The sequence below is a fragment of the Heteronotia binoei genome, chromosome 7 (assembly GCF_032191835.1).
Source record: "Heteronotia binoei isolate CCM8104 ecotype False Entrance Well chromosome 7, APGP_CSIRO_Hbin_v1, whole genome shotgun sequence".
In the NCBI taxonomy this organism is placed as follows: Eukaryota; Metazoa; Chordata; class Lepidosauria; order Squamata; family Gekkonidae; genus Heteronotia; species Heteronotia binoei.
Genome location: NC_083229.1, coordinates 119279155 through 119567512, shown reverse-complemented (window position 1 = coordinate 119567512; position 288358 = coordinate 119279155). Strand labels below are relative to the sequence as shown.

General features: G+C 45.7%; 1 protein-coding gene and 1 non-coding gene across 2 annotated transcripts; both read left to right on the top strand.

Moving 5' to 3' along the window:
• The first annotated feature begins 139084 nt into the window (after positions 1 to 139084).
• Positions 139085 to 238938, top strand: CDH20 (cadherin 20). Its single transcript, XM_060244285.1, has 11 exons — positions 139085 to 139411; positions 175490 to 175784; positions 180118 to 180237; positions 187153 to 187320; positions 193364 to 193551; positions 201997 to 202250; positions 215301 to 215437; positions 221031 to 221152; positions 225713 to 225830; positions 236199 to 236450; positions 237349 to 238938. Exons 1-11 carry the CDS (start codon positions 139166 to 139168, stop codon positions 237849 to 237851), a joined length of 2403 nt encoding a protein of 800 aa, XP_060100268.1. The 5' UTR covers positions 139085 to 139165; the 3' UTR covers positions 237852 to 238938.
• On the top strand, positions 139569 to 139637 carry TRNAA-UGC (transfer RNA alanine (anticodon UGC)). Its single transcript has one exon. It is a non-coding gene; the product is annotated as a tRNA-Ala (tRNA).
• Positions 238939 to 288358: the final 49420 nt, after the last annotated feature.

Here is a 288358-nt window from a genome sequence, read left to right as displayed (position 1 = left end):
AAAAGGAAGCTAATGGGTTGTGAAGTTACTTCTAAGGTGAAATATCTGGGTGTGGAGATAACAATGAAGAATATTGATTTGTTTAAAAACAATTATGAGAAGCTATGGCATAAAATGGATGAAGATATGATAAAATGGAATAAACTTAATTTGTCATTGCTGGGCAGAATAGCTGCAATTAAAATGAATATTCTGCCAAGAATAATGTATTTATTTCAAACTATTCCGATTGTGAAAGACAGTAAACAATTTAATAGATGACAAAGAAAAATTTCAGAATTTGTGTGGGCTGGGAAGAAACCAAGAATTAAAATGAAAATTTTAACAGATGCAAAAGAGAGAGGTGGATTTCAATTACCAGACTTAAAATTATATCATGAAGCAGTTTGTTTAGTGTGGATAAAAGAATGGGTGATGCTGTTAAACAAAAAACTCTTAGCATTGGAAGGTCATGGAAATAAATTTGACTGGCACGCTTATATGTATTATGGGGGGGGGAGATGGATTTTTTTTCCTCACCATTATATAAGAAGCAACCTGTTAAATACGTGGATGAAATATAAGAAATATGGGGATGAGAGAAAGCTATTATGGATAGTGCCAGCAGAAGTAATAAAAATAACAGCTGAGATGGGTGAAGAAAAGTGGTTGTCGTACAACCAACTATTAAAAATACAAAGCGGCAAAATAGAATTGGAAACTGCTGAAGAACTGAATAATAAATATGATTGGTTTCAAATGCAACAAATAAAGAGCTTGGTGGAAAATGATATTAAAACTGAAGGAATAAGAAAAGAGCAAGCAGAAATGGAAAGAGTTCTGCTTGGAGATAATGAAAAATTAATTTCAAAACTATATAAATTACTTCTAAAATGGTCTATGGAAGATGAAGTAGTGAAATCTCAAATGATAAAGTGAGCAATTAATATAAATAAAGAAATACAGATGGAAACTTGGGAATATTTGTGGAAGAATTCTATTAAGCTTTCGACATGTCACAGTATTAAAGAGAACTCTTTTAAAATGATGTATGGATGGTATATGACTCCTAAAAAGTTGGCAAAGATGAATAATAAGATGCCAGATAGATGTTGGAAATGTAAAAAACATGAAGGTTCTTTCTACCATATGTGGTGGACTTGTGAAAGAGCAAGAAAGTATTGGCAAATGATTCAATAAGAAATTTCTAGGATCTTGGGATATGAATTTAAGAAAGTTGCAGAGACTTTTCTGTTGGGATTACAAATGGAAAAATTTCCAAAAGAAGATAGAACTATAATCTGGTACTTGCTTTCAGCTGCTAGGACATTGTATGCGCAGATGTGGAAGCAAGAAAAAATACCAGAGAAATGGGATTGGATTGTAAAAGTTATGACATGGAGTGAAATGGACAAATTAACAAGAATTTTGAGAGACTATGATTTAGAAGTTTTCAAGATGGAGTGGGAAAAGTTTAGAAGATATGTAAAAAAAGAGTGGAAAGTAAAAGGACATTGGACAATTTTTGATAATGATTAAGTATTAGAAGGAAGAAGGATATTAATCTTTGTTTTTATTAGTTAAGGGTACCTTTAAATATTAGTATTTTAAGTAAATAACACCAGCGGGGGTCAAGTAACGGGGGGAGGGGTGGTTAGAAAGGAACATATGGGATAGATAAAAAGAAGTTATTAATGATGCAAGAAATAGATATTGTTACCATATGTTACTAAATAAAATTGTTTTAACCATAGTGATAAATCTGGGGGAGCTTTGACTTTCCAGCATGAGAAGATCAGAATTCTGACAAGAGTTAGGGCCAAATTAAACAGTAGTGCATCTCTGAGTCTGCCATAGGAACACAGTGTCATTTTAGAGGGATGTGTTTTGTTTTCCTCTTCAAAATACCACATGGGCCCAATCCCAATGGATACCGCACTATGGGGGTAATAACAATAACACAACAAGCCTGTGAACTCTTGTGTGTTGAAGATAGCGATGACACCTTGGGCTAAGTAGCCCTGAGCAGGAAATGTCTTCCTTTTTGTACCCTTCATCTGTATAGAGACTTCGAAGGTCTGCTGTGTATCCTTTGCACTGCCTGCCTGCCTAAGCTGTGAGGAGTCTCACAGGCAGTCTGTTGGTTTATTGGGCAGGCAGACCAATGCACACAGGCAGCCTTGGTTAGGGCTGGTTAGAGAACCTCCCCCGACGTCACCGGCACAATGACATCACCTGGAAGTGATGTCATCGTGCCAGCAATGCCGCACGCCATTTCTAGACATTTCCATGAAAACTCTATGGTTTTCCTGGACGCTCTAGCAATTTGGGAGCAGAAAACTCTATGGTATCTTTTGTACCATAGAGTTTCCTCTCCCAAATTGCTAGAGCGTCCAGGAAAACCATAGAGTTTTCCCTGAAACGCCTAGAGTAGCTGGCACAAAATAGTTCCCTGCCAGGGGCCACGGGGGATTTGGCAACCCTAATCTTGGTGAATGTCTACAGCTGTATGGTGTCAGCCACCACTATCCTGTCTGCATGCCTTTTATATGCACAGCACACAATTCACGCATGACCAATGCGGCCACTATCCCATATAACAGGGGTGGCCAACGGTAGCTCTCCAGAAGTTTTTTGCCTACAACTCCCATCAGCCCCAGCCATTGGCCACCCCTGGCATATAACTTTTTGGAATGTTTGTGGGTGCATTTACAGTAACAAAGTTTGTTTTCTTGTTTTACTTTCTGTTCTCCAGTTCTGGCAAATGGCCACAGAATAAAATTTGGAGCCATCTAGAAGTCTGTCCACTGGAAACCCTACAGCAGGGGTGGCCAACGGTAGCTCTCTAGATGTTTTTTTGCCTACAACTCCCATCAGCCCCAGCCATTGGCCATGCTGGCTGGGGCTGCTGGGAGTTGTAGGCAAAAAAAAATCTGGAGAGCTACCGTTGGCCACCCCTGCCCTACAGTGTGAAGCCATAATTAACTAACCTGAAACATTAATTAACCTGAAGCATAAAAGGGGATTAGACAGATTTATGGAGGTCAGGGGCTGTCAGTGGTTATCAGTGGCTACTAGTCATGGTGACTAAAGGGAACTTCAGTTTTTAGATGGAGTCAATCTCTGAATAACAGTGCCAAGAAGCAACATCAGGGGAAGGCCTCAGCCCCTATGCCATGTTGTTGGCTTTCCAGAGGAACTGGTTAGCCATTGTGCAAGACACAATGCTGGACAAGGTAGACTACTGGTCTGATCCAGCAGCTGTCTTCTTATAGAAGAAGAAGAAGAAGATATTGGATTTATATTCCACCCTTCACTCTGAATCTCAGTTTCAGAGCAGCTTACAATCTCCTAAACCATCCTCCCCCACAACAGACACCCTGTTAGGTAGGTGGGGCTGAGAGAGCTCTCACAGAAACTGCCCCTTCAAGGCCATTCCAGCAGTTGCAAGTGGAAGAGTGGGGAATCAAACCCCGTTCTCCCAGATAAGAGCCCGTGCACTTAACCATTACACCAAACTGGTATGACCATACCATATGCACCAATTTCTGTAACTTTTTGGATTGTAACTACAAGTCTCGCATATTTTTCTTGAACATGGAATGCACTGTTGTTGATTGCGCTAGAGTGTTTTAGATACAATTATATTTCTTTTTATTGAACTGCTGAAAAGCAGATTATGTTGCCTTTCAAGATTCCTTGAAATGTGCCTTCCTTGTCAAATAAAGACAAAATTTCTTTCTCTCTGATTTAATTTGGAGTGAAAAAGGGGCCTCTTTCCTTGACATTCCAACATTTTACCATCTGTTTTTATTATTCTTGACCAAAATGGTTAGGAGCAATGACTATATTTATGACATGGTGACAGAGCGGAGTATGACGTCTGGTTCCTGGCATTCGCTGTGACCGTTCAGCCATACAGACATTCATGTTGAGTTCCAGGCCTTCTATACTTAGCACCAGGAGGCTTATTCCCCCAGTAGCTCACTATTAAAAAACTCTCTGCGGCACGTCTGATTGGTTACTATTTTCTCTCTTCCTATTGGCCTTTTGCTACCTCTCGTCTAAGGCCTCAGTAGGTGCCAGATGGTGCTTGCTGTATGTTGCCCAGCTTGGTAGGTGGACTTTGCACCACCTGACCCAGCTTTGATTGTCCTGGCTACAACCAGCCTCTCTTTCTTATATCGAAACCTACTATCCACTGGTTTCCTGACCTGCATCCAGTGCTGGGACTCTGACAGGCTGACCTTACTTTGTCTTTCCTGATCTTGTCTCTTACTCACTGGGTTCATAACGCATTTTGCCATGTGTCGCACAACGACTCAAGCTGTTGCAGCACATGCGAAACAGCCTGGGAGGAAGAGCAACGCAACGGAGTTGGCAGTGTCCGGATAATGAGGTCAGAGAAGTGCAAACGTAGACTCTCAAATAATGGCACTCTCTGCTACCCTGACCATTAAGAATATTCAAACTCATTTTCAAACGAAGCATTAGGAAAGCAGAATGTGCTTACGGCGAGGGTGAAAAACACCAAGTCAAAACTAATGAGGAGGTGGGGAAAACAGATGATAAATGGAATCTCTCTGTTTTGTTTTCATTCATATGTATAGATGTGTGCATTATTGAATGAGGCAGTGGGCATCTATCTATTTGATTGGTTGGCCTCCCCCTACCGCACTGTCTTGTGGTACTATTTTTGTGCTAGTCTGTGTAGTACCAATCTGCCATGCTGTAGTACCATCTCGCTATATTATTCTGTTATATCATCCTGCTGGACCATCCTGCTGCACTTTACTGAATGTTGGAATTGGTTTTATTATGAAGTTTTTGTGATTTAATTACTATTTTTATGTACTCCACTCTGAGCCCCCAAATGGGAGAATGGGCGGAATATAAATAAACAACAACAACAATAATAATAACAGCAGGGGTCCCCAACCCTCGGTCTGTGGATCAGTACCAGTCCGTGGCCTGTTAGCAACCGGGCTGTGGAGTGAGACAGAGCAGTTCCGGCAACCCTTGTACCCACCTGGGACCTGGATGGACTAACTCCGAAGAACCACCTCTGTCATCTGCCCAGGTCCCAGGTGGGCGGAAGGGGGCATCGTGGCAGCGACCTTTGCCTTCCCCTCATTTAAAGACCCAGATGGGGGGCAGGGATGGGGTGGGGGCAGCCAGGGGCAGCAAAGCCCCCAGCATACCACTCCCATCAGTCCATGGAAAAATTGTCTTCCACAAAACCGGTCCCTGGCACCAAAAGGTTGGGAACCACTGCTTTATAGCAGGGGTGGCCAACGGTAGCTCTCCAGATGTTTTTTGCCAATGGCTGGGGCTGATGGGAGTTGTAGGCAAAAAACATCTGGAGAGCTACCGTTGGCCACCCCTGCTTTATAGGATTGCTGACCTCAACTGATCTCCTGGTTAGAGAGGTCAGTTCCCCAGAGAAAATGGCTGCTTTGGAGGGTGGACTTTATGGCGTTTTACCGCGCCGAGGTCCCACCCTTCCCCAAACTCCACCCTTCCCACATTCCAGCCCCAAATCTCCATGAATTTCCCAACCCATTTGACAATCCTAAATTCTTTTAGCAGCAAGACAACACATGTCAGAGGAAGGGGAAGCAGGGTGATATAGAAATGGTACTGTTAAGCGTACCGATTGGCAGGTAGCTTCTCCTTAGAAAATGCTGTGAGCATGTGCAAACTGGGTTTTTTGTAGAAAAAGCCCAGCAGGAACTCATTTGCATATTCAGCCACACACCCTGACATCACCAGAAGCAACATCACCTGTTCAGTAGGTTACTTTCTGCATATTGACACAGAACAGCACAGTGCCATCAGCTGCATTTCATGGATGTGTGTTCTCACATAACCCAATGAGAAAGCTTGTTTTGCCCCCCCCCAAAAAAAAAACACAGCTGGAGAGAGAGATCCACATGCGGTGGAGTGGGCAGCAGCAGGCCCAGATTCTCCATGACTCTCACTCTCTTTGCAAGCCCATTGGAGGCTGGAGGCGGCAGAGAGGATGGAGCGTGTGGTCTGGGAGCACATAGCTACCTAGTACCTTCCCTCTACTGGAGACCTTTTTTTGAGCCGGATCCCCGGCCAAGCCAGCTGTAACTTTGTGTTCCTGTGTGTTTCTTCTAAAAACCCCAAAAAAGCCCTGTGCATAAGCATAAGATTGGGTGTTTGCTTTTGAGGATGAATGCACCTTTTCTGTTGCTTCATCTGTACACTGGTAACAAACAGTTTAGTACAAAGGACACACTACAGCAGGGGTTGCCAAAATGTGGCTTGGGAGCCACATGTGGCTCTTTCACACATATCCTGTGGCTCTTGAAGCCCCCACCGTCCCATTGGCCAGCAGCTTGGAGAATGCATCTAAAGTTCCTTTATTTTCACTTCTCTCCCCCCATCTTCCTTCCTTCCTTCCTTCCTTCCTTCCTTCCTTCCTTCCTTCCTTCCTTCCTTCCTTCCTTCCTTCCTTCCTTCCTTCCTTCCTTCCTTCCTTCCCTCCTTCCCTCCTTCCTTCCCTCAAACACCTGACATTCACGTTTTGTGGCTCTCAGACAGCTGATATTTATTCTATGTGGCTCTTACATTAAGTTTGGCCACCCCTGCACCACAGCAATGCAATATTCTCTCCTCACATGGAAGAATTGGGTGCAGAGCAAAAAAGAAATGCATTGAACTGAAAGCAAAAAATATTTATCTGTGGCTCCATAAAACAATGGTTGTGGAAAGATCAGGCTGATGAAGGGACAAGGAACAAAACCGTAATTTGACCTAGGAGTGTGGTTCCCTTCTCTCTCTAGTGAATTTTTTTTAATTCCTTTGTAGCAGCAGGGAGGACAACAGGACATAGAGACGTGCACAGGAAGTGGGCTTTGCCCCATATATGGAGTTGTGTGGACTTTTTTTGTTTAAACGTTGCTAAGTCTTCGTCACTAAAATATATTTTTGTACGCACTTTGGTGTGATAATAAGTATATTTCTGGTGTTGATTGTATTGCTCCATATTTACACATTGGGAGCCTATCAGGGGGAAGAATTTAGTGCTGACAGTTAGAATTCATCCTTGACTGAATACAGTCTTAATTCAGCATTAGCTGAGATCAGTTTGAACATGGAGAACTGGGGGAAAGTTTGGCAAGGAGGTTTGGGTAGCACAAGAAGTCTCCTATTCAGAGGAAGAGAGAGGAAGAAGAGGAGGAGAAGTATATCAAGCAGTGATCAATTCTTCTTTATGTAGAAACCTGCTATTGATTTTAGCCACCCTAAAAACTGATGTTGGGTTTATGTTTTGAATGGTTTCTGCAATGTGTGTGTGTGTGTGTGTGTGAGAGAGAGAGAGATCATCTTGCACATTCAAAGGGACCATTCATGGTGCTTAGATACAGCACATATCTTGACAAACCATAATGGGAGTTAAGGGTTGAAGGGAATAACTGGATAAACTCTGCAGCTGTTGTCTCTGGTTGTGGCAGCAAATTGGCATTTCACTGTAAGATGTTAATTTCAGTCAGAGCTGGTGGCTGTGTTGAGGGAAGCATGAAAGAGATCCTTCATTATCTACATCGGTCCTGTTTTCCTCAGGGACAAGCTCTGAATCTTCAGATCACATATGGCAAGAGTGTTGTGATAAAATATGCATCAGTGGGGGGGGGGGGGAGTTTCTGATTTGCAATAATAACAGGGAGGAAAACAAAATAGGAGTCAATTTCACCTTTAAGACCAACTTAGTTTTATTCAGAAGGTAAGCTTTCGTGCACACGCAGCCTTCTTCAGACAAGGAATGAGGACAGTAAGCAGAGGCACGTATAGCTGGTGAGGTTTGGAATGCCAAGTGGTACAAAGTTAAAAACCAATAGCAGAATAGTAAAATTAACAAATTCAGAAAACCTTTGATCTGGGTTGAATTAGCGTGGGAAACCATAAAACAGTAACATGTCAGAATGTGAGAATGCCTGCTAATTATTCTATTGCTAATAAACCTGGGTCAAAAAGAAGGTATTTCTTTCTCAGAAGTTTTTCCTGTCCAACTAATTTACCTTTTAACATGTAACATAAATATATATACATCATTCTAGTTTGCCATTAGGAAAAAAATAGTGGAAGATGGGTTTAATATCTGTAATGAGATAAACAGCCAATATCCCTTGTTTGAGTATGTCAATACGAAAGCATTATTCTGATACACTATCCTAAAAGAGAAATACTTGGTGAAAGTGGGTTTAGCATATGTAATGAGATAAAAAAACAAAACAACATCTCTGTTCAGTCCTGGGGAGGTGTTTGTTCCAAGTTTCATAATAATTTTTAATTCAACAATTTCTCTCTCCATTCTGTTCTTGAAGTTCCTTTGCAGTAAAACAGCTACTTTGAGGTCACCCATTGAATGCTTTGGAAGGTTAAAGTGTCCCCCCGCAAGCTTCTCAGTTCTGTAATTCCTGATGTCAAATTTGTGTCCATTTATCCTTTGGTGGAAGGTTTGCCCTATGTAGAGAACTGAAGGGCATTGTTGGCATTTAATGGCATATATAATGTTGGAAGATGAGCAAGTGAATGAGCCTGAGATGGTGTAGTTAATGCTGTTAGGTCCAGTGATTGTGTTGTCTGGGTGTATGTGGCAGCAAAGTTGGCGTTTGGGTTTATTGCAAGCTCTGGTACCAGTGTCCACAGTCAGATGAGATGTTGTATTGTTGTGAGTGAGTTGTTAAAGATTAGGGGGTTGTCTATGTGCAAGAAAAGGTTTACCCCCCAGTACTTTTGAAAGAGAGCTGTCACTGTTCAATAGAGGTTGTAAGTTGTTGATGATACGTTGAACTATTTTCAGTTGAGAGTTGCGTGTGACCACTAGTGGTGTTCTGTTATTGTCATTTTTGGGTTTGTCTTGTAACAGGTATTCTCTGGGTATCATTCTGGCTTTGTTAATCTGTTTCCTGAGTTCATCAGGTGGGTACTTTAGTTCCAAAAAGGTTTGTTGTAGATCCCTCAGGTGAGAGTCTCTGTCAGCAGGATTGGAGCAAGTGTGGCTGTAGCGTAGCTGTGTACAATGGATTGTTTGGTATGTTTGGGTATCCATCCCTGCTGACGGTCCGTAGCCCGAAGGATGTCCGTCTGCTGCCCTCAACCAGGGCCTTTTTGAACTTGGCCCCAGCCTGGTGGAATCAGCTCCCCTCAGAGATCCGGGCCCATACTGAATTGTTACCTTTAAGCAGGGCCTGTAAGATGGAGCTATTCCACCAGGCATTTGCTTGAGGCAGTGGGCATTCGGTTGGCCCTATGCTGCGATGCCATCTCTGCTGAAATACTGATTTTATACTATCTAGTGTTTGAGACTTTCAGTATATTATGATGTGCCCAACTGAGCCGCCAAGTTGTATTGTTTGCTTGTATTGGTTAGGAGCGGAATATAAATTATCTAAAATCAATCAATCAATCCAACAAAAATTGGCCTGGGATCCATCACTGAGCCACTATCAGTTTCCTTCCCACCTCTGTACTAGGGTTAATGTTAGGATAACTTTTTAAAAATTTTGTACATATTTTGAGTAAATGGGGAAATTGGCTGCTGTTAGGTATTAATCCCAGTTTTAAAAGCAGTGAGACAAGCTACCAAAAAAACTGATCCAATTCAAAAACGGTCCACTTTTAAGTTCTATTGATTTCAGCGTGGGTGTTAAAGCATAGGTTTAAAATCAATAGGACTTTAAAGTGCTTAATTTTGTCAGAATCATCTCCAGTTACTTTTAATCGTAGGATAGGGTGGGTTTAAATTGTAACGGGGGGAAATGTCATTGTGGATATCTCAGGTTTGCGGACATCTCTGAGCTCCTGTGCAAATAATTGCATGCAAAAGAAAATAAAAAAATGAATTATTCTTGGTTGCTTCATCTTGCTGCATTCTGAAGTTACCAAGCATTTTGGAAACAAATGTTGTTCTTAATGCCCCATTTTCTCTTTATATGGCATTAAATACTAAAGGACTTTTAATTCTGGTTTTTGTTCAGGATTCAAGCCTAAACTTGCTGACTCCGGATTGGGAAATACTTGGTGGTTTTGGGGGTAGAACCTGAGAAGGGCAGGGTTTCGGGAGGGGAGAGACGTCAATGAGGTACAGTGCCTTAAAGTCTGCCTTCGAGAGTGGCCATTTTCTTCAGGTGAACTAATCTCTGTTGCCTGGAGAGCAGTTGTAATAGTGGGAGATCTCAAGTCACGGCCTGGAGGTTGGCAATAGTATTTAAGCCTTTGTTTGACAAAAGGGTGAAGGAGAGATTTACCTGCTTATTGAAAAAGATAGGCTAGGCCAAGAGGCAAGGTGAGTGTCCACCCATCAACATGCATGGCTGTTTAAAATGGGGTGAAGCCATTTCTCAGTGGTAGATTGTCTTCTGTTCATGCAGAAGATCTCAAGAGCAGTTCCTGGCTTCAACCAGGGCTGGTGCATGGGAGTCGGAGAGGTAGGTTGCCATCTCGGGTGTCACGTCGCCTACAGTGCACCTTCAGGCGCCCTCTCCCATCGCTCCACTACTCTCAGCTTCTCTGGTCGCAGACCCCAGAAGCTGAGAGTGGTGGAACTGCGTGCCAGTTCCAAAGGGGCTCCAGTTGCCCCACCACAGCTGAGTGCAAATGCGGCTGCACCGAACTCATCTCCATCAATACCTCCTCCCATGGCAGAGCCCTAGCGCTCACAAGGAGCACCACCGGCCAAGGTACTTAGAGGACTACGTATGCTAAGTACTTTGGATCTTAGAGAGGGGGGAGGTATGTTATGTATCAGACTTTATGCATGGCGGGAAACTTTCATGGGCAACCGAGCAACCAAGGGAATGCTAGCAATGTGATATTTCCGTCTTCAGATATGGGCTCCTTTAAAGCAACCAATGGGCAACCAGGGTGCAAAACTTGACTGCCGTGATTTGGTATGGGAAGTTGGGGTTGGTCTAGGCTTGCCAATTCCCAGGTCCCAGCGGGGGTTCTTCCGCATTCCGAGGCTCCTTCCCACCCCCAGGCAGGTGGCCGGCGGTGGGAAGCCCCGCCCCCAGAGGACCATGTGCCTTTCTACCTCCAGAGGCTTCAGTCTCCGATTGAAAGGCGTACTCTTGGGATGGTGTGTCTATGTTACTCGTGAGTAGAGAGGCCAATCCCTCACTTCAGAGTCGCCAGAAACACGGTTGGGGGGGAGGGAAACGTCTGCTGAGCACTTCATTATTCCCTATGTGGAGATCGATTCTCATAGGGTATAATGGGGAATTGATCTGGAGGTTTCGGGGGCTCTGGGGGAGCTGTTTTTTGAGGTAGAGGCACCAAATTTTCAGTATAGTATCTAGTGCCTCTGCCCCAAGTTTAAAAACGATTCGACCAGGGGGTCCAATTCTATGAGCCCCAAAAGAAGGTACTCCTCTCCTTCATTATTTCCTATGGAAGGAAGACATTTTAAAAGGTGTGCTGTCCCTTTAAATGTGATGGCCAGAACTTCCTTGGAGTTCAATTATGCTTGTCACACCCTTGTTCCTGGCTCCGCCCCAATGTCGCCTGGCTCCAACCCCAAAGTCTTCGGCCTCCACCCCCAAAGTCTCCAGATATTTCTTGAATTGGACTTGGCAACCCTAGGGTGGTCCTTTTTGCATGTATATAAGCATGGGCGCAGCCCCACCGAGTTGTCTTAGTATGTAGTTAACAATAAAGCCAGTTCTGTGTGACCTCCAAATGCAGCGAACCCAGTATTCAACAGATTCCACACTCCTCCACTTGCAGCTGCTGGAATGGCCTTGGGTCAGCCATCGCTCTCACAGAGCTGTCTTTGAAAGGGCAGCTTCTGTGAGAGATCTCTCAGCCCGCCTCACAGGGTGTCGTGGGGGAGGAAGGAAAGGAGCTTGTGAGCCACTCTGAGAGTATAAATCAAATTTAAAAATTAAAAAATGAGCTCCCGCTGGGCTTTTTCTACCAAAAAAGCACTGGTAATTACCAATATCACTTAGCGCTCTAAAGAGTTTTGGTTCTGCTGCTGTGGTATACTGTACTGGCTTGATTTTCCCTGTTATGCTGGGATGTCTTGTAAAACAAGGATTCCTTGGGGAGAGTTTCAAGATGAAACTTGCCTGTGGATCCCCAAATCTATGTCACATTGGGACTTTACTACTTACCAGTTGGTAGGCTTTGACCGATTTCCCACTATCCTTATGCCACTCTCATTCTTCTTCTCAGCAAAGCTTCCGTTGGATTTCACATTATCTGCCCCGGGGCTGCAACTAACTTCGCGTTTTTCGCGAGGCAAACAGAAACTGGTTTTTAGAGGATCTTGTTTGCTGCGCGAAAGAGGCAGAGCGAGTTGCAGTCCCAGGACAGATAGTGTGAAATCCAATGGAATCCCTGCGGAGAAGAGGAGAGTGAGAGCGGCATAAGGCTAGTGGGGAATCGGTCTTTGTTTCCTAGCACAATGGAGCAAATTCTGCCTTGAGTTATAGCAGTGAGATCCCGCTGATGGTTGCAGTGAGTGCTTCTGGTCAGGTGTAAATTTCCATATTCTGGCTTATTAAAAAAACTGCAGTACTAAAAATTTTCAGTAGAAAAATACTATTTATTTTACAGTTTCAAGTCATCTTTAAACAATATGCACCTCTCGCCTCCATATTTTAAGCCTTAGCATCACCTAAAAATAAAACCGCGGCACTAACCCTTTAGGTTGTCAGATATGATATGGAGAAGCGTCAGCAGATCTTTAAAACCCCAACTACAGACGCTGACCTTAGTTTGTCTTCCCTTGTTTCATCTCTTGCTTGCATTCGGAGTAATATATTTTGTAACGTGTCACAGAGACTCAAGTTCCTTTTCCCCACAGAGACCGAAATGGATTATTCCTGAATTATGTAATGGCTGGAAGGCTTTGTGGGCATTTGTGCAGCAACATGGCTATGAAGAAAAGAAGGCTACTCAAAGGATATAAATGCTTGATATTTGGAACTCTGCCTTCAATAACTGTAGTTTCAAGGTGATCTTTCTGGCAGGACTGGAAAAAGTTTTTTAAGCAGTATATTTTTTTAATAAGAGAGCTTAGCTGAAATGATCCCTCGGGTCACAAATTTCAAGACTCTTAGAGAGGGACTAATACATTACAAGAAATAAAACATCACTGCTAAAAAAATGAAAGACCCATGCTGCTTCAACCCTGAAAATTATAAACAAGTAGCACATTTTAAAATTCTGCAATATGTTTCCCTGCCTTATCCCCATCTTTGGCTTGTGCTGTCAGGGTGGGGAACTACTAGGGTTACCAGCTACGGGTTAGGGAGTACCTGGAGATTTTTGGGGGTGGAGCCTCAGAAGGGCGGGGTGGAGCCTGAGATTTTGGGGGTGGAGCCTGAGAAGGCTACCCAATCCCCAGGTCCCAGCAAGGGGATCCCCAGGTTTTACAGGCTTCCCCCCTCCCCCAGCCAGCTGGCCACTGGGGGAAGCCCCGCCCCCACAGCCATCATGCACCTCCATGAACGATTCCCATGGGGAATTGATCCGTGGGTATCGGGGGCTCTGGGGGGGCTGTTTGTTGAGGTAGAGACACCAAATTTTCAGTATAGCATCTAGTGTCTCTCCCCAAAATACCTCCAAAGTTTCAAAAAGATTGGACCAGGGGGGTCCAATTCTATGAGTCCCAAAAGAAGGTGCCCTTATCCTTCATTATTTCCTATGGAAGGAAGGCATTTTAAAAGGTGTGCTGTCCCTTTAACTGTGATGGCCAGAACTCCCTTAGAGCTCAATTATGCTTGTTATGCCCTTGCTCCTGGCTCCACCCCAATGTCTCCTGGCTCCACCCCCAAAGTCTTGTGGCTCTGCCCCCAAAGTCCCCAGATATTTCTTGAATTGGACTTGGCAACCCTAGTGGAATGTAATGCCACAGAGGCCACCTTCCAAAGTGGCCATTTTCTCCAGGTGATCTCTGTTGCCTGGAGATCAGTTGTAGTCCCAAGCAGGGGTGGAATTCTAGCAAGAGCTCCTTTGCATATTAGTCCACGCACCCCTGATGTAGCCAATCCTCCAAGAGTTTACAGTAAAGAGCCTTGTAAGCTGTTAGAGGATTGGCTACATCAGGGGTGTGTGGCCTATTATGCAAAGGAGCTCCTGCTAGAATTCCACCCCTGGTCCCAAGAGATCTCCAGCCACCACCTGGAGTTTGGCAGCCCAAGGAAATACACAATATAATGGTTGTGGGGGGGGGGGACATTGAAGGCAATAAGCATGTCAGAATTGGAGACTGATGGAGAGAGTCTATGGCATTAGGTTTTTTAATTGTAAAGAGTAATAAATTTAGTCTGTTGTCATGCTCCATTGGTCTGCTCTCAAGCATAGTTTAAACTAACAACATCTGTTTCGTAGAGGTGTTTCTGTCTGAAAATTCCATTCTAACATGTAGACTAGTACTACAAACATTATTCCAAAACACTAATACAAAAAGATAAATACATTAGAATATAGTGGAGGTGTAACACTATTTTGTAAGAAGTACATGTAATGAGATTAAAAAAACAACAACAATATCCCTATTGAGTCCTTAGGAGGAGTTTGTTCCAAGTGTTGTAATAATTTGTAATTCAGCAGTTTTTCTTTCCATTCTGTTCTTGAAGTCTCTTTGCAAGTATCTCAAAGAAGGAATGGATGCATTTAGGGTTAATATTCTTATTTTGGCAGAATAATAGCTGTGCTAATCTGTGTGGATTGGTGCATGACCAGTTCCAAGTTGGCTGCATTTACAGTATAAGGAAAATTATTACTTGCATTTCTGTTTCCTTATGCATCTATGGAGAGGTGTTCAAATTGTGCTGAGATTCCACTGGCAACTCAGCAATTGCCCATATCTTAAAAAAAAAAAATTCTGGGAAATCATATGTAGAAAAGTTCCTTCCAGTACCACTCAGAATGTTTAATGATAAGAAAAAGTGTAGTGTGATGAGGTTAGATCAGGACAGAATAGATCCTTTGCAAGTCAGGGAACCCCATGAAAAACAGATATAAAAGAATTTTTTAGCAAGAGGAAAAATTAGGAAATGATGACTTTTCAGCCAGATATGATACTTTAATGTACCAAATTCCATCTGCACGCTTCAAACCCAGTTAAAAGAAATACACCTTTTCTTTCCAGGATTAATACTGTGTCTTAAGTTTAGCATGGTGTCATGTTCTGAATTGTTGATTTCATTTATAAGAAAGGGCTATAAAATTTTATTCCACCTTGCTTGAGGCATGCTGGGAGTATTTTCCCCTCCAGCCGCAGAGAACATCCCCGTGGAAGCTAATAAAGATATTTTATTGAGTAAAAAGAAGCCTGGAGTTTACACGGAATAGAGTATGCCTTTCCCCCATGTTAGGTCCTGCATAAAATGATCTGTTTTGAACATAAGAACATAAGAGAAGCCATGTTGGATCAGGCCAATGGCCCATCCAGTCCAACACTGTGTCACACAGTGGCCAAAAAAAAAAAAAAAACCAACCAAAGTGCCATCAGGAGGTTCACAAGTGGGTCTAGAAGCCCTTCCACTTTACCCCCCCCCCCAGCACCAAAAATAAAGAGCATCACTGCCCCAGACAGTACCAATAATATTCTGTGGCTAATAGCCACTGATGGACCTCTGCTCCATATTTTTATCCAATCCACTCTTGAAGCTGTCTATGCTTGTAGCCACTGCCACCTCATGTGGCAGTGAATTCCACATGTTAATCACCCTTTGGGTGAAGAAGTACTTCCTTTTATCCATTCTAACCCGACTGCTCAGCAATTTCATTGAATACCCACGAGTTCTTGTATTGTGAGAAAGGGAGAAAACTACTTCTTTCTCTACTTTCTTCATCCCATGCATAATCTTGTAAACTCTATCATGTCACCCCACAGTTGACGTTTCTCCAAGCTAAAGAGCCCCAAGCATTTTAACCTTTCTTCATAGGGAAAAAGTGTTCCAAACCCTTAATCATTCTAGTCGCCCTCTTCTGGACTTTTTCCAATGCTATAATATCCTTTTTGAGGTGCGGTGACCAGAATTGTACACAATATTCCAAATGAGACCGCATCATCGATTTATACAGGGGCATTATGATACTGGCTGATTTGTTTTCAATTCCCTTCCTAATAATTCCCAGCATGGTGTTGGCCTTTTTTATTGCAATCACACACTGTCTTGACATTTTCAGTGAGTTATCTACCACGACCCCAAGATCTCTCTCTTGGTCAGTCTCTGCCAGTTCACAACCCATCAACTTGTATTTGTAGCTGGGATTCTTGGCCCCAGTGTGCATTACTTTGTACTTGGCCACACTGAACCTCATCTTCCACGCTGACGCCCACTCACCCAGCCTCAACAGATCCCTTTGCAGTGCTTTACAATCCTCTCTGGTTCTCACTACCCTGAACAATTTAGTGTCATCTGCAAACTTGGCCACTTCACTGCTTACTCCCAACTCCAAATCATTAATGAACAAGTTAAAGAGCATGGGACCCAGTACTGAGCCCTGCGGCATTCCACTGCTTACCTTCACTTCGAAGTCCTTCACTTCGAAGATTGCCCATTTATACTCACTCTCTGCTTCCTATTAATTAGCCGGTTTTTAATCCACAAGAGGACCTGTCCTTTTACTCCATGACTCTCGAGCTTACTAAGGAGCCTCTGATGAGGAACTTTATCAAAAGCTTTCTGGAAGTCAAGGTGAACAACATCTATTGGGACCCCCTTGTGCACATGTTTGCTCACCCCCTCAAAGAAATATAACAGGTTAGTGAGGCAAGATCTTCCCTTACAGAACCCATGCTGAGTCTTCCTCAGTAACTTGTGTTCATCAATGTGCCTATTCATTCTGTCCTTGATAATGGTTTCTACCAACTTTCCCGGTATTGAAGTCAGACTGACTGGCCTGTAATTTTCCGGATCTCCTCTGGAACCCTTTTTAAAGATGGGGGTGACATTTGCTACCTTCCAGTCCTCAGGAACGGAGGCAGATTTCAATGAAAGATTACATATTTTTGTCAGGAGATCCAGAAGTTCACCTTTGAGTTCTTTCAGAACTCTTGGATGTATGCCATCTGGACCTGGTGACTTATTAGTTTTTAATTCGTCTATCAGTTGTAGGACCTCCTCTCGTCACCTCAATCTGACTCAGGTCTTTCAACACTCCTTCCAAAATTAGTGGTTCTGGAGCAGGCAAACACTTCTCATCTTCCACAGTGAAGACGGAGGCAAAAAATGCATTCAGCTTCTCAGCCATTTCCCTATCCTCCTTCAGTAATCCTTTTACCCCTTGCCTGGTTTCCTGCTTCTAATATATTTGAAGAAATTTTTATTGTTGGTCTTTATGTTTTTTTGCAGTATGCTCCTCATAGTCCCTTTTTTCCTGCCTGATCACGGTCTTACATTGGACACTCATCAGCCTTATAGTAGATGAAAGGTGAAATGGTGTATTCTGTAAAAGTTGTGGACCCCAATTGGGTGGGAAGGTGGCATAAAAAGGTTTTAAATCAATAAATAAATCTGTGAAAGACTGTATTTTAAATATTGAAGATAAGTTCTTTTTCTTGGAATAGGAAGGTCAGATTGGTAGAGGGAAAGGTTATCTTATGGGAAAAGGCATACGAAGACAAGGAAATACCTTAAAGCTGTATAACATTGGTGGTAAGGAATATGTATGTCTTCAAAAGCTTATACTTTTTGCACCCAATGTTATCATGAGGGTCTTAATCACTGAAGAGGGTTTTCCAGATAATTTTGAATTGAATTTCCAAAGCAAATTGATTAGAATTTGGCATGCTTGTTTAACATGTATTTGAGAAACTAAACTTTTAAATAACTACAATGTGTTGATTATGTGCTATATAGATATGAAACTTTCTTCTAGTACTCAGAAGTGGTGGAATTAAGGTTGCCAATTCCAGGTCAGAAAATTCCTGGAGATTTGGGGGTAGAGCCTGGGCTTGTGGAGAGGAAGGACCTCAGCAGGGTATAATGCCATAGAGCAGGTGTGTCTAGGGCTGCCCATCCCCAGGTCCGGGTGCGGATTCTCCTGCCTGGGAGGTTCCCAACCTGCTGGCCCACATTGGGCTGGTGGGGGGAACCTCCCCCAATGTCACTGGCACGATGACATCACCCAGAAGTGACATCATAAAAATCGTGGGCCCCATGTGGGGCCGCTTTAGGCATTTCCAGGAAAACTCTGTGGTTTTCCCGGACGCTCTAGCTATTTGGGAGGTAAAAACTCTATGGTGCATAGGTACAATAGAGTTTTAACTTCCCAAATGGCTAGAGCGTCCAGGAAAGCCGTAGAGTTTTCCTGGAAACGCCTAGAGCAGCCCCACATGGGCGCCGCCATTTTGATTATGTCACTTCCGGGTGACATCATCGCATCGCGCACGTGCGCTCCGCACGTGAGAGAGAGTCCCCCGCTGCGAGAAGCTGGGGACTTGGCAATCCTTGGTGTGTTGAATTCATTTGCTTTGAGGGCCAGATCAGACATAAATGTGACCTTGTTGGGCTGGGCCATGCATATCATGAAATGTAATGCCGGGTAGTGGAGATATAAACTTTATAAAAGACACAGGCAAACACAATTAGAAATTTTAAAAAAACTTTAAACATGCTCAAAACATTAGCACTCGTTGATATTAAAGGTACTTTGTTTGTATTTCTCCCGTGTGAGCCAGGGAACTCCTTTCCCCAGGGGACCGGGGTGGGAGGGAGAGGAGCCTCAGCCAATAAGGGAAGAGAGGCTTGACTCAGTAGCTCTGATGTGTGATTGAGAGAGCCTGACAAATCAAGCTATTCCTCCTCCCTTCCTCCCCAAGGGAGGAGCCTCAGCCAATTGAGAAAATAGAGGCTTTGCTCTGTAGCTCTTGTGCGATTGAGCAAGCCTGGCAAGGCAAGCAAGTGATGGTAGAAGGAAGCAAGAGAGAGGGAGAAGGAAGCAGATGACAGCCAGTTGCTCGGGGGCCTGATAGGAGCCCTCTGGGGGCCAGATTTGGCCCCTGGGATGCATGTTTGACACCCCTGCCGTAGAGTCTACTCTCCAAAGCAGCCATGTCATCCAGGAGAACTGATCTCAGTGTTATGGATACCAATTGTAATTCCTGGAGGTCTTCAGGTGAAATTTTCAGCTAGGGTAGAAAAAACAAAACATATATGATGGGTTGGATCCACCCTCTTTTCTGCTGGTGAAAAGGCAAAGGATGTCCTCTTTGCCCACCGAAAAGGTTGTGCTAAGACTCGCATGGACAAAAGCCAACTGGGACAGCAGCTGTCAAGACCAGGTAAAAAAAAAGCTGATCACATCCAACAGAGTGTGGTGTAAATGAGGTTGTGTATGCGGGCAAGTGTAGATATATAAAAAGTTCCTAGGGAAATCATCAGGGAAAAGTTAATTACAACTTCAAAATTGTTCACGTTTGACTGGCATTGCATCTATTCATTATGCTCACAATTACATTTTATGAAACAGTTTTCTGCCCAAAATAGATAATATTGGAAAATGTTTCTCTCTCTCTCATCTCACTGCTCTTTGACTGCATTCATTTTTACTTATGATTCTTAAACATTGTAACCCTGTTCATATAAATCAGCATGATAAGATTTCAAAAGTCTCTCTGGGACAAACTGCTGCTTCCCTGTAATTACTTATTTTTGCGAAGCTCTGTCTTCATAGATGCCCTATCATGGGTTGTGATTTCTTGTGTACCCAAGAACCTTGTCTTTCCTTGTTAGTTCACAAGACGATATACTAACAACTGAATTATGACAACAGCTTCATGCTGATCGTCATTAGACCAGCTGTTATTTAGTCAACAACTGTGTGAATTGACCCCAATTTGAGGCTCTCCCAGGGTCACCAGAAAGCTGGGGGGAGGGAAACTTCTGCTGGGTACTCCATTATTCCCTAAGGAGATTGATTCTCATAGGGTATAATGGTGAATTGATCCATAGGTATCTGGGGCTCTGGGGGAGCTATTTTTTCAGGTAAGGGCACCAAATTTTCAGCATAGCATCCAGTGCCTCTCTTTAAAACACCCTCTAAGTTTCAAAACGTTTGGATCAGGGGGTCCAATTCTATGAGCCCCAAAAGAAGGTGCCCCTATCCTTCATTATTTCCAATGGAGGGAAGGCATTTAAAAGGTGTGTGGTCCCTTTAAATTTAAAGGCCAGAACTCCCTTTGCAGCTCAATTATGCTTGTCATTACCTTGCTTCTCGTTCCAACCCAATGTCTCCTGGCTCCATCCCCAAAGTCTCCTGGCTCCACCCCCAAAGTCCCCGGATATTTCTTGAATTGGACTTGGCAACCCTATCACCAGACCTCTATTTTTCTTGGAATTGCATTTCATTTTTTATTTTGTTTATTCAATTTACACCCTGCCCTACCCCAAAAATTGGCTCAGGGCAGCTTACATTTTCTATGACGAATATTCCTTTCTATTTTGTATATTTTGGCATACCTAATCCTAAAACATTTATTTCAACATGGCTCTGTATTCAACTATGCAGACTTGAGGGATGCAGAAGAAAATTTTCAAAGCTGACAGCAATTTTAGAAGCTTGGCACCTAGTGGTTAAAAACTCACGTTTCCCAGGAATCCTTGGTATCATTTGCTTCTGCTCCATGAAAGAGTTGCAGAACCATAATTTGTGTTGTTGTTCAGTCGCAGAGTCGAGTCCAACTCTTTGAGACCCCATGGAAAAAGTCATGCCAGGCCCTCCTGTCTTCCACCATCCTCCGAAGTCTGCTCAAATTCATGTTTGTTGCATCAGTAACACTGTCCAGCCATCTCATCTTTTGCCGTCCCCTCCTTCTTTTGCCTTTTGTCTTTCCTAGCATCAGGATCTTCTCCAGTGAGTGCTCCCTTCTCATTTGGTGGCCAAAGTATTTGAACTTCAGCATCTGACCTTCCAGGGACTGACTGATTTGATCTTCTTGCAGTCCAAGGAACTCTCAAGATTCTTCACCAGCACCACAGCTCAAAAGCATCTATTCTTCTGCGCTTGGCCTTCTTTATGGCCCAGCTCTCACAGCCATACATTATTACTGAGAATATCATCGCTTTGACTACACGGACTTTTGTTGGCAGGCTGATGTCTCTGCTTGTTATTATACTGCCCAGGTTCGGCATAGCTGTCCTCCCAAGGAGCAAACGTCTTTTAATTTCATGGCTGCAGTCACCATCTGCAGTGATCTGGGATCCCAGAAATGTGAAGTCTGTCACTACTTCCATGTCTTCCCCTTCTATTTGCCAAGGTGTGATGGGGCCAGATGCCATGATCTTAGTATTTTTGATGTTGAGTTTCAAGCCTACTTTTGTGCTCTCCTCTTTTACCTTCAACAAGAGATTCTTTAGGTCCTCCTCACTTTCTGCCATTAGAGTAGTGTCATCTGCATATCTGAGGTTGTTGACATTTTTCCCGGCAATCTTAATTCCAGCTTGTGCTTCATCCAGGCCAGGATTCCCCATGATGTACTCTGCATATAAATTAAATAAGCAGGGTGACAATGTACATCCTTGTCGAACTCCTTTTCCTATTCTAAACCAATCAGTTGTTCCATATCCCCTTCTGACAGTTGCTTCTTGACCCTTATACAAGTTTCTCAGGAGACATGTGAGGTGTTCTGGTACTCCCATCTCTTTAAGGACTTGCCACATTTTGTTGTGATCCACACAATCAAAGGCTTTAGCATAGTCAATGAAGCAGAAATAGACGTTTTTCTGATACTCCCGTGCTTTCTCCATAATCCATCAAATGTTGGCAATTTGATCTCTAGTTCCTCTACCTCTCTGAAACCCAGCTTGAACTTCTGGTAGTTCCCGATCTACATACCGCTGAAGCCTAGCTTGTAGGATCTATAACATGACCTTGCTGGCATGTGAAATGAGTGCAATGGTGTGATAGTTTGAACATTCCTTGGCATTACCCTTCTTTGGGTTTGGAATATAAACTGATCTTTTCCAATCCTGTGGCCACTGTTGTGTTTTCCAAATTTGTTGACATAATGCATCACTTTAACAGCATCATCTTTTAGGACTTTGAGTAGCTCAACTGGGATACCATCATCTCCGCTCGCTTTGTTGTTAGTAATGCTTTCTAAAGCCCATTTGACTTCACACTTCAGGATGTCTGGCTCAAGGTCGTCGATTTCACTGTCATGGTTGCCCGGGACATTGAGATCCTTCTTGTATAATTCTTCTGTGTATTCTTGCCACCTCTTCCTGATCTCTTCTGCTTCTGTTACGTCCCTACCACTTTTGTCCTTTATCATGGCCATCTTTGCACGAAACATTCCCTTGATTTCTCCAGTTTTCTTGAAGAGATCTCTTGTCCTTCCCATTCTATTATTTTCCTCTATTGCCTTGCATTGTTCCTTCAGGAAGGCCTCCTTATCTCTCGTTGCTGTTCTCTGGGTGAATCTTTCCTTTTCACCTTTGCCTTTCACTTTCCTTCTTTCCTCAGCTATTTGTAAAGCCTCATCAGACAGCCACTTTGCTTTCTTGCATTTCTTTTTCTTTGAGATGGTGCTGATTGCTGCCTTCTGTACAATGTCACGAACCTCTGTCCATAGTTCTTCAGGCACTCTGTCTAGCAACTCTAGTTCCTTAAACCTATTCTTCACCTCCACTATATATTCATAAGGAATGTGATCAAGGTCAAACCTGAATGGCCAAATGGCTTCCCCAGTTTTCTTCAGTTTAAGCCTTAATTTTGCGATGAGTAGCTCATGATCTGAGCCGCAGTCAGCTCCAGGTCTTGTTTTTGCTGCCTGTAAGGAGCTTCTCCATCTTTGACTGCAGAGTATATAATCAATCTGGTTTCTGTGTTGCCCATCAGGTGATGTCCACGTGTAGAGTCACCTTTTAGGTTGTTGTTCTCTTGACAAAACTCCATTAGCCTTTGCCCGGCTTCATTTTGTTCTCCAAGGCCAAACTTGTTGGTTGTTCTGGTCACCTTTTGACTTCCTACTTTGGCATTCCAGTCCCCTATGATGAGGAGGATATATTTTTTGGGGGTGCTAATTCTAGAAGGTATTGTAGATCTTCATAATTTGTAGCTCTCTCAAATTTAGGCCCCCATTTAGGATTGCCAGCTCTGGATTCAAAATACTTAGAGATATGGGGGTGGGGAGTGACTTGGGAGGGCAGAGTTTGGGGAGGGGAGGGACCTCAGCAGGGTATAAAGCTATACAGCCCACCCTCCAAAGCATCCGTTTTATCCAGAGAAAATGATCTCTGAAATCTGGAGATCGGTGGTAAGACTAGGAGATCTCCTGGCCCCGCCTGGAGATTGGCAACCATCCCCATTCTGGATCCTGACAGCAGATATTATTTATTTATTTATTTATTTATTTATTTATTTATTTATTTATTTATTTTATTCGATTTATATCCTGCCCTCCCTGCCGGAGCAGGTTCAGGGCGGCTCACAACAATAAAATGAAAACAATCAGTTTAAAAATTGCATAACATTAATACGGCAATTTAAAATTCAATAATTAAACAATCATTAAAACAATCTAGTGCTGATATCATATGTAGTTGTTTCGCATCCGATGGCTTCAGTGTTCTTACATTTTCTCCCACAATAACAGTAACTCTAGATCAGTTAAAGGCTAACCTGAAGAGTGTGGTTTTACAGGCCTTGCGGAACTGGGCGAGGTCCCACAAGACCCTCATGTCCTCCGGTAGCTGGTTCCACCAGTAGGGGGCTGCTACCAAGAAGACCCTCTCTCTGGTATGACAATCTTATGGGACAATCTTAGCAAATTTCATGTGAGCAACAGCCTCTATAGAAGGCTTAGGTGAAGCATGTATAGTCATACCGTACTGTGATGCTCGTATGTGATGAAGCATTAGGGATGCTACAATCTTATATTACTTCCATGGTTTGATTTGGTGTATGTCCACCACGAGCAGAAGGCAATTTCCCAGTAGAGCTGCCGTAAACTTCATGGTGAGCATGTCTGACAATTGAACATACTATGTTTAACAGCAGAGCTGAGTCTCAGATGTCCTTATTGGTATATTCTTGAGCAGCTCTCATGCACTTTCTGCTTGTGTGGTTGGTGTTGTAGGTGTGGTAGCTGTGTGTTTGTTCCCTTCCCTTTTGCTTTCCTTGCTACTTTTGCATCTGTGTGGTAGGTGAAACTGATTCCCATCTAGGTCATGGGTAGTCAGGTAAACTGAATTAAATAACGTGTGTGGAGGCGGCTTATACTCCCATACGGCTGTGCAAAAAATGCTCATGAAAAGAACCTTTACAACAACACATACACCAAACAGATTTTATTTATAATTAATTACTGATTAATTTGCTTACTATTTATACAACTGGTTGTCCAGTGTCCTGAATTAATTACAGGTTTGTGGGGGGAAAGGAAGCTGGGATTTCCATTGGACCGTGTAAGATCTTACACATGTGAAATATTGTTCATTGCGGTGTTTGAATATGCAGAAAGCAGCGCAACAAAAAGGCTTGGTTTGTTCAAAAACTGTCAAAAAAGGACTCCCTGCTTGTGACTGGGTGAGAAGAACGTGAACCAAACCAGTGAGTAGGACAGCCCACTATGGGTTGGGGAATTCCTGGAGAGTGGAGCCTGAGCAGGGGTGGAATTCTAGCAGGAGCTCCTTTGCATATTAGACCCCTCAGGCCCCTGATGTAGCCAATCCTCCAAGAGGTTACAAGGCTCTTTTTTGTAAGCTCTTGCAGGATTGGCTACATCAGGGGCCTGAGGGGTCTAATATGCAAAGGAGCCCCTGCTAGAATTCTACCCCTGAGCCTGGAGAAGGTGGAGTTTGGGAGCTCAACAGGGATGTGATACCACAGGGGGTTGGATGAGATGACCCTGGAGGTCCCTTCCAACTCTATGATTCTATATGGTGTTCTCTTTGGTGGCAGTTCCTTGCAGGGCTTTCTTTGTAGCAGGAACTCCTTTGCATATTAGGCCACACCCCCGATTGTAGCTAATCCTCCTGGAGCTTATAGTAGGCCCTGTACTAAGAGCCCTGTAAGCTCTTGGAGGATTGGCTACATCAGGGTTTGTTGGGCCTAATATTCAATGGAGTTCCTGCTACAAAAAACCCCCCCTGGTTCCTTGATTCCACAACTTCTTGTGTGAAGGGGTGTGATCCAGCTCTGAGCCAAAGTGAGGAGGGGGTAGAATGGGAGGTGCATAGCAGGCTGGGAAGGTGGTGGGTCTCTAGGCCCCTGAAACAAGACATGGGACTCTAGACATGCTTTTCACCAGTTTTAACAACAACCCTGGGTACAGGTGAAGAAGAGGAAGATGTTGATGATGATGATGATGATGATGATGATGATGATATTAGATTTATATTCCACCCTCCACTCAGAGCCTCAGAGCAGCTCACAATCTCCTTTATCTTCCTCCACCACAACAGACACCCTGTGAGGTAGGTGGGGTTTAGAGAGCTCTCACATCAGCTGCCCTTTCAAGGACAACCTCTGCCAGAGCTATGGCTGACCCAAGACCATTCCAGCAGCTGCCAGTGGATGAGTGGGAAATCAAACACGGTTCTCCCAGATAAAAGTCCGCATACTGAACTACTACACCAAGCTGGTCGTCTTCCTCAAAGGGAAGCTGTACCACTTCTGGCTCTGGCCACCTCATCCCTGCAGTGTTCCTCGCTGTTGGTGCTTGCTCTATCGTTTCCCCTCCTGGCTTCTCTGCATGACTACCTTTAAATCCTGCTCTAGGAGCTGCATTAATCTAGGGGAGTGGCCGTTCTCCCGTCCGGTGCCACCCCCACCAACCTAAGAGTAAGCCGTCTTCTGTCAAGAGATGGTGTTTCTTTGGTGACAATTTTTTGTGAAAAGAACATCTAATAATAAATAATAAGACATGTCACTGCCTCTAGCATCCAGCTGTGTCTGAGATTGTGGCTGTAGGGCTACCACGCTCTCAGCGGGTCTGCTGGCTGCCACACAGTGACACAGTAAGAAAAAAAGCTGGACAGAATTTTGCTAGGCCGATGAAAATTAAAACGTGAAATCAACTTGAATACCTCAAAAACTAGACTCAAAAATACTATAGAGATAAGGTTGCTTGCGGGTGGCCTTTCTTTCACTTTCCCATAGCCGGAAGGCAAGGTTGAATAATTCATATGGACAGTTTGGTTTCTAGCACTGAAAGATAAAGATATCGGGAATCTTTATCTGGTTGATAAGGCAATCAAACTTTGCATTGCTATCAGATTATGCTTAAAGTGAATTTGGTCGGGGGTGAAATTTCCTGCTCAGTTGAAACATCTAAGGATATTCAAAGGTACCAAAAGTGTTTCAGTAAATCTAGTAAAGTGTGTGCATATTTGTCTTCTGTAGTAAGCCTCATTTTGTTGTATAATGCTTAATGCGTTGTTGTATTATGCTTAATGCATAAAAATATGGAGCAGAGGTCCATCAGTGGCTGTGTGACACAGAGTGTTGGACTGGATGGGCCGTTGGCCTGATCCAACATGGCTTCTTTTATGTTCTTCTGTTCTTAATCATTAAAGTACTGGTTATGACATCAATCAAAAAGCTGAAGAAATTTATCAGGCTTAATACAAGTACAATTGATTCTGGATTTCTAAAACTTTTCTGTGTTATGACGTGAAAGGTTTGTTGGGATTTATGTCAAATAATTTCCAAGTGCCAGAAGAGCGTAAGCAATAAGAGAGTTTTGTGTTATACAGTTTGGGAAAAGTAGTTTTCTGTCCTTTAAACAGAAATGTGTACCTTGGAGATTTCTCCTGTTTTATTTGGTTGGGGATATTCACCTTCGAAGATAAAGCGCTTTGCAAAAATTAGTTCAGGTCTAGCAAAAAAAAAACACTGCCTAAAGTGCAGTTGAACTTTTTGCATGAATTCTCTTTCAAAAAGTGAGCAAATTCAGCATACTTCAGTCGAAATTGACCCAAGGCAACTCCTAATATATGCAGGAAAACTTCTGAGACAAACTTCAGGAACAAATCTACCCCTCCAGGATAACTTGTGCCAAAGAGTTGCTACATATTTTAAATTTGCTCACTACAGACAACTCGTCACTTTTTTGAAACTGTTCCTCTTCCTCTATTGTAGAAATTCCCTGGTCACTCCTCCCAAACAGAAAACCTCTTCAAAAGACTGTGCACATGAAGACTAAGGGTGCATTCAGAAAGCACAGTTCCCATGATAAATAAATTACCTTCACGGGCTGGTATAATACGTTTTGGGAAATCATTACAATGGGCAAGATTTCAGTGCAATTGAAATGTATGGAAAAATTCCAATTATATCCTAAACTTTTTTTAAAAAAAAAAATCGTTTTCCACCACCAAAGTGCCTCACTGCCTGCTCTAAGTCCATATGGCGGGGGGCTCCGAGACACAGTGCTAACTACTGAGTTGCAAGGTGCAGGGGTGGAATTCTAGCAGGAGCTCCTTTGCATATTAGGCCACACTCTCCTGATGTAGCTTCAAGAGCTTACAAGGTTCTTTTTTGTAAGCTCTTGGAGGATTGGCTACATCAGGGGGGTGTGGCCTAATATGCAAAGGGGCTTCTGCTAGAATTCCACCCCTGGCCAGGTGCAGTGGCAGAGGTTTTCATAAGGGGGGTGCCTTGACTGGGTGCTGGGGAGGGAGCTTGGCTACCAATGGGAGGGAGGTAATTGGCATCCTAAGCCGCTCTGAGCCTTATGGGTGAGGCTGCAGCAATGAGGAAAGACATGATTTTCAAGTCCAATGGGTGTCTGTGGGCTACTCCAGGGCTTTTTTTGAACAGGAACGCACAGGAACACGGTTCCAGATGGCTTGATGTCAGCCTGGGGTGTGGCCTAACATGCAAATGAATTCCTGCTGGGCTTTTTCTACAAAAAAAGCCCCGTGTGAAACAATGGTGGTGACAGGAGTGTGGTCTGATATGCAAAGGAACTCCTGCCAGGCTTTTTCTACCCCCCCCCCCCAAAAAAGCCCTGGGTTATTCCATGTCTTTTGTTGGTATAACTTTCCACCTTTAGCAGTAGTTGATGTTGATGTTGATGATGATGATGATGATGATGATGATGATGATGATGATGATGATATTGGATTTATATTCCACCCTCCACTCAGAGTCTCAGAGCTGAAAAGTCCACAGGCTGAAAGGGCTCAGGAGGCCAAGCCAACCCCAAAAGTGCCTAGAACCCTGCTGGCACAGGGGCCTAGGCTTCACAACCCTCCCGCCCTGGCGGGGGACCTCGAATTTGTAGCCTGCTCCCCCGCTCTCAAAAAATCCGGAAGCGGGGGGGGGGAGAGAACATACTTGTAGGCATCATGTTGTTGTAGAGCTTTTGATCTGTATTTAAAATGTGTGCCCCTTTAAGGCTGCGCAGGAAACAGGAAACAGGAAGGGCTTCATTGGAAAGGGTCAGTAAGTTTCCATGGAGAACGGCCCCTCCCTTTCTTTTGCTTTCGTTTTCACAGCAAGCAAAGTTCCGCAGGAAGATCTAGTAAGTATTTGTGTGTGTGAGAGAGGGAGGGGGCAGGGGATTCCCTGGTTTGGAGGCTCTCCCCCCCCTTTAGAAAGCATGGGTGGGGAGGGAAATGTCTACTGGGCACTCTATTATTCCCTATGGAGAACGATTCCCATAGGGAATAATAGGAAATTGATCCGTGGGTATTGGGGGCTATGGGGGGGGCTATTTTTTGAGGTAGAGGCACCAGATTTTTAGTATAGCATCTAGTGCCTCTCCCCAAAATACCCCCCAAGTTTCAAAACAAGATGGTGCCTCTATCCTTAATTATTTCCTATGGAAGAAAGGCATTTTAAAAGGCGTGCTGTCCCTTTAAATGTGATGGCCAGAACTCCCTTGGAGTTCAATTATGCTTGTCACATCCTTGTTCCTGGCACCACCCCCAATGTCTCCTGGCTCCACCTGCAAATTCTCCTGGCTCCGCCCCCAAAGTCCCCAGATTTTTCTTTAATTGGACTTGGCAACCCTACAGGGGCCTATGGCTCAGTTGTGTGAATGAGTGACTGCTGCAGCCCTGGGGGCCTGCACCATTGCAAGTGTCTCTTACGTTGTTGTATCTCGAAATACGCCGATGTACAGGTCAGCTGACTCCCTAAGTGCTTTCGGCCCCCTCCCCCTTAGGTTTGCCATGTTAGCATAGCGATGAAGTTCCAATTTGCTAGTTGCCTGATTAGGAGACTAATAGGTTCAATAGCAGTCCTCTTCAAATGATGCAAATAGTAGCCCTCATCTGGAGAGCCCAGGCAAACCTGATCTCATCAGATCTCAGAAGCTAAGCAGGGCTGACTATGGGAAGTACTTGGATGGGAGATCTCCAAGGAATACAAGGGCTGGGACACAGAGGCAGACGTATCAAGCCAACTTTCTGAAAAGTGTCCAGGACCCAGTAGGGGTCGCTGGAGGTCACCATGACATTCAGGCGCACAAGCAGGGGTGGAATTCTAGCAGGAGCTCCTTTGCATACTAGGCCACACATCCATGATGTAAGCAATCCTCCAAGAGCTTACAAGGCTCTTCTCTGTAAGCTCTTGGAGGATTGGCTGCATCAGGGGTGTGTGGCCTAATATGCAAAGGAGCTCCTGCTAGAATTCTACCCCTGCACACAAGCATACAGAGAGAGAGAGAGAGAATTTTCAGTCCTAAGGGAAAAATAATAATTTTTAAAAAACAGTGGAAATGGAGGAGGAATCATAGAGTTGGAAAGGACCCCAGGGTCATCTAGAAGAGTTGGTTTTTATACCCTGCTTTTCACTACCCGATAGAATCTTGGAGCGACTTACTACAATTGCCTTCCTTTCCTCTCCCCACAACAGGCATCCTGCGAGGTAGGTGGGGCTGAGCGAGTTCTAAAAGAACTGTGACTGACCCAAGGTCACCCAGCTGGCTGCATGTGGAAGAGAAGTGGGGAATCAAACCTGGTTCTCCAGATTAGAGCCCGCTGCTCTTAACTGTTACACCAAAATGGCAACACCAATCTAGTAAAAACGGCAACATGAACAATAATGTTCTACACAGTTTGTGGGATTGTAGAAGTGTGGGAGGCTTCCTGGCCTCCTCAGAAGGTCATTCTGCAGGTTGGGGGCCACCACTGAGAATGTGTGTCAGCAGGCAGCTATTTGACAGAGCTAGTTTGGCGTAATGGTTAAGTGCGTGGACTCTTATCTGGGAGAACCAGGTTTGATTCCCCACTCCTCCACTTACAGCGGCTGGGATGGCCTTGGGTCAGCCATAGCTCTTGCAGAGCTGTCCTTGAAAGGGCAGCTGCTGTAAGAGCTCTCTCAGCCCCACCTGCCTCACAGGGTGTCTGTTGTGGGTGGAGAGGATATAGGATATTGCAAGCCGCTCTAAGTTTCTGATTCAGAGAGAAGGGTGGGGTATAAATCTGCAGTCGTCGTCTTCTTTCTTTCTTTTACCCACTTGCTTGGTGGCACCTTCAGGTGAGTAAAGCTGTCGCAGTGAAGAATAGCAGGGAAAGTGGTCCTGCAGATATATGGGTCCATGGCCATTCAGGGCTTTGAAGGTGGAAATCAGTACCTTGAATTGAGCCTGATAGGTTGAGATTGAGTGAAGAAGCTGTCTGGAGCCAGCCCAATAGATATACCAGATGCAGGCAGGCTTAAGTTGCTGTAAATTCCATGGTCACCTTTGGTATGGTTACGTGAATGAGTTAATCTGGAGAACAAAAGATTTTTAGCAATAGAGGGACATGATCTTAAAACAGGGTAGCATGTAAACATGTGGTATAACATTAAAGCCCATAAATACTTTAGTAGCCATCTGATACACAAATCATTATTGACACGTTGGGAAAAGGTAAAAAAGAAAATATATAGTAAGACCCCAAGATGACTTTCACCTACTGAAGTATCTATTCTGCCACAACTGCTTTTATAGTCCAAAATTCTAATATATCAAGATTTATTAAATGATGATGATATCCTAAAATCGGCTGAGGAGTTAGAAAATCAAGATGTAAAAATGGACTGGTGGTTGCTAATGCAGATTAAATCAAAATGTAATAAAGATAGAATGGTTGGTTTTTATAAAGAGAATTTCGATTTTGACAAATTGTTAACGGGTAAAGAGGACAAACTTATAAAAAGGTTTTATAATTACCTTATGCAAATAAAACTGGAGGATGAAACCGTTAAAGAAGTGATGATAAAATGGTCAAAAGCATAGGATAAAATATAGAACTGGAACAATGGGCACAAGTATGACAGGTTAACTATAAGATAACCAAATCAGTGAACTACAGAGAAAAATCTATTTAAGATGTTCTGCAGATGGTACATTACAGCTGCACGGTTAGCTTATATCCAGGTGTATCGTCAAAATGCTGGAAATGTGGTGTAAGTACAGGTACCTTTTATCATTTGTGGTGGACATGCAGTAGGGTGAAAAAATACTGGATTAAAGTCCACGAATTCCTTCAAATAATTCTCAAGATGGTAATGCCATTTAAGCCTGAAATTTTTTTATTAAGTTTAATTAACAAAGGAGTGGAGAAGGAAAATGGTTACTTTATGATTCATGTTGTCACTGCCGCTAGGATATTGTATGCAATGTATTGGAGACAGGAAAACAACCCAGAGATGCGAGAACTAGTAGAAAAAGTCTTTCAGGTCACAGAATTAGACATACTGACGGCGCTAATGAACGGGAAACCAAAGCAATTAGTCACAGGAAAATGGGCTAAATTATACGATTGGATACAGGTAGGAGTAAAGAATGAGGGAAAGTTATAATAGCATGGGTTAAACCTGGTTTAAATAACATTATGCTGAATAAAGCAATAAGTGAAACAATGCTATATGTATTATAAGTAGAGTGACTGGAATAACTACCTTTATTCTCTGGGTTTTTTTAATTATTTATTGTTTATGATGTAAAGTACTGGCAATGTATGTATAATTTGAAAATTAATAAACTAATAAATAACACAGTAAAAAAAAAAAATCCGTGGTCACCCAAATTTCAACAAGGGTCTTACAGTTCACAGAGGAGCCTGTGGATGATACTAGAATAAGTGGAAGATTTTTACAGGTCATTTCACTTTTTCTTGCAATATTTCCAAAATGGTATTTATAATGAGGCATAAGCAAATGTATTCCCAGTAGTAATGTATGGCTGTGAGAGTTGGACCATAAGGAAGGCCAAGCGCAGAAGAATAGATGCTTTTGAGCTGTGGTTCTGGAGAAGACTCTTGAGAGTCCCTTGGACTGCAAGAAGATCAAATCAGTCAGTCCTAGGGGAAATCAACCCTGACTGTTCCCTGGAAGGTCAGATGCTGAAGCTGAAGCTCAAATACTTTGGCCACCAAATGAGAAGGGAGCAGTCACTGGAGAAGATCCTGATGCTGGGAAAGATAGAAGGCAAAAGAAGAAGGGGATGGCAAAAGATGAGATGGCTGGACAGCATTATTGATGTAACTAACACGACTTTGAGCAGACTTTTGAGGATGGCGGAAGACAGATGGGCCTGGTGTGACTTGGACCATGGGGTCTCAAAGAGTTGGAATCGACTGTGTGACTGAACAACAACAACAAAATGAGGCATAAGTAATGTGCAAATTTTATTTTGAATACCTTGTTAAAGGCAGACAGTGAATCCATGATCAACTTAAAATGCTTCACTGGGTTGACCAGTATACCTTAGAGTGAAGGAAGTATTCAAAACTAATATCTTAAACTGATCCTCAGAGTTGGACTTGGTGCTCTGAACCAAAGCCACAAGTGGAACAGTGTTACAACAGAACTTTTTTCCCATTGGCAAAAGCAATGTTAGGAGATGAGGGTTTCCTCATTCTGGATGCTTGTTTAACTATCAGTGAGAGAACTGTGCTGAGAGAGAGGACATTTGTTATTATTGCTACAGGAGTGAAATCATTTAATACATTCCCCCAGAGAAGAATTCAAAAAATTACACCATTTCCTGGTAATAAAAGCAGACAGTGGTGTTATTAGACAAGATTTCATGAAAGAAGGTGGAGAGAGATATCTGGAGATTTTCTGTAGAATGCTTATATCGGTACCACTAATATTATACAAAAAGATGTATGTTCTTCCATGCCATACAAAAATACGTCTTCATTAGCAAAAAAAGCAAAAATGATATATTATTCGCATCCTAAATTATCAGCCTTAACCTGTTAGTTTATCACATCACATCTTGGACTTTCACATCCACTATATTAGCTTTAGAAAGAAGTCTTAAGGATTTGTGTCTTTGCTCAAGACTCTTCCTAAGAATGATTTGTGTCTTTGCTCAAGACTCTTCCTAAGAATGATTTTTTCCCCTTCTTATGTCCCTTCCTTGTGGCTTGACTAAAAAGGTAAAGGTAGTCCCCTATGCAAGCGTCAAATCGTTACCAACCCATGGGGTAATGTCACATCACAATGTTCTCCCTCACGGAATGTGTCTTCTTTCTTGAGAAAAGTACCAATATTTGGATGCCTGAACTGGCTGATTCAGAAAGATGGCTTTTTAATATAGGGTAGTGTGAATGAACGCTTAGTATTACATCATTCCTTGAGACTGCCAGTTCCCTAGCCTAAATACATGTATTATCCCTCTCAATGAAACGTATTTCTGTTTTCACTCTATTCAGATTCCAGTATTGCTTCCAAGCTTGTAAGGGTGTCTTGCCACTTAGTCAAAGATCCCTTATTGCAATTTCCTAGATTTGATGGTGTCTTTGAGTCTCATGAAGGAACCTAGGCCAACATCTGCATTAATTTTAGGTAGGGTTGCCAAGTCCAATTCAAGAAATATCTGGGGACTTTGGGGGTGGAGCCAGGAGACATTGGGGGTGGAGCTAGGAGTAAGGTTGTTACAAGCATAATTGAACTCCAAAGGAAGTTCTGGTCATCACATTTAAAGGGACCACACACCTTTTTTAAAATCTGCTCATGACCTGAGTTTGATCCCTGGTGGAAGCTGGGTTTTCAGGTCGCCGGCTCGAGGTTGACTCAGCCTTCCATCCTTCTGAGGTCGGTAAAATGGGTACCCAGCTTGCTGGGGGGAAAGTGTAGACGACTGGGGAAGGCAATGGCAAACCACCCCGTAAAAAGTCTGCCGTGAAAACGTTGTGAAAGCAACGGCACCCCAGAGTCGAAAACAGCTGGTGCTTGCACAGGGGACCTTTCCTTTCCCACACCTTTTTAAATGCCTTCCTTCCATAGGAAATAATGAAGGATAGGGGCACCTTCTTTTGGGGCTCATAGACTTGAACCTCCTTGTCCAATCTTTTTTAAAACTTGGGTGTTTTGGGGAGAGGCACTGGCTGCTATACTGAAAATCTGATGCCTCTACCTCAAACAACAGAGCCACAGATACGTGTGGATAAATTCTCCATTATTTCCTAAGGGAATGTCTCCATAGGGAATAACATAGTTCCCAGCAGACATTTCCCTCCCCTCCTCCTGCTTTCTGATGACTCTGAAGCGGGGGGAGGACCTCCAAACCGGGGGATCCCCGGCCCTCACCTGGGGATTGGCAACCCTAATTTTAGAGTGAAATATAGCCGATGGGAGACTTTCTTCCCCTTCTCTCAGGCGGTTTCCAGTTGGATTTGTGTTTGATTTGGAAAGTGGGCCACAATCCCAACAGGGGGGGGGACTCCACATTTCTATACACCATACTCTTGTCACTATTGGATTCAGAATGATGGGACATGGTCAGTTGACAGCAAAGTCCATCCAAACCTTTAGCGTTTATGGAAAGACTCTTCTATGTTAAACTCAAGCTGATGTCTTTGATATGCTGTGTTTGCTTCTAGGTCTTGAGGCTCCCCCTTTATTCATCATTAGCTTCAGGATTTAGCTTTCAGCATGGCTTCTTCCTCTTCTTCCCTGTAGCTGTAGGCCTGTGCTATTATTACCATTCACTTCCAGGCTTTGGCCTTCTTTCCTGTCACTGTTGGATTAGGCATTTTCTTCCTTCATCTTTTTTTAGACTTTAGACTTCACCCTTCTCTTTGCCTTTAGGGTCTGACTTGTTCCAACATAGAAGGCTTTCATCAGCATGGACTGCCCACATTTTATGTCGCAGAAGTTTCAGGTTCTTCAGTTCGAACTTGACAACTTTTAACTGTCTTTGGAGCTCTGTCATCAGGCCTTATCATTCAACTCTACAATTAATATTCCTTTTTTACTATCTCATATGTTTTTACTATCTCATTAGTCTTGTTTCCATATGAAGGACATTTCTAGTGTTTTCTTTACTGCGTGGTATTACTCCAATATTATAGAGTGTCTTAGTTCATCATATGCCCTGTCTGTGATAAGTGCTAGAATAAAGTATAGGAGTCATTGTGCTCTAATTTCTTATTAGAAGGTTAGTGAAAATATTTTTCTTTTTCCCGGCCAAGTTTAGCAGTTGGAAGCTGCCTTTTAACTGGTTTTTTTTTAGTACGGATGCATCCAAAATTCTCCTCATCTGAATTTCATTTTGGGCTTTTGAGTTCCAAATTATACCTGGGCTTGTTTCCAAAGTAGAACTGATGCATTAAGAATACCTCATTTTTCTTTTCCTTTTTAAAATTAAATTAATTTTATCGTGTGTTTTGCTGTTGCACAATTTTGTCACAATTTTAAGTTGGTATCTTTTTTCTCCTCTCTGATGCGTAGGAGAGGTCATGAATTAAATATATAAGAGCGTCAATTGAATTAAATAAATAATAAATGTAAGCAGGTACAGATTGCCTTTTGTAGTGTTTTATCAATGCCCGTGTGCGCAGTAGAGATGAAGAGTAAAATGCTAATTGACTACTGGAATTGAAAGCCACAGCAAACTGATCATACTTATTTCTGGAATTAACTTTAGAAATTTTCCTGGTTAGTTTAAGATTTACGAGAGGGCAGAATGCAGACCAAAGTATACCCACAAGATCAATGAAAGAGCAGAAAAAGGCAAATCCATTGTTTCAAGCTACTTTATGTTGGGCTCATATTTGTTTTGTATTTCAATTTAACAAGTTCTTGTTATTTTATTCAATTTTTTGGAAGATGCATTAAGAGTCCATTTATGGCTTAGATGTTCCCAGTTTCCTTCATCTCTTCCTTGATAGTACAGTCCTGATGTCCAAAATACATTTTCTTTGTCGGGAGCATACCCCCTAAAATAGTTTTTCCTAGCAGCTGATATTTCTCCCTGCTGTAATATTTTATTGTGTATACCACATAGATGGAAGCCATCCTACTCATTCTCAGGGCTTTTTTGTAGCAGCAACTCCTTTGCCTATTAGACCACACTCCCCTTGATGTAGCCAGTCCTCCTGGAGCTTACAGCAGGCTTGATATGCAAAGGAGTTCCTGCTACAAAAAAAGCCCTGGTTTTAATTATGTATTTGTGTGTTGGCTGTGATGGTTTTTTAGGATGAGACTTTTGGGGTGATAACAGACTGGCATTTGGGGCGGTTGGGAGGCATCCTGAATTGGGCCGGCTGAAAAAGAGCCATCCTGAAGCCTCCACACACTCCCCCGCTAGCCATCCCCATTCCATCTATGGGGCGACAGGGGCATGTTCAGATAGAGACTTTTTCCTGTCTCTTATTCTAAGTAGCTGTGCTACACCAGCCTTCATTTTTATTCCTTCTGCTTCCAGCTGAATTAAACCCAAACCAACTGAATTGGCTTTCTGGGGAAAACCCCTAAAACACTCCCTCACACAGACTGTTCTTTTCATGGTTGTTCAGCTGTTCCTTGTGACTGCAGGTAACTGGCTGAGAGACCCATCGCTTTGCATCAGCTGCTATGGCTGTGTTTGGTTTTGTGCTATAAAAAGAGGGAAAGACACTGGGAGGCAAAACTCAGAGTTCTCCATGGGAGGAAACCAGCAAGTATATCCTGTCATTCAGCCAAGGAATTGGTAAAGACAAGCAGCATTTCCTTGGCACTGCTTTTGAAAGCTTGGAACTGTTTTGGATCATGTAGAAGTCATTGCTGGCAGGTAGTTCCCACAAGCTAAAAAGATATCCATCTCCCTATTTTGTAGATGTGTAAGTATTTAGCTCTTCTATCCTCAATTGAAGCACAGACAGCTTCAAGAGGGGTTTGGATAAACATATGGAGCAGAGGTCCATCAGTAGCTATTAGCCACAGTGTATTGATCGAACTCTCTGTCTGGGGCAGTGATGCTCTGTATTCTTGGTGCTGGGGGAGGGCAATAGTGGGAGGGCCTCTAGTGTCCTGGTCCCATTGGTGGACCTCTTGATGGCACCTCGTTTTTTGGCCACTGTGTGACATAGAATGTTGGACTGGATGGGCGATTGGCCTGATCCAGCATGGCTTCTCTTATGTTCTTATGTGACACAGAGTGTTGGACTGGATGGGCCATTGGCCTGATCCAACATGGCTTCTCTTATGTTCCTCTTCTAGCCATAATGCATTTTTCCCATCTACCACATATCAGTGTAGATCAGACAGTGTTTTCACACATAGTTAAACTACTCAATTATGATGCTTAAGACCATAAGGCCCTGTTACTTGAAGAGTCACTAATGACATCTCGTATGACAGAACTCCCTGTAGTTCCAAGATATTCAGTCATTGCCAGGTCCAATTTCTTTCTGGATTTATCTATTCTACAAACTTGTACAGGTTTTAAATTAGTGCCAATGTTTTAGCCACATGGCACAGATATAAACTGTATTCGTTATTGACCAGGAAATGGTTATTTTGAATTGATAAACAGCAGGGGGGTGGTTGTAGCAGGAGCTCCTTTGCATATTAGGCCACACACTCCCTGATGTAGCCAATCCTCATGGAGCTTACAGTAGGCCCTGTAAGAAGAGCCCTGTAAGCTCTTGGAGGATTGGCTACATCAGGGGCGTGTGGCCTAATATGCAAAGGAGTTCCTGCTACAAAAAAAAAGCCCTGCTAAACAGAGATAATGTGTGAAGCAGAGATGGGCACAAACTGGGAAAATCATGGTTCGTGTTGGTTCGTGGTTTGTTTGATTGCCCAAACTGATTAGTGGTTTGTTTAGTTCAAGAGGTGTACAACAGCTCTCTTTGAGTTAGAAATGCCAAACTCACCAGACGTCTTCAGCAGACTCTTTTCCACCCACCCTCCAAGTTTGGTGAAGATTGGATTTAGAATGTCCAAATTATAGCCCCCCAGCAGGTGCCCCCAGGAAAGCTCAGCTTCAGCTCTCACCACAACTAAGTCTTCTCTCTTTGTGCTGTAAAGTGAAATCAGCTGAGTCTGGGTGTCTGCTCCTGTAGAACAGAATGGGAGCTCTGTGATTGGTTCCCAGAGCTGCCAATCAAGCCATGGACAACTGCTATGGGTGTTTCTAGGGCTCCCAGAAGTCCACCCCCAGCATTGCCTAGGAATTATTTGAATCTGTGCCAGGCTGTCTGGAAAGATGCAGAAACAAACCAAACAAACCACCAAGGAATGAACTGGTTCAGAATGAACCACAGACTGACCCGGTTTGTGCTCAAATGATGGCTCATTTTTTTGGTTCATGCCCATCCCTAGTGTGAAGCTGAAAACTCAGGTTTTTCTGTCTCAGACTTGCCATCTCTTGGATTATCCATGCTCAGTCATGCCAACGTGCGTTTTGAAGGTGTCAGAAGCTGATCACGATGTTTCCTCTGAGTGGATTGGATAAATGAGATATCACCGGCAAGAATAAAGCAAAAAATGGGGTGGGGGAGAAACAAGCCATCTGAGAGGCTTGGGAGAAATCACTTAGAGCCTTGGATGTCAGGAGCCATTGTGCTTATCATTTGAAATCAGACTCTCCCTGCTTTATCTCTGTTCTCGATCAGCCGCTAGACCTTGGCAATGAGCAAACGGCTTCGGAAGGACTGTCGGTTTGCAGCCAGGGTAGGCAAAACATCCCTGTCAGGAATGGTAATACATGTTGACAAGCAGGCATACAGTTTAGATTATTCCTTCTGACAAGGCTGTTGATTTGTTTGTTTGCTGCAACTGTTGGTTTAGGCAGGCAAAGGAGGATGCTGGAGGCATGGGGAAAGCTCAAAAGGGTTTTTTTTTTTAAAGCAGGGTGGGAGATATATTCATATCCTCATGAAAAGTCTTTGCAAATTTGTCTGTAGCTCCACTTTTCTGCTTGGAAGACTAAAGTGCAATAGAGATGGATTTCAAAGGGTAGCAACAGGAAAGAAGTAACCATGGCTGAACTATTCAACGTGAGAAAAACAATGGTGGCATAGCGGGCCCAGAGCCCCGTGGCACAGAGTGGTAAAGCTGCAGTACTGCAGTCTGAGCTCCCTGCTCACGACCTGAGTTCAATCCTGGCAGAAGCTGGGTTCAGGTTGCCGGCTTAAGGTTGACTCAGCCTTCCATCCTTCCGAGGTCGGTCAAATGAGTACCCAGCTTGCTGGGGGGGGGGAAGTGTAGATGACTGGGGAGGGCAATGGCAAACCACCCCGTAAAAAGTCTGTCGTGAAAACGTGAAAGCAACATCACCCCAGAGTCAGAAACGCCTGGTGCTTGCACAGGGGACTACCTTTACCTTTTTATAGTGGGCCCACCACTATTTACATAGCACATTCATCTTGTTTGATATGTGAAATAAGGGAAAGTACAACAACATTTATAACAGGTTTCATAATATTGGTCATGCCTAGGGCTTTTGGGGGGGTGTAGAAAAAGCCCAGCAGGAACTCATTTGCATATTAGACCACACCCTTGATGTTGCCATTGTTTCACTCAGAGTTTTTTTTGTAGAAAAGCCCAGCAAGAACGCATTTGCATATTAGGCCACACCCTTGATGTCACCATTGTTTCACTCAGAGCTTTTTTGTAGAAAAGCCCAGCAGGAACTCATTTGCATATTAGGCCACACCCTTGATGTCACCATTGCTTCACTCAGAGCTTTTTGTAGAAAAGCCCAGCAGGAACTCATTTGCATATTAGGCCACACCCCTGATGCCAAGCCAGTCGGAACTGTGTTCCTGCTTTAAAAATAAAAGCCCTGGTGATGCCTATTTTCTTAAAATATACATTTGTGCTGTTAGTGCATTTTTAGGTAGCAGCCTTCATTTGAGATGTTATCTAATTTTAAAAAAGGTAGGGGTCGTTTTGTAGAAAAACAGGTGATGGAGCTCATCCAGGGATTGTTATGCTGCTGCACCTACTATTCAATGGACAAGGTAGGTGGGGAGGAGGAGGGAGGGGGAACCCTCAGAAAGGTTCAGGAGCTGCCCTCTTGTGAGCTCCTGCTGAATCCGAGGCCTGAAAAAAGATATGTCTGAAATCAGAGGTGACCAGACTTGCTTAATGTAAAAGCCACATAGAATACATGTCAGATTTTGAGAGAAGGAAGGAAGGAAGGAAGGAAGGAAGGAAGGAAGGAAGGAAGGAAGGAAGGAAGGAAGGAAGAGAGATAGATGGAGGGAGAGGTGGAAAGAAAGCGACTTTGACTTTAAATGCATTCTCCGAGCCTCTAACTGGCTCAGCTTGGAGAAGTTATTTAAAAAGACAAATGCCTTCTCCAATCTGGTCAACAAGGCAGTGGAGGCTTCAAGATTCACACAATATGTCTCAAACAGCCACACGTGGCTCCCAAGCCACAGTTTGGCCACCCTGTCTGAAATCATGAAGAAAACACAGCCATGATCCAAAACTAGTGATCAGTTGCCCTGGAGAAATGGCTGCTTTGGAAGGTGAACTCTGTGGCTGTTTTGGAAGGTGAACTTTTTGAGCCAGTTTGGTATAGTGGTTAAGTGTGCGGATTCTTATCTGGGAGAACCGGGTTTGATTCCCCACTCCATCACATGCGCCTGCTGGAGTGACTTTGGGTCAATCTTAACTTTCTCAGAGTTGTTCTACTCTATAGCAGTTTCTCTCAGAGCTCTCAGCCCCACCTACCTCACAGGGTATCTGTTGTGGGGAGGGGAAGGGAAAGGCTATTGTAAGTTACTATGAGACTCCTTTGGGAAGTAAGGGATGGGGTATAAATCCAATCTCTTCTCTTCTTCTTCTTGTATTCTGCTAAGGTCCCTCCCAAGGCCCTACCCTACCTAGGCTCCAGCCCAAAAATCTCCAGGTCAGAAGTGGAATTCTAGCAGGAGCTCCTTTGCATATTAGGCCACATACCCCTGATGTAGCCAGTCCTCCAGGAGCTTACAGGGCTCTTAGCACAGGACCTGTTGTAAGCTCTTGGAGATTGGCTGCATCAGGGGTGTGTGGCCTAATATGCAAAGGAGCTCCTGCTAGAATTCCACCCCTGCTCCAGGTATTTTTCTACCCAGAGCTGGTATAAGTATCAGAAGAGCTAAAGATCACGGATTTTGGTGTCCCTAGAGAGATTCCTGGTTGCTGTTTTTGTTGTTGTCGCTTGAAAAGCAGAATCTCCTGGTGCTTTTTCAAAAACATCTTGATATGTAACGTGGGGAGAAGCTTCTGTTTTGACCAAAAGTCTGAGGAAACTATACTTGGGCCTGCAGAATTAGTTGCAGGGTGCTTTTTTTTTTTTAGCAGGAATCCCTTTGCATATTAGGCCACACACCCCGATGTAGCCAATCCTCCTGGAACTTGCAATAGACATTGTACTAAGGCATAGTACTAAGCTCTTGAAAGATTGACTACATCAGGGAGTGTTGTTACACCTCAAACAACTTTTTATTGGGGAATATTAATATTTCTTAGCTCAAAATGGTAGGCCTACGAGAGGTGAGGTGTACAGGATCTATGTCTATGTCTACGGAGATAGACCACTGAAAATCCTTTGGTTAATAATGGATTTTATTATAGGTATAGGTTTCAAATAGTTACATCCCAATCAAACAATTTCAAGCATACAAGAGGAATTACAAGAGTTTAGCTGGGGGGGGCGGAGCGTCGCGATACTATGGCGGACGCAAATTAAGCTAGCTCCGACCGCCTCCTTCCCCAGACCCTTCAGAAACCAACAAATTAAACTCCAATGTCCACAAAAACTAAGGGGAAAGCTGCCCGATCTAAGAAGAAGCAAGATCCTACAAGGAAAAACTCGGTATCAGCGTTCTTCTCACCAGAAAGCGCAATAAAGGTGGGTGGCTCGATTTCGCGCTCCCCGAGTAGTTTAAATATGGCGCCCAGCCCGATTACTCCACAGCCGACTGATGCTACCCATTTAGATAATGAAGAGGAGAGACCGATTAACAAAAAAGACTTGGAGCTTTTAAAACAAGAGTTTAGCTGAATAAGCAGGATGGGGGAAGGTGATACAATACCTATATCTTGCAGGGTAGACTCAGTCAGAGGAAATGCAAGATCTCTGGAGGGAGATTTCTCTTGAGAGGAAGGGGGGGTGAGGGTAGGAGGGGGTGGAGGGGGAATTTTCTTTGCTGACTCCTCCTTTTCTCTTCTTCTGCTCTCAGGACCCCCTGGACCCGCTAAACCTGACAGGTTGGGTTGTCTGTTTTCTAGGGTAAATTACGGTACATCACACGATTCAATTACCCAATGAGGGGGCAAAGTGTCACACCAATAGAAAATCGGGGTGTCATATGTGTAATATCCAATCAGAGATCATTTGCATCGTAGATCCATACCCCAACATAGGAATTTTAATTACCCTGGCCAAATGACTTTATGGCCCTGTTTTCCCCAAAACTGGTTCCTTTGAAGCTCCCAAAAAGCTCTCTGGGCCCGGAACTTTTTCATTCCCAGGTTCAGAAAGATGGACGCTTCTCAACCTTTCAGCTGGCCACATGTTGTTCTGGCTTGTGAGCCAGAATCACACTATAGCCTGCCTTGGGCTAAGAAGGAACTGGATTTTTCTCCCTTATGTGCAAGAGAGACCATTCCAATTCAAATGGGCATTGCTGTGTCATATTTAATATTCTAGGGTTACATTGCAATATCACATTCCAGAGGTGCATGGTTTGGGAATAGGTACAGGGGTGTCTTCCTGGATATCAGTGTGGCCTAATATACAAAGGAATTCTTGCCACCAAAAAAAAAATATCACTCATTAGTTGTATCTCTGGAGGCTGGTGAATGTTTGAATACAAGTAGAACTGTGATACTTTCTGGCCTGCCTCTTTTATAAGGCTGAAGGGACTCAATTAGACATAGAACTACCTTTCAGGGCTTGTTGCTCAGTAATTTTACTGCAAATCCTAGAGCATTTCCGGTACATCTCCACAGCAGCGGAGGGACTTGGCAACCTTATTGTAATCACACATGCACATCTACCCCCTATGGCCTGCCTGTCCATATCTTGTTGTAGAACAGGGGGAATGGAATAAATAGCCACTGGGAACTTCCCAGTAGCAAACTCCTTGCAGCGCCTCCATGATGCGTTTCCAGCCATCTGAACAGTTGGGGCACTCACCATGCACGCACAAGAGTTGTGTGATCTCTCGTCTTAGCATGTGTGTGGCCAGTTCCTGCATCAGACCCCATCTGATCACTGCAGCACACTTCTAACTGGAGTGGCTTTTTAAAAGCCGAGAGACCATTGCCACAAACCCCCTGTCTGATCACAGCCAATGTGTGGTAGTACTTAGAATGTAGGGTTGCCAAGTCCAATTCAAGAAATATCTGGCAACTTTGGGGGTGGAGCCAGGAGCAAGGTTCTGACAAGCGTAATTGAACTCCAAAGAGAGTTTGGCTATCACATTTAAAGGGACCGCACACCTTTTTAAATGCCTTCCTGCCATAGGAAATAATGAAGGATAGGGGCCCCTTCTTTTGGGGCTCATAGAAGATGAAGAAGATGAAGATATTGGATTTATATCCCGCCCTCCACTCCGAAGAGTCTCAGAGCGGCTCACAATCTCCTTTACCTTCCTCCCCCACAGCAGACACCCTGTGAGGTGGGTGGGGCTGAGAGGGTTCCCACAGCAGCTGGCCTTTCAAGGACAACTCCTGCCAGAGCTATGGCTGACCCAAGGCCATTCCAGCAGCTGCAAGTGGAGGAGTGGGGAATCAAACCCGATTCTCCCAGATAAGAGTCCACACACTTAACCACTACACCAAACTGGCTCTCATAGAATTGGGGCCCCTGGTCCAATCGTTTTGAAACTTGGGGGGGGGGGTATTTTGAGGAGAGGCGCCGGATGCAATACTGAAAATTCGGTACCTCTACCTCAAAAAACAGCCCGCCTCACATACCCGCGGATCAATTCATTATTTCCTATGGGAATGTCTCCATAGGGAATAATGGAGTGCCCAGCAGACATTTCCCTCCCCTCCCCCCGCTTTCTGATGACCCTGAAGCAGGGGAAGGGCCTCCAAACCAGGGGATCCCCTGCCCTCACCTGGGGGTTGCCAACCCTGTTAGAATGTGAGACCCAGGTTCAAATCCCTGCTCTGTCTTGAAGCTGGCTCGGCAAGTCACGTCCTCTCTCAGCCTAACCTCCTTCACGGGGGTGTTGTGAGGACAAGACTGAGGAGGAGAGAATGGTGTGCAACACCCTGCAGTTGTTAAAGTAAGAGTGGAATGAAAATGTTCCAAATAAATAAATAACCCAAGTTTTCATGATACCAAGCCGGCGTATTTGCTCCTGCTGAGACTTATTTGGTTTCCTTTTATACATTTGCTTTAACTGCTGGCAAAGATTAAATAACAGACACTGGGGTTTTCTGGCATTGAGATATTAAGTAATTTTTCTGGGCCGCCTTTAATCCTTTTCTTTCCCCCAGTGCAGCCCTTTCTTCATCAGCTCAATATTTCAGCTAGCATTCATTTTAATGCTTTAATATGCAAACACATTTGTGACAAAATTGACTCAATATTTAAACTTGTTCCATTCAAATACATTTTATGCTTCAGCTGTTTCAACTTGTAGATTATTTGGAATACAGAGACAATTCCAAAATTAAACGGATTTAAGCGTTCAGCAAATTTAACTAAATACTGGATGGCATTTGTTTCTTCAAAAATTTGATCAACATCCTTTGTTCTTGCTTCTGTATTACGTTCTTGTAAGACTGCCACTGCTGGCTGTTAAAGTCAGTACTGAAAACTCCAGGGTCAGACTTCCAGTTTAGTCCTAAGCAGAGTTTGCCTTTCTCAGGGCTTTTTTTGGTAGAAAAAGCCCAGCAGGAACTCATTTGCATATTAGGCCACACCTCCTGGTAGCAAGCCAGCCGGAAATACGTTCCTGCTTAGAAAAAACCCTGGCCTTTCTAAACCCCACTGCCTTCAATAGAAGACTGTATCTCTGTTTAGGATTGCACCATTATTTCCTATTTAGGATTGCACCACTGATCACCCTAGTTGCTTAACTTTGCAAATCTTACTCTCTGTAGAATAAAGTTGGAGTCAAGTTGCACTTTTAAGGTGCACCTTTAAGGTGCAACTTAACTCTTGCTTTGTTCTACTGCTTTAGACCAAAACGACTGCCCACTTGGGTCTTACTTCCTGTACTTTCGTTGCCAAATGCCCATAGCACAATTTTTCTAGAGACCCTTGTTGTTTTGAGGTGAGTCCCACATTTGGAAAATGAAGAGTTGAGAAGAAGTTAAGAAATGTCCAGATCCTTTGCGACACTGCAAGATCATTTTAGATAAAAGGATGCCTCCAAACGCAGTGGTACCTGAGCTGTATAGCCGATGTGTAAATGGATTCCATCGTGATTTCCTCTGTTTTCTTGCTGCAAAGTGTGTATAATAGCGACCAATTGCTTTAATGTGCAAATATTTGTTTTCCTCTAAAGTAGCAGTTATATATTTTTAAAGGAATTCTACCTGGTTGTGCATCAGTTCAACAGTAAAACAGTAACTAATGGTACTAAGACCAAGCAGCATAGCAGCAATCAGAGACTGAGATGGAAAATAACATAATTCGGCTCTCAGTGAAGGTTCAGGACAATAAATTAGACTTCACCAGGCACTAAAGTCTGGAAAAATAGGTGCTAGCCAAATAGATATAGGGGTAAACTTTCATAAACTAGGTAGGGTTTCCGGGTCTCTCTTGGGGAATGGGGAGGGGGGTTCCCAGCCCCTATATCTGGGCAGGGGATCCCCCACTTTCCAGTGTGCCTTTCTGCCAGGAAGGTGAAACCCTGCTCTCAAGCAGCCAGCTCGCACAGGACATCCCCAATGCAATGACATCACACAGCGATGCTTTGGGGCAAAACTCTATGATTTGAGGGTGATTTTACCATAAAGTTTTGCCCTCAAACCAGAGCAGCGCTGTACAATGCCCCTGATTTAAAGAGACAGATGCCTTCTCCAAGCTGGCTGATAGGGCAGTGGGGGCTTCAAGAGGGCCGGCTTGTCCACTAGGCAAACTAGGCAGTTGCCTAGGGTGCTGGGAAGGGGGGTGACAAATTGGGCTCACCCTCACAGTGCCCAAGACAACCGCCTAGTTTGCCTCCCCCTGCTGCCGCTGCTCCTGCAGCCAGCCCACTTCCTTCCCTTCCGCTATGCTTCCCTCCTGCCACACTTCCCCCCTCCCCTGCCCCTGGCTGCCACTGCAGCCACCTCCACCACTACCGCTCGCCCCTTCCCCCCCAGTAGTTCACCCACCATCTTCTTCCTCCACTCGCCACTTCCCCCCCAGTAGCTCACCCACCATCCTCTTTCTCTGCCCGCCTGGCCCTTCTCCTCCTCAGCAGCCCGCCTGCCCCTTCCCCTTCCCTCACTCGCAAACTTCTTCCTCTGCCCAGCCCTTCCCCTCCTCCTTAGCTTGCCCACCCCACCTCCTCCTTGTGAGCATCCCAGAGGCCACCTTCTCCCCACCCCCCATCCTCCTGCTTCCCCGCTTCGGCTTCAAAGCCTCTTCCTGCTCACTATTAACAAAATGCTCGCTATTAAGAGAACGCTGTACTACGATGCCCGCTAAAGTGGGGAAGCCGGAGGATAGTATCACTCCTGAGAGGGTGGGGTGGAGGCAGGGGGTGTCCATGCAGAGGGGGTAACCGAAGAAAAGCAAGTGACTACACAGTGAAGAACAGCAAAAAATTCAATACTGTGCACAAAAAATAAATATATAACAGAAATGTATAGACTCTGTCAATTAATAGAACATTCTGAGATACCAAATTGTACAGTAAAAAAAAAAATCTCTCTCTTACATAAGGGGTGGTTCCCCTACAGAAAATAGCAGTCCTTCTGTTCATAAAGCCCACATTCAAAAAAAGGTCTTAACACTTATCCAAACGTTTTTTGTGGAATCCAACACTCCTTTTGAATGATGAGGCTCCAAAGGAAAGGAGAACTTCTGAAGAAGAAGTATTCCTATGTGCCTGTCGACTTCAGATCATGTTTCGCATTAAAAATGCTTCATCAAGAGCCTTGCTGTTAATGCTAGTGTTGTACCTTATAGAACAGTCTGAAGTCGACAGGCACATAGGAATACTTCTTCAGAAGTTCTCCTTTCCTTTGGAGCATCATCATTCAAAAGAAGTGTTGGATTCAACACAGAGCGTTTGGATAAGTGTTAAGACCTTTTTTTTTTTTGAATGTGGACTTAATGAACAGAAGGACTGCTATTTTCCGTAGTGGAACTACCCCTTATGTAAGGGAGAGATTTTTTTACTGTACAATTTGTTATGTCAGAATGTTCTATTAATTGTCACAGAGTCTATACACTTTATTTATTTATTTATTTATTTAGAATTTATATCCCGCCCTTCCCACGAGTGACTCAGGGCGGCTTCCAACAATAGATCTTTTTGTTATATATTTATTTCTTGTGCACAGTATTGATATTTTTGCATGCAGAGGGGGTGGCAGGCAGTCGGTCTGCCTGGGGCACCACGCACCTCAGGGCCGGGCCTGATCCACGCAATATGTGTGAAAGAGCCACGTAGCTCCCGAAGCACAGCTGGGCCACCCCTGTGATAAACTAACCGTGGCCACATTTTAGTTTTCCGAGAAGGGATCTGGTTGATAAACCAACTGCAGCTGATTAAGCGTGTCGTGTGCCCCGGACAAGGCCTGTGGCCTTCATCTCCAAGTACCGTTCTAATACCACCCATAAACGGCAAGTCTGCATTTTCAAAGTGCTTTTCCACCCCTGCTGGAACAGGCTGACATCTCAGTTCCTGGGAAGCTGAAGTGCTTACCAACGGTATTTCAATCTTATTTAGATCGTGTGTCTGATTATTGGCTCTCATCCAGCCCATTACCAATTCCAAACAGTTGTTTGGAACACCCAGGACTCTAGTTAGATATTGATGACACTTTGTTTCAGATCTCTGGACAGCCTTCCCGGCAGTTTCACAAAGATGCTAAACAGCATGGGAAATGAGGTTATATAACCTCCCTGCTCTGCGTGTCAAGGAGTCAAACAGTTGTCTCCTAATCCACTGGCACCAGAGACCGGTTTTGTGGAAGACAATTTTTCTACGGACCGGTGGGGGTGCTGGGGTTTTGCTGCCCCAGGCTGCCTCCCAGCCAACACCCCAACCCTGCCCCCTCATGGGGGTCTTTAAATAAGGAGTAGGCGAAGGTCTCTGCCTCACTCCGTGGCCCAGTTGCTAACAAGCCATGGGCTGGTACCGGTCTGTGGCCCGGGGGTTGGGGGACCCCTGTCCTAATCCATCAGTTTGAAACAACATCATCAAAAGATGGCTGATGACACTGAAAAGCAACTGGGAACTCCAGGAAAATCAGAGGGATTGAATGTCCTTCCCTCACCTGGTCTCTCTCCTAGCAAAGTTTCATCTATCGGTGTGAGCTATATTGAAGTTATCAAATTTTGATGAAGAAACTTTGGATCTGTAGAAGGCCCCACCTCCATGAGCCCCTTATCCACAAATGGGACCATTACACCTGGCTGCTTGTTGTTATAATCATTTGAGTCCTAGAAGGGCTTATTCTAGGGGAGAGGGTCTTGCGTCTGCTTCCTTCATTATGATTGGAATGACCCCCCCCCCCTCTTTTAAGCAAATGTTAAACTCGCAGACCCACCTGATCACTCCCTCATCCTGGCCAAAGCCAAGAGGTAACCTCTGAAACTTCTCCAAGCAATTTGTCCCCTTCCTAAGTGTTAATAGCTGGAATCCGTCCTAGCAATTAAGACCGAATTGCATTCCAACAACATTCTGTAGCTCTGCCAGTTCCTAGCAAACCCAAGGACTTTTATTTGCAAATTGTCTTGCAAACAAGCCACAGCCTGCCTCTGAATAATCTGTAATGTTCTGTTCAGGAGAGAAGGCCTGGTGTAACTTGGTGCAGATACATTGGCTATCATCATCACCACTGTAATGTCCCCCTTTGGCTGCGGGTTCCCAGACTGGAGTACTCATTCAGGCACCCGTTCTCAGGTCCAGGGGTGGAATTCTAGCAGGAGCTCATTTGCATATTAGGCCACACACCCCTGATGTAGCCAATCCTCCAAGAGCTTACAGGACTCTTTTTTGTAAGCTCTTGGAGGATTGGCTACATCAGGGGGTGTGGCCTAATATGCAAAGCGGCTCCTGCTAGAATTCCACCCCTGCTCAGGTCCATTCAGAAGAGACAAGCTCCTTCAAGACATCAGGCATTTATTTGCAAAGAGACAATTCTAATCTCAACAATTTCTGCTAATACAAAAATTGGAAGTTAGACTAGAGCTCCACCCAGGTCCTCCCCCCCCCCTCGCCCTTTTCTAAAAGCAGGAACGCAGTTCTGGCTGGTTTGGTGACAAGGGGTGTGGCCTAATATGCAAATAAGTTCCTGCTGCACCTTTTTCTACCAAAAAAAGCCCTGAACCAAACCAAGTCACACAGATATTAGAGGAGGAGCAGACTGTTCCACTGCATATATACAGCCACCACAGCAGGTGTAAGCTTGTATATACGGCCCAAGCCATGCATAAGTTCCAAAGTTTGACCAAGACCCTTACAGGGAGCACCAGCCACAGTGACAGGAAATTTCTCAGGCCAAGCAGAAAACATCTGGGTCCTTCGTCCTCTGAGGACAGATCACTGTTGTCCTCAGGGCTTTTTTTTTTAGCAGGATCGCACAGGAACGCAGTTCCGGCAGGCTTGGTGTCAGGGGTGTGACCTAACATGCAAATGAGGTCCTGCTGGGCTTTTTCTACCAAAAAAAAGAGTCCTGGTTGTCCTTGTGAGTCCAGATAACATTCACAAGGCAGAACCTTTGATACAAACAAAAGAAACTTTTATTTGCATACTAAGTGGGAGAACTCATGTGCATCTAAAGCAGCAGTCCCCAATCTTTTTGGCCCCAGGGACCAGTTTTGTGGAAGACAATTTTTCCATGGACCGGGGGGAGGGGCGATGGTTTTGGGGTAATACAATTGTGCACTTTATTACTGTTAGTTTGGTGTGGTGGTGAAGTGTGTGGATTCTTATCTGGGAGAACTGGATTTGATTCCCCACTCCTCCACTTGCGGCTGATGGAATGGCCTTGGGTCAGCCGTAGCTCTCACAGAGTTGTCCTTGAAAAGGTAGCTTCTGGGGAGAGCTTTTTTTTCTCAGCCCCACCCACCTCACAGGGTGTCTGTTGTGGGGGACGAAGGTGAAGGAGATTGTGAGCCTCTCTAAGATTCTGAAATTCGGAATGGAGAGCAGGAGATAAATCCAATGTCGTCTTCTTGTTAATATTATTACTACATTGTAATATATAATGAAATAATTATACAACTCACGACCCGGTAGCTAACAGGCCATGGACTGGGACCAGTCCATGGACCGGGGGTTGGGGACCCCTGATCTAAAGGAAAGGCATTTAAAGATTACACAAAGAAACAAAAGCCACTGAGGACAGAACACTGTTGTGTACCTCTGTCCCTCATTCTAAATGAACAAAATTGGTCATTTCACGTACTTTTAAAAAGTAGTGAAAGGTTGTCCATGTTGCACAATAAAGGTTTGATGGAGCACTTTCCACCTGAAAGATCTAAATGACTTCCTGGGTACTCTGACGATAGCTAGATAGGTAGGCACTGGAGATCTCCTGGAATCACAACAGATCTCCAGATTACATAGATTGCTTGTCTTGGAGAAAATAGCTATTAGGGGGTGGACTCTATGGCATTATTCCCAACTGAGTTTTCTCCCCACCCCAGCCAGTTTGGTGTAGTGGTTAAGTGTACGGACTCTTATCTGGGAGAACCAGGTTTGATTCCCCACTCTTCCACTTGCACCTGCTGGAATGGCCTTGGGGTAGCCATAGTTTATCACAGGAGTTGTCCTTGAAAGGGCAGCTGCTGTGAGAGCCCTCTCAGATATTGGGAGTCAATTAACTGATGAAGTCTCCTTGCATAAGGGGGTGAGAGAGGGTTTTTTATTGGTCCCACTCTTATTTAATATCTCTCTAGCGATTTGGACCCTCATAACCTATGTGCCAATGCTGATGAGACCAAACAGGGTGTCCGTTGTGGGGGGAGAAGATATAGGAGATTGTAAGCTGCTCTGAGTCTGAGATTCAGTCAATCTACAATCTTCTTCTTCTTCCCAAGGCCCGGTTTCTCCATGCTCCACCCTACCATCTCTTCAGGAATGTCCAAACCTGAAGTTAGCAATCATGTAAAGTCAGCCTAACCCTGTGGAATATTATATACTACTGTGCAAATCAGCAGAAAACATGAGAATAGAAATGAGGCAATGGTTCTTCTACCTATCTGATTGTTAAAAAAAAAAAAAAAAGCTTTTTGCAAGCTCATGAATTTTTTGAACAAACAAGTTAAGTTTTTATTTTATAATGCAATGGATCACCTAATATGCTTTGCTCATTTATTTGATAAGTGCTGTGTCGTGTTAAGTACTAATATGAATAATTTATTGCATATTAAATTATGTGCGATGATGAAGCCTGACATAGGGTGTGATATGTTGCTGTTATGTGGTACCCAGCTTCATAACATAGACTGAATTAGAATAATCACACTTTTTTATATTTTCTCCCAAATAAGTATGTTCCTCTGGGATCCACTGTTTGCCTGTGTGATTGACTGATGAGAAGGAAGTTAAACTTGATTATTATTGCTCTCAGGGGAGGTACAAGTATAGAAATATACCGACACATTAAGTGCTTGCAAGCACCCAGTTGTGAGCAGAGCTTTTTGCAGTTATGTTGATGCTATTGGGAATCAATTAACTGATGAAATCTCCTTGCATAAAGGGATGAGAGAGGGTTTTTTATTGGTCCCACTCTGATTTAATATCTCTCTAGCGATTTGGACCCTCATCTGTTCAGTTACATAACCCATGTGCCAACGCTGGTGGGACCAAAACAAAGCCATTTTTGCTATATGTTCGTCTAAACTCTTAGAAGTATTTGTGGAGTACTGTTTAAAAGAAGGACTAGACATACATATGCAAAAAAAAAGTTTGGTGTAGTGGTTAAGTGTGCGGACTCTTTGGTGTAGTGGTTAAGTGTGCGGACTCTTATCTGGGAGAACCGGGTTTGACTCCCCACTCCTCCACTTGCACCTGCTGAGATGGCCTTGGGTCAGTCATAGCTCTGGCAGAGGTTGTCCTTGAAAGGGCAGCTGCTGTGAGAGACCTCTCAGCCCCACCCACCTCACAGGGTGTCTGTTGTGGGGGAGGATTCTTATCTGGGAGAACCGGGTTTGACTCCCCACTCCTCCACTTGCAGCTGCTGAGATGGCCTTGGGTCAGTCATAGCTCTGGCAGAGGTTGTCCTTGAAAGGGCAGCTGCTGTGGGAGCCCTCTGCAGCCCCACCCACCTCACAGGGTGTCTGTTGTGGGGGAGGAAGGTAAAGGAGATTGTGAACCGCTCTGAGACTCTTCGGAGTGGAGGGCAGGATATAAATCCAATATCTTCTTCTTCTATAACCCCAAGTATACAAGCGGTTCATAAATTGACAACCAATTAGGGTTGTCAGGAAATATCTGGGGACTTTGGGGGTGGAGCCAGGAGCCAGGTTGTGACAAGCACTACTGAACTCCAAAGGGAGTTCTGGCCATCACATTTAAAGGTACTTCACAAATTTTAAATGCATTCCCTCCATTTGGAAATAATGAAGGATAAGGACACCTTTGGGGGGGGGGCTCATAGAATTGGACCCCATGGTCCAGTCTTTTTGAAACTTGGGCAGTGTTTTGAGGAGAGGCACCAGATGCTGTTCTGCAAATTTGGTGCCTCTACCTCAAAAAACAGCCCCTCTAGAGCTGCAGATACCCACAGATCAATTCTCCATTATACCCCGTGGAAATTGATCTCCATAGGGTATAAGAGAGTGCCCAGAAGACATCCCCCCCACACCAGAGCCAGTTTGGTGTAGTGGTTACGTGTGCAGACTCTTATCTGGGAGAACCGGGTTTGATTCCCCACTCCTCCACTTGCACCTGCTGGAATGGCCTTGGGTCCGCCATAGCTCTGGCAGGGGTTGTCCTTGAAAGGGCAGCTGCTGTGAGAGCCCTCTCCAGCCCCACCCACCTCACAGGGTGTCTGTTGTGGGGGAGGAAGGTAAAGGAGATTGTGAGCCACTCTGGGACTCTTTGGAGTGGACAGGATATAAATCCAATATCTTCATCTACCTCACAGGGTGTCTGTTGTTGGGGAGGAAGGTAAAGGAGACTGTGAACCGCTCTGAGACTCTTCGGAGTGGAGGGCGGGATATAAATCCAATATCTTCTTCTTCTTCTTCTTCTTCTTCTTCTTCTTCTTCTTCTTTCTGGTAACCCTGAAGTGGGAGGAGGGCCTCCAAACTGGGGGATCCCCTACCCCCAACTAGGGATTGGCAACCCTACAACCATTTACAGCAATTTAGCTGTCTGGAAGTCATCTTTCAATCAAATGTGAGCTGGAAGCCCCTTCTGAATAGTGCTGTGGAAAAAGAACTAAATCCTCCAAAAGGCAATTGTTTGATTCTTCTTCCAAGGTGACAATTACGTACCATGTGCTATTCAGGTGTTCAGTGCTAAGGTAGTATCCAATTATTGTATGGAATTGGGGTCTTGATAGAGACAGCGGATGAATCGTTCAATCAACTTCTGTTACAGTTTTCCCACAAGATTTGCTGTGTGCCAAGCTCTGCTTCAGGTATTGCTCTTAGAGGTGAATTGGCCCAGAGCTCATTGGAAGTTTGTGCGTGAATCTTGGTATTTAAAGCGGAAAAAAAATCTCCAGTGTGAGGAAAAGGGATTTTGAATTTTATTGAGAAAGACCCTTCTATGGGGCCACAGAAAGCGACCTGATAATAAAGAAATAGACGTCATAAAATAAAGACCTCAGTACTGAATTTGAATGGAACAAGTACTTTACTGAGGGCATAGCGTGTATACTCACCAGCAGGGATGCAATTCTAGCAGGAGCTCCTTTGCATATTAGGCAGTACCCCTCTAGTGTAGCCAATCCTCCGAGAGCTTACAAAAAAGAGTCTTGTAAGCTTACAAGACTCTTTTTTGTAAGCTCTTGGAGGATTGGCTACATCAGGGGGAGTGGCCTAATATGCAAAGGAGCTCCTGCTAGAATTCCACTCCTGCTCATCAGTGTTCTTTAGCATTTTCTTTTCTTGTGCTGTTCTGAGCTCCTCCAAATGCCTAACCATCCCCTCATTATAGGAGAGGATTTATTATTTTCTTTCAGTCAATTCACAGGCTGTCAAGTCTGTCTGTAACTCTGGCTTAGTCAAAGAGCATTCTGGGTAGAACCAAAGTATAATCAAATGCTGCTAGCTCATACTCTCCCTACCCCTCCCTTCTTGTAGAGTGTAACTTTGCTTTGAAATGGAAACATGTGGAAGTCTTATCTGTACCTTCTCAGGCCTGGCTCTCAGAAGGGAGTCAGGAGCCCACTACGATCAAGGCCATGCAAGCCTGAGAACGAAGTGGATATCAGTGTGTGAATGTTCCCTGCATAATCCTCCCCCCCTAGGAATTCCTTTGATGTGTCCCTTATATGCAATGTATCTACTGTATACTCTTTAGTCTTTTCAATGCTGGCCTAGCCTCAAGTATCAGTATCAATAAAGTAGTTACTTTGTATCAACAATGACTCGTTATTGAATCTGCCGACTTGACACAGGCATGGCATATTCAGACTGGGATCGATTTTGCACTAGAGCTTGTCCCGGGTGGAGAGCCCTTTTGCCCCTGGTGCTTCTCTTCATTTTTGCACAAACTGCTGCGGAGCTGCAAGTTGGAGTGCCACTCTCCTGCTTCAATCAAGATCCTCTTACAAGCAATTTCTGCTTGCCGCGCGAGAGCGGCGCACCAACTCCTAGCTCTGCAGCAGCTTGTGCGAAAATGAAGAGAAGCACCGCGGGGAAAAGGGCTCTCCACCTGAGACAAGCTCTAGTGCGAAATCGGTAAGAGTTTGTAAATGTGGATCTGGTCAACATATTTTAGGGTTGCCATTCCCTGGCTGAGGGAAGAGGATCCCCTGCTTTGGAAGCCCTCTGCCCACTTCAGGTTTATACTGCTTTGATAAATTCTGTGATTCTACAGATTTTGTAATTATGATATTGTCTAATTGGGATGTGTTTGTTTAATGTTTCTGGCGCAGAGTGGTAAAGCTGCAGTACCGCAGTCGGAGCCCTCTGCTCCCAACCTGAGTTCGATCCCAGCAAGAGCCGGTTCAGGTAGCCAGCTCCAGGTTGACTCAGCCTTCCGAGGTCGGTCAAATGAGTCCCCAGCTTGCTGGGGGGGAAAGTGTAGATGACCGGGGAAGGCAATGGCAAACCACCCCGTAAAAAGTCTGCTATGAAAACGTTGTGAAAGCAACGTCACCCCCGAGTCGGAAACGACTGGTGCTTGCACCTTTACCTTTTAAGGTTTTAATGTTGTAAGCTGCCCAGAGCCCGCTTGCGGGATAGGGTGGGGTATAAATAAAAATACTAAATTAATGTCAGTTGTGCACTCCATTATTATCCTGTGGGGACCAGTCCCCATAGGATATAATGGAGAGTTGATCTGTGGGTATCTGGGACTCGGGCGCAGGGGGTGCTGTTTTTGAGGTAGAGACACCAAATTTGCAGCATAGTATCTGGCGCCTCTCCTCAGAAAAAAAAAAAAACCAAGTTTGAAAAAGATTGGACAAGGGGCTCAATTCTAAGAGCCCCAAAAGAAGGTGCCTCCATCCTCCACTATTTCCAATAGAGGGAAAGTATTTTAAAAGAGTGCAGTCCCTTTAAATATAATGGCCAGGACTCCCTTTGGAGTTTAGTTGTGTTTGTCACAACCGTCCTCCTGCCTCTACCCCCAAAGTCCCCAGATATTTCCTGAACTGTACCTGGCAATCCTAACATAGTTCATTAGATAGTGAAATCTGGTCTGATTTGAGAAAAAAGGTATTTGTCTTGCCTCTCAATAGGTTATGTGAATTTACCATCTCAAAAAATTCATCCAGTTATAACCTGTAGGTGAGGATCAGAAAACAGCCTTAAGCGGTCACTAAATGTTTAGCTGCCGTGATTGCCCGTGAAAGGGCTGGATCTCAATCCGTTCAAGGCCTTCGAGTCAAAAGGACCATAAGATAAGAAGAAACTTTTGAGGCTGAGGAAACAATTATAATGAAAAGCAAGTAACAGCCCATGAAACAATAAATTAAAATTCTCATTTACGTTTTGAGAGGGAATGTGATAGGGTAACTTAAAAAGCTACATAAAGTTTAGTAGAATAATTGTAGACTTGTATATTGGCGCTAACCCTAATCTTCATTTATGTGCCATTTCTACTTAATGTCTGTTGTCAAGAGGGCTGGCAGTTCTGTGGGAAATTCCTGGAGATTTGGGGTGGAGACTTGGGAACATCAAGGTTGGGGGAGGGCTGGGACCTCAGCAGGATATAATGCCATACAGTTCACCTTCCAAAGCAGCCATCTTCTCCAGAGGAGCTGAGCTCTATCATCTAGGGTTGTCATTTCCCCAACTCATTGTGAATTTGGGGGGGGGGGGGGTGGTTCCCTGATGTGATGATATCACCTGGAAGTGACATCATCATATCTGAGGCAATGCTCTGGCTTATGGCAAAACTCTATGGAGAAACATCAACTTCGGGGTGACATGATAAGAGTTTTACAAGATTGTGCAAGGGATGGAGAAAGCAGAGAAAGAAGTACTTTTCTCCCTTTCTCACAATACAAGAACTCGTGGGCATTCAATGAAATTGCTGAGCAGTCGGTTAGAAGGGATAAAAGGAAGTACTTCTTCACCCAAAGGGTGATTAACATGTGGAATTCACTGCCACAGGAGGTGGTGGCGGCTACAAGCATAGCCAGCTTCAAGAGGGGATTGGATAAAAATATGGAGCAGAGGTCCATCAGTGGCTATTAGCTACAGAGTATTGTTGGCACTATCTGGGACAGTGATGCTCTGTATTCTTGGTGCTCAGAGGGGGGGCAGAGTGGAAGGGCTTCTAGCCCCAATTGTGAACTTCCTGATGGCACTTGGGGTTTGGTTTTGTTTTTTGGCCACTGTGTCCAACAGAGTGTTGGACTGGATGGGCCATTGGCCTGATCCAACATGGCTTCTCTTATGTTCTTATGTGACACAGAGTGTTGGACTGGATGGGCCATTGGCCTGATCCAACATGGCTTCTCTTATGTTCTTCTGTGACACAGAGTGTTGGACTGGATGGGCCACTGGCATGATTCAACATGGCTTCTCTTATGTTCTTATGTGACACAGAGTGTTGGACTGGATGGGCCATTGGCCTGATCCAACATGGCTTCTCTTATGTTCTTATGTGACACAGAGTGTTGGACTGGATGAGCCATTGGCCTAATCCAACATGGCTTATCTTATGTTCTTATGTGACACAGAGTGTTGGACTGGATGGGCCATTGGCCTGATCCAACATGGCTTCTCTTATGTTCTTCTGTGAGACAGAGTGTTGGACTGGATGGGCCATTGGCCTGATCCAACATGGCTTCTCTTATGTTCTTATGGCGTTTTTTTGCTTCGAAACCATGGAGTTTTCTCAAAAATCAGAGCACCACCACACAGTGTCCCCAGCATGATGATGTCACCCAGAAGTGACATCATCACATCAGGGACATTGTGCAACAATGTCACTTGGGAGCAGGGTTCCCCGACTGTCCAGCTGATTGACGGTGGGCCAAAACCCACAAAAGCAGGAGAACCCCTGCTGGGATCTGGGATCTAAAGCAAGAATACACTGCCTTCAGGCACAACACCACAACAATAAGAGCAATTTAATGGTAACCAGCCATACACAACAAGAGCCCCGTGATGCAGAGTGGAAAAACTGCAGTACCGCAGTCCTAAGCTCTGCTCACGACCTGAGTTCGATCCCAACGGAAGCTGGGTTCAGGTAGCCGGTTCGAGGTTCCATCCTTCCAAGGTCGGTCAAATGAGTCCCCAGTTTGCTGGGGGGGAAAGTGTAGATGACTGGGGAAGGCAATGGCAAACCACCCTATTAAAAAGTCTGCCGGGAAAATGTGAAAGCAACGTCATCCCAGAGTCGAAAACAACTGGTGCTTGCACAGTAGACTACCTTTACCTTTTTAGCCATACATGACAAAACACCAACTCCAAATATACATTCCAAGTATATGAATACACAGATTCCAGAAATGAATTCCAAATATATATGGACAACGGTGAGTCGATCCAAAGTGCACCGTTTCAAATCTTCATCAGGTCAAAAGGTGAATGGATAAATAAAGAAGCCTTGGTGTCGCTTTGAAATGGGACCTTTAACCTGGACTCCAGAGAGCTGGCTATCTTAATAATTGTTATCACTCTTGGCTTGGGGCCCAAGCAGGCTCCAAAGAGCTTGTAATCTTATAAACAAAAACTTGTGTTTGTATGGGAATCAGCACAACCATTCTCACGCAGCTGAAGCCTACACTAATTACACAGGGAGAGATTCTGGGATCTGGCAACCCTGCTATCTTTTGGAGATCACTTGTAACACCGGGAGATCTCCAGGCCCCACATGGAGACTGGCAACCCCCATGCACAAGGGAATTTCAATTGTCTCCCTCGCGCACCTTCTCTGTGTGTGGAGAAATGGGCTTCTCCCCTTTCAGGCTTGCAATACACACAGGTCTGTGATTGTTTGTCTTTCTGCTTATAGAGTTTTTGTCACTGCATTACATTTGCTTGATGTCTGACATTTGTATTCAGTTTCCTCATTCTGCAAGATTAATTCCTGCCATACAGACCCTTGTTTTCAGCACTGAGACTTTGTAAAAATTGCTGCATCCAGCTGCTTCCACTGCTAAGTTCTCAGGTTTGCAGGTCAGGAAAGGATGGATGAGAATATGGGAAGGGGGGGGGGGGGTTAGTGTATCAGATTTTCATCTGGACAGACAAAAAAAAAAAACACCCATGCATAAAACATTAAGACCATTTATGGCAGAGTTTGATTCACTTTATGAAGGGAAAGCAATCTTGTACTTTCTCAAAAAACACACACAGAGAAAATGTGATTTTGAAAAGGAAATAGTTACTGGGCAAAAAATTGCAGGATGTATTTGTCTACATTAATTCTCCTCCAACCCATGATGTATTCCTGCGGTTGCCAACCTCCAGGTAGGAGCTGGAGATCTTGGAATTATAGCTGATCTCCAGGTTACATACATTGCTTATTATTTATTTATTTTAAATACCTCACTTCATCTGCAGAAAATGGTTGCTTTAGAAGGTAGGCTCCTGCAGATTTGAGAGCAGAGCCTGGGAAAGTAGGGTTGCCTGGTCTCCCCATCCATCATGCACTTTACAACACAACCATGCTAGGAGGAGACTTTTAAAAAAAAACTGGAATAACAGTCCCCATAGGACCAGCATAGGGAAAGGTTATTGTGGAATTGGTTTTTTTTTTTAATCAGTGGAAGAAGGAAACACACATATACCATATAAATTGCTGACCAGCATCTGCATCATTCTGCATCTCTCTTTGCCTTGACATCAAGGTTAGTAAATACAGCTCCTGCAAGTGTTTCGAAACTAAGGGGGAACTCTGCACCACCCTCTTTAATTCTGTCCCTCCATCCAGTAGCTCCCTCGGCTCATGTGTTCTCTTTCCCCACTCTAGGTCTCGGGACAGCCTCTGTGGTGGAGGAGAAGAGCTTGCAAGCCTGCCTATTTCCCCCTCCTTCCCCACTTCACACACAGTGGAAATAATTGCCTACCTATATGTCAGCACCCAGAGGCTGACTGAAGTCCTTATGCTAAGCATTGCATACTTTATAGTAAGCCTGCATTAAGTTCCTCCTAAACCTCTGGGAGCCGCACAAAATGCACAAAAGAGCTGCACGTGGTTTCCAAGCCATAGTTTGGCTACCCTTGTGTTATACTATTATAAACTTACCTTTTTAATAGGTGTTTCTGCCCAATTTCTAGTAATGTGCTATTATAAGGGGGGAAAGGAAAGGTAATCCCCTGTGCAAGCACCAGTCGTTTCCGACTCTGGGGTAACGTTGCATCACAACGTTTTCACGGAAGACTTTTTATGGGGTGGTTTGCCATTGCCTTCCCCAGTCATCTACACTTTCCCCCCCAGCAAGCTGGGTGCTCATGTTGAGTTTTACAGAGATACAATTCACAAATCCTGTGTTTTTTATTCCAAAAGATATATTAAACTGGGTTCTTTCCCATGGGTACCATTAAAATTGTTAGAACATGAACTAATCAAGGAAAGGAAAGGTCCCCTGTGCAAGCACCAGTCGTTTCCGACTCTGGGGTGACGTTGCTTTCACAACGTTTCCACAGCAGACTTTTGATGGTGTGGTTTGCCATTGCCTTACCCAGTCATCTACACTTTCCCCCCAGCAAGCTGGGTACTCATCTTGAGATTTCCCTCGGCTTGACTTCGCGAACGAAGATTTAAGAAGGGTGCAGTAGTCCACGTCTGCTGCAGGCTCGCTGGTGGCTGACAAGACCAATGCGGGACAGGCAGATCCGGCCACAGTGGCTGCAGGGAAAAGTCTGATTTGGGGTTGGTGCTGTAGCAGTGTGATTCTTCCGCAATCTCCTTTTGTCCTCAAGACCAGCTATGCGTGCGTTCTCAAAGGAAGAGACAGCCTGGTGGATGGTGTGCCTCCATGCTTTGCGATCTGAGGCTAGGTCAGACCACTGGTGATGGTTGATGCGACAGGTGCCAAGGGATTTCTTCAAGGAGTCCTTGTACCTCTTCTTTGGTGCCCCTCTATTTCGATGGCCGGTGGAAAGTTCGCCATACAGAGCAATCTTGGGAAGGCGGTGGTTTTCCATCCTAGAAATATGCCCTGCCCAGCGCAGCTGCGTCTTCAACAGCAGTGCCTCGATGCTTGTAATCTCCGCCCTCTTGAGGACTTCAGTGTTGGTCACAAAGTCACTCCAGTGGATGTTCAGGATGGTGCGAAGGCAGCGCTGATGAAAGCGCTCAAGGAGTCGCAGGTGATGACGGTATAAAACCCACGATTCGGAGCCGTAGATGAGGGTTGTCATCGCAACCGCTTTGTAAACATTGATCTTTGTGCCTTTTTTCAGATGCTTGTTGCTCCACACTCTTTTGTGCAGTCGGCCAAATGCACGGTTTGCCTTTGCCAGCCTGTTGTCAATCTCCTTGTCGATCTTGGCATCTGAGGAGATGATGCACCCCAGGTAGCTGAACTGCTGGACTGACTTCAGAACTGATTCACCCACAGTGATGCAGGGAGGGTGATAATCTTCCTGGGGTGCAGGCTGGTGGAGAACTTCTGTCTTCTTCAGACTAACTTCTAGGCCAAATAGCTTGGCAGCCTCTGCAAAGCAGGACGTCATATGCTGCAGAGCTGATACCGAGTGGGAGACGAGTGCAGCATCATCAGCAAACAGTTGCTCTCGGATAAGTTTTTCCATTGTCTTGGAGTGAGCCTTTAGTCGCCTCAGGTTGAACAGGCTGCCATCGGTGTGATAGCGGATGTAGACACCATCGTCATCATCTAGATCTACTGATGCTCTTTGAAGCATCATGCTAAAGAAGATTGTAAAGAGAGTTGGCGCGAGAACGCAGCCTTGCTTTACACCTGTGCCTATTGGGAAGGGCTCCGAGAGGTCGTTGCAGTGTCTGACTTGGCCTCGCTGGTCTCCATGTAGCTGGATGATCATGCTGAGGAACCTTGGGGGACATCCTAAACGTTCCAAGATTTGCCACAGGTCTTTCTTGCTAACGGTATCGAAAGCTTTGGTAAGGTCGACAAAAGTCACATATAGACCCTTGTTCTGTTCCCTGCATTTCTCTTGGAGCTGCCTGAGAACAAATACCATGTCGGTGGTGCTCCTGTTAGCTCTGAAGCCGCACTGGCTCTCTGGGAGGAGTTCTTCTGCAATGGTGGGCACCAGTCTGTTCAGGAGTATTCTGGCAAGGATTTTGCCTGCGATGGAGAGCAGGGTTATCCCCCGGTAGTTGGAGCAGTCTGACTTTTCCCCTTTGTTCTTGTGTAGAGTGATGATGATTGCATCGCGAAAGTCCTGTGGTAGTTTGCCTTGTTCTCAGCAGGTGACAAGTACTTTGTGAAGTGTGCTATGTAGTACTGTGCCCCCATGCTTCCAGATCTCTGGTGGGATTCCATCAACTCCCGCTGCCTTGCCACTTTTCAGTTGCTTGATGGCTTTAACAGTCTCTTCTATTTGTGATACAATTCACAAATCCTGTGTTTTTTATTCCAAAAAATATATTAAACTGAGTTCTTTCCCATGGGTACCATTAAAATTGTTAGAACATGAACTAATCAAGGAAAGGAAAGGAAAGGAAAGGAAAGGTCCCCTGTGCAAGCACCAGTCGTTTCCGACTCTGGGGTGACATTGCTTTCGCAACGTTTTCACAGCAGGCTTTTTACGGGGTGGTTTGCCATTGCCTTCCCCAGTCATCTACACTTTCCCCCCAGCAAGCTGGGGACTCATTTTACTGACTTCGGAAGGATGGAAGGCTGAGTCAACCTCGAGCCGGCTACCTGAAAACCCAGCTTCTGCCAGGGATCGAACTCAGGTCGTGAGCAGAGCTTACGGGGCTCCTTATTATAAACTGACCTTTTAAATAGGTGTTTCTGCACCACATTTCGTGACTAAGTCTGATCTGTATTTTTTTTTTTTTAAAGGTCTCCAGGCACTAAATGTGTAGGACTGTGAGCTAGGGTTGCCCATCCCTAGGTGGTCCCTGGACATCTCCCAGTATTACAAGCAGGGGTGGGATTCTAGCAGGAGCTCTTTTGCATATTAGGCCACACACCCCTGATGTAGCCTATCCTCCGAGAGGTTACAAAAAAGAGCCTTGTAAGCTCTTGGAGGATTGGCTACATCAGGGGGTGTGGCCTAATATGCAAAAGAGCTCCTGCTAGAATTCCACCTCTGATCACAAGTAATCTCCAGATCAGAGATCAGTTCCCTTGGAGAAAATGGTTGTTTTTTTGGGGGGGAGGTGGGGAGCACTCTGTGGCATTGTGCCTTGTCAAGGTCCCTCCCTTCCCCAACGCCAACCCTCCCCAGGCTCCATCCCCCAAATCTTCAGGCATTTCCCAACCCAGAGCTGGCAACCCTACTGCGATCACAATCCTCTTGATGCCTATGTGTTATGTATGCAGACCAAAGTGAAGACTATTACCGTGTTCCTGCCTGGCTCATTGGAGCCATCAGGACTGAACTTGGGGACTCAGGAACCGTGGGCAGCAGGATCCAAATACCTGCTGCACTGCTCCCGTCACAGGCCGCCTGCTGGTTTGAACGATCCAATGGCGTGCCAGCACGGGAACCTTGTAGCGTATATAGTTGGCCCCTTTGGGCCCAGTCTTGAGTCTTTTAGTGCAGCCCTGTACTAAGCTGTACTTAATAAAGAGCTACGATCACTACTAGCTTATCTCGTCCATGCATTGAACCCACTATATTATATTATGGTTGCTGTTTTGTTTTGGAAAAAGATGAAGTGTAAACCTCAGTGAACGCACACCGGACCTCAGAATAATCAGAGGTCTCTGTTCTATGTGTTTGGATGCTTTCAGAAGAAACAGCAATGGCACATATCTGCAGAATTGCTCGTAACACCTCCACAGCTCCACAAATGTAGCATCGAAGTTCTGTGTGCAGTTCTGGTCGCCGCACCTCAAAAAGGATATTATAGCATTGGAGAAAGTTCAGAAAAGGGCAGCTAGAATGATTAAAGGGCTGGAACACTTTCCCTATGAAGAAAGGTTGAAACGCTTAGGGCTCTTTAGCTTGGAGATACGTCAACTGAGGGGTGACATGATAGAGGTTTACAAGATAATGCATGGGATGGAGAAAGTAGAGAAAGAAGTACTTTTCTCCCTTTCTCACAATACAAGAACTCGTGGGCATTCGATGAAATTGCTGAGCAGACAGGTTAAAACGGATAAAAGGAAGTACTTCTTCACCCAAAGGGTGATTAACATGTGGAATTCACTGCCACAGGAGGTGGTGGCGTCCACAAGCATGGCCACCTTCAAGAGGGGGTTAGATAAAAATATGGAGCAGAGGTCCATCAGTGGCTATTAGCCACATTGTGTGTGTGTGTGTGTGTGTGTGTGTGTGTGTGTGTGTGTATATATATATATATATATATATATATATATATATATATATATATATATATATATATATATATTTGGCCGCTGTGTGACACAGAATGTTGGACTGGATGGGCCATTGGCCTGATCTAACATGGCTTCTCTTATGTTCTTATGAAGGAGGGCTACAGTTTGAGAAAGTTATCACTGGCATTCAGTGAAGTGGTGAATGTTATCATTATTAGCCACCATATAAAACTATTGATTCCTTGCATTCTCCTTTCAAGTTCTAATTAAATTCTTTTTTTTCCCCTTTTCACTTTTAAAAAACCAGTTTGCGTTGGATCCTTATTTTTGTGTAAAGAATGGGAGAACTCTCTGCCTTAAATTCAAGTGGTCCAAAGGAAGATGTGTCTTTATCAAACTTAATTAAAGCAAAGCACAACCCAAATCCTTGCTAAAAGTAGGTGTTTCGTTATCGATAGGGCCACGTGATGAGAGAACAGACTTGCTTCCTCTAAGGTGTGTGTTTTTCTAACCTATGATTGGGCATTCTTTATTCATTTCTGTCTGAATGGATACAGCTTAGAATCCAGCGAGGAAGGAAGATAAAATAATGAGCATCTTATTAAATAGCAACAAAAAAGAGATAGTTTTTTTTAAAAAAAAAAAACCCTATAATGATAAAAAAAAAATTAAGGGCAAAACACCCAGCTGCTTGTTACTGAATTGAGAGGTAGAAGACGAGAAATGTGAAGTTAGAGAGAGATGCCATGTCTCTAAGTGAACCCTTTCATTAATAGAAGATATTATGCAGATTTTTAGACCTTTTGTCCCCTTTTTGAAAGGCAGTTTATACCCACAATGCACTGGGATTCTCTTGTTTTTCTGTTTATAATTGTGGAGATTGTGTCTCATGTATTCAGTGAAGGTGCTAAAATTGCAAAATCATTACAAAAAAAGATTCAGGTGGATAGACATGTTGGTCTGAAGCAGCAGAACAACGTTTGAGTCCTGTGCCACCTTGAAGACCGACAAAGTTTTATTCAAGGTACAAGCTTTTGTGTGTGTCATGTATCTGAAGAAGTGTGCATCCACACAAAAGCTTATTCTCTGAATAAGACATTGTTGGTCTTAAAGGTACCACTGGACAGGCACAGAAATGACATTGTCATTTCCGTTTCCTTCATACTCCGGACTAAAGTGCTAATCACTGTGAATAAAGGTGTCTTGTTTTATTTTTAGAAATTTTCATTAACTTTCTAACGCATGGTCTGTTCAAGCAATATGTTTTCGGCAGTGTCCCAGTGGCCTGCAGTAGCATTATGAAGCAAGCCAGGGAATTCCAGTCATGGACAGATTTAGGAAATAATTTTTTCCCACTTCTCGAGTATGAGGAATCATAAAACAAGGAGATTAAATAAATCCCTTTGGTGTAAATTCAGGCAAAGTATACCTGTCAATGCCTTAATTAAAAAGAGCATGGGAGCTTATAAAGTCTAATCAGTTGTGGCTGAAGCATTAGCTGTAAGTGAGAGCAAATAGATCAAACCAACATTCTGGAGCTGCATGTGTGCTTTCCAACATACACGTGGAGCTTCACAGCAAATAAATGTTCCTCTTCATGTCTTTTGTGCAGTCCCACATGGGGACTGTTCAGTCACAGACCTGCCACAGAGAATTCTTCTACAAGCTTCCAGAAACCTACAGCCAAATATTCACTTTTCCCTCAGCATGAAGTGGAGTAGATTAGTTTCCTGCCCAGAGATCACGTGATGAGAGGGGAGGGCGAGCACTGTCCTTCAGACCTCCTCCCGCAGCCATGGAGAAAGGACCTTTCTGCAGAGAGCCAGTCTGGTGTAGTGGTTGAGAGCCACTGGGTGGTTTCACACTGTGAAATTGACGTGAGTCCACGCTTCAGTTTGGTCCATTTCCGGGCTATCAGACAGCCGGCGTTGAAGTGGCAGGATCTCAGCAGTGCTCTGTGGTTGCCCGTTCTCACTGCTAGTGCAGCTCAACCACAGACCTGCCGCGGGAAGGGTTGTGTTTTTTTAAAAAAAAGTCCCCCATGTGTACGCTCAAGCAGAGAAGTGCGTAAGCACTCCTTGGAGAGGGGTTAGGGGGAAAAACCCTGACCGAGCAGGAAATGACTTGGCGTGATCACGCAGCTCTTCCGCTTAGGAGTTGTGCTCGGGCGTTCAGACAGCAGCCAATTATGCGACCTAAATGCGATTCAGGGGGATGCTACCAGAATGATCCAGGTAGTGTTTTAATTTAAATGGGAGGCATCTAGAGACAGGATGAGAACAGATGCAACTCGGAGGGCAGATATGCTTGTGCGATTGTGCGCTTTTCATTTGAATGGGAGGACTCTAATCTGCAGAACCAGGTTTTATTCCCTGCTTCTCCAAATGCAGCCAGCTGGGTGACCTTGGATCAGTCACAGGCCTCTCAGAGCTCTCTCGACCCCAAATACTTGAAAGGCTATCATATAGAGGATGGTGCAGAGTTGTTTTCTATGGCCCTTAAAGGTCAGACCAGAACCAACAGGTTGAAATTAAATCAGAAGAGTTTTCGACTAAACATTAGGAAGAACTTCCTGACAAAGCGGCTCCTCAGTGGAACAGGCTTCCTCGTGCGGTGGTGGGCTCGCCTTCTTTGGAGGTTTTTAGATGGCCATCTGACAGCAATGCTGATTCTGTGAATTAGGCACATCATGAGATGGAGGGCAGGAAGGGTTGCATCAGTGCTTAGTTCTCATGGCCCTTTCTTACACACCATGGGAAATGCTGTTTGCCACTTTGGGGTCAGGCAGCGGTTTTTCTTTCCAGGCCAGTTTGGCCAGGGATCCTGGAGGGTTAGGTTTTGCTTCGAGGGGGGCGGGGTTGTGAGCAGGTGTCACTGGAGATATGTGGGTTTCCTGAATGGTGAGTTTCCTGAATGGTGCAGGGGGTTGGACAAGATGACCCTGGAAGTCCCTTCCAACTCTGTGATTCTATTATTCAATTCTATTGAATAATTATTCTATTCTATTGAATAATTATTCCATTATTCAAAAATGGCCATCATGTAGCTCAGCCCGAGATCTAGCCAGCTTGGTGTAGTGGTTAAGTGTGCGGACTCTTATCTGGGAGAACCGGATTTGATTCCCCACTCCTCCACTTGCACCTGCTGGAATGGCCTTGGGTCAGCCATAGCTTTCACAGGAGTTGTCCTTGAAAGGGCAGCTGCTGTGAGAGCCCTCTCAGCCCCACCCACCTCACAGGGTGTCTGTTGTGGGGGGAGAAGATACAGGAGATTGTAAGCTGCTCTGAGTCTCTGATTCCGAGAGAAGGGCGGGGTATAAATCTGCAATTCTTCTTCTCTCCTTGAGGGCCCAGCATCCTCCACCTCCTTTCTCCCTTGGCAGGGAATATATCCCCAAAATCTCCTTCCCACCCAGGAACTGGTCACCGTTTCCATAGAGCACTCTGGGAAGAAAAGCCTCAAAGGAAATCTGGAACTTCCTGTTTGATCCTGCCTCTTTAGCAAATAACTCCCTCCTCTGTGCTTAAGAAGAGGGGAGGGGAGAGCAAGCAAGCTGCTGCTCTTTTAAAAAATAATAATAATAATACTTTTTATTTGTATTCCGCCCTCCCCGCCAGGGCAGTCTCAGGGCGGCTCACAACATACGAATGTAATATAAAATAAAACCATACATAGTAATTACAATTACAATTATAAAATCATCATTAAATCATTAACAACTTGTATTAAAAATTAACATTGTGGTGCTATAACTTAGGTCTTTAATAAAATTCGGTGGCTAAAACATGTCCAGCAAAACTTTCTTGGCTCAGTATTAGGTGAAGGCTATTTTGAAGAGGTAGGTCTTCAAAATAGATGTGTAGAATTGGTCTACACATCGCAGGGCCCGTACCTCCTCCGGGAGTTGATTCCACAGCAGTGGAGCTGCAATGGAGAAGGCCCGATCCCGGGTGGTCTTCATTCTGGCCTTCCTTGGCCCAGGGATATTCAGCTGGTTCTTTCCAGCTGACCTCAGCGCTCTCTGGGGCTCATATGGGGAGAGACTGTCCCTCAAGTAGGCAGGTCCTCGGCCATATAGGGCTTTAAAGGTGAGAACCAGCACTTTGTAATGGACTCGGTACACCACTGGCAGCCAGTGCAGTCCGCGCAGCCCCGGCTGTATGTGCTCCCATCTTGGGAGTCCCAACAGCAGCCTAGCCACCACGTTCTGCACCAGCTGCAGCCGCCGAGTTCAGCACAAGGGCAGCCCTATGTAGAGGGTGTTACAGTAGTCCAGCAAAGAAGACATTTTGTCACAGCCTGCATATAGTGATCAAGGGTGGCGTGCTTTCTGCCTCTCTGTGCCTGCGTACAAGGAAGAACAGCGGGGCAGCAGGGAGAGGTTGCTCCTCACTGGAGAGGGGTTCTCCATGACAGCCTTGGCTTGCTCTTTACTGCGGGACAGTTTCTGGTACTTGGCTTGTGTTTCCTGTTCCGGAATTTTCAGTCTGCTGTCCATGGTTCTGGCTTTGACTCTAATAAGATCATAGCAACAGTATGCTGTAGTAGTTAAGAATGGCGGTCTCTAATCTGGAGAAGCAGGTTTGATTCCCCTCTCCTCCTCCTCATGCAGCCTGCTGGGTGACTTGGGGCCAGTAAGGGAAAGATACAGGGCAACAAAAACTTAACCCCAAAAAACGAATTAAGAACCTGAAAGGTTAAATGGATGCAGATTTGGGGGGCCCAATGTGAAATCAATAAATATACAACATAAGAATACGCGTATTTATTACACATTAGTTTAAAAACACATGTTGAAATTAAATCAAAAGAGTTTCCAGCTCAACATCAGGAAGAACTTCCAGACCTTTAGAGCAGTTCCTCAGTGGAACAGGCTTCCTCGGGAGGTGGTGGGCTCTCCTTCCTTGGAGGTTTTTCAACAGAGGCTAGATGGCCATCTGACAGCAATGAAGATCCTGTGAATTTAGGGGGAGGTGTTTGTGAGTTTCCTGCATTGTGCAGGGGGTTGGACTAGATGACCCTGGAGGTCCCTTCCAACTCTATGATTCTATGATGTATTTAGTACACATTCGTTTAAAACCCATCATTGACCTGTATGGTTACAATGGCTCAATATTTGCTTTTGGTAATGAATCTCTTGGACCAAAATAGGAGAGTACATGGTTGAAATACCATTTTGGTTATATGTACCTAATTTGGACACAAGTTGTTGCTGCATGAGGCTTATATTTCATTATTTACGTATTATTCAATTTATATCTCGCTCTACCTGCAAGCAGGCTCAGGGTGGGTTACAGTCAATGTTCCCTCTCAGCTGCAGAGTCTTGTGAGCAAAAATTCTGCTTTGTGAGCTCCTGGCATTAAAGTTGTGAGCTACTGCATAAATTAGTGTGGTCTGGGGTCATCCTTCCTGAGCTAAGAGAAGAATGTGTTGAGCTGGAAGCTAAAAATCTGTGAGCTAGCTCTCGCTAACTCAGCTTAGAGGGAACGCTGGTTACAGTAGTTAAAATACAACTTAAAAATACAGAAATTTAAAGCCAGCTTCAAAGAGACTCAGTTCTGGTATCCACAAAAGCCTCCCACAAGGGAAGGGAATGTGGTGGCTAAAACAAGGACCCATTCAACAGATGCCATAGTGATCTTTTTTTTAAGGAGGGCAGTTCATCTGGGCAGTGTAGGCAGGGGAGGTTGAGATCTTCAGGTGTCCACCACCTCTTTCATAGACATATCATAAGAAGGAAAAGGAAAGGAAAGATCCCCTGTGCAAGCACCAGTTGTTTTCGACTCTGGGGTGATGTTGCTTTCACAACGTTTTCATGGCAGACTTTTTACAGGGTGGTTTGCCATTGCCTTCCCCAGTCATCTACACTTTCCCCCCAGCGAGCTGGGTACTCATTTTACCGACCTCGGAAGGATGGAAGGCTGAGTCAACCTCGAGCTGGCTACCTGAAAACCCAGCTTCCGCTGAGGATAGAACTCAGGTCATGAGCAGAGCTTAGGACTGCAGTACTGCAGCTGTAACACTCTGCACCACGGGGCTATCATAAGAACTGCAGTTAAAACACTCACAAAACAAATATATCCAGGAGAGAGGGGAGGGGGGTCATTAATAGGTATATATAGGGTGTGTGTATATATATATATACACACACCGATTAACACCCTATATATACCCTATAGAGAGAGAGAGAGAGAGAGAGAGAGAGAGAGAGAGAGAGAGTCATTAATGGGTATATATAGGGTATTAATGGGTATATACTAATGGGTATATGTCATCACTGATGGGTAAATATTGTCATTAATGGGTATTACAGAAATATTCATTTTTCTCTGCCCTTCGCTCTGTTGATCATGCTGAAAGCACAGGCAAATGAAACAGGCATATTGATTTGGGATTTCTCTTGTGGATTAGCAGGGTTTGCATCCAACCAAGGTTTACATCCAAATTTAAATAATGTAGGGGGTGTGTATATATACCTATAATATAGTGGGTTCTATGCATGGCAGAGTCTCAGAATAAGGGATAACAAGCTCTTTAATAGACATCATATAGGACAGGGCTACATTACAAGACTGGAGATGGGGCCTGTCGGCCCAACTTATATACATCTCTGGATTCCTGCTCTAGCACATCATTGGGTCATTCAAACTGGTGGGGGCTTGTGATTGGTCTAGGGCTGCAGGGATTTGAATCCTACAGCCCTTTGTTCCCAAGTCCCCAAGCTCAGTCTGCCTGGCTCCAATGAGCCCGGTGGGAACATCCAAAGTCTTCCCTTGAGTCCACATACATAACATTACCTATTAACACCCTATATATACCCTATACAGAGAGAGAGAGTCATTAATGTGTATATATAGGGTACTAATGGGTATATACTAATGGATATATGTCATCATTGATGGGTATATATTGTCATTAATGGGTATTACAGAAATATTCATTTTTCTCTGTCCTTCGCTCTGTTGATCATGCTGAAAGCACAGGCAAATGAAACAGGCATATTGATTTGGGATTTCTCTTGTGGATTAGCAGGGTTTACATCCAACCAGGCTTGACCTTAATCCAGAAAGGCAATAATGCCAAAGAACTGATGAAATGAATTGTGAGTCGTCCATCCCTTCAGTGGCTTCTCACAGAAGCGTAACTAAACACGGATGCTATTTCTGTTTGCGAGTGAGGGTGGAATGTATGTCTGTTCTCCATTTGTCAGGCAGCCAGCTGGGGAATATTCAGTCAGCCTTATCACTGGGATATCCTAGATGGCTGCCTAGGACACCATTTTATGGTGGGAGGGAACAGGACTCTTCCTGAAACACTGGGCGAACAGGTTTTCATCTTTCTAAGTTTCTCTTTAAGAAGAAGAAGATATGGATTTATATCCCGCCCTCCACTCAAGAGTCTCAGAGCAGCTCACAATCTCCTTTATCTCCCTCCCCCACAACAGGCACCCTGTGAGGTGGGTGTGGCTGAGAGAGCTCTCACAGCAGCTGCCCTTTCAAGGACAACCTCTGCCAGAGCTATGGCTGACCCAAGGCCATGCCAGCAGGTGCAAGTGGAGGAGTGGGGAATCAAACCCGGTTCTCCCAGATAAGAGTCCGCACACTTAACCACTACACCAAACTGGCTCTCAGCATGCTTTTCCAAAAGAGGGAGGGTGGAGGACATGTTTGCTACAGGGAAATTGCTGGCCGAGAGTCCATTTGTGCCCATGGCATAAGAACGTGACCAATATGTCTTTCACGTCACTGGTGCGATTGACCCAAGATCACCCCACAAGCTTCACGATGGAGCAGGAATTTAATCCCAGGTCTTCCACTTCCTATCCAGTTTCCAGCCACTTTGATGTAATGGTTAAGTGTGTGGACTATAATCTGGGAGAACTGGGTTTGATTCCCCACTCCTTCACATGCACCTGCTGATGTGACCTTGGGTCAGCCCCAAGTTCTCTCAAAGCTGTTCTGCTCAAGGGCAGTTCTGGGAGAGCTCTCTCAGCCCCACCTACCTCACAGGGTGTCAGTTGTGGGAAGGGGAAGGGAAAGGAAATTTGTAAACTGCTGTGAGGCTCAACAAACAACAAACACAAGCCTTTATCGGCATATATCAGATTATGAATAAGGCAAAAAAGAGATACAGAAATAACAAAATAAACCAGTCATATGCAGCTATACATTAGACAATCGATCGTTGATTACCATACTCAAGCATAAAGCAACCTTTTCAGTTATTTCAGATGACAAACCATTCAGAAGATGGCATACCTTTGCAGCATCCGAGCACCTTGTCATATGGATCAGAATTGGGTCTAGAAACCTATGGCGTATAGTATCGTATTGGGAGCAGTAAAGAAGAATATGGGACAACGAATCAACTTGTTTTAAGTTGCATGTACAAAGTCTTAATGAGAGTGGGATTTTTTTATATCTACCATAGTAACTGCTGATGGGATAGCGTTGCATCTGGCAAGAGTAAATGCTCTGCGCAGTTGTGCTCTGACCCTTTGACTAGCAAAGGGCAGGGTATAAATCCAGTCTCTTCTTCTGCATCATCCTAACCACTAATATTACGCTGGCTTTCATAAAAGACATATCATAAGAACCACAGTTAAAACACCCACAATACAAATACATCCAGGATAGATTACAATTACAGCAGCAACAAGACAAAATTGCTAAGATAAGTGCAAGGCACATTAATAGCAGCATGAATAAAACCAATATAAGGATCTATTAAATCCCATCATAAAAAAGGCACCATTAGAGGCAGAATATTAAACAATTATATAGCCAGAAATGCCAACACTACTAAAAAGATTATCGTGGGGTAGGGGCTCAGTTTAGTGTGTCTGTGTGTGAGAGAGAAAGAAAGTGCGATAATGAAGGGAAAAGATCCATGCTAGATAAATTTTGATATGTTCACTGTTTATTAAACTGATGCCAAGTTGACTGGGAGCAAAACAACATGATCATTCACATTCCAGAAAATTGGGGGTGGGTGGGGAGGAATTCTCAAGAATGCTCTTTCGCATCCCTTTGGGGGTGGATCCAGGAGAAGGTAGGGTTTGGGGAGGAGAGGGGCCTCAGCAGCCATTTTCTCCAGGGGAGCTGACCTCTGCCAGCTGGAGATCAGTTATAAAAGCAGGAGATCTCCAGGCCCCACCTGGCAGCTGGCAACCCTACTCCTCCTATTACCTGTATAGGTGTCGGTCTACTTTTCTTATCTCCCTCAGCAGTTAACACACTCCTTTGGAAGGCCCACGTAAATCCATTTTCTCACTGGCCCTTCTCTCCATTTTCTCACTGGCCCTTCTCTCTGAATCAGAAGAAGAACAAGAATTGCAGATTTATACCCCGCCCTTCTCTCTGAATCAGAGACTCCGAGCCGCTTACAATCTCCTTCATCTTCTTCCCCCACAACAGACACCCTGTGAGGTGAGTGGGGCTGAGAGGGCTCTCACAGCTGCTGCCCTTTCAAGGACAACTCCTGCAAGAGCTATGGCTGACCCAAGGCCATTCCAGCAGGTGCACATGGAGGAGTAGGGAATCAAACCCGGTTCTCCCAGATGAGAGTCCGCACACCTAACCACTACACCAAGCTGGCTCTCCAGTAGAGTTGCCAAGTCCAATTTAAGAAATATCTGGGGACTTTGGTGGTGGAGCCAGGAGACTTTGGGGGTGGAGCCAGGAGACATTAGGGGTGGAGCCAAGATCAAGGCTGTGACAAGCATCATTGAACTCCAAAGAGAGTTCTGGCCATCGCATTTAAAGGGACGCAGACCTTTTCAATGCCTTCCTTCCACAGGAAATAATAAAGGATAGGGGCACCTTCTTTTGGGGCTCATAAAATTGGACCCCCTGGTCCAATCGTTTTGAAACTTGGGGGATATTTTGAGGAGAGGCACTAGATGCTATACTGAAAATTTGGTGCCTCTACCTCAAAAAGCAGCCCCCCCAGAGCCCCAGATACCCACAGATCCATTATTTTCTATGGGAATAAATCTCCATAGCGAAAGATAGAGTTCCCAGCAGACATTTCCCTCCCCCCTGAAGCAGGGGGAGGGCCTCTGATGACCCTGAAGCAGGGGGAGGGCCTCCAAACCGGGGATCCCCTGCCCCCACCTGGGGATTGGCAACCCTACTCTCCAGAGACTCAGAGCAGCTTACAATCTCCTATATCTTCTCCCCCCACAACAGACATCTGTGAGCAATGTTCCCTCTTAGCTGCAAAGTCTTGTGAGCAAAAATTCTACTTTGTAAGCTACTGGCATTAAAGTTGTGAGCTATTACATAACTTAGTGTGCTCTGGGGTTATTCTTCCTGAGCTAAGACAAAAATTGTGTGAGCTGGAGGCTAAGAATCTGTGAGCTAGCTCACACTAACTCAGCTTAGAGGAAATATTGCCACTTAGGTGGGTGGGACTGAGAAGGCTCTCACAGCAGCTGCCCTTTCAAGGACAACTCCTGCGATAGCTGTGGCTGACCCAAGGCCATTCCAGCAGGTGCAAGTGAAGGAGTGAGGAATCAAACCTGGTTCTCGCAGATAAGAATCCATGCACTGAACCACTACACCAAACTGGCTCTTACTGTCTGGGCTCTGGAGGGGAACAGAGGAGGAACTGCTACTGCAGACAGATTTTGTTTCTCTCCTCTCTCGAATGGGATTGACAAAGAGGAATACTCCGGCATAACAGATTACAGAAACACCATCTCTCCAGGTATCAACTCCTCATAAAGCACATTTACTGCTGAGGGCAAAGAAACTCAAAATGCATCTACAATTACAAAAAGATATTTTAATGAAGTTCATCGGGGAACATTGCTTATTAACAGGGGAAACTGTAATAACCATTTTTCAAAAACTAAATGACATATCTAATAAGCTTGATACATTTAACAACAAGGTCAAGGCCTGAAATGAAAAGACAAGCTATTGTCCTCACATAGGTGAAACTCCCCAAATTTCCAAGTCTCGCTCTCAGCCCATCAATTTAACCACCAATTTAAAGGACCATTCATTATTGCCAGCAATGAGTAGATAAAACACAAGAGAAACCAAATGTAGGCCTTTCTCTTCACCTCCAAACAAATTAGATGGTGTTGCACATCTCCTACAATCACATAAACCGTGGCCAATGGGAAAATAAACGTGGCGTTCTTCGCTCCCTGAGTCAGCTTTTGAGAACTGAGATACAGCACATCGATTTTACAAAAGTTGACAGCAGCTTTCATGGGCATAGTTTCCACCTAACATTTGCCTGCCCAAGAATGCCCATAACGCTGTTGAAAATGCAAACGTTCCTTGCCTCTTATGGATTCTGAGGTGAGACCCCAGAATCACTGCCACTCCCACATATTGTCACCCAGATCAGGGCCGAGGAAGGGGTCACCTTCACCCCATGTGAGGTGGTCATAGGGCTTCTAGTCCCCTGTGTTCTCTACCTTTTGTACCATAGAGGTTTCCCTCCCAAATGGCTAGAGCATCCGGGAAAACCATAGAGTTTTCTCAGAAATGCCTAGAGTGGCCACCACGCAACAATGTCACTTCTGGGTGACGTCATTGCCCCAGTGACATAGGGGGAGGTTACCCCTGCTGGTCCAATGTGGGCTGGCGGGTTGGGAACCGGGGGCTTGGCAGCCGTAGGTGGTCAGGAGCCCCCAGGACCCCCAGAAGACAGCCACCTGAGCCCCAGACAGATACAAGCAGTGCCAGGACCTTGCTCTTCTTTTTCTCTCCCCTCCTTCGGGGGCAGGGAAGTGGATGGCTGCCCCTTCCAAATACAGGGCCTAGGGCAGCAGCCCTTGTTGTCTATTAGCTAGGATCTTCCCTGTTAATTCAATAGCCAAATATGCTGCTAGACCTGTTGTGACTGTGTGGAACTGTTCCTTCACAAATCATGTGCTTCCTCTCCTTTTTGCTTATATACACGTTTCCCTACAATTTCTGTGTTTTTCAGACCATGTTTTTCTCTGTGTCTTTCAAATTTCTGGTAGTTTTACATCTACAGGATAATTGATCACCTGGAATAATCCCGTAATGATCTAGTCAGTGAACTACCCCGCAACCCTGCATTGTGATCACTTTCTGAGTTTGATATTCACAGGATGAAAGTTCATAGTTGCTTTCAACTAGTCACATAAAGCAATTTAATAAGAGTTCCTTTAATTGGCTTGTTTTTTTACTCATTGAAGCTGACCTTTCCAGCATCTTTGGGGAAAGTTGACTTGTTCTTTGCTTTTATCCTGTAAGGGTTCTGAGCACCCGCAATGAAGATGATTATACTGCTGCGAAAGGACTCCAGCACCTCCGTTGAATGGACGTGCACAATACATTTGGAGTTGTACTCCCCCCCCCCCTTTTCCATCCAAATTGTAGGGAATCATTAATGCACTTTATAATAGGAAAGAAGATGCTGTGAAAGATCACCTCACTGTAGGATGCCTATAAAATGATATTAAAAAAAACCTTTTTCTCATAGGTAATTATTCAAGATGTCTTTTAGAGCTGTCACCGCTAAAAGGTCAAAACCAGAAACCACAGAGGGATATCTGACTTGCTGCAGTTATAAATAAAGGGAGACAGTGACATAGCTCATGTATGGGAAATGCTGGTTATAGTATGTATTATTTACGTGGACATAATACAGCAGCACAGTGAAATTCCCCTTCAGGCTCAACAACCCCACTTTGATATGAAAGCTACAAGTATGTAAGGGATTAGGTGAGCAAGACAAAATTCAGCTCACAGAAACAAAGCAGTTCTCTTTTGAATAAAACGGGGATTCAACAGGAGTTCTTGTAGCCCAAAAATTAAACAGGTAACATGCACAAGCAGTGAACCTTGCTTTAGCTCCCACACAAAATTTTGTTCCCTGCTTTATTTGAGCTGTTCAAGACCCACACGTACGGGTTGACACTAGAATGAGTCAATGGATACCAAACCACACTGATCATCCCAGAGATTGTATAGCCATTGGGAATTTTCTTCACCTTTCCAGTTTTTCCCATATGACAAAGTAAAAGGCAAGCCTATTGGTTACGTATTGCATCTCACTGGATTCTTGTTGCCTGAGCTTTGAGACAGGCACTCCTTGTAAACCAGGATCCTGCAGTCTGGAAGAACTGGTCAATCAGGATGCTAGGCATGTAACAACTTGTAACAAAGAGATGCAAATCAAGGATTCCGGAGTGAGCCAATAGGAGTAACTGTTGCCTGCTAGGGGGGCGCGGTTAGCCATGGCCAGATTGTATATAGTTGCAGTTTTGTCTGTGTTCCTCTGTGACTGTTTCTTCTTACAATAAAGCATTCTTGGTTGATTGAGAGCTGGCTGAACTCACTTTATTTCTCTATCCTCACCAGCTGGTATGTTGATACTTCTCTCCTTCCCTCTCCTGTACTAATATACTGCAGTTCTTGAATTTATCATGCTTAGATACTGATGCCATTATGGCAATGAAGGTGTGATATTGATATTGATACTGATACCACAGCTGAAGCTGAGCAAAGGCAAAATGTATGGAATGAGAAAGCTGAATTTCCATCTCCAGATATGGGCTTAATGGCTCTCTGAAATGGCAAACCCACTCTACCAGTGGGAAGGCAGCCGTATGTAGACCAGGCCAGGCAATTCTAGTTAGTACAGTAACTTACCTGGTTAATTCTTGTATAATGAATGTGACTCTGCCGTGCTCAGGGATGGAAATCTAGCAGGAGCTCCTTTGCATATTAGGTCGCACACCCCTGATGTAGCAAATCCTCCAAGAGCTTACAAAAAAGAGCCTTGTAAGCTCTGGGAGGATTGGCTACACCAGGGTGTGTGTGGCCTAATATGCAAATGAGCTGCTAGAATTCCACCCCTGGCCATGCTAACTTGCTACGCGACCCCCTAAGTTGGTGCCTAGTTGCTTAATCTTCTATCAAGAGTATGATAGACCAACAGTGCCTCATCTTTCCTGGATTGAGCTTCAGCTTCAGAATATTGACTTTTATCAGGTCATGATAAGTGCAGAGAGAGAGAGACAGAGAACATTAAGAAAATGCCATTGATATCAACTCTCAAGTATCGCTAACTTCTGCAAAAATTGGGAGAAACGACACCTTCCCAAGATTCTGAAAAGTTCACTGAGATATATATATATATTAATATTTATGCTCTTAAAAATGTTAATATGCATTGCAGGGCAAGTATTTACTTTGAACGCGGTAATTTGTATTTGCTTTAAAAAGTAAAGCATCCAGTTCTGAGGCTACCAACTGCCTTGTCTAAGTATTTATAGAAAGCAAGCTGAGCAGTTCAGTGATTTCATAGGAAGATGTTCTACTTGAGAAAGTAAACAAAATTACCATGTTAACGTTTTTGCTGACTGCCTCCATTCGGCAACCTGTTTATTTTTAAAACTGCTGGAGCGACTGGCTCTTATGAAAGTTGAGGGTGGTCTGCATTAAAAAAAAAAATTAAAAATACCAGCTCCCATTCCTCATAAAAAGAACTGTCACTGGCTTCTGATCAGACAGCTACATGCAATCGTGTGTCCCGGGTCCAGCTTTGTCAATATGCACTAAAAATGGATGCAGATACTTTTCCTAGAAATGCGTTGCCTTATGCATGAAGTGCCAAAAATGAAGCGCTTTTAAGTCCTATTGATTTTCGTAGAAGTATGTCCTTTGCTTGCTCCAGCTGAAATCAATCAGACTTAAAAGCAGTGATGATGGCAAAATCCTGTTAAGGCAGATTTCACCATCAGGCCTTGAACCCCCTACCCCAATGAACTGTTGGTCCCCATAGGGTATAATGGAGAATCGATTTGTGGGTATATGGGACTTGTGGGGGAACTGTTTTTTGAGGTTGAGGCATCAGATTTTCAGCATAGCATCTGGTGCCTCTCCTAACCCCCCCCCCTCCAAGTTTTAAAAAGATTGGGCCATGGGTCCAATTCTATGGATCTGAGAAGGAGATGCCCCCATCCGCCATTATTTTCAGTGAAGAGAAGGCATTTAAAAGGAGTGTGATCCCTTTAAATGTGATGGCCAGAACACCCTTTGGAGTTCAATTGTGCCTGTCACAACCTGGCTTCTGGTCCCACCCCCAAAGTCCCCAGATATTTCCTGAGTCTGATCTGGCAACCCTAAGCTACAGATGTGCCTTTGAAGATATTGAATTTATATCCCGCCCTATACTCTGAATCTTTGATCATTTAGGAAAGTGTTGAATCCCCATTTGTTAAAAATTTCAGATTTTTCTATAAATGTGGGCATTTTTCAGGTTTGTTGGACAAATCTGTCTTGTCTGTTCACAGCTCCAGTCTCCAGATTTAAGTATCCTCAGATTCCCTCCCTCTGAAGTCAGTCGTGGATTCCTGGTGGTAACTAGGTGTGTATATTGTAGTGTATCAAGAAATGTCATGCGACCCGACGGGGGGGGCAACTGGGCAGTCCCAGGAGCCCCGGCGCCGGGAGCCTGTCCCCGCCTATCTCCAGCTGTGGCGGGAAGTTCAACGGGGCTGGATTGGCCCGACCAACCCAGTAGGCTGTACCCGGGATCGTACATAAGCGGGACCCGGCCCGCGTGTTCCCTCTCTTGCAACGTGCTCCTAATAAACCATGTTGCTCTACTCTCGTCTCCGCTTCGAGTACGTTACACTGGCGACGAGGATGGGATTCTAGCCTCAGCGGCTACGACGGAGATCTGGGCAACAAGCGACTGCCGCCGCCATCATGGCCAACCAAGGCGGAATCACCGGCTACCTCGAGCCCTTCGACCCAACCAATCCAGAGGGATGGGAGTCCTACGCGGAGCGGGTCGAGTTCTACCTCCGGGCCAACAAGATCACTGACGCCGGAGCAAAGAGGGACGTTCTCATGAGCGTCTGCGGGCCTGCCACGTTCGAGATCGCCAAGGGTCTCTCGGCACCCGCCCGTCTGACAGAGAAATCCTACGACGAGATCATCCGACTCCTCACGGGACACTTCTCACCACAGCCTTCGCGGGTGGCTCGCAGGTTCCTGTTCCACAAACGGGACCAGATCGCGGGCGAGTCCGCCGCGGACTACCTGGCAGCCCTCCGCAAACTCGCCGGGAACTGCAACCTCCCCCAACTGGAGGAAGCCCTGGCGGACAGATTCACGTGGGGCCTCCGCGACGAGAGGCTCCAGCAGAAGCTCTTCGCCAAAGAAGAGCTTACTCTCCAGGCCGCCTTCAGCGAAGCGGTGGCATGGGAACGAACCGCACGAACGTTTCCCCGGGCCAAGATGGAAGCTGCCCACCACGGAGAGCTGGACCACGACGGCCCCGAGGAGGAGGAAGCCCATCAGCTACGCCGCCCAGCCGGGCCACCCAACAGAGCGACCCAACGCCCCCGAGCGACCGACCGACCACCAGCGTCGGAGAGAGCCCCGGCCACCAAGTGCGCCAGCTGCGGCGGCCCCCACGAGCGGAGAGACTGCCAATACCGGACCTGGGACTGCAGGAGCTGCGGAAAGACCGGCCACATTGCCAGGGCTTGCCGAGCCAAGCCCAACCGCAGGAAGCCGACCACGTACCACGAGTCCGCGGAGTCCCACGCGGTAGACTCTACGTCCCTACAGGTACTGAACTTGCCCCACGATTCCCCCGATAAAATCAAAGTGGCGGTCCTTATAGAGGGGAACCCCTGCCAAATGGAGGTGGACTCAGGGTCCTCCATTTCCCTTATTGCGGAAGAAACCCTAAGAGAACTGTGTCCCCGCCAGCGGCTGCAACTTCGGCCGGCAGACTTCATACTCCGGGACTTCCAGAAGAACCCGGTGCAAATTGCGGGGTGGGCGCGGGTACAAGTCGAGCGGGGGTCCTTCCACGGCCCGCTGGACATCCTGGTGGTTAAGCGCCAGCTGGCCACCCTGCTAGGTCTGGCCTGGTTCAAACCCTTGGGAATCCGCGTGGAGGGGGTGGGCCAGACCATAACGCCCCGGGGGTTCGGGGAGATTTGCAAGGAATTCCCCGAGGTATTCGATGGGTCCCTAGGGAGCTACCGGGGGCCGCCCATTTCCCTGCCCCTAGACCCCACGGTCAGACCGATTCGGCTCAAGGCCAGGAGGGTTCCGTTCGCCTTGAAACCTAAGATTGAGGCAGAATTAGACCGCCTCACGGAACAAGGCGTCCTCGAGCCGGTGGACTACGCCACCTGGGAAACCCCCATCGTTACCCCCATCAAGCCAAACGGGGAGGTGCGGATCTGTGCCGATTATAAATGCACCATAAACAAGGCACTACAGGACAACCCCTATCCAGTGCCGGTGGTGAGCCATGTCCTGGCCGCCCTAGCGGGGGCTAGGATATTTGGGAAGCTAGACCTGGCCCAGGCCTACCAGCAGCTCCCAGTAGACAATAAGACGGCGGAGGCCCAAACGATCGTGACCCACAGGGGGGCTTTCCGGGTAAAGAGGCTTCAGTTTGGGGTTAGCGTCGCTCCGGGGATTTTCCAGAGCCTAATGGACGCTCTCCTTAAAGGGATCCCAGGAGTCCAGCCGTTTTTCGACGACGTTTTAGTCGCCGCCCCGGACCCTGATGAATTCGGCAACCGCCTTCGAGAGGTGCTCCGCCGGTTCCAGGCAGCGGGGCTCAAGGTCAAGAGAGAGAAATGCTTGCTGGGGGTTCCACGGGTGGAGTTTCTGGGGTTCGCCGTTGACGCAGCAGGCATCCACCCCACGGAAGAAAAGACCCGAGCCATCGTGCAAGCCCCGGCTCCCACTTGTAAAGCGGAGCTCCAAAGCTTCTTGGGGGTGCTCAACTTTTACCACTCCTTCCTCCCCCACAAGGCAGCCCTGGCGGAGCCCCTTCACCGGCTGCTGGACAAAAAAGCCCCTTGGGTTTGGGGCAAACGACAGGCCGCGGCGTTTCAGGCGGTCAAGGACGTCCTGGTGTCCAATGCGGTGCTCCACCATTTTGATGAGGCCCTCCCCGTCATCCTGGCCTGCGATGCGTCGCCGTATGGGGTGGGAGCAGTCCTGGGGCACCAGCTTCCGGACGGGAGGGAGGTACCGGTCGCATATTACTCCCGCACGCTCACTTCAGCCGAGCGCAACTACGCGCAGATAGATAAAGAGGCCCTGGCAATCGTGGCAGGGGTCCGAAAGTTCCATGAGTATCTATATGGGAGAAGGTTCACCATTGCCACGGACCACAAGCCCCTCTTAGGTCTACTGGCCCCAGACCGACAAACCCCCCAAATACTCTCACAGCGCGTGTTGAGGTGGAACCAATTCCTCAACTCATACACGTACACACTGGTTCATAGGGCCGGCAAGGCTATGGGACACGCGGATGCGCTTAGCCGTTTGCCGCTGCCGGAGACGGGTCCGGACCCCGCACCCGCACACCAGGTCATGATGATAGAGAGCCTCCCAGAGCCGCCCCTCCACGCAACGGAGGTGGCCAAGGCCACCCAGAAACACAGGACATTGGCACGGGTGCTCGACTGGGTGGTGAGGGGGTGGCCAGAGGGAAACATGGGGGAAGAATTCAAGCCTTACAAGGCGAGGAGGGAGGAATTAGCCGCACACAAGGGCTGCATACTTTGGGGCAGTAGGGTAGTGATTCCACCCCCGCTCCAAAAGCGTGTTCTAGAATCCCTACACGAGACTCATCCCGGCATAGTGCGGATGAAGGCTCTGGCCAGGAGCTACGTCTGGTGACCGGGAATGGACGGGGAGATCGAGGGCTGGGTCCGCGGGTGCCAGACCTGCCAGGAATCACGGCCCGAGCCGCCCAGCGCCCCCGTCACTAGGTGGGAGTCCACCCGGAAACCATGGTCGAGACTCCATATCGACTTTGCGGGCCCATTCCAGGGGCAGACCTTCATCATAATGGTGGACTCCTACACCAAATGGCTGGAGGTCATCCCCGTAGGGTCCACCTCGTCCACAGCCGCGATCAGAGCTCTGCGCAGGGTCCTATGCACACATGGCATCCCGGACACCATAGTCTCTGATAACGGGGCCGCCTTCACCTCAGCCGACTTCCAGGCGTTCCTGCAAAGATATCTGATCAGGCACATAAGGTCGGCTCCCTTCCATCCGGCCACCAACGGCCAGGCGGAGCGGATGGTCCGCACAACAAAGGAGGCCCTCGGCCGAATTGTACAGGGGGACTGGGACCACAGGCTGGCCGCGTTCCTCTTCGATAATCGGATCACCCCTAACCTGGTCACAGGAGTCAGCCCGGCTGAGCTCCTCATGGGACGCAAACTCATAACCCGGCTGGACCGGCTGCATCCCGACCGAGCTTCAGACACCCGCGGGAGCCCCGAAGTCCGAGACGCTGCTCGGGGCTTCTTCGCGGGCGACCCAGTTTTCGCCAGAAACTATGCTAGGGGCCCCGATTGGGTGGCGGGGCGGGTACTGAGGGTAACCGGGTCCCGCCACTACGACATATCAACGGAGGGGGGCCAGGTACTACGGCGGCACATTGACCAGTTGAGGCGCCGCACCCTTCCGGAGGCCCCCACAGACACGGACGAGGCTATATCCAGCGAGGAGCCTAACGGAGACCGCCTAGAGGACGCGATCCCAACATCCGTGATGCGGGCGCCGGAGGTACCGGAACCGACCGAGCCCGAGGGATCCGCTGAACCGGACGGGCCGCCCCCGTCCACTCCAGGACCTACCGAGGCACCATCCTCGGCGGCCGCGCCGCCGACACCGGGACCCCCCAGACGGTCCACTCGGGAGCGCCGGCCCCCCGCATACTTACAGGACTTTGTACATTAACCAGGGGGGGAGGGGTGTAGTGTATCAAGAAATGTCATGCGACCCGACGGGGGGGGCAACTGGGCAGTCCCAGGAGCCCCAGCGCCGGGAGCCTGTCCCCGCCTATCTCCAGCTGTGGCGGGAAGTTCAACGGGGCTGGATTGGCCCGACCAACCCAGTAGGCTGTACCCGGGATCGTACATAAGCGGGACCCGGCCCGCGTGTTCCCTCTCTTGCAACGTGCTCCTAATAAACCATGTTGCTCTACTCTCGTCTCCGCTTCGAGTACGTTACATATATGGTAGTGAGAGCCAGTTTGGTGTAGTGGTGAAGTGCTTGGACTCTTATCTGGGAGAACCAGGTTTGGTTCCCCAGTCCTCCACTGGCAGCTGCTGGAATGGCCTTGGGTCAGCCATAGCTTTCAAAGGAATTGTCCTTGAAAGGGCAGCTGCTGTAAGAGCTCTCTCACCCTACCTACTTCACAGGGTGTCTGTTGTGGGGGGAGAAGGTAGAGGAGATTGTGACCACTCTGAGACTCTGAGATTCAGAGTATAGGGTGGGTTATAAATCCAATGTCATCTTCTTCTGAATCTAAATAAAATGTGTGCCGTTCTCTGCCTGCAGGCCAGGAAACTTTAAACGAGTTCCTCTTGAATAGTGGTTCTCAGTCCCATCCCACCCTGCTATGCTACGTTTCAAGCTGCTTTTGAAAGGGAATTCCAGAGACATTTTGTGAGATGTTATGGAGGTCCTATGTGTCTTGAAGGAGGAGGGTAGCATTCCACTGGCTGCCCACAAGCTCTTGGGTAAACTTGTGGGATCCCATTCTTTACCTTTTGCCTCAATACAGGCCCTGTTGATTTCAGGACAGTAGGAAATGCCTGTAAATAAGGTAGTTTTGGACTTGAGAATTATCCGTCATGTAAACAGCAGTTCAGCTGCTGGAAAACAGCTCTGCCTTCTGTCATGTTTGTAAAACCAAAATCGATCAAGCAGCAGGATGCTCAGTGATCATAATTTGGATTGATTTTTTTAAAAAATGTATTTGTGGTTCAAGTCAAAGTTGTTTCACAAAATGGAATGTATCTTTCTAGTTCTGTCGTCACTTTTTCTTTGTTGTGAATGGATGTTAGGGGAGGGCGGGATATAAATTTGATAAAATAAAATAAATGTCCCGTCCAGCTAGGCTTCCCAATCCCCAGGTCCCAGAGGGGGATCCCCCGGTTTTACAGGCTTCCCCCCTCCCCCAGCCAGCTGGCCAGAGGGGGAAGCCCCGCCCCCACAACCATCATGCACCTCCATGAACAATTCCCATAGGGAATGATGGGGAATTGATCCGCAGTTATCGGGGGCTCTGGGGGGGCTGTTTTTTGAGATAGAGGCACCAAATTTTCAGTATAGCATCTAGTGCCTTTCCCCAAAATACCTCCCAAGTTTCAAAAAGATTGGACCAGGGGGTCCAATTCTAGGAACCCCAAAAGAAGGTGCCCCTATCCTTCATTATTTCCTAAGGAAGGAAGGCATTTAAAAAGATGTGTAGTCCCTTTAAATGTGATGGCCAGAACTCCCTTGGAGTTCAATTATGCTTGTCACACCCTTGCTTTTAGCTCCGCCCCCAATGTCTCCTGACTCCACCCCCAAAGTCTCCTGGCTCCACCCCCAAAGTCCCCAGATATTTCTTGAATTGGACTTGGCAACCCTACGTCCAGCTTTCAAAACTTGCTCTTTCCTAATTTTTAAAAATAAAAATCAACTTTATTAAAACTGAGATTAGAATTACACAGACAACAGACAATACACATTAAATTAGCTTATGTGGCATTACAGAGGTATAAAGTGTCACACCAACAAAATGTATTGGTAACAAAGAGTGATAACATTTCATGTCCTAGAAAAGTAATTTTCATAGCTGTCTCTGTAGTTATGCCGAACCAACTGGCATAAAGTTGTTGTTTACCCAGTAGTCAAGTAAGGGACGCCATTTTTCAGTAAAGTTACCGTATTTAGGAAATTGCATTGCCCTGTGGATTTAAATATTCTCCATTATATATTGATCACACAGTTTGCAATATCATAGTGATAGGGCCCCACATGATGCAGAGTGGTTAGCTGCAGTACTGCAGTCCAAATTCTGCTCACAACCTGAGTTCAATCCTGATGGAAGCTGGGTTCAGGTAGCTGATTCAAGGTTGACTCAGGCTTCCATCCTTCTGAGGTGGGTCAAATGAGTACCCAGCTTGCTGGGGGAAAGTGTAGATGACTGAGGAAGGCAATGGCAAACCACCCCATAAAAAGTCTGCCATGAAAATGTTGTGATTTGACGTCACCCCAGAGTCAGAAACAGCTGGTGCTTGCATCTCTACCTTTTTAGAGATAGGCTAGGTGCTGCTTGGTTTTTCCATTTGGTGGCAATTGATGTTCTGGCAGCTACAATCATTGTATCTATTTTTATATTTTAATTACTTTTCTAAATTTGTTCATCTTTCATCATGGGCTGATAAATTATTTGAACACATCATTTATTTATTTAGTACATTTTTATCGTGCACTCCCTCCTAGGAGGGAAGGATGAGAGAGCCAGTTTGGTGTTGTGGTTAAGTGCGTGGACTCCTTACCTGGGAGAACCAGGTGTGATCCCCCCCCGCCCCACTCTTCCACTTACAACTGCTGGAATGGCCCTGGGTTAGTCATAGCTCTTCGCAGAGCTGTCCTTGAAAGGGCCAGCTTCTGAGAGAGCTCTCTCAGCCTCTCCTACCTCACAGGATGTCTGTTGTGGGGGAGGAAGATAATGGAGATTGTAAGCCGCTCTGAGACTGATTCAGAGAGAAGGGAAGGGTATAAATCCAATATCATCATCATCAATTTTATCCTCACCATGACCCTGTGAGGTGGGTTAGGCCAAGAGAGAATGATGAGCCCAAAGTCACTCAGCAAGCTTCCATGAGAGGAGATTTGAACTTGCATCTCCCAGATCCTAGTCCAACATTCTGATCACTCCATGGCCGGCTAATGCTTTGTGTTTCTCTAGGGACAGTTTGAACTAAAAGTATAGTTTTATTTCAGTGATTAGCTAGTTTGTAGGCTGCTTCAGAAACAGATTTCTTTTTTTCTGTGAGATTCGCAAGTCACGACAGGTTTTTCAAGGTCATTTTGTCGAAGTGGTGACAAACTTGAGATGTGATCACACGCTTCCTGTACTTTGTATGCCTATGTGTGAGAGAGACCTTTCCCAAGGGTACCCTTTTTCTTTCTCTTCTTGATGAAATCCAACTGTGTATGGCTGGAGAAAAGAAAAACAACTATGTACTAAAGTGTTCTTTGTCTGACTAACAGGACTGGGTGCTTTTTGTGAACAACCGTCCTTTAAACCAAGGGTGACCAAACTGTGGGTTGGGGGCCACATATGGCTCTTTCACACATATTAAGTGTGGCTCTTGAAGCCCCCACCGCCCCATCAGCCAGTTTTTCAATAAATATTCTGTATATTTGTTTTATAGGCTGATTGATTGAAAAACAAATATACAGAATATTTATTGAAACATATAGGATAGTTATTGAATTAAGATAAACAAGATACAGAAGGAATAAAAATTAGAATGCATTTGCAATATGGGGACATAGCAAGTGTGGTGCAGTAATGTCACTGATGTCATAGCGCCAGTGATGTCACGCACCGACTGCTCTAGGAGCTTCTGGGAAAACTCTATGGTATTCCCAGATACTCTAGCAATTTGGGAGAAAAACTATGTGGTACCATAGAGTTTTCCTCCGAAATTGCTAGAGCGCCTGAGAAAACTATAGAGTTTCCACACAAGCTCCTTATGAGTGACATCATTGAGCCAGTGACATTGGGAGGGGATCCCCCCACTGGCCCACTGTGGGCCAGCGGGTTGGGGACCTCCGAAGTAGGAGAAGCCCCACCCAGGAACTTGGCAGCCATGATTTGCAACCAGTCAAGGGGCTCAAAGGGAAAGGCCACCTGAGTTTATATATAGATCATAAAGAGCCCCTATGGGCTGCTTCTTGGGTGTCCTGTTGAGTACAAAATTCCAGCAAATGCCAAAAATGCTATGTTATGCATTCCCTACAAAATGCACTGCGAATAACGTACTGCCTCAATTATTTCTTTATAGATAATATCCTTGATTATTTCTTAAGTATGTTTGCCTTTGCACTTTGTAATCAACATTCATGTACAAAATTGCTGACAAATACACACAGCATAGGCTTTCCAAGTGTCCACCCATGACGGCTGAACTTCTGCCTGTGCTTGATCAGCTGAACAGGGGAAGAAAAATGGAGGGGGAAGGCAATACTATAGAATTTCCCCCTGATCTTTGGTCTTTACCATAGAGGTTGAGGGAATTCCAAGAATGTTATAGGGCTGTGATGTCAATTCCAGATTATAACCCAGAAATGACATCCTGATGTCTGTGAATCAGGTTATTATTGGGATATTTATATACCAGGTCCAGTACAAAGTGTTGGTCATTACCTTTAAAGCCTTATATGGCCGAGGACCTGCCTACCTGAGGGACCGTCTTTCCCCATATGAACCCCAGAGAGCACTGAGGTCAGCCGGGAAAAACCTAATGACCATCCCTGGGCCGAAGGAGATTAAATACCAGAATACTAGGGCACGGGCATTTTCAATCGCGGCCCCTACCCTATGGAACCGACTCCCCGAGGAGGTGCGGGCCCTGCGGAACCTTGATCAGTTCCGCAGGGCCTGCAAGACCGCCCTTTTTAAACTTGCACACCTGGACTGCTAAGAAGATCGGTAATTAAAGATCCGCCAATGCGGTTTGAAGACCTATACCGCTGAATAACTGTACTTATTGGATTGGTTTTAATGTTATTAAGTTTAATGTTTTATACTGTTAAATCTAAAGGTTTTTATCTACTATTGTATGTTTTTATAAAATGTTGTTAGCCGCCCTGAGCCTGCCGAGGTGGGGAGGGCGGGATATAAATAAAATTTATTATTATTATTATTATTATTATTATTATTATTATTATTATTATTATTATTATTATTATAATATTTGGTTAATATAGTAAAGTTCGCCCAGTCATAGAAGCAAGATACTGTGGACAGTAAATAAATCTCCCAAGAATCATATTGCAGAAGTAGATTCGGTTCACACTCAAGCTGCAGTCAAAAGGAGAGAGAGAGAGAGAGTGACCTAATCTAAAGAGTACTTTCCCTATCACAAGGAGCCCGCTAATCTGCCATCATAGGCATGAAGGTACGAGGGCATTGTTTCTACAGGAGAGGACTGTAGATGTGTGACTCCATGTAGAGTCACACAGATAGTGGGAGAGAACAAAGTGCGCAGAGTGAAAGGGGGGGGGCAGAGGGCAGTTCCCAGGTTGAGAGAGAGAGAGAGAGATCCCGTTCAAAGAGATAATGCCTGTACAGGCTGAGAGCAATGTAGTGCCCTCCGATATCCAGCCATGCTGAGTCACTCCAACAGTTACACACTCCCTGCCCCCCCCCCCCAAAAAAAGGTCCTTGGATTTGAGGGCAAAGAGCTGCCAACTCTAACACAGCATCAAATAAGCATGGCACCCATATTTATAACCTGGCTTTTCCCATTTTAAAACACATGCATAATATGTATTCCTGGTAGGTGACACCTAGTGGCCAGTGACAGATTCTTTTAGGGTTTGTAGAGTCTTTCGGGATCAAGTGCCGTGTTCTACTGGAGAAAGTTTTCCTTCCAGACGTTTCGTTCTCAGCTGCGGAGAACATCCTCAGTGGCGTTGCAGCCGGAGCAGGCGCTCAGACCTTCTTGGCTGCTGTGCATTGAGTGGGAAGAGCAGCAGCCAAGAAGGTCAGAGCGCCTGCTCCGGCTGCAACGCCACTGAGGATGTTCTCCGCAGCTGAGAACGAAACGTCTGGAAGGAAAACTTTCTCCAGTAGAACACGGCACTTGATCCCGAAAGATTCTACAAACCCTAATGATGTTACCAGCCATGAAAACCTGAAATCTTTGATAACAGATTCTTTTGTTCAGCAGTCCAGCTAGATATGCTCCTAGGGAAGATCCCCCTCCCCCCAAAGTATTAACTGGAACCAGGGGTGGAATTCTAGCAGGAGCTCCTTTGCATATTAGGCCACACACCCCTGATGTAGCCAGTCCTTCAAGAGCTTACAAAAAAGAGCCTTGTAAGCTCCAGGAGGATTGGCTACATCAGGGGTGTGTGGCCTAATATGCAAAGGAGCTCCTGCTAGAATTCCACCCTGACTGGAACCATTCTTGTTTGAGCTCCAGGCTGTACACTATTGACAGGGCATTTTGTAAAGAAATAATAACATACCATTTTTGACACTTGCTGGAATTTTGGACTCAGTATCAGTAACCGAATAGGACACCCAAGAAGCAAGACTTAGGTGCTCTTTATGATCTATGTAAACTCACCTGGATAGGTTCAAATGGCCTTTCCCTTTGAGCCCCTTGATTGGTTATATTTTCTGAGGTCCAGATCTGTACTGTGCGTGTACTGCTTCAGATGTGCGGATTCATGCACCTGCTGGTGTGACCTTGAGTCAATCACAAGTTCTCAGAGTTGTTCCTCTGAAAGGCAGTTCTGGGAGAGCTCTCTCAGCCCCACCTTTCCATTGTGGGGAGGGGAAGGGAAAGGAGATTGTAAGCCGCTCTGAGACTCGGGTATTGAAGGTCGGGGTTAAAATCCAATCTCCTCCTCCTCTTCCTCTTCTTCTTCAGGGCGGCTTACAACAGTAAAAACAATAATCAAAATTAAAAACATCATAAAACAGTTTCAATAAATCAGAACAGCATATTCAGAAGAGAGAGACACTATTTCAGGCATAAGCAGCAAACACAGAACAGCACGTATGGCCAATGACTGTCAACTCTATACAAACACCGTTACCGTTTTCGCACACAGCTCACCTCGGAGTCGCGTCCCTTTTCACTGCGCAGCATCTGGTCGGATTTCCCACCATCTGCGCCGGGGCAGCAGGAAGAGCCACGGTTTCTCCGTCGCAAACAGAAACTGGGTTTTAGCGATTTCCGTTTGCAAGGCAAAAGCCGCGACTCCTCCTGCTCCTTCGGCGCAGATGGTGGGAAATCCAACGAGACGCTGCGCGGTGAAGAGGGACGTGACTCCGAGGTGAGCTGTGTGCGAAAACGGTCCATGAGTGTAAAATGGTGGGGGGGCGGGATGACGTTCAAAGGGACACCCACCGGAACAGTTGAAAGCCTGACGGAAGAGCTCCATCTTGCAAGCCCTGCAGAACTTTGACAAGTCCTTCTTCTCCTCCTCCTCCTCCTTCTCTTTCTAGGAATTTATCAAAAGCCTTCTCTCTACCAAGCTAGAAGATTTTTAAATATGTAGGAATGTTTCTTCCATGATCATGAGCAATTTTGTGACGTGAGCCACTGTGTAGTTCCCAGGTATCATTTACGCTCACAAGTGCTGTTTGTAGGGTTGTTGTCAGCTCTGGGTTGGGAAATACCTGGAGTTTGGAGGGAGTGGGACCTAGGGAAGGGAGGAGCCTCCACAGTATATAATGTTGCAGAGTCCACCCTCCAAAGAAGCCATTGCATACCTGATGCTGGAGGTGGCCTCCAAGAACCAGGATATAGTTTAGCATAAGCAATAACTGAAACATAATTTATGAATCTGGGAACTCCTACTCACGCCCACAATTAAATTAAAAAATAATAATGCTAATTATATTTGTCGGAGTGTAGTCCATAGTTTCATTGCTTGAGCAATGCTCAGCTAAACGAACAAACCACCCAGTTAGACGTCAGTTCTTAGGTACCAAACCAACAGTGCACAGGTTTAGCTGAGGCTCTCTTTATTTTGTTTGAAATGCATATTACTCCGAGACTGTTGCTAATTTAAAAATAAGATTTGATTATTTGCATCCATGATACTGTTGACTCAACTCCAGATTTTCCTGGGTGGAATTAATTATCAGAATTCATTTCAATATTATTTTACTTTGGGGGCAGAAACTACCTGGAGAGACCTGTGCAGGGAATTTGATGGGAGGCAGGAGTGCAGTCCTGTTGATTCTTCTGGACCTCTTTCTAGTTTTCAGTACCAGCTATCCAGGGGTGGAATTCTAGCAGGAGCTCCTTTGCATATTAGGCCACACCCCTGATGTAGCCAATCCTCCAAGAGCTTACAACCCCTGTATCTATCATTAGGGTTGCCAAGTCCTCTTTATCCCCCAGTGGGGGACATTCGTGCGCGCACTACGTGACAAAATGACGTCACCGGGAAGTGATATCAAAATGGCGGCACCCGTGCGGGGCCGCTCTAGGTGTTTCCAGGAAAACTCTATGGTTTTCCCAGACCTTCTAGCCATTTGGGACTAGCCTATTGTATCATAGAGCTTTACCTCCCAAATGGCTAGAGCGTCTGGGGAAAGCCATTGAGTTTTCCCAGAAATGCCTAGAGCGGCCCTGCACAGGTGCTGCCGTTTTGATGACATCACTTCCGGGTGACGTCATCATGCCAGCAACGCAGGGGTAGGTTCCCCCCGCCTGCCCAATGTGGGCCGGCGAGTTGAGAACCTCCCAGGCGGGAGATTCCCCGCCCGGACTGGGGGGGTGGCAGCCCTATCTATCATAGATTTATCTGATGGCTTGGCTCACTCCTTAACCGTTGACTACAGATGACAGTGCTGATAATTAATCCCAGTTAGATGAAGGTGTGGTTAGCTGGTGCTTTGACTGAATTGGCGGTAGTGCTACAACACGACTCTTATGACAGTTCTCTTCCCCCACCAGAACTCAGTGGGCCAGCAGGGGACAAATGGAGGGAGGAAAATCACTAGGGATGGCAATATTGATGATGTGGTGATCAGGGCTTTTTTTGTAGGCTGAACTCCTTTGCATATTAGGCCACACACCCCTGATTTAGCCAATCCTCCAACAGCTTACAATAGGCCCTGTAATAAGGCACAGAGCAGTACTGCAGTCCAAGCTCTGATCACGACCTGAGTTCGATCCTGGCGGAAGCTGGGTTCAGGTAGCTGGCTCAAGGTTAACTCAGCCATCCATCCTTCTGAGGTTGGTATAATGAATACCCAGCTTGCTGGGGGGAAAGCGTCGATGACTGGGAAAGGCAATGGCAAACCACCCCGTAAAAAATCTGCCAAGAAAACGTTCTGATGTGACGTCACCCCATGGGTCGGTAACTACTTGGTGCTTGCACAGAGGACTACCTTTATCTTTACCTTTAAGCTCTCGGAGGATTGGCTACATCAGGGGTGTGTGGCCTAATATGCAAAGAAGTTCCTGCTACAAAAAAAAGCCCTGGCAATGATGTAATGTCTGACATGACCTGGAAATAACATTGTCATAGAGGGCAAAGCTCTAATAATCACCCCAAAATCTGTGGTTAAACCATAGGCTGGCACCCTTGGTTACAACCTACTCTGGAAAGAGTCGCACTCTCTCTTAATTGAGAAGAACCTTGCATCCTTCACTGCTTCAGAGAGCCAGTTTGGTGTAATGGTTAAGTGCGCAGACTCTTATCTGGGAGAACCGGATTTGATTCCCCACTCGCAGCTGCTGGAATGGCCTTGGGTCAGCCATAGCTTTCGCAGGAGTTGTCCTTGAAAGGAAAGCTGCTGTAAAAAGCTCTCTCAGCTGCGCCCACCTCACAGGGTATCTGTTGTGGGAGGGGGAAAAGGTAAAGAAGATTGGGACCACTCTGAGACTCTGAGATTCAGAGCGTAGGGTGGGATATAAATCCAATGTCTTCTTCAAATAAATCCAGTATCTTCTAAATGTACAGATACTGTTGGTGGCCGGCTAGAATTGCCTTTTACTAGCTTATACTGATATGCCAGCTGCTGTCTTTTCTAGAAACAAACAACTTTGCCACAGTAACATCCAAATTAAGTTATTGTAATGCAGTATAATTGGTATTGCCTTTGTAGAATGTGTGAAAAATAGTGCTTGGTCCAAAATGTGGCAGCTAAGTTATCAAGCTCACCAACGGAGCATTATAAATCTAATCTTGTTCCAACCTGCCTTTTCCTGGCTTCGGTTCAAATGTTGGTGTTGATTTGGAAAGTCCTGAGCCGTCTGCAGCCAGGTGTTCTGAAAGATTGTCGCCTACCACGTACATCCCAGATCAACATATGAAACTGATTTATTTTGAGTCAGACCCCTGTTCTGCGTAGCTCAGAACTGTTTGCTGTGAGTGGCCATGGCTCCTCAGTAAAGATGTTAAGATCTAGAGAAAAAGAAGAAAACGGCTGGGAGGATCGGTTCCACCCCACGCCCACCCCCGCTCCCAAGGTCTTTTTAAAAATCTCTCTCTATCGCTTTTCGAGTATATCTGCAATTTTGTTTATAGAAAACTAACAGATTTCTACTTCTGAATTCCAAATAATGCAATTTTAGATGCTAAATTATCAATTATGTATTTTATGTTGTTAAAGCAGCAGAATGAGTTTAGATTTGACACAGAAGCAAGTATTGCACATCATAAAATTTTCCATTTACCACCCCGCCCCACCCCCCAAAATAAACCCCTTTCATGGCTTCAAAATTTCCAAAACTTTTGCATATTGCCAATTGCTGAGCAGTTGGGTTAGAACTGATAAAAGGAAGTACTTCTTCACCCAAAGGGTGATTAAAACATGGAATTCACGGCCGCAGGAGGTGGTGGCTACTACAAGCATAGACAGCTTCAAGAGGGGATTGGTTAAACATCTGGAGCAGAGGTCCATCAGTGGCTATTGGCCGAAACTTATCATTAGAGCTCTCTTCTGGGGCAGTGATGCTCCATATTCTGGATGCTTGGGGGGGGTACATTGGAAGGGCTTCTGGTGTCCTGGCCCCACTGGTGGACCTCCTGATGGCACTTGGGTTTTTTGGCCACTGTGTGACACAGAGTGTTGGACTGGATGGGCCGTTGACCTGATCCAACATGGCTTCTCTTATGTTCTTATCTCATCTCTACTCTTCAGGATCTCATACAGAATACCCTGATTTCTCTCGCTACATCTTTCACTAAAGACCTCATACAGAGAAAGTCCTGTACTAGTACAGGCTACCTGATGTCTTGTGAATAGAGATATGCTAAGTATTAAATCTGTATTGTGTTCTTGAAAGGCATGTGCTCTACCACTGAATCATGGCTCCTCCCTTGCATCTGGAACCTGGGTGATTTTCTGTATTTGACAACAAACAAATATTACATTTTAGAAATTCCACAATGAGCTGCAAAAACAGGGAAATAAACTCCCATCAGCACGATTTCGGTGCAGAAGAATATCAGGGAAGTAGAAACCTCTCCTCTCCCATCAAGGAAAAGAGCCCTTTCCCATTCAAAGCCCAGTCAGGGTCTCCAGGGATGGAATTCTAGCAGGAGCTCCTTTGCATATTAGGCCACACCCCCTGATGTAGCCAATCCTCCAAGAGCTTGCAAAAAAGAATCCTGTAAACTCTTGGAGGATTGGCTACATCAGGGGTGTGTGGCCTAATATGCAAAGGAGCTCCTGCTAGAATTCCACCCCGAGGGTCTCCATTATTTTTAGTGCCTTATAGAATGATATAATTTTCATCTTTTATTACAGAATGAGATAATTTCATCCTTTATTTCCTCACAGTTGCTAGGCAACTGAGGGAAGACATAATTGGGTCTGGGGAAGCTCTCTAAAGATATTGCATCTAGTTTGGCCCTGACTTACTTCTTTTGAGGCATGTGATAGAGCATTCTGACTAGTAGTGCTTCAGTTGTCAGTCGCTTTCCCTGTGGAGGTGGGGCAAATTATCCGTGTTTTCATTCATTGAGGAGGACTTTCTAGAAAGCCTTTAATTCCTTCCTGGGTTGTCTTTGTTTTTACCTTGGAATCTGATATTGGGAAGAATTGTGCTATTTATTCTCTGTTGTTGATTTTTTAAATTTATATTTTATAGAAACATTGGTACAGCTAGATTTATTTACTTATTGCAATTTGTATCCTGCCTTCCCCTCAAGCAGGGAAGTCGCTACCCCTAGTGAGTAGTCATGTTGGTCTGCAGCAGAACAGCGGGGTTCAAGTCCAGTAGCAACTTAAAGAGTAACAAGATTTCCAGGATGTAAGCTTTCAAGAGTCAACACTCCAGGGGTGGGATTCTAGCAGGAGCTCCTTTGCATATTAGGCCACACACCCCTGATGTAGCCAGTCCTCCAATAGCTTACCAAAAAAGAACCTTGTAAGCTCTTGGAGAATTGGCTACATCAGGGGGGTGTGGCCTGATATGCAAAGGAGCTCCTGCTAGAATTCCACCCCTGGAGTGTTGACTCTTGAAAGCTTACATCCTGGAAATCTTGTTACTCTTTGATTCCATATACTATGGAAATATCATTGGTCTTTAAGGTACTACTGGGCTTGGATCTTGCTCTTCTGCTGCCCACTAGCATTGCCCACCTCGCCCACCCAGCTAGAGGATTTAGGGAGCATTTGGGGGGTAGGCATGGACATCGCACCATGTCCCCAACATGATGACACTACCCAGAAGTGACGTAAGAAAAGAAAGAGAAACTTGAAAATCGAGTGGTTTATTTAAACAAGGTATAGCAGTCAAACACATTGAAAATCAGTTTTAGCTGCCAGAAGACAAGGAAACATTTCCGAGTTGTCAGAAGTAAAGGCTTTAACTGCCTGCCATCTTCCAACCAGATAATTTCACTTAATCTCAAGAATATGGCCACTTGCCACATTTTGTTAATCCAAGTTTTAATGTCAATATTCACAACAAATTCCCAATTCTGGGCTATTGCCATTTTAGCTGTCAAAGTAAGATCTAAATTAAACCATGCTTATCTCAAAACCCCCATGAAATCTCAAACTTCCATGAAATCCAAAGATTATTCTCCTGGGTCTCATTTCATATTTTAAAAAAGATTTTTTTATTACATGAAATGAGACCAAGAAGAATAATTTTTGGATTTCGTGGGAGTTTGTAATCTAATATCCCTTTATCTGTTGATTATAATTGACATGATTTTTATATTGTTTTAGAAGTGTACTTGCCACTTTTAAAACAATATTTTTTTTTAAAAAAAGGAGGGTTTAAATACTGTCATAAATAGACAAATACTTATATTTATTTTAAATCTATTTGATAAATAAGTATCTGGAAAAGGCTGGCAATAACCAAGATCATGCGCCCAAACTAATTCATGCTTGGGAGTAATGGCACAGACTGGTAAAGCTGCAGTACTGCAATCAGAGCCCCCTGTTCATGACCTGAGTTCAATCCCAGTGGAAGCTAGGTTTTCAAGTAGCTGGCTCAAGGTTGACTCAGCCTTCCAGCCTTCCAAGGTCGGTAAAATGAGTCCCCAGCTTGCTCGGGGGAAAGTGTAGATGACTGGGGAAGGCAATGGCAAATCACCCTGTAAAAAGTCTGCCGTGAAAACGTTGTAAAAGCAACGTTACCCCAGAGTCGGAAACGACTGGTGCTTGCAAAGGGGACTACCTTTACTTTAATGACACTATGTACTCCAGTCATGAAGACAGAATTTAATAGTGTTTTTGCTGCTTAACAGTGAGGAGATCCATCTGTAAAGTGGTTTAGTAAACACAGTATATATCAGCAATCATAGGTTTTTTGTTTCTTTTAGAAAAAAAAATTTCTTCTGTCCCACCTTGGGGAAGAATTCCCCTGGTGGATTGTGCATTATAGTTGTTATAAATTTCTTAACCATAAATTAATGGAAGTGTATACTTTAAACTTGTTATATGGCTAGCCAGCTAGAGGGAAAAAAGACACTTCATAATACCAAAATAGTACTTAACATCAGAGTGTCACTTTAAAGTACTTTAAGAGTGTGTGTAAATTGAGCAGTGCGAGGAAGGCTATTGCTAAGATCAGATTCTACGGCTTTAATTTGTTTGATCGGTCGCTGCCTTTAGATTGCTTTCCTCTTAAAGTGTGTTTGAGTATTATTTCACTGTTTTTCATCCAGCATGCAAATGGATTTGATGGAGATTTCAAACTGAGCATCCCTTGGAATGGTTAACGCTGCAGTGGGAGGCTGGGACCATTCCTTGTACAACTTTATACTATGGAATACTTTAAAGAAAGAGCAGCCACCTCTTTGCAGTAACTCTCATTCTTCTGAAGAGTGAGGAAAGGCAGTTAATAAAATATACAAATTCCTAAAGTTTCATGAGGGAGGCAGATTATATTTTATAGCAGGGATGTCAAACATGCGGCCCGGGGGACAAATCAGGCCCACAGAGGGCTCCTATCAGGCCCACAAGCAACTCACTGTTGTCTGCTTCCTTCTCCCTCTTTTACTTCCTTCTGCAGCACAACTTGCTTTGCCAGGCTTGCTCAATCGCACAGGAGCTACAGAGCAAAGCTCCTCCCTTGGGGAGGAAGTGGGAAAAGAAAGCTAGCTTTGCCAGGCTCTCTCAATTGCACAGCAGAGCTACTGAGCCAAGCCTCTCTTCCTTCTGTTGACTGAGGCTCAATAAGTCAGTGAGGAGGATTAGGCTGAGTGTATGTGTTTGTTTGTGTTATTTATAAAGTTTATATCTCCCCTACCTGGCATTACATTTTATGACACACATGGCCCAGCCCGACAAGGTGACAATCCAGCCCGCGTAACAAATGAGTCTGACACCCCTGTTTTATAGTGTTTTTGGCAACTTGCCCAATGCTAGTGCTATTCTAAGCAAAGTTACACTCTTCAAAACCCAGGGCTTTTTTTGTAGCAGGAACTCCTTTGCATATTAAGCCACACACATCCTGATGTAGCCAGTCCTCCTGGAGCTTACAGTAGGCCCTGTACCAAGAGCCCTGGAAGCTCTTGGAGGATTGGCTATATCAAGGGTGTGTGGCCTAATATGCAAAGGAGTTCCTGCTACAAAAAAGCCCTATCTAAATCCATTGAAGCTAATGGGTTTAGAAAGGTGTAACTCAGTTTAGAATTGTACTGTGAGTCTCTTAGTGACAACACACTGTCATAGGGGTGCCAGCCTCCAGAATTACAGCTCATCTCCAGACTACAGAGACTAGTTCCCTTGGAGAAAATTGATGCCTTGGAGGTTGGACTCTACAGAATTGTGCCCAATTGATGTCCCTGTCCTCCCCAGGCTCCACCCCCAAAGCTCCAGGAGTTTTGCAGCCTGGATCTTGCAACCCTATCCCCCCACCCTCCACTGGTGGCCAAGGGGACCTGACAACCCTACATTGTCAACAGAAGGCAGTCTTCCAATTCTACTTTCTCTATATTGTAACTCTGGCCTAGATGAGCCACAAAACAAGGAGGTAGAATGGAGACGCATGCTTTATCCTTTGTTTGATCCTTAGACTGGGGCAGTCTTGTGTTTAAAAAATGCTGTTCATTTTTATTAATTAACATTACCATGGTGAGTATGGATGCTGAAAAGTACAGGCATTGTGAACTTAGTGGCCCCTTCCTCAAGTGGCACTAGGGTTCCCAAATCCCCCGCTAGGCCTGGAGACCCCCGATTTGGAGCCTCCTCCCCCCGCTGGCCATAAAAGGGAAAGCAGGGGGGGAGGGGGAGAACGGCAGCCCTTCCCACCCAGCCCCGATCGATCGCAGCAGCCAGAGCTCTTCCGTTTTCTCAGGCTGCTTCCCACCCCCAGTCAGCTGGCCGGTGAAGGGAGGGGAGCCCAGCCACGCCCCCAAAGGACCATGTGCCTTTGCACCTCCGGAGGTGAGTGAGTTCTGTCCCCTGCATCAGATTTGCCAGAAACGGGGGGGGGGGGGCGGGGGGTGGAGGGGGGTGGAGAGGGAAACGTCTTCTCATAGGGTATAATGGGGAATTGATCTGGAGGTTTCGGGGGCTCTGGGGGAGCTGTTTTTTGAGGTAGAGGCACCAAATTTTCAATATAGTATCTAGTGCCTCTCCCCAAAGTATCCCCCAAATTTCAAAACGATTGGACCAGGGGGTCCAATTCTATGAGCCCCAAAAGAAGGTGCCCTTATCTTTCATTATTTCCTATGGAAGGAAGACATTTAAAAAGGTGTGCTGTCCCTTTAAATGTGATGGCCAGAACTCCCCTGGAGTTCAGTTATGCTTGTCACACTCTTGTTCCTGGCTCTGCCCCAATGTCTCCTGGCTCCACCCCCCAAAGTCTCCTGGCTCCACCCCCAAAGTCCCCAGATATTTCTTGAATTGGACTTGGCAACCCTAAGTGGCACTTTAGTAGGTTAGGTGTGCAAAATACCAGGCACCAGCATATCTGCGAGACTGCCTCTTCTGGTAAACCCCCCGGAGAGCCTCACACTACATGGATCAATATCCACTGGTAATCCCTGGCCCAAAAGAAGTCCACATAGCCTCAACCCGGGCCAGGGCCGGGCCACCCCTACCTGGTGGAACAAGCTCCCGTTGGAGATGAGGGCCCTGCAGGGAGTGTTGCAGTTCTGCAGGGCCTGAAAGACAGAGCTGTTCCACCAGGCATTCAACTGAGGCGGTGGACATTTTGTTATTCTGCGGCCTCCCCGCTGCAGGGACCCCGATGAAATAACTCATTGACCCATTTATGTTATACCAGCTGGGGGATGTATGGAAGGAGTGGAGGCAACTAGGCTTACCAATCCCCAGGTCCCAGCGGGGGTTTTCCCAGGCTCCTTCCCGCCCCCATTCAGCTGCCGACCGCTCCACCCCCACAGCCACCATGTGAAAGCCCCACCCCCACAGCCACCATGTGACTTTCCACCTCTGGAGACTTCAGTGCCTCTCCCCAAAATACCCCCAAGTTTCAAAATGTTTGGACCAGGGGGTTTGGACCAGCATTTGTATGCTGCTTTTCCATCCAACTAGGGTCCACAAGGCAAACTTGTTAGCCACAGCTAGGGTTGCCCATCTCCAAAGGGTTGCTGGAGATCTCCTGGGATTCCAGTTGACCTCAAGGTAACAGAGATCAGTTTCTTGGAGGAAATGACCTTTTTAGAAGGTGGACTCTATGGCTTTATACCCCACTGAGGTCCCTCCCCTCCCCAAAGCCCACCCTCCTCTGGCACCACCCCCACAATCTCCAGGTACTTCTCAACCCTGGAGTCCTGGCCCCACTGATGGAGCTCCTGATGGCGCCTGTTTGTTTGTTTTGGCCACTGTGTGACACAGAGTGTTGGACTGGATGGGCCATTGGCCTGATCTAACATGGCTTCTCTTATGTTCTTCTGTGACACAGAGTGTTGGACTGGATGGGCCATTGGCCTGATCCAACATGGCTTCTCTTATGTTCTTCTGTGACACAGAGTGTTGGACTGGATGGGCCATTGGCCTGATCCAACATGGCTTCTCTTATGTTCTTCTGTGACACAGAGTGTTGGACTGGATGGGCCATTGGCCTGATCCAACAGGGCTTCTCTTATGTTCTTATGTGACACAGAGTGTTGGACTGGATGGGCCATTGGCCTGATCCAACAGGGCTTCTCTTATGTTCTTCTGTGACACAGAGTGTTGGACTGGATGGGCCATTGGCCTGATCCAACATGGCTTCTCTTATGTTCTTCTGTGACACAGAGTGTTGGACTGGATGGGCCATTGGCCTGATCCAACATGGCTTCTCTTATGTTCTTATGTGACACAGAGTGTTGGACTGGATGGGCCATTGGCCTGATCCAACATGGCTTCTCTTATGTTCTTCTGTGACACAGAGTGTTGGACTGGATGGGCCATTGGCCTGATCCAACATGGCTTCTCTTATGTTCTTATGTGACACAGAGTGTTGGACTGGATGGGCCATTGGCCTGATCCAACATGGCTTCTCTTATGTTCTCTAACCCAGAGCTGGCAGTCCTAATCATAGCTAATTTCAAATCAATTTAGTTTCAGTGGTATTCAAGTGTGATTATATTTCGATAGATCAGGGCTTGGTGCTTTAGACTGCATACAACAAAAATACTGGAAAATAGATGGTGGTTTAAGTAGCATAGAGAAAACTGTAACTTTTGTGTTAACTTTGGCTGGCTGGCTGGCAGTATTATGCCTTCAAAATCTAGATTTGTCTTTTTGACAGAGGCAAATGGATACTTATGGGAGTTCCAGTATGTACAAAAGCAGCAAACAGTATGTTACGTCTGTTCCTCCCATATTGCTTCTTCGATACAAGAAGCGATATATTCAACTATGGCAATGGCAGTCTCTGACGTTCATCATATAAGTTCCAGAAGACTGGATGCGTTTCTTGGAAGCTGGCTTGTTGATGCTGTATGTGGCAGCCTCATGATATAACTTTGAAAGGAAAGTGATTAATTCCAGTTACTGTAAAATTCAGTGTTCTGCTTCCATTTCCTGTTAACAATACTGTCTACGTAATAGGCCATTCCACACCAAGTAGTTCTACTCAAGCGAGCCTGTTGAACAAGCTGTGTCAAGCCTGTCCTTATCTTGGTACTCTTACAGTAGAACTACCCTTGCAAAGTGGTGTTACAGTGTCAAGCACTTTGTCATTTCTCTGATACATCACCCCTTGGAGGAGTTTGTCACATTCTTAACAAGTCTATTAAGAGTAGGAATATACTACAGAAAGGTTCAGTATTGCATTCTAGTTCAGGCAAAGAGATTGCAGCGCTGTAAGCTAGAGTGGTATGTTAATAAAGTGTAACCTAGGGCTGCCGTGTCTTACCTGGCTGCCGACGGGAGAGTTTTCGCCATCATCACCCTACGTGCCTGGCACGATGACATCATCCAGAAGTGATATCATTGTGCCAGGGATGCTCTGGCACTTGGATAAAACTCTATGGCACCATAGAGTCTTTTTTACCCAAATGCTAGAGTGTCCTCTGCATGATGCGCCTGGCATGATGATGTCACTTCCAGGTGATGTCATCACGCTGGGGACATTGAGCAACAATGGAGCTCTTCAGGGTGGGGCTACCCCACCAGCCATCTCCATGCCGGAGGGTTTGGAGGCCCTGAAATCAGGGCAACCCCCACCAGGAGTGAGGAAATCAGAATCCTAGTGTAACCACTGAAAATAAAGAAAGTGGTATAGAGTCATCATTCAAGACCTCTGGTAAGGAGGCTTCAGTCTCCGATTGAAAGGCTTCCTCTTAGGATGGGGTGTCTGTGTTACTTTGAAGAAGTTGGCAGCAACTCGTGAGTAGAGACGCCAATCCCTCGCTTCAGAGTCGCCAGAAAGGTGGGGGGAGGGAAATTTCTGTTGGGCACTTCATTATTCCCTATTTGGAGACAGATTCTCATAGGGTATAATGGGGAATTGATCTGGAGGTATCGGGGGCTCTGGGGGGGGGCTGTTTTTGAGTTAGGAGCACCAATTTTTCAGTATAGCGTCTAGTGTCTCTCCCCAAAATACCCCCCAAGTTTCAAAACGATTGGACAAGGGGGTCCAATTCTATGAACCCCAAAAGAAGGTGCCTCTATCCTTCATTATTTCCTATGAAAGGAAGGCATTTAAAAAGGTGTGCTGTCCCTTTAACTGTGATGGCCAGAACTTCCTTGGAGTTCAGTTATGCTTGTCACAGCCTTGATCTTGGCTCCGCCCTCAATGTCTCCTGGCTCCACTCCCAAAGTCCCCAGATATTTCTTGAATTGGATTTGGCAATCCTAGATCAGTCACTTTAGGTTCCTAAAGTCACTTTCACCCATTAAATCTATACAAACAGGAAGCATGAGTTGTGAAGAAGTACCTTACAGCAGGATTCACTAGAGAAACAACAAATATAAAAACAGTGCTAGTTGGAGCTTACACTCTATTGGACATCCCCTAGTAGGATGTCAGTCTCCAAGTCCAGGTGAGGGATCCCCTGTGCTTCTCACCCTGAACAGCCAGATCCCCAACGTGATGATGTCACATGGAAGTGCCAAACTCTATGGTTTGAACCCAGTTTTAAATAGAGTTTACCCAAAAAGGAGAGTGTCACCGCACATCGCCAAAGCTATGACATCATATCTGTGTGATGTCATCATGTTGGGGACATCCCAGCCCACTTCCAGAATGCCCCCATAAATCAACACCGGTGTGACAGGGGGATCTGGCAACCCTGTCCCCTGCTCCTCCTTATCTGAGGAGAGATTGGCCAACCCCTGCACTGCATTGGGCGGGTTTACTGAGGCTGCCTCCCACCAGCATTCCAACCAGGGGTGGAATTCTAGCAGGGGCTCCTTTGCATATTAGGCCACACACCTCTGATGTAGCCAATCCTTCTAGATATTACAAGGCTCTTTTTTGTAAGCTTTTGGAGGATTGGCTACATCAGGGGTGTGTGGCCTAATATGCAAAGGAGCTCCTGCTAGAATTCTACCCCTGGTTCCAAACACCACCACCACAGTATTAAAATGGCCCTTTGTGGCCTTGGTACTATTGTTCTCTCAGAGTAAAAGACCTGTGCGTGCCAATCCTTCAAGGTCCTGCTTGTGATCATATGTCGCATGAAATAAGAGTTACTCCTTTGTAACCATCTTCAATGGTTCTGAAGAAGACTGCAGGTTTATACCCTGCCCTTCTCTCTGAATCAGACTCAGTGGCTCACAGTCTCCTTTATCTTCTCCCCCCCCCCCCCCGCACAACAGACACCCTGTGAGGTGAGTGGGGCTGAGAGGGCTCTCACAGCAACTGCCCTTTCAAGGACAACTCTGCAAGAGCTATGGTTGACCCAAGGCCATTTCAGCAGGTGCAAGTGGAGGAGTGGGGTATCAAACCCAGTTCTCCCAGATAAAAGTCTGCACACTTAACCACTACACCAAACTGGCTCTCACCATGAATAAGTGAATTCTAAGTTAACCTACTTTTTGGCATTCTTTGCCAAATTTGGGGAGACTCCTTCAAAGCGCTCATGATGCAGTACCACTTCACCCATGAAAGGCAGCATGTCCATGACACGACTGAGCACCGGCTGTGTCCAATCTATTTCTATGCTATATTGTCATCGCTTGTTCTTTTGGTTTCCTCCATTTTCCAACGGAAAGGGGAAGGGAACAGATAAGCTCTGGTTTAATTTGTTCTGGCAATTATTGGAAAGTTCCCACTGTGAGGGGAAGCCATTGCTTATTGGTGTGGAAGGACGCTCACCCATACAGGGACCCCAAACAATAGGGGGACGCCGCTTTTCTATGAGTGTATTCAGCCATATATCGACATATTGGCTAAGGAACCTGCCCATTCGAATCCTAATGGGAAAAAGACAGAGAGAGACAAGAGCCAGAGAGAGAGAGAGAGAATAAAAGCTATCGGGTGAGAACTACGATTGGAGCAATGAACAGAAAATGTGAACTGGTGAGAGGTGGGTGGAATCCGTTTTGTGTGTTTCCCCCCATAGATACAATGCTTTTATATGTGTGTTAGAACTATCAGAATGATTCTGTTACCCTGATAAAAAGGTTACTGTAAGATTAATTTGGAAGTGTTGAATAAATGAAAAGTGTATCGGGAGGCTTTGTAAAAGTTAAGACTCCCCCCCCCTCCCTTCCCCCCCTAGAAAAATCAGAAATTCCACATTAATTCAACCATTTTTAAAAAGCATGGATGGATAATATATCTCAGAGCAGCTTTCTAAAATACAATTCTGACAAAAAAAAAATGAGTATTTTACTTTATTAAAAAGCCTGAAATAGTCAAAAGGTGAAGGAAATATATTGGATGATTATGAAGAAAGGAACAGGTTATTTAAGAAATCGCTGAACTAACAGTTCTTTTCAAATTGGCATGCGAGTGCTTTTTAAAAGTGTGATGACAGCAGTAGCTGTTCCCCTTTAAAGCTTTTTCTTCTTCTTAGCGCCTGGGCCAAAAAGCGGAGGCAACTTTTGCCAGTGAAATCACTTTAAATTTTTGCCCAAGGATTCCTCTTGCGGCGTTTCAGCATGGGTCACACCCTCTCTACTGTCCTCCCCTGCCCCAGAAAACAAGCAGCCATATGACACACTTCGGGGTGCATTCACACACACTAAATAACGCGCTTTGCAACTGGAATTTTACCGAGCAAGAGCAGCAAAATCCACTTGCAAATCGTCGCCGTGTGAAAGCACCCTAGAAGTTGTTAGGAAGAGATGTCAAAGTTAGGTTCGTGGCATGCGAGTAGCAAGCCCCCACTGTGCTAATAACCTGTGTTTCAAGGTGCAAGCAGTGGTGTGAACTAACAAACAGGATCTATCTTGCTCGGATACAGGAATCTCCTCCAGAGGCAATTGAAATGGCAAGTGAAATCAGGTTCCTTGTCTAGAATGACAGCCATTACGACTTTACACTTTGGAGGAGGGATGAAGCAAAAGGAAAAGCTGGCATGTCTTTGAAAACATATGATGTATTTTAATGTCCATACAGTTTGCCCTCTCTTTCTTCATATGCAAAAAAGAATAGCATGTTTGGGCCAGAGAGAAGAGTGCAAAGAATGCCATGGGCAACTTTCAAAAAACTGCAGGCAAGAAATACGTTGATAGTGCATTTAGTAACTAGCTCACTTAAGCTTTCAGTGCCTGAGGGGAATTTAATAAACCAGTTCCGTACTATTGTTAATGAGGAATTTCTCACAGAGCGTTACTTAATTAACAATACTTCGGAAGGGCAGTTCAGCCAATAGGCTACATTTAGGGAAATAGCCTCGCTTGAACAATAATTGGATTTAAGAAAATTCACAGCCACGGAAACAAGCGTGTATGTGGTTTCGCCTCAGCCTACGTATAGGATACATTTTTACATGTGATGTAACTAGAGGCTGCTGTCCTGTTGTGTTTTAGTTGTGGAAAAGATGTATCTTTTTGCACATGCATAACGATTAAAGATACAGAAGCTCTGGACTCTATTGCATTTGGTAATTGCATTCATGATCTGTTTTTCTGTTTTATTCAGAACCATCCCGTAGTTATCACCTTCTACTTCAAAGTTTCCAGTTCCTTTCTTTATAAGAATCTCTTTGTAGGCTAATATAAATAATTTTAACTGGAATGGCAGGGTGGAATAAAGAATCCTCGGGACATTCTGTTCCCATCTTCTCCCCCCCCACCCCGAGTCAAAACAGGGTAGCCGTTATCCTCTTACATGCATTATTCATCCCCAAACATCTCGGCAGAAAACGCTATCCTATTGTTCTCGCCATCCACCCAAGCGACTTGTGCTCTATATCAGCATCTTCATGAATGACTTCTGTGTGTTTTTATTCTGCGTCGAGGGCTTTGACTGAAAAAGAAGCCAACTTTCAGATTAAAAATTCTCTTGCGGGTTTAAGATGACACTTTCTGCCCAAAAGTTGATGGACTCGTAAATTACAAATGAAACCTTCTCTCTCTTTTTTTTTTTTTGTTAAAGCAACTCTGTTATGATTAAAAGAGAGACTGGCTGAGGTTCCTGACAGAGAAGCTGTCAAATGAAGTATCTACCTGTAACCCCCGATGCAACTGTAAGTGAAAGGAGTACAGAGAAAAGGCCAAGATAGTGACATCTGTAAAAGAAGCAGAAAGGTATGATATGATGCTATTTTTGTAAGGCACCGTGTGCTCCAAATCTCTCCTATTCTAGAAGAAAGTTCGCTAAACTTATTACAGTGGTCCAGAAATAAATGCATTATTTTTTTTGTGCTTTTAAAGAAAAGTTTTTGTATTCCAATCCTATGCATGTTTATTAAGAAATAAGTCTCACTGGGTTTAATGGAGTGTTCCAATGAATGTGGATTATACCCTTTTGTTACAGAGATTTAAGAACAAACTTTTCAAAAAAACCAAAATCTCTAATTGGGGGGATTGAGAATTTGGGGGGCTGGAATATTTTCAGTACTGGACTGTCAGTTTTCCTTGGGTATCATTTTCCTTGTCTCAAAAGTAATACGCTAAATCTGAAAATAAGATGCCAAAATGCAGTGACAGCTGACATCTGGACACATTCTATAGCAAGGGAGCTGTAGCAGTATTAAATAAATTTATGCTTTACTTCTTCCATGCCAATATTTCAGATTTGTTCTTACCAAGCAAAGATAAGATGGAGAGATTTCTTCTTCACCTTGAATTTTGTGGAATAGATGCTTGAACATGTGTACATATTTAGTTAAAACAAGTATTTCGATAACTAACAGTGCCGTCCTAGGCATAGCTATAGCCAGGGCTCACGTTCTAGCAGGAGCTCCTTTGCATATTAGGCCACACCCCCTTGATGTAGCCAGTCCTCCAAGAGCTTACAGTAGGCCCTATAAGAATAGCCCTGTAAGCTCTTGGAGGATACCCCCATCCTGATACAACATAGATCTCCTCCAGCATTTACGTGTTAATTTTACATTGTGGACCTTGTTTGCCAAAGAGAACAACTGTTCAAGAATACAGAGCTCCAGACAGAGTGTTCCATCTATTTCTTGTTGCCAATAGCCACCGGTGAACCTCTGCTCCATGTTTCTCCAGTCCCCTGTTGAAGTTGTCTTTGCTTGCAGCTGCCACCGCTTCCTGCAGCAGTGAATTCCATGTGTTAGTTACCGTCTGGGTGAAAAAGTGCTTCCCTTTATCTCTTCTAAGCCTACTGCTCATTAATTTAATTGAATACCTACAAGTTCTTGTATTGTGCAAAAGGAAGAAAAGTACTTCTTTATCTACCTTCTCTATCCCATGCATAATTTTGTATATCATTTCTCCAAGCTAAAGAGCCCAAACCTCTTTAACTTTTCTTCATTGGGAGGGCGTTCCATCCCCTTAATCAGATTGAGAGACAGTTTGGTGTGGTGGTTAAGTGTGTGGACTCTTATCTGGGAGAACCGGGTTTGATTCCCCACTTCTCCACTTGCAGCTGCTGGAATGGCCTTGGGTTAGCCACAGCTCTCATAGGAGTTGCCCTTGAGTGGGCAGCTGCTGTAAGAGCTCTCTCAGCCCCAATATCATCTTCTTCCTAATCATTTTAGTTGCCCTTTTCTGCATCTTTTCCAATGCTGTGCCAGGTACAAAAGCCTTTTTTGAGGTCCAGTGTTCTCTTCAAATATTATAATTACATGAAGGCATATTCTTCTCAAAACCATTAATTCTCATTCATTCCACTATCTAGCACAGGGGTGGCCAAACTATGGCTCGGGAGCCACATGTGGCTCTTTCATACATACTGTGTGACGCTTGAAGCCCCCACCACCTCATTGGTCAGTTTGGAGAAGGCATTTGTCTCTTTAAATCACCTCGCCAAGCATTTAAAGTTAAAGTTGCTTTTCTTTCCACCTTTTCCCAATATATTTCCTTCCTTCCTTCCTTCCTTCCTTCCTTCCTTCCTTCCTTCCTTCCTTCCTTCCTTCCTTCCTTCCTTCCTTCCTTCCTTCCTTCCTTCCTATCTTGTGGCTCTCAAACATCTGACGTTCATGTCTTGCGGCTCTCATACATCTAATGTTCATTCTGTGTGGCTCTTACATTAAGTAAATTTGGCCATGCCTGACCTAGCATTCATTTCTACTCAAAAATATGTAACAGATGCAGTGTCCTTGGAGTCCATCTGGTTCAAAGACAGTACTGACAACATGGGTTTGAGTCACACTAGTCCAAAGCAATGCTTCTGGATACCCATAACTGCACTGAGAAGTGGTCCTAAGAAAGTTCCCAGTGGATCTCACAGAATACAGCACTTGTAAAGAGCATTGACCTGCACTGAAGAGATAGCCTGATTGCAGTGACACAGAAATTCTCCATCTTGCCTTTTAAGTTTAAAGATTTTGTTAGCTCACTTAACATCAAAGTCGTCCTTCGCCATAAATATCCAAGTGTTATTTTATCTGGAGGCATGCCTTATTATGTAGAATATAATCAGATTGATATGGTGTTGCATAGGGAAGTGCGCCCGTTCTTTTGAAATATGCCTCGTAGCAAAAAAGAAAAGAGGCATATATAACAATATATGTATTTCTTTGAAGAGAGAGAGGCAAATTGCAATGGCTGAATGGAGCCCTGCCATGCTAATTAAATGTTAGACACTAGTCCAGACTTGAACTATTCAATATAGGACAATCAAGAGCAAAACTTTCACTTTTAGTGTGTGTTTTTAAAAATTAATTTATTAAGTGCCTCATTCTACTCTTGGCAAGTAAACCAATTTTAAAAAAGAGCAAATTAAAATGTTATAGAAGTGAATTCTAAAAATCTGTAACTAAACTTTTCCTATGTGAGATACTTGACACCAGACTTCATATGTAAGTGGATTCCAGATCTGAGAATCAGCTGATAATAACATCTTTTCATGTGCCCTAGTACTTCATCTTTGTGGTGCCTGTGTAGGGTTCTCAGCCTCCCACTGGGGCCAGGGGTTCCCCTGATTTGGGGGCCTCCAACCCACAGGCACACAACTGGCCGGTGCCCTGCCCCCGAAGAACTCTGTCAGTATCCCAGATCAAAATTCGTTTTTACACTTACCTGTTATAATGTAGTGGATTCTTAGGCATTGAAGAGGCAAGGTGGTAGTGAATAACAGCTCTTTATTTGGTACAGCGTTGCACGGTTAAAAAAAAAAAAAGACTGAGAACTGGGCCAATGGAGCCAAACTTATATACACTCTGGGTTCCCATGCAAGCACGTGATTGGATCTTTCAAGCTGGCGGGGGCTTGTGATTGGTGTAGGGCAGCAGAGACTTGGATCCTGCTGCCCATTGTTCCCAAGTTCCCAAGCTCAGTCCGTATGGCTCCAGTGAGCCAGGCAGGAATACCCATTAGTCTTCAATTGAGTCCACATACATAACACCCGTGTCGAATCCAGTGTTGCACCTCAGTTGTTCGGGGTTATCTGGATTTCAATTTTCCAGGAGTTAGCTGCCCCGGATCAACTTGTTCCGGGGTAAAGTGAATGCAAATGCAAAAGGGGTGATAAGCATCCAGAGATGCCACCAAAACCAAAGGTTTGTTGACTGCCCCCATCTGTCCCTGGTCTGAGGACTTGGTTCCACAGAATCAATCTCTGGAACCAGTCAAGGAGGCAACCTCAGTTCCAAGAATGGCCTCTCCATCAGTCCACCCATCTTTTTCATCCTTCTCCACTTTGGAGTCCCCATCCCCTGTCATTGACATAAGCCCCCATCTCACTGTATGTATCCACTACCTCAATTAGAGGTTACAAGGTCCAGATGAGTGGTCCAGATGGGTGGTTGCATGGTCCAGATGAGGAGGATTGACTGTTCAATGGAACAGCCTCGATTGATAATCCACCTGCCTTTGAGTATAGAACGTTTGACTTCGCCTCTTAACCCTTACCACAAAATGCTATGCCTGAACAATCCATACATTCACCGAGTGAAGACCGCTAGATGTACAGCAAGCAGTGTTCTGATGGCTCAGTCCCTTCAAATCAATGAGTCCCATTCTCCTCCTAAAGCTATGGATTCAGTATTTTGAGTAGTGCACCCCAGCAATACAGGACCTGTCACCTTCCTAATCATGGAAGGCCTACAGGAAATCACAACTGGACCATGGTTATGCCCAGGGCTTTTTTTTGTAGCAGGAACTCCTTTGCATATTAGACCACACCCCCTGATGTAGCCAATCCTCCTGGAGCTTACAGTAGACCCTCTACTAAGAGCCCTGTAAGCTCCTGGAGGATTGGCTACATCAAGGGTGTGTGGCCTAATATGCAAAGGAGCTCCTGCTACCAAAAAAGACCTGGTTATGCCTGCTGTTGGTGTTTGGAAAATCAATGGAAGAAGAAGAATTGCAGATTTATACCCCGCCCTTCTCTCAATCAGTCTCAGAGTGGTTTATAATCTCCTATATCTTCTCCCCACCCACAACAGACACCCTGTGAGGTGGGTGGGGCTGGAGAGGGCTCTCACAGCAGCTGCCCTTTCAAGGACAACCTCTGCCAGAGTTATGGCTGACCCAAGGCCATTCCAGCAGGTGCAAGTGGAGGAGTGGGGAATCAAACCCGGTTCTCCCAGATAAGAGTCCACACACTTATCCAGTATACCAAACTGGCCCTCAGCTGAGCAGGAAGAATTCCCCTTCTTCTTACAACACCCCTAAGGTTGCCAAGTCCTTTTGCCTGTCCAGCAGGGGGATTTAGGGGGTGTTCCAGGGTGAGTGGGGATGTCATGCAACCTAGATGTGATGTCATCATGTTGGGGATGTTGTGATGGGGACACTCTGGTTTTTGGGCAAACTTTGGCTAAATTGGGCTTAAACCATAGAATTTGGGGGGGGGGGGGGTCAGGACAAAGTGTTTGACATCACATGCTACTTTCAGCACAAAACTGGAAGTTATGTCACCAGATCAGGGCAGCACTCTAGGATTCACCCCAAACTCTGTGATTAAACCATAGAGCCTTGGGTGAATGATAGTGCGTTATGCCAACATAATGACCTCACTTCTTGTTTCATGCCAAAAGCAGGGCTGGCCCTTCCACTAAGCAAATTAGGCATTTGCCTAGGGTGCCTAGGGGGGAGGTGACAAATTGGGCGCCCCCCACTCGCAGAGGCCTTCCCCACTTTCCTGCCACCTTTCTCCTGCTCTCCCGGCTTTCTCACTTTCCTGCCGCCTTCCCCACCTCTATCTCACCTCCCTCGCTGTGTGGGCAGTGGGGTGCGGCACCACAGGGCACTCCCCCTGGCCAAAAGCGATGTCATACAATGGCATGGCATCCAGTTGCCTCCCCAATTCCGCCCCCCCACTGCCCTGTTGAGTGGCTGCATGGAACAGAGGGCAGGTCAGGAAGTTTCTTGGTATAGTGGGACATCTGGTCCCCCTATTCTCACAGTGCATACAGATGATCAGCGCTTGCATGACATCATTAGCACACCGGTTATATTTATAAAATGCAGCGGAGAATGAGTAGAATACAAACGTTGGGACAGTAGTAAAATTCTTCATCCTCAGTATACCGTCTGAGCACTCTTAAAGAGGCTCGGATGACTGCGGCAGGAATCAAAATGAAATCAGCCAATGCTTGCTTAGTGATTGAGGTGCACACCTTTAGGATATACAGAACACCCACCCGCAAGAGGAAAGGGTGATGAAGAGGGACCTGCAGAGAGACGGGAATACATTACAATTGAGTTGCTTTTCAAAGAACCAGGCCGTAACGATTCAGGGAAGCACAGTAATCAACCCAGAATGATCCTCGCAGTACTGGCTAGAAGGTCACTGCGTAGATGCAAAGAAATGCTTTCAATACTGCTTTCTAGCAATCAAATAGAGGTCTGGCTTAGAAAGGCATTTTGACTCAATGTTGGTTGCAGTTTTTTGCAAACTTCTCAGCATCCCTGATATGAGGGGAAGAAAGTCCACTGAAATATAGTTTTTAGAAAGCAATGCACATCATTTCAAGGAGGAGAAGGAGACTCCAACTAGATTTTCCAGTGGTGAAAAGGGGAGGAGTGGAACCCTTTGGACCACTAAAGAGGAATCATGGGCAAAAAAGCATCTGGGATGAGACTGTAGTAAGGAAAAGAATTAGGCAAAGTTGAGTGGCAAAGCTGGCTGGATCCAGCCCACTATATTAACTCAGCTCTCAGACCACAAATACAAAGATCAGACTCCGCATCTGCAAGGAAAGGAATCTTTTCAGAATAAATGATACATGTATGAGATTAAAATGATCATACTGTAGATTCTTGTAATACTTTGGTATACAGTGATTCGGTCATTGGAGTTTCTTGTCCAGTGGGCACTATTTTCAAATTTCTGTTCATCCATTTCCTTGACAAGTAATTTGTATACTGGGGAAAACAAAATACTTATTCACAAAAGATAAGTCTTACAAGCGAGTCAATAAACAATAAGCAAGCAGCTAATTTTTTTTAAAAGAAAAGCCTTAAAGATACCATAGCTCTAATTAATTTAAAGGCAAATTAAGGCAGTGCAGCGTACAATAAAGATTACAGGAAACAGAGCGCTTTTATCACACAAATAAAGAAGTCTTGGGTACAAGGTCCCTTGTAGGCTTTATTAGTTCCTACTGCCAATACACTATGGTTTTAGTAAAAGTTCTGGAAATGATGAAGATTTTTTAATGTATGTATTATCCTTGCCTTATACTGAATCATGGGAGTTCGCACTCAGTCATAAAAGACACACTGTAAGAAGTTGCACTCTATTAAAAGGAGGATAGGAGTTGTGTTATATTAAGAAGAAGAAGTGAGTCGATAGAGAACATTCAAGAACAACTTTAACTCTCAAATTTATATCTGTCGCTCTTTCAGTTCTTAGCTTTTCTATTGCTTTGTGTCGTGCAGGGCAGGCATCAGGAGTCCACAGAATTGGGCAGCTATAGTAGCCCCGGGAATGCCAACACTGAATGGTAGCCATAGTTTGAAGGCTCCACTAAGAACATAAGAGAAACCATGTTGGATCAGGCCAGTGGCCCATCCAGTCCAACACTCTGTGTCACACAGTGGCCAAAAAACCCAGGTGCCATCAGGCGGTCCACCAGTAGACCCAGGACACTAGAAGCCCTCCACTGTGCCCCCTGAAGCACCAAGAATACAGAGCATCACTGCCTCTGACATAAGAACATAAGAGAAGCCATGTTGGATAAGGCCAATGGCCCATCCTGTCCAACACTCTGTGTCACACAGTAGCCTAAAAAATCAGGTGCCATCAGGAGGTCCACCAGTTGGGGCAAGACACTAGAAGCCCTCCCACTGGGCCCCCCCTAACACCAAGAATACAGAGCATCACTGCCCCAGACAGAGAGTTCCAACAAGATGCTGTGGCTAATAGCCACTGATGGACCTCTGCTCTATATGTTTATCCAATCCCCCCTTGAAGCTGTCTATGCTTGTAGCTGCCACCACTTCCTGTGGCAGTGAATTCCATGTGTTAATCATCCTTTGGGTGAAGGACTTCCTTTAATCAGTTCTAACTACTTCCCCCTGGGTGCTTTTCTGAGCTAGAACTGGGAGATTGCCTTGGGTTCCCTGCAACATCTCAGGTTCCCAGTTGAGGGGAGAGGGAAAGTGTAAGACAGAGGGACAGATAAAGGTTGGTTGGCTGTTGGTTGGGAAACTGATAGGGTTGCCAATTCCAGTTTAGGAAATTCCTAGAGATTCAGGGGTGTGGAGCCTGGGGAGGATGGAATTTGAGGGACCATACATGGAGAAGCTATGGGGGCTTTCAGGAAAGGGAAAGAAGAAGAAGATGATGATGATATTGGATTTATATCCTGCCCTATACTCTGAATCTTAGTCTCAGAGCAGTCACAAGCTCTTTTACCTCCCCCCACCCAGCCACAACAGACCATAGATTTCACTCCCAAGTGGCCATTTCCTCCAGGGGAACTTGGTTGCCAACCTCCAGGTGGGCACTGGTGATCAGCTGGAATAACAGCGGTTCTCCAGGTGACAGAGGTAAGCTCCCCTGGAGAAAACGGCTGTTTGGGACGGTGGCCTCTATGGCATTATACCCTGCTGAGGTTGCTTTCCTCCCCAAACATTGCCCTTCCAAAGCTACACCCTCAGATCTCCTGGAATTTCCCAGCCTGGAGCTGGCAACCTTAAGGAGTAATTGATCTCTGTAGCTGGGAGCAATGGTCCCTCTAACCTGTGAAATCTTGTGAGCGAAAGTTCTACTTCTGAACTTCTGGCACTAAAGCTGTGAGCAAGCAATCTGGCTGCTGCATAAATTGGTTCGCTGTGGGGCCATCCTTCCTGAGCTATGACAAAAATTTGTGAGCTGGAGACTAAAAAACTGTGAGCTAGCTCACACCAACTCAGCTTAGAGGAAACACCAGTTGGGAGATCTGTTATAATTTCAGGAGGTCCTGCCTGGATGATGACAACTCTAGAAGGTGAGAAGGAAGTAGGCAGAAGGGAGAAGCTATGGGGGCTTTCAGGAAAGGGAAAGAAGAAGAAGAAGAAGAAGAAGAAGAAGAAGAAGAAGAAGAAGAAGAAGAAGAAGAAGAAGAAGAAGAAGAAGAAGAAGAAGAAGAAGAAGAAGAAGAAGAAGAAGATGATGATATTGGATTTATATCTTGCCCTATACTCTGAAGCTCAGAGTCTCAGAGCAGTCACAAGCTCTTTTACCTCCCCCCCCACCCACAACAGACACCCTGTGAGGTAAATGGGGCTGAGAGTGCTCTTAGAGCAGCTGCCCTTTCAAGGACAACTCCTACAAGAGCTAAGGCTGACCCAAGGCCATTCCAACAGCTGCAAGTGGAGGAATCAAACCTGGTACTCCCAGATAAGAGTCCATGCACTTAACCACTACACCAAACTGGCTCTCTGAAGGAAATACTGCATGAAGAGGGGTGAGATGTCTCCTTCAAGTCTTTGCAGGTTCTCTCTTGTATAATCCATTAGGGTTGCCAGCTCCAAAAAGAGAAACTGGAGATCTGGAGGGGAGGATCCTGCGGAGAGTGGAGTTTGGGAGGGGAAAGGGACCTCAGCATGGTATAATGCCATAGAGTCCACAGAGTGCCTATAGCCAAAAACCCTTATGGTTAGAGTGTTAGAGTGTTAGTTTTAGACAGGAAGGGCACAGGTTCAAATTTCATTCTCTCATAAACTCAAGGGGTAACCTTGACACAGCCATGAGGGGATGTTGGCTATGAACGTACTCTTGAGATGCTTGAAGGGAGGATGGAGGGCTGCCAACCTCCAGGTAGAGCCTGGTGATCTACAATTACAACTGATCTCCAGACTACAGAGGTCAGTTCCCCTGGAGAAATCAGCTCCTGTAGAGGGTGGACTCCATTGCATTATACCCTGCTGTTGACCCTTCGTTGCATTATACCCTGCCCGACCCAGGCGTTTACCCCATTCCATTTTTCCCCCTTAAAAACTGTTGGGAGTGTTTGAGCGCTTAACTTGTTGGGGGATGAAAGAGTGGTCCGGCTTCTGAGGTGCCTCCGCGTCTGGAGGCACCCAGCCACCTTGCAGACGAGATGCAGGCGTTTCACTGGGGAGTGTGTGGAGGCTCTTTTTGAGCCGGCCCAATTTGGGATGCCTCCCAACCGCCGCAAACTGCCCATCTGTTATCACCCATGATGTGCCTATGTGAGCTGGAAGTGAACATCAGGGGGTAACACTTTGGTTTTGGGGCAAACCTCTATGGTAGAAGCTGATTCCCAGCCCTACCCCCTCACTCTGCAAGGGGCCGTGGAAGACCTGGCAACCGTAGATGCTAGTGGTATCCAAAAACAGTTTAAAATACTTGCGTTTTGAACACTTTTGAACAGACACCAGAGGAAAAAGAGCTTTGCCTTGAAGCATATTATTAACGCTTATCATTTACAAGCTGAACTAGACGGTCTCTGATATCTCACACACATTTCCTTCTAGAACTGGGCCACCGCTGAACAGAAGGAACAATTCCTAGGGGTTTCCTCAGAAGGATTCTGAGGTGGCATTTGAAGCTTCAGGAGCATCGTTTCCACAGCATTAGGGCCATTCTGGGACAAACGGGGTCAAGGTGTCTTTATTCCCTTTTTGCTTTATTCTTTTAGCTTGAAAGGCTACTGTGAAGGCCACGGACTCATATTTCATATTCCCAGTGGCTCTTTGAAGCCTGAAGGCAGTAGATAGTTCTGTAGGCCCTCAGATAGTTCATACGTCCTGCTGTAAGACTCTTTATTTCTTCCCCAAGTTTGATTTCACAGACAGCTGAAAGTGTTCTTTATCTTGCTGGCTAATAGTATTCCTTCATAGAGCTGAAACAATCAGCAAGGTCAGGACCGGATAGTATAGATGTCACTTCTGGCCAGCAGTTATAAATGTCAGTTCTAAGAAAAGATAAATTAGCCTTTGGGTTACCACACAGTGAAGCCCTGCACGATGAACTGACAGCAAGCCTTGGAATACAGTTCCTAGACCTGCCCTATATCGAAGCGTAAAGGCACAGAGAAGTCAGTACATATGCACAACCTGAATGCTTGCTTATACCTGTGGGTTATAAGAAGGTGATAAACAATAATTTGGGAAACAGAACTGATCTCTTTTTTACCCCCACTACCCATCCCTCTGGGGTCTCTTCCCCCCCACCCCCACCCCAAAAATCCCTCTGGGGTCTCTTCCCCCCCACCCCCACCCCAAAAAATCCCTCTGGGGTCTCTTCCCCCCCACCCCCACCCCAAAAAATCCCTCTGGGGTCTCTTCCCCCCCACCCCAAAAAATCCCTCTGGGGTCTCTTCCCCCCCACCCCAAAAAATCCCTCTGGGGTCTCTTCCCCCCCACCCCACCCCACCCCAAAAAATCCCTCTGGGGTCTCTTCCCCCCCACCCCACCCCAAAAAATCCCTCTGGGGTCTCTCCCCCCCCCCACCCCAAAAAATCCCTCTGGGGTCTCTTCCCCCCCCACCCCCACCCCAAAAAATCCCTCTGGGGTCTCTTCCCCCCCACCCCCACCCCAAAAAATCCCTCTGGGGTCTCTTCCCCCCACCCCCACCCCAAAAAATCCCTCTGGGGTCTCTTCCCACCCCCACCCCAAAAAATCCCTCTGGGGTCTCTCCCCCCCCCCACCCCCACCCCAAAAAATCCCTCTGGGGTCTCTTCCCCCCCACCCCCACCCCAAAAAATCCCTCTGGGGTCTCTTCCCCCCCACCCCCACCCCAAAAAATCCCTCTGGGGTCTCTCCCCCCCCACCCCCACCCCAAAAAATCCCTCTGGGGTCTCTTCCCCCCCACCCCAAAAAATCCCTCTGGGGTCTCTTCCCCCCCCCACCCCAAAAAATCCCTCTGGGGTCTCTTCCCCCCTCACCCCCACCCCAAAAAACTATTGGTACATAGTGGATTTGGGACAAAAGATGAACAGATGACTCTGCCTTATATTGAATCATATAGGCAGGGCTTTTTGTAGCATGAACTCCTTTGCATATTAGGCTACACTCCCCTGATGTAGCCAATCCTCCAAGAGCTTACAGGACTCTTTGTACAGGGCCTACTGTAAGCTCCGGGAGGATTGGCTACATCAGGGGGGGCGTAGCCTAATATGCAAAGAAGAAAAAGAAGCTATTGGATTTATATCCTGCCCTATACTCTGAATCTCAGAGCGGTCACAATCTCTTTTACCTTCCCCTCCCCCACAACAGACACCCTGTGAGAGAGCTGAGGTGGAACTGAGAGAGCTCTTACAGCAGCTGCCCTTTCAGGGACAACTCCTATGAAAGCTATGACAGACCCAAGGCCATTCCAGCAGGTGCAAGTGGAGGAGTGGGACATCAAACCCGGTTCTCTCAGATAAGAGTCCACACACTTCACCACTACACCAAACTGGAGTTCCTGCTACAAAAAAAAAGTCCTGCATATAGGGTTGGCAATCCCCAGTTGGGGGTAGGGGATCCCCTGGTTTGGAGGCCCTCCCCCTGCTTCAGCGTTATCCAAAAACGGGGGGAGGGGAGGAAAATGTCTGCTGGGCATTTCATTATACTCTGTTGAGACCAATTCCCATAGGGTGTAACAGAGAATTGATCTGTGGGTATCTGGGACTCTGGGAGGAGTGTTTGCTGAGGTAGAGGCACCAAATTTTCAGGGTAGCATCTGGTGCCTCTCTTCAAAACACCACCCAAGTTTCAAAAAGATTGGACCATGGGATCCAATTCTGTGAGCCCCAAAAAGAAAGTACCTTATCCTTCATTATTTTCAAATGGAGGGAAGGCATTTAAAAGGTGTGCAGTCCCTTTAAATGTGATGGTCAGGACTTCCTTCAGAATTCAATCATGTTTGTCACACCCTTGTTCCTGTCTGCACCCCTAAAGTCTCCCGGCTCTGCCCCCAAAGTCCCCAGATATTTCTTGAGTCAGACCTGGCAACCCTACAGTGATTAATTAAGGCTAGTACTAATTACTCATACTGGTGGTGGCTCTCCAGGGTCTCAGGCAGAGGTCTTTCACATCACCGACTACCAGATCCTCTCTATCTTTTTTTTTTTTTACACTGGAGATGCAGGGGATTGAACCTGGGACCTTCTACATGCCAGGCAGGGACTCTTTCATTGAGCCGTGGCTCTTCCCCTAGATGCCAGATTATCAGACTGAGAATTATCTTGTGCCTTTTAACAGAACATAAGAACATAAGAGAAGCCATACTGGATCAGGCCAATGGCCCATCCAGTCCAACACTCTGTGTCACACAGTGGCCAATATATGTGTGTGTGCACACCCACACACACATATATATACTGTGGCTAATAGCTACTGACGGCCCCTCTTAAAGCTGGCTATGCTTGTAGCCACCACCACTTCCTGTGGCAGTGAATTCCACATGTTAATCACCCTTTGTTTGAAGAAGTACTTCCTTTTATCCGTTTTAACCTGACTGCTCAGCAATTTCATTGAATGCCCACGAGTTCTTGTATTGTGAGAAAGGGAGAAAAGTACTTCTTTCTCTGCTTTCTCCATCCCATGCATACTCTTGTAAACCTCTATCATGTCATCCCGCAGTCGACGTTTCTCCAAGGTAAAGACCCCAAGCATTTTAACCTTTCTTCATAGGGAAAAAAGTGTTCCAAACCTTTAATCATTCTAGTTGCCCTTTTCTGGACTTTTTCCAATGCTATAATATCCTTTTTGAGGTGCAGTGACCAGAATTGTACACAGTATTCCAAATGAGACCGCACCATCAATGTATACAGGGGCATTATGATACTGGCTGATTTGTTTTCAATTCCCTTCCTAATAATTCCAGCATGGCATTGGCCTTTTTTATTGCAATTGCACACTGTCTTGACATTTTCAGTGAGTTATCTACCATGACCCCAAGATCTCTCCCTTGGTCAGTCTCTGCCAGTTCACACCCCATCAACTTGTATTTGTAGCTGGGATTCTTGGCCCCAATGTGCATTACTTTGCACTTGGCCACATTGAACCTCATCTGCCACGTTGATGCCCACTCACCCAGCCTCAACAGATCCCTTTGGAGTGCCTCACAATCCTCTCTGGTTCTCACCACCCCGAACAATTTAGTGTCATCTGCAAACTTGGCCACTTCACTGCTTACTCCCAACTCCAGATCATTAATGAACAAGTTAAAGAGCATGGGATCCAGTACCGAGTGGCACCCCACTGCTTACCGTCCTCCACTGCGAAGACTGCCCATTTATATTCACTCTCTGCTTCCTATTAATTAGCCAGTTTTTGATCCACAAGAGGACCTGTCCTTTTACTCCATGACTCTCGAGCTTACTAAGGAGCCTCTGATGAGGAACTTTATCAAAAGCTTTCTGGAAGTCAAGGTAAACAACATCTATTGGGTCCCCTTTGTCCCCATGTTTGTTCACCCCCTCAAAGAACTGTAACAGGTTAGTGAGAAGAAGAAGAAGAAGATATTGGATTTATATCCCACCCTCCACTCCGAAGAGTCTCAGAGCGGCTCACAATCTCCTTTACCTTCCTCCCCCACAACAAACACCCTGTGAGGTGGGTGGGGCTGGAGAGGGCTCTCACAGCAGCTGCCCTTTCAAGGACAACCTCTGCCAGAGCTATGGCTGACCCAAGGCCATGCTAGCAGGTGCAAGTGGAGGAGTGGAGAATCAAACCCGGTTCTCCCAGATAAGAGTCTGCACACTTAACCACTACACCAAACCAGCTCTCCTGAGGCAAGATCTTCCCTTACAGAACCCATGCTGAGTCTTCCCCAATAACTTGCGTTCATCAATGTGCCTACTCATTCTGTCCTTGATAATGCTTTCTACCAACTTTCCCGGTATTGAAGTCAGACTGACTGGCCTGTAATTTTCCAAATCTGCTCTGGAACCCTTTTTAAAGATGGGGGTGACATTTGCTACCTTCCAGTCCTCAGGAACAGAGGCAGATTTCAGTGAAAGATTACATATTCTTGTCAGGAGATCCACAAGTTCAACTTAGAGTTCTTTCAGAACTCTTGGATGTATGCCATCCAGACCTGGTGACTTATTAGGTTTTAATCCGTCAATCAGTTGTAGGACCTCCTCTCTTGTCACCTCAATCTGACTCAGGTCTTTCAACACCCCTTCCAAAATTAGTGGTTCTGGAGCGGGCAAACACTTCTCATCTTCCACAGTGAAGACGGAGGCAAAAAAATGCATTCAGCTTCTCAGCCATTTCCCTATCCTCCTTCAGTAATCCTTTTACCCCTTGGCCATCCAAGGGCTCCACTGCCTCCCTGGCTGGTTTCCTGCTTCTAATATATTTGAAGAAATTTTTATTGTTGGTTTTTAATGTTTTTTGCAATATGCTCCTCATAGTCCCTTTTTGCCTGCCTGATCACAGTCTTCGTTTGATTTGCCACAGCCTGTGTTCCCTTTTATTAATCTCACTTGGACTAGCTTTTCACCGCTTAAAGGAGTCCTTCTTATCTTCTACAGCTTCCACTACTTTGTTTGTTAACCATGCAGGCCTTTTCTTATACCTGTTTGTGCCTTTCCTAACTTGTGGTATATATTTCATCTGAGCTTCTAGGATTGTAGTTTTAAATAGCCTCCAAGCTTCCCCAAGGGTTTTGACTGTATTTACCTTTCCTTTCAGTGTCCTCTTCACATGCCTCCTCATCTCAGAGAATTTACCCCTTTTAAAGTTAAACAGGAACTCCTTTGCATTGTAGGCCACACACCCCTGATGTAGCCAATCATCCAAGAGGCTACAGGGCTCTTAGTACAGGGCCTACTGTAAGCTCTTGGAGGATTGGCTGCATCAGGGGGGGTGTAGCCTAATATGCAAAGGAGTTCCTGTTACAGAAAAGCCCCTGCCAACAAGTAAAAGAAGGACGACCAGGAATGGAAGAAGAGAGCATGGTGTCAGAATAGTAAATGGTGGCTTCCACAGAACCAGTATTAACATCTTCTTTGGAAAACAGACAACCTGATTGCAAATTGGTCAACCAATATTACTAGTTCCACTGTACAAACATACCTATATTAACAACTTCTGGTGCATCAAAAACTTAAAAGTAACAAGAGACCAACTTTCTTCCAGTTGACTCAGTCATTCGAGTGTGATCGCTTTGCTTGCTACTACAAAAGGAGAGCCAGTTTGGTGTAGTGGTTAAGTGCGCGGACTCTTATCTGGGAGAACTGGGTTTGATTCCCCACTCCTCCACTTGCAGCTGCTGAGATGGCTTGGGTCAGCCATAGCTTTCATAGAAGCTGTCCTTGAAAGGGCAGCTGCTTTGAGAGCCCTCTTCAGCCCCACCCACCTCACAGGGTGTCTGTTGTGGGAGGGGGGGAAGGTAGACGAGATTGTGACCGCTTTGAGACTCTGAAATTCTGAGTATAGGGCGGGATATAAATCCAAAATCTTTTTCTTCTTCTTCTACTAGTTACCAGGCAAAGTCCCATTTACAGCGCTGTTCTGGTGTGGGGATACTTCAACAAACTAAATGGTAGAAGTTTATCAGATGTAGGCATTTTTGTATTTGATTTCAAGTGAAAGATCAAAATGATAGCCTTTCCCTTCCCGCTTTTTATGACACATAGAACTGGCTGGATATTAGGGTTGCCAAGTCCAATTTAAGAAATATCTGGGGACTTTGAGGGTGGAGCCAGGAGACTTTGGGGGTGGAGCCAGGAGACATTGGGGTGGAGCCAAGATCAAGGCTGCGACAAGCATAATTGAACTCCAAAAGGAGTTCTGGCCATCACATTTAAAGGAACGGCACACCTTTTCAATGCCTTCCTTCCATAGGAAATAATGAAGGATAGGGGCACCTTCTTTTTGGGGTTCATAGAATTGGACCCCCTGGTCCAATCGTTTTGAAACTTGGGGGATATTTTTGGGAGAGGCACTAGATGCTGTACTGAAAATTTGGTGCCTCTACCTCAAAAAACAGCCCCCCCCCCCAGAGCCCCAGATACCCACGGATCAATTCTCCATGATTTTCTATGGGAATAAATCTCTATAGGGAACAATAGAGTTCCCAGCAGACATTTCCCTCCCCTCCCCCTGCTTTCTGACGACCCTGAAGTGGGGGGAGGGTCTCCAAACCAGGGGATCCCCTGCCCCCACCTGGGGATTGGCAACCCTACTGGATATAGCAAAAGGGTTCCTTCTGGAATCTAGCCCTGAATATATCTTTTTTTACTTCTTCTGCATTTTGAATCTTTCAGGTTTATAATTTATTTACTCTAACCTTGAAGCCTTTAATCGAGAGAGTCCACTGTAGAGTCAAAGAGACTGAGCTATGAATTGATGTCTCTGTTTTGAATCTTGCTTTTCTTTCCATGAACTCTCCCCAGACATAAAGCAATAAGCCATTATTCTCCCAGTCTCTATTTATAACAAAAGGATAATAACATCTACCTATCAGGGCTTTCTTGAGCTTCACAACAAGATATTGAGTGTTTTGAACATTCAGAAGTACGTAACGAATGGTAATCGTAGCATTATTTATTCTTATTCAGGGGTGGGATTCTAGAAGGCACTCCTTTGCTTATTAGGCCACACACCCCGATGTAGCCAATCCTCCAAGAGCTTACAAAAAAGAGCCTTGAAAGCTCTTGAAGGATTGGCTACATCAGGAAGGTGTGGTCTAATATGCAAAGGAGGGCCTGCTAGAATTCCACACCTGTTCTAATTAATCTGAACTTGAACATAATTGGGCTTCCAAAATTTAGAATGAATTTATATATCCTAAATATTTGTTTAAACATATTGTAGTTTCTGTACAGTGCTGTGGCATAGCTCCCTTTTTTTGGGGGGGGGGGGTGTTTGGAAAGGTTGAGCTGGTAAAAGTCACCGACATGGCTCCATACGGACTGCCTTTTTAAAAAAAAAATCTGATATTGTCCATGTGGTGCTGCCAGCATTCCTAAGGGGCTTATAGAGCAGGTCTTTTTTTGTTATTCTGTAAAAGGTTTTTCGTCCTTAAAGTAGTTGAAAGACTTTCGGATGCCGAGTGAAATGGCTGCCTGATGGGCCCCCAGAGAACCTGCTGACAGATCTGTGGTTATAACTTTGTGGCACTGGTATTGGGAAAAGGCAGTGTCTGGTGCACAAAGAAGAAGAGAAGAAGGCCCTGCAGGAGGCAGCAAGAAGACAATTGGATAGGATAGTGAGGTCAGCACCTTCTCTCCTGTTAAGAGCCATCCCTTGTCTGTCTCCAGATTGCTACTCTGAGGGCAATTTCCCTCTTCTTCTTGGAAGTGCTGCTCTCAGACCGATTTCGCACTAGGGCTTGTTCTGGGTAGAGAGCCCTTTTGCCCCCGGGGCTTCTCCCCATTTTCGCATAAGCTGCCACGGAGCTGCGAGTTGGCGCACCACTCTTCCGCAGCAAGCAGAACTGCTTGTCAGAGGATCTCGCTTGCTGCAGAATAGCGGCGTGCCAACTCGCAGCTCTGGGGCAACTTGTGCGAAAACGGAGAGAAGCCCCGGTAGCAAAAGGGCTCTCTACCCAGAACAAGCCTAGTGTGAAACCAGTCTCAGTCTTACCCTCTCTCTCAGCAAGAGATGCAGTTAGGAACCCCCTCCTCTTTCCTATCAAGTATGTTAATTCCTAAACAAACCTTTATCTACTTCTTAATCGGGTTGTGCACCATTGCTGGGTTAATTGCACTGTCAACAATTGGATCAAATTCTGACTTAATGTTTACGCACCATATGGTGCATTGTCAAGTTTCATTGTATTTTCCAAGATCTTAATAAAAGAAAAAAAGTAGCTAAAAAATCCAGTACCAGTCTCCTTCAGTAATGAAAACAAATGCCCCAGGCTGTTCTGTCTTTTTCTTTTTAAGCAACCTGCACTAATATACAGTAATCATCCCGCCTGGATAATAACACCCAACATTTAAGCAACATACTTAGGATATTAGCTTGCTGCTGGGAGGAGGAAAGTAAATGACTCCATCTCCCTTCTGCTTTCCTCCTCTTGTAATATTTTGAGTCCACTTTTTGTAGTTATGCAAACTCTGTCTGCAAAAAGATAAGCAGAATTATTTGGGTATAAGCAGTTACGATTGCCATGAAAAGCAATTGCGGCAGGCAGGGCTGTTTTTTGTAGCAGGGCCTCCTTTGCATATTAGGCCACACCCCCTGATGTAGCCAATCCTCCAAGAGCTTACAATAGGCCCTGGAATAAGAGCCCTGGAAGCTCTTGGAGGATTGGCTACATCAAGGGGGTGTGGCCTAACATGCAAAGGAGTTCCTGCTACAAAAAAAGCCCTGGCGGCAGGCAACTTTGATGGCAGAAAGAGCTCCAACTTCCTGCCTTCAATGAAGGCAAATTTTAGTAGAATGTCTTCATCCAGTGCATCTGTGTGCATCTAGACTGTGTGAGCCATTTCTTTCATGGACCAGTCTTTTGAAACATCTAAAGTTAATCCTAATAGTGCAATCTGAAATAAAGCGAGTTCATCCAGCTCTGAATTAGCTAAGAACACTTTATTGCAAGAGGAAACAATCACAGAGGATCACAGGCAAAACTGCAACAATGTACAATCTGGCCATGGTTAACCGCTCCCCCCTAGCAGTCAACAGTTACTCCTGTTGGTTCACTCCAGAATCCTTCATTTGCATCTCTTTGTTACAAGTTGTTGCATGCCTAGCATCCTGATCGGCCAGTTCTTCCAGGCTTCAGGATCCTGGTTTGCAAGCAGTGCCTGTCTCAAGCTCAGGCAACAAGAACTCAGTGAGATGCAATACATAACACAATCCTAAGTAGAGTTACCCCAGTTTAAGTCCATAGAAATCAAATTTAGACACCCCGTAGGGTTTGCAAGGTAAATAATTAAGCAGAAGTGGGATCCTTCCGCTGCAGTGTCTTCCTTGGTGGTTTCCCATCCTGCTTAGCTTCTGAGTCGAGACTGGAATATACCTTTCCACATTCTCTTATGTGATATTTACACACCTGCATTTTGCAACTTCCTGTATTTTTATTAGGGTTTGTAGAATCTTTCGGGCTCAAGTGCCGTGTTCTACTGGAGAAAGTTTTTCTTCCAGATGTTTCGTTCTCGGCTGCGGAGAACATCCGCCGAGAACGAAACGACTGGAAGAAAAACTTTCTCCAGTAGAACACGGCACTTGAGCCCGAAAGATTCTACAAACCCTAATGATGTTACCAGCTGTGAAAACCTGAAATCCTGTATTTTTGTACCTTTTTTCATTTATTTTAGTTTGATAGGTTTCCCTTTTTTTGGTGGCACGAAATATTGCCATTTATTTCTTTACCTGTCCCATGGTCGTGCTGTGCTGCTAGAAGAGAATTATGAGACAATGCGGCAAGCATTAAAGAGGATATAAAACAACCAAAGAAGTAAGATGGGGAAAGTATGAAAAGTCAGCTGTTTAATGAAGAAAAGCCCTTACCCCCTGCTCTCCATTTTGAACATTGCAACAAATTAAAGGGTGGAATAAACAGTTCATTTAAAGCATACTCGGCACTTTGCGTTAATTTCTTCCTACTGTGTTCATTGCTAAGCTCCTTGCTTTCTTTAAGTCAAGATAAGTCTGGGAGACATTAACATTCTTTTGAAAAGAAGTAATTGTGGACCTAAGTCAGTCTCCCCACTAATGTATTCCTACTACTGGGTGTGTTCCTAGAAACTTCTTAGCATGTAGATACACATATATAATATTGTGTGTGCATGTGTATAAGATAAAATCTAAGTATAGATACATACATAGATTTTATCTTATATATTACACACACGCACACACAATAGTAGATACATACATATGCAATTGTGTCCCTCTTTCTCCTTGCTTCCACCCGACTCAGATTCATGATATTTCATAGCCACTTCTTAAGACTGCCTCTGTTGCTGTCTGCTGACAACGTCATACCAGTCCTGACTGTGTATTAGACAAAAAAACCCCAACTTTAGGATGCAGCTGAAAAAAAGATGTTAATATCTGCTGGATAATCATTATTAAGAAGAAGATGACTGCGGATTTATACCCCGCCCTTCTCTCTGAATCAGAGACTCAGAGTGGCTTACAATCTCCTATATCTTGTCCCCCCACAACAGACACCATGTGAAGTGGGTGGGGCTGAGAGAGCTCTCCCAGAAGCTGCCCTTTCAAGGACAACTCCTGAGATAGCTATGGCCGACCCAAGGCCATTCCAGCAGCTGTTACATATTCAAAAACAACTGATAATTGGAGAATTCTGGCTGGCCCTTGTGCGACCTGAGACATGTCTAAACATGATCTCTGTGTAATCTTTTACACTACCCAGAGTACAGAAGTTTCATCCTTACGATGACGAGTTAAATGCAATCATTTACTTGACTCCTTCTTGGCTAGTTTGCACTCTTGGTCAAACCACCCACTGCTACCAAAGGTTTTAGATTTTAAAGGTCTATTATTTGAGATCACAGATTTTAAGAGGTTAGTAATTTCTTCAAAAAGTTTGACAGAATCACTACCAGGTTGCAATAATGATTGACGCTGAGACCACAGAGCTTCACTTGTCAAAATCTGAGACAAGACTGTAAATAATTGGTCAGATCACTTGATCCTCCTGGCCCCAGGGAAAATATCAGCTGAAAGATCTGGGGCAGTGCTTAAATAAATATCCTGCTTGAATTTAAGGAGACGTCTTAAGGGAACCCCGTGGCTCAGAGTGGTAAAGCTGCAGTACTGCAGTTGGAGCCCTCTGCTCACGATCTGAGTTCGATTCCAGCAGAAACTGGTTCAGGTAGCTGGTTCGAGGCTGACTCAGCCTTCCATCCTTCCGAGGTCGGTAAAATGAGTACCCAGCTTGCTGGGGGGGAAGTGTAATGACCAGGGAAGGCAAAGGCAAACCACCCCCAAAAAAGGTCTGCCGTGAAAACGTTGTGAAAGCAGCGTCACCCCAGAGTCGAAAACGACTGGTGCTTGCACAGGGGACCTTTCCTTTTCCTTAAGGGACACTACCCACAAATTTTTGCAGTCATGCTTTACAAACATGTTGCAGTCATATTTTTGGAGCATTTCAATATACAAAGACCCAGACCAATTTATAGGAAGGGGTGGGAATAATTGCCCCAGGTTCTGTCATGAAGGGGACTACGTAATGGTTTCTGCGTCTAAACTTATAATACTCTTCCATTCAAAGTTCTAAAATTCATTAAGTTACACTGAAACCTAGGACTAGGGTTGCCACATCTGTGTTGGAAAATACCTGAAGACTTTGGGGGTGGATCCAGGAGAGGGCGGGGTTTGAGGAGAGGAGGGGAGGGGCCTCAGCATGGTACAATGCCGTAGAGCAGGTGTGTCGGATTCATTTGTTATGAGGGCCAGATCTAACATAAATAAGACCTTGTTGGGCTTGGCCATGTGTGTCACAAAATGTAACGCCAGCCAGTGGAGATATAAACTTTATAAAAGACACAAACACAAAGATTTTTTTTAAAGAAACTTAAAATAAAATATGCTTAAAAGATTAGCACTCTTGCACTGTTTTGTTTATTTAACTATTTCTGATAATTGACACCTCTTGCTCTGAAGTATTGCATCAAAATCTGGAGACGATGTCTGTGCTGTAACAGTCTTGAGTATGCTGTTCAGGTGTATGTCTGTAAGTTGCAAATCTACTTTTGATTTTTTGCAATTCATTACAGAAATTTCACCCCTGATGCAGCCAATCCTCCTGGAGCTTACAGTAGGCCCTGTACTAAGAGCCCTGTAAGCTCTTGGAGGATTGGCTACATATGAATCTGCCTTATACTGAATCATACCCTTGGTCCAGCAAAGTCAGTACTGTCTACTCAGACTGGCAGCAGCTCTCCAGGGTCTCAAGCTGAGGTTTTTCATGCCTATTTGCCTGGACCCTTTTTAGTCGGAGATGCCAAGGACTGAACCTGGGACCTCTTGCTTACCAAGCAGATGCTCTACCACTGAGCCACCATCCCTCCCTCGAAGTAAATTATATCAGCATGTTCCAAAAAACAGGCACAACACGGAGACAAAACCTGAACAGGACAACAGTGTCAACCCAAAAAAAAGGAGTGGAAATTGGCCTCCATCAAAGGCCCTCCTACATTAAACTGTTTTACACTTTCTTACAACTTTCTTTACTTCTGCAACTGCATTCTTCTCCATCTCAGAAGTTCAGGATAATTGTTCAGGTGTTCTGCTCTGGCTTGGGAAATACCTGATTTTATGGGTGAAGTCTGAGGAGGGCACAGTTTGAGGAGGAGAGGAGAGGAACTTCACTGGGTATAACGCCAGACAGACCACCTTCCAAAGCAGCCATTTTCTCCTGGCAACCTGATCTCTCTTACCTGGAAATCCGTTGTCATCCCAGGAGATCTCCAGCTACCACCTGGAGGTTGCCAGTCCTAATAAAGGTAGGGATATATTCACAGTGGAAATGCTGCTAGGATTGCTCATATCCCCCCCTCCCCCTCCTCTGTATTTCCCTTCCATTGGCACTGTTTTGCTTCATCCTCTGTACGCCACGCAATATTATGTCAATGCGAAGGGTACTTTTTAGAAAACATTGACTGTAAGAATGTATGGATCGACCTGTAATTGCTTTTTACTACCTAGCTAAATGGCTGCATTAATCATGCATGCGTACATAGTGCATCTTACCTTTGCTCCGCTAATTAATCAAAACAACTAAGAAAAATAATCATCCTGATGTGGGAGCTAGATCTCGTAAAGCTGATGAGTGCTTTGCATTCAATCCACTAAGGCACGGAAAGTTTCTCTTCAAGTTAATGCACCCAGTCCCATTAACATGCAAGGTACAGACGACTGTGGCGTTTGGCAGGAATAAGCAAACACTGCGTACTCGAGACAGATGATTTTCAAAAGGCTGGTGTAATCCAGTTAATCAAAACCAATGTGTACTTATGCCCTTCTCGATGAGCTCTCGTGATGAATCTATAAAAAGATTTTTGCGCTGCTGCTTTTGTGTAAAAGCAGGTTTTATTTCTAAAGAGACCAAAAGATTTCAGTTACAACTGGGCATGTAACAGCCTTACTGTGTTTATATAAAGCATAATACTTTTATTTACCTGAAAGCAGGGCTATTTTTTTCTGGGAAAAGGGATGCTGGAACTCTCAAGATGGAAGTGAAGGAGTACATAAGAACATAAGAGAAGCCCTGTTAGATCAGGCCAATGGCTCCTCCAGTCCAACACTCAGTGTCATGCAGTGGCCAAAAAAACCAGGTACCATCAGGAGGTCCATCAGTGGGGCCAGGACACTAGAGCCCTCCCACTGTTGGAGAAATACACGGGTGCCCCCTCATTAACTTTTAAACAGGTTTTGATAAATTTGTTTCCACAAAGAGGTTCTGAAACTCTGTTTCATTGCATTCCGGCAGGAAAAAGACTTACCTGAAAGGAAGACGTGCCCCCCCCCACCCTCCGCCTAGGCTTGCCAATCCCCAGTCCCAGCGGGAGGTCTTCCGCTTTCCCAGGCTCCTTCCCCTGATAGGGAGCAATTACTTTCAGTACAAGTTACAGGCATGTACTGTATGTCGATTTAAAAAGACTTTTGGTATCTAACTTGGGTTACCAGCTCTGGGTTGGGATATAAATGGAGATTTGGGGGGCAGAGTCTGTGGAGGGCTGGGTTTGGGAAAAGGAGGAACCTCAGGGGTATAATGTCATAGTGTTCACCTTCTGTAGCAGCCATTTCGGAAACTGATACCAATTTAGCACTAGACCTTTAATCCTGGCTTAACTTTGTCCCCAAAGTAATGTTCTACACTAGAATCAAAGAAATCAACTCTATGACTATATAATTCTATGATTTTAGCATACAATGTCAGCTTGGGGACAGGGCTAAACCAGGATTAAAAGTCTAGTGCAAAATGGGTTATAGTGTTCACCTTCTGAAGCAGGCACCTGGGAGTTTTTTGGCCACTGAGTGTTGGACTGGATGGGCCATTGGCCTGATCCAACATGGCTTCTCTTATGTGACAGAGTGTTGGACTGGATGGGCCATTGGCCTGATCCAACATGGCTTCTCTCATGTTCTTATGTGACTCAGAGTGTTGGACTGGATGGGCCATTGGCCTGATCCAACATGGCTTCTCTTATGTTCTTATGTTCGTTTTCTCCAGGGGAACTGATCTCTGTAACCTGGAGAACAGTTGTTATTCCAGGAGATCTCCAGCCACCATAGGGTCACCAGGTCACGGCAAGGGGGGGGGGAATTGGGGGGCATTCCAGACCTGATGGGATGACATCACCCAGAAGTTACATCATTACGTTGGTGATGTCTCATGTGGCACTGCTTTTTAGGCAAACGCTATGGATTTTTTTTCCCTTCAAAACCATAGCTTTTGCCCAAAGCCCAAGTGTTGCTGTGTATTATCCCTGTTTGAGGGTGGGGTTCCCCCCACCAGCCAGCTGGCCAGCAGCAGGTCCACCCAAAAGTGGAGGAACCCCCACTGATCCCTGGGGGCTGGTAGCACTAAACCACTGCCTGGAGATTGACAGTACTACTTGGAAGGGAGAATCATCTTATATTCAGGGTCAAATTCCTTTCAGATAAATGTGGTACTTTTACATAATATAGTGCCATTCTAAGTGGAATAAGTCCATTGACTTCTTAGAATGCTATAACCAGGAGTGGCATTCTAGCAGGAGCTCCTTTGCATATTAGGCCACCCCCCCCCCCAATGTAGGCAGTCTTCCAAGAGCTTACAAAAAAGAGCCTTGTAAGCTCTTGGAGGATTGGCTACATCGGGGGCGTGGCCTAATATGCAAAGGAGCACCTGCTAGAATTCCACCCTTAGGGTGGTACTTTTAGTGTATGAAAAGATGGAAAGCTTGCCTATCCTTAGCATATGCATATAATTACTTATTTATTTAAATGTTTATGCCCTGCTTTTGTCCCATGGCACAGAGTGGTAAAGCTGCAGTATTGCAGTCCGGGCTCTCTGCTCACAACCTGAGTTCGATCCCGGTGGAAGCTGGGTTCAGGTAGCCAGCTCAAAGTTGACTCAGCCTTCCATCCTTCCAAGGTTGGTCAAATGAGTACCCAGCTTGCTGGGGGTAAAGTGTTGATGACTGGGGGAGGCAATGGCAAACCACCTCGTAAAAAGTCTGCCATGAAAACATCCTGTGCTATTGAGAGAGCCAGGCAAAACAAGCTCTCCCTCCCCCCACTTCCTCCCCAAGGGAGGAGCCTCAGCCAATGGAGAAAACAGAGGTTTTGCTCTGTAGCTCCTGTGCAATTGAGAGAGCCTGGCAAAGCAAGCTCTTCTTCCCCAAAGGAGGAGCCTCAACCAATGGAGAAAATTGAGTCTTTGCTCTGTAGCTCCTGTACAATTGAGCAAGCCTTGCAAAGCAAGCTGTTATGCAGAAGGGAGCAAGAGAGAGGGAGAAGGAAGCAGATGACAGCCAGTTGCTCGGGGGCCTGATAGGAGCCCTCCGGGGGCCTGATTCGGCCCCTGGGCCACATGTTTGTCACCCCTGCTTTGGAGGGTGGACTCTGAAGTCCCTGTCCTCCCCAGACTCCATCCCTAAATCTCCAGGGGTGTTTTCGCACTTACGTTTTACTGGCGCGATGACCCTCCTCACGCCGGCGGATCTGCAGTGATTTCGCACTAGAAGCGCCGGCGCAGCCCATTGCGCCGGCTACTTCCGTCGCTAAGCCAGCGCAAACGTTTTCCTGCTTCTTGGCGGTTTCCGTTTGCGCTGGCTTAGCGACGGAAGTAGCCGGCGCAATGGGCTGCGCCGGCGCTTCTAGTGCGAAATCACTGCAGATCCGCCGGCGTGAGGAGGGTCGTCGCGCCAGTAAAAGGTAAGTGCGAAAACACCCCAGGAGTTTCCCAACCTGGCGCAAGCAACTCAAGCAACATCCCTTGTCAGTGGCCAGGGGGGGAGACCTGGCAGCCGCAAATTCTTACCTGCTACTTTTTCTTTGCCTGCCCATATTCCAGCATATAAAATGGATGATACAGCACTGCCCTTCAGGACTTCCTTGTGGGGAGGGCTGGCCAGCTATCCCAGAGAAATAGATTTCCGTGGAAAATCCAGCCATGACCATTTATCCTTTTCTCAGCAGCCTCAGAGAAGAACGTGGTTGTTCTAAAACAAAATTTATGGCCGTTGACTTTACCTGCAGAAGTAAGCAAACAAAAGCCTTCTGTTTCCAGGGAGAATGGATTTAATGTCATATCATTTGTTTTCTTTATTAACCTAAGCTTTGCTGATGTGCACAGATGTTCAATAAACAACTATGCTTGCGAGGCAACTTGGAGGAAAACCTCTGGTGACTCATATTCAAGACTCCGTGCCATGGGATTAGTGGAAGGGATATTTGCATACCTTTGAACGAGTCTCTTCGGGGAGCATAAATGAGTTCAGGCGAGTTTCATCAAAACTGGATGGAAGTTTTTAACACAGATTTCCATTTTATGTAGGAATTCACCTACAACAACGATACACACCTCTGCTTTAGCGCACTGCCACGGTTGGCGATCAAGGTCGCCGCTCATACTCTAAATTAGCAGCTGGAGTAAAGATGCTGGTGTAGGAAAAGCAGTTTTATTGTCATGCTTTCTCCATATCTCTGAAATATACAGTTAAATTTATACATTCCCACCATTCTGCTCTTGACAGCAATCAAGGAAGCTTATATGGGTGGGGGTGGGGGGAGATTGCAGCCACATTATATGAAAACAATAAGTCACACAGTAGATCCAGCGGTCTCCTGAAAACAGCAGCAAATACAGAACAGTATATTAAGAGACTTTGGGGTCAGCAGGGGTCATCTTGTAGAAAAGGAGGTGCTGGAGCTCATTAGCACAACTCATCTGCATCACTCATTTGCTTCTGTATTTGTGCCGATACCCCTGACATCACTGGAAGGTGTACTAAATTATCTCAGCTCGGCATCTACCTCAAAATGCTTCATGAATCAGAACTGGCATAATAAAACCTTATTCCCGTCGTACTTCTTAAATTACTTTCTTCTGTGTGGCCACAGCAACATAATGAAGATTTCCATCTGTCTGCTTTCTATGTTTTGGTTATTTTCTCATTTTTTTTTGTGGGGGGGGGATACTATAAAGTTTGTCAAATCTTAAGAGTTCAGCAAAATTCTCACAGGGGGGTTGAATATGGAGTCCAGGAGCAAGTATTTTTGGGGGGCGGGGTAGGAAAGAAAGAGCACAATAAAATTTAGAAATTCCGGAGCACCGCTCTTGTGAGCTCCTGCTCAAAATGAGGCCTGGGTGCCAGCAATGGAATCACCTAATTTTGATGGCCCTTATGTTAAACAAGTTTGGCAAGCTGAGTACTCATTTTACTGACCTCGGAAGGGTGAAAGGCTGAGTCAACCATGAGCTGACTACCTGAACCCAGCTTCAAACTCAGGTTGTGAGCAGAGCTTGGACTGCGGTACTGCAGCTTATCACTCTGCGTCACAGGGCTCCCTATCAATAAACTTACACTCCCTTAAAACGTGCGATCCTTCTTCAGCCTTGCATCACCAGATCACGTAGTAGTGGATTCTATACGCTAATAAGCAAAATTCCTTTGGTCTTTCCTGAACTTTTTTGACATTTGGCTTCACGGGTGGCTCTGTGTTTCTCTGTCCAGTTTCTCCACACCGTAATTGCACAAAGCTCTATTGCGCACCCCAATTAGTTGTATCGTTTAGAAACTTTTTTTAAAAAAAACTATACTAAAACTTTAGCTTTCCTGTTAGCAGAAAGGTGCTCAGGAACCACTTTGAGACCAAACTCTTTAGGGTTTGTGGAATCTTTCGGGCTCAAGTGCCGTGTTCTACTGGAGAAAGTTTTCCTTCCAGACGTTTCGTTCATCTGGAAGGAAAACTTTCTCCAGTAGAACACGGCACTTGAGCCCGAAAGATTCTACAAACCCTAATGATGTTACCAGCCGTGAAAACCTGAAATCTTTGATGAGACCAAACTCTGTTTGAAAGAGAAATTAGCATGTGCGTAGCAGGGGGAAATGGCTACCACGAGGGTATTCGTAGGTTTCTACTGGTGTTTACATTCCCCACCCCCCCCCCTTAGAGAGCCGTGAAAAATAGTTCCATAATAATTTTTGCTCCTTTTGGAGGGATTCAGTTCTGAACATGACGAGGCCAGCATCTCCTACTGATTTGTGGGGAGTTTTTGTTTTTTTAGTCATCTTCTCCAGATAAAACAATGAAGCAATCAGTTGAATCATTTCATAACAGGGAGCAGATGAAATTTTAATACACCTTGGCGGGGACCAGACCAGCAGCTTGGGCCAGCAGCCTCCAGTCCTGAAGTAAATTGGCATAAAGAGAAGCACCTTGGGGGTGGGGTCAAACTGCTGGGACGGGGATGGGCTGGTGCACCCCGGAGGAGCAACCAGGCAAGCGGAGTACTCAGAACCAATGGGTTGAAATCAAATCAAAAGAGTTTCCGGCTCAACATTAGGAAGAACTTCCTGACCGTTAGAGCGATTCCTCAGTGGAACAGGCTTCCTCGGGAGGTGGTGGGGCCTCCTTCCTTGGAGGTTTTTCAACAGAGGCTAGATGGCCATCTGACAGCGACGAAGATCCTGAGAATTTTGTGGGAAGTGTTTGTGAGTTTCCTACATTGTGCAGGGGGTCGGACTAGATGACCCTAGAAGTCCCTTCCAACTCTATGATTCTATGATTCTAATTAGGGTGGATTGAGCCCTGTGAAACAAACAAGTCTGGTGGCAGCAACCTGGGGCAAGGTGGAAGAGCTTGGACTCCCCTCTGTTATTAGACATACATGCCCTGGCAACAGGACCGGATCTACATGTTTTTTGAAGGGGGGGGCAAAATTAAAAAATGGTGCCCCCTTATGGGCCATTCTACCTTATGGTCCCATAGAATACAATTGACTCCATACCCAATTTGGTGCCCCCCCTCCATCGGCGCCCAGGGCAAGCACCCCCCTCTGCCCATCCCTAGATCCAGCCCTGCCTGGCAGTAAGTCCCTAGGCTGACCTCCTTACAGAGAGCGGGGAGGTGGCAAGAGGTACCCCTGGGCACCCCAGGAAGTCTCCAGATGTTCGCATCTGGACTTGGTTTTTTAATCCGTGTGGTGGCCGTTTCTGTGTCGCCTCAAAGTGCCGGTCCGGGCCCAGCCATTAGCAGGTTTTTGAGAGGATAAATACTAAGCTTTCTGAGTAGGGTTGCCAATCCCCAGGTGGGGACAGGGGATCACCCTGTTTGGAGGCCCTCTCTCTCGCTTCAGGGTCATCAGAAAGCAGGGGAGGGAATGTCTGCTGGGCAATCCATTATTCCTTATGGAGACCAATTCACATTGGGTATGACGGAGAATTGATCTGCAGGTATCTGGGGCTTGGGGAGGGCTGTTTTTTGACATAGAGACACCAAATTTGTAGCATAGCCTCTCCTCAGAACACCCTGATGCCTCTCCTCAAAACACCCCCCACCCCAAGTTTCAAAAAGATTGGACCAAAGGATTCAATTCTATGAGCCCCAAAAGAAGGTGCCCCTATCCTTCATTGTTTCTAATAGAGGGAAGGCATTTAAAAGGTGTGTGGTCCCTTTAAATGTGATGGCCAGGCCTCCCTTTGGAGTTCATTTATTCTTGTCACAACCTTGCTCCTGGCTCCACCCCCAATGTCTCCTGGCTCCACCCCCAAAGTCCTCAGATGTTTCTCGAATTGGACCTGGCAACCCTGTTTCTAAGAAATGCACTAGCCCTGTTAGGAAGGAGGGGCAAAATGTTTTCTTTCCTTTTCCGAAAGAGTAGCTGAAACATTAAGCTCTCAGACTGCATTGACAGAGTAGGGAAGTGCGGTGTCACCTCATTAAACCCAGCAAAGTCAAGGAAGAAAAGAGGGCTACAAAGCGTGACCTCACTCCAGGTCATCAGCTAATCTAACTTCATGACAACAAAAGATCCTTGACTGATGAGAAAATGTCCTCTGATGGAGGTCGGCATTCGTTGGCCCAAATGAGTCTTTCAGGCCGAAGGAAGGGAAATTTGTTAGCTTTGCTCGCTGAAGCAAAAGCCACAATAGCAGACGACCGTCAACCTCCCCGAAACCCTTTTGTACCTGAGATAATGATTAACTGACCGTTCAAAATCCTAGAAATGTCACGTTAGCTGCGGTGGTCAACTCCTCAGAGAACAGGCAGCCGTGTGTGAAGTGAGCCTGGTGTGAAGCGGTGAAAGTTTGGGTGCCAAAAAAATAATTAAAGTCAGAAATAATTTGCAGCTACTAAAATTAAATTGAAGGTATCAGTAACACCCTAAGTACACGCACACTTCTGTGAGGGAACAAGGAGATTTTTTTTTGTTTTTTGCAGGAGAAAAAAACCCGAGTATTAGTTGTCTATTATAATTACCCTGAGGTGATTCCTTCTTCTAAATATTATCAAAGGCTTCTGTTCATAAATATTTCTAAAACAATGTTCTGTTAACGCAAGTGAATCAATAATACAGTAAAAACCGGCAGCCATCTTAGCAAAGTGTCTTCCGTTCTAGCTTCTCAATCATTACCTTCGTTTGGGAGTACAGGGCTGTGCAGGTTATAAGGAAAGATTTTTTTTTTCCTTTTTATGGAACAGGCCTACCTTGTTATCATATTTTTATGAGGAAGATCAAATACTCTGAGACGCACCTTTCTCTTTTTTTTAACTATGTTTGAAGTTCCATGTAAGAAATTTGGTAATAGAGTCAGTAAGAGAAGTCAGTTTGGTGTAATGGTTAAGTGTGCGGACTCTTATCTGGGAGAACCAGGTTTGATTCCCCGCTCTTCCACTTGCATCTGCTGGAATGGCCTGGGTCAGCCATAGCTCTCGTAGGAGTTATCCTTGAAAGGGCAGCTGCTGTGAGAGCCCTCTCAGCCTCACCCACCTCACGGGGTATCTGTTGTGGGGAAGGAAGATAAAGGAGATTGTGAGCCACTCTGAGATTTGGAGTGTGTCAAGTTGGCAGATTCAATAACGAGTTGTTGTTGATACAAAGAAACTAGTTTATTGATACTGTTACTTGAGGCAAAGCCAGTATTGAAAGACTAACGAACAACCTGTAAAGACATTGCATATAAGGGACACTTCTAAGGGATTCCTAAGAGGGGGGGAGGATTATGCAGGACCCATTCAAACATTGATGTTACCAATTCGTTCTCAGGCTCTGTGGCCTTGATCGTAGCAGGCTCTCGACTCCCTTTGGAGAGCCGGGCCTGAGAAGGCACAGGTAAGACTTTCACATCTTTCCATTTCAAAGCAAGGGCACTTACTACAGGAAGGGAGGGATAGGGAAGATATGAGCTAGCAGCAAGTGAATATACTTTGGTTCTACCCAGAAGGCTCTCTGCCAGAGTTACAGACAGACTTGACAGAGTGGAGAGCGGGATATAAATCCAATATCTCCTTCTTCTTCTTTTACTTTACAGGAGCTCCTTGTCCTTAAAGAAGTTGGCTCAAACCACCGAAATCTGCTCTCGGACACTCCAAAGGCCTGTCCACTGGATTCTTTAAAGGACCAACACTGCATCTGGAAACACTCCTGGTACACCAATGTGGGCTTCAAGCAGAATGGCCAGCGCAAAACGGCTTGGATTCAGTATATCCATATGCTTGTGCTTCATGATGAACCTCATTACAATTGTATTGTCTGGGAGCACCGGACCACCCAGCAATGGCCAAGGCAGCAGCCCATTGGACAACCTGCTGCTTCATCAGCGAATGAAGAGAAGCTGGGTGTGGAACCAGTTCTTTGTTCTGGAAGAATACACTGGAACGGATCCTTTGTACGTGGGAAAGGTAAGAGGCAAGGCAAACTATCAATAGGGCCATCAGGGTGGTTTTCATACCGGACAAAATGCGTCTCTGTACATAGAATGCACATTGTGCAGTGCACATTTTTGTGTGATTTCCATTGCACCATAGATAGACTTCCTACTTTATACAAGCATATACCGTGGTAGCTCAGTGGTAGAGCATCTGCTTTGCATGCAGAAGGTCTTGGGTTCAATTCCCAGCATCCCCAATTAAAAGCATCTGGTAGTCGGTGATGTGAAAGATCTCTGCTTGAGACCCTGGAGAGCCACTGCCAGGCAGAGAATACAGTACTATCCTTGAAAGCCAAGCAGTCTGATTCCTATAATTTCTCTATTTATTTATTTCTATTTGTATCCCATTCTCCCTGCAAACAGGCTCAGGGCAGCTAACAGCATAGCAGGGGTAGAATTCTAGCAGGAGCTCCTTTGCATATTAGGCCACACACCCCTGATGTAGCCAATCCTCCAAGAGCTTACAAAAAAGAGCCTTGTAAGCTCTTGGAGGATTGGCTGCATCAGAGGTGTGTGGCCTAATATGCAAAGGAGCTCCTGCTAGAATTCCGCCCCTGCCTATAAAGCAGCTTCCTATGTCTTGGTGTGTCGTGTGTCTAAGAGCTGATCCTGACTTTGATTCAAAGGTAACCTTGTGAGAGCACAAGGCATTTCTGCTCACACAAGCGGAGTGTCCCTGAATTTCACCCATTTCCCTCGCCCCTGAAACCATGTAACGTATCAGGAGGGCAACGTGTTGTCTCATCTTCATTAGTCTTAGTAAAACAACATTATGTGACTTGTCTTTTGCAGATTTTGCTGTGGAACAATGCACCTAACCTTTGTTTCTTGTGTACTCTAAATAGTATCCAAGCCAATATTAATTTCACTAATTGGGGGAAAGAACAGAGGGAGAGAACGGTGGGGGGGAAGGGATAAAGGGGAGATAAGAGTAACAGGGAATGATACATGCTTAAGCTTAGTTTTGGGTCACAATATCAGGGCATTTTTTGCAGTAGGAACTCCTTTGCATATTAGGCCACACACCCCTGATATAGCCAGTCCTCCTGGAGCTTACAATAGGCCCTGTACTAAGAGCCCTGAAAGCTCTTGGAGGATTGGCTACATCAGGGGTGTGTGGCCTAATATGCAAATAAGTTCCTGCTACAAGAAAAGTGCTGGTAAAGACAAAGGAATTAAGCTAAAAGGGTTCACTTGAAGATGTAGTTTTTGAGGAGGCGTTTGAAAGGTGATGCCACACTGGTTTCTTAGTCTTCGCAAACCTGTTCTTCCTTTGCTGTGGGCCCAGAATACATTTCTGATTCTGAGAGTTTCTAGCTAGTGTCACCTTGAAGTGGGAATAATGTCTGTTTTGAGAGTCACCTGATGCTTCGCCTTCTTTCGAAAGATCAGTGCTATCGGCTGTAATCTGATGTCACTTTCCAAAAATCTCCAGCCGCCTTTGTAGGAACAGCTCATGTGTCAGAGTACAGAAAGGTATCAGAGACACAAAAGGATTAGGTGCGGACAAGAAAGGGTGCATTCCTGTGGCAGTGAATTGCATGTGTTAATCACCCTTTGGGTGAAGTACTTCCTTTTATCTGTTCTAACCCGACTGCTCAGCAGTTTCATTGAATGTCCACGAGTTCTCGTATTGCGGGAATGGGAGAAAAGTCCTTCTTTCTCTGCCTTCTCTGTCCCATGCATAATCTTGTAAACCCCGATCATGTCACCCCTCAGTCGACGTTTCTCCAAGGTTCCTTCAAGAGACCTTCATCTTCCAGATGCGTTGCTTCTGTTTTAACAAAGAGCGATTGCTGCCAATTCACAGCGAGAGCCTGTTGCTGGCACTATCATTACAGAGTGTGCAGCCAATGCCCAAAATAGCAACCATGTGTTTAGTTGGCCCCTCCTAATGTCTAAAATAACTTACTGGTGTTCTGGCACAGCTGGTGTATTGTCCGACTCAGCCCTCACCAACTGTAGACAATGACAAGCGCCAGGAGGCGGAAAACGTACGTTGTGTAAAATGGTTCGTTCTCTTCAAGAGACCCGTTTTACTCAGGTTTCAGGTGCAGTTTTAGAACTGAAACTTCCTTGGTCACCTTGGCTCTTTAACCTTTATTGGAAGAGAGATGGTGTTCTTCCAGACAGGATAACTGATGTAGCTTTTGGGAGCAATGCGCTCCAGTGTTTCTGAGGTTCTGTATGTCTCCAGTTCAATTTTTACATGAAACTGCTGGCAGAAGTCATCTAGAACAGGGGTCCCCAACCACTAGGCAGTGGACCAGTACCAGTCTGTGGCCTGCTAGCAATTGGGCCATGTAGCAAGGCAAACAAAGCAGCCCCACAGCCTGCCTCAGGACCCAGGCAGGCGAAAGAGGCAGCGTAGCCTCACTCTGAAGCTTCCTCCCCTTGTAGGGGAGGCAGCCTTGGAGTGAGGCCACACCACCTCTTTCATCTGCCGGGGTCCTGGGCTGGAGGAAGGGGCAGTGCTGCTGTGAACTTAGCCTACCCCTCATTTATAGACCCCCACCAATCAGGTCATCAGTGGGGGTCTTTCAATGGGACAGGAAGGCAGATTGGCTTTCTGCTGCTTGGCCACCTAATGGGAAGGCAACAGAAACAGCCCCAGTCTCTGCCCCCCCCCATTTAGAAGAGCCAGTTTGGTGTAGTGGTTAAGTGTGCGGACTCTTATCTGGGAGAACTGGGTTTGATTCCCCACTCCTCCACTTGCACCTGCTAGCATGGCCTTGGGTCAGCCGTAGTTCTGGCAGAGGTTGTCCTTGAAAGAGCAGCTTCTGTCAGAGGCCTCTCCATCCCCACCCACCTCACAGGGTGTCTGTTGTGGGGGAGGACTCTTATCTGGGAGAACCGGGTTTGATTCCCCACTCCTCCACTTGCACCTGCTAGCATGGCCTTGGGTCAGCCATAGCTCTGGCAGAGGTCGTCCTTGAAAGGACAGCTGTTGTGAGAGCCCTCTCCAGCCCCACCCACCTCACAGGGTGTCTGTTGTGGGGGAGGAAGGCAAAGGAGATTGTGAGCCACTCTGAGACTCTTCGGAGTAGAGGGCAGGATATAAATCCAATATCTTCTTCTTCTTCGTAAAGACCCCCATGGGGGCAGGGATGGGCATGAGTTGGGGGGCAGCCTGGGGTGGCAAATAACCCAGCGCCACCCCACCCCCCATAAGTCCATGGAAAAATTGTCTTCCATGAAACTGGTCCCTGGTGCCAAAAAGGTTGGGGGCCACTGGTCTAGAATTTTGGGCCGAGGTGTTGCAGGCAGTGGGCCTAGTGTCTTCCATGGCGACACTGGGACTCTCCCAAGTTGTATCACATCAAGCAGGTAACACACTGGATTTCACCTGATAACTGCTGATTCAGTGCCATGGTAAGATCATTTTGCCCTGAAGGATCAGCTGAGTATCCCAACTCCCTCCTGTCTAGGTGATGAATGGATTTATGCCCACCCATGGAGACTAATGGACCCACTTAGGTTTCAGAGTGCTCTATGGGATCCAATGCCCCTGGCATTAGATGTTCTGACCTGACAGAGGACTGGTACACCACAGAGCTTAGAGGGATGAAGTGGGAACTTAGATGACTAGAACGAGTTTGGAGACGGATTCACAATGAAGCTTCAATAGCATCTTATGGGGCGTTTATGAAATCCAATGAGATGGTGGTGAAGACTACTAGGAGGGACTTCTATACAGACTCCATCACATCTGCTAGCTCTCACCTGCCACAATTGTTTAGGGTAATTAGAACTCTTAATTTCTCCCAGCAAGAGAACCAAAAAGTCTTGTAATCTGGCCATAAACTGTGAGGCATTTATGGGGGGGGCGGGGGGGGTTTGTGGAGAAAATCTTGTTGCTCCACCATGACTTTCCTGGCTTCTTAGATACACTATGTGAACTAGAGGCCCCTTGGCCACCTTTGGATCCAATATTTGACAACTTCAGCCAGCTCTCAGGCCCCAATGTTTTTTGTTTTTGTTTTTTAATAAACAATTTTTATTAGTAACATATGGTAGTAGAACTATATCTACAACTTATAAAAAGCTTAAGATAAAAAAACATCATTCTACCCCACATCTTACTTTTCTCCCACCCCTCCCCCCAATAATTGACCTCGCCAGTGTTATTTTTTTTAAAAAAAAACAGATATTAAAGGTACCTTTAACTATCAAGAAAAAACAAAAATTGATTAAGAAAAAGATCCCCCCTTCAAAAGTTATATTCTTGTCTTAAAAGTCTTAATCTTCAAAAATTGTCCAATGTCCTTTTATTTTCCACTCTTTTTCTACATATCTTCTGAATTTCTTCCACTCCCGATTAAAAAGTTCTAAATCGCAGTCTCTTAGTTTTCTTGTTAGCTTGTCCATTTCACTCCATGACATAACTTTTATAGTCCAGTCCCATTTTTCTGGTATTTTTTCTTGCTTCCACAACTGCGCATACAATGTCCTAGCAGCTGAGAGCAAGTACCATATTAAAGTTCTATCTTCTTTTGGAAATTTTTCCATTTGTAATCCCAGCAGAAAGGTCTCTGCTTCTTTGTTAAATTCATATCCTAGGATCTTAGATATCTCTTGTTGAATCATCTGCCAAAACATTTTAGCTCTTTCACAAGTCCACCACATATGGTAGAAAGAACCCAATGCTGATAGGATCCAGATTCCTATGAAGCTAACCGCTTGCCTCTTAGACCCATGTCTTTCGTGGCTGCTGCAAGCCAGTGGTGAGGGTATACGGGGCCCTCTGAGGGACATTATCCATCTGTCCTTAAGTTCAGGGGTCTATCCAGAGGGCTTAAAAGAGGCAATGGTGATACCACTCTTAAAGAAACCATTGCTGGATCCTTCCAATTACCACCCAGTTTCAAATCTCTTGTTCCTGAGTAAGGTCATTGAGAGGGTGGCTGCTGAGCAATTCCAGAGCTTCCCAGAGGACACATTGGCATTAGACCCCTTTCAGTCTGGCTTGCACTCTTGTCATGGGATGGAGACTGTGTTGGTTGCCCTCATGGACAATCTCTGCAGATAGTTTGATCAGGGTGGGTCGGCACTGTTATTGTGTGACTTGACAGGGGCATTCAATACAGTCAACCACAGTCTGTTGGCTCACCGCCTCACCAACAGTGGAGTACACAGGACAGCCCTGAAGTGGGTTGTCTCATTTCTCCATGGTCGGGGATAGAGGGTGGTGCTGGGAGAGAGGGTTTCCTCTTGTGGGGTCTTCCTCTGTGTCATGTGGGGTCCCTCAGGGGACTCTCCTCTCCCCAGTGTTGTTTAACATCTTCACGCACCCTCTTCTCCAGTGGGTGAGGAATTTTGGGTTGGGATGCCATCAGTATGCTGATGACACCCACTGTATCTGCTGATGGATGGATGACCAAACACCACCTCAGGAAATCTGGCCAAGGGTTTGGAGGCTGTGTTGAGGTGGTTGAAGCAGAGCCAACTAAAACCGAACCAAACAAAGATGGAGGTTTTGGGGCTGGGTGGGGGAGATTCAGGTTTGGAGCAGCAACTCCCGGCTCTTGACTACGTGCCCTTAACACTGGTGCAGAAGGTTGGGCGTACTGCTGGATACCTTCTCATCAGTGAAGGCTCAGATCATGAACAACACTGGACTGGCATTTTTCCATCTGTGTCAGGTCAGGCAACTAGTCCCCTACCTGTCTCACCCCAACCTAGCCACCATAATCCATGCAATGGTCACCTCTAGGCTTGATTACTGTAACTTGCTGTATGCAGAGCTGCCCTTGAAGCTAATCCAGAAGTTACAACTTGTCCAGAATGCAGCAGCTCGAGAGCCAGTTTGGTGTAGTGGTGAAGTGTGTTAACTTTTACCTGGGAGAACTGGGTTTGATTCCCCACTCCTCCACTTGCACCTGCTGGAATGGCCTTGGGTCAGCCATAGCTCTGGCAGAGGTTGTCCTTGAAAGGGCAGCTGCTGTGAGAGCCCTCTCCAGCCCCACCCACCTCACAGGGTGTCTGTTGTGGGGGAAGAAGATAAAGGAGAGACTCTTCGGAGTGGAGGGCAGGATATAAATCCAATATCTTCTTCTTCTTATGGGGACATTGTTAACAGCACATATTCAGCCTGTGCTCTGCCAGCTGCACTGGCTTAAGGTGGAGTACCAGGTTGAGTACTTTGACAAAGCTGCAGGGGGGAAGCAGAGAGCGGCAAATGGTGACAACGCCAGCGGCAGCCACACCAGACAAGTCAGCCAAAGAGCAGCTTAATTGCTGGCTGCACATGCAGGCTGGGAGGGATGCACGCAGGGGGAAAATGGGGGGGGGGGGCTAAAGGCGTGGGGGCCCATAGGCCAGTGCCTATTTGGCCTAACTATTAATCCAGCCCTGCCTCCAAAGTAACGTTCATGATCTGAGCCTGATGAGAAGGTATTCAGAAACACGCCCAAGCTCTTAACCGTCTGCACCAGTGTAAAGGGCACGTGGTCAAGAGCCAGGAGTTGCTGCTCCAAACCTGAATCTCCCCCAGCAAGCTAGAAAACTTCCCAGAAAACATCATAATGCCCCTGTATAAATCGATGGTGCGGTCTCATTTGGAGTACTGTGTGCAGTTCTGGTCGCCGCACTTCAAAAAGGATATTATAGCATTGGAGAAAGTCCAGAAAAGGGCAACTAGAATGATTAAAAGGCTGGAACACTTTCCCTATGAAAAAAGGTTGAAACGCTTGGGACTCTTTAGCTTGGAGAAACGTCGACTGCGGGGTGACATGATAGAGGTTTACAAGATAATGCATGGGATGGAGAAAGTAGAGAAAGAGGTACTTTTCTCCCTTTCTCACAATACAAGAACTCATGGGCATTCGATGAAATTGCTGAGCAGACAGGTTAAAACGGATAAAAGGAAGTACTTCTTCATCCAAAGGGTGATTAACATGTGGAATTCACTGCCACAGGAGGTGGCGGCGGCCACAAGCATGGCCACCTTCAAGAGGGGTTTAGATAAAAATATGGAGCAGAGGTCCATCAGTGGCTATTAGCCACAGTGTGTGTATATATATAAAAATTTTTGCCACTGTGTGACACAGAGTGTTGGACTGGATGGGCCATTGGCCTGATCCAACATGGCTTCTCTTATGTTCTTATGTTCCCCTCCCCTAACCCCACCCTCTCCTGGCCCCACCCCCAAAGTCTCCAGGTATTTTTCCAACATAGACGTGGCAACCTTATCTCCTGGAGAAGATGGCTGCATTGAAGGATGGATTTTGTGGCATTATACCTTGCTGAGGTTGCATCCCTTCCAAACCTCACCCTCCTCAGGCTCTTCCCCACGCCCCACCCCCACAAATCTCCAGATATTTCCATGCCAGAGTTGGCAACTGTATCTCTGTTAAAGAAAATTCCGTGCACTGTTCTACTAAATCTAAATTAAAGCAGATTCAGGTGGGCAGCTGTGTTGGTCTGAAGCAGCAGAACAAATTTTGAGTCCAGTGGCAGCTTTAAGACCAACAAAAGTTTATTCAGGGTATGTGCAGGCACACTTCTTCATATAAATATGGAAGTTACTTTCTGCCTTAGGGTTTCCAGCCTCCAGGTGAGGCCTAGACATCTCCTGCTCTTGCAACTGATCTCCAGCTGTCAGAGATCAGCTCCCCTGAAGAAAATGGCTGGACTCTTTGGTATTGTACCATGCTGAGGCCCCTCCCCTCCCGGATCCTCTCCCAAAGTCTCCAAGTATTTTCCAAAACCAACTTGGCAACCCTAATCTGTGTGTGTGCTCCGGGGCGTTCCTGGCTGGGAACTCACTTTTAAAGTGGCAGAATGTCTCCAAGGGAAAACCTTGGGGTGCTCATGATGTCTAGATGTGGCTGACATGTTATATTATATATATGAAACTTTAACTTGCATTTCTATGTATCTGAGGAAGTGCGCTTGCACACAAAAGCTCATACCTTGAATAAACAGTTGTTTGTCTTAAAGGTGCCACTGGACTCTCTTAAAATTTGTTCTAAATTGAAGCCGTTATGCTTCCTTTGCTCTTATAAATAGAACCTGTTAAAACCGTAGTGAAAAATTAGGTACATTATATTCATTATTCATAATCTCCCTTAAAGCCAGAGAATGCATTACATGAAAGACACACACCATTGGACTTTCCCAACATTTCCTTTCAGAGAGAAAACAAAACCCAAAGGGAAGAAGAAATAGATTAGAACTGCAACACTGGGGGTCAGATGGGGAAGGTGAGGTATTTTTAAGCCCATGCCACTTCCTTCGTTGAAATTGTTTCCCCTTTTCAAAGCTGCTATTAGCCACGAGAAAGAGACAAATGCCCATTTTATACCTGTCTTTTTTCCTTACCGCCGCTAATAACAGCTTCGAAAGGGAGGTGGTGTTTCTATTAGGAGAATGCCATGAGGCAAAGGCTTAAGCTTCTATTTCGGGTGGTGGTGGGGAGCTGCATCACATTGTTATTGTGAAAGAAAACATTAAGTGAGCTAACATCAAGCCTCCTGTATAATATGTGGTGTGCCCCTCAAGAAATCAATTGATTCACACCTTCCCATTTCACCTTCTGTATTCTAGTAATATTTTTGCAAAGTCTCAGGAACAGCGTAACATAATTCTGTTGCAGGCAGTTGTCAAGAGCTAGGTACAGTCAGAGTCCAAATCAGCATCAATGTCAGTCCAAAGTCAGAGTACTAGAAGTTAGGCGAGGCAGAGTTGTTCACTCCAAAGTCAGGGTTCCAGAAGTCAGGTAAGGCAAAGTCATACACAAGAGTAAGAAGTTCCAAGTCCAAAGCCGGTCCAAAAGTCAGTGGACCAAAGCAGTCAAGAGTTGTGAAGTTCACTAGGCACTGACTTCTTGCTTCTACATAGGGCTACCAAGTTCCCATCAGGGGAGGAGTTTCCCCCGATTTGGGGGCCTGCAATCTGCCAGCATGGAGTGTGCTGCCAGGGGATCCCTGCCCCCCAAAACCTCTGTCATCACATGACATGCCAGGCACAATAAAGCCAACCAGAGGTGACATAATCACATTGGACATGGCGCACCAGGGACGCTCTAGCATTCGGGTTAAAAACTCTGTGGTACCATAGAGTTTTTAACCCAAATGCTAGTGTCCCCGGCATTACATGCCCAGGGGGATGATGTCACTTACAGGTGACATCATTGCACCGCATGCACAAGATTCATCCCCCACCAGAGCCAAGGTAAGACTTGGCCACCCTACTACATCCAGCAGTCTCCCTTGACTGGCTCTTATAGGCATCTGCGGCAAGGTCTTATTTGCAGACAGCAGATTGGGAGTAACCCTGCAGCTACTCATCCTCAGCAAGCAGCCGGCATCGGGACAGGAGATGTGCACTTTGTCTTCTCTCCACAAGCTCCATTCTAAGCCTTCATCTCCAGTGCTCAAAGGGTGGGGGTGATACTGGAGAGCTGGTAACAACCACCCAGGTTTCATCTGTTGGAATGGGGTGGAAGTTGCTGGTGGCTCTGCGTCAGCTGTGAACCCTGACAAGCCTGCAGTTCATCTTGCTTGTCAGCTTCTGCTGATTCAGACCAGAACTCCTTTCCTCCTGAGAAGTCCTCTTCTCCTGAGGAGTCCTTCTCTCCCAACTGACGCATAACACCAGTGTATCTATTGCGCTTGAGAGAGATATGTGAATGACATAGATTCACATTATGACTTCTATGATTCTGTGACTTGGGAAACCTGGATTCAGATGCCCACCCAGAGACTAACTGTGGACCAAGCTAGAGGTGACAGGTGCACTGTGGGGATGCACCACCATTTGAAAAAGTGAGTTTGCAGCCAGGAACTCACTTAGATTCCACCATGGGGGCCTGATGCTGGTGAGAACCACCACAGAACAGGGTGAGGAGCAGATCCTGCCTTCTTTCCTCCTCCACCCCCACCTTCTTGACCCCAGAATGGTACCATTCTGTTTTTTTCACCCCCAAATGGCAAATAGTGCCCCCAGTGCTGCCATGCTCCCACGGGGGCGAGGGATCCCCCAGTTTGGGAGGCCCCAACCCACTGGAATGGAGCAGGCCGCTGGGGGATTCCCACCCCCAAATAGCCCCGTCATTGTGTGACGTGCCTTGCACGATGATGTCACCCGGAAGTGAAATCATCATGCCATGGATGTTCTAGGATTCGCAATAAAACTCTGTGGTATCATAGAGTTTTACTGCAAATCCTAGAGTGTCCCCAGCACGGCATACCCACTTCTGGGTGACATCATGCCACAGATTCTTCACACATACAAGAAAATTCCCCTCCCCCCACCACAGCAGCAGAAGGACTTGGCAACCCTATGTTTTGGAGAGGAAAAATAGCACAGGGGAGAAGGATCCCTTCCTCACCCCACTCTGTGGTGGTCCCGAAAAGAACTGGGCTCCTGTAGCAAAGTCTAAAGGAGCTCCTGGCTGGGAAACTCACTTTTAAAATGGTAGAATGTCCCCAAGAGAAAACATTGGAGTGCTCATGATGTCTAGATGTGGCTGACATGTTATATTTTTCCAAAGTACGTTCCATGGTCAAGTGAGCAGATGTGTTCTGGTTCCTCCAGGTATTTGTGAGTGTAGTTAGGATTGGGGCCATGGGGGAGAAGAAGTTTAAGCTTCCCCTGTGCCATTTCCCTGATCTGAAATGGCCCATGTCACTATGAGTGATATCAGACGGCCGGAAATAGAGCACCCCGGAGCTTCCGGATAGCGCTCGGGGAGGGGGCGGGCCGTGGGCGCCCAGGGAGCATCAGAAAAGCTCACGCATCCCATCTGCAACTCCCTGGGCACTCTCCAGGCACTTCCCGGTCTTCCAGACAGCCGGGAGGGCCTCAGAGGTGCCCCAGCAAAAAGGCACCACCTTTTTGAGCCAGGTAGATCCGCTTAGAGGACGGGGTGAGTACAAGACAGGGGTGGGTAGCAGATGTTGCCATCTGGAGGGGGGTTTGGGGTCAATCTCAGAGGCGTCTCTGAATCGACCCAAAGTGCCGGTCGTTAGCAGCTTGTGTGTCCCATTGTAGACTTCAAATAGGATTGCCAGCTCCAGGCTGGGAAATACCTAAAGATTTTGGGGTTGGAAACTGAGGAGGGTGGGATTTGGAGAAAGGAGGGACTTCAGTGGGGTACAATGCCCTAGAGCCCACCTTCCAAAGCAGTCATGTTCTCCAGGGGAACTGGTCTCTGTCACCTGGAGAGTAGTTGTAATCCTAGGAGATCTCCAACGACCGCCCTGAGGTGACAATCGTGATGAGAGAAGTCACACAGTTTATGCCAAAATGAGAAAACTGTGACTTGAAATAACTATAAATCCTAATAACCAACATACAATTTGGGTCAGCCATACGATTGCTGAAACAATGGTGGTGTCAGGGGGGTATGGTCTAATATGCAAATAAGCTCCTGCTGAGCTTTTCCTACCAAAAAAACCCTATGTGAAACAATGGTGGTGTCAGGGGGTGTGATCTAATATGCAAATAAGTTCCTGCTGGGCTTTTTCTGCAATAAAAAACCCCTATGTGAAACAATGGTGGTCTCAGGGGGTGTGGTCTAATATGGAAATAAGTTCCTGCTGGGCTTTTTTCTGCAAAAAAAGCCCTGCAACTTTCCATAATGGGATTGTAGTTTCAGTAAGCTAAGGACAACACATAAAGTGATATAAAATTACATAGCAGAATCCGAGTTTCAGCAAGCAAAACACAGTAGCATAGACCACAATCCCTAATAACTTATCTAAGTAACTTTGTGCATCATTTGTGCAACTCTGTTGCCTGTATAGAAAATCTCTCTTGAATAATTCAGTTTTGCATGGTTTGTGGACGGCTCCCCCCCTTCCTGACCTCCATCCTCAGGCAGGTCATTTCACAAGGGGGGCCACAACAGAGAAGGCAGTTGTTGATTTTCGCCTGTTTGCAGGTTAGCGCCTGCAGAAGACCTTACTGAGATGAGCAAAGCTGTCATAGCAGTGCATTGGGAGAAAGGCAGTCTCACATATCAAAACTGTAATCCGAGACAGCTCATTAAACTGGAATCCCATGGATGGGTTGCATGGTCGGAGCTCTGAAATGACTGCCAAGGACTGAAAATAAACACAAAATATGATGCTCTGAATGGTCCCTTAGACTTTGCATATTCTTTCCTTCTTTGTAGACCTGCATTTGTTTCATTCTTGTGATAGTCTCAGTCAATGGTATCTGATGGGAACTTTGGCTTTCTTATGCCCTGGAAATCTTGTTAGTCTTCATGGTGCTTCTGGATGCAAATCTCACTCTTCTACAACAAGCCAACACATCTTCCCATCTGACATTACTTAGGATAGTAGTTCTTGCCTACTTGCAAGGCTTTTTTTGTAGCAGGAACTCCTTTGCATATTAGGCCACACACCCCGAGTTGTAGCCAATCCTCCAGGAACTTACAACAGGCCCTGTACTAAGAGTCCTGTAAGCTCTTGGAGGATTGGCTACATCAGGGGATGTGTGGCCTAATATGCAAAGGAGTTCCTGCTACAAAAAAAGCCCTGACTACTTGCAAAGCAGAGCACTTTTTTCTATCTTTGCTGTATCATGGAATCTAGAGAGAGAAAAGAGGACTTGTTGACCTTCTCTGTGTTGTTTAATATTATTTGAGGAGTGTTTAGTTTACCAACCAGCTACAGTTTCTATGCTCCATGGTCTACCAGCTTTCATTCACATTGGGAAAAATATTTCCCTGATGAACTGCTTTTATTTTTATCTTTGGTTTGCATCCGGGCTTTTTTTTGAGCAGGTGTCAAGTCGGCTGAATTCAATAACGAGTCTCTTGATAAAGTAGCAAGTTTATTGTAATCAGAACTGTGGACCATGGCAGAGATTGAAGGACTGAAACACATATGCACTAATCCAGTATTTAAAGTATGAATCTAAAGGATTCCTACGGGGGGCAATCTATGCAACACATCTTCACACTAGGATGCTACTTCTTTCGTTCCCAGACCGAAGTCTTGACACCCCATACTCCCCACAGAGAACAAGGCTGGGAAGGCGCCACTATCTTGTTCACAGGTTAGCATTTCAAAGCAGGTTACACAACAAAGGCATTTCTAGAGAGGGGGCAGGAGAGTGAGCTAGCAGCCCCCGGTGTACACTGTAAAGTACCCAGACTCCTTCACTTCAGAACCAACCTTAATACAGATATTGAGTAACCCATAGCAGACTTGACATACTGCCCCCCCTAGGATCCCCCTCCTGCCGGGCGGCCTTGCAAGGAGGGCGAGTCACATTTATGGCTCCGGAACTCGGGCCCCGAGAGGCTCCGGCACTCCCCCTTCGAGGGGAGGGTTGGTGAATCTTGTGAATGCCATTTGGACGGCCCCGGAGATCTGCGCAGTAGGCTGCAATGAAAAACAGGGTGGACTTTACCAAGAGCAGGGGGGAGGTCTAACTCTACTGTCACCGGGTTGATTACCCGCTTGATTTTGAATGGCCCTAAGAACTTAAAAGCCAATTTCCTAGACGGTTGTGCCAGAGGCAGGTTTTTTGTTGACAGGTACACGGAGTCCCCCACCTTCAAGTCCCAGACTGGCACATGGCTTTTATCGTACTGTTTCTTATACGCCTCCTTGGCCAGCTTCAGGTTTTCTTGAATGGCTGGCCAACATTGGCTGGGACCTTGCCACCATTGCTCGAAACTTGAGCCCGTCAATCCCTCCCCCCCTGGCAGCATGGGAATCGGCTTTCCCTCATACCCGAACACTGTTGCAAAGGGAGATGCTTTTGTGGAACTGTGAGCGCTGTTGTTGTAAGCGTATTCAGCGAAGGGGAGGAGGTCCACCCAGTCCGACTGGCGTAGGCTCACAAAGCACCGTAGGTACTGCTCTAGCACCCCGTTCACTCTCTCAGTCTGTCCGTCCGTCTGGGGGTGATAGGCAGAACTTAGCCCCTGTTCTATCCCTAGTAACTTACAAAACTCCCGCCAGAAGGTGGCAACGAACTGAGGCCCCCTGTCACTTATGACCTTGTCAGGGATGGAGTGATGTTTGGCCACGTGGTCGAAAAATAAAGTCGCTAGTTTCTTGGCCGTGGGTAATTGGCTGCAGGCGATGAAGTGGGCTTGTTTTGAAAACGTGTCCACCACCACCAGTATGACTGTTTTCCCCCGGGAGGGGGGTAGCTCGACTATGAAGTCCATGGACACCATGGCCCATGGCCGTTTTGCTGTTTCCAGAGGCTGTAGGAGTCCCGGGGGTTTCCCCCCCCTCCTTTTTGCCATCACACACACCGGGCAACCAGCTACAAAGTCCGACACATCCTTCTTTAGGGACGGCCACCAGAACTGCCGGTGCACCAAGTGCAAGGTTTTTACATAGCCGAAGTGCCCAGCTAATTTGGAGCAGTGACATAGTTGGAGAATTTCTTTCCTTAATATTTCCGGGATGTACAGTTTCTCCCCCTTGTACCAAAGAGCGTCTTTTCTTTTCTGCAACCCCTCCGGCCGCCCACCTCCCTCCCGTTCGGCCTCTAGGGTGATTCGTTCTTTGCTTAGCCCGCTCAATTCCTTTTTCCTCTGCGAGCGGGTAGTGACCATAGCCGCCACTTGTGTGGGGGGGATCAGGGAATCTACCACTTCCTCTCTCTGGCTCTCATGCTGTGGGAGCCTGGACAGGGCGTCTGCTAGGAAATTTCGGGTCCCCGGGATGTGTTTCAGGGTGAAGTCGAATCTGGAGAAGAAGCCCGCCCACCTGATTTGCTTTTCACTCAATTTTCTTTTCCCTGTTAGTGCCTCTAGATTTTTGTGGTCCGTCCATATCTCAAAGGGCACCCTGGCTCCCTCCAACCAGGACCTCCAAGTTTTCAGTGCAAACATGACAGCGAAAGCCTCTTTGTCCCACACTGACCAGTTCCTCTGCTCCTCCGAGAACTTTCGCGAAATGTAAGCGCAGGGTCTCAGCTTCCCCTCCTCATCCCTCTGCATGAGAATGGCTCCTACGGCGACGTCGGAGGCGTCGCATTGGACCACAAACCCCTTCCGCTCATCTGGGTGGCTTAAGACCGGCTCGCTTGTGAACAGTTGTTTAAGCCGGTCGAAAGCCGCCTGACAAGTCGGTGTCCAATTCAGCCTGGCCCCTGGTCGCTTTGCCTCCTCCCCCTTCCCCTTCGTCTTCAGGAGGTCTGTTAGGGGCAGAGCGATCTGGGCGAACCCCTCAATGAATGTCCTATAGAAATTGGAGAATCCGAGGAAACTTTGGAGCTGTCTACGTGTCCTCGGGGGGGCCCACTCTAGAACTGCCTGAACTTTGGCTGGATCCATGGCCAGCCCGTCCCCAGACACCCGGAAGCCCAAATAGTCTAGTTCCGTGCGGTGGAACTCGCATTTAGACAGCTTGGCGTAGAGCTGGTGCTTCAGCAGGGTGGCCAGCACTTCCCTCACTAGTTTCACATGGGATTGTTCGTCTTGCGAATAAATAATGATGTCATCAAGGTACACCACCACCCCCTTGTACAGAAATTCCCGCAATACATCATTTATGAAATTCATGAACACCCCCGGTGCCCCTTGCAATCCAAACGGCATGACTAAATATTCAAATTGCCCCATCGGGGTGTTGAACGCCGTTTTCCACTCATCCCCCTCCTTGATGCGCACTCGGAAGTACGCGTCCCGCAGGTCAAGATTTGTGAAAATCTTCCCCCCCGCCACCGTGCTTAGCAAATCTTTGATGAGGGGGATGGGGTAGGCGTTTGACATGGAAATCGCGTTAATCCCACGAAAATCCGTGCAAAGCCTAAGACTGTGGTCCTTTTTCTTTCTAAACAACACGGGGGCCGCGTGGGGGGCCGTCGCGGGTCTGATGAACCCCCTTTTCAAGTTCAAGTCTAGGAATTTTCGCAGCTCCTTCTTCTCAGCCCACCCCATTTGGTAGAGCTTGGCCCTGGGAAGGCTTTCCCCGGGGATTAGTTCTATCGCACAGTCTGTGCTCCTGTGGGGGGGTAGCTGGTTGGCCTCCCGCTCACTAAATACCTCCATCAGGTCGCGGTAGGCGTCCGGGACATGGTGCACCTCTTCCACCAGGACGCACGCCCTCTCCCGAGCGGCTGGCGCTCGTGGCCCCCATGCTGCCTGCCAAAGGTGCTGGTTGCAACTTGGGTCGGGAAATCTGATGGTCTGGGCTCTCCAGCGGATGAGGGGCTCGTGCTTTTCCAACCACCCCACTCCCAGGACCACGGGGTAGCCGCAGGCGGGCGCGATCACAAACGTCTCTGAGTCCCAGTGATCCTCAATCCCCAGGGGGCACGGCTCAGTCTCTTGCGTGCAGGGTTCCCCCCCCATTACTGACTCATCCATCTGTTCAAAGTGCATGGGGTGGGGCAGTTGTAAGCGTTTCAATCCCAGAGCCTCCACCACCTTGGGGGAAATCAGCTCTCTATTACAGCCCGAGTCTATGAGGGCCCGGATCTGTAGGAACCTTTTTAGCTTTGGGTTCAACAATTTGACCACTATAAAGTACAACCTTCCCATGGGTCTCACCGTGAGCGGTGCCTCCTCTCGGTCGACCTGCTGGTTGGCACCGTTCAAAGCAGGTCGGCGTCATTTCCCGCCGGCTCCTCTTCCCACGCCAGCTCGGCCAGCTCCTCTGACAGACGCACCTCCTCCTCTTGTAGGTCGTCTTGCACCAGGAGCGCGCTGCTCTTTGCCGCGTCCTTAGGGCGGCCGGTGGTTTTCTTGGGGCCGGGGGTGCCCGGGCGGGTGGCTCCCTGCGGTGGGGCGGCCCCGGTGGCTGATTGGGGGCAGCCGGAGGCTAGATGGTTGGGGTCCCCACACCGAAAACAACGTCGGGGCCCCCCCGGGGCAGCCACCGCCTGCTTCTTGACTTTAGGTGGCTCAGCCTTCCCGGGGCTTGCTTTCGGCGTTCCCCTGCCGGCGGCCAGTGCTTGGCGCAGCCTCGCCACTCGTTTCAGGTTGGTCTCCACCTCCCCCGCCAGCTGAATCCACCCCACCAGGGTATCGAGGCGGGCTTGCGTGAGCGCTCTATCCAGGATGCTCGGGTTCAGCCCATTGGTGAAGTGCTCGATCTTCATCACCTCGTTCCAGTTCCGAGCCCGGGCGGCGTTGGCCTGGAATTCGGCCGCGTACTCCCGGATGGATCGGGCCCCTTGCTTCATGTTCCGCAGCGCCGCCAGCGCTCGGGTTTCTTGCAGGGGGTCCTCGTACTGGGTCAGCAGGGCCTGCACGAAAGTGTTTACGAAATGGAGGACCGGGCTGTTGGTTTCGCATAGGCTCACATACCACTTCTTCGCTGCGCCCCGTAGCTTCAACCCGAGGTAGTCCACGCGGCTCATCTCATCGGGGAATGAGTCCCCCCAGTAGTGCATGTAGCTGTTTGCTTGGATCGCGAAGTAGTTCACTTCCTCCGGGTCCCCGTCGAACGTGGCGTCCAGCTCCCGGCCCCCCCCCCCAGGTCTCTTTGTCTGACCGGGGCAGGGGGGGCGCCGCTGGGGCTTGCGGGGCCGCTCCGGGTGGAGGAGCGGCGGGGCCCTGTCGAGCCGGGGGTCCCCGCGGACCCGCTGGGGCTGGCTGTTGCTGGCGAGCCCCGGTCACCCCCAGCGCTCTGCCCAGCTACGCGGTCAGGGTCTGCATCTGGTCCTTTAGGTCTCTCACCGCCCCGTCGATCTCCCTGCGGACCATCGCGCGAAACGTCTCGTACTCCTCATCGGTCTGGTCCTTGGGGCTCGCCCCTCCGTCCTCCGCTCCGCACTCGGCCCCTTCGCTTCCACTCTCGAGGTCCTGCGCCCCCGCGGCGCTGGCGCCTTCGCTCGCCTCGCCCGGGTGGACGGCGGCGGCCTCGGCCAGTTGGACCCGCTTGGTGTGGCGGGTCATGATCGCCTCCCGACGGACTGGGGCTTGATCCATCAGCGTAGTGGAGGTTCTTGGCTGGTATTGCCGTGGGGTCGCCACCAGCTGAAACTGTGGAGGGGAGGCCGCGGTCCTTCTGGCAGTATGGATGTGCCAGGGTGTCTCGGCCCCCTCCACTCTGGTTGGGAATCCTCCATTCTCCGGAGACTGTTCGGACATCGCCTTTTCAGTTGCCGGAAAGGTTGAACTCCAAGATAGGGAGTCCTTCAAAATGTCAAGTCGGCTGAATTCAATAACGAGTCTCTTGATAAAGTAGCAAGTTTATTGTAATCAGAACTGTGGACCATGGCAGAGATTGAAGGACTGAAACACATATGCACTAATCCAGTATTTAAAGTATGAATCTAAAGGATTCCTACGGGGGCAATCTATGCAACACATCTTCACACTAGGATGCTACTTCTTTCGTTCCCAGACCGAAGTCTTGACACCCCATACTCCCCACAGAGAACAAGGCTGGGAAGGCGCCACTATCTTGTTCACAGGTTAGCATTTCAAAGCAGGTTACACAACAAAGGCATTTCTAGAGAGGGGGCAGGAGAGTGAGCTAGCAGCCCCCGGTGTACACTGTAAAGTACCCAGACTCCTTCACTTCAGAACCAACCTTAATACAGATATTGAGTAACCCATAGCAGACTTGACAGCAGGAACACACAGGAACACAGTTCCGACTGGCTTGATGTCGGGGTGTGACCTAATATGCAAATTAGTTCCTGTTGGGCTTTTTCTACAAAAAAGCCCTGTGCAAAAGAGTGCCATCAGAGGGTGTGACCTAATATGCAAATGAGTTCCTGCTGGGCTTTTTTCTACAAGAAAAGCACCATTGTTTGCATCATTCTGTTCCTAAACAGGTCTATAGAACCTATATTTTAGTCACTTGCAGGGGTTTGCAGGAGAGCCAGTTTGGTGTGGTGGTTAAGTGTGCAGGCTCTTATCTGGGAGAACTGGGTTTGATTCCCCACTCCTCCACTTGCAGCTGCTGGAATGTTCTTGGGTCAGCCACAGCTCTCACAGGAGTTGTCCTTGAAAGGGCAGCTTTTGTGTGAGCTCTCTCAGCCCCACCCACCTCACAAGGTGTCTGTTGTGGGGGAAGAAGATAAAGGAGATTGCAATTCGCTCTGAAACTCTGATTCAGAGAGACGGGAAGGGTATAAATCTGCGGTCTTGTTGCTTTTTAGCAGGAACGCACAGGAACACAGTTCCTGCTGGCTTAGTGTCTGGGGGTGTGGCCTAATATGCAAATGAGTGTCAACTGGGCTTTTTCTGCAAAAAAAGCCCCATGCACAACAACAGTGGTCAGGGGTGTGGTCTAATATGCAAATAAGTCCCTGCTGGGCTTTTTCTACAATAAAGGCCCTGGTTACTTGCATAACTTCTGCAAAGGCAACAGTGTCATAGATACTTATACAGTATGTGCAGCACATATTGCAACCAGGAAAACCACGTTGGAAGCAATAGGTATCTATACTCTATGTATTCTGTATGTTCAAATGCTGTGATTTAACTGCTTTAAGGATCCTCACTAGGATTGCCAGGCATAGGGCGCAACTCCCACCTTTAGAGCAGGGGTCGCCAAACTGTGGCCTGGGAGCCATGTGTGGCTTTCACACATATTGTGTGGCTCTTGAAGCCCCCACCACCCCATCAGCCAGCTTGGAGAAGGCATTTCTTTCTTTAAATCTTTTATCCAAGCCAAGAGAGTCAGTGATTCAGAGAAGGCATTTAAAATTAAAGTTGCTTTCTTTCCATCTCTTCCTTCCTTCCTTCCTTCCTTCCTTCCTTCCTTCCTTCCTTCCTTCCTTCCTTCCTTCCTTCCTTCCTTCCTTCCTTCCTTCCTTCCTTCCTTCCTTCCTTCCTGTTCTAATGTTCCTGTCTTGTGACTCTCAGACATCTGATGTTTAGTCTATGTGGCTCTTACGTTAAGCAAGTTTGGCCAGCCCTGCTTTAGAGGGTGTGGAATGGTGTACTAGTGTTGTTCCAAAGCACTGACAACACTTCTGGTGGAAACCACAATTGATGTTAGATGCTCTTGGATTTGCAAAAACTTCTTAGTCAGCATGCCATTGCCACCAGAGTGAAGGGCTCAGGGATAAAGGCATGTACTTTATGGTGCATTTATCGTTCCTCTTTAACCTGGAGTTGAAATGTTTGCAATAAAATGGAAATACACTTTATGGCACTCCTCCAGAGTTAGGGTTGCCAGGTCCAATGGAAGAAATATCTGGGGACTTTAGGGATGGAGCCAGGAGACATTGGGGGCGGAGCCAGGTTGTGGCAAGCATCATTGAACTCCAAAGGGAGTTCTGGCCATCACATTGAAAGGGACCGCACACCTTTTAAATGCCTTCCCTCCACTGGAAATAATGAAGGATGGGGCTCATAGAATTGGACCCCCTGGTCCAATCTTTTTGAAACTTGGGGGGGGGGCGTGTTTTCAGGAGAGGAACTGGATGCTATACTGAAAATTTTGTGCCTCTACCTCAAAAAACAGGGCCCCCCAGCCCCAGATACCCACAGATCAATTGTACATTATACCCTACGGGAATTGGTCTCCATAGGGTAGAATGAGTGCCCAGCAGACATTTCCCTCCCCCTCCCGGCTTTCTGATGACCCTGAAGCAGGGGGGGGGGGGTTGCTCCAAACCAGGGGATCCCTTGCCCCTACCTGGGGATTGGCAACCCTATCCAAAGTCGACTGTAGAAACCAGTTCTTCACTATGCCACCAACTTGTTCTCTCATTACAATTCATCTGTTTGTGTGTGTCTTTCAAGATCAGCTAGGGACATGCTTTTCAAGTTCCAGGACCAAGATTACGACTGGGCAATTGTTTCCAGAATTATATGCTTGTAAAGTATATCCAGCTAAAACCTTCACTGCTCTGGCCAAATCCAGCATCACGTTAATTGTTGGATTGATTGAAAGCAGACGAAGAAAAAACAGTGCTTTAAAGACATTATAGTAAAACAATAAATCTTATTGTATGTTTAAATGGGGTTGTATCCTCCTCACAGATTATTCCCTAGGTGTTCTCCTTGATTTTAAGCAGTCCCCCCCCCCCGCCCCCCAAGGCAGCAATTTGTCACCAACGATCTGCTTCAGTGATTTAGGTGCCGCATCTAAATCCTTTCAAATCCTGTATATGCAAAGTCTCACATATTTTCTAGAGGTGTATCTTTTTTTTTTCTTTATCCCTCTCCCATTTTTAAAAATTCACAAATGGATGCTAGAATGGTGTCAAAATTGCTGTGTCAAGTAATTTTGCAGATAAGCGCACATGAATTTATTTTCTGCAAACATAGCTTTTCTTTCCATTCCTGCAGCAGTATCTGTGCATGCAAATGGAAATGTTTGCTAATATTGAGGAAAGCATGGCCAGTTTTTATTAACAGAGCTCTCGTTCAGCTGTAAAGAGAAATACCCAAATGCAACCTTAACATTTCAAGACCTATTAAATAAGGATCAATAAGACCCTTTTTCATTTTGTACATCTATTTTTATTTATTTATTTATTTATTTTTTGCCAAAGAGTGCCTCTCTTGTTAGGAAGAAATTCACATTATTTTGATACTGTTCTTTTCAATGCCACTTCTTCCTCTTCGCTCTCAGGGTCGTTTACTTCCGCACTACTGTTTAATGCTGTTGGTTGTGGAGACCCTTACGATTTTGCCAGTGACATCATTGACATCACGGGGCTTCAGCTGACATCACGTTGTCATGGCTGCTTGTAAACAAAGTCAGGAGGGCTGGCACAGCCAGTCTTATTATACAGCAGCGAGGGCAAATGAGGACAAAGAAGCAGGGTCACGATGCCAATAAGAAGCAGCAGCCAGGGAAACAAAAGTGCGCCAAGCAGCAATCAAAACAACACAGCTGTTCAATACTGCGAGTGGTCGTCCAGTGATCGGATTGGCCGTCTCAAGTGCGCTTTTAAAGCATAGCTCAAAATTAGAGGATACTCAGCACAGCCTTATTCTGGGCAGTTCAGCCAAATATTCACAAAAAGCGGTTAAAGCCAGTTTGGTATAGTGGTTAAGTGCACGGACTTTTATCTAGGAGAACCGGGTTTGATTCCCCACTCCTCCTTAAAAAAGGTTCCAGAGGAGATCCGGGAAATTACAGGCCAGTCAGTCTGACTTCAATACCGGGAAAGTTGGTAGAAACCATTATCAAGGACAGAATGAGTAGGCACATTGATGAACACGGGTTATTGAGGAAGACTCAGCATGGGTTCTGCAAGGGAAGATCTTGCCTCACTAACCTGTTACATTTCTTTGAGGGGGTGAACAAACATGTGGACAAAGGAGACCCGATAGATGTTGTTTACCTTGACTTCCAGAAAGCTTTTGATAAAGTCCTCATCAAAGGCTCCTTAGAAAACTTGAGAGTCATGGAGTAAAAGGACAGGTCCTCTTGTGGATCAAAAACTGGCTTAGTAATAGGAAGCAGAGAGTCAGTATAAATGGGCAGCCTTCGCAGTGGAGGACGGTAAGCAGTGGGGTGCCGCAGGGCTCGGTACTGGGTCCCATGCTCTTTAACTTGTTCATAAATGATTTAGAGTTGGGAGTGAGCAGTGAAGTGGCCAAGTTTGCGGATGACACTAAATTGTTCAGGGTGGTGAGAACCAGAGAGGATTGTGAGGAACTCCAAAGGGATCTGTTGAGGCTGGGTGAGTGGGCGTCAACGTGGCAGATGCGGTTCAATGTGGCCAAGTGCAAAGTAATGCACATTGGGGCCAAGAATCCCAGCTACAAATACAAGTTGATGGGGTGTGAACTGGCAGAGACTGACCAAGAGAGAGATCTTGGGGTCGTGGTAGATAACTCACTGAAAATGTCAAGACAGTGTGCGTCTGCAATAAAAAAGGCCAACGGCATGCTGGGAATTATTAGGAAGGGAATTGAAAACAAATCAGCCAGTATCATAATGCCCCTGTATAAATCGATGGTGCGGTCTCATTTGGAGTACTGTGTGCAGTTCTGATCGCCGCACCTCAAAAAGGATATTATAGCATTGGAGAAAGTCCAGAGAAGGGCAACTAGAATGATTAAAGGGCTGGAGCACTTTCCCTATGAAGAAAGGTTGAAACGCTTGGGACTCTTTAGCTTGGAGAAACGTCGACTGCGGGGTGACATGATAGAGGTTTACAAGATAATGCATGGGATGGAGAAAGTAGAGAAAGAAGTACTTTTCTCCCTTTCTCACAATACAAGAACTCGTGGGCATTCGATGAAATTGCTGAGCAGAAAGGTTAAAACGGATAAAAGGAAGTACTTCTTCACCCAAAGGGTGATTAACATGTGGAATTCACTGCCACAGGAGGTGGTGGCAGCCACAAGTATAGCCACCTTCAAGAGGGGTTTAGATAAAAATATGGAGCACAGGTCCATCAGTGGCTATTAGCCACAGTGTATGTGTGTATATAAAATTTTTTGCCACTGTGTGACACAGAGTGTTGGACTTGATGGGCCGTTGGCCTGATCCAACATGGCTTCTCTTATGTTCTTATGTTCCTCCACTTGCAGCTGCTGGAATGGCCTTGGGTCAGCCATAACACGAGTTGTCCTTGAAAGAGCAGCTTCCGGGAGAGCTCTCTCAGCCCTACCTGCCTCACAGAGTGTCTGTTGGGGGGGGGGAGGTAAAGGAGATTGTGACTACTCTAAGATTCAGAGTATAGGGTGGGATATAAATCCATTCTTCTTCAGTAAGTGGTTGTAAATCAATCCTCAAAGCTATAATAATTTCCTCCTCCCAAAAGAGATTGGATTTATATCCCACCCTCCACTCCAAATCTCAGAGTCTCAGAGTGGCTTACAATCTCCTTTACCTCCCCCCCCCCCAACACCCTGTGAGGTGGGTGGGGCTGAAAGAACTCTCACAGAAGCTGCACTTTCAAGGACAACTCTGCGAGAGCCATGGCTGACCCAAGGCCATTCCAGCAGTTGCAAGTGGAGGAATGGGGAATCAAACCCAGTTCTCCCAGATAACAGTCTGCACACTTAACCACGACACCAAACTGTTCTAGGCTCCCCGTTTTGTTGCTCCCACATTATGAAGCATACAGAAGGGGAAGCTTATTTTTAATGAACTGTAAATAATGATGGACAAAAATTTTACCCACCTCCCATATCAATTTGTAGTGGTCTTATATATTTAAAATTATCCTGTTTAAGTTCATAGATCCAAAGCAGTTAGCCGTGTTAGTCTGTTGCTGCAAAATAGTAAAAGTGTCCAGTAGCACCTTTAAGACTAACAAATTTTATGGTAGCAAAAGCTTTCGAGAAACACAGCTTGCTTTGTCAGGTGCATGGAGGGTATGTAAATACTGGTCAGAGATATATAGGTGGTAAGGGGAGTGGATGCAGAAAGCGAGTGCCATATAATTGCAAAAGTCATGAGCAGGCCTCAGATTCAGCGGGGAGCTCACAGGAGCAGAGCTCCTGAACCTTTCTGAGAATTCCGTCTCCTCCTTCTGAGAGTTCCACCTCCTTGTCCATTGAATAGTATGTGCAGCTGCATAACAATCCCTGGATGAGCTCCACCACCTATTTTTCTACAAAATGACCCCTGGTCTTGGCAAAGATAGAATGAGCGATCCAGGCTGGGTATGACTACTTCCTTCTATTGATGAATCCGTAGAGCTTTTTTGTGCAGGAACACAGTTCCAGATGGCTTGGTGGCAAGGGGTGTGGTCTGATATGCAAATGAGTTCCTGCTGGGCTTTTTCCTACCAAAAACCCCGGTGTGGAACAATGGTGATGTCAGGGGTGTGGCCTAATATGCAAATAAGTTCCTGTTGGGCTTTTTCTTTAAAAAAAAAAAGCCCTGTGAATCTGAATGGAATACCTGAAAGGGAAAGGCAGTTACTTCTGGTAATGGAAAGGAAAGGTCCCCTATGCAAGCACCAGTCATTTCCGACTCTGGGGTGATGTTGCTTTCACAACGTTTTTATGGCAGACTTTTTACAGGGTGGTTTGCCATTGCCTTCCCCAGTCATCTACTCTTTCCCCCCAGCAAGCTGGGTACTCATTTTACCGACCTCGGAAGGATGGAAGGCTGAGTCAACCTCAAGCCGGCTACCTGAAAACCCAGCTTCTGCCAGGGATCGAACTCAGGTTGTGAGCAGAGCTTAGGACTGTAGTACTGCAGCTTTAACACTCTACACCACGGGGCTGGTAATGAGATAACCACAAAGTCCCTATTCAATCCAAGTTTGACTGAGTCAAATTTACATATGAATTCCAATTCAGCAACTTCCTGTTGGGTTTAGTTTTTGACATGTTTCTGTTGAAGTTTGGTTAACTTTTAAGTCCTTGATGGAATGTCCTGGTAGATTGAAGTGTTCTTCTACTGGTTTCTTTACATTGCCATTTTTGATATCAAATTTGTGTCCATTTATTCTTTTGCGTAGAGTGGCTGGTTTGTCCTACGTGCAGAACAGAGGGACATTATTGACACATGAGAGCATATATCACATTGGAGGGTGAGAAGCTGTAAGATTGTTTAAGGTACCAATCCAAAGTTCACAGTCTTAGCTTCTTGTGTCACCCTGGAAATGATAGAACACATGAAGTTGCCTTTGGCTGTTGACTGGTCTAATAAAACACCTGGGGATATAAATTCATAGTTAATTGTTTTTGCAAGGCCCATAGGGTTGCCTGGTCTCCCCTGGCCACTGGTGGGGGATAAGGAGTAGTAATCTATCCCCTACTAGTGACCTGAGTGGTCAGATCCAGAATGGGAAACTCCTAGAGATTTGAGGATGGAGCCTGGAGAAGAAAGGGACCTCGTTGGGGTACAATGCCACAGCGTTCACCCTCCAAAAATCAATTTTCTCCAGGGGAGCTGACCTCTGTATTGTGGAGATGAGCTGTTATTCCAGGGAATCCCCAGGTCCCGCATGGAGGTTGGCATCCATATAGGGTTGGCCATACATAATGTGCAGTGGGTTCACTTGTACAACAGTAAGTATGTTGAACAAATGTACAGAAATGCAGAATTGAGGAGTCTGAGATTCCAAGAAACAAATTGTAGTAACCATCAGTTCATGGGTCATGCAAAAACAGGACATTTACTTGACCATATGCATAATGTTGCAGTCCCCCACTGTGGTTTTGGGGGAAAGCTATATGGTTTGTAGCCAAATTTACCACAGTTTTGCCCAAAAACCAGAATGTCCCCCCTGACCAGAAATAGAAACTGGAAGTAGGCCCAAAAATACCCCATGTTGTTTCCAGTCACCTGAAAGGACATCGGGAGACACTAGGCTTGCCAATCCCCAGGTCCCAGCAGGGGTTCTTCCACTTTCCCAGGCTCCTTCCCGCCTCCAGTCAGCTGGCCTGTGGGGGGAAGCCCCGCCCCCAGAGGATCATGTGCCTTTCTACTTCCGGAGGCTTCAGTCTCCGATTGAAAGGCTTCCTCTTGGGATGGTGTGTCTGTGTTACTTTGAAGAAGTTGGCAGCAACTTGTGAGTAGAGAGGCCAATCCCTCACTTCAGAGTCACCAGAAATGGGGGGGGCGGGGAGAGGGAAGCGTCTGCTGAGCACGTCATTATTCCCTATGTGATCGATTCTCATAGGGTATAATGGGGAATTGATCTGGAGGTTTTGTGGGCTCTGGAGGAGCTGTTTTTTGAGGTAGAGGCACCAAATTTTAAGTATAGTATCTAGTGCCTCTCCCCAAAGTACCCCCCTAGTTTCAAAACGATTGGACCAGGGGGTCCAATTCTATGAGCCCCAAAAGAAGGTGCCCCTATCCTTCATTATTTCCTATGGAAGGAAGACATTTAAAAAGGTGTGCTGTCCCTTGAAACGTGATGGCCAGAACTCCCTTGGAGTTCTATTATGCTTATCACACCCTTGTTCCTGGCTCTGCCCCAATGTCTCCTGGCTCCATCCCCAAAGTCCCCAGATATTTCTTTAATTGGACTTGGCAACCCTAGGAGACACGCACACAGGCCAGGTAAGCCAGCCTGGCAACCCGAAACATGCATATGCAGTGAAGAAAAAATACCAACTAATCTATGATAATGATATCAAAGACACTATTTCCAAGGTCGGATCTTGGTTTGCAGGATACAAAAGAGAACAAATGGAAAGAGCAGGAATGGCCATGAAGAAAAGTTGGCCCATGACCCAGTTGTAGAGGTTGTATTGGGAAACACTGCTCTATTGCATTATGCCCCATGGAGATCTCGCCCCAGGCTCCACTCCCAAAATCTCCAATAATTTCCCAACCTGGAGGTGGCAACCAAAACATTTCTTTTTACCCAGACTTTTCACTAATAATAATAATAATAATAATTTTTATTTATATCCCGCCCTCCCCGCCGAGGCAGGCTCAGGGCGGCTCACAGACATGGAAAGTACCATGATTACAACAATACATTATACAGTAAAATCCATTAAATTAATTAATTAATTAAAAACCATTACAATTAAGGTGCTATAATACAAGACCTATCGGATGTATGTCAGATGGCTGGATGTCATTTCAAGATTCAGTCTTGAAGGCCATTTGAAAAAGGATGGTTTTGCAGGCCCTGTGGAACTGATTGTAGTCCCGCATGGCTCGAACCTCCGCTGGTAATTGGTTCCACCAGCGAGGAGCCGTTACTGAGAAGGCCTGCTCTCGGATCCATCTTTTGTAGCTGCTTTCATGCTCTGCTTCTGGCCTGAAGACTGTTCTATTAATGTCATTTTAGGCTTTTGAATGTGCTTTTTTATGATCCCTGGCTTGCTTTTGTGGCTAGTTTCATGATTAATAATTCCTACTCTCGAGGGGTGGGGAGGTTGTAGAAAAAGCCCAGCAGGAACTCATTTGCATATTTGGCCACACCCCCTGACATCACCATTGATTCGCAGGGATTTTTTTTTGTAGAAAAAGCCCAGCAGGAACTTATTTGCCTATTAGGCCACACCCTGATACCAAGCCAGCTGGAACTTTGTTCCTGTGCGTTCCTGCTCAAAAAAAAGCCCCGCCTTCTCTTTTCTTGTGTCGTGTTGTTTTTACTTTGTGAGCTGCCTTGAGCTGGTCTTGAGAGAGGCATCCTCTACATTTTTCTGAATAAGTAAAGAAAAGAAAGTACAGCTTGAACTTTCATAAGCAGCCTAAATTCAGAGGAAGCCAAATAAAACTCAAAAGGCACACCTGCCCTCATACTCTCTGAACAGAACATTCTTGTTTATAATACAGATCTCAGATTGTGGTACGATCTTGATTGCAGAGCAGAATTGCTGACTGTGTTGTTATTTCAACATTTTCGTCATCTCGATCCACCCCAAAGTAGCACACTGGCAACGAGCTTAGAACAGATTCCTTAGCTAAACAGAAATACGTGGAGTTTTCTAATATGCTTCTTCAATTACAGCTGCAGTATTGCTGATTCAGAGTATGACCTACACCACATCTTCTGAATTCAATAAAAGTCCAAGTGGAGTTTTTGCAGGCCAAAAGCAGGACACTGTCAGATTGGACGGGGGGGGACACTCCCCCAAGGTTCCTTGTGTCACAGGGTCACGCTGCATGCTTGACTTGACTTAGCACTCACCTTTTGCAGTCAATAAAACCCCACTGACAAAAAACAAATGAGAGTTTAATATCTCATAGGAATTTAAGATTGATTAGACAAGGGCTATAATGCAGTCCATTTGTTCATGAAACACACACACACAAATGATTTCATATTTATAGCATTTTTTCAAAACCTGAGTATAAATGCCACAAGACAATATATCAGGTTTTTAAAAATCTTTGCCGGTGATATTTAGTAGGATCTCTTTCCATTCTTCAGCACGTTTTCTCCTTAATAAGTAGTGTGCACATAAATAAATAAATATCCATTATATATTTACTTCTAATCAGGGCTTTTTTTTTTAGCATCAGGGGGTGTGGCCTAATATGTAAATAAGTTCCTGCTCGGCTTTCTCTACAAAAAAGCAGTGTGTGAAACAATGGTGATGTCAGTAGGTGTGGCCTACTATGCAAATGAGTTCCTGCTGGGCTTTTTCTACCCCCAAAAGCCCTACTTCTAATCTATCTCCCTTATATTTCATTTAGAGTCGCTAGCTGCTGCTTGGGAAATACCAGAAAATTTGGGGGGTGGAGTCTTGGGAGGTTGGGGTTTCGGAAGAAGGTTGGATGCTATACAATCTACCTTCCAAAGCAGCTGTTTTCTCCAGGAGAACTGATCTCTTTCAGCTGAAGATCAGTTGGAATTCTAGGAGATCTCCAGCGCCCATAGAGGGTGGCAACAGGCATGGGCACAAACCAATACACGAACCGCAATTTGTGCTTTTTTAAAAACCAAGTTGTGAAATTGTATCATCTCTGATCCAAAAATGAGATAAATTTCTTTTGCAATGTATTGTTTCATTTTTGCAGTTCGTTGTCAAGACTTCCTGGTGCCGACTCAATCAATTCCTAGGCAACATTGAGGGTGACCTTCTGAAAGTCCTAGAAACACCCATAACAGTTTTCCGTAGCTTGATTGGCAGCTCTGGGAACCAATCACGGAGCTCCCATTCTGCACTGTGGGAGTAGCCACCCTGACTCAGCTGCTTTCGTTTTGCACCACGAAGAGAGAAGAGTTAATTGTCATGAGAGAGCTGAAGCTGAGCTTTCCTGGGGGCACATGCTGGGGTTGGGGGGGGGGCTATAACAGACATTCCAAATTCAATCTTTGCCAAATTTGGAGGGTGGATGGAGGAGAGCCTGCTCCTGGTAAGTTTGGCATCTCTAACTCTCTAGGGGAGTGTTCTACACCAGCAGAAACAAATGAACTATGAACCAGTTCAGGCAATCAAACGAACCATGAACCAACATGAACCACCTGTTCAGGCAATCAAACGAACCATGAAGAAACATGAATCACCATTTTCCCAGTTCATGCCCATCTCTAGTTGTCAACCCATATTTCAGGTATTGTAGACAGTGGGTTGAATCCCTTTTCACTCTATCTCACCCAATTTCCCTCCCTATTGCAGCCCTCACCCCATTTGGCGTTTGTACATTGTTGTCCCACAATCCCCACCAAAATCTTCCAGTTAGTCAGAGAGAACTTTCTCCTTCCTTTTTCACCAGCAGAGAAGGTGGTGGGATCCAACTCAGTGTGCTGTATCCAGGATACGTATTGAATCAAGCCACTGATTTCTCTGTACTTTAGTTCTGCATAAATAGGTTTTTGGTTGGGCTTTCAAGCCTTTCCGTCGATTCATCTTTTAGCTTTTCTTCCTCACACAGAAAATACAAGGTGGGAAATGCAAGTAGCCTTTACAGGCAATGAATCTCCTAAACTTCTGACAGTTGCCAGTTACGGTTCCGTAAACCATTTGATCAAGCCTTAAGCGGTTTTCCTCTTAATATTTTCCATTATTTCACAAGGCAAAGGTGTTTAGCAGACATGTAACTAATTGAATCGTTCTTCTTTCTTTTTGTAAAAGATAATTGATACTGTATTTTGCTTGCCTACGTTTGTGTCGTCTCCCAAATTATCAATGCCTACTCAGAGCTAATTAGCCACCATGCCATGTGCTAATTCCCTTTAATATTCTTGGATTCATTATCATCTGTAGCAGCTGTGCTGGGATATATATTCAGATGTTCCAAGCTGCTTACCTTTGGCTGCTCCTTTGCAGCGTCTGTGTTAAAACATTCTTGTTCCCTAATATTTGTGTTTATTCCCCTCCACCTTCGTCGTTATTATGAGCTTCTATGGAATCGATTCAGTGCCCTGCCATCACACTGCTTTCCTACATTGGATTTAACTTTACGTTAATAATGAAGTATTAATTTGGGGCAAGGGGAAACTGTCATAAAATACACAGAGAACCAGTTGCTTGTTGTATGGAAAAATGCAATCGTACTAGTAGTTTTATTTATTTTTAGACATCTTTTGTTTTGTTTCTTCCACATCTGAGTACGATGATGATGATGATTTTCTAGTTAGAAGCCTACTGAGAGTTGGCAGGGAGAGATTTCTAGGGCCACCAGGTCCTCTCTGACCACCGCTCAGGGATACGGGAGTAGTAGGGCTGCCAGCACAGGCAGGGGTTCTCCCGCCCTAGAGGTTTCCAACCCGCCAGCCCATATTGGGCTGGCAGGGGGAACCTCCCCTGACATCACTGGCACGATGACATCACACTGTGCGCCTGCCACTCTAGGCATTTCCAAGGAAACTCTATGGTTTTCCCAGACGCTCTAGTATTTTGCGAGGGGAAACTCTATGGTACAATAGGTACCAGAGTTTTCCCCTCCCAAATTGCTATAGCATCTGGGGAAACCATAGAGTTTTCCTGGAAACACCTAAAGTGACCAGCGCGCAACATTGCTGGTGTAATGACATCACTTCCGGGTGACATCATAGAGTCCCATGCGCAAAGCACCAACAAAACGAGTCCCCTGGCAGAGTTCACAGGAGACTTGGCAACCCTAGGGAGTAGAGTTGCTAGATCCAGGCTGAAAAGCTCCTGGAAACTTGGGGATGGAGCCTGGGGAGGGGAGGGACCTCAGTAGGGCACAGGGCCACAGAATCCACCCTCCGTATCATCCATTTTCTCCAGAAGAACTGATCTCTGAAGTCTGGAGATAAGCTTTAATTCAGGGGGCTCCCCAGGTCCCACCTGGAGGTTGACATCCCTAAGAGTTCCAGTCCATTCCCCCACACTTACCACCGTGGTTTTTGAGTCCTACTTTCCCCCCTTTCCACCTTGCTGACCTGGTTTTTGACTTCTACTTTCCTACTTAACCATAGCAGTCAAGCAGAGCAAGACTCAAGGCTAGTTGCATTGACAAAGCCAGCCCTGTCTTCTGGCTTAGGGAGAAAGGAATGGATGGTTCTCCCTGCTTCCTTCTTTCCTTCCTTTATGCCACACTGAAGGGCAGGGGAGGGGGCAGCATCCTCAAAAACTGTTCCTCCTATCCCACAATTGTGGAGGATGTTGGAGGTAAATGGGAATTCTAGAATGGAAGAATAGCCGTTGCTTCATTATGGGGTCCCTTCTGATGTTATCCAAGCAGGGCTTCTTTTCGTAGCAGGAACTCCTTTGCATATTAGGCCACACACCCCTGATGTAGCCAATCCTCCATGAGCTTAGAGGGCTGTTATAGTACAGGGCCTACTCTAAGTTCCAGGAGGATTGGCTACTTCAAGAGTGTGTGGCCTAATATGCAAAGGAGTTCCTGTTACAAAAAAAAAAAAGCTCTGTATCCAAGCTATCTGGTGACAAATTTTGCTTCCAACACAACGTTGTCTTCAAGTGTAACATTTTACTTTTCTCTGCGGAAATGGATAACAACTCTCCACTAAACCTGTGTTGTCCTTGTAGTGATTCCTGGTGTTGCCTCCCTTTCAACTGTCTCCTAGGTGGTAGCCCATTTTCTTTGCCCCAGGGAACGACACCAGCTTGTGTCTGTGTTTTGCCCTCACGTTCCTCAGAAATGTTTCAGAAATAAATTGGTGTTATATGTGAGAGGTCTGTCAGCAGTGAATCCGTTCTGCATTTTGCACCAACTGAAGAGCACATTACGATAATGAAGGCTTTTTTTGTAGCAGGAACTCCTTTGTATATTAGGCTACACTCCCCTGATGTAGCCAATCGTTCAGCAGCTTACAGTAGCTCCTGTAAGAACAGTCCTGTAAGCTCTTGGAGGATTGGCTACATTAGAAGGGTATAGCCTAAAATGCAGAGGTGCTCCTGCTACAAAAAAAACCCCTGACAATAATTTAATCTGGAAATCACCAATACATGAATGGTGGCAGCTAGCTCTAGATTTCTTATAGGTGGGTATAAAAAAGGCGTTCTGGGCTCTGGCTGATGACAAATCCAGCCATGCTCTTAAGCTATGAACTTAGGGCTGCCAAGTCCCCTGCAGCTGTAGGTACCATAGAGTTTTCCCTCCCAAATTGCTAGAGCATCCAGGAAAACCACAGAGTTCTCCCGGAAGCTCCTAGAGCGGCCGGTGCACGATGTCGGCAGCATGATGACATCACTTGAGAGTGATGTCATCGTGCTGGTGACATCGGGGGAGGATCCCCCCTGCCAGCCAAATGCGGGCCAGCGGGTTGGGAACCTCCACCTGGCCTGGGAACTTGGCAACCCTATATGAACTTGACAGGAGAATGTGATTAACTCCAGGGGCTTCCTCAGCTACAAGTCCAGTGTATTCGTCAAAAATAATGAATTTTGTCTTAATCACCATTAAGTTTATTCATCGTCATCAGTTCCATTGCTTATCTCTGACACTCATACTCAGAGAAATCACATGCTCTACCTAGTTGTGATGATTAGAAATAGAAACAGAACTAGGGATCATACTGATGGTATTGAACCCCATACCACCTGGTCAACATCTCCCAGCAGTTTCACATAGCTGTTTTAAAAGTATGGGAGACAAAACTGAACCCCAGGGAATCCTACAGGATGTTCCCATTGAGGAAGAACAGCAGTCTTTCAGCCCTGTAAGTCTCCTATATTCTGGAACCTACTTTCTGAAGAAGGAATGGAAGTGCCCCCAATCCTGAAAAGAGGTTAGCGCGATATCACGGATGATGGCTTTGAAAGCCACTGACAGAGAACTTCAGACCAATTTCCCACTCACCTTACACCGCTCTCACGTTCGTCTTCTCAGCGCGGCTTCCTTCCAATTTCACACTATCTGCCCCGGGGCTGCAGCGTCAGCATTTTTGCGCAGCAAACAGAAACTGTTTTTTAGCAGTTTCTGTTTGCTGTGCGAAAGCGCCAATCCTTGCTGCAGCCCCGGAGCAGATAGTGTGAAATCGGAAGGAAGCCCACTGAAAAGACGAACATGAGAGCGGCGTAAGGTGAGTGCGAAATCGGTCTAAGTCTTTTCTCCAGAGCCAAAAGTGGCTCAGTTAGGAACCAGAGATGGCTCTTTTGTTTAAAAAAATGAATCGGAGGTGTACATGGCATACCAGAATAACCAGTATGTGAAGGGGATGGTAGGCAATGACACTTATGAGCACTTTACAGAAAGAGAAATTATAGAGATGAACTTTTGCCACTAATCCAAGGGTGAACCTTGCAGAGACATCTGCCAGTGAAATAAAACAATCACTCAGGACACTCCTGCATATATTTATTTGAGATTTTATGGCTGGGACCAGACGGGCATTTTAAGCTGACATGGGACGGCTCGCAGACGGATTAAAAAATCAAGTCCAAACTTGCACATCTGCCTCCCATCCCACTCTTGTATTCACCCCGTCCTCCGGTGTCTCTGAGGTGGCTGAAAAAACTACCACATCAAAAGCGACAGCAAATCCTTCTCCCGCACACCATCCATCTTTCTGGGCGTCTGAATGTGGGAGCGCACAAATGTGGTGGATTGGTGGTGTGAAACCTCCTGTCTGCTCTGGGCACTCACCACTATTCTTTTTTTTTTTTTTTTAAATTTAAAATTTTATTGCAATTTAAAGTTCAGTAACAGTTACAATTACAAGTAATAACTAAATTTAAAAAAACTATGATACATTACATTGTTATTGTTCTATTTCAGGTATAGGTAATATAATAAAGTTACTATATAATAATATTCAGTTATAAAGCACAAAAGTTACATAGGGTTATCTAAAAGTAAATCGTATTTTTACACAATGGGTTTTCTGGTATTATATTGTTTATTGTCATATAACTTAAAACTGTGAACCATAATGCTACCAATTTTGACTCATAATGTTCTAATGAAGCGTTTGATGTTTGATAAGAAATTTTACTCAAAATGAAGTGTTCCCGTAGTTTTGTTTGCCAACTGCTCATAGTAGGCGGGGATTTGTCAACCCATTTTAAGCAATGGTTAATCTAGCTACCTTCTAGCTATTCTTTTTTTAAAAAAAAAACTGCTCAGAGTGCGTGTGTGCATGCGCACATGAGCACATATGTGCATGACCATTAAAAATGAGAGAAAAGGAACCCAAACTGCACCAAGGGGAAGGTGAACAACAGCCATCTGACTGCGCCAAACCGCCTCCCACAGAGGAAACACACAACTCTTGTGGGAGTATCTGAGAGCCAGTTTGGTGTAGTGGTTAAGTGTGCGGACTCTTATCTGGGAGAACCGGGTTTGATTCCCCACTCCTCCACTTGCACCTGCTGGAATGGCCTTGGGTTAGCCATAGCCCTGGCAGAGGTTGTCCTTGAAAGGGCAGCTGCTGTAAGAGCTCTCTTAGCCCCAGCCACCTCACAGGGTGTCTGTTGTGGGGGAGGGAGGGAAAGGAGATTGTGAGCCGCTCTGAGACTCTTCGGAGTGAAGGGCGGGATATAAATCCAATATCTTCTTCTTCTTCTTCTATCTGATCTTGATTCAGACGCCTCCCATGCATCCACAGCTGCCAGTCTGGGCCCAGCCTATGTATGCCATTTGGAACCACCAATGTTTGGGCTGTATAAACTAAATCAATTATCAATCGTGTTAAATTGTATATGTTGAGTTATGCAAATGATCTTTGTTATGCTGGACTGCTGATCTCTTACTCTGAATTTTGCTATAGTTCAGATCTTTAGATAGCCCAGGAGTGGAATTCTAGCAGGAGCTCCTTTGCATATTAGGCCACACACCCCTGATGTAGCCAACCCTCCAAGAGCTTACAAGGTTCTTTTTTGTAAGCTCCTGGAGGACTGGCTAAATCAGGGGGCGTGGCCTAATATGCAAAGGAGCTCCTGCTAGAATTCCACCCCTGAGATAGCCAGTGTGGTGTAGTGGTTAAGAGCGGTGGACTCTAATCTGGAGGACCAGGTTTCATTCCCCATTCCTCCATGTGAAGCCTGCCGGTTGAACTTGGGCTAGTCACAGTTCTCTCAGAACTCCCTCAGCCCCATCTACCTCACAAGGTGCCTGTTGTGTGGAGAGGAAGGGAAAGGAGATTGTAAGCCTCTTTGAGACTCCTTAAGATACAAAAAAGTGGGGTGTTAAACCAATTCTTCTTTAATTATAAAGGATTGCTGACTCCTATAAAAGCTTGCAGACAACACGTAGTCTAGCTTGGGTGTCATGGAACTGGGCAGTGTAAGAAAGCACCTTAAAAAAACCCAAGTTGCATAAAATGCAAAAAATCTAAAATGAGTGGAGTGTCCCCACCAGAAGATCAAAACCATCTTCCTGAAATGAGTCTGCTGAACAGCTTCTCGGATGTTCTTTGTGCTAAAGACCCAATGGCTTCTGGTTGCTTCTTGCAGCTCCATTCTGATATGGACAAAGGAGATGGATCGATTAAATATATCCTGTCAGGAGAAGGAGCGGGTGTCGTGTTCACCATCGATGACACTACTGGAGATATCCACGCTATTCAGAGACTAGACCGGGAAGAGAGATCCCAGTACACCCTGAGGGCCCAAGCCTTGGACAGACGGACAGGCCGGCCCATGGAACCGGAATCTGAATTTATCATCAAAATCCAAGACATCAATGACAATGAACCCAAATTCCTGGATGGGCCATATGTTGCTTCAGTACCAGAAATGTCACCAGTGGGTAAGAACAATGTTTAAAACACAATTTTATTTTTTGGAAAACTCATTAGTATACAGTCTGCACAAGATTTGGGGGTTTTGTTACAGCTCCTTAGCAGGGGCAAAAAATGCAAAAGAAAGGGGTGGAAATATGATTGTGTCTATTTCTGCCTATCAAAGAACAACACCAGTTTCGTGTAGTGGTTAAGTGTGCGGACTCTTATCTGGGAGAACCGGGTCTGATTCCCCATTCCTCCACTTGCAGCTGCTGGAATGGCCTTGGGCCAGCCATAATAGAGAGCTGTCCCTGAAAGAGCAACTTCTGTTAGAGCCCGCTCAGCCCCACCTACATAAAGGAGATTGTAAGCCACTCTGAGACTCTGATATTCAGAGTGGAGGGTAGGATATAAATCCAGTATCTTCTTCTTCTACTACTACTACTACTACTTTAATGAACTATTCTATAAAACGTCAGTTGTATAAGCATCATTTTAGTAGTAGACCTTCTGAAGAACTGCATATACACACACCCCAATTCCTGTAACTTCCTGATGGATTTGGAATCCTCTCCAGAAGTGTGAGATCAGCCACACTTTCTCCACATTTCCTTTCTTGTCAGTAAACCTTATATGCTAATTTGTCACAATTTATGCCCCCGGCGGCCACCACAGCCTTCTGCTTAATGGTGACCTAATAGATGACTGACAAATCCTTTGTTTTGTTGTCCTAGGCAGAGGCCAAAATACAGATGATTCAGCTCGGTCAACTCTATTTGACTTGCTGAGTCACAACACACAAGCCTGATGTAGACCATGCTTGTAAAAGTGATGCTGAGACTCAGGGCTTTTTTTGTTGTTGCTGCAGGAACTCCTTTGCATATTAGGCCACCACCACCCCGATGTAGCCAATCCTCCAAGAGCTTAGAGTAGGCCCTGTACTAAGAGCCCTGTAAGCTCTTGGAGGATTGGCTACATCAGGGGGGTGTAGCCTAATATGCGAAGGAGTTCCTGCTACAAAAAAAGCTCTGCGGAGATGACATACATTGTGCTGCTGATCTAGGCTTTGCCGTCAGTTGCCATCGGTGCCCACGGTATAGAAGGCAAAGAGCCAGCAGCAGCATGCCCTCATGACAGCAAGCCTTTGTGCTTCATTGATTTCCAGGCTGTTAGTGATCCCTTGGGGCCCATTACCAGCCAGTGTAAATTAAAACATTCGTGCGCCTCAGCTGGGTTTTACACCAGGAGCTAAAAAAGATTCTGACTGCCAATAGATTAGATCAAGGAAAGGCAAAGGTGGTTTTAAAACACCTTACATTCTGAAAGGTTTATGCGATATGACACCCACTGGCCAGTTGCGCAACATCAGGTACAATGTGAATTGTAATCACTCAGCCCCTCACGATTTATAAACCAACAGTGAAACCTTATCTACCTAACTGCAGATGCGATTTGCCAGGGGTGGGATTCTAGCAGGAGCTCCTTTACATATTAGGCCACACCCCCTGATGTAGCCAATCCTCCAAGAGCTCACAAAAAAGAGCCTTTTAAACTCTTGGAGGATTGGCTACATCAGGGGGTGTGGCCTGATATGTAAAGGAGCTCCTGCTAGAATCCCACCCCTGCGCTTTATGCTAAATATATGTTGATATTTGGGCAGGCACATATACTATAGGTTCACATTAATGCCTCTTGTTTTTCTCATTTTCCTCCTGTTTGTGATCTCAATAGCATAAGCCAAGCATACACGTATGTCTTCTTTTGCTTTATTATAGTGTGAGTCCAATCTTGGTTTGCTTCTTTTGGTTGGTTATTTGTTTGTTTTATCCTGCAAGTTCCTTAAAACTGCGATTGTATATTTGTTCCATCAAACTCCAAGTATATCTATAGCTGTGTGCCTGCATGCTACAAACAACACAGGCCTCTTCCTAGAATTACGCAAATCACAGTTTTTATCAGTGGGATTTAAGTGTCTACCTCCCATGATTATAAAGGTAAGCTTGGGGGAGAAAGATTCCAAGTAATATGTTATGATACACATAAAAGCATTCAATATAGCCAAACTTAAGCACTTTTAAAATCCTTTTGATGTGAGTGGGAAAGAGCCAGCGAACTATGAGCTGAATTGTGCCATTAACAGCAGTGGCAATTAAAAGCGCTCAGCTTTCTTTGGATTATGCCTTACAACATATGCTAGTATTCAGAGGCATTATACTAGCTTCATATAGGAAAAATACATTTTCGATAGCCTTGTCTGCATTTTGGGTTTAAACAATTTTATTAATAACATATGGTAACAATGTCTGTTTATATCATTACTATCCCTAACCCATATGATATTTTCTAATCCCCCCTCCCTCCGTTACTAGACTCCCGCAAAAGTTATATACTTGAGTTCACTTATAAAGGTACCCTTAACCAATCAAAGTTCAATTTTCTCATACTCATTATTAAAAAATTGTCCAATGTCTTTTTACTTTCCACTCTTTCTCTATATATCCTCTAAATTTCTTCCGCTCCCTTTTAAACACTTCCAAATCATAATCTCTTAAAGTTCTTGTTAGTTTGTCCATCTCACTCCACGATAAAGCTTTCACGATCCGATCCCATTTCTCTGGTATTTTTTCTTGCTTCCACAACTGCGCATACAGTGTCCTAGCAGCTGAGAGCAAGTACCAAATTAGAGTTCTATCTTCTTTTGGAAATTTTTCCATTTGTAATCCCAACAGAAAAGTCTCTGCAACTTTCTTAAAGTCATATCCCAAAATTTTAGATATTTCTGGTTGTATCATCTGCCAAAACTTTTTCGCTTTTTCCTTGTCTACATTTTGGACTAGAGGGCTGACAACAGACGACTGGTTGAAGCTGCCCCAAAGAGAGCCAGCCGGAAATAGAGCGCCCCGGAGTTTAAGGACAGCACTCGGAAAAGGGGCAGGCCGTGGGCACCTGGGGGGCATCTGGAACACTCATGCGTCCCATCTGCAGCTCCCTGGGCACTCTCTAGGCACTTCCTGGCCTTCCAGATGGCCAGGGAGGCACCTCTGAGGCGTCCCAGTGAAAAGGCACCACTTTTGAAGAGATGCCTTTTTGAGATGGCTCCCGGCAAGCCAGAGGCCGGACGGGAGGCAGATGTGCACATGTGGATGCACTTTTTTGGTCCGCCTCCCACCTCCCCCAGGCGGCTTTAAAAACCCGTCTGTTATCAGCCGAGATGGATCTGACTCACAGGGGCAACTAAAAACGGACCCCCGAAATTAGGGTTTATAAGGATTCTGCACCCATATAAGCAAAATTTACACTTTCCCCATATTTTCAAGATAGCAGTTTCTGACCGATTCCTCACTAGCAGTTGCTCCGCCCCCATCTTTAAAAAACAAGAGCAGGAAGCCGCAAGGGAAATTGGAGGGAGCTGCAGGTCAAAATGTGCCCACGCAGCAACTGGTAGGGAATCAATCGCTTGAGCCGGAGAAAGCAGAAGCCCAGAAGCGGAGCAACTGCTAGTGAGGAATCAGTCTCTGAGTAGACAGTTTTCAGAGTAAGTGTGACTTAGCTACCAACTGTACTTTGGAAACTTCCATGACCCAGATTCTCAGTTCACATTTTTGAAGAAAACCTCATTGACATTGCATCTATGGCATAGCACATAGAACATAGCTGGGAAACAATTGTGTACATTTTTTTCTTCCCATTATAGGGAGGGATGGTGGCTCAGTGGTAGAGCAGCTGCTTGGTAAGCAGAAGGTCCCAGGTTCAATCTCTGGCATCTCCAACTAAAAAAAGGGTGTAGGCAAATAGGAGTGAAAACCCTCAGCTTGAGACCCTGGAGAGCCGCTGCCAGTCTGAGTAGACAATACTGACTTTGATGGACCGACAGTCTGATTCAGTAGAAGGCAGCTTCATGTGTTCATAATTTGTGCTTCTTGCAGTCATATAATTTCCCAGGGTCCATCCCAAGGTTTTGAGGAGAGGGGTTTTTTTAAATGTGGCAATAGAATTCACAGGTTACTGAACATATTTTAAAACTGTGCTTTCAAGGGATTGCAGGATTTATAGGCCAGAAAGAAAGCAGGTGGAAAGGGAACACCACCTGACTTTTAACAGACCACGAAGGAGTCCTGCTTCTCTACAGATTATTTACCGGCCCGTCAATGCCTGATGGATTTGTGCCCGTTGCTCCCATTAGAGCTAATGACATGTGTGTGTATAAATCCCTCAAGCGTCACAAAGAGAATAGGCTCCCAGATGAAGCTTCCATGCGACCGGACATTTATATTCACTCAGTCTAGTTAGATCCTGTGTCCTTTCTTCGCAGGTACGACTCTTAACAAGGTTTTGAGCTGTTGTTTTTATATTTGTCAGGCACCTCCGTTATCCAAGTGACAGCAACGGATGCTGATGACCCTACCTATGGGAACAGTGCCAGGGTAGTCTACAGCATTCTCCAAGGACAGCCATATTTCTCTGTGGACTCCAGAACAGGTAATTTCATTCAAGAGGTGGGGGGGGGGGAATCAACCGAGAATGTGACATTTTCCATTAGCTTTCATTCAGTATTCACCTTTGGCTTCATCAAAATCCAAGACATCAGCGGCTGACGCTTATTTTTCTCCCCACAACGAAGCACCAAGAAGTATTTAAAAAAAAGAAAAGAAAAAGAAAACGTGAATGAGAAATATTGTGCCCCAACCCAACTGCAATTTTCAGTTTGTGGCACTGAATGGGAGGGGAAGCTATTAACTTTGGTGGAAAAGCACATCCAATTCTAGGGAGAGCAAAACTACTTAAGCGATAGGAAGGTTAAAAAAAAAAAAAAGGAAATAGATCGATTGGCATGCTGAAAAGAAGAAGAAGATATTGGATTTATATCCCGCCCTCCACTTCGAAGAGTCTCAGAGCGGCTCACAATCTCCTTTACCTTCCTCCCCCACAACAGACACCCTGTGAGGTGGGTGGGGCTGGAGAGGGCTCTCACAGCAGCTGCCCCTTCAAGGACAACCTCTGCCAGAGCTATGACTGACCCAAGGCCATGCTAGCAGGTGTAAGTGGAGGAGTGGGGAATCAAACCCGGTTCTCCCAGATAAGAGAGCTCTGGCTGACCCAAGGTCATTCCAGCAGGTTCAAGTGGAGGAGTGGGGAATCAAACCGCGTTCTCCCAGATAAGAGTCCGCACACTTAACCACCACACCAAACTGGCTCTCACACCAAACTCACAGGAAACCTGGTAAAGACAACTCTGCACCCATATAAGCAACTCGACAGCTGTGTGAAGAGATCCAGTGTAGTACAAACCTTAGCTCCTTTTTCACTGAGAAGCCTGTAGTTACTACCATGAGTTTTGCTGAAGGGAGAAGGGGACTTGGTTCCTCGTGCAGAGGGTGTTGAGAGCAGGGCTGGTGCCAGCACACCTTGAAGTGGAGCACCTGCCCAGGGCTTCTGGTAGGGCCCACTGTCACTGGCTTCCACCTGCACACCTCCTCTGCTACTTGCCTGCACACCCTCCCATCATCTACCCGCCTGCAAACGCTTCACCTCCTGTGCTCCTAGCTACCTGGACTGCTCAGTTTGGTGAAGTGTGCGGACTCTTATCTGGGAGAACCGGGTTTGATTCCCCACTCCTCCACTTGCACCTGTTGGAATGGCCTTGGGTCAGCCATAGCTCTGGCAAAGGTTGTCCTTGAAAAGGCAGACTGTTATCTGGGAGAACCGGGTTTGATTCCCCACTCCTCCACTTGCACCTGTTGGAATGGCCTTGGGTCAGCCATAGTTCTCTCAGAGCTGTCCTTGAAAGGGCAGCTTCTGCGAGAGCCCTCTCAGCCCCACCCACATCACAGGGTGTCTATTGTGGGGGGAGAAGATATAGGAGTTCTTCCACTGCAGGGAAGTGAGCAGTGGGGTCCCACAAGAGTTGGTCTTGGGGCTGGTACTATTTAATGCAGGGGTGTCGAGCTCATTTGTTATGAGGGCCGGATCTGACATAAATGAGACCTTGTTGGGCTGGGCCATGTGTGTACCTATTTAAGATGAGGTAATAGAGATATAAATTTCATAAAGGACACAGACAAACACAAATATATTTTTTAAGAATCTTAAAACATGCTTAAAACATTAGCATTTATTGATCGCGAAGATGCTTTCTTTGTATTTCTCCCATGAGAATGAGGGAACTGGGCAAAGGAAGCTCTGGCTCTTTCCTTCCTTCCCCAGGAGACTGGGGGGAGAGCCTCAGCCAGCAGAAGGAAGAGAGGCTTGGCTCAGTAGCTCTGCTGTGCAATTGAGAGAGCCTGGCAAAGCAAGCTGTTTCTCCCCAAGGGAGGAGCCTCAGCCAATGGAGAAAATAGAGGTTTTGCTCTGTAGCTCCTGTGCCATTGAGCAAGCCTTGCAAAGCAAGCTGTGATGCAGAAGGAGTCTAGATATAGGGAGAAGGAAGCAGATGACAGCCAGTTGCTCGGTGGCCTGTTAAGAGCCCTCCAGGGGCCTGATTCAGCCCCCACACTGCATATTTGACACCCCTATTTTAATGTATTCATAAATGATCTGGAACCAGCACTGGTCAAGAGGCAGTGATGGGATAAGGAGGCAACAGGTGGCTGCCGGAGATTACATTCCTTGCTGGCACCTGGTTCAGCCAAGGCAAGGCAAGTGCAGGGCTAAACTGCTTCACAGTTGCCCCAGGGAAGCAGCTCAAAACTGCAACTCAGCTGATTTTAAGGTGCTTAACTTTTACTGGGCCAGCAGGAGCTCCCCCATGTCTCTCTTTCTTTCCTTTTTTTAACTTTTAAATAAAAAAGGGAGGGACGGTGGCTCAGTGGTAGAGCATCTGCTTGGTAAGCAGAAGGTCCCAGGTTCAATCCCTAGCATCTCCAAAAAAGGGTCCAGGCAAATAGGTGTGAAAAACCTCAGCTTGAGACCCTGGAGAGCCGCTGCCAGTCTGAGAAGACAATGCTGACTTTGTTGGACCAAGGGTCTGATTCAGTATAAGGCAGCTTCATATGTTCTTCATATGTTCAAAAATAGTTTATTAAAATGTGAGACGGCTGGGCTGGGCAATATGTGATGTCAGGGTAATCTGAGTGCTGTTGAGTTGTCTCTTTTAAAATGTTTTTATTGCATTTTATTGTTTTATCATATGTTGTACTCCGCCCTGAGCCCTACGGAGAATGGGCGGAATAGAAATTTACTAAAATAAATAAACAGATAAATTAAAATCTCAAAAGTAATACAAAAATAAAAGAAATTTAAAGAAATAAACCTCAGAATTACAAGGTAAAACGAAAACAAAACTGAGCAAGACTGCAAAATAACGCAGACATAGTTTAGCCATATAGATAAACCATCAGACAATAACAAATAAAATTCAAGTATCTCCTTGGTAATTTACAATATGATTTACTTTGAGAAGTTACGCCGGGGAAGGCTAAAGCCATCGGGTAGACATTTAAAGATGCCTCCCCGCTTCTTCCCCAGCATGCCAGCCCAGGTGGAGCTCTGCTCCTGTGCGTTCCCACCCCCAAAAAGTCCTGGCTCCCTTACTGTTGCTTTCTTATATCCCTCCTTCCTTGAAAAAAGTTGGAACTGATCTCTGTAGTACTTGCCCTTCATCTTTCTGGATGTCATGTAAGTTCCAGCAGGATGAAATAAAAGGCCAGTTTCTGATATGACCTGAGTTCGATCCCCGGCAGAAGCTGGGTTTTCAGGTAGCTGGCTCGGGGTTGACTCAGAGGTGCGAGCCCTGCGGGACCTCAGTCAGTTCCGCAGGGCTTGTAAAACCGTCCTCTTCCAACTTGCTTTTAAGGTGGAATCCTGGTAATGACATCTAGCCATCTTTATACATATGTATTGAACTGTAGCACCTTCTATTTATACTGGTTTTAATTTATTTACTTAACTAATTTATGAATTTGTAATTTTATTGTATTAACTGTATTTTATTGTAATCATGGTATGTTACCATGTCTTGTGAGCCGCCCTGAGCCTGCCTCGGCGGGGAGGGCGAGATATAAATAAAAATTTATTATTATTCTTATTCCATCCTTCCGAGGTCGGTAAAATGAGTACCCAGATTGCTGGCGAGAAAGCGTAAATGACTGGGGAAGGCAATGGCAAACCACCCCGTAAAAAGTCTGCCGTGAAAACATTGTGAAAGCAACGTCACCCCAGAGTCAGAAACAACTGGTGTTTGCACAAGGGACCTTTCACCAGCAGGGCATTCACCAGCAGGGCATTCACACTGTGCCCCGATGTCTCTGTCACCATCTCCTCGTAGCCTCCTGTAAATGCATGAAATCTTCAACAGCGCTCAGAGGTGGTAGCAGCAGTTTTCCGGGCCAACCATCCCACGATCTACGCCATGTATGGCAAAATGGTTAGACAGATGGACTGGGAATAGGGGAGGCTTGAGTTCATGTACTCTCTGCCATGTTGCTCCTGGGGGACTTTCGGTCATGTCATTTTCCCCTCCCTTCCTCTTAGCCTCGCTTTCCTCATAGAGCTGCGGTGAGGGTAATAAGGAGAGCCATGTATTCTGCCCTGTTCTAAAGCCAAGATAAAATAAATGCAATGAATAAATGATGGGAAGTGAAGCAACACAGTCTTCCGACCGACCTGGTTTGACTTCTGTAAGAGTAAGTCTTAGCAGCCCCTCCAAAACCATATTTTCTCAGAAGATAAAATAACAAATTACTGGGAGCCACATAGTTAAACTGTACATCACAGACTGTGTAACAGATGACCAGGATTCCCACTCTCAAAAGCTTACTGCAGGCTTGCAAAAAACATTACTTGCTTGATTGCATTTGATGAATAAGAACTGCCTACGGATAACAGGGCTGCATTTTCCTTTTCATCTGCAAGGGAAGTTCTAGACAGACAAGAGCTGCTAACCATCATTACTGCTCAGGGGTCTTCTTTCTAGAAGTGAGCAGGCCCACCCTGGAGCAGGCCCAAGAGACATGTTATCTGTATCTTATCAGTAGTGCTCAGAACTCTTGAAAGATCAGGGATGTCAAACTCATTTGTTATGAGGGCCAGATCTGACATAAATTGGGACTCTGCGGGACTGGGCCATGGGTATAATAAAATGTAATGCCAGGTAGCAGAGATAGAAATTTTATATATGACACAGACGAACACAATTAAAGATTCTATTTTTTTACTTAAAATACAAACATGCTTAAAATCCTTGCAATGTTTTGTTTAAAATGGAAAGGTGGGGTAATAGTGGGATTTGGCAATGTAATTTTTAAAATAAAACATCAAGAAAAAGCACAAGGATCACAGCAGAAATTAAAAATATGAAATGCTCTGAGCCTACGAAAACATGACATGGCTGAACATTACAAGTTTCTTTCCCACCCTCACCCCGGTCTACTTATCTTGGCAATGGCTCTCCAGTGTAAGGAAATGTTTATGAGTTTATGTATCTATGAAAGTATACTATTATATGTGATATATTTATAAGTTTTCTTCGTAGTTGCTTTATTAATTGAGGCTGGTTATCATGGAAACCTCAGGTTTATCTCCTGTCACCACCTGGAGTTTGGCAACCCTAGTATGGCTTGCACATTACTGTTTGAAACAATCTTTTGTTTAGGTTCTTGAGGCCAAACTACACAATACCTTTCCTTGGCAAGTCTGGTCTGGGGACTCACTTTCCTTGCCACAGGTTAGCTGCTGGGAAAGGTCATTTGAAAAACCAGTGAGAGTCCAATTCAGCTCAGAACTGTAGCCTTGCTGGGAGGAAGGGTCCAGCTTGTCAAGAAACGTATCCCGTATCTTGGTCCTTTTTTTCTTAGCTTTGCTGGGAATGGTGGAAGGAGCGGAAGGCTTTTCTGATAGATCTTAAACGAGAGATGGCTGGGAACCGAGAAGAGAATGAAAATAAAATAATCATCCGAGTGGGAGATGGAAAATGAGATAATAAAGTAATACCTCAAAGTGCAGACAGGGTTAAATCAAGGAGTCCATATAGCAGTCGGCATAGGTAGGAATTGGACTGGACAGTTCTTGACAGACATTATCAGAAAGACCTGCTGCCTTCTCATGTTCCGTTTCAGTCAAGTTTCTGGAAAGGAAAATGAATTTTGTCTTTTCTGGATGTTAACCAGGAACACTGATAAGCCTGTCTATTTCCATGTATGCTGCCACCTACTATATATATATAATGGCGTCACATCTTCAGAATGACTGCGTGAAAGAATGGCGAAGCGTTCTTTGCTACAAAGCCCAATCGCTGTTGGTGCACTGCATGTGTATGAATCACGGCAATTCTACTCAAAAGCAAAAGCTTTTTTTCACAGCAACGCAGTGCAGAGCTAAATCACTGCTGCTAGTTGCATACACAATTGATTTACCTGCACCGGAGCTTGTGCAGCCAATCAATACTTTTTATTGATCTGGTGATAATTATACAGAAACCTGACACCTGCTTATAACAGCAAATATTCACTTTGTACATTGGAAGCAAAAGAAATTGATATGTGTGACTTTCCTTAAGATTACAGGTAACTGATAGAGATGCCCATTAATTAAAGTGTTGAAACTGATTAATCAATTGCATTTGATCGAGGAACTGGTAAAATCTCCTTAATATAGTTGCCTATTGTTTGAACCTAAATTGCAGTGCCTTTTTAGATGAGAGTGAGAAAAAACTTAAAATTTCAGAAATACCACCCATACTAACAGCAAATGGTCATTTAGTTTTTTCCCCCATTCTGTCTTTCAGAACTAAAACAACATTAAAATACACAACTATGCCTCTATCACTCAGCCCTCACCAACTTAAATTACCCAAAGACACATCTTTAAAAACAAAATTCTCTCCTACTCAAATCTCAGGAAGAAAACCAAGGCTACTTTTGTCTTTTAATACTTCCTGATCGACGGGCCTGGCGCATCCCAGTAGGTGGCTGCCTAGGGCGCCACTTGTCCATACGGTGTGGGCACCCCCTTCCCCCAAGTGTGCGCTCCTTGGAGGCTGCCTTCCCTTGCTGCAGAAGTCTTCCACGGCAAAGGAGGGCAGGCTCCAAGTGCACACGCTGCTCCACCCCACTGCTCTTGCCTTCCCAGGTCTTCCCAAGACAGGGGTGGGGGGGCCTAGGGTGCCAGAAACCCTGGCACTGGCCCTGCTGATTGAACAAACCCTTCAAATCGATTCCTTCAATGAAGGAAGTGATTCTACTGAGCTCTCCAGAGGTCAACATTCTTAACTAGACAAGTATAAGTGAAGTCTGTCTTCATTTTTAAAGGAGCCCTCCCCCCCCCCAAAAAACCTTGTGTTTGATTCTTGAAAAGTTAAAACAAAACAAGTAGAAGTTGACGATTTCTTGCCTTGTGTATTTTTAGCATGTCTTTTTTAGCTTCCTTGTTGTTGTTTTTCTTTCCCTGACTTTCTCATAGGTTTAATTAGGACAGCACTAATGAACATGGACAGAGAAGCAAAAGAATATTATGAAGTGATTATCCAAGCCAAAGATATGGGTGGACAGCTGGGAGGATTAGCTGGGACAACCACCGTCAACATCACCCTCTCCGATGTCAATGACAATCCACCCAGATTTCCACAGAGTAAGTATCTGTCGTTATGGTTTTTAGCTCCCAAGTGTCAGATACTGGACAATTGTATTCAATATTCTGGGTTTCCTCCAGGTTTGTTTCTAAATTCCAGAACATCTCTCAAGATGGGGAATTGTTTGGCACATTTTCACAGAGTAAGTATTAACTTAGGCAGATTTCTGGGATGTTAACCATAGTAACAGTAAAAAGTGACCAAAGTGCTAAGCTGTCGGGTTAGAATGAATAAAAGGAAGAACTTCTTCACCCAAAGGGTGATTAACATGTGGAATTCACTGCCACAGGAGGTGGTGGTGGCTACAAGCATAGCCAGCTTCAAGAGGGGACTGGCTAAGCATATGGAGCAGAGGTCCATCAGTGGCTCTTAGCCATAGTGTATTATTGGAACTCTCTGTCTGGGGCAGTGATGCTCTGTATTCTTGGCGCTTGGGACGGGCAACTGTGTGAGGGCTTCTGGTGTCCTGGCTCCACTGATGGACCTCCTGATTGTCAGAACTTGAGTGGCACTTGGGTTTTTTGGCCACTGTGTGACATAGAGTTTTGGTTTTAAACAATTTATTGATAACATATGGTTACAATGTCTAATTATATCCTTACTATCTCTAACCCATATGATATTTTCAATCCCCCCTCCTTCCGTTACTAGACTCCCGCTGAGGTTATATACTTAAGTTCAATTATAAAGGTACCCTTAACCAATCAAAGTTCAATGTCTTTCTTTTCTCACATTCATATTAAAAAATTGTCCAATGTCTTTTTACATTCCACTCTGTGACATAGAGTTTTGGACTGGATGGGCCATTGGCCTGATCCAGCATGGCTTGTCTTATGTTCCTGAAAAAGAAGACAGATAAAGATTCTGTTTTGAATCAGTTTCTCTTTCTAGCCTGTTCACCTGACTAGCTGTATTTCCTTTTTGCACCTTTAAGTGAAAGGGGTTTTATTTCTGATGTGTTACGTAGCTAATAGCCAAGGGAAGGTCACACAGACTATGATAGAAATTTCTGCAAAAATATATAAAAAGTTTAAAAACGGCGAGGTGAAGAAAACCCTGAAAAGCAACATGTGTGCATGAAAAACGAAACAAATAAATAAATAAAACTTCTAGGTGCAATCCAAAATGGTTGCAGAGGGCTAGTGCCACAAATAGAAGGAGGTGGACTGAGAAGCAAGAATGGACAGAGGATGAGAGATGGAGAACCAATGAGAGATTATAGTAAAGAAACAAATACATCGATTGTCCTTTGCTAGACCAAGGAAGTTTTTTCACTCAACCCTACCCAGTACCCCTCTATACCACAGCCCCCATGCCAACATCACTTATTTAATTAATTCATTAAAACATTTTATTCCCTGCCTTTCCTCGTGGTTTAAGCAGGACTTCTGTCCATGAAGGCTCAAGAACTCATGAAACTGCCAGTGAAAACCAGACCCTTGGTCCATCGAGAGACTCTGGCAGAGGTCTTTCAAATCACCTACTGTTCTGTCCTTTTAACTGAGGATGGTGGGTGAAATAAAGTGAGTTCAGCCAGCTCTGAATCAACCAAGAACGCTTTGTTGCGAGAAGAAACAGTCACAAACAGCACAGGCACTTCACTCATTATATACACTGTGGCTGAGTTAAACATGCCCCCTTTAGCAGGCAACAGTTACTCTTATTGGCTCACTCCAGAATCCTTCATTTGCATCTCTTTGTTACAAATTGTTACATGCCTAGCATCCTGATTGGCCAGTTCTTCCAGGCTTCAGGATCCTGGTTTGCAAGGAGTGTCTGTCTCAAGCTCAGGCAACAAGAACCCAATGAGATGCAATACATAACACAGCAAATACATAACAGTGAGGATTGAACCAGGCCCCATGTATTATTATTTTGGCTAGTCAGTGGCAGCCTCTCAACTTGCTTTTTAACAACTCAAAAAACTGGCTGAATCCAGCCCATGAAAAACGGAAGTTGTCACAGGTCAGTCAGTCTGCCAGCCTGAGACACAATTTCTGGAAAGGTTAAAAGGAGATGTAAACTCCATAGACATCACCAAGGAAAGGTGATGGAAAAATTTTGCCAGATTTGTGTAGCATTGTTTTTTTGGAGAGGAAAAAAACAATGCTACACAAATCTGGCAAAAGCAATAAAAAGTTGTTTATCCACCAGTGCAACTTATCTATCAGTGCCACTGAGATCAGATCTCTGTGGAAATCTTCCACTTTTAGCACCACACTGCAAATTCAAAGAGTGCCCCCACCAACACACACATACCCACACAACCATGACGACCTGCTTTGCATATGAAAACCACGGGTCAGTCATTCTCCTGGAGTTGTCCAAACTGTGCCATCTGCATTGTGCCACCCACAGTGCAGATGGCTAGAGATCCAGAACAGTGCCAGCCTAATCCCTGAAAATGTCCTGTGCAGATGTCCTCCCTACTTAGAAAAAAGAATTTAAATCAATTTTCCTGTTATTAGTAGTCCAAATTAGTCTCTCTCTCTCTTTTTTTTCCTTTTCATGGAAGAGCCTTATTTTTGTAGAACTGTAGAAAATACAGGCCAGTTATGCCCTACTAGAGAACCAGGCATCATTTCAATGGGCAGAGGACGCTGGAAAGGGAATCTGTGGTTTAGTGATACTGTACAGGGGAGGGAGGCATATCCAGCATAGGAGACCCACTGCCCAGAAGTGAATTCTCCCTTCTCTGCAGCTGGAGAGACCTTTTTCACACCTCAGTGCTGTCAGTTTCCAGGTGAGCTGAAGCCCCAGTTGATGCTCGGACTTTGTGGCACCCCTTCCGCAAAAGAGCATTTCCTTTGGAGAATTTTTCCTTGACTTGTGTGGCTGTTTCATCATGTACTTTGCCAGTGATGGAACCTCCTTTTTTTTGTGCATGTGTTAAATATTATAAAGCAATTTCCTTGTAAAGCAATCAGGGATAGAAAAATAGGTGGCAGAGCTCATTAGTATAACTCATTAGAATATGCCGCTGCCCTACCCCCAGTCAAAAGCAACCCGATGCAAGAAAGGAGAGCCCCAGGTGAGTGAGGCCTGCTTGGGCTGGCTAAAGATCCTGGGGCTCTCCTGGGCTGCCCCCTCCCCAGCCAAAAGGCCAGCAAGCCACCCACTGCCCAAAATCACATAAGAAGTAGAGAAAGGGTGGTGCAGGCTCCTCCAGGGGTTAATGAGGGCTGCTGGGGGCATGGCAAAACTCCTTCAAAAAGTTTGGATCGAGGGGTCCAATTCTATGAGCCCCAAACGAAGGCCAGGCCCATAGCAAAACAAATTAAGGTGGGGGGGAGTCCAGGGAATAAAATTTCAGGTGGAGGGGCCCACCACTTTCGCGGCCCCTACTCTCTCCACAGCTGTCGCTCTGGCAGCCCCCGATCTCCCCGTCACTGTGGCGGCCCCCGTTCCCCTTCGCAGCGCCTCCCCCTCCGTCCCACCCACCCATCTGTTGAAGCGCCGGCTCCCGGGATTCTTTAATAGCCGCCTCCCCCCCCCCCCGCCGCCCCAAATCAGTTGATTGGTGGGAAAAGTGGCAGCAAGGCCAAGCCACTAAAAAAGCACCTGCCAAGGCCAAACCACTAAATAAAAAGCCCGCTGCTGCCTCCTCCCCACTTCTTCCCCAGATTGCCACTTTTCCCGCCAATCAGCTGATTGACGGGGGGGAGGCGGCCTTGAAAGAGTCCCAGGAGCCTATGCTTCACTGGGTGGGTGGGAGGGAGGGAGACTGGAGGCGCCACGGAGGGGGCCGGGCGGTGGGCCACAACAGCGGCGGGGAGAGCGGAGCAGCCAGGAGGGGCCATACAGGTGGAAGTGGAGGTTTGGTAGCATGGCGTGGCTGCCCCCCCCCCCCCCCCCCGTGGCTACGGGCCTGAAGGTACCCCTATCCTTCATTATTTCCAGTTGGAGGGAAGGCATTTAAAAGGTGTGCTGTCCCTTTAAATGTGATGGCCAGGACTCCCTTTGGAGTTCAGTTGTGCTCATCACACCCTTGCTCCTGGCTCCACCCCCAAAGTCCCCAGGTATTTCTTGAATTGGACATGGCAACCCTACCATACTGTAACACTACTGTGCAGCTCTGCAGGGAAAGGAAAAGGTGCTAAAGGGCGGGAGGATTCAGAACTTAATTCTGCCCCCGTTCTGGAGGTGCTTCCCCCCCTCAGCTTTCCGTATGGATGCTGCGTTCACATGAAGATTCCACTTGCAGCCACTTTGCAGTGTCCCATTCCAGTCAAAGCAAAAACATTATTTTCTCCAGCTCAATAAAAGGAGCCAAGATGAGACATTCCTCACTTGGGCATGACAGCATCTGGATGCTCCTGTTTATTGTGGAGCATACCACAATACCCAGGTGTGGAAGAATTCTGTTTGGAAGCACCTTGTGTCTACAGGATTGGTACTTTTCCAGACCAGTGGATGTCGTACAAGGCAATCTTGTGAAGAGTTAATCCAGTCTAAGTCCCTTTAATGCAAGGAACTTAGACTGGAGCAGGGGTGGCCAAACTGTAGGTGGCTCTTTCACACACATGTGGAGGGACGGTGGCTCAGTGGTAGAGCATCTGCTTAGTAAGCAGAAGGTCCCAGGTTCGATCCCCAGCATCTCCAACGAAAAAGGGTCCAGGCAAATAGGCGTGAAAAACCTCAGCTTGAGACCCTGGAGAGCCGCTGCCAGTCTGAGTAGACAGTATTGACTTTGATGGACCAAGGGTCTGATTCAGTATAAGGCAGCTTCATATGTTCATATGACTCTTGAACCCCCCACCCCCACCCTGTTGGCCAGCTCAGAAAAGGCATTTGTCTCTTTAAATCACTTCTCCAAGCCAAGCCAGCTGGCAGTTTGGAGAACACATTTTAAAAAGTTGCTTTCTTTTCACCTCTCCCTCCCTCCCCCATCTATTTTCCTTCCTTCCTTCCTTCCTTCCTTCCTGCCTGCCTGCCTGCCTGCCTGCCTGCTCTTAAACGTCTGACATTCAATTCTTGCAGCTCTCAAACACCTGCTTATTCTATGTGGTTCTTATGTTAAGAATGTTCGGCCACCCCTGGACTAGAGTAATCCTGCAGAGGGTCACACTGTGACTCTGTTGTAGAGTAAGCTGCAAAGGAGCTTGTGACACCTTAAAGGTTAGCAGGATTATTGTGGCATAAGTTTTTGTTGACTGGATAGAACTTTACCTGCCTCACTACCCAATTGTGAGCTACTTGGACTTGCAGCATAATGGAGGGTAAAGCCAAGAAAGAAGCAGGTTCTCGTGGCAGTTTTCTGAACCTCCAGGAATAAACTGTGTATCTTGTTCCCTTGACATCTCCCACATTTTAAAATTCAGAACCATTCAGCCATCTTAGTTCCTTCGGGTTATTCATGTCCTCACCCAACTTCCTCTTCCAAAGTTTCCAACACAGTTCTTTTTAAAATTATTACTTGCAGTAACAAGTTACATCACTCTTGGCATCTTACAGCAATGAATATTGTAGGCACCTGAGCCTAGAAATCCTACAGCCACAGAACAGTAGGGAAAAGAACCAGTCCAACCGACAGTGCATTTATAGAGATCAAGGGAGGAACTTTGGAATACCGTAGAGCTGTCTTTTCCCTGGGCTTCCCATTAAAGCAAATCAGTTATGCACCAGTTTTGCTCTTGTTTCATTTCAAGTTGCCACGCAAAGCATGGATGCTTTGATGAGAACTATTTAAATATGCCTCCAATATGCTGGGAAGCTTATTGAAACTCAGCAAGGGAGATTTAAATTTGTTTGGGCTTTCTCTGTTGGAGCTGACACACACACACCCCGTCCTTCTTCCCCTGCCATATGGAACTTTCAGATAGAACTCCCTGCGGACTTGGTGATTTGTTGAGTGGTCAGTACAGTTCTGTGGTGCTTGAATGTGTTTGTTTGTGCATTTCAGGCACAGCTCAGCCAACGGCAAGCGTTTTCAATGCTCGCTGACTGAGTTGCAAGGACCTTAACGTTGGCTGGGATGTTCCTTTAGTTATTTATTTATATATCCTCCTATTGATTTATTTTTCTACATTCTCTTTCTTCCAGAACATTATCAGATGAGCGTTTTAGAATCTGCTCCGGTCAGCTCTACTGTGGGTCGTGTCCTTGCTAAAGACTTGGACGAGGGCATTAACGCCGAAATGAAATATAGTTTAGTGGATGGAGATGGACTGGATGCCTTTGATATTATGACAGATCCTAATTATCAAGTTGGCATAATCACAGTGAGAAAGGTAATGTTCAGTAACGCACACAAATTACGCTGCCTGCCATTATTTCTCCACTAGTAATATATCTTAATTTCTCCCAGGGGTGGAATTCTCGCAGGAGCTCCTTTGCATATTAGGCCACACACCCCTGATGTAGCCAATCCTCCGAGAGCTTACAAAAAAGAGCCCTGTAAGCTCTTGGAGGATTGGCTACATCAGGGGTGTGTGGCCTAATATGCAAAGGAGCTCCTGCGAGAATCCCACCCCTGATTTCTCCTATATTAAAAAAAATGCCTTGACCTGGATTGCTCAGGCTAGCGGTATCTTGGAAGCTCTTGGAAGCCAAGTAGGATCAGCCCTACTTGAGGGACCACGAAGGAAGTCCAGGGATATTAACATAGAGACAGGCAACGGCAAACAACCTCTGAACATCTCTTGCATTGAAAGATGCAGATTTATACCCCACCCTTCTCTCTGAATCAGAGTCAGAGTGGCTTACAATCTCCTGTATCTTCTCCCCCTACAACAGACACCCTGTGAGGTGGGTGGGGCTGAGAGGGCTCTCACAGCAGCTGCCCTTTCAAGGACAACTCCTGTGATAATTATGGCTGACCCAAGGCCATTCCAGCAGGTGCAAGTGGAGGAGTGGGGAACCAAACCCGGTTCTCCCAGATAAGAGTCTGCACACTTAACCCCTACACCAAACTGGCTCTCTATAGGGTCACTATACAAGTCAGCCGTGACTTAACGGGCTTTCCACCAGCATATTAAAAAATATTATTAATAATACTGATGCTATTACTTTTTATACTGCCTTGCTTACTTTTCAGAAAAACACCCAAAGATGTGTCTAAAAAAAGATTTTACAGCACAGCAAACTCAAGTCTAAAAGAACTTAGCAATCAACTTGCTAGAATCAAAGCTTTTCCAAAAAAAAGAACGTTTTTACCCTAAAAAAGGCAGGCAGTTGGTAAGTGACTATTCCTCCAGAGGCACACAAGGCAGTGAACTGTTCCCATGGTGACCAGGTGCTGGACAGTGAGAGACACAGACCGATTTCCCGCTAGCCTTATGCCGCTCTCGCTCTCCTCAGTTGGGTTTCCGTCAGATTTCACACTATCTGCCCCGGGGCTGCAACTTGTTCTGCCTCTTTCGTGCAGCAAACAAGATCCTCTAAAAAACCAGTTTCTGTTTGCCACGCGAAAAAGGCAAAGCTAGTTTCAGCCCCAGGGCAGATAATGTGAAATCCGACAGAAGTCCTGCTGAGAAGGGGAGCGTGAGAGCAGCATAAGGATAGTGGGAAATCGGTGACAGAGGCAAGGCCTCAGAAGCGAAGCTGGGACTCCTGACCCTCCAAGAAGGCAATTCCTTACAATGCTCGTGTGGTGGCAGTGGTTACCTGTGGGAGAGAGAAAAGCCTCCCCAGGTGTTGGGAATATCGTGGAGGGCAGCGTGGGAAAGGGCCTGAAGTCCTGACCAGGCCTGTTCCGTCACACAGGGGATAAATATTTTAAATAGATTACTGGTCCTTCTAGGAGGAAAACGACATGCATCGTATTGTACCTGTCCCCCTCCCCCCCTTGCTGGCATTAACAGTCGCTTAGGAAATACGTTTTCTGTCAGGAGAAGAGCACAAGGGAAGATTAAGGCCCTCCACTGTCCTTGCTGCCCCCCACGGCTACTTTTCCATCTAAAAATATTTAGGAGATCTAATCATGGATCTCCAGCATCTTGCTTAATTACGCTCTGAGAAAGCGCTAAAAGCCCTGTAGGGCTTTATTCAAAAGGATATATAAATTGACTGTATATTGGAAACTACCCTGAAAAAGTTATGCCGTTATAAAGGTAAATATTCCTGGCAGTTCACAAAAAAGCATCTCAGTCTGAAATGCAGCCTTTTAAATAACCTTTGCAGCTTAATTGTTCTACAGGGTGACTGATTTGTTCAATATTTGCATTTAGGCGTTTTTCATTCCAGTCTCCAACAAACAATTATAGATTCTCTGTAAACACATAAAAGTTTCTTTTTTTTAAGTTGCAGTTTAAAGATATACTGATAGTAATTAGGCTAATAAGGACTGTCTTTACATTGACAGCTAGGGACAGTTCTTTCATGCTGTTTACAGAAATGCAGCTGTTCAGGTTGGTAATCCTGTCTTATGTATCCTCAGCTACAAAGAAACCTAATTGTTTACCTGCTTACTCTGACCACACATATATACACAGAAGGTTAGACTGCCCTATGAAATGTTTCTGCGCCGAACGCAGAAGAATAGATGCTTTTGAGCTGTGGTGCTGGAGAAGACTCTTGAGAGTCCCTTGGACTGCAAGAAGATCCAATCAGTCAGTCCTAAGGGAAATCAACCCAGACTGTTCCCTGGAAGGTCAGAAGCTGAAGCGCAAATACTTTGGCCACCAGATGAGAAGGGAGCACTCAATGGAGAAGACCCGGATGCTGGGAAAGACAGAAGGCAAAAGAAGATGGGGACGGCAAAAGATGAGATGGCTGGACAGCGTTACTGATGTAACTAACGCGAATTTGAGCAGACTTTGGAGGATGGCGGAAGACAGGAGGGCCTGGCGTCCATGGAGTTGCAAAGAATCGGACACGACTGTGCGACTCAACAACAACAACAAAAATGAAATGTTTGTTGTGCAACGTCTGTTTTCCAGCTGGGCAAGAACAAGGCAAGCGGTGCCTTCTCTTCCCATGTCCTAGAAAGGAGGAGATCTGAGCCTGACAAAGGATAGGAACAAGTCACCCTTCAAGATGGCCAACAATATGTCAGTCAAACAATAGAATCCATCAATAAAGCCAAAACATAAATATGCAACAGAATAGAATCAGGAGACACATGTGGCTCTTTCACATATATTGTGTTGCTCTCAAAGCCCCCACTGCCCTGTCAACTGACAGAAAAGGCGTTTATCTTTCTAAATCACTTCTCCAAGCCAAATCAACCAGCAGCTTAGAGAATGCATTTAAAGTTAAAGTTGCTTTCTTTCCACCTCTCCCTCCCCTTCCCCATCTATTTTCCTTCCTTCCTTCCTGCTCTCAAACATCTGACGTTTATGTCTTGCAGCTCTCAAACATCTGGCATTATCCTGATTCTATTCTGTTGCATATTTATATGTTTTGGCTTTATTGATGGATTCTGTTGTTTGACTGACATATCGTTGGCCATCTTGAAGGGTGACTTGTTCCTCTCCTTTGTCAGACTCTTTCTATGGCTCTTTCGTTAAACAAGTTTGGCCACCCCTTGAATAGATAGATAGCCCCAGTAAAAACAAATCCAAATCAACTTTAAAAAGGTAAAGGTAGTCCCCTGTGCAAGCACCAGTCGTTTTCGACTCTGGGGAGACGTTGCTTTCATAACGTTTTCATGGCAGACTTTTTACGGGGTGGTTTGCCATTGCCCTACAAGCTGGGTACTCATTTTACCGACCTCAGAAGGATGGAAGGCTGAGTCAACCTGGAGCCGGCTACCTGAACCAGCTTCTGCTGGGATCAAACTCAGGTTGTGAGTAGAGGACTCTGCAGTACTGCAGCTTTACTACTCTGCGCCACGCGGCTCTTGGCCAAATGAACTTAAAATAATCTAAAATAGCAATCGAGGCTAGTTAATAAAGAAAACATTAAACTAATCTGCCAACGAAGTAGCTTCTAAACCAGAAAAGAAAGGACCAAAACAATCCAACCTAACAGTATAAAATAAAAAAGGTGAAAGGATAAAACCACAAAGGCTTTGTAGAACAGATCAGACTTCAGCAGCTTCAAGAGGAAATGAGGGAAAATGACAGCCTTACTGTTGGAGGGAATTTGATGAAATGGGGGCCGTCGTGGAACATGTCCTCTTTCTTTTCTTCTCAGAGCGGGGCACCAAGCAACCATCAAAAGTCTTAATGCTTCTTCAGCCGGTAGTTTTGCCTCAAACTGTTGTTTCCTCTCTTACCCCAGAGCTGTTGTTACCCTGTGAGTGTCCCAGATACATACTTGTCTCATAGTAATTTCTCTTGCACTCTGCTCTGGGGGGAGGGGGGGGAGTTTTAGGGACAAGCGATAGCTGGGAAAACATTAACCCATCCCTTTCTTTCTCCTGTACAAACCCCCCCTTCCTGAAGGTACTTTGCATTGGAAAATGGGACTTTGAGAGCCAGTTTGGTGTAGTGATTAGGAGCAGTGGACCCTAATTTGGAGACCACAATGGCTTCTCCACTCCTCCACATGCAGGAGGGTCAGTCATCTTGGGTCAGTCACAAGTTCTCTCAGAGCTGTTCTCTCATGAGCAGTTCTCTCAGAGCTCTCTCAGCCCCACCTACCTCACAGGGTGTCTGTTGTGGGGAGAGGAAGGGAAGGAGATGCTAAGCCACTCTGAGACTCTGAGAGAACGATGGGATATAAATCCCATCTCTTCTTCCTCCTCCTCTTCTTTCTCCTTTCTCCTCGTCCCCTTAGTTTCCACACAGAAGCAAAATCATCTAACGTTTATTTCATATCTTTACAGTTTCCTAATATTAAACATCACTTTTTTATTCATAGGCAGAGCTTTTTTTATAGCAGGAACTCCTTTGCATATTAGGCCGCATTCCCTGATGCAGCCAATCTTCCTGGAGCTTACAGTAGGCCCTGTACTGAGAGCTCTGTAAGGTCTTGGAGGATTGGTTACATCGGGGCTGTGGCCTAATATGCAAAGGAGTTCCTGCTACAAAAAAAGCCCTGTCCATAAGTATTTGGGGGTCTTTTGCTGTCAAGCCATAGCTGACTTAAAGTGACCCTGTGGGATTTTTAAGGCAAGAGACATTTCAGAGGTGGTTTGCCATTGCCTGCCTCTGTGTCCCAGCCTTGGTATTCCTTGGTGGTCTCCCTTCCAAGTACTAGCCAGGGTTCATCCAGCTAGCCTGAGCTATCTAGGTCAGGGCCATTCTATATACTTTATAATGTTCTACACAAAATTTTGGCTGTGTCTCCACAGAATGCATTAAGCATATTTGTAAATATATGTGTTTGTAAATATATGGACTGAGCAACCCCTTTATTTTCTTCCTTCCTGAAGATCTATGACTGTCTCACCCTCTCATGTTATTGAATTTTTATACTGCCTCAGCCTTCCATCCTTCTGAAGTTGATAAAATGAATACCCAGCTTGCTGGGGGGGGAAGCATAAAAGACCGGGGAAGGCAATGGCCAACCACCCTGTAAATAGTCTGCCGTGAAAACGTTGTGAAAGCAACGTCGCCCCAGAGTCGGAAACGACTGGTGCTTGCACAGGGGACCTTTCCTTTTCTAAATATACGTATAGTTATCAGGAAGATATGAATGGATGTGAGTGGAAGGGCAGTAGCTTGGTGGCAAAGCATTATGCTTAGCATTCAGGGGACCCACCACCACAACCACCCGTGTTCCCTCTAAGCTGTGGAGTCTTGTGAGCAAAAATTCTTCTTTGTGAGTAACTGGCGTTAAAGTTGCGAGCCGCTGAATAAATCAGTTTGCTCTAAGGCCATTTTTCCTGAGCTGAGACAAAAATGTGTGAGCTGGAGACTAAAAAATTGTGAGCTGGCTTATGCTAACTCAGCTTAGAGGGAACAGTGGCTCAGTGGTAGAGCATCTGCTTGGTAAGCAGAAGGTCCCAAGTTCAGTCCCTGGCATCTCCAGAAAAGGGTCCAGGCAAATAGGTGTGAAAAACTTCAGCTTGAGACTCTGGAGAGCTGCTGCCAGCCTGAGTAGACAAGACTGACTTTGATGGACCGAGGGTCTGATTCAGTATAAGGCAGCTTCATATGTTCATATGAACACTGACCACCTCCAGGACTTTTTTTGTAGCAGGAACTCCTTTGCATATTAGGCCATGTCCCCCTAAAGTAGCCAATCCTCCTAGAGCTTACAGAGTTTTTATTACAGGGCCTGCTGTAAGCTCCAGGAGGACTGGCTACATCAGGAGGGAGTGGCCTAATATGCAAAGGAGTTCCTGCTACAAAAAAAGCCCTGACCACCCCCATGTCCAAAAGCGACTTTGGAGAGCCACTGTCAGTCAGAGCAGACGGTCCAGAGCTAGTCCTAAAACTGTGCTAAAGAATTCCAACAAAAGGGGGGAAAACAGATTTCCCGGTAAAACTGTTGCCCCTAAAACCAGCACAGCTGCTTTAAGTAGCACACATTTCGTTTTGATCAGAGCTGTACCAATTAAAGGGATTCAATTTTGTGAATATTCAACACTACACTACCCATTATTGTAACAGTTAAGAGAACGTAACCCGTTGCATGGCTGGAAATTAAATGATCAGCGGGAGGCCTCGTAACGTTCAAGAAGACCCTTGCAACTCTTGCTACATCCAATTTTATGGAGTTTCTTTGGTCATTCCGAGGCACCCTTTGCTGTTGTCACTATTCAATTATCATTTTACTGTTGTACATTAAAACACACACATCGGGTACCACTGCAGTACAATTACCAGCGCTGATTCCTTCCTACATAAAGCGTACTAAGAGAGGGGTGGGGATTCACAGCTTGGAACAGAGCTGCATCTGCCAAAGGGGGACTGGCAGCACGGTGCTTTGCAGTATCAATAACAACTGGGGAAAACCAGCCAATGAAGAATACATTAGAAAGTCCTAAAGAATCCAGTGAAAAACAAGCATATGTTGGGTGAAACCAGACGGGCGTTTAAAGCCGCCCGAGGGACGGGAGGCAGGCGGACCAACAAAAGCGCATCCACGTGAGCACGTTTGCCTGCCGTCCCTGTCCCAGGCTTGCCGGGAGCTGGCTCAAAAAGGCACCACTTTCAAAGTGGTACCATTTTTTTTGCTGGGGCACCTCTGAGGCACCTCCTGGCCATCTGGAAAGCCGGGAGGTGCCCGGAGAGCACCCGGGGAGTTGCAGACAGGATGAGAGAGCGTTTCAGATACTCCCTGGGTGCCCACAGCCCGCCCCTTTTCTAAGCGCTGTCCGGAAGCTCCGCACCGCTCCATTTCCGGCCAGCTCACTTTGAGACGGCTTGAAGCCAACCCAAACCGACTGTCTGGTTTCAGCCGTTGAAACTCTCTACCATTGGTGTCTGTGGAGTTAACAGTATGACACCCTTTTCCCACCGACACAGAGTGCCTTCCATTACCAACCCCTCTCTCCCCACCCTCTCAGATTCAGGGTTACAAGTAGGCCAGGCCATGACATGTCACTACCCTTCTCCTCTGTTTTAAACTCTTTAGAGAGCCGTGACCATTTCACCGCACAGGTCTTCTCTCTCACAGAACATCAGAACAAAGTCTGAGTCCAGTGGCACCCTTAAGGCCAGCGAAGCTTTCTTCAAGCTGTAGGTGTGCGTGTAGATATCTGAAGAAGTGTGCATGCAAACAAAAGCTTATATCTTGAAGAGCCAGTTTGGTGTAGTGGTTAAGTGTGTGGACTCTTATCTGGGAGAACCGGGTTTGATTCCCCACTCCTCCACTTGCACCTGCTAGCATGGCCTTGGGTCAGCCATAGCTCTGGCAGAAGTTGTCCTTGAAAGGGCAGCTGCTGTGAGAGCCTTCTCCAGCCCCACCCACCTCACAGGGTGTCTGTTGTGGGGGAGGAAGGGAAAGGAGATTGTGAGCCGCTCTGAGTCTTCGGAGTGGAGGGCGGGATCTAAATCCAATATCTTCATCTACCTCACAGGGTGTCTGTTGTGGGGGAGGAAGGTAAAGGAGATTGTGAGCCGCTCTGAGACTCTTCGGAGTGGAGGGCGGGATATAAATCCAATATCTTGAATAAAATGTTGGTCTTTACGGACGCAAACCTATTTCTGCTGCTTCAGACCAACATGACTAATCGCCTGAATCTATCTTTACAGAGACCTGCAGACAGGATAGCCTGCCCACTTTCATAACAGGCCCCCAATCAAATGCTTCCTTGAGTTAATGGGGTTGCGGGCTCATACTCTGTTTCGGTATTTATACTGAGCATTGGTTCCAGATATTAATGGAATAATTGTGTCAGATGAAGGTCACTCTCGAAACACACGGAGATTTACCTAGGAACGTGTAACAATCTACAATTGAAGAACTCTCCTAGCAGCTTCTGGAGTACTTTTTTTGTACCGAAGAGCTTATTCTTCATATGTGGACTCTTTGACTTGTATTATTTTGTGAGTCTGTGACTTGATTGGAGTAATTGGTTTATAGAAGCCAACGTACATGTCTGTAATACGCTTTTGTAATGAGCTGCAATTAATTCATATTGTCTAATCCTGATATTATGAATAGCAATATGAACTATCAGCGTCATATTCTGAAATAGAGTTACAAGTGTAGGGTTCTTTTTGCTACACGGTTTTCTCCAGGACCTCCACCTGGACGTTGGCGAACCTAATTTAAGAAGAAAATGTTTTTATTTCAAGGGACTTGGCTGGTATTTTTGCGAGACATTCGCTAAAACTGGAGCAGTACAATTCTGTAAAAGCTGAGAAGTCCACTTTTGATTCTTTCTTCCTCTTTAGCCCTTGAGCTTCGAGACCAAGAAAAGCTACACTTTAAAAGTCGAGGGTGCCAATTCCCACTTGGAAATGCGCTTCCTCAACCTAGGCCCGTTCCGTGACACCGCCACTGTGCACATCAGCGTGGAGGACGTGGACGAGCCGCCCGTGTTCGAGCCTAGCTTTTATTTTGTGGAGGTACCTGAAGATGTGGACATTGGGACCACCATACAAATGATTTATGCCAAGGACCCTGATGTGACCAACAACTCAATCAGGTTTTCTTTTTCCACCACTCTTAATATCCACTGTGTTAAGTCTTAGGGCTGTGATGGTTACTTGGGGAGACCAGGAAAGCAGGTTCAAACTGCCAAACAAAAGAAATGCTTGGATGACATTTAGTTGGGGATCTTTTTGCTACTTTAGGCCAGTTTGTTCAGCCAGAATCGCCATTGGCCAGTCCTTTGTAGCAGAGCAAAGACTTAATAAGACTTCAGGAAAATCCAGGATTAGCTAGGAGGCTGGGACCCCCAGGTTGCTGGCTGTGGGCTCTGCTAATGCTTGAGAATGAGTAACAAGATGTAAATGCAGGAGATTGTAGTGAGTCAGTGTTGCAACGTCACTTCCAGGTGTTGGGGAATTCTGACAGCATTGTGTCATTGATGGATGTTTCCCCTCCTACCCCCCAGGACCTCTAAGTGTCTAGGGAACCCTATCTCCCAAGCCGTTCTGCTTGCAAACCATCTCTCTCGGATTTTAATAAACTGCAGGGCCAGTGCTTCTTATAGGGTTGCCAGCTCTTGTCTGAGAAATTTCTGGAGATTTGGAGAAAGTGCCAGAGGAGATTTGGAGAAAGTGCAGAGGCTGGGGAGAGGACAGAGCTCAGCAGGGCTGTGAAACCAAAGAGTCTGCCCTCTGAAGCTGCTATTACTTCTTGGGAAAGTGACTTCTGTAGTCTGGAGATCAGCTGAAGTGGCACAACATAGACCAACTTGACCTCTAATGAAGATCTCAAATAGCCTTTTGAAAGTCTCCTAGATGGAGCTGGGAGGACTCATGCAACAACACTGCACATAGTCCCCATAACTACAACGGACATGGCTGTAGGAAATGGTGAGAAAACTGACCAACCTTTTCCCAGCAATTAAATGCTCTAGTGCCAGAAGTATTTCCTTGAAGAAGGATAAGAAAAGGTGTGTCAAACATATGGACTGGGGAGGCCCGAGAGGTCTCCTATCAGGCCCCCTAGCAACTGGCTCTTGTCTGCTTCCTTCTCCTTCTCTCTTGCTTCCTTCTGCATCTCAGCTTGCTTTGCAAGGCTTGCTCAATCGCACAGGGGCTACAGAGGAAGACTTCAGTTTTCTCCATTGGCTGAGGCTCCTTCCCCTCCTGGTCTCCTGGGGAGGGAGGGAAAGAGCCAGAGTTTCCTTTGCCCAGTTCCCTGGATCCCATGGGAGAAATAGAAAGAAAGCACCTTTAAGACCAAAAAGTGCTAATGTTTTAAGCATGTTTTATGTAAAGTTTTTCTTAAAATCTCTAGTCATGTTTGTCTGTGTCCTTCAAAAAGTTTGTATCTCTGCTACCTAATCTTAAATAAGTACACACATGGCCCGTCCCAGCCTGACAAGGTCTCATTTATGTCAGATCCATCCCTCACAACAAATGAGCTTGACACCCCTGGATAAGAACATCAGAAGAGACCTGCTGGATCAGACCAATGGTTCATCTAGTCCAACATCTTGTCTCACGTGGTGGCCGGCCAGTTTCTCTGGATAGCCAACAACAGGGCATAAAGGCCAAGGCCTTTTCTTGATGTTGCCTCTTGGCTCTGGGGTTGAGAGGCTTAGTGCCTCTGAACATGGAAGTTTGCCTGAGTTACCAAGTCTAGTAGCTGCTGATAGTCCTCTATGAACCTTTAAAGCCCTATATGGCCGAGGACCTGCCTACCTTAGGGACCGTCTCTCCCCACATGAACCCCAGAGAGCACTGAGGTCAGCAGGGAAGAACCTGCTGACTATTCCCGGGCCAAAAGAGGTAAAGCTTCAAAGTACCCGTACCCGGGCTTTCTCTGTTATGGCCCCAAAGTTATGGAACCAACTTCCAGAAGAAATGCGGGCCCTGCGGGACTTTGAACAATTCCGCAGGGCCCGCAAGACCATCTTGTTCCGAATGGCCTTCACTGATTAGAACTGCTAAGTAAATTCGCCATCTAGGTAATAGCACAAAATATTAATTTTACTGTTTTAAAATTTTAATAGATTTTAATTAATTGTAGGTTAAAATGTTGTTTGTACAATGTTTATTGAATTTTGTTGTTAGCCGCCCGGAGCCCGCTTCGGCGGGGAGGGCGGGATATAAATAAAAGGTGATTGATTGATGAATCTGTCTAATCCCCCTTCAAAGCTGTTCTATTCCTGTGGCCATCACTACAGCCTCTGGCAGCGAATTCCACATTTTAATCACTTGCTGTGTCAGGAAGTGTTTCCTTTGATCTGTACTGAATCGACTGCCCATTGCCTTCATTGGATGCCTTCGAGTTCTAATGTTGGGGAGGAGGAAAAGTTCTCTTTTTCAACTTTCTCCATCCCATGCATAATTTTATAAACCTCTACCATGTCCCCCTAGTTGTCTCTTTTCTTCATAGGGAAGGGGCTCCAACCCCCTCATCCTCTTCTGTATTTTTTTCCAGCTCTATGTTGGCCTTTTTAAGATATAATGACTAGAACCAGGAGTTGGTTTGTAGAAAAACAGGTGGTGAAGCTCATTAGCATTTCCCCTCCCACCAGCCAAAAGCAACCTGACACAAGAAAGGAGAGACCCAGGCGAGCGAGACCTGCTTGGGCTGGCTAGAGATCCAGTCAGCCCAAGCAGGCCTCGCTCACCTGGGGCTCTCCTCGGCTGCCCTCTCCCCCACAGTCAAAAGGCCTGCAAGCCACCCGCCACCCAAAATCACATAAGAAGTGGAGAAAGGGTGGCGTCAGCTTCTCCAGGGGTTAATGGGGGCTGCTGGGGGTGTGGCAAAGTCCCTGGTGGCTGGCTGGCTGCCCACTCTCCTAATCCAGGGATTGTTATGCAGCTGCACCTACTATTCAATGGACAAGGTAGGTGGGGAGGAGGAGGGAGCCATCAGAAAGGGTCAGGAGCTGTGCTCCTGTGAGCTCCTGCTGAATTCAAGGTCTGACTAGAACTGTACATGGTATTTCAAATGAGGACCCACCATTCATCTATAGAGGGGTATTATAATATCGGCCATTTTATGTTCAGTCTCTTTCCTAACAATCCCTAACACAGAGTTTGCCTTTTTGGCCACTGGAGACACTTCCATTGAATTATCTGCTGTGACCCCCAGATCTTTTTTCCCCTCAGAACCCATGAGCTTATACTTGAAGTTGGGATTTTTTGTTGTTCCAATGTGCCTCACTTCACACTTACTGGCACTGAATTTCATCTGCCGCTTTGTTGCTCACTTATCCAATCTGCGGAGATCTCCCCAGAGCTCTTCACAGAAATCCTTGTTTTTCACCATCCTCAATGGATTTCTGTCATCTGCAAACTTGGCCACTACATTACTCATCCCTAGTTCCAGATCATTTATAAACAAATTAAACAGTATGGGCCCCAAAACCAATCCTTCTGGGAACCACTGATTACTTCCCTCCATTGTGAGAACTGTCCATTTATTCCTACTCTTTGCTTCCTATCATTTAACCAATTTTCATTGCAGAACCAGTTTGATGTAGTGGCTAAGAGCATGAACTGTTATCTGGGAGAACCGGGTTTGATTCCCCACTCCTCCACATGCACCTACTGATGTGACCTTGAGTCAGTCACAAATTCTCACAGAGCTGTTCCTCTTATAAGCAGTTTCTGTCAGAGCTCTCTCAGCTCCACCCACCTCACGGTGTGTCTGTTGTGGGGAGGGGAAGGGAAAGGAGATCATAAGCCACTCTGAGACTCCTCCAGGTTGCGAAAGACGGGATATAAATCCAATCCAATCTCTTATCTTCTTCTTCATCATAAGAGAGCCCGCCTTCTTATCCCATGACCTCTTTGGTGAGGTACCTTGTCAAAAGCCTTTTGAAAGGATGTCTGGAGCTCTCCAAACAACTGAGAAATAAATTCAATATTAATTTATATGTGGAGAAAAAAATCCACATAGGAAAACTTCGCATCAGAAAACAAACACAGCGGCTGTGATTACATACACTAAATAATGCACTTTGAATCCCCTTTCAATGCACTTTCCAACTGGATTTTACTGTGTGAAATGGCAAAATCCATTTGGAAAGTGCATTGAAAGTGAATTGAAAGTTTATTATTGTGTGTGTGTGTGATCACAGCCAGCGTCTCATCCTCTTTTTCACACTGGTCTCCTTTCCCCATAGCTAGATTCAAGTTCCGTATCACCTTAGAGCATGAGTATGGTTTCCAGAGTATGGTTTTTTTGAGAGTCCAAGCTCCCTTTGACTCTCTAAAGCTGCTATCTCAAAAATCGATCCCAAAGATGCTACTGGACTCAGTTCTAGCTCTTCTACTCCAGACCAACACAACCGCTCTCTGAGATACTTTCCTCAGAGCATATCACTTCCCCCAGAAGCAGAAGAGGCAGTGTTCCACAGTGACCAGAGTGCTGCGCTAGAACCAGAGATTCAAATCTCTGCTCACGCCAGTTGCCCTTGGACGTGACATATCCTCTCTGCCTAAACTATTTCATGAGCATATGAAGCTGCCTTATACTGAATCAGAGCAGCAAAGAGTCAGTATTGTCAACTCAGACTGGCAGCAGCTCTGAGGGGTCTTTCATATCAGATGCTCCTTTCAACTGGAGATGCCAGGGATTGAACCTGGGACTGTCCATAGTGCCAAGCAAATGCTCTACCTCTGAGCCATGGCCCCTCTACATGAACCTTACCAGGTTCCAGCTGTAGCATCAAGTGAGAGGAGAACAACACGAGAAGCCATTTTGGGGTCCCCCGCTGAGGAGAAAAGGAGAAAAGCATGGTATAAATGTTTTAAAAGCAGGCATCGTTAGGCCTAAGCCTTCAGAGAGGGGGGGAAACCCCTCTGCTCTTAGACTGTCACAGGGAAATGTACAAATTGCTGCCTGATTCCGAAGCGTTTTAAATTTAAGGATTATAAAGAGATTTGAAGGAGGAAGAGAATGTTTGTCTAGAGATCTGGAAAAGGATCGGATTGCTTTTTATGTACTCTAGTATGCACAGGAACGCATGTTGATAATCAAAAGTGATTTAGATGTAGTCTGTTAAATCAGTAGTCTCCAGCCTTTTTGGCACCAGGGACTGGTTTTGTGGAAGGCAATTTTTCCTCAGACTGGGGGGAGGAGGGGGGTGGTGGTTTTGGGATGATACAATTGTGCACTTCATTTTGGTGTGGTGGTTAAGTACGCAGACTCTTATCTGGGGAAACTGGGTTTGATCCCCACTCCTCCACTTGCACCTGTTGGAATGGCCTTGGGTCAGCCATAGCACTCAGAGTTGTCCTTGAAAGGGCCGCTTCTGTGAAAGCTCTCTCAGCCCCACCTACCTCACAGGGTATCTGTTATGGGGGTGGGGGGAGAAGATAAAGGAGATTGTGAGTTGCTCTGAGATTGTGGAGGGCAGGATATGAATCCAATGCGGAGGGCAGGATATGAATCCAATGTCATCTTATTATTATTACTACATTGTAATATATAATGAAATAATTATACAACTCACGGCCTGGTTTCTAACAGGCCACAGACCGGGACTGGTGCACAGCCTTGGGGTTGGAGCCCCCTGTGTTAAATGGGCTGCAGTATTACTGAAGTTTAGTTAGTTCCTTTTAACTGATCATACCCTCATTATTCCACTAGTAATAACGAGACTGGTATTTTAATGCAAACCTACAAAGTTGGTGGCGCTTTGGTAAAATGTATATCATTTTGTTGCCTGCTTGAAGCTTCTGTGTTAACAATAATTACACCATGGGCCGGGGGAGAGAGTTTTGAGATAACTCTGATCGTTTCAGTTAAAATGGCAACGTTCTATTTGGCACTGAATTTTGGAAAAACCCGAGCAAATTTCCAAAGGATATTCTCCGATCCTCTTATTCCCAGCTTTGTCGACAGCCGGATTACCCACACTGGAAGCTGCCGATTGCGAAAAGCTGGGTCTGATTAATTCAGAATGACTCGGGGAGATTATGTAAACAGTTCAATGGACTGGAGTGCTGAGAGCCAGCGATTAATAATAGGGGAACATGTGCAGAGAATGCAGCGTCGAAACCTCCACCTGTGCTCCGTGACACCCATGATTAATGCCGCGCAACTAACCACAAGGCCATGTTCAATTTCATAGACAAGCCAGCCTTAAACTGTCAGAAGAGGAAATTTTAATAGACCTTTTCAAGAATGATCATTCTTTCACAATCTTACAAAGCCGTTGTGTGGATTTCCTAAATAAACCTAGCACCCTGGGAAATATCTTCGCATTCCTCCTCCCCAGCCCCACCCCCGGTTTTTGCACAAAATAAAGTCACTTCTTCCCCTGAAAACATCTTTACAGTGCCGTGTACCACAAGTTTCTCTCACCCAAAAGAGCAGTATCTGCTTACATAGAAGCATTTATTTGTTCCAGTAATTCTTACAGAAGTGTTCCAGAACCCCATAGAAACAGATTAGAGACAGCGACCCCTGGAGTATCTCTGTGGACAATGGGGGGGGTGATTTTTGCCAATTCTCGCATTCTACTGCATTCTGACCATCCCCTTGTGCTATTCCTGCGGGTCTCCCATTCTTGAGGAGCACATTTCAGACCACCTTTTGGGCTTCAGCAGGGGGAATCAAGTCACAGTCTTTGGAGACTCCCAGATCTTAGTCCAACACTAACCTTCACCACCCCAGCGGTGGATGTCTTCGGTGGATTGCCTTCGGTGGATTGCATCCTACCCAATATGCCCTTGCCTAGATGTTATGCTTTGTAAACAAGCCATGTTTACAGCTGGGGTAGCATGAGAGTAAAGCACAAAGTTTCTGTGTGCACAATAAGCAATGCACAATCCACCACCTTGATACACGTGTCTCTTTAAGCAAGTTCAGTCCTGTGGTGGTCTCATGGACAGAATGATGAGCCAAGCTATTAATTTCCATTGTCATGGGCAGCAGTGTTCCCTCTAAGCTGAGTTAGTGTGAGCTAGCTCACATTTTAGCCTCCGCCTCACACATTTTCATCTTACCTCAGGAAAGATGGTCCCAGAGCATCTAGAGGGACAGTGGCTCAGTGGTAGAGCATCTGCTTGGTAAGAGAGCCAGTTTGGTGTAGTGGTTAAGTGCATGGACTCTTATCTGGGAGAACTAGGTGTGATTCCCCACTCCTCCACTTGCAGCTGTTGGAATGCCTTGGGTCAGCCATAGCTCTCATAGGAGTTGTCCTTGAAAAGGCAGCTTCTGGGAGAGCTCTCTCAGCCTCACCCACCTCACAGGGTGTCATCTGTAGGGGAAGAAAATAAAGGAGATTGTAAGCTGCTCTGAGAGTCTGATTCAGAGAGAAGGGTGGGGTATAAATCTAATCTTCTAAGCAGAAGGTCCCAGGTTCAATCCCCGGCATCTCCAACTAAAAAAGCTCCAGGCAAATAGGTGTGAAAGACCTCTGCCTGAGACCCTGTAGAGCGGCTGCCAGTCTGAGTAGACAGTACTGATTTTGATGGACCAACGGTCTGATTCAGTATAAGGCAACTTCATATGTTCATATATACGTTCATAATTTTTTGCAGCAGCTCACAACTTTGATGCCAGTAGCTCACAAAGTACAATTTTTGCTCACAAGACTCCACAGTTTAGAGGGAATATTGGTGGGTCAGGGTATGTTGGGAAGGCTCCAGGCCTGATCATACGTACCCCAATTCGATACAACACAGATCCCCTCTAGGGTTCCTATGCTAAATTTTACATTGGGGAGTTTCCTTGCTAAAAAGGCTGTGGCTCCGTGCTAGAGCATCTGCTCAGCATGCAGAAGATCCCAGGTTCAATCCCCAGCATCTCTAGTTAAAAGATCTTGCAGCAGGTGATGTGAAGGACTTCTGCCTATGACCTTGGAGAGCCGTTGCCCATCTGAGTAGACAATATACTGACTTTAAGGATGGACCAAGGGTCTCATTCAGTATAAGGCACTTTCATGACAACCGCTCACTAATTCAGAGGCATTGCAATATGCTGGGAATATTTGTAGTGGACTTTGGGGAGGCCAGTCTTGGAATAAGTGAATAATTGGAGACTTTCATTAATAAGAAAGGATGCAGCCAAGGTGTTCTTTTGTAGCAGGAACTCCTTTGCATATTAGGCCACGCACTCCTGGCGTAGCCAATCCTCCAAGAGCTTCCAGTAGGCCCTGTACGAAGAGTCCTGTAAGCTCTTGGACGACTGGCTACATCAGGGGGCGTGGCCTAATATGCAAAGGGAGTTCCTGCTACAAAAAAAAAAAATGGATGCAGCCATTTTATCATATTACTGGGTTCCTGATTCTGACCTATTGAGACCGCTAGGAATATTCCAGACTGCTTTCGCAGAAGCAGAGCAAACCCATGAAACTTTGCAGTATTCATTCCAGGTGGTAGACTCAACAGATTCTACCCTTGTGTCTCCTGTCCTCCAGCCTATTTAGCAGCACAAAACCAATTTTAATTACTGACAGTTAAAACTAGCCAGCCCTGTGCTAATTGACGTAAATGGCAGTGGGCCTAGAGGGAATACAGTAATCTTTCTATATGACAGTTTGCAGCGTACAGGGGGGAATGAGGCACTTTGCTGGCAAAGATGTTTCTCCTGTTTGAAATTCTCTTGTAAAAGGACACCATATAATCCGCGAACCTGTATCCAAAACTGGCTCACAGAGAAAGTTTCAGTCAGGGCTTTTTATTTTAGCAGGAATGCACAGGAATACAGTTCCAGCTGGCTGGTGTCAGGGGGTGTGGCCTAACATGCAAATGTGTTCCTGCTGGGCTTTTTCTACCAAAAAAAGGTCCTGGTTTCAGTAAAATTAGGGAAAGGAAAGGTCCCCTGTGCAAGCACCAGTCGTTTCCGACTCTGGGGTGACGTTGCTTTCACGACGTTTTCACGGCAGATTTTTATAGGGTGGTTTGCCATTGCCTTCCCCAGTCATCTACACTTTCCCCCCAGCAAGCTGGGTACTCATTTTACCCACCTCGGAAGGATGGAAGGCTGAGTCAACCTCGAACCAGCTACCTGAAAACCCAGTTTCCACCAGAGATCAAACTCAGGTCGTGAGCAGAGCTTAGGTCTGCAGTACTGCAGCTTTAACATTCTGCGCCACGGGGCTCTTTTTCAGTAAAATTAACATGAACCCAAATCCAAGATTTTGGTTCCTTTGATGCTGAATGGAGATGAAACACTGAAGTTTATTTGCATTTACTTCTTTACCTGATTTATAGTCCCCTTTTCTCACCAAGGCTGAGGCAGATGACAGTGCATGAGTCAGTGCAGTCAATAGGATGGGAAGACTAACAAGGCCCTTTTTGTAGCAGGAACTCCCGTGTATATTAAGCCACACACCCCTGATGTGAACAGTCCTCCTAGAGCTCACAGTAAGCCCTGTAAGCTCTTGGAGAATTGGCTACAGCAAGGGTGTGTGGCCTAATATGCAAAGGAGTTCTTGCTACAAAAGAAGCCCTGAAGACCAATAGCCAATGTAATAGGATTAGGATGTGGGAATTAAAATAAATAAAGGACCTCGGGGCAGGGGGAGAGATGAAACAAGGCATTATTATCAACATGGAATCAACAAGTCAAGTCAACAAGTCCAGGCAGTAGTTGATTTTGCGTGGGGGGGGGGGTTATAGAAAAAGCCCAGCAGGAACTTGTTTGCATATTAGGCCACACCAGGGGTGGGATTCTAGCAGGAGCTCCTTTGCATCTTAGGCCACACACCCCTGATGTAGCCAATCCTCCAAGAGCTTACAAGGCTCTTTTTTGTAAGCTCTTGGAGGATTGGCTACATCAGGGGGGTTTGGCCTAATATGCAAAGGAGCTCCTGCTAGAATCCCACCCCTGGGCCACACCCCCTGACACCAAGCCAGCTGGAACAGCGTTCCTGTGCGTTTCTGCTCATAAAAAGCCCTGGTCTTGCTCATTTGCAGGGTGGCACCTGAGGAAGGCCCTGCGCAGATGAGCAAAGCTGTCATGGCGGGGCACAGGGGGAGAAGCAGTTAGAGTTGCCAACCTCCCGGTGGGGCCTGGAGGCCTCCTACCATTGCAAATGATCTCTAGCTGACCAAGATAAGTCCCCCTGAAGAAAACAGCTGCCTTGGACAGTAGACTGTATGGCACTATATCCTGCCAAGGCCCCTCCCCAAATCCTGCCCTTCCTAGGCTCCGCCCTCAAAACCTCCAGGTATTTCCCAATCCAGAGTTGGCAACCATAGAGGCAAAGGAGCAGACATATAGTCTAAGGCTATGAAAGTTTTTTTATTTGATGGCCAGTACCCTGAATTGAATTGTTGAGCAGCTGGTAACTTGCTTAGGACAAGAGCCATCAGATATGAAAGATGAGCTGTTTAGGCTGCTAAGAAAGTATGTCGCTCTGTTCTCTTACCCTAAAGAGGCATTCAAAGTACTAAATTTCCACCGATGTCATAGGGAAAGATGAGGGGAGGAGGTACAGAAAAGAGTATTGTGCTGTTTTGTGCATTTCCTTTGAACCCAAGTTTAACAGATGAGGACAAAGGAAAGTTAATTAACTAAACAGTAAGGGCAGAGAGTGGTAAAGCTGCAGTGCTGCAGTCCAAGCTCTGCTCATGACCTGAGTTCAATCCCGGCGGAAGCTGAGTTCAGGTAGCCGGCTCGAGGTTGACTCAGCCTTCCATCCTTCCAAGGTCAGTAAAATGAGTACCCAGCTTGCTTGGGGGGAAAGTATAGATGACTGGGGAAGGCAATGGCAAACCACCCCATAAAAAGTCTGCCGTGAAAATGTCGTGATGCGACATCACCCCAGAGTCGGAAATGAGTGGTGCTTGTACTACCTTGACCTTTTAGGCTATTCTAGAACATCAAAAGGCTTTGGGCACAATCCTACCAAAAGCTAAGCACTTTTCAGTCCCATTGGTTTCAGTAAGAAGATCTATCAGATCAGCAAGAGATGGTTAACAAAAACCCACAAAAAAGGGCATGAAGGAGGGGGGCTGTCCTGTTCTGATGCCTGGGAGATGGAAATTCCGTTTAACTCTCCTAGCTGATACCTTTTTGTCCTTAATGAGTTTCTAACAGCCTCCTGAGCTAGCAGCCTTCACTGCATTCTGTGGGCCCCTAAATTGACTATGGGCTTTTTGACTATGGGGCAGAGATGCTCAGTATTCTTGGTGCTTGGGGGGAGGAATAACAGTGGGAGGGCTTCTAGCATCTTGACCCTAGAGAGGGATGATGGCTCAGTGGTAGAGCATCTGCTGGGTAAGCAGAAGGTCCCAGGTTCAATCCCTGGCATCTCCAACTAAAAAGAGTCCAGGCAAGTAGGCGTGAAAAACCTCAGCTTGAGACCCTGGAGAGCCGCTGCCAGTCTGAGTAGACAATACTGACTTTGATGGACCAAGGGTCTGATTCAGTAGAAGGCAGCTTCATATGTTCACTGATGGACTTCCTGATGGCACCTGTTTTTTGTTTTGGTTTGGTTTTTTGGCCACTGTGTGACACAGTGTTGGACTGGATGGACCATTGGCCTGATCCAGCATGGCTTCTCTTAACGTTCTTATATTCTTGTTCTTGGCAATCTCACTTTAATTCATGAGAGGGGGGGGGGGTTCTGCTCAGCATGTATTTTGCTCCCTCTCATTGTCAGCTTGATGTTACATCGGTTTATGTCAGGCATAAAAACCTTCAGCTGAAATCTGCAGAGAGATATGACAGTCATAAATTAATGTAATATTGAATTGGCTGCTAGAGGGAGCAAAAACACTTGTGGAACCTGAAGAAGCAAGAACTTACAAGCTGCAAAAATGAGAATGTAGAAAAAGCTCATTGTACTGAGCAAAGGAATATTTCCTTTTGTTTGACTTGAGCCTACCAATGATTAACTTCATTGGGTATGCCATAAAAGGAAGTACTTCTTCACCCAAAGGGTGATTAACACGTGGAATTCACTGCTGCAGGAGGTGGTGGCAGCTACAAGCATAGACAGCTTCAAGAGGGGATTGGATAAGCATATGTAGCAAGAGGTCCATCAGCGGCTATTAGCCACAGCATATTGTTGGAACTCTGGGGCAAGTGATGCTCTGTAGTTTTGGTGGTTGGGGGGGGGCACAGTGGGAGGGCTTCTAGCTACACTGGTGGACCTCCTGATGGCACTTGGTTTTTTTGGCCACTGTGTGACAGAGTGTTGGACTGGATAGGCCATTGGCCTGACCCAAAATGGCTTCTCTTATGTTTTTAAATGCTGTTATTGTGAAAGCAGGAGAGAAAGTTTGCTTCTGTTCTCTCTTAATAGTTATAGTTTTTAAAAAGTGTCCCTTATTCTCCTTAATCGTCGTTTTCCAAAAACAAAAACAAAGCCCACACTCAACAGCTTTCCTCATATGAAAATACTCCAAGTTCTTGTTAATATTAGTGCCTTTTCTTGCTCAAAAATCCTTTTGAAGCAGGGTAACCAGAACCGTTCACAGTACTCTAAATGTGGCAAGCATTAAACTTCTACATTGCCAAGGAGGAGGAAAATATCTGAAATTAGCTCTCCTCCGCCTCCCCTGTTCTGCCTAATCAATGCAGAAAAGACATCTGGAAAATGAAATTCCTTTTGTCCTGTCATTGGAGAAGTGTGACTGCCAGAAAACATGGCAATAGTGCTAGCAAACATACGTCTGGATCCAGTGTTTATTATACCACTTATCACTATTTTTATTTAATTATTTAAACTGATTTAGAAACCGCCCTCCCCTATGAAATAGGGCTCATAACCTGTATGAAATGTATTTGAATCAGTTCAACACTGGTGCAAAATGACTTTCACAAACCACTTTTTAGAATTACACGCTTGCAGAGCTTTTTTTGAGCAGGAACACACAGGAACGCAGTTCCGGCTGGCTTGATGTCAGGGGGTGTGGCTTAATATGCAAATTAATTTATGCTGGGCTTTTTCCCAGAAAAATTGAACAATGTGTGGAACAATGGCGATATCAGGGGTGTGGCCTAATATGCAGACGAGTACCTGCTGGGCTTTTTCTACAAAAAAACGCCCTTCATGCCTGAAGCTGAAAGCAAACCCAAGTGATAAAACAATCCTAATGAATCAGAACTGGGTACAGAATTTCAACGGTGTACATAATGCCTTTGAAAATGTGTCCTTTTGCAGATACTCCATCGATCGGAGCAGTGATCCCGGACGCTTTTTCTATGTCGACATTTCAACCGGTGCTTTGATGACTGCACGACCCTTGGATCGGGAAGATGTGGCATGGCACAACATCACCGTGTTGGCCGTGGAGATGAGTAAGGCAAATTGAAATTACGGTTACAGTGGAAAGAAAGCAGCCAAGTTGTTCCGTTTGCTGTGTACTCGAGCAGATGTTAACACTGGCTTCTCCCACCCACCCCTTCCCTATTATGTTTTACTGTTTTTGAACATAGAATCTGAACAACAGACAAGATTTATCAGCAGAATATATTCCCAACCCTGTATCTTGCACTTATCACCCTCTTTTCATACACTGAGAGTGACAGATTGTGGAGATAAAACCAACAGTGGAATGCCCGCTTGTACAAAGAAGGCAGTAGAATAAAGGAGGGGGGAAGGAGTTGATAATCTGCATTGTGTGTTTTCTCTCCTTTCTCATTCAGAATGCAGATGTTGATTCCCTCTTAACTGCATTTAAGAAACTGAGAGCGTACTACAGTAGTGAGTTTCAACTGATAGCCAAGGTGGATTGTGGGTTTTCATAACAATTACTAAAGATTTGCTCCTTTTCAATTCTCATGTCCACCTGCAAGTACCTAAAGTACCTGCCAATCCTACCTAAATATTCTATCTATGACCTTTCGGCATGGTAGTAGTAATAACAGAATGCTTGTAGACATACAAATGTCCTTCTCCCAAAAAAAAAAATTGGGGCTCTTTCTGTCATGGTGGAACCTAGGTTCTTTCAATGTTCCCTCTAAACTGTGGAGTCTTGTGAACAAAAATTCTACTTCGTGAGCTACTGGCATTAAAAGTTGTGAGCTGCTGCATCAATTAGTTTGCTCTGGGGCCATTTCTCCTGAGCCAAGACAAAAATGTGTGAGCCGAAGGCTAAAAATCCGTGAGCTAGCTCACACTAACTCAACTTAGAGGGAACTATATATACAGAAGTCTGAGAACCACTCCACTTTGGGGGTGGAGCCAGAAGCAAGATTGTGACGAGCGTAATTGAACTCAAAAGGGAGTTCTGGCCATCACATTTAAAGGGACAGCTAGGAAAGACCAACCAAGTTTTATTGAGAACGTAAGCTTTCGTGTGCTCTCTAAGCACACTTCAGCAGACGAGGGGATCAGGTATTGATCACCTCGTCTGATGAAGTGTGCTTAGAGAGCACACGAAAGCTTACGTTCTCAATAAAATTTGGTTGGTCTTAACTCCTGCTTTGTTTAACTGCTTCAGACCAACACGGCTGCCCTCCTGGATTTATTAGGAAAGAATTCACCACCACCACCACCAGAGAAACCTTAATTGCAGATAAAGGATATAATGGCTCTGATCTTAGCTATGGCTAACTCTAACCAAGGTTCTCACTGAACACAGATTTGAAATCAGCATCTTGCAATTAGCTTTTGGTCACATAAACCACAGTTAAGAGGAAGCCAATGTTATGCACTGGCTTCGTGATGCGTCTTTTTAAATGCGCTTCAGCAACAGCTGCATTTTGCATTTGATTTGAGGGAATGAACCCAGCATTTAATGTTTGCACTCCAGGGAGGTCTGGGAGTGAAATGGGAGCTCTTGTTTACTCAAATCATTAGTATTCAAACGAATTATTTTTTAAAGTTCTTTCTGAAAAGCAATTCAGATAAGAGTGTTCTCTGCCTCCCTCTCTAAGAACTATTAGTAGCAGAAACAGATGCTCTGGATACGGCAGAGCTTATCAGAATAGAGAGCAGCATTATCGGGCGGGGCGGGGGGGGGGAGGACTGGAGGTTGGGAGGTTTGTTAATAAGCTTGGAGCCTTTTGCTTCTAGGTCACTGGTTCCAAACTCTCTTGAGCCAGTAGCTGCCGTCACCTTCTGCTTTATCTTTTAGTAGCCTATAAAGAAGTGGTTTGGAAACGAACGTGTGCTTTAGGGTGTAAGAATTCTGCTTGCCAGGATTTCAGATATAGAATGGAACGAGCGGGAACCCACAAAGACAGGGAAATTCCTGGAGATTTGGGGATTGCCAAGTCCAAGTCAAAAAATATCTGGGGACTTTGGGGGTGGAGCCAGAAGCAAGACTGTGACGAGCATAATTGAATTCCAAAGGGAGTTCTGGCCATCACATTTTAAGGAATAGCACACCTTTCAAATGCCTTCTCTCCACTGGAATAATGAAGGATAGGGGCACCTTCTTTTTGGGCTCATAGAATTGGACCCCCTGGTCCAATCTTTCTGAAACTTGAACGGTGTTTTGAGGAAAGGCATCAGATGCTATGCTGCAAATTTGGTGCCTCTACCTCAAAAAACAGCCCCCCCAGCCCCAGATACCCACAAACAATTCTCCATTAAACCCTGTGGCAGGGGTGGGGAGCCTCTGTCCCAAGGGTCATATGCGGCCCTCGAGGTCACTTGGTGTGACCCTCGGGGATTGCTGGGCCAAACTGAGCCATGCGGCAGCCTCCCTGGGGCCTGGCTGGCCAGTGAGGATCATGGAGCCCAGCCGCACTGTGCAGCAGCCTCCCCAGGACCCGGCCGGGATCACGGGGTGCAGATGTACTGTGCGGCAGCCTCCCTGGGGCCTGGCTGGCCTGCCAGAATTGCTGCAGGGCCTGGAAAAGTTACTGTCACAGTTCAGTTTGCGCTTGATTATCCCAATGGTATGGCCTAATATGCTAATGAGTGTGTGACCTAATATGCTAATATTAGGGGATGTGGTCTACTGAGTTCCTGCTGGTCTTTTTCTACAAAAAAGCCCTGGACCTATGCATTTGCCTAGGGCGTCGGGCCAGGTGTGTGTGCGTGTGCGCCAGATTAGGCTCTCCCCACATGACTTCAGACGGAATAACAATTATTTGCATTAATCTTGCTGTCCTGAATCATTCTTCCTCGGCAGAGCACTGTTTTTTAAGTTGATAATTTTTTATGGCCAGCGAATGATATTATAAATATTTATATGGCCCTTGGCAGAAAAAAGGTTCCCCACTCCTGCCCTATGGGAATCGGTCCCTAAAGGGAATAATAGAATGTCCAGCAGATATTTCCCTCCCCCCCCCCGAGTTTCTGATAACTCTGAAGCGGGGGGAGGGCCTCCAAACAGGGGATGCCCCTTCCTCCAACTGAGGATTGGCAACCCTAGAGAGAAGCAATCTCAGCAGGGTATAATGCCATAGGATCAGTCCAAACTCCCAAGAGGCTGTTTTCTCCAGGGGAACTGATTTCCATTTGGAAGGTGGACTCTGTGGCATTAGATTCAGCTGAGGCCTCTCCCCTCCCCAAACCCTGCGCCTCACCACCACAAAATCTCCAGGAATTTTCTAGTCTGGTGGAAGCAACCCCAGCCAGGCTTGGCCTCAAGGTGCCCTTCCTTGAAAGCCAAAATAGGCCCGGAATGGGCCCTGCCCCTCCACATGCCTTTTACTGACAGAACCAAACCTTGGAACCTGTGGTTGCCCAGCAACAGCCACTGAGGTAATCCGTAGCTTAAAGCTACAGGGACTCATCATTTTCAGCTTTTAAAAAAAAACCTATGTATTTTTTTTAAAGATTTCACATTTTTTTCTGTAAACCTGGAGCCCTTGTCAGGTTTACAGAAAGATCTGTCTCGCACAGCCACCAGATTTAAGTATCCAAAGATTGGCCAACATTGCTATTAGGATACAAGGTTTTGGGATCACTCTGCACCTATGCCCGCAAACACAATAGGAATGCTTCCAACATTATGATACCACCAGTGTTCCCTCTAAGCTGAGTTACTGTGAACTAGCCAGGGCCGGCTCTTCCGCTAGGCAAGCTAGGTGGTTGCCTAGGGTGCTGGGAAGGGCAGGGGTGCCAAATTGGGCTCCCCCCTCCCTGTGCCCAAGACAACCGCGTAGTCTGCCTTTCCCCGCCGCCACCACCACCAGCCCACTCCCATACCTTCCTCCGCACTTCCTCCCTTCCCCGCCGCTGCCGATTGCCCCTTCCCGCCCCCAGTAGCTCGCCCACCGCCCTCTTCCTCCGCCCGCTGGCCCTTCTCAGAAGCCCACCTGCCCCTTCCCCCCCCCTCACCTGCTGTCCTCTTCCTCCACCCCCCTGGACCTTCTCTTCCTCAGTAGCTTGGCCCTTTCCCCGCTTGCCCGCGGTCTTCTTCCTCCGCCCACCCGGTCCTTCCCCCCTCGCCCACCGTTCTCCTCCTCTGCCCGGCCCTTTCCCTCCTCCTCCCCATGTGCTTCCCAGAGGCCACCCCTGTGGCGCTTACAGGAGTGACGCGATCCTCCTGCTTCCGCGCTTCGGCGGGTGTTCTTTTAATAGCGAGCAGCAGGAAGGGGCTTCAAAGCCCCTTCCTGCTGCTCGCTATTAAGAGAACGACCCCCGAAGCACGGAAGGAGGATCAGGTCGCTCCTGTAAGCGCCACAGGGGAGGGGGTGCAGAGTGCAGGGGGGTGCAGAGGAGTGACACGATCCTCCTGCTTCCGCACTTTGGTACCCATTCTCTTAATAGCGAACAGCAGGAAGCGCGGACGCAGGAGGTTCATGTCGCTCCTGTAAGCACCAGAGGGGAGCAGAGCACGACACGGGTGCCGCCGCAGGGGGGGAGTACAGGGGTGCCCTTGTGGAGGGGGTGGTGGGCAGTTGGTCTGCCTGGGGCGCTATTTGCCCCAGAGCCGGGCCTGGAGGTAGCTCACAGTATTTTAGCCTCTGGCTTGCACATTTTTGTCTCAGCTCAGGAAGGATGGCCCCAGAGCACACTCATTTATTCATTAGCTCACAACTTTAATGCCAGTAGCCCACAAAGTGGAATTTTTGCTCACAAGACTCCGCAACTTAAAGGGAACATTGGACACCACACTGTGGATAACACATTATAACATCACACACAGCAGCCTTGTTTCCTGTTCTTAGCCTCTTCCCAGGAACAGGCAGTGAAATTCATGATAACGTGTGATGTCATCATGCTACAAGTTCACCTCCTCCCACCATGGCATGATGACATCATGTGACATCATGAGTTTTATAAAGATGGAAGAGAACTAGACATGTCTTCTTTGGTGGCAGCTCCCCCTCTCCCGTGGGACTCTTCATGAGTTCCAAAAGCCCAAAGGCTCCATGATCCAGTAGGCATTGCATGAACACGCAGCCTGCCATGTGATTGTCCTATATATAGTGGCCAAATATGGCCGCCACGATTTGTGCAATTGCAGTGGCCCTTTCTGGAGGCCCTGTGATTGTGCAGTGTGCTGTGGTTGATTGCATGGATCTGGGAGGAGGTGCAGATCCATATAATTGGCACTTCCAAGCAACCCCTAATTGGGTCATGGGCCTACTGCAGCCCCTTGTGTAGTCCCCATGTGTTGTTTCATGGAGGTTGTCAACTCTGTGAAGAGAGCTAAACTGTACATCACTAAAGCCCAGGGTTTTGTGGCAGGAACTCCTTTGCATATTAGGCCACACCCCTGTGATGTAGCCAATCCTCGAAGAGCTTGCTCTTCCAGTTTTATAAAAAAGAAATCCAAGAAGCAAATTCAACAGATGTTTTGATATATAAAACTGGGAAGCTGGCAGTCACGTCAGCCATTGAAACAGAATTTGAAAAGTGCAACCACATGTCTGCCTTAACACACTGCTTGCCCACCTGTGTGGTTTCCAGTACAGAGTCACATACTTTGGTTTAATACGCCACGGAAGAGGCTCCCTGGTTCTAATGTGTCCTGCTTTCTTTCAGACAACCCTTCCCAAGTGGGCAGCGTGGCAGTCACAGTCAGAGTCCTGGATGTGAACGACAACGCTCCCGAATTCCCCAGGTTCTACGAGGCTTTCGTGTGTGAAAATGCAAAGCCTGGACAGGTGGGAAGTTCAGAACTTTGTATGAAACTGTTGCCAACTTCTATGTTAATACTCCACTGTGTTATGCTTTTCCAACAGAAAGAGAAACTGCACTGTAAACTCTAGGACAGGTACATGGGAACATATTGGAGGCAGGCTCAGTGGTAGAGAATCTGCCTTGTTTGCAGAAGGTCCCAGGTTCAATCCCCGGCATCTCCAGTTAAAAGGATCAGGTGACGTGAAGGATCTTGACACATGAAGCTGCCTTACAGTGAATCAGACCATCGGTCCATCAAGGAAAAACACTATTGTCTGCTCTGACTGGCAGCGGCTCCCTTTCACATCACCTTCTGCCAGATCCCTTTAACCGGAGATGCTAGAGATTGAACCTGGGACCTTCTGCATGCCAAGCAGATGCTCTGCCACTGAGCCTTTGACCTGAGACCTCGGAGAGCTGCTGCCTTGAGCTTTTTGGAGTTTAATGCCATTCTGAAATCTTACTGGAGACTTTCTGTCCCATTTGTCCATTGGGAACTCTATGTGCAGTCTTTGGACGCACTGAAAAAGAATTTTGTGGGTTTTGCAGCTTTTTGCAACTTATTGATGCATCAGAAACGCTGATATTGTTTTCTGAGCTTTTGCCTTTGGTTGAGAGATGTGGTTGGAGCACCCTATGCTAGAAGAGGATTCGAAGCGGGAAAAATCAAGTCGACCTGTTCATTGGGACTCCTTTAATGGAACTGTGAAACTTTGGGGGAATCGTTATTACCATTTAATCTTTTATTGAACATATCTGTGTGATTCTGTTTCAATACATTCTTAGTTATTTGGTCACTATAACTTCAGTTGTGCTGTCTTTAGCCAGTCCAAGTAGACAAGGAAAGGAAAGGTCCCCTGTGCAAGCACCAGTCGTTTCCGACTCTGGGGTGACGTTGCTTTCACAATGTTTTCACGGCAGACTTTGTACGGGGTAGTTTGCCACTGCCTTCCCCAGTTATCTACACTCCCCCCCAGCAAAAGCTGGGTACTCATTTTACCAACCTTGGAAGGATGAAAGGCTGAGTCAACCTGGAGCTGGCTATCTGAAAACCCAGCTTCCACCAGGGATCAGGTCGTGAGCAGAGCTTAGGACTGCAGTACTGCAGCTTTAACACTCTGCGCCACGGGGCTCGCCACTGCGCCAAGTAGATAGCACTAATATTAATGGACCAGTGGCCTGATTCAGTATAAGGCAGCTTCAGGTGTCAAGTGTACTTTCCCCAAAAGTCAGTTCCATCAGCTCCCCAGTAGCCCATTGGGAGAAGGCACCCAGGTTGCAAAATGGGGGCATTGCTTTGGCTCCCTCAGCTGGAGGGGGGGAGCAACTGGCATGCAGGCAAAGCTCATAGCTTGGTCCACGGGAATAGCCTGAGCATCACCATGTAGCAGAGGGAGGCTGGACTACAACCCACAGCTGCTCACACATTCGGAGCAGTTTTCTACCCAGTCACCCAACTGAGCCTATGGGAGTGAGACACAGCGGGACAGAAGATTGAACCACCTAATGTTGAAGTTAGAAATATATTCCAGCCTTTGACTGGAAGATCCAGTTTGGTGTAGTGGTGAAGTGCACGGACTCTTATCTGGAAGAACCGGGTTTGATTCCCCACTCCCTCCGCTTGCAGCTGCTGGAATGGCCTTGGGTCAACCATAGCTATCGCAGGAGTTGTCCTTGAAAGGGCAGCTGCTGGGAGAGCTCTCTCAGCCCCACCCACCTCACAGAGCGTCTGTTGTGGGGAAGGAAGATAAAGGAGATTGTAAGCCGCTCTGAGACTCTGATTCAGAGAGAAGGGTGGGGTATAAATCTGCAGTTGTCTTCTTCTTTACCCGAAGAAGAAAGGGGAGAATTCTAAGGACTGAGGGTTACTTCTGGGAGGCCTCACTGGAGAGTCAAAGTATATGTTAACGATCTGCCAAAGGGTTGGACATGCACATGAGATATGAATATGGCACAAACGACTAGAACAGGAGTGAGAGCTGATAAGTTTATCCATACGTAGTCTAAGTGGTTATTCTCACCGTTGATAAGGTTTGTAGGTTAACACTATAGCATACTGGTGTGGAGAAGAGCCCCATGGTGCAGAGCGGTAAAGCTGCAATACTGCAGTCCTAAGCTCTGCTCACAACTTGAGTTCGATCCCGGTGGAAGCCAGGTTCAGGTTGCCAGCTCAAGGTTGACTCAGCCTTCCATCCTTCCGAGGTCAGTCAAACGAGTCCCCAGCTTGCTGGGGGGAAAGTGTAGATGACTGGGGAAGGCAATGACAAACCACCCCGTAAAAAGTCTGCCATGAAAACGTGAAGGCAACATCACCCCAGAGTCAGAAACGACTGGTGCTTGCACAGGGGAGTACCTTTACCTTTTTTATATAGTGGTGTGGAGTGTCAGATAACTTTGCCAAACAATAAAGTATCCCACACCTTTTTAGATGGAGGGGCAGATGGACCTTGTTTAGGAGGAACACAAATGGGAGAATTGTTTTGTGCTCGGGGAAACAAACTTGATGAGGTGTGGTATAGAGATTCCAAGGGAGGAATTCACACGAAAATGGACAAGAAGGACATCACCAGGGAGGGAGATCAGCTGGTTTTGTCCCTGCTGATGCCCCTGCACAATTTACACAAGTTTGACAGACATTACAGGATGTCCAGAATTTGTCCACAAAGGTATCGAAGTTTATGCAAAAAGGGGAGCAATCAGAAAAATGTCCCCCAAATCTGGAAGCAGTGTGTGGGGCTAGTTTGTTATCTGAAACGTGTTGCTGTTGTTCAGTCGCACAGTCGAGTCCGACTCTCTGCGACCCCATGGGCAGTCACGCCAGGCCCTCCCGTCTTCCACCATCCTGAAATGTGTAGAAGGTATCAAATTTTTTGGATACCAACTAGACCCCTTGCGATATTCACAATATGTTATATACACAGCATAACACAGCAACAAGGTAGCACTTTATATTCAAAAGGCAAGACCTTTTGAAAATTGTAACTTAATTGTGTGCAAAGATTTGGAATCTTGCTGTGCTCTGATAGAGTTATTGAAAAGGGGTCAAAGCTTCCAGTGAAACGAGGGGATACGAGAGACTTTTTTGTTGGGATTACAAATGGAAAAATTTCCAAAAGAAGATAGAACTTTAATCTGGTACTTGCTCTCAGCTGCTAGGACATTGTATGCACAGTTGTGGAAGCAAGAAAAAATACCAGAGAAATGGGATTGGATTATAAAAGTTATGACATGGAGTGAAATGGACAAATTAACAAGAATATTAAGAGATTATGATTTAGAAGTTTTTAAGACGGAGTGGGAAAAGTTTAGAAGAAAAAGAGTGGAAAATAAAAGGACATTGGACAATTTTTGATAATGATTAAGTTTTTAAAAGAATATAAATTTTTGTTTTAATAGTTAAGGGTACCTTTAAATATTTGCTTTTTAAGTAAATAACACTGGTGGGGGTCAAGTAACGGGGGGAGAAGTGGGTAGAAAGTAATATATGGGGTAGATAAAAGAAGTTTTTAAAGATGTAAGATATAGATTTATTACCATATGTTACCAATAAAATTGTTTTAACACAACACAACAAAAGTATTACCTCGTCGCTGTGTGATGCTGTGTACATAACATATTTGGAATTGGAACTACTCAGAAACACTATAGGGCCTCCTCAGGTGCAACTCAACCAAGGATTCCTTTGAATGGAGAAGGACTGATCGTAGACTACGTGGGGCTGCTTATTATGAACTTTCTAGATTGTGTCTTTCCTTTGTTTTCGCTTTAGGTGTTGTGTATATCAGGGTATGTCTATAAGATGGTTTGCCTGAGAGTAATTGGAATAATATAGAAGTGTGTTTTGTATATTTGTATAAGTGTCTTTGTATTAGCATTAATTATTCGTATAATCTGTATTAGTGGCCCCATAGCACAGAGTGGTAAAGCTGCAGTATTGCAGTCGGAGCCCTCTGCTCACGACCTGAGTTCAGTCCCAGCGGAAGCTGGTTCAGGTAGCCGACTCGAGGTTGACTCAGCCTTCCATCCTTGCGAGGTCGGTAAAATGAGTCCCCAGCTTGCTGGGGGGGAAGTGTAGATGACTGGGGAAGGCAATAGCAAACCACCCTGTAAAAAGTCTGCCGTGAAAACGTGAAAGCAACGTCACCCGAGTCGGAAACGATTGGTGCTTGCGTAGGGGGCTACCTTTACCTTTTTATAAGTGTCTTTATGCCTCTTTGGCAGTTGGTTATCACAGAACCTTAGGGTTTTCTCCCGTCCCCCACCTGGAGACTGGCAACCCAATCTTTACTGCTGAATGCTGCAATAGGTGGACCTCCAGTCTGATCCAGTAGGCCGCATTTGTGTTCTTATAACCTTTTGGTATGGGGTGTTTTGCCTAACCATTGTCTCTTGCACATTCCTCACTGCTTTTGCAGTTCTCCCCTCTCCAACCGCTCTGCTGGCTTTTTGTTTTCAAAGCGTAATCCTGAAAAGCTGTTTCTCCCCCCCCCCCCCCCCCACTGGAGCTGTCATCGTTCTTTTTGTTCTGTCCCTGTGTCCTACAGCTGGTTCAGACAGTGAGCGCTGTCGACCCAGATGACCCGCAAGAGGGACAGCACTTCTACTACAGCCTGGCGCCGGAGGCAGCCAACAACCCCAATTTCACTCTGAGGGACAATCAAGGTAATTGGAGCGGACGCCCGTTTGTTATGCTAAGTAACGTCCTCTTCAGCGAGTTGGGCTTGAGAGGCCGAGCCTTAGCACTACCTCAGGAGATTGCCACGGCCAGTAATGCCCAGCGACACCTGCCCCTGAAAGGCAGTGATAAAATGACAGATAATTTTACATTCTCTACAGTTGTACCGAGTTGGCCCCTCTGTACACATTTTGTCCTGACAGGTTCTTTTATTTTGAGGAAATAACGCCAGTGTCGTGCAAATCCAAAGCCGCCTTGTCATCCTGAGGGCATCTCCTCGGAATAGGGTTTTTGCTGAAAAGTAGATGTTTTTAAAAGGGTCAAGCTTGAAACTGGAAATGGGACACGAATCAGAGGAGAAGTATTTGGCTCTCTTCTCGGGTTCTGAGCTTTTCCGCCAGGAGCACAGAAAAGGGATTGCGTGGGGGTTTCCCCCTCTGAGATTACTTCTGTTCTCTTGTAACACTAAATGAAGAGCCTGTGGCACAGAGTGGTAAAGCTGCAGTACTGCAGTCAAACTCTCTGCTCACGACCTGAGTTCGATCCCAGCAGAAGTTGGGTTCAGGTAGCCAGCTCAAGGTTGACTCAGCCTTCCATCCTTCCAAGGTTGGTAAAATGAGCACCCATGCTGGGGGGAAAGTGTAGATGGCTGGAGAAGTTAATGGTAAACCACCCCGTAAAAAGTCTGCCACGAAAATGTTGTGATGCAACGTCACGCCAGAGTTAGAAACTACTGGTGCTTGTGCAGGGGACTACCTTTACCTTAAGAGCCCCGTGGCGCAGAGTGGTAAATCTGCAGTACTGCAGTCGGAGCCCTCTGCTCACAACCTGAGTATGATCCCAGCAGAAGCTGGTTCAGGTAGCCGGCTCCAGGTTGACTCAACTTTCCATCCTTCCGAGGTCGGTAAAATGAGTACCCAGCTTGCTGGGCGGAAAGTATAGATGACTGGGGAAGCAAACCACCCCGTAAAAAGTCTGCTGTGAAAACATTATGAAAGCAGCGTCACCCCAGAGTCAAAAATGACTGGTGCTTGCACAGGGGACTACCTTTACCTTTTAACATTAAATTAATAGTTTCTTACTTTACAAAAAAATATCAATGAGTCCTATGGGATGACGTATGGCACAGAAATAAGGTACAATTTCTGAAAGTGATAAAGCTAGAGGGGAGAAAAACCTTTTAAAGAATCCTTTCAAAACACAGGGAAACTGGTTGCAAGAGCTGAAATAGGGGAGCTATCCTCTTATATGCAGAGATAAACGTACTCTATTTATCACTGTGCTTATAACTTTTCAAATTGTCTTTATCGGTAATATTAATGTCCTGCTGTATTTCCTGGGATCCAAGGTGTAACAAAAAAGTTGCAAGGACATAAACACCAATTAACAAATAAAACAGAGATTCAGGGCTCTTTTTTTTTTTTTTTGCAGGAACACAGTTCTGGCTGCCTTGGCATCAGGGGTGTGGCCTAGTATGCAAATGAGTTCCTGCTGGGATTAGCCCTGTTTGAAGCAATGCCGCCCTCAGGGGTGTGGCTTAATATGCAAATGAGTTCCTGCTGTGCTTTTTTGTAAAAACAATTTTTATTATTCTACAGCATATTATATCACTGTTTCGTTTACTTCTCTCAAATAAAAGTCAATATGTTCCATCACATTTTCCACCTCCCCTCCTCCCTTTCAAGACTTCCCCAATGTTACTTACTATATAAAAGCAATAAAGGTAATTTAACATTTTTAAAAAAAAAACTATTTAAAAAGAAAAAAGGAACTTATACTCCTTTATGGTTATTACTTCATTCAATTAATGATCCAGTATATTACTAAATTAAATCATATTATCTAATTATAATCTTTTAAGAAAGAACAAAATAATTTAATAATAATAATAATTCCAGTAAATTAAAAATAGCTAATAAACAAGTTATCCATTATCAAATATCACCAAGTGTCCTTTCACTCTCCAATGTTCTTCCACATAGTTCTGAAACTTTCGCCATTCATTATTAAATTTTTCCATATCAAGTTCCTTTAGTGTTCTTGTTAATTTGTCCATTTCACTCCAGTGCATAGTTTTCATAACCCAGTCCCATTTTTCTGGAATTTTATTTTGCTTCCACAACTGCGCATACAATGTCCGTGCAGCTGAAAGCACGTACCAAAATAATGTTCTGTCTTGCTTCGGAAAATTTTCTATTTGTAATCCCAACAAAACGATTTCTGGTGCCTTCTTCACTTTGTATCCCAAAATCTTTGACATTTCTTGTTGGATCATTTGCCAATATTGTACAACCCTTTCACAAGCCCACCACATATGGTAGAAGGACCCTTCATGTTTTTTACATTTCCAACATCGATCAGACATCTGATTATTTTCGACATGTTTTTTTGGTGTCATATACCATCTATACAACATTTTGTAACAATTTGCTTTTATGTTATTACATGTTGATATTTTCATAGAGTTCTTCCACAAATATTCCCATCTGAATTTCCTTGTTTATATTAATTGCCCACTTTATCATTTGAGATTTTACGACTTCTTCCTCTGTAGACCATTTCAGTAACAGTTTATATACTCTTGAGATCAATTTTGCGTCCTCACCAAACAGCATTTTCTCCATTTCTGTTTTGTTCTTGTCTTATTCCTTCATTCCTAATATCCTGCTTCAGCAGACTTTTAATTTGTAACCATTGAAACCAATTAAATTTATAATCCAATTCTTCCACTGATTTTAATTCTGCTTTGCCTCCTTGTATTTTTAACAATTGTTTATATGGTAACCATTTCTCTTCCTCAATATCCGAATATAACTTTATTACTTCCGTTGGCACAATCCACAGCGGTTTCCTCTCATCTCCATATTTTTGGTATTTCAACCAAGTTTTAATCAAACTACTTCTTACATAATGATGTGAGAAAAAACCATCCATTTTACTTTTCCCATAGCACAAATATGCATGCCAACCAAAAACCTTTCCATGGCCTTCTAATGTTAATAATTTTCTGTTTAATAACACTATCCAATCCTTAATCCATACCAAACAAACTGCATCATGATATAGTCTTAAATCCGGTACTTGGAAGCCTCCCCTTTCTTTAGCGTCTGTCAGGATCCTCATCTTAATTCTTGATTTCTTGCCAGCCCATATAAATTCCGAAAGTTTCCTCTGCCATTTATGAAATTGTTTATCTTCTTTCACTATTGGTATCATTTGAAACAAGAACATTATTCTTGGTAATACATTCATTTTTATTGTCAATATTCTACCCAGAATAGACAAATTCAACTTATTCCATTTTTGTAAGTCCACGTCAATTTTCTGCCAAAGCTTTTCATATTTGTTTTTAAATAAGTCAATATTCTTTGTTGTGATTTCTACTCCTAAATACTTTACTTTATAGGCCACTTCACAGTTTGTTAAATTTTGTAATTAGATTTTGACATATTTTTACACAAAATTTTTGTTTTCTCTTTATTTACATAAAAGCCTGCCAGCTCACCATATTTTTATTTTTTTGGAGCAGCAGCGGTGTAACTTGAGTTGGGTTTTCATTTATAAACATTACATCATCTGCAAACGCTCTGTAAGAGAAGCCTTTTAATTTCAAACCCTCTATCTCCTTATCTTCTTGAACTTGCATAAGCAGTATTTCCAGCGTCATTATAAATACCAAAGGGGACAGAGGGCACCCTTGTCCTGCTGTGCTTTTTCTACCAAAAAAAAAAGCCCTGCAGAGATTTAAAAACAAAAACCAAGAGCCAGGTATGCTGAAACAGCCACTTTGGTAGGTACTAGAAATCCACCTCACTCACAAACTCCTCAGCTAGTGGAGCCTTCACAGGGGCCCAGGAGGCTCTAGTTAGGAGCAGGGCTTTTTTGTAGCAGGAACTCCTGTGCATATTAGGCCACACACCCCTGATGTAGCCAATCCTCCTGGAGCTTACAGGGCTGTTAGTACAGGGCCTATTGTAAAGTCCAGGAGGATTGGCTACGTAAGGGGGGGGGGGCTAATAGGAGGAGAAGATTATGATTATGATATTGGATTTATATCCTGCCCTATACTCTGAATCTCAAGAGTCTCAGAGCGGCTCACTATCTCCTTTTACCTCCCCCCCCCCAACAACAGACACCCTGTGAGGTGGGTGGGGCTGAGAGAGCTCTTACAGCAGCTGCCCTTTCAAAGACAACTCCTACAAGAGCTATGGCTAACCCAAGACCATTCCAGCAGCTGCAAGTGGAGGAGTGGGGAATCAAACCTGGTTTTCCCAGATAAGAGTCCGTACACTCAACCACTTACACCAAACTGGAGTTCCTGCTACTAAAAAAGCCCTGGTTAGGAGCTATCTCTATCATAGAGCATCATTTTCTGCAGCTGCATCCTAGAGATGGCGATGCTTTCCCAGGATGCTCTGAACATAAGCTAGGCCAACCTCCTTCATCAACTGTCAAACTCATTTCTAAGGCGGGAGTCCTGAGAGGACCATATCAGCTGAGGAAGAAATGGTTATACAGGGGCAAGCCCATGGTCGCTTTCACACATTCCAAATAACACGGTTTCGATCCGCTTCAGCAACCATTTGCAAGTGGATTTTGCCATTTCAAACAGTAAAATCCAGTTGCGAAGTGCATCGAAAGTGCTTTATTTAGCATGTGTGAAAGCTCCTTATATATGACTTTCAAAATGAACCCTGTACTGCCTAAGATTACCCCTTAGCCATTTTTTCCTAGCTGCCTGGCACACCTGGAAAAATTTCAGTTGAGCTTGGAAAGGAATGGTAGCAAGATAAACAGTAGTGAAATAAACACTACTGCAGCATCACCTAGTGGTGAAAGTAATTATTCCCATATCTTGAGAACTGACAAAAAAATACCACTGGACTAAAATGCCCACTACTCAGGGCTTTTCTTTGTAGCAGGAACTCTTTTGGATATTATGTCACACCTCCCTGATGTAGCCAATCCTCTTGGAGCTTACAGTAGGCCCTGTACTAAGAGCCCTGTAAGCTCTTGGATGATTGGCTACATCAGGGAGATGTGACCTAATATGCAAAGGAGTTCCTGCTACAAAAAAAAGCCCTGCCACTTCTTAGCTACATGAATACATTCACCTCACCAAAAAGCAATATTAAAGAATGAGTAGGCATACCTCCCTTTCGTCAACATCTCTAATTCTCAACATGGCCAGATTTGTGGATACTTTAATCCAGAGACTGGAACCATGAATGCAGAAGAGAAATCTTTCTACCAACCAGAGAAAAATCTGAAAAACAAATGCACGGAGGGTTAACTTCCCCTAGAAAAGCAGCACCTGCCCCTTTAAGAAACAAACGTCATCTGTGACTGTTGCTAGCTGACCATAACAGTATTGCCACAGTCAAAGCCCTGGTTTCTCCCAGGAAAAGGGAGGCAAAGGGGCAGAGGTCTTGCCAGGGACATTTTAGCCTCCATGGGAGAACTCAGCAGGGCCAGGCCCACAACCAACCACCAGATGACTTAGTACCACACGACTTGCATGACTCGGTCAGGACTGGCTGCTTGCTACTGCAGCACCCCCACCACACGAGGCACTGTGGCATAGCAGTTAGAGTTTCAGACTAGGATCTGGGAACGCCAGGCTGAATCACCACTCTGCCATGGAAGGCCACTGGGTGATACAGGACAGTTAGCCTAACTTACCTCACAGGGTTGTAAGGATAAAAAAAGAGAATGGCGTAAGCTGCTTTGGGTTCCCCATTGTGGCAAAAGGTGGGGTATAAATGTAGTCAGGGCTTTTTTTGTAGCAGGAGCTCCTTTGCATATTAGGCCACACCCCCTGACGTAGCCAATTCCCCAAGAGCTTACAGTAGGTCCTGTAAGAAGAGCCCTGTTAGCTCTTGGAGGACTGGCTACATCAGGGGGTGTGGCCTAATATGCAAAGGAGTTCCTGCTACAAAAAAAGCCCTGAATGTAGCAAATAGTTAAATATAGCTGAAGGTGAGAGACAGGTACAATGTTCAGTGACGGGTAGGTGGAAAGGTGAAAGTGAAGCAGGGAAAAGTGAGGGTGTAAAGGTGCCAGGAAGGGGAAAAGAGGATGCGGAAGGAGGATGCGGCGGAGAAACAGGAGCCCCCCACATGTTCTCACAGATTCTCCACTGCACACTTATGCTGAGGCCGACATCTGACGCCCTGCAAAATGGCCCATCGTTTTCCTGGCTAGAGGAGGGAAGGAAGGAAGGAACGATGAAGGCAGAGGAGCAACCAAGATAGGTTAGCTGGCAGTTGAGAAGGAAGCCGGAAACAGGGAGAAGCTGCAGGAGCTTTCGGGGACGGGGAAGAGGAAATAGTGGGGGAAGGAGAAACTCAGCTCATAGTTTTTTAGCCTCCGGCTCACACGTTTTTCTCTTAGCTCAGGAAAAATGACCCCAGAGCAAACTAATTTATGAAGTAGCTCACAACTTTAAAGCCAGTAGCTCACGAAATAGGATTTTTGGTCACAGGACTCCACAGCTTAGATGGGGTATTGCTTGTAGGTACATATGGGTGTTACTGTAAGACTCAGAGGATAAATACATAATTTAAGTAAACTTTGAATATTAGTGGATCTGTTCAGCTTACAGGAGGTTTTTTGACCAGGAACTCACAGGAATGCAGTTCTGGCTGGCTTGGCGTGAGGGGTGTGTGGCCTAATATGCAAATTTCCTGAAGGGCTTTTTCTACAAAAAAACCCTGTGTGAAACAATGGTGAATGTCAGGGGTTGTAGCCTAATATGCAAATAAGTTCCTGCTGACCTTTTTCTACCAAAAAAAAGCCCTGTCACCTTATATTACAAAAGGGTTGGAACTTGCAAGAAGCAGAATATTTTCTCATAGCAGCGTATTTACAGCAACGAACTGACCATATCAGTAATCTGGAAATGGCTGCTAAGATCTTCGGGGCATTGACTCGCTGAAGCATGTTGTAACCTTGTCTTCCTGGTTTTTGAGAATGCATTGTTGATTTATTTTTTTTTAAACCATCACTGCCTTGATTAGCAATGGAAGTTCATTTCCCCCTCGAGGTGCTGTGCTATAAAAAATCCATGAGAGGCTTGGGAAAAGTTCTTAGCGTCAGAAGTTCTTTTTCTCTCCCCCCAATCTAAGGCCACCTAACAAGTAATTTGAGGCGGCGGCAGTGACGGAGCTGTCGTTCTTGCTAAGACTACTTTTCAAACTCATCCATGTTATCAGTCGCAAGCGTAGACATCTCACAGGTACGCGTCAGTCGTCGGAAGGGTTTTGCCCTTTTGTGTTCATTTAAATATTGAGCTCCTTCGTTTCTAATGAGAGCACAGGACTGCAAAGCAGAAACATTTGGCTGAGAAATGCTAGAGATGCGAGTACGGTAATAACTTTTTAAACACATTGTTGCCATCACAAATTAATTAATCACAAATATTGATACGCTTGCATCACAGAATGCAAATATTCTGCAAAAATGAGACTGCATTCTAAACGTTTCCCACTTATCCGGTTTTGCAGAACATTTTAAAAAATCCGTACTGGATTAATATGTCATTGATTTTTCCCTTCCACACAGAGACACTTGCAAGTCAATGCAGCCCTTTCACAAGACAATTTTGGTTCGATCCATGCATTTGACTCCACTCATGTATTACCACAGTGGTATGGCTACACTGAGAAACCCAAGCCCTTTTACCTATGTCTGGCTGTATGACCATCAGGGCTTTTCTTGAAGAAAAAGCCCAGCAGACACTCATTTGCATATTAAGTCACACCCCCTGATGCCAAGCCAGCCAGAACTGGGTTCTGCTCAAAAAAAGCCTGGTGACCATCCATATGAGACAAAAATACAACATACAATCCTCCCAGATTCCAGATCTCCACAATTGTAATTTTGTCTGAATGAGGAAATACATGGAGCCCGAAAATCTGGGTGCTTGTATCTTTCCAAATGAAATGGTGGTCATGGGATGTGTACTGAGAGGGTCATATGCAAAACGTCCTTTTTCTATGCATGGCCACAATGCCAGGAACCTAATGGATACACTTCCCTGGGGTTGAGATCCACAGTGTTTTGCTAATTCATGCAAGTACAGATCACATAGAGATCATCCAGATTACAGATCCGTTACCCACACAACAGCTATCATTCCACCAGAAGTACGTGCTGTACCTCAGATAGGGAGACCTGGCCAGGGCCAGATCGAGGGGGAGGGGCAGAGGAGGGTGCTTGCCCTGGGTGCCGATGGAGAGGGGGGGGCACTAAATTGGGTATGGAGTGCATTGTATTCTATGGAACCATAAGATAGAATGGCCCAGGAGGAGGCGCCATTTTTTAATTTTGCCCCCCCCCTCAAAAAACATGTCGATCCGGTCCTCACCTGACCATGCATGCAGAAGCAGTTTCTGGGTGGCAGCACCAACGCAGTGTAAACAAACACTTCACTAAAGAAGAGCAAAGGCAAGCAGCCCACTAAAGAAAAGTAGGGAAATCCACACAAACTGTTCATGGAGATGACAATGGCATTTTTCAGCCTGAGTCTCATCCCGGCCTGTTATTTGCAAACAATAGTTATAGCGTCAGATTTCTGTGTCACTTGCATACAAAAGGCTTGGCACAACACCTGAACTGTCAATTCCACCAACATTCATAGGGGTGAACTAGATGCTTGCCCTGACGTCACACTAGTGAAAAAGAGGTGCCTAACCACTCTGCCACCTGTTGATTTTCCATTTCACCTGTTGGCAGTGCTTTTTTGTGGCAAAAGCCTAGCAGGAACTCATAAGAACACAAGAGAAGCCATGTTGGATCAAGCCAATGGCCCATTTGTGTCACACAGTGGCCAAAAAACCCAAGTGCCATCAAGAGGTCCACCAGTGGGGCTAGAAGCCCTTCCACCGTGCCCCACCCCAAGCACAAGATTACAGCATCACTACCCCAGACAGAATTCTAACGATAAGCTGTGGCTAATAGCCACTGATGGACCTCTGCTCCATATGCTTATCCAATCCCCCCTATTAGGCCACACCCCCTGACATCACCATTGTTTCACACAGGGCTTTTTTGTAGAAAAAGCCCAGCAGGGATTCATTTACATATTAGGCCACACCCATGCCACCAAGCCTGCCAGAACTGCGTTCCTGCTCAAAAAAAAAAACCCTATCTGTTGGAGTGAGCAATTCAGCATGCCTGGACTTGGGGGGAGGGGAGGTGGAGACTACATCACTCTAAATGTGTATAGGGGTGCTTTCACATGCCCTTTCAATCCACTTTCAGTGCACTTTGCAACTGGATTTAAGACTAGGCGATTTTGCACTAGGCTTGTTCTGGGTAGAGAGCCCTTTTGCCCCCAGCGCTTCTCTCAGGATTTGCGCAAGCTGCCCCGGAGCTGTGAGTTAGTGCGCCGCTTTTCCGCGGCAAGCAGAAACCGCTTGTAAGAAGATAAAGAAAAGTACCAGGCGCAAAAGGGCTCTCCACCCAGAACAAGCCTAGTGCAAAATCAAAGTGAAATGGTAAAATTCACTTGCAAACTGTCGTTGAAGCGGATTGAAACTGCATTCTTTAGCATGTGTGAAATTGTTCCTTAGGTGTGTTATCTACTTGAATGGGATGCCTCTCTTGGTCTTAACCCGGGAGCTGTCCTCTGACCCTTCCTCCCTCTCTTACTTGTCCTCTCACTCAATCCACATGGCCTTCCAAGGAGACACGTGTCTCTACAAGTCGCTTCTGTAGAGATGATGCCCTCATGCTCCCCCCACGTGATGCCAGACAAGACAGCCATTTGTGACAGGGAAAATACCCTTTAGATTAGGCTTCTTTCTCTTCTTTTGACTGCAACCTGAATGTGAATTGGATCCACTTGAATAATTGTAAGTTTCCCATTTTTGCAGGATACTTCTTGGGATATTTATTTACTGCACTCGGTATTATGCTTCTGTGACTGGGCGAGACTCTGCTGTATTAACCAAATATCCCAACACACACAGAGACAGGTTTTCCCCCAACCAGGATTTTATCTTGTATTAAAGCCCAGCTGAGGGAAATGGGTTCAAAAGATGCACGTGCAGAGGCGTTGAGAGAGAGTCAAAGCCAAAGAAGACCTCAACGTTCTCTTCCTACTTGGCAATTCTCTCCTGCAGATTCTCCTCTGTCAGCCCAACACTGGTCCAAGAATCCAGTCTTTTCTCATAACGAGCAGACACATTTGCAAGTTCAGCACTATGAAACGGCAATCAAAAGTCAAAAAAGAAGTTCTGTGCTTATGGGGTTCAATGAGAAGCAGCTTTCTAGTCTCCACTTCTGATACTTTCACTTCACAAATTAATACCAACTTCTTTTGTATTTTCCCCCCCTTTCTTTTACCGCAGACAATACAGCTTGGATTTTAACTAGGAGATCGGGCTTCCGGCAGCACGAGCAGAACACCTTTTACCTTCCTGTCCTGATCGCCGATAATGGACGCCCCATGCTGAGCAGCACCGGGACTGTAACAATCCGCGTCTGCAGCTGCGACGACAAAGGCCTCCTGATGTCCTGCAACGCAGAGGCCTACGTCCTTCCGGTCACTCTCAGCAGAGGAGCACTTATTGCCATCTTAGCCTGCGTCTTTGTCTTGCTAGGTAAACAAGACGCAGCATTTCTTGAAGGAAGACGGATCATGCCCGCCTGTTTCAGGCTCACGCAGATTCCCTGAAGCAGAGTGCCCATTAAGGACTGCCTGCACTAGCACAGTGCTGTGTTTCAGTTAATATTTCGTGAAAAGTGTTTGTTTCAGATTTGCATTTGGCAAAGGCTCTTTTTCTAGCAGGAGCTCCTCTGCATATTAGTCCATGCACCCCTGATGTAGCCAATCTTCCTGCAGCTTACAGTAGGCCCTGTACTAAAAGCTCTGTAAGCTCTTGGAGGAGTGCCTACATCATGGGGGTGCGGCCTAATATGCAAAAGAGCTCCTACAAAAAACCCCAATGTTCAGAAGCCCATCAGTCTTGACATCCTTCCTAAGTAAGCCATTGATGCAGGGATGTTTTGCAATGGGTAAAAAGGTGCTTTCTCAAAGTTTACACTATTTTTGTTTTGTTTTAGTTTAAAACATTTGTATGCCACCTTTCCACCATATTTAGGGTTCCCCAAGGCAGTGAACAATCCAGAGAGCATTTAAAATACAGATGGTAGATGATAGATAGATAGATAGATAGATAGATAGATAGATAGATAGATAGATAGATAGATAGATAGATAGATAGATAGATAGATAGATAGATAGATAGATAGATAGATGGATGATAGATGGATGATAGATGATAGATGGATAGATAGATGATAGATAGATGATAGAAGATAGAAGATAGATGATAGATAGATAGATAGATAGATAGATAGATAGATAGATAGATAGATAGATAGAATGTTGAAAACATGTAAACACAGACACACACAAAGAGGAAGGAGGGTCAGTGAGTGTTAGTGCTGGAATGCCAAACCCCCCCAAAAAGTCATTTTTTAACTTGTTTCTTATAGTGCTGGTGCTACTGATCTTATCGATGAGAAGACACCGGAAGCAGCCTTACATCATCGACGAAGATGAGAACATCCATGAGAATATTGTACGATATGACGATGAAGGGGGAGGGGAGGAAGACACCGAAGCCTTCGACATCTCTGCCCTTTGGAACCCTAGAGAGGCTCAAGTAGTCGTGAAGAGCAGGCAGGACATGATGCCCGAAATAGAAAGCCTCTCCAAGTACGTTCCTCAGGCCTGCACGATGGATAGCAGCGTTCACAGCTACGTGTTGGCCAAGCTTTACGAAGCCGATATGGACCTCTGGGCTCCCCCCTTTGACTCTCTCCAGACGTACATGTTTGAGGGCAACGGCTCCGTGGCCGAGTCGCTCAGTTCCTTGCAGTCGGTGACAACAGACTCAGAGCAAAACTATGACTATCTGACTGACTGGGGGCCCCGCTTTAAGAAGCTGGCGGAAATGTATGGCGCCACAGAAGGGAATGGCGGGGGCCTTTGGTAACAAAGAGTTTCGGGCAGAGTATATTCAACACAGCCATCGGAATTTGTACTCGTCAGATCTGAGGACCCCGGGTGAGGTGGCCTCCGACTACATATAGCAATATGGTGCTTGAGGGTGAATGCGGAAGAGTGGAAATTCATACAAGCTCTCCCTGGATCAGCTTTACTCAGTTATGTTAAAAGTTACATTTGTAAACAGTGATAAACAGGAAAGGAAAAGGGGAGGGGCTTTCCTGGGCTTTTTTAAAAAAAACGGCTAAACTTGAACAATTCATTCCCGGACTAGAATGACATTATCCTCTTTAGATCATCTTTTTCTATTATTATTTTAATGACAACTTATTAAGTTCTTTACATTTGGGTGGGAAGATGTGCAGTTTTCAGTTCGCAAGGGAATTGTCTACAGAAAGCCATCCCAGTGAATTCAGCCCTCCCTGTCTTGGTTCACGAAATAATGGCTTGCCAGCGAATTCTCGAAGGCATGACATGAAGGGAAATAAAATCAAGAGAATGGGGTTTCTGTCACCAGTAAGAGACTTTTAGTTCTTAAAAGGGGCCTGAATTTTGCCACCTTGCCCACAAGGCTCTTGGTGGTGGAAAGCAGTTGAATGGCACCCCGTTTGAATAACATCTGATCGATGGTCATCTGCATTAATAACTAATATCAAATTAATGTATATTGAGTCTCACCTCAGCATTTAAAAAAAAAAAACAGACCAGTGGCACTGGTTTAGAACGACAAGGAAAAAAGATTGCCTCTTTTTTTTTGCACTGTAGATACTTCTTCTGTGTGCCAAATGTGAAAGGAAAAAAAAAATTAGATGCTACCAGTGAAAGCCAAATAAAATGAAAGAAGATTTGATAACTATATGGGTAGTAGGGGCTTTCCCAAACTATGCGAGTTCCAACCGTTTACATACTGTAGGTAACCTACTTGAAACAAAATGCAGTATTATCGAGGAATAAGTGGATGTAAGAAATATTCCATATATAAGTTTTGTATATTTGTTAATAATTTTGGTAATAAATATCATGTACTGGATACAATGCAGTACCTTAGAACCTCTTTTAATAAAAATTAAATCAAAGGCAAAGGTGATTTAATGGATGGCTTATCTATGATGTCCAGAATTCAAACATCTGCATGTTCTCAGCCGAGGTGTGTGTTTTTATTTAATTTTTTAACCCTTCACCAATCCGTCTCCCCCCACCCACACTATGTCACATGCTGCTTTCGAAACTCCCTTCAGCTTGCAGTGCTGTTATTTCTGGATCCGCAGGGACTGAAGTAATAGCTTAAAACAACTTTAATCGGATGAGTGACTAAAACATCTGGTACAGCAGTCTCTAACAGTACTTATGGCAACTCCAGCAAGAGGCTTCCAAGCGAGAAGCAGAGGTAGTTTGCCGTTGCCTTCCTCTACAGCAGGGGTGTCAAACATGCAGCCCGAGGGCCGGATCAGGCCCCCAGAGGGGTCCCTATCAGGACCGCAAGCAAATGGCTGTCATCTGCTTCCTTCTCTTTCTCTCTAGCTTCCTTCTGTATCACAGCTTGCTTTGCCAGGCTTGCTCAATCACATAGGAGATATGAAGCAAAGCCTCTCTTTTCTCCATTGGCTGAGTCGCCACCCTTGAGGAGGAAGGGGAGGGACAACTTGTTTCCCAGGTCCTCTCAACTGCATAACAGAGCTACTGAGCCAAGCCTCTCTTCCTTCTATTGGCTGAGGCCCCTCACAGCAAGAGTAGTCAGTTATCAGAGAATGTTAAATAAACAAAATATTGCAAGAGTGCTAACGTTTTAAGCATGTTTTATTTTAAGTTTAAAAAAAAAGAGATTTGTATTTGTCTGTGTCCTTTATAAAGTTTATATTTCCACTGCCTGGCATTACATTTTATGACACGCATGGTCCGGCCCGACATGGTCTCAATTATGTCAGATTCGGCCCTCCTAACCAATGAGTTTGACACCCCTGTATCTACAGAGTCTCCCTTGGTGGTACCAAGCTTGCTTAGTTTCCAAGATCTGACGATATCAGACTATAAACTGGAGATGGAGAGCCAGTTTGGTGTAGTGGTTAAGTGCGCGGACTCTTATCTGGGAGAACCGGGTTTGATTCCCCACTCCTCCACTTGCACCTGCTAGCATGGCCTTGGGTCAGCCATAGCTCTGGCAGAGGTTGTCCTTGAAAGGGCAGCTGCTGTGAGAGCCCTCTCCAGCCCCACCCACCGGTGTCTGTTGTGGGGGAGGACTCTTATCTGGGAGAACTGGGTTTGATTCCCCACTCCTCCACTTGCATCTGCTAGCATGGCCTTGGGTCAGCCATAGCCCTGGCAGAGGATGTCCTTGAAAGGGCAGCTGCTGTGAGAGCCCTCTCCAGCCCCACCCACCTCACAGGGTGTCTGTTGTGGGGGAGGAAGGGAAAGGAGATTGTGAGCCGCTCTGAGACTCTTCGGAGTGGAGGGCGGGATATAAATCCAATATCTTCTTCTTCTTCTTCTAAGATCTGACAAAATCAGATCTTCCTCCCCAGTTGCCACACTGTGTGTGCATTAAGTCTGACTTACGGCAACCCTATGAATTAATGACCGATTTCCCGCTAGCCTTATGCTGCTCTCACTCTCCTCTTCTCGCGGGGCTTCCATCGGATTTCCCATCTGCCCCAGGGCTGCAACTAGCTCCGCCTCTTTCGAGCAGCAAACAAGATCCTCTAAAAACCAGTTTCTGCTTGCCGCGTGAAAAAGGCAAAGCTAGTTGCAGCCCCGGGGCAGACAGTGTGAAATCCGACGGAAGCCCCACCGAGGAGCGTGAGAGTGGCGTAAGGCTAGTGGGAAATCGGTCAATGTCTTCCAAAATGTCCTCTCATTAACAGCCTTGCTCTGTCTTGCAAATGGAGGGCCGTGGATTCCTTGACTGAGCCAATCCATCTCATGTTGCGTCTCGTCTTCCTCTTTCCCTTCAGCTATTCCTAGCATGATTGTCTTTTCCAGTGACTTCCTTCCTGTCAGCTTTCTTCACTGCCCGGCTTTCACACCTATATATAGTAATGAGGAATACTACGTCATGAATTAACTTGATCTCGGTGGCCAGCGACATGTCCCTTACACCTAAAAAATTTTTCTAATTTTTTCTGACCACAAGGGGGAGGAATGCTGACAGGGAAGAAGCCACCCCCTTGGAGCCTTGTCACTTGCTCAGGCTTACCCCTCCCCCCTCGCTTTCCTTGGCTTCCCCAGCCCACCCGGCCCCAGCTGTCTCTCCCACTCTCTTTCTTGGTGTTGCTCTCTCTCTCGCTCTCTCCTCCTCGCTGTCACTCTCTCCTGCTCTCTTGCTTTCATTGCTCTCTCTTATGTTCGCTCACTCTCCCTCCCTTTTCCTCAGATCCGGCTGGCCAAATCAAAATATATTGGAGGCCCTCCAATGGAGGCGCCGTACAGAGGGAAAGGGGGATCAAAAAGAGCGACTGGCCCTCCCATGCCCCCCATACCTATTGGCCTGGGGTTGTCAGATTTGCTACTGTGACAAGAAAATTATTACTAAATGACTGCAAAATGAAGCTGGACAAAGGTTTCTTAGCTGGCTCAATGTGTATACTTATTTTATGTGTATTCATGAAATTATTTTTAAACAATATGTTAATTTTTAAAAGCATCCTATTAGCCCAAAGTTGTGCATGAAATACTGAAGCCCTACTATCCAAGTTCTACTTCTCACTCCCTGACATTTTGTAGTTGGCTTTGCCACCTCCTGGGTCAGCCATTTTGTGGTTGTACCCATCACCCTGTGTCAGGATTCCAAAAGTGACCCAGGCTCAAAAAGGTCAGGGACCCAGATCCACACAGAGAATCCAACAAGACATACTCAATGTTTCAGAAGAGAACCATATTGAAGTGCATCCAACAAGGTAATGCAAATCTTTGGGGTACAAAACAGCCTGAGACCAGAATCGAATGGCTTACAACATGTCTAGAGAAAACAAAATTATTTCAACCATTTGTTTGGCATTATCTGAAAAAAATCATGCATCAAGCGCCATTAGTTATGTCTTCCACAAGTTTTTTTCTAGATCTGTAATAGCCACCACCCTGTGATAAAGTTACTATTATTCTCATTTTTACAGAATAGCAGCTGAAGGTTAATAACGTGCCGTGGCCACCCTGTAAATCTACTTTTTGGCAGTGGATTCCATCCACTGGATCCCCAAGCTGGAGGACTCTCAAGTAAATAGGGTTGCCAGCATCCAGATGGGGCTTGCAGATCTCCCACTTTTACGACTTGTCTCCAAACTACACATATCAGTTCCCCTGCAGAACGTGGTTGTTTTGGAGGCTGAACGCCATGGGATTGTAGTCCGCTGAGGTCCTTCCTCTCCCCCAAATCCTGCCTGCTCCAGCCTCCACCCCAAAATCTCCAAGTATTCCCTCCCCAAAGCTGGTAATCTTGCATATAAATATCCAAGGTTTGTTTGTTTGTTTGAGGGGGGGGCGGGGGGGGGGGGGAGTTGGATGCACAATTATCATGTGAATGCAAGGAAACAGGATGTACAATACTGTGGCAAAACCATATCTTAGAGCTGGTTCATATATAATGATAACGTACAGGAAACAGGAAGTATGACATACAGGAAGCACAACTGCTTTTACTTCCTATTCCGCACACTGCAAAGGATCAGGAAACTCAAAGTGGTTGCACTCATTTCCTTGCATTGTTCTAAGGCTTATAACTTATTAAGACTGTTGCAGTGACCACAAGAGATAACTTATTACCTATGTGCTCTGCCTTAAAATATCATAAAAACGCTGGAGAAGGATATCCAGTTGATGTTACTGCATTGTCTATATGCACATTTATGCCAAGAATTCTGGTGCAGTAGACTCAGCTGCTGCAGTTACAGAAACTATTCAGTGTGCCATTTTTGCAGAATAGTGTCACACGAATATCTTTAAAAACAGCAACTGCTACCAAACATCTGTATCCCCCGAGGAAATGAATCACAACCACACAAAGGTCAGACAAGGACTCTCCCTCCGCTAGAAACTCATCTGTATTTGAATATAGAGCTGTAAATGGTAGATGTTTACAGATGCCGTTTTCTTTACAAATGGAAACCAAGCCCTTATAACTTACAGCCATTCTAAATCCTGAAATGGAAACCTCTACAAAGGTTGTATTATTGCGATTGCTCTCTTCCTTCCCTGATCCCACCCCCCTCCTCCCAATTTCTGGTTTTGCAAATTCCGTGTGCACCAGACGCTTCTTGTGTTGTTCCTTCAATACGGCAGCATCTTAACAATAAGGGCTCTTCCGCATTCTCATTTTTGTCATTTGTGTCACAGTCATTTTTAACTAGGGTCATTTTACCAATCATATAACACACATTAAAAAATTCAAGGCATATAATAAACCAGATAAAACATTTGTGTGCCCCTTTTGCTGGGGGGGAAGATGGGTTCTTCTCACATGTGTTTTGCTCCCTCTACTGGTCAATTCAATATTACATTAGAGATGTTTGCCACATCTCTCTTCAGATTTATCTCATATATCACTGCAGATTTATCCCCGACGTACAGTGTTGTTATAACAAACTAGAGGGAGCAAAACACATGTGAAAAAGACAAAAGAAAGCAATAAGGGTACTCAAGAGAGAAAAGTGAGGATGCAGAAAAGCCTGAAGTGCCTCATAGAAGGGTGGTGGTTTGGGTTTTTTTGATGGCTTTTTGAAGCCTGCTGCTGATTAAGCACAATGGTTGGTCCACATCCTATGCCAGTTTTCCTAGTCTGGTATTATTATTAGTTTAATTATATTCTGCCCATTCCCCCTTGGGGGCTCTGGGCGGAGTACATCAATATAGATAATAATAAAATCACAATACAATCAGTTACAATAACTAGTTAATAGTACAGCAGGATGGTATAGTAAGATGGTACAGTAGTGTGGTACTGCAGGAGAGGCCAACCGATCTAACAAGTAGATACCCACTGCCTCATCCAAAGGCCTGGCAGAACAGCTCTGTTTTTAGATTTTATTTGATTTAGATCTCGTCCTACCCCACCGAGGCGGGCCCAGGGCGGCTCACAACACAGAAATTCTAACCACAGGGTCTAAAAATTAAAATACATAATAATTTACATAATTAAAACAACTAAAATCAATCGATCAATGTCAGTGTGCTATCTTCCAATCTTCCTTCAGAATATTTCAATGCCGGTCCGTTATAAGCCAACCGGAAGAGGACAGTCTTACGGGCCTTGCGGAACTGTCCAAAGTCCCGCAGGGCCCTGACCTCTTCTGGTAACTGGTTCCACCAGCAAGGGGCTGAGATTGAGAAGGCCCTGTCCCTAGCTGACTTCAGCCGGGCCTCCTTTGGCCCGGGGATTACAAGCAGATTTCGAGAGCCGGATCGCAGCACTCTCTGGGGAGCATATGAAAGACCCTATGAAGGGCTAATAAGCCAGGTAGGGCCTGGATCTCCATAGGGAGTTGATTCCACCAGGTTGGGGTCAGGACTAAGAAGGTCCTGGCCCTGGTAGAGGCAAGACAGGCATTTCTTGAGTTGCGGATGGTCAACAGATCTTGGGAGGCCGAACAAAGCGACCTCCGGGGCATATATGGGGAGAGACGGTCCCGCAGGTATGCTGGTCCCAGGCTGCGCAAGGGCTTTAAAAGTCAAAACTAACATCTTGAAACAGAGTCGGTATTCTATGGGCAGCCAGTGCAGGCTGTGGAGTGCCGGCCATATGCTCACCCGTACAGGTGATGCAGTCAGCAGGCAAGCTGCCGCATTCTGCACCTGCTGCAGTTTCTGGATCAACTTCAAGGGCAAGCCAGCATAGAGCAGGTTACAGTAGTCCAACCTGAAAGTGACCATTGCATGGATCACTGTAGCCAGGTCTTGCAGCGATAGATATGGTGCTAGTTGTCTGATCTGCTGTAGATAGTAGAAGGCAGACCCGGCAGCTGCTGTGACCTGGGCCTCCATGGAAAGAGAGGCATCCAGAATCACTCCCAAACTCTTCACTTAGCACTAAGACAGCACAGTCAAAGGCTGGGAGTTGGATGCACAAATCCCCCCCCCCCCGCTCGACTCAGGCACAAGACCTCCATCTTAGTTGGATTTAACTTTAGTTGGCTCTGCTGTAGCCATCCAGCCGCAGCTCCTAACACCTCGGACAGATGCTCAGGGGCAGAGGACAGTCTACCACCCGTCAACAGATAGAGTTGGGTGTCATCAGCATACTGGTGACAACCCAGTCCAAAACCTCGGGCAATCTAGGCAAGGGGGCGCATATAGATCTTAAATGATATTGGCGAGAGGATAGCTCCCTGCAGCACTCCCCATATGTGGGTGCCGCACGGAAGTCTGCCCGCCAAGCACCACTCTCTGTCCCTGGAGAAAGGAAGAAAACCATTGCAAGGTTCTTCAGCCTTTCCACTCCTGGAATTCACTCAGCTTCAAAACAGTGGCAGGAAGTCACATCTGAGGGTGGAGCTTCAGGTAAGTGTGGTTTGGAGAGTGGAGGGGCCTCAGCAGGAAATACTGCATTAGACTCCACCCTCTGAAGTCACCACGTGCTCCAGGAGTCGAATGCAGTATTTCCTGCTGAGGCCCCTCCACTCTCCAAACCACAGTGCCTGAGTCGAGGGGGGGGGAGTTGCCCAAAGTGGCAAACAGCATTTTCCTGGGCATGTAAGAAAGGACTGTGAGAACTAAGCACCAACACAAACCTTCCTGGTCTCCTCATGATCTGCCTAAGTCCACAGAATCAACATTATTGCCAGATGGCTTGTATCCTACCATCCTGTCCAGCAGAGTTTGAGGCCTTCCTCCAGCCCTAGAAGCCTTCTTCCAGTGGAGGTGGATCAACCCAGGAGCTCTCTAAGCTTAAAAAGGGAGGACACCCAAGAATCATTTTTCTTATTAAGGTAAAGGAGATGCTGCAGAAGAAAACACTCCTTCTAGCTGACCCTCTGGCATTCGGCACCTGTCTCATAGAGACTTTAGGGTATTGTATGTTTTAGCACAAGATTTCTTTCTTTCTTTTATTTTATTTATATCCCGCCCTCCCCACCAAAGGCAGGCTCAGGGCCGCTCACAGGTTAGGGTTGAAATGACAAGATACAGATAAACACAAAGATTCTATAAGAGTACCCATATTTATTTATTTTTTAAAATTTTACTTTTATTCAACATAGAAAGGTAAAAATAAACATCACAAACCAAAAAAAAAGATCCGACACAAAAGTTACAAAATACAACTACACGGAAAATACATCAACAAAAAACCCATACACCCAAGGAGTGGAGGGGATCAGGTAGGTTACATTTACTCCACATCGAAACCTTTGCTTTTAACCCAACTATAAATAGGGCACCATTCCTCCTGACACTTTTCTACATTTCCATCTTTCAATCTCGTGGACTATAAGCGTACCCATATTTAGATGTCCTACATTGTTGTTTGCTATTTCATGCCAACAGAATGCACCCAATGGCCAAAATGATTGTGTCTTGTTGCATCTTTGCGGACACTGCAACACGTACAGGCTGTAATAGCAATTTATCTCATATCTCTGATATCAAAAGAATTTTCCTTTGAAAAGCCCAATGAGATTTTTGCATATTACATACCATGCAATGCGGACTTTGAATTCTCAGACATATTTTATTTACATTAATTAAAATATTTATACCTCGCTTTGGGGTCTACAAGGACACCTTCCCTCTCCAAAACAGCTTATATAAAGTACCCATAATTAAAAATACATCAAAATAATGCATGAGCCAGTATACAAAACATGTTAGACCAGTTGGGGGAAACACTGAAAGAAGCTAAAAGCCAGCAGAATGGAGCCAAGCCAAGCAACATATACAGCAGAATTAAAAGAAGGAATCAAGTTACAGCAGGAATCCACAACCAAATAAGCCAGGGATGTCAAACTTATTTGTTACAAGGGCCGGATTTGACTTTGTGGGGCTGAGGCAAGCATGTTATAAAATGTAATGTCAGGTACTGGAGATATAAACTTTATAAAGGATACAAATAAACACAATTAAAGATATTATTTTTATCTTAAAACCCAACCTGCTTAAAACTCTTGCGATATTTTGTTTACAATGGAAAGGTGATGGAATAGTGGGATTTGGCACTGCGATTTTTAAAATAAAACATGAAGAAAAATCACAGGGATCACAGCAGAAACTAAAAATATAAACTAAAAATATAAAATGCTCTGAACCTAGGAAAATATGAAATGGCTGGGCATTGCAAGGTTCTCCCCCCACACCCCCATCCACTCAGACTGGCAATTGGCTCTCCAGTGTAATATCCCCCTTTGGCTATCGGAAACCAAAAGAATCAGAGAATGCTCAAAGAAAGTATGCTGAACTGGGGTGGGGAGGCGTGGGCGGGGGGGGAAACACTGGAACAAAAGCCACTCAACATGAAGATACAAGTCTCTGTGAAAAGATTAAGAAACTCTCATTAGCCTGAAATGCATGTACTGATTTTACCTCAGTTACCTATATTGAGACTTCATCAATTTTACCCGATTTCACCTGACCTGTTCCCTCTATATTGAATAAAATATTTTGTTGATTTGAAAATATCATAGTTGGCAACCCTAATGCAACAGGACCTATCCTGATGCTCTCAATGTGCTGTGCACAGGCATCACAGTCCTAAATCTACCTTAGTCCAAGCAACTCAATGCTTTAAGGTTCATCACCTGCTGTTTGAATTGGGCTCAGCCACCACAAATAGGAGACCCAGGGAAGTTACAGACACCTAGGCAGGGCTTTTTTTTGTACTAGCACCTCATTGGAGGGACGGTGGCTCAGTGGTAGAGCATCTGCTTGGGAAGCAGAAGGTCCCAGGTTCAATCCCCGGCATCTCCAAAAAAGGGTCCAGGCAAATAGGTGTGAAAAGCCTCAGCTTGAGACCCTGGAGAGCAGGGGAGGGATGCTGGCTCAGTGGTAGAGCATCTGCTTGGGAAGCAGAAGGTCCCAGGTTCAATCCCTGGCATCTCCAAAAAAGGGTCCAGGCAAATAGGTGTGAAAAACCTCAGCTTGAGACCCTGGAGAGCAGGGGAGGGACGGTGGCTCAGTGGTAGAGCATCTGCTTGGGAAGCAGAAGGTCCCAGGTTCAATCCCTGGCATCTCCAAAGAAAAAAAGGGTCCAGGCAAATAGGTGTGAAAAACCTCAGCTTGAGACCCTGGAGAGCCGTTGCCAGTCTGAGAAGACAAGACTGACTTTGATGGACCAAGGGTCTGATTCAGTATAAGGCAGCTTCATATGTTCATATGTTCATTTGCATATTAGGCCACACCTCCCTGATGTAGCCAATCCTCCTGGAACTTACAGTAGGTCCTGTAATAATAGCTCTGTAATCTCTTGGAGGATTGGCTACATAAGGGGTGTGTGGTCTAATATGCAACGGAGTTCCTGCTACAAAAAATAACCCTGCACCTAGGAGTACAGCTAGCCCCTCTTAACAGACAGCTGTGTTTTGGACCTCTAGAAGTTCTCAAAAACTTTTGTATGACCCTGGCTAGATTCTCCAGGAAAAACTGCAGGTGGCACAACAGCCGAATCTAGTAAAAGAAACTTGGGGTTGCCTATTGTACTTCCTTAAAGGCTCACAATCTCCTTTATCTTCCTTCCCCACAACAAACTAAAAGTCTTGGATTTGTATCTTTGGGGGAGGGTGATGGACAACCATTCCACTTCACATCAGAAAGCTAGGAGACATTGTGATTTAAAGAAAAAACACATCATGAACTTAAAAGATGGAAATGACAACATGCTTCTTTTTTCAACAGCCAGAATAATTACGGTTATCAAATCACAGTACCTTTGCGGCTGAATAAGGAAATGTTCTGTGACGATGAATCGGTTAACCAAAATTAACACGAAACCACTATTTCTGGCCATCTTATAAACTCCAGGTAGATTTTGCTAAACCACAGTGCCACCCAGTGGTCAATGGATAGGTTTTCCTATCAAGAATAACTTCTGTGCTTCAGAACAAAGTTTGCGCCCACTGGCACCTTTAAAACCAACCAAGTATAATTCTGCTTTCTGCGTATAAGCTTTTGTGTGCAAGCAAACTTCTTCAGATATCTGAAGCTTATACCAAGAATTAACCTTGGTTGGTCAAGGTGCCACTGGACTCAAACTCTGTTCTATTGCTTCAAACCATCATAGATACCCACCTGAATTGATCTCTCTCTCTCTCTCTCTCTCTGACTGATTTCGTACTCACACGTTCATTTTCTCCGTGCGGCTTCCTTCCAATTTCACACTACCTGCTCCGAGGCTGCAGCAAGCATCGGCGTTATTGCACAGCAAACGCGCAGCAAATAGAAACTAGATTTTTAGCGGTTTCTATTTGCTGCATGAAAACACTGACGCTTGTTGTAGCCCCAGGGCAGATAGTGTGAAATCGAAAGGAAGCCCCACTAAGAGCAGCATAAGGTGAGTGAGAAATTGCTTGCGCTCTCTCTCTCTCTCTCTGTTATACTGGGTGAAAAATCTGGCTGAATGGAACCCATTATGTAGATAAGTTCCCCGTCTTCTAGTTATGGCAGAGAGATACAAATCTTGTAGTTCAGAGAATAAGGAATGGGAAGCAAGATTCCCAGCCTAACTGGCTGTCCTTCACCTGAACTTGTTTGCAGTCAGTTTCTTGATATTTGCAGAGCTACGACTTTAATTACTACACACCCGCTCACGCAAAAACGCTAACTGAGTCATGACCTCACTGCAAATGTAACTTTGCCCATAACCATAGTCCTTGTAATTAACAGAGGGGACCAGGGGTATAAGCTGCCTCTCAGTCCATGACGGGCAAAAGTTCATTCTGAAAGGAGGATGTGGCACAGCATGAACTGAACTGGGTAGAGGTACCAGCTGGATGAGAGGGTTGAACCAACATCTGGCTGGCCACTGTGAGAATGCAGGGCGAGATTATCTCTTTGGCCTGACCCAGGAAGAGAAGAAGGAGGAAGAGGAAGACGACAACTTTGGATTTATATTCCGCCCTTCACTTAGAGCAGGGGTCCTCAAACTTTTTAAATAGGGGCCACTGTCCCTCAGACTGTTGGAGTGCCAGACTGCCGTTACTGTACAAGGCCGCGGGCCGTCAGTTCTCCGTCTTCTGCATCTCTCTCCCTTCCCCACACCACACACCCCGGCCTGGGAACTCACCTCACCTCGGTATTGCCTCACACTCTGTCTCCGCCGCCTCAGCCCAGTGCCGGAAGTGTGTGTTGCTAACGCGAGTTTAGATTGAACGTCACTTCCGGTCTGATTTTGCCATAACCTGGCGGGCCGCATAAACGTCCTCAGTGGGCCGCATCTGGCCCGTGGGCCGTAGTTTGAGGACCCCTGACTTAGAGTCTCAGAGCGGCTCAAAATCTCCTTTACCTTCCTTCCCCACAACAGACACCCTGTGAGGTGGGTGGGGCAGAGAGAGCTATTACAGCAGCTGCCCTTTCAAGGACAACCTCTGCCAGAGCTATGGCTGACCCAAGGCCATGCTAGCAGGTGCAAGTGGAGGAGTGGGGAATCAAACAAACTTTCTACTATTTTTTTCCACAAAAAAAAAGGAAAATAACCAAAACGTATAAAGCAGGCAGATGGAAATCTTCCTCATGTCACAGTGGCCACATAGGAGAAAGTAATTTTAAAGAATGATGGAAATAAGGTTTTATGATGACAATTATAATTCAAGAAGCATTTTAAGAAGAAGATTATATTGGATTTATAGCCCGCCCTCCACTCCGAAGAGTCTCAGAGCGGCTCACAATCTCCTTTACCTTCCTCCCCCACAACAGACACCCTGTGAGGTGGGTGGGGCTGGAGTGGGGCTGGAGAGGGCTCTCACAGCAGCTGCCCTTTCAAGGACAACGTCTGCCAGAGCTATGGCTGACCCAAGGCTATGCCAGCAGGTGCAAGTGGAGGAGTGGGGAATCAAACCCAGTTCTCCCAGATAAGAGTCTGCACACTTAACCACTACACCAAACTGGCTTTGCTGAGTTGATATAATTTTGTACACCCTCTGGTGATGTCAGGACTGTGCGGCATTTGCAAATGAGTCATGCAAATATGCTGTGCTAATGAGCTCCGGCACCTCTTTTTCTACAAAAAGCCCCCTGCTTGAAGCTGCTGGAAGGCTTCAGTGGGTTTTGAACGTCGGACGACGACATGCCTATGGAAATCTGCCCCAGAGTCACAGTTGGCGTGAGAAGCAACAGTCCTTGTGGCAGAGAGTAGAGACGCATGAAGGCGTGCAACCCAAAGAACAAAGCATGCGCCTACTATGAGATTTCCTTGCCCGTTGGAACATGGAGACTGCGGCGGGCTTAGCGGAGCAGAAGGAGTGAGACTGTGTTGCTAAAGAAGCAAGTAGTTCTATTTCCCCTCAGGGATTTCAAAAGCAATGAATACAGCACTGGCAGAAGGAAAACAGTTTTATTCTCCATAAAGCACCAGCGTAAACAGAGATGAATAAAGAGCTGTAATACCCACAGCTGCTGGAACCCCAGCAATAGCAGCAGGTAGATTCCTGGGTGTCAGAAAAAAGGCTCAGCGTTGGGGGAAATTACCAGCGCTGTGCAGGGAATTACCTGGGAACCAGAGTTCTCTCTAAACTGAGTTAGCGTGAGCCAGCTCACAGATTTTTAGCCTCCGGCTCACACATTTTTGTCCTAGCTCAGGAAAAATGGCCCCAGAGCACAATAATTGATGCAGTAGCTCACAACTTTAATGCCAGTAGCTCACAAAGTAGAATTTTTGCTCGCAAGACTCTGCAGCTTAGAGGGAACTTGGAACCCCACTCATGTTCAATGGGCTGCACTGATACTGGCAAGAGAGATTTCACAGAGAGAGAGAGAGAGAGAGCAAACCAAGGCAGTGATGTTTATCTTAGACACTATTTATTGAATCAGCTCAATACCCTCACCTCTGATCAATGGTGAGTTATTTACTCACCATCTTTATTCTCCTCCCCAGTGATCAGTGCAAGACTGCAGTCATTCAAGCTTCTCAAAAGTGTTGGTATCTCACACCCAGGCCTTGAATTCAGCAGGAGCTCCCAGGAGTGCAGCTCCAGAACCTTTCTGGGGGTTTCCCCTCCTTCTCCCCATCTACCTTGTACACTGAATAGGAGGTGCAGCTGCATAACAATCCTGGATTAGGAGAGCGGGCAGCCAGCCACCCACCAGGGGCTTTGCCATGCCCCCAGCAGCCCTCATTAACCCCTGAAAAGCCTGTGCCACCCTTTCTCCTTATGTGATTTTGCGTAGCGCGTGGCTTGCTGGCCTTTTGACTACTGGAGGGGGGCAGCCAAGGAGAGCCCCAGGTGAGAAAGGCCTGCTTGGGCTGGCTGGATCTCACTCACCAGGGGCTCTCCTTTCTTGTATCAGGTTGCTTTTGACTGGTGGGGGGTGGCATATGGTAATGATTATTCTAATGAGCTCCACCACCTATTTTTCTACAAAATGACACCTGCTCACACCAATTCATCTTGCCTCTTTCTCTAAACCAAACTCCCCTTTGTGCTGGAAGAAATGTGAGCAACTCGGTACATATTCCCACGGTAGGTGGGAATTCAAAACTTCTGGGTGGAAATTCTCCAGCTGATCCAGAACATTCCCTCTTTCTGAGTACCTCTCAAACAAGAATTATTATTTTTAAATCATTGGGGCTCATTGCATGTCCCAAAGTTACACCGCGAATTATCAGTTTACTGGTGGCCACTAGAGCCTCTATTGCTTCCTCTTGGAAATCGTCAACAGCTCCCACCAAAACTAAGAAGATGAAGAAGATATTGGATTTATATCCCGCCCTCCACTCCGAAGAGTCTCAGAGCGGCTCACAATCTCCTTTCCCTTCCTCCCCCACAACAGACACCCTGTGAGGCGGGTGGGGCTGGAGAGGGCTCTCCCAGCAGCTGCCCTTTCAAGGACAATATCTGCCAGAGCTATGGCTGACCCAAGGCCATTCCAGCAGGTGCAAGTGGAGGAGTGTGGAATCAAACCCGGTTCTCCCAGATAAGAGTCCGCACACTTAACCACTACACCAAACTTGCTCTCCAACTACCCGGATGTCTGCGCCCCTAGGCTGAACTGTGCTGAACTGTGCTCCTCCTCCCCACCTTTTTTTTTCCTTGCACACGCCAATGACGGCACAATGACGTCACTATCACAAACACACTTGGGAGACCCCCGCAAAGTCCAGAAGGGCAGCGGGCGCAGAGAGCACAATCGCTGCCCTACCATGCCCCCCCTCTTTGCCGTGGTCTTCTGAGCCTCGGGAGACCTCAGCAAAGTTCGGAAGGGCAGTGGGCGCACTTAGAGCATGCTCGCTGCCCTGCCATGCCCCCCCCACACTTTGCCGTGGCCTCCTGAGTCTCAAGTTACCTTGGCAAAGTCAGGATGGCAGCAGCGCAGCTGCAGGGCGTGGGGAGAGGGGGCACCTCATGGTGCCCCTAGGCCAAGTGGCACCCTAAGCGGCCACCTACTTGGCCTACTCCCATGCACTGGCCCTGCTACCTGGTTTGCTAAAGTTTGGGAACATCTCGTTATGGAGAAAACCACAGACTGACTTCAGCATTCAGACTCATCTTCTACGACTTCTCATTTTTCCAAGTAATGGTTTCCCTTTGTAGATTACATCACCTCACAAGAAATCCCACCTTACAGCTCCTCGCATATGTCAATGCTCCACTGTTAATTCTTTTTACCTTCTATCTATCCTTTATCTTGCACAGACTCTTCTTTGCTATGACATAGGAATGGACATGTTTGTAGCAGGAACTCCTTTGCGTATTAGACCACACACCCCTGATGTAGCCAATCCTCCTGGAGCTGACAGTAGGCCCTGTACGAAGAGCCCTGTAAGGAATTCTAGCAGGACCTCCTTTGCCTATGAGGCCACACCCCCCCTGATGTAGCCAATCCTCCTGGAGCTTACAGCAGGCCCTGTACGAAGAGCCCTGTAAGGAATTCCAGCAGGACCTCCTTTGCCTATTAGGCCACACCCCCTGATGTAGCCAATCCTCCTGGAGCTTACAGTAGGCCCTGTATGAAGAGCCCTGTAAGGAATTCTAGCAGGACCTCCTTTGCCTATTAGGCCACACCCCCTGATGCAGCCAATCCTCCTGGAGCTTACAATAGGCCCTGTACGAAGAGCCCTGTAAGTTCTAGGAGGATTGGTTACATCAGGGATGTGTGGCCCAATATGCGAAGGAGTTCCTGCTACAAAAAAAGCCCTGATTAAAGCTAATTTCCTTCCCATTAAATAGGAGACTGCCTCTTTGGGTAACTTCTGGATGCCCTTGAGCTGCCAGTATTCATCAGCTATATGATAGGGCTATGCAGGAATCATTTTGTAGAAAAAGAGGTGGTGGACCCCATGTGCATAACACATTAGCGTATGCCAGCCCCCCACACACACACACCAGCCAACAGCAACTCAACGCAAGAAAGGAGAGCCCCAGGCGAGCGAGGCCTGCTTGGGCTGGCTAGAAAGCCAGCCAGTCCAAGCAGGCTTCCCTCACCTGGGGCTCTCCTTGGTTGCCCCCCATCACAGTCAAAAGGACAGCAAGCCACCCGCCACCCAAAACCACATAAGAAGGGTGGGCTTCTCCAGGGGTTCATGAGGGCTGCTGGGGGCATGGCAAAGTCCCTGGTAGGTGGCTGGCTGCCTGTTCTCCTAATCCAGGGACTGTTATGCAGCTGCCCCTACTATTCAATGGACAAGGTAGGTGGGAAGGAAGAGGGGGAACCCTCAGAAACGTTCAGGAGCTGTGCTCCTGTGAGCTCCTGCTAAATTCAAGGCCTGCCAGTTTGTAATCTGATATCACAGATTAATGCAGTGTTTTTAGCCATGTTCGGCCTGCAACAGGCGAGGGAGGGCTTCCCATTTCCACTGCAGAACTACCAAGGGTCAGGGAACAGAGCTTCCAGATCAGGCAGCTTAGCATCTTTCTTTCTAGAAATTAAATACTGTCTGAATTAACAATGTAGAACATTGTCCAACCATCCAAGAACATTCATTTATTTCTTTAAAATATTTACATTCCGTTTTCTGTCATAAAAACGGAGATAAGAAACAAGGTGGTACCTGAAGCCTGTAGGTATTTCACTCTATCACTGTAATTACTTCTTCATTAGCAGCATGGAAAGGTCGTGACACCTTCCATGTAACAGGCTTTCCAAGAGAAAGGTCATACAGCTTTAAACTTTAAGACCTTCCTTAAAGAGCTGCTTTAAGTGACCTTGTTGACCAATTTTAATGAAGCTGATTCCAGAGAAGTCATTACCCATAGAGTGAGTGATTCAGGATTTCAAGTCTTCAAGGTTTTGGCTACTTCACTAGTCAGAAAAACACATGAGGCTCAATAGCATGGAAGAACATGAAGAACTGTCTGCAAACGTAAGCAAGAAAAGAGGGGGTGGTCAGTGAGATTTCTCTGCCAAAAAAGTGACATAGTTTCCACACATAAAGCATCAGAAAAGCCCTGGTGGATTAGACCAGTAGTCCATCTAGTGCAGCCTCCTGTCTCACACAGCGGTCAATCAGTTCCTCTGGACAGCCAACAACAGGACATAGAGGCTGAGGCCTTCAGAAGAACATCAGAAGAACCCTGGTGGATCAGACCAGTAGTCCATCTAGTCCAGCATCCTGTCTCACACAGTGGGCAACCAGTTCCTCTGGAGGACCAACAACAGGTCCTAGAGGCCAAGGCCTTCCCCTGATGTTGCCTCCTGGCTCTGGGATTCAGAGGTTTAGTGCCTCTGAATGTGGAGGTTCTAGGGCTGCCAATCTCCAGAAGGCCCCTGGAGATCTTCTGCTATTACAGTTGATCTCCAGGCAACAGAGTTCAGTTCACATGGAGGAAATGGCCACTTTGCAAGTTGGACTCTAGGGCATTATGCCCCAAAATATTTCCCTCCTCAGGCTCCACCCCCAAAATCTCCAGGTATTTCCCAGCCTGGAACTGGTATCCCTAGGAGGTTCCCCTCAGTCGCCACAGTCAGAAGCCAGTGATAGACCTCTCCTCCATAAATCTATCCAGGGCTTTTTTTGTAACCAGAACTCCTTTGCATATTAGGCCACACACCCCTGATGTAGCCAATCCTCCAAGAGCTTACAGGGCATTTAGTACAGGGCCTGCTGTAAGCTCCAGTGACGAACTGAATAAGGACAAAGAGACCACAGTTTCTGTGGGCTCCAACTGCTACCGCAGATCCATCCAAACACACGTCTAAAATTGCAAGAGAATGTACGAAAAGTAACTGCGTTAGATCCTTAACGAATGCAATTTTTTAAAGTGAGTCATCTGTTATCTCTCCCTTGCGCATGGGGTAGATTGATGCTTTAATGCACCGGGGACCGGTTTTGTGGAAGACCATTTTTCCACGGACCGGTGTGGGGGGGTGCTGGGGGTTTTGCTGCTCCAGGGTGCCCCCACGCCCCGTCTCTGCCCCTCCATAGGAGTCTTTAAATGAGAGGAAGGCAAAGGTCACTACCGCACTGCCCCTTCTGCCCACCCGGGACCTGGGCAGATGAAAGAAGTGATGCTTCGGAGTGAAGCAGTGCTGCCTCTTTTGTCCGCCTGGGACCTGGGCAGGTGAAAGGGGTGGTGCGGTGCCCGTCTCACTCCACAGTCCGGTTGCTAACAGGTCACGGGCCAGGGGTTGGGGGCTCCTACTTTAATGTACTGGGAAAGTTCCCAATGCACCACTGGCCACAGAGACCTTTGAGGCAGGCAGGCTGGCTGACACCGGTCTTGACAGATTCTCTTCCTGCGATATGCCCCTTCAGATTCATTTTTCTTCTAAACTTTAAAAAAAGCCAAACCCACTAATGCCTTTCCTCATACATCCCATCCATCATATGTGGTCTATGTTTATACATTACGCTATTGCACAGAATGCATGACATATGCATATGGTCTATGTTCTGTACTGTATTATATATTGCGCTATTGTAAAAATAAATTTTAAGTGCCAGCTGGAGGCAGTCACTTGAAGGACAATTTGGAAATCTCAAGGAGCCAACATTTTGTACACTTTTTGGAGTCAGACAAGTGTGGATTTATCTCCTGGGCCTTACTTCTCCTAATTTGAAGATGCCGTGGTGCAGAGTGGTAAAGCTGCAGTACTGCAGTCAGAGCCCTCTGCTCATGACCTGAGTTCGATTCCAGCGGAAGCTGGTTCAGGTAGCCAGCTCAAGGTTGACTCAGCCTTCCATCCTTCCGAGGTCAGTAAAATGAGTCCCCAGCTTGCTGGGGGGGAAGTGTAATGACCGGGGAAGGCAATGGCAAACCACCCCGTAAAAAGGTCTGCCATGAAAACGTTGTGAAAGCAGTGTCACCCCAGAGTCAGAAACGACTGGTGCTTGCACAGGGGACCTTTCCTTTCCCTCTCTGCCTATAATCTTGGCCTTCCCCAGCCTTTAATCAGCGATGCTACCCAATGCAATCAGACCCCGGCTGCCTGATTGCACGCTCACTGATTGAGACGTGATTTCACCAGCACAACCTTCCAAACGGACTCTTGTCATTGCAAGGGGAGGGAAATTAAGAATGAGACAGGAAAAGACGCCCAATGAGCAGGCTGACACTGGTGATTGGTTGTCATGTACAAAGACCTGAACACCAGAGGCCAATTGGAATCCAGATTTCCAGCGCTGTGAGAAAATTCTCACGTGCCCATTAACATGCAGTGTAGAAAACGACCGTGTCTGCTTCATTAATCATTTGTGCAACAGAAATAACTTCCTTGAATGTTACTTTGGTAACTCCAGATCATTACCTACAACAAGAAGCTACTCAATTGTCATTAAATCTTGGGTATGCAAGTAATTGGAAGTGAAGTGGAGATATGGTAAAACTGGTCAGAAGTGCCTCGTTGGAAAATATGACTGACACAAATATTTTATATTACTTCTAGTTCTCTTATGTTCTGTCTGAAGTTGCCACAGCAGCATCACAGAGATATTTTTAATCGTATCTGTTTGGTTAAAGTGGAGGTGACATAATTCAGGTGAGTAAGATAGAAAGAAAGACCAGGATCCCATGCCTGTGTTTATTAGACAAAACCTACTTTTTAAAAAATCTGAATTAAAACTGGAAGCACATTTCATTCTTGCACCCAAACAAGTTCACTTTAAGAGCCAGAACAGAGGCGATGGGCCCAGCCACACCTATTTATTCATGAATCTGCCATGTACAAAAGGAAAGGGTCTAGTATTGTGTATAATGGAGAGCTTAGGTGTGAGAGACTACTGTCCCCCCAGCTTTAGGGGGATTACTGAACAGTGTGTCAAACATTTGACAGTGATGAATGCAACCTACAGACAACCCATGAGTCAAACCAGTAGGCGATGAGCATCCCTGAGAGATACATGCCTACAGCTATAGAATGTATAAGAGAAATATCTACCTATCCCCAGAGGAGCAGCTCTTGCATTTCGACATGAGTTGCTGTTCTGAAATGGCCTCTTCTGAAGGCAGTCAGTTATGTTGACGCCGAAATACATGAATGATCCACAAGGACAATTACCCATCCCCGACAGAAATGAATAAGAAGCAAGCAAGGCCAGATCACTACATCATGCAGAGATGCAGCAGATGGCCTCCCTCTGCCTGGGGGTCTGCAGCGAAGGAAGGAAATTGTGCACTGTTGTTGCATTAATGCTGGATGTCAGAAAAAAAAGGTCTTCTATTTAATATCCTGTTGTGCAGGGGTGGCCAAACTGCAGCTTGGGAGCCACATGTGACTCTTTCACACATATTGTGTGGCTCTCGAAGCCCCCACTGCCCCATCAGCCGACTTGGAGAAGGCATTCCTCTCTTTAAATCACTTCTCCAAGCCAAGCCAGCCAGTGATTTGGAGAATGCATTTAAAATTAAATTTGCTTTCTTTCCACCTCTCCCTCCCCCCTCTATTTGCCTGTCTGCCTGCCTGCCTGCCTTCCTTCCTAACATTCATTCTTTGTGGCTCTTTTGTTAAGCAAGTTTGGCTACCCCTGGTGGAAAGTGCCATTAAGTTGCAGCCGACTTGTGGCGACCCTGTTGGGTTTCCAAGGCAACGGATGTGCAGAGGCCTTTTCCTGTCTCCATGCAGTGACCCCGGACTCCCATCCAAGTCCTGCGTAGGGCCAGCCGGGCTTAGCTTCCAAGGTCTGATGAGGCTGGGTTATCCTGGGACATCCAAGTCAGGCAAATAAATGTTGCTGAAAAGTCAATAATTAGAGGGGGGAAATGTGCCACAGGTAGTGACCAATAACATCTGGGTAGAACAGCAGTCGAGATCAGAGGACTTCCCTCCCTCCCTTAATTTCTCCCTTCTCCTCGTTGAAAATTCCCGAGGGCCGTGTTTCAGAGCTTCCAAGGATTCTTGCTGCAGATGCTAACTAATACTTATGATTAATTTTCTATAACACACAGAGCTGTGGGGCAGACAGATTAAAGAGTCATTTGATCTCGAAGAAGCAGTTTAAAGTTGCTTTGATGAATAAAGGCCCAGAGGATACAACAAATTATCTCATACAAGGGATTAAGAGGAGAAAGGGCATTTAAATATAGATCCAAAGAAGACTGTGTATTTATCCTTTCACGTATACAGATCGGGTCTAGAAACATACTGAGGCATATAAGGCATATGAAGACCCTCACGATACATGTACGGGTTATAACACACTCCATCGACAATAGGTACCATAGAGTTTTCCCCTCCCAAGTGGCTAGAGTGTCTGGGAAAACCATAGAGCAGGGGTGGCCAACGGTAGCTCTCCAGATGTTTTTTGCTTACAACTCCCATCAGCCCCAGCCACTGGCCATGCTGGCTAGGGCTGATGGGAGTTGTAGGCAAAAACATCTGGAGAGCTACCGTTGGCCACCCCTGCCATAGAGTTTTCCCAGAATCGTCTAGAGTGGTCGCTGTGCGACATCGCTGGTGCGATGATGTCACTTCCAGGAATGTCCCCCGCCAGGGGATGAAAGGTACTTGGCAACCCTAAGAAAATCCCATGTCAGTTCAAAGATGGCGCCATAACGTATGTTGGGAAAGTGGGAGAAAACGCATTTCCTCAGCGTCTCTATAGAGCCTGAATATGAATCACACACTTGGCAGCACACCCCTAAGCCCCTTGAATTCAAGCTAGGGTGGCCAGATGGAGATCTCCTGCTATTACAACTGATCTCCAGGCAAGAGAGGACAGTTCACTCGGAGAAAATGGCTGCCATGGAAGGTGGACTCTATGGCAGTGGTGTCAAATACGAAGCCTGAGGGCTGGATCAGGCTCCTATCAGGCCCACAGGAAACTCACTGTCATCTACTTCCTTCTCTCTTGCTTCCTTCTTCATCACAGCTTGCTTTGCCAGGCTTGCTCAATCACACAGGAACTACAGAGCAAAGCCTCTATTTTTTCCATTGGCTGGCCAGCACATGAAGCAACTTATGTATAAAAGCTCACAATGCCCAGCCATTTAATGGTTTCCTCTGGGTCTTAGGCTCAAAGCATTGACCATGAGATTTCTGTAACAAATATCACTTACTGACGCATACTTGAACATCTGAACAGCCCACTCAAGACTGCTACAGCAGACATTGTCTCCAGATTCTGATGCAATAATTCAGAGCAAGAGTTGTCAGCTATCAGAAACTGTTAAATAAACAAAATATTGCAGGAGCGTGGATCTTTGAAGCATATTTTAAGTTTTAAAAAAATCTTTAATTGTGTCTGTCTGGGTCCTTTATAAAGTTTATCTCTCTGCTACCATTACATTACATGACAAAGTCTCATTGACGTCAGATCCAGTCCGCATAACAAAAGAGTTTGACACCCCTGCTCTATGGCATTATACCCCATTGAAGTCCCTCCCCTCCCCAAACCCCACCCTCTTCTGGCTCCACCCCCAAACTCTCCAGGTATTTTCCAACCCAGAATCGGAAACCCTAAGGATTGCAGTGTCAATTGGAAAGCACCACAAAGTCTCAATTGATTTAGAGATCGGGCTAGCCTTGGTCATCAAAGTATATGTCCACTTTGTACATCCTTCTAAAATAATCTTCCCTTTTACAGTACAGGGGTCATTTTGTAGAAAAATAGGTGGTGGAGCTCACTAGCATAACTCATTAGCATATGCAACCCCTCCACTAGCCAAAAGCAACCCAACACAAGAAAGGAGAGTCCCAGGCGAGCGAGGCCTGCTTGGGCTGGCTAGAGATCCAGCCAGCTCAAGCAGGACTCGCTTACCTGGAGCTCGCCTTGGCATATTAGGCCAAACGCCCCTGACATCACCATTGTTTTGCAAAGGGTTTTTCTGAAGAAAAAGCCCAGCAGGGACTCATTTGCATATTAGGCCACACCCCCTGGCACCAAGACCAATTTCCCATTCACCCTATGATGCTCTGACGTTCCTCTTTTCAGCGCGGCATCCTTCCAATTTCCCACTATCTGCCCCGGGGCTTCAGCTTGCACCGGTGTTTTTGCATGGTAAACAGAAACCGCTAAAAACCCATTTCTTGTTGCTGCGCAAAAATGCGACGCAAGCTGAAGCCCCGGGGCAGATAGTGGGAAATCAGGACACAGCGCTGAAAAGAGCAATGTCAGAGTGGCATAGGGCGAGTGGGAAATCGGTCCAAGCCAGCTGGAACTGTGTTCCTGTGCGTTTCTGCTCAAAAAAAGCCCTGCCCTTACAAGATAATGGGGATGGTTGCTTTGGATGGTCTGTGTCTCTTACGATGCCTTTTATACTTCCTAAAATATATTTTGATAGGCCAAGGGTGGCCAACGGTAGCTCTCCAGATGTTTTTTGCCTACAACTCCCATCAGTCCCAGTCAGCATGGCCAATGGCTGGGGCTGATGGGAGTTGTAAGCAAAAAACATCTGGAGAGCTACCTTGGCCACCCCTGTGATAAGCCATTTGTGTAAGCCTATGTAGATTGACTCCTCTCTAATTATTTCATTGATTTAAGTGACAGTAACTGCATAGGATTAAATTATATACTATGTGGAACAGAATCATAATGTTAGCAATGTTAGATTATTTTTTAAAAATTTAGAAATGTTACTACAATAAAGCTACAATAGATGTTGTTACACAGCGGGGGTCCAGGAAGGGCCTTCTACCGGTTGCCACAACTCTAGTAAGGGTCCATCTGGGAGGGCCCACAGCACCCAACCACCCCTGTATCTTCCTTTTTAGAAAATCTTTTACCCGTGACCAAGGAGACATGAGAACCCAGGCAGTTAAACAACTATTTCTTTACAGTTAAGGTTGCCAATCCCCAGGTGGGGGCAGGGGATCCCCCGGTTTGGAGGCCCTCTCCCTTCTTCAGGGTCATCAGAAAGCGGGGGGGAGGGGAGAAATGTCTGCTGGGCACGCCATTATTCCCTATGGAGACCAATTCCCATAGAGTATAATGGAAAAATTGATCTATGAGTATCTGGGGCTCTGTGGGAGCTGTTTGAGGTAGAGGCACCAAATTTTCAGCATAGCATCTGGTGCCTCTCCAAAAAAAAAAAAAAAAACCATGTTTCAAAACAATTGGACCAGGGGACCCAATTCTATAAGCCCCAAAAGAAGGTGCTCCTATCTTTCATTATGCCAAATGGAGGGAAGGCATTTAAAAGGAGTGTGGTCCCTTTAAATGTGATGGCCGGAACTCTCTTTGGAGTTCAACTGTGTTTGTCACACCCTTGCTCCTGGCTCCGCCCCCGAAGTCCCCAGGTATTTCTTGAGCCAGACTTGACAGCCCAATTTGCAGTACTCAACAAAAGTTTGTAATAAAAACTTCTAGTGCAACTGTGAAACATATATACAGTAAAGGCTGGTGTAAACAAAAAGAAAAGCTCTAACGTGATCTGCTAAACATTCCCTGCTCTATGACCAAACTCACCACCTCCTTAGGGTGAGGGCTCTCTCTCCAGCTGCAGCCTCCTCCAAGTCCAGCCTCAGCAGAGAGGACAAACCTCTTTCCCAGCCAGGCCTATTTATGCTTTCCTCCCAAGTCCCGCCCACTCTTGGGCTAGTTTTTCCCTCCAAAACCTCTTCAGCCAATCAGAGGGTCAGAAGGGATCCTGGGAGATGTAGGCTCTCTAGCAACTCCTAAACAGGCTTCTCCCTGCCCTCTAGGCCGTACTAGGCCTCAGATCATGACAGATGTGCTTAAGATGCCACAAAACTCTCTAGCGTAGCTTCCACCTGCTGTACAATTTAAAACCCAGGAATCCCGGGGGGGGGGGGTGTATTTTAGGGTTTCCAGGTCCAATTCAACAAATATCAGGAGTATTCATATTTAAAGAGACCACACACCTTTTAAATGCCTTCCCTCCAATGGAAATAATGAAGGATAGGGGTGCCTTCTTTTGGGGCTCATAGAATTGGACCCCATGGTCCAATCTTTTTGAAACTTGGAGGGTATTTTGAAGAGAGGCACTGGATGCTGTGCGGCAAATTTGGTGCCTCTGCCTCAAAGAACAGCCCCTCCCCCCCCAAGCCCCAGACACCTGTGAAACCATTCTCCATTATACCCTATGGGAATTGGTCTCCATAAAGAATAATGAAGTGCCCAGCAGACATTTCCCTCTCTTCCCCCCCCCCTTTCTGATGACTCTAAAGCAGGGGGAGGGCCTCCAAACCAGGGGGTCCCCTGCCCTCACCTGGGGATTAGAACCCAAAGAAAAACCGTGACATATAACAAATACAGTGATAAATTCACTTGTAATTATTAGTCTATAAACCTTCAAAGTATTTGATTATCATGAACCATTTCAATAATTTAGTATTGTAAGGTAAATACATATAATTCATTTACAAAAACGCATCTAAGCACAATTACATCAGAACAAATAATTTAAAATGCTTAGTGCTACAAAGTGCTTGTAAGTCAAAGTGCCTGTGCAGATTTTTCTTCCAAAAGGAATATATCTGAAGATTCCCCGACGTTCCTCTGAAGGAGCCTGGAGCCGGCAGGACGCTTGTCGCACCGTTTCCACTGTCTTTATCAAAGAGGGATAGCCAACAAGTTGTTTTTCATAATGGCTACATAATGCAAACATGTACCTCTTCAATAACATTGATTATCTCAATACGAAATTCTTATTTGCAATAATTACAAACAACTCACCACTCAAGGGCAAAGACTGAAGCCAATACAAGCACGCAGTATTATTCCCAAGGCGTATTACTGCAACGTACATTAAACCACAACCAATATTTAAAGGTACATTTACCAACAGGTTTTCAACCCACCTGTTTGTGGTTTAATGTACGTTGCGGTAATACGCCTTGGGAATAATACGGCGAGCTTGTATTAGCTTCAGTCTTTGCCCTTGAGTGGTGAGTTGTTTGTAATTATTGCAAATATGAATTTTGTATTGAGATAATTAATGTTATTGAAGAGGTACATGTTTGCATTATGTAGCCATTATGAAAAACAACTTGTTGGATATCCCTCTTTGATAAAGACAGTGGAAACGGTGCGACAAGCGTCCTTTGAGGTCCAGCCTCCGTCAGAAGGACGTCGGGGAATCTTCAGATATATTCCTTTCGGAAGAAAAATCTGCATAGGCACTTTGACTTACAAGCACTTTGTAGCACTAAGCACTTTAAGCAATTTGTTCTGATGTAATTGTGCTTAGATGCGTTTTTGTAAATGAATTATATGTACTTACCTTACAATGCTAACTTATTGGAATGGATCATGACAATCAAATACTTTGAAGGTTTATAGACTAATAATTACAAGTGAATTTATGACTGTATTCGTTATTTGTCACGGTTTTTCTTTGGGTTCTCCTCCTGTTCCGTGATTCTCTCCATTGTATTTTTTTCCCCCACCTGGGGACTGGCAACCCCAGGTATTGCCCAGCATGTCAGAATAGAATGTGGTACATCCTGGTTAGGATTGCCAGCGGCCACCTGAAGAAAAATGCCCTGTCTCTTTCCCAGAAGCTTAATAGGATCTAATTAACCTCTGGGCCATTAAGAGCGTCAATGACTCATTTCCACACATAAGCCTCTATTAAAGGGACACAGCATTTTTAAAATTATACGTGCAGACTGGTCAACAATTTTTTATTATGTCCGGTATTTTTGTTGGAGCCATCTGGCAACCCGTAGTCTCTGGGGGCCGACTCACCAATTAATCCATTTTACAGTGACAATTCCAATTATAGGCACGTTACCCATCACTTATTCCTGCTTTTTTTATTTTTTTACCAGCCCTTAAAATATGCAAAGGTGAATTGCTTTTTCATTTCTATAATTTCATTTATAGTGGGTAGTACAGCCCTGTGGTTTGAGTTTTTACGTTGTCCTTGTTTTTCCCACAGCCGCAAGCCAAAAATCACGGGCTAGAAAGCATGCCTGTCAGTTAACCACATTGAGATGAACCACACAGAAGTGTCTTTTTGCTTATCCTCTTTAGTGTGGAGAACGTGAAACGGTTAATCTACACCTGTGGGGGGCACCCGGTGTCAATACTAATTTTAGGCAGGGCTCATTTCATAGAAAAAGAGGAGCCAGAGCTCATTAGCACAACTTATTTGCATATGCCACACACCCTTGACAACACCAGAAGCTACACTAAATAATATCAGCTCAGCATCTACCTTAAAATGCTTCTTGAATTATAAAACCTTACTTCTGTCATACTTTTAAATTACTTTCTCCTAGGTGGTCGCAGTGGCATGATGTCCATCTGTCTGCTTTATATGTTTTGGTTGTTTTCTCATTTTTTTGTGGGGGAAATATTAGAAAGTTTGTCAAATCTTAGAGTTCAGCAAAATTCTCACAGGGGGGTTGAACAGTAGATCTCAGAGGCAAGTATTGGGCGGGGGGAGAGAGAGAAAGAAAAAGCACAATAAAATGTAGAGGTTCTGGAGCTTTGCTCCTGTGAGCCCCCGCCCAAAATGAGGTCTGCTTTTAGGCTTTAAAAATATACTATCTTGAGGCCTCTACTTTGCCAATAGAAGTATTGAGAAACTTAACTGTCTGTTCAATGAGAAGTGAACACAGGCACATAATTTTACCTCTGTTAAGTAACAGTTTTTGCGGTCAAAGCCCAAGGCAAACATTTTGCAGGATTGGGGGTGGGGGTGAGGGATAAAGTAAAAAAGCTTAAAGAAATTCAAAAGTTACAAGATATAAAAAGTTACTAAACCCTGGAGCACTATAACTCCCTTACCTCTGAGGACAGTGTTTTCTTGACCTTGCTGAGGTCAAGTGTTTTCCTGGGCTCAGAACATTTTATATCTTTAGTTTATATATTTAGTTTCTGCTAAGATTCTTGTGCTTTTGCCTTGATGTTTTACTTTAAAAACTGCATTGCTAAATCTCACTATTCTCCTGCCTTTCCGTTTTAAACAAAACATCACAAGAGTTTTTAAGCACGTTTTTTATTTTAAGTAACAAAAAAAGAATAATCTTTAATTGTGTTCATCTGTGTCCTTTATAAAGTTTACATTTCCACTACCTAGCATTACATTTTAGGACACGCATGGCCCGGCCCCACAAAAAGTCCTATTTATGTTAGATCATATGAACATATGAAGCTGCCTTATACTGAATCAGACACTTGGTCCATCGAAGTCAGTATTGTCTTCTCAGACTGGCAGCGGCTCTCCAGGGTCTCAAGCTGAGGTTTTTCACACCTATTTGCCTGGACCCCTTTTTGGAGATGCCGGGGATTGAACCTGGGACCTTCTGCTTCCCAAGCAGATGCTCTACCACTGAGCCACCGTCCCTCCCTCGTAACAAATGAATTTCAACACCCCTGGTTTAATGCCTTGTGTGCCCCTGAAGAAATAGCCACTTGCCAACTGCCTGTCTTTCCCTGATGCAACTTTTAAAATGGCATGTCCAAGATGGTGGAGGTCTATGTGGTACAGAGAACCATGGCCAGCATCCAAACTTATAAAGTATTTATTAAAAAGAAAGTGTTCAGAAGCATAGCACGACACCAGAACGAGCAAGGGATTCAAAATAAATGGGTAAAATGCAAATCTTCTGTCCCACTTGCTATCTGTGCCCTACCAGATGTTAAAATATAGGACAAGTGCCTTAATTTAGGAAGTTACAGAGCTCTTCAAGTTTCATCCAGCTCTTCCAGGCAGCACATGGTTAATACAGAAAGAGATGGCTATACAGAAAAGTGATATTGTAACAAAAGGGGGAGAAAAACTGTATCAAAGTTACAACTGTTGATACAAGTCTTGACTTGCTACTCTACATTTTGAAACAAACAATCTATTATCAATATTACTGACACAAAACACTACACACTGGAAGCCAGATTTTAACAACATTGGCAAAATTACAAAAGAGGGTTGATGTTACAGCAGCAGCAGCAGCGATGGATTGCCTACGTAGCTCTCCATTTCATTCGCCTTCTTCAGGCTGCAGTGCACTAGGTAAAGCCTTGAATTCAATAATGGAATATCCAGTATTTCCTTCAAATTTCTATTTAGACACTCTCCAGCTTTTACAATTGTTATATAGACAGTTGTAGTTGAAGCCTCAGAGATCAACAGTCTTCCATTAGGGGTTACCCTTTGTCAGATTCAAAATGTCTCTAATATCGATAATAAATTGTTTGTTTCAAAATATAGAGTAGCAAACCAAAACTTGTATCAACAGTTGTTATTTTTATACGGCTTTTTCCTTTTGGTACAATGGCTGCCTCCTTCAGACCTCAGTTAAGTGTTCTGACAGACTCAGCGCAAAAGAGAGCTCCTTTCTTGCTCCCCTGAATTTTATCACCTCGCTTTTCCCCACCCACTGACCAGGTCAGAGAAGCTTTTCCAGAAGTTTCCATCCTGCTGTATCCCCCTAGTATTTAATTCCTCCAAATCTCTGTTCCCTGCTTGGAGGGAGGGGAACTTGACCTTCCCATTGTCTAGATCTATTAGCATTTATAGGAAGGTGGGCTGAGGTAAGTCCGGAAAGCAGTTGAACTGACTTCCCCCTTCCTGCCTGTTCTCTGCCCAGAGAAGGGGGAAATACTTTTAATACTCAGAGTAAAGGTTTTGCTCATTTCAAACCTCCAAAGGGAAAAAATGCATCTCTTCACAGATGCACACGAGGAAGTATAACATAAGGCATGCAGGTCCCATAAAGATTAAAGCTGGCATCATGGATCAAACACAGAAACCAACGGTCAGCTAATGTAAAACTCACAAAATCAGGGTCCCGTGCACCTACTGCTACATGTTCCACACTTGTTTGGAGTGGTGCTAACCTGGCTAGAGAAGACTTTTACTTTCGTTTGGTGTAGTGGGCAAGTGCGTGGACTCTTAGCTGGGAGAACCAGGTTTGATTCCCCACTCTTCCACATGCAGCTGCTGCTGTGACCCTGAGTCAGTCGTAAGTTCTCTTAGAACTGTTCCTCTTGTGGCACACACCGTCTATGCCGAGAGTTGAGTCCCTCCAGCCCAAATTAAGAGACTCAACGGCCAGAGTGAGTTGATCCAGAGATTCCTTTATTACCACTAGTGGCAGGAGGAAAGACCCGTATCTCCCTATACCACCATCTTTCCTGCGTCTTTCCTCCAACCCATCTTTACAAAACATAGTATATGTATACAATTTCTGATAACAAAGCAGGTCTCGTTGATCGGTTACAAATCCTCACCCTTAGCCTCTTGTGGTGTCTCACTGGCTTAAAGAAACCCGTCTCTACCAGGGTGAGGCAATTCCTTAGGGAGTTCTCGACTCCCAATCTCCCGTCTTCCTGGCATCCAGCATCCTCCCGGTTTCTGGTTTCGTTCCAGAGAATGTGTCAGTACTCCCAATCTCTACTGCGTGGGCGAGATGGCTCCTTTCAGACTAGAAGAAGAAGAAGATATTGGATTTATATCCCGCCCTCCACTCCGAAGAGTCTCAGAGCGGCTCACAATCTCCTTTACCTTCCTCCCCCACAACAGACACCCTGTGAAGTGGGTGGGGCTGGAGAGGACTCTCACAGCAGCTGCCCTTTCAAGGACAACCTCTGCCAGAGCTATGGCTGACCCAAGGCCATGCTAGCAGGTGCAAGTGGAGGAGTGGGGAATCAAACCCGGTTCTCCCAGATAAGAGTCTGCACACTTAACCACTACACCAAACTAGGAGGTCCTTCCTTGAGGCAGGGAGAAACGCTTCCCTTGTCAAAGGATGCTAACAGACCTCTGATAATGTTTTCTTGCTAGAGAAATGTGTTTCCTTTCGTATATATTATGCTTAGCAAGGATTCTTAATAGAGGCCTATTGTCCATTGTTCCAGACCACTTCAGGCCTGGGATGGAGCGAGATAAAGCACTATGTACTTTTAAAGCAAGCCCTGCAAATATAATACTTTGAAAGTAACAGTTCAAATGCAACGGTAGTGCAAGGGAGGTTAGAGCAAATGAGCTCTGTGATCTGTATTAGTGCAATTCTCTTTGGCACTCTGTCCATGCTCTAATGCAAACCTGAATCTGCGTCCTACACTCTCAAGTGCAGTTTCTGCTAGAGCTCTCTCAGCCCCACCTACCTCACGTGGTGTCTGCTGTGGGGAGGGGAAGGAGATTGTAAGACACTCTGAGACCCCTTCAGGTAGTGGAGGGCAGGGTATAAATCCAGTCTCTTCGTCCTCTTTCTTTTTTTCTTCTTCTTCTTCCACTAAGACCAAGCCTTATCAAATGGTGTGGTTGATGGATGGATGACTGGGAAATCTGTCCTAGTTGTAGAAGGCATCAAGCCTGTCCAGACTCCAAAGGCAGCACTGAGGTTCAATATATCCAAATACTTAAGATTCCCCATCACGAAGCATCGTGGCTGTCAATTACTGCAAGAAAGAATCACTCACAAGATTCCTGTCATTTCCCAGGTAATTGTTCCTCATCTGCCTGAACACAGCAGTGCCAACGACGCTGTTGCTCAAACTCCTGACATCAGGCTTCCATTCAGAAATCATCCCATGCACACAGTTCTCCCAAAAAGAAAGATCACTCAGTAACCCAATTAGCACCTTATTAACCTTTACCTTCAAGCTGTCCATATGCTTTATGCATTTTGCCATATGGTGCCCACAAATTAAGCATTTCTGCGCTATAAATATTGCAGGGTTTTTTTTAAAAAAAAAATCTGCAGCCTTTTTTAATATAAAAAATGCTTACGGGCCACTTTGGTGTAGTTTGGTGAGTGGTTTGGTGTACTAGTTAAGTGTGCGGACTCTTACCTGGGAGAACCAGGTTTGATTCCCCACTCCTCCACTTGCAGCTGCTGGAATGGCCTTGGGTTAGCCATAGCTCTCGTAGGAGTTGTCCTTGAAAGGGCAGCTGCTGTGAGAGCCCTCTCCAGCCCCACCCACCTCACGGGGTGTCTGTTGTGGGGGAGGAAGGGAAAGGAGATTGCGAGCTGCTCTTTCTTGAGAGCGAGTTTGGTGTAGTGGTTAAGTGTGTGGACTGTTATCTGGGAGAACCGGGTTTCATTCCCCACTCCTCCACTTGCAGCTGCTGGAATGGCCTTGGGTCAGCCATGGCTCTCGTAGGAGTTGTCCTTGAAAGGGCAGCTGCTGTGAGAGCCCTCTCCAGCCCCACCCACCTCACTGAGTGTCTGTTGAGGGAGAAGAAGATAAAGGAGATTGTAAGTCACTCTGAGTCTCTCATTCAGAGAGAAGGGCAGGGTATAAATCTGCAGCCTTCTTCTTCTTTATAGATCTGAAGCAGACATTCAACTGGAAGAGCTGTGTACAAATGGGGAGGGAACACTGCAGCAAGAAGCTGTACCTCCAAGCAACACACATTAAGTTGAACATATACTCCTTAAGTCTATACGCTTACATTGATTTCAATTCATGTAGTAACCCTCATTGGACCACTGAACCTGGTTACGGCTACCTGACTCCACTCACAGCTTGGGATCCCTTCTGGGTCTTGTAGCTATTAAGTCACTAACTTTCTTCTGCTGATTTTGCAAGCTAATTGAGAGTTGAAGTACCCTTGGCCTGTTAATCGACACTGTTTGCTCAATTACTTTAACCTTGGACAGTTAATTGAAACCTTTACAGGAAAAGTTAGATTAATTGCTTTTTAATAGAGGGTAAGGATTGAGATTGGCTGTCTTATCTTGCTAGATAAGATGTAACTCATGTGTGTTAACAAGGTCTCTGGGTAAGGACGGTCTGAAAGTTAAACATGAGCAGCCAGTGTGATGCAGCAACAAAAAAGGCTAACATGAACTTGGCGTGTATCAACAGAGGCATAATATCCAAATTGCAAGAGGTCATAGTCCCACTGTACACTGCATGGGTTAGGCCCAACCCGGAGTACTGTGTGCAGTTCTGGAGAACACACTTCAAAAAGGATGTGGACAGAATGGAGCAGGTGCAGAGCAGAGCAACAAGGATGATCAGGGGCCTGGAGACCAAGTTCTATGAGGAAAGGCTGAGGGACTTGGAGATGTTCAGTCTGGAGAAGAGGAGGTTGAGGGGGGGTAGGGTTGCCAATCCCCAGGTGGGGGCAGGGGATCCCCCAGTTTGGAGACCCTCCCCCCGCTTCAGGGTCATCAGAAAGCGGGGGGAGGGGAGGGAAATGTCTGCTGGGAACTCTATTATTCCCTATGGAGGTTTATTCCCATAGAAAATCATAGAGAATTGATCTGCGGGTATCTGGGGCTCTGGGGGGGGGCTGTTTCTTGGGGTAAAGGTACCAAATTTTCAGTATAGCATCTAATGCCACTCCCCAAAATACCCTCCAAGTTTCAAAAAGATTGGACCAGGGGGTCCAATTCTATGAGCCCCAAAAGAAGGTGCCCCTATCCTTCATCATTTCCTATGGAAGGAAGGCATTGAAAAGGTGTGCCGTCCCTTTAAATGTGAGGGCCAGAACTCCCTTTGGAGTTCAATTATGCTTGTCACAGCCTTGATCTTGGCTCCACCCCTAATGTCTCCTGGCTCCACCCCTAATGTCTCCTGGCTCCACCCCCCCAAAGTCTCCTGGCTCCACCCCCAAAGTCCCCAGATGTTTCTTGAATTGGACTTGGCAACCCTAAGGGGGGGACATGATTGCTCTCTTGAAGTACTTGAAGGGCTGTCGCTTAGAGGAGGGCAGGGAGCTGTTCCTGTTGGGCAGCAGAAGAGAGAACTCACAATAATGGGGTCAAATGAAGGGTGGGAAGGCACCAAGCTGGGTATCAGGAAAAACCTCTTTACAGTAAGGGTTGTTCGACAGTGGAGTCAGCTACTGAGGGAGATCCCTTACTGGCAGTCTTTAAGCAGCGGCTGCACAAACACTTGTTAGGCATGTTGTAGGCTGATCCTGCACTGAGAAGGGGGTGGGACTAGATGGTCTGTATGGCCCCTCCCAGCTCTGTGACTCTATGATTCATATGCCCTGGCTGATTGGATCATTTGCACTTGTGTGGATTTTCTCGTACTTAGTTAAGAACCAATCGCTTATCTAGATAATAGTCAAATGATTATGATAGAACAGATTTCTTTTTCTTTTTTTTAGTGCGCTCAACATCACACTTCTATGACTGGGCAAACTCTGCTGTGCTAACCAAATATCCCAATACTAAGCACTCTCTGTCGCATGCATTTTTCTTTCATTCTCCATCTATAAAATTTAGAGAAGTAGTTACTAGGATGGACCTGTCTTGAAACTTCGGGCTTTAATCCAGTAAGTGATAATGCCAGGTTTTCTGTATCAGATATCAGGCCCCAAAAGGCTGGGTTTCCACGTATGAAGAGGAAACTGGTTATAACACACTTTGGAAGGGGGGACGATTAAAATGGGGGGGGGGGGGTTCTTGAGTCTTAAAGATGATGCCAGAGGTCTTCAGAGACCTGTGTGATGATCTAACTTTACAGAATTTATAACTCCTAGGTTTCTTCAATCTAGTACTTGAAGGGCTGTCATAGAGAGGATGGTGTGGAATTGTTTTCTGTGGCCCCAGAAGGTAGGACCAGAACCAACGGGTTGAAATTAAATCAAAAGAGTTTCCGGCTCAACATTAGGAAGAACTTCCTGACCGTTAAGAGCGGTTCCTCAGTGAAGTGTCAATCCCCGTTTTTTGCCTGACCATAGCAGGTCGGGTACTGGTCCACAGCCCTGATCAGTCTCCATTATTTACAACTTAGGAGACACGTAGGCACTATCATCTGGCAGCAGAATGTTTATGATACCAAAAGGGCCTGCTGTGTCTCAATGATATACTCCCCAATTTCACAGGCTCGCTTCTCTTTTCACAATATAGTGTTAGAATGCTTTTGCAACAGGAAAGATAGTTGTTGCTTTAACCTCTGAACCCAAGATTCAAATGAAGCGCCTTAAGTAAGTTTTAATGATACTCTATACAGCAAGCATGTAACCTTTTGTATGTCAGTAATTCCACTGACTCTGTTAAGTGGAGCATCTTTGAATCCCTGAATAAAGAAGTTTATTTGAAAGCAACAAAGGACTTCCTTCGTCATTGGTAGTATCGGGGCTTGACAAACAGGCTTCCTCGGGAGGTGGTGGGCTCTCCTTCCTTGGAGGTTTTTAAACAGAGGCTAGATGGCCATCTGACAGCAATGAAGATTCTGTAAATTTAGGGGGAGGTGTTTGTGAGTTTTCTGCATTGTGCAGGGGGTTGGACCAGATGACTCTGGAGGTCCCTTCCAGCTTTATGATTCTATGAGATTTGTATTTTATGCACAGATGCAAGCAAAATATCATTGCAGATGACTGCCCATGAATTGTTCCCTGATAACCTTTCAGTACAACAAAGCAGGAGTCAAGTTTCACCTTTAAGACTAATGAAGTTTTATTCAAAATGTAAGCTTTCATGTGCTATTAGCACACTTCATCAGAAAATAGGATGGAATAACAAACAGTCCTAAATGTAGAGAAAGGGGGCAGTAAATTAGTATGTAAAATCATGGAAATGTTTGTTAGAGGATTAAAAGAATCACAATTTGGGGTCTGGTGACTGTTAGTTTGTGTTGACTGGGCTGCAACAACAAGGAGGCAATATAAGTCAGAATAGCAGATTGATGTCTATGTCATTCGGTGTGGAGTGCCATAAATAAGAGCCTGTTGTAATGTTAGCTCTGGGTTTAAAATGAGGGCATTAGTTTCTCAGAGGTTTAATTTAAACGTGTAACACACATATAAACATCATTCTAGTCTGCCATTAGAAAAAAAAAAGAATACATTAAAATATAGCAGAAGATGGGTTAGAATATGTAATGAGACAAACAGCCAATATCCCTCATTTGAGTATGTCAATACAAAAAAAAAAAAAACACCTTACAGTACGTTCACTTTTTTAAAATGCCTTGCATAGCTCAGTGCTGCCACTAGATGGGAGTACTTCAGAATGTTCATCCACATTTACAGACAGACAAATAAGGACACCTTCCATTTCAGCCAATGCAGCATCCTGCTTCCATCAGAAGGGTTAACAGTTGGCAGTGTCACTGGGCAAAACAGGAAATGTCTAAAAAACAAGACAACTCACCCTTCCCTTGCAAAAATTCAACCGTAGAACAAAGCTATTCTGCATCCCCCCCCCCCCCATTAACTTATTGTCATTTCAATGTAACATATTTTATTTGGAGAAGCAGGTGCTTATTTGATTTTTTAATAGATTTTATTTTATTGTGTAGTCTTTGTATTTTCCAGTGGTATACTTAACCCCCGTGGGTGCAGAGTGGTAAAGCTGCAGTACTGCAGTCCGAACTCTCTGCTCCCGACCTGAGTTTGATCCCTGTGGAAGCTGGGTCCAGGTAGCCAGCTCATGGGTCACTTGGGCTTTCATCCTTCCAAGATCGGTAAAATGAGTACCCAGCTTGCTGGGGGGGGAGTGTAGATGACTGAGGAAGGCAATGGCAGAAAATATCCAGGGATCTTGGGGGTGGAGCCAGGAGACTTCTTCAACCAAAGGGTGATTAACGTGTGGAATTCACTGCCACAGGAGGTGGTGGCGGCCACAAGTATAGCCACCTTCAAGAGGGGTTTAGATAAAAATATGGAGCACAGGTCCATCAGTGGCTATTAGCCACAGTGTATGTGTGTATATAAAATTTTTTGCCACTGTGTGACACAGAGTGTTGGACTTGATGGGCCGTTGGCCTGATCCAGCATGGCTTCTCTTATGTTCTCTTATGTTCTTATGAGACTTTCCCATTCCCTAAATAAATAAATAAAAATACAACAGTGCAGTTCCCCTGAATACAGTCTTCATTTCACCATCCTCTTTTTTTTTTGCCTCCCCTGGCAGCTATACTTCCACTAAATGAAAATGAAATCTGTCATACCCCCACAAGCCCCCTTGTCAGGCTTTGGAAGCGTTTCCAATAATGGCTTTTTTAAGGGGCACACAGACATACTCACAAAGCAGCCAAAATAAACAGAGTTTGCAAGCACACACTTTTGTGATTTCACTGGAGCAATTTACTCATGGGAGATGCTGAATGTAACCATCTGCTGTGTTTCCACCAACTTACAAAACTGGGGGATCCCCCACTGGGACCTGGGAACCGGCAAGAATAGATTTGACAGGACTTTACGCATGTTACATGGCTGTTGCAAAGATTACCGAGATAGTTTACGCTAAGCTTTCTGAAAATTCTTAAAGTAGGGTGTTATAAAATTTCCACTGTTTATAACACCACCATAATTGTCTGCTTTAGTAACCATTCCAAAGAATTCTCTCCGTCACTTCAGGATCTCAGCAAACATTCCTAAAGAGTCATCTAAATAGCAGCCACAGATTATTTCGGACAGGTGCCTTTGAGGTCAAAAGCCATGGTAAGCTGCAATCCAGAGATTAAATGCTAAAATCTTGTTACGTCGGATTCTCTGTTTCAATAAAGAAAAACCCAATCTATCCCCAAACCATGTAATCTCAGTTTTTCAACCTCATACGAGCTACGAGAAAAGACAGCAAACACTGTTATCAGTTCCAGATTCTTTGTCATTTTGCCTTATCTTACATTGTTAATTACCAGCAGAACACTGTTCATTACTGCTGTGATTTTTTTTTAACATAATCGCTTTAGCAAAATGAAGCTCTTCAAAGAAACTGTGTAGGTTGAAAGGTCAGGTTAGAGTCAAAATTCATTGTTTTTATGTCAGTCTCTTCCTTCTGATTCAAAGGACTGAGAGACTAGCCTTCCTTATGCCTCCTTATGAAACTGAATGCAAATGCTTTTTTTTTTTTTAATCCTCCTTCTCACTGTGTCTTTCTTTTCTTCCTTTCTTGGGGGAGAGGGTATGTCTTAGAATTCCAGTACTTTACAGATCATATAGTTACCAATGACAGTTTGTGACTCTATCACCGTATTGGAAACTCACCTTTTACATTACCTAACGTTCTCACAACTGTTTTGCATTGTTGCTTCCCAAAGCATCTACATTTGTTTCAGTGCGATGAGTTTCGGAGCTGCTGCTGCAATGTTTTTCTTCACACTAGTTTTGATCTGGTCTTTACAGGCGTTTCAAACTTGTATTGTAGACGTTTTCCTGCGTTTTAAAAGACTCCTCCAAAAGCCACCACAAGGTGCAGTGATTTGCATGAGAACTGACAGCACTTGAAATGTTTACATATCATTGCTTGCCTCATCTAGTGATTGAAATTTGTATTGTTTTTGCAGTGTTGACACGATTTCCAAGCAATCGTACACATTTAACTAAGCACTGGTATTCCGGCTGCCCTCTGATCAGGGACACCCCCCCCCCCCAAAAAATTGAAATGCTTAAATGTAAAAGGAAAATAATTGAAGCGGAACAGTGGCAGGCGATTTGAAGACTCTAAAACTCTGGATCAAACTGAATGTAAAAACACCCTAGGTAATCAAAGCTCAAAATAACAGGTACAGCTATACAGGTAGAGCTTTAGAAACCTACAAGTAGGAACCTATAAGGAATGAGGGCTGCTAAGCCCGAGCTGGGTGGGGGTTTTCCCACCTGGGAAGTTCCCGAACCAACAGCCCACACTGGGCTGGCGGGAGGAACCTCCCCCAACGTCACCGGCACAAGGACATCACCCACAAGTGATGTCATCATGCCAGCGACATCACGCGCTGGTCGCTCTAGCCGTTTCCGGGAAAACTCTATGGTTTTCCTGGACGCTCTAGCATTTCGGGAGGGAAACCTCTATGGGACAATAGGTAGCATAGAGTTTCCCCTCCCGAAATGCTAAAGCGTCCAGGAAAGCTATAAGAGTTTTACCAGAAACACCTAGAGCAGCCAGCGCAAGATGTCGCTGGCACGATGACATCACTTGTGAGCGACGTAATCACGCCCTGCACGCAAAACATACACAAAAAAAGTTCCCTGCCAGAGGCCGCGGGGGACTTGGCAACCCTATAAGGAACTGGGGGGGTGAATTTCCCTCTCTCCCAGTATTTCCTCATTCCCTTTCTTACAGCAGCATTCAACGCAGTCAGTTATGATCTTTAGACTCACTGTCTCACTGAAATCAGAGTTTGTAGGGTATCCCCGCAATGGCTTACCTCTTTCCTCCATGGCTGGGGACAGAGGGTAGCGCTGGGAGACAAAGTGTCCCCAATGCACCCACTAATATGTGGGGTCCCCTAAGGGGCAGTTAACATCTATATGAGTCCCCAAGCTCAGATGGCACAGAGTTTCAGGCTAGAGTGTCACCAGTATGCTGATGACACCCAGCAATTTCTGTTGATGGACAGCCAGCCCAACACCATATCCTCCATGAATTTAGCTGAGGGTTTGAAGGCCCACAACCTGAGAGTGGGAAAAGAAAAAGTGTGTTTCAAGATCTCAGGAGATGCCAGTTTTCACGACTCACAAGGCACTCCTAAACAAAGTTCAGTGCTTAAAACTTCCCTGATAGCCTCACATAAACCAAGTAATGATATATGCTTTCTATATCATAAACTTGATAGGATTTTATAAAATCCCACCAGCAGCTCTGTACTATATATCAAATTTAACTACAGTGATTTGTGCTTTGGCAGCTGAAGTACCTTCCTATACTTGGCAAATAAGGCAGATGTGTCCAGCTGTGCCCCATTTGCCATTAAAAATGGATATATAAACCAAAGCCGAATAACAATGCTGACAAAAAAACAAAAACAAATGGAGATTTCAGTACAATACATCATTTAGATAAATTAACCTAACAATTTGCAGTAGAGAGACTACTACAGCCAAAGAGAAGGAGTGAGACTGGTTTGCTTAGACAATAATGAAGACAACCTTCAGTAAATTGGATCACCTCAGAATCTATTTGTCTTTCTAAGCTTTCCTGAATAATTCTCAAGGGGGAAACCTCTTCTCATAAGAAGGAGGGGACTTAACTAGCTGTCGGGAGGGGACTTACTAGAAAACCCAGGGCTTTTTTTTTTATAGCAGGAACTCCTTTGCATATTAGGCCACACACCCCTGATGTAGCCAATCCTCCTGGAGCTTACAGGAGGCCAGGAGTGTCGAACTCATTTGTTATAAGGGCCGGATCTGATATAAATGAAGAAGAAGAAGAAGACGATATTGGATTTATATCCCGCCCTCCACTCCGAAGAGTCTCAGAGCGGCTCACAATCTCCTTTACCTTCCTCCCCCACAACAGGCACCCTGTGAGGTGGGTGGGGCTGGAGAGGGCTCTCACAGCAGCTGCCCTTTCAAGGACAACCTCTGCCAGAGCTATGGCTGACCCAAGGCCATTCCAGCAGCTGCAAGTGGAGGAGTGGGGAATCAAACCCGGTTCTCCCAGATAAGAGTCCACACACTTAACCACTACACCAAACTGGCTCTCCACACCAAACTGGCCCTTGAGGGGCCGAGCCATGTCAGGTTGGGCCGAGCCACGTGTGTATCTATTTAAGATTAGGTAGCAAACAGGCAGCCGCCTTCTTCGCCAGCTCCCACGCACTGACCCTGCCTGCATCAGCATCTCCTGTAGCACCATTCTCAGTGCACTGCGATCACTTGGGAAAGCAACAACCAGCTAGAGTCTGCTGAGCAGGAAACGAAGGTCAAAGTCAATACAACACTCTCCTCTTCCTTTGCACCAGCCCTTGACCAGGTACCTTGGAAATCCCAATGCAAGCAGACAAACCAACAAAATGGGATCACAGTTCATATTACTGAGAATACAAAAAACAAACACTGATATACAGGCTAATAATGTTTAAGAACGTAAGAACATAAGAGAAGCCATGTTGGATCAGGCCAATAGCCCATCCAGTTCAACACTCTGTGTCACATACGAGAAGCCCTGTTAGATCAGGCCAATGGCCCCTCCAGTCCAGCACTCTATGTCACATAAGAACATAAGAGAAGCCATGTTGGATCAGGCCAGTGGCCCATCCAGTCCAACACTCTGTGTCACAGAAGAACATAAGAGAAGCCATGTTGGATCAGGCCAATGGCCCATCCAGTCCAACACTCTGTGTCACATAAGAACATAAGAGAAGCCATGTTGGATCAGGCCAGTGGCCCATCCAGTCCAACACTCTGTTCACATAAGAGAAGCCATGTTGGATCAGGCCAATGGCCCATCCAGTCCAACACTCTGTGTCACAGAAGAACATAAGAGAAGCCATGTTGGATCAGGCCAATGGCCCATACAGTCCAATACTCTGTGTCACACAGTGGCCAAAAAACCCCAAGTGCCATCAGGAGGTCCATCAGTGGGGCCAGGACACTAGAAGCCCTCCACTGTGCCCCCTGAAGCACCAAGAATACAGAGCATCACTGCACCAGACATAAGAACATAAGAGAAGCCTGCTGGATCAGGCCAATGGCCCATCCAGTCCAACACTCTGTGTCACATAAGAACATAAGAGAAGCCATGTTGGATCAGGCCAATGGCCCATCCAGTCCAACACTCTGTGTCACAGAAGAACATAAGAGAAGCCATGTTGGATCAGGCCAGTGGCTCATCCAGTCTAATACTCTGTGTCACAAAAGAACATAAGAGAAGCCATGTTGGATCAAGCCAATGGCCCATACAGTCCAACACTCTGTGTCACACAGTGGCCAAAAAACCCCAAGTGCCATCAGGAGGTCCATCAGTGGGGCCAGGACACTAGAAGCCCTCCACTGTGCCCCCTGAAGCACCAAGAATACAGAGCATCACTGCCCCAGACATAAGAGAAGCCTGCTGGATCAGGCCAATGGCCCATCCAGTCCAACACTATCTATCTATCTATCTATCTATCTATCTATCTATCTATCTATCTATCTATCTATCTATCTATCATCTATCTATCTATCATCTATCTATCTATTTATTGATTGATTTATTTAATGATTTATATCCTGCCCTTCCCACCAAGTGGCTCAGGGCGGCTCACAACATAAAATCCAACATAAAAATTAAGTTTAGGCACTCTGTGTCACACAGTGGCCAAAAAAACCCCAAGTGCCATCAGGAGGTCCATCAGTGGGGCCAGGACACTAAAAGCCCTCCACTGTGCCCCCCCCAAGCACCAAGAATACAGAGCATCACTGCCCCAGACATAAGAGAAGCCATGCTGGATCAGGTCAATGGCCCATCCAGTCCAACACTCTGTATCACACAGTGGCCAAAAAACCCCAAGTGCCATCAGGAGGTCCATCGGTGGGGCCAGGACACTAGAAGCCCTCTACTGTGCCCCCTTTAGCACCAAGAATACAGAGCATCACTGCCCCAGACATAAGAACATAAGAGAAGCCATGTTGGCTCAGGCCAATGGCCCATCCAGTCCAACACCCTGTGTCACACAGTGGCCAAAAAAACCCCAAATTTAGTAAAACTTTTTTGAGAGTCATGTAAAACTATTGTATGCATTATTTTAAAAGTACAACTTTACAACAATACAAGAAGGGTCCATCCCATGGGCACCAGATATAAGCTCATTTTGTTAATGGCTTCCTCAGGAATGTTCCCTCAAGAGTGCTCCTGTTTCCTTCAAGGTTATCAGCCTCTTTTTACAATCTGTAGCCAATGCTTTTTGCAGCATCTTTACTTTCTTCATAAACTCTCCTCCTATCGGCACCACTTAAATGTTTACATTTTTAATAGGAGCAAGCCAGTCATAAACGTTTCCTCTAACCAGGTGCCAAAGCCTTCTGGGATTTTGCAGGCAAAATGCTCTCTGCACAGTTTATAATAGGGGCAAGCCGTTCCTTTTGATGGCATTTTTAAGCTCTCCATACATGTATACATTTTGGAGCAAGCCAGCCTCTTCTCATATCGAATGCACAAACCTTCTGGATTTTCTGGCTAAATGCTCCCTGCAATTTTTATACGAAGCAAGTCATTCCTAATTGATGGGCTTAATGCTCTTAATATCACTTAAGTCAAGTGTCCCCAACCCCCCCGGTCAATGTACCAGTACCAATCCGTGACCTGTTAGCAATCAAGCCATGAGTTGTATAATTATTTCATTATATATTTTGTTGTTCAGTCGCACAGTCGAGTCCGACTCTTTGCGACCCCATAGACAAAGTCACACCAGGCCCTCCTGTCTTCCACCATCCTCCGAAGTCTGCTCAAATTCGTGTTTGTTACATCAGCAACACTGTATATATTATACAGTAACATTACATTACAATGTAGTAATACTTAGAAGACGACGACATTGGATTTATATCCCACCCTCTACTCCAAATCTCAGAGTCTCAGAGTGGCTCACAATCTGCTTTATCTTCTTCCCCGACAAAAGACACCCTGTGAGGTGGGTGGGGCTGAGAGAGCTCTCCCAGAAGCTGCCCTTTCAAGGACAACCTCTGCGAGAGCTATGGTTGACCCAAGGCCATTCCAGCAGCTGCAAGTGGAGGAGTGGGGAATCAAACCTGGTTCTCCCAGATAAGAGTCCGCGCACTTACCCACCACACCAAAATAAAGTGCACAATTTTATCATCCCAGAACCATCCCCCCCACCCCCCAAACACCCAGTTCGTGGAAAAATTGCCTTCCACAAAACCGGTCCCTGGTGCCAAAAAGGTTGGGGACTGCTGACTTATGTGCATAATTTTGGAGCAAGCTAGTCTTGAACCTCTTTTCCGACCCAACGAGAGCCAGTTTGGTGTAGTGGTTAAGTCTGCAGACTCTCATCTGGGAGAACCGAGTTTGATTCCCCACTCCTCCACTTGCACCTGCTGGCATGGCCTTGGGTCAGCCATAGCTCTGGCAGAGGTTGTCCTTGAAAGGGCAGCTGCTGTGAGAGCCCTCTCCAGCCCCACCCACCTCACAGGGTGTCTGTTGTGGAGGAGGAAGGTAAAGGAGATTGTGAGCCGCTCTGAGACTCTGTCCTTGAAAGGGCAGCTGCTGTGAGAGCCCTCTCAGCCCCACCCACCTCACAGGGTGTCTGTTGTGGGGGAGGAAAGTAAAGGAGATTGTGAGCTGCTCTGAGACTCTGTCCTTGAAAGGGCAGCTGCTGTGAGAGCCCTCTCAGCCCCACCCACCTCACAGAGTGTCTGTTGTGGAGGAGGAAGGTAAAGGAGATTGTGAGCCGCTCTGAGACTCTGTCCTTGAAAGGGCAGCTGCTGTGAGAGCCCTCTCAGCCCCACCCACCTCACAGGGTGTCTGTTGTGGAGGAGGAAGGTAAAGGAGATTGTGAGCCGCTCTGAGACTCTGTCCTTGAAAGGGCAGCTGCTGTGAGAGCCCTCTCCAGACCCACCCACCTCACAGGGTGTCTGTTGTGGGGGAGGAAGGTAAAGGAGATTGTGAGCCGCTCTGAGACTCTTGAGTGGAGGGCGGAATATAAATCCAATGTCTTCTTCTTCTTCCAATGTCTTCTTCAATGTAAAGGCCCTTTGAATTATGCTAGCAAAGTTCAGTGGTGGGCAACACAGCCTGTCATACCGCAGGGGGCCAGGAAGGGCCTTCTGCTGGCTGCAACCACCCTGGTAAGGGTCTGTCTGGGAGGGCCCAGAGCACCCGCATAACCCCTTTGTCTTCCCTATTAGCAAGGACCTTTTCACTGTGACCAAAGAGACGTGAGGGCCCAGGCAGTTTAACTATAACAACTAGGGTTGCCAATCCCCAGGTAGGGGCAGGGGATCCCCCAGTTTGGAGGCCCTTCCCCCTGCTTCAGGGTCATCAGAAAGTGGGGGGGGGGGATGTCTGCTGGGCACTCCATTAATCCCTATAGAGACTGATTCACATTGGGTATAATGGAGAATTGATCCACAGGTACCTGGGGCTATGGGGGTGCGGCTATTTTTTGAAGCTGAGGCACCAAATTTTTAGCGTAGCATCCGATGCCTCTCCTCAAAACACCCACCGAGTGTCAAAAGGATTGGACCAGGGGGCCCAATTCTATGAGCCCCAAAAGAAGGTGCCCCCATCCTTCATTATTTCTAAAGGAGGGAAACCATTTAAAATTTGTGCAATCCCTTTAAATGTGATGGGCAGAAGTCCCTTTGGAGCTCTATTGTGCTTGTCACAAACTTGCTCCTGACTCCACCCCCAAAGTCTCCTGACTCCACCCCCAAAGTCCCCAGATATTTCTTGAATTGGACCTGGTAACCCTAATAACAACAGTTTTATTTTAAGTTCTCAGAACAACAAGTGGGTAGTAAAATGTTTAGTGCACAGTGAATATAGAAAAGAGTAAAGGCTGGTGTAAATAATTAAAAGCCCTGATACATCCAATGAGACATTAACTTCTAACCTCAGTAGATTCACTCACCCTCCCTGAATATGAGGGATCTTTTCCCAGCTGCAGCATCTCCAACCCAGCCTTTCCAAAGAGAAGGACTTCCTTTTCTTGCTGGGCCTTATATAGATTCCTTCCCAGGTCCCACCCCTCTTTGGGCTACTTTTCCCTCCAAAACTCTGCTACCCAATCAGAGGGACAGAAGGGATCCTGGGAAATGTAGGCCCACTAGTAACTCCTAGGCAGGCTTCTCCCTGTCCTCTAGGCCGCACTGGGACTAAGATCAAGACACAGCCCGTTTTGCTTTGGAACTAGGAAAGGGGGTGGCTTATTAAATACTCACCTAAATGATACAAGTGGCATGTTTGAATGATACATACATGTTCCTTACCAAAGAACATACATACACGGCATGCCATGGACATAGGGTTGCCAAGTCCAATTCAAGAAATATCCGAGTACTTTGAGGGCGGAGCCTAGAGAGTTTGGGGATGGAGCCAGGAGACATTGGGGGTGCAGCCAGAAGCAAGGTTGTGACGAGCACCATTGAACTCCAAAGGGAGTTCTGGCCATCACATTTAAAGGAACAGCACGCCTTTTCAATGCCTTCCCTCCATTGGAAATAATGAAGGATATGGGCACCTTCTTTGGGGGCTCATAGAATTGGACCCCCTGGTCCAATCTTCTTGAAACTTGGAGGGTATTTTGGGGAGAGGCGCTGGATGCTATGCTGAAACTTTGGTGCCTTTACCCCCAAAAACAGCCCCCCCAGAGCCCCAGATACCCGCAGATCAATTCTCCATTATACCTTATGGGAATGGGTCTCCATAGTGCCCAGCAGACATTCCCCCCTCCGGCTTTCTGATGACAATGAAGTGGGGGGAGGGTCTCCAAATCGGGGGATCCCCTGCCCCCACCTGGGGATTGGCAACCCTACATGGACATATTGCAATCTCAAAGAATAACCTTAAGCTGAGTTTCATGCAAGCGTATTGACAGGTATCCAGGACATGGGAAAGGATTTCCTTTGACTTACAAATATTATCAACTTAGAATCGTCATTAAGAACCATGGCAACAGCCAGCAATTAATTTACAGTTATTCCAATTACCATAGAAACTGGACCGACACACCAGAAATTATCTGTAATTCCTCACTTCAAACACTCAAGCATAGTCTGTAATTTACATAGTAATTACCCACACTACAAACCGCAGAAATATTATCAAGTTTGGATAAACTTGTGAGATTCCTTGACATTTAAGATTTAAGAAAGCTAAAAAGCATGAAACTCTGTGCAAATACTCTCTTTGTGAACTTGGCGGCAATACAATCAGGCCTCAAATTCAGCTGGAGCTCAGAGGAGCGCAGCTCCTGAACCTTTCTGACGGTTTCATCTCCTCCTTCCCACCTTGTCCATTGAATAGTAGGTGCAGCTGCATAACAATCCCTGGATGAGCTCCACCATCTCTTTTTCTACAAAACAACCCCTGAATACAATGTATGGCATAAATGGGAGCTTTTGTAGAATCATGGGATCATAGAATTGGAAGGGACCTCCAGGGTTATCTAGTCCAACCCCTTGCACAAAATTCACAAATACCTCACCCCCTACACCCCCAGTGACCCCTGCTCCATGCCCAGAAGATGGCAAAAAACCTCCAAGATGCCTAGTCAATAGGGTTGCCAATCCCCAAGTGGTAGGATTGCCAAGTCCAATTTAAGAAATATCTGGGGACTTTGGGGGTGGAGCCAAGAGACATTAGGGGTGGAGTCAAGATCAAGGCTGTGACAAGCATAATTGAACTCCAAAGGGAGTGCTGGCCATCACATTGAAAGGGACAGCACATCTTTTCAATGCCTTCCTTCCATAGGAAATAATGAAGGATAGGGGCACCTTCTTTTGGAACTCATAGAATTGGACTCCCTGGTCCAATCGTTTTGAAACTTGGGGTATATTTTGGGGAGAGGCACTAGATGCTGTATGGAAGATTTGGTGCCTCTACCTCAAAAAACAGCCCCCGCAGAGCCCCAGATACCCGCGGATCAATTCTCCATTATTTTCTATGGGAATAAATCTCCATAGGGAATAACAGAGTTCCCAGCAGACATTTCCCTCCCCTCCCCCCGCTTTCTGATGACCCTGAAGCGGGGGGAGGGCCTCCAAACCGGGGGATCCCCTGCCCCCAGCTGGGGATTGGCAACCCTACCAAGTGGGGGCAGGGGATCCTCTGGTTTGGAGGTCCTCCCCTCACTTCAGGGTCATCAGAAAGTGGAGATGGGGAGGGAAATGTCTGCTGGGCACTCCATTATTCCCTATGGAGACCTATTCCCGTAGGGTATAATGGATAATTGATCTGTGGGCATCTAGGGCTCTCATGGGGCTGTATTTTGAGGTGGAGGCCTCTCTTCAAAACACCCTCCAAGTTTCAAGAAGATTGGACCAGGGGGTCCAATTCTATGAGCTCCAAAAGAAGGTGCCCCTATCCTTCATTATTTCCAATGGAGGGAAGGCATTTAAAAGGTGTGCTGTCCCTTTATATTTGATGGCCAGAATTCCCTTGGGAGTTCAGTTATGCATGTCATGCCCTTGGCTCCTGGCTCCACCCCCAAAGTCTCCTGGCTCCACCCCCAAAGTCCCCAGATATTTCTGGAATTGGACTTGGCAACCCTACCTGATCCTTTTTAACTGGTGACAGCGGGATTGAACCTGGAACACCTCTACATGCCAAGCAGAGGCTCTTCCACTGAGCCAAAGCCTCTCCCCCCAGTATTCATAGCACATTTCCTTGGGGAAGCAACAAATCGATAAGCTCCAGAGGCCTTTGGTTCATGCCTGCGGATCACAATACTAAATTTCATTTATTTGCAAGCAGGCCTCGTTTTGGGCAGGAGCTCACAGGAACAGAGCTCTGGAACCTCTCAATTTTATTGTTTCCTTCCTTCCTTCTTTCCTTCCTTCCTCCCCCACTTCCCAAAAAAAAACTTGCTTCTGGCCTCCATTGTTCAAACTCCCTATGAGAATTTCGCTGAACGCTAAGATTTCTAATATTTTCCCTCACAAAAAATGGTGAAATAACCAAAACATATAAAGCAGACAGATGGAAATCTTCCTTATGCCACTGTGGCCACATAGGAGAAAGTAATGTAAAAAGTAGGATGGGAATAAGGTTTTCTTCTAAGTTATAATTCAAAAAGCATTTTAAGGTAGATGCTGAGCTGATATAATTTAGTACATCATCCAGTGATGTCAGGGGTGTGTGGCATATGCAAATGACTTGTGCTAATGAGCTCCAGCACCTCTTTTTCTACGAAATGACCACTGTTTGCAAGTACATTCCACTGGAATCAATGAGACTTTGCCACCTTTCCTTTCTTTCCCCTTCAGTGCTTTTTTTTTTTAGATATAACTTTTGACAAATAACCACTGCTTCACACACATATATTTTTTCCAAGTAAACCAAAAGTGAAGATTAATTGTCAACTCTAAAAAATCGAAAGCTGGTTGATGGCATGTTGTTACCCCCCATTTGATCTGTGAGGGATTGCCGGGCTTCCCTCTCCATCAGTGAGAAAGCATACAGATAGGAGTGACTTTTGATTTTCCCCTTGAAATGGGAGGCTGATAGATGTGTGGGCAGAAAGGTTTCCTGATGGCTGGTTCCCTCCTCAGTGATAAAACTAACAAAACGGCATCAATTTCAACAGCCGCTAGGGTTGCCAAGTCCAATTCAAGAAATAGCTGGGGACTTTGGGGGTGGAGTCTGGAGACTTTGGGGGTGGAGCCAGGAGCAAGCATCATTGAACTCCAACGGGAGTTCTGACCATCACCTTTTGAATGCCTTCCCTCCATTGGAAATAATGAAGGATAGGGGCACCTTTTCTGGGGCTCATAGAATTGGACCCCTTGGTTCAATCTTTTTGAAACTTGGAGGGTATTTTGGGGAGAGACACAAGGTGCTATGCTGCAGATGTGGTGTCTCTAGCTCAGAAAACAGTCCCCCCCACCCAAGCCCCAGATATCCACGGATCCGTAGGGAATCGTGGAGTGCTCAGCAGACATTTCGCTTCCTCCCTCCCGCTTTCTGATGACCCTGAAGCGGGGGGAGGGCCTCCAAACAGGGGGATCCCCTGCCCCCACCTGGGGATTTTGGGGAGTGAAGCCTCAGGAGAATGTGCTTTGGGGAAGGGAGGGACTTCAATAGCGTATAAGGCCATAGAGTCCACCTTCCAGAGCCGCCATTTTCTCGACAACTGCGAGTGACATCGTCACGCCGCACGAGCTCTGCACGCAAGGAAACAGTCCCCCGCCGAAGGCTGCAGGGAAGTTGGCAACCCTATTTGGAAAAGGGATCAATCTCAGCAGGGTATAATGGCATGGAGTCCACCTTCCAAAGCAGCCACTTTCTCCAGGGGAACTGATCTTGGTCATCTGGAGACCAGTCGGGCCCCACCTTGAAGTTAGAAAACCTAAATGTTCTTTGATGTACAGGATTATTCTGAATGCAAGCTAGAGCCTCTCTTCCTTTACATGCTTCTCTAATTCACATAAAATTTAATTGTATGTATTCTTGTTTTCTAATGGCAGACTAGAATGACGTTTATAATGTATAGATTGATGCTGATAAGTAAATTAGGTAGCCTACAACTGGTAAATACATGTCCTTCTGTGATTTGCAAGAACACCAATTGGCAGGGAACTTTATTACCAGTTTGGTGTAGTGGTTAAGTGTGTGGACTCTTATCTGGGAGAACCGGGTTTGATTCCCCACTCCTCCACTTGCACCTGCTGGAATGGCCTTGGGTCAGCCATAGCTGTGGCAGAGGTTGTCCTTGAAAGGGCAGCTGCTGTGAGAGCCCTCTCCAGCCCCACCCACCTCACAGGGTGTCTGTTGTGGGGGAGGAAGGTAAAGGAGATT

Coding starts and splice junctions, on each gene's coding strand:
- CDH20 (XM_060244285.1), top strand. CDS start 139,166: ATGTGGGCTTCAAGCAGAATGGCCAGCGCAAAACGGCTTGGATTCAGT. Junction 175,785..180,117: donor ACCAGAAATGTCACCAGTGG/GTAAGAACAATG, acceptor TATATTTGTCAG/GCACCTCCGTTATCCAAGTG. Junction 202,251..215,300: donor GTGACCAACAACTCAATCAG/GTTTTCTTTTTC, acceptor GTCCTTTTGCAG/ATACTCCATCGATCGGAGCA.